The sequence below is a fragment of the Loxodonta africana genome, chromosome 27, assembly GCF_030014295.1.
Source record: "Loxodonta africana isolate mLoxAfr1 chromosome 27, mLoxAfr1.hap2, whole genome shotgun sequence".
NCBI classification, from domain to species: Eukaryota; Metazoa; Chordata; class Mammalia; order Proboscidea; family Elephantidae; genus Loxodonta; species Loxodonta africana.
The window spans coordinates 2232767-2521124 of record NC_087368.1 but is presented as its reverse complement, the minus strand read 5'-3'; the positions used below and the strand labels follow the sequence as shown (position 1 = coordinate 2521124).

The window sequence follows — 288358 nt, the reverse complement described above, 5'->3', positions numbered from 1 at the left end:
TGCAAAGACTGGGCTCTGAATGCTTAGAGATGGCAGTGACAAATCACAGGTTCAAAGAGGAAGGTGAATCTGCCTTTTTCTCTGGAATTGGTCCTTCATTCTTTTGGGCAGTTAAAAGCTGTTTGTATCCAAGAAGCTAGTTCCTTGCAAGCATGAAATATTTACAAATTTGTGACAGAGTGATGTATAGTATATGGAGAGGGAATCATGAGAGCTCTCTGTGAGGTTTGTGCAGCAACAGTTTGAGAAAACCACTATTAAAGGAGACCCCGGCTGGTGCAAATGGTTAACGTGCTCAGCTCCTAACGGAAAGATTGGAGGTTGGAGTCCACCCAGAGGTGCTTTGGAAGAAAGGCCTGACAATCTTCTTACAAAAAAAAAGCCGTCGATAACCCTGTGGAGCACAGCTCTGCTCTGACATACGTGGGGTTGCCATGAGTTGGAATTGACTGGACAGCAACTGGTGTTTTGGTTTGTTACAGGCTGAACAGATTGCTTATTGTTTGTGTATATAGAGTGGGGTGTATACTGAAAGCCTAAACATCCTCTGGCATCTTATTTATTTTTGACTGTTCAAGGAAGGCTGGGCTGATAATAGCAGTGCCTTTTAGTAGTTGACATAACAGGGAAGTGTTTGGCCTTTTACTTCCCTGGAACCCACAGCTTTTTTTTTTTTTTTTTTTTTTAAACCATAGGTAAGCTAGGTAAGAGGCTTTGTACTTGCTTCTTAGAAGAAATTTAAGAGCAGTAAATTGACTGCCTTCAAATTTTTGCTACCAGTTCTTCACAGAAGTACAAAATGCAGAACCCTGCCTGATTCCTTTGTAAACAATCCTTGTGATTGTCAGCTTGCCAAGGGATGCTTTTTTCTTTTGAGTAATTTCTGGGGAATACCTTGCTTTGGATCACCCTTAGTTATTGCCCAAAGTTGCCTTCGGGAACGCAGGTGCTCTTTCCCCCCCTTATTCATAAAACCATTAAATTCTACTTTTTTCAGGAATTTAACATTGTTTTCATTGAACTGATGTAAGTTAAAATTGAAACGGTGAGAGAATTTACCTATTTAGTCTTGAGCTTAAAATTTCCCAAAGAGTAGGAGCCATAGTTTTGCCCACCACCAAACATAGAACAAGTAATTTTGAATGTATGGACATGATTATGTCATGGCCTTTCTAAATACAAAAATACAACTTTCACTTAGAACATTGAGTACTTTGATAATATCTTTACTGATATTGGTGAGAATGTAGTGAAATTGGTCCCATTATAGTTTTTTCTATTTGCCTTTTTTTTTTTTAGTAATGTTTTAGGTGAAAGTTTACAGAGCAAATTAGTTTTTCATTAAAGAATTAAGAGACAAATTGTTTTAGGACATTGGGTGCCAACGCTTTGATGTGTCAACACTCTCCCCTTCACGCCGGGTTCCCTGTTTCCATTTGTTCACTTGCCCGTCCCTTCCTGCTTTCTTTATCTTTGCTTTTGGGCTGGTGTGTTCATTTAGTCTCATAAACATGGTTAAATTATGCAGCCAGTTCCTCAGGTGTGTTATCGTCTGCCATATAGACTTGTCTCATCTTTGGCCTAAGAGGGAGCCTCTGGAGTACTTTTGTACCGAGTTAAAAGGGTATCCGGGGGCCATAGGCTTGTGGTTTCTCAAGGTTCTGTCAGACCAACAAGTCTGGTGTTTTTTTGTGTGTTTGAATTTGAATTTTGTTCTACATTTTTCTCCTGCTCTGTCCAAGGACCCTGTATTGTGATTCCTATCAGAGCAGTTGGTGGTGGAAGCTGGGCACCATCTAGTTGCTCTGGGCTCAGCCTGGCAGAGATTGTGGTAGTTGTGGTCTATTAGTCCTTTGGACTAAACTTTCCCTTGTGTTTTGTTTTTTTAATAGACTGAGGTAATCCTGTTTATTTGTCTACATGTTTATGGTGTCTCCCTGTACTGGAGTGTGAACTTTAAGAGGACAGGGACCATGTGTCTTTTATATATTGCTGTATCCCTGTCATGGATTGAATTATGTCCCCCTCAAAAATGTATGTGTTTACTTGGTTAGGCCATGATTCCAGTATTGTGTGGTTGTCCTCCATTTTGTGATTGTAATTTTATGTTAAAGAGGATTAGGGTGGGATTTTAACACCCTTACCAGGTCACATCCCTGATCCAGTATAAAGGAAGTTCCCCAGGGATGTGGCCTGCACCACCTTTCATCTCTGAAGAGATGAAAGGGAAGTAAGCAGAGAGTTGGGGACCTCCTACCACCAAGAAAGCAGTGCCAGGAGCAGAGCTTGTCCTTTGGACCCAAGGTTCCTGTGTGAGATGCTCCCAGACCAGGGAAAGACTGATGACAAGGACCTTCCTCCAGAGCTGACAGAGAGAGAAAGCCTTCCTCTGGATCTAGCGCCCTGAATTTAGACTTGTAGCCTACTAGACAGTGAGAGAATGAATTTCTTTTGTTAAACCTGTGCACTTGTGGTATTTCTGTTACGGCAGCACTAGATGTCTGAGACAATCCCTATCACCTATTATAGTGCTTTGTGTATAGTGGACACTCAAGTCATTGCTGAATGAATTCTGATCTGGTGTGGCTTACATGGTATCCTGACATATATTAAAAAAGCACCTCAGGTTATTTTGATGTGCACTGCCATGGTTGAGAAACCTTGGTCTATCTTCCCTCTCTAATCCGCGTGAGATATAGAAGATAATCACTCTTGAAATTGGTAATCTCATTTCCCTAGGAGGAAAAGTTTAATTTGGTAATGTTATTCAGGTGTTGTTTGTAGGTGGAACTCAGAATGGACAATTGCATTACATCATCAAATAATTAAGTTTAGGAAAGGTGGGAAGATAGACCTAAAATTGAGTTTATTCCTTTTTTTTTGGTAAAAAAAAAAAACAGTCAAGGTTAGACTTCTTAGATGGTTTTTCTTCAAAACACTACTTCTCAATGTTGGGTAGGTTAGGATTTTGCTTCTGGGGGACATTTTGACGTCTGGAGACGTTTTAGATCCCTTGTGGTCAGTGGTTAAGTGATCAGCTGCTAACCAAGAGGTCATCAGTTCAAATCCAGCCCCTCTGCGGGAGAAGGATGTGGTAGTCTGCTTTTGTAAAGACTAAAACAAAAGACTACAGCCTTGAAAACCTGCTGGGACAGTTTTACTCTATCTTATAGGGTCACTATGAGTCGAAATGGTCTCCACTGGCAATAGGCTTTTTAGTTTTAATTTAAATATGCACATATCTTACATTTTAAAGACTTGTTTGTATATGTAAGTCAGTAGTTTTCAAAGTGTAGTCCTTGAACCCTTAGGAGTAAAACCTGTTCATATTAATACTAAAATATTATATGCCCTTTTCTCTTTGATGTTTGGATGAAAGATACAAAAGCAATGCTGAGTAAAACAGCTGATACCTTAGCAGGAAATCAAGGCAGTGGCACTGAATTGTCTAGTAGTGTGTATTCTTCTCTGTCATGAATACTTCACGTCATACAGTTAAAAAAAAAAAACCTCATTTTTCCTTCAGATTCTTTTTCAGTACAAATTAAATTTTACTCTACTTGGCTCTAGAGTATCTGTGTGATAAAATGGGTATGTGCTGCAGAGGAAAAGAATTTGTGTGATTGAGTTGCTAGCTCAGCTACCCTCCTCCCCATTTTCATGTAATATCTTCTTTAATTGAAAGAACAACTGAAAAACCATGGTTATTCAGACTTGGGTATTTGACAAACATTTCTTTGAAAATGAACAAAATGAACTTGTTACTAATAAAATTGGAGCTTTCAGGCAAAAATTAGAATTTGGGGAAATCTGTATGGGCCACCTTGAGCTTGATAGCATTCTAGTAAAGATATTTGTGGTAATAATGATAGTAATAGTGATATTATATAATGAACTGTGTCAACATTTGGAAGAACTGAATAACTCGGTAAACCAACATTTTCCAGATGGCGTTACGAAATCACACGTAGGTAAAGATCCCATGCAAAGAGCACGTTAGACAAATGGATTTTGTATGTGTGTGTGGTAAAATACGTATAACAAAACATTTGGCATTTCAACCATTTGTATGTGTACAATTCAGTGACATTTATTACATTCACCATACTGTGCAGTTGTCATCCCTATCCATTTCCAATTTTTTTTGTTATCATCCTTAACAGAAACTCCGTACTCCTTAAGGAATAACTTTCCGTTTTCCCCTCCCACCTGCCCTTAGTAAGCTCTAATAAACATTGATCTCTATGCATTTGCCTGTTCTAGGTATTTTATATAGGTGGGTCATACAATATTGTCCAGTGGTGTCTGACTTAGTTCACTCAGTATAATCTTTTCAAGGTTCATCCATGTTTTACCATGTATCAGAACTTCATATTTCTTCATGGCTGAATTACTGCATTGTATGGATTTCCCACATTTTATCCATTCATCTGTTGATGGATACTTAGGTTGTTTCCACTTTTTGGCAGTTGTTAATAATGCTTCCCCCACGTGTCTGTCATTTTGTCGTACTGTGGGGGCTTGCATGTTGCTGTCATGCTGGAAGCTCTGCCACTGGTATTCAGATACCAACAGGGTCACCCGTGGCAGGCAGGTTTTAGTGGAGCTTCCAGACTGAGACAGACTAGGAAGAAGGACGTAGTGGTCTATTTCTGAAAAGAATTAGCCAGTGAAAACCTTATGGATAGCAGTGGAACATTGTCAGAGACTGTCCCAGAAGATGAGCTGCCTCCTCAGAGTAGAGTTAACTTGATGATGTGGATCGAGTCAAGCTTTTAGAACCTTCATTTCCTGATGTGGCACGACTCAAAATGAGAAGAAACAGCTGCGAACATCCATTAATAATTGGAACCTGGAATGTACAAAGTATGAATCTAGGAAAATTGGAAATCATAAAAAACAAAATAGAACACGTAAGCATCAATGTCCTAGGCATTAGTGAGCTGAAAAGGACTGGTATTGGCCATTTTGAATCGGACAGTCATATGGTCTGCTATGCCAGCAGCAACAACCTGAAGAGGAATAGCATTGCATTCATCATCAAAAAACATTTCAGGATCTATCCTGAAGTACAATGCTGTGGGTGATAGGATAATATCCATACGCCTGCAAGGAAGATCAGTTAATGTGACCTACTTTTCAAATTTACGCACCAACCACTACGGTCAAAGACGAAGAAATTAAAGATTTTTTACCAACTTCTGCAGTCTCCAATTGATTGAACATGCAATCAGGATGCATCGATAATTACTGGTGATTGGAATGCAAAAGGTGGAAACAAAGAAGGATTGGTTGTTGGAAAATATGGCCTCGGTGATACAAACGACCCTGGAGATGGCAGGATAGAATTTTGCGAGACCAATGACTTTTTCATTGCAAGTATCTTTTTTGAATAACATAAGTGGCGATTATACACCCGGGCCTCACCAGATGGAATACACAGGAATCAAATCAACTACATCTGTGTAAAGAGATGATGGAGAAGCTCAGTATCATCAGTCAGAACAAGACCAAGGGCCGACTGCAGAACAGACCATCAACTGTTCATATATAAGTTCAAGTTGAAGCTGAAGAAAATAAGAACAAGTCCAAGAGAGCCAAAGTACAGACTTGAATATATCCCACCTGAATTTAGAGACCATCTCAAGAATAGATTTGACACATTGAACACTAATGACCAGACAAGTTGTGGAATGACATCAAGGACATCATACGTGAAAAATCAAGTGATCATTAAAACAACAAGAAAGAAAGAAAAGACCAAAATGGATGTTAAAAGAGACTCTGAAACTTGCTCTTGAACATCAGGTATCTAAAGCAAATGGAAGAAGTGATGAAGTAAAAGAGCCGCACAGATTTCAAAGGGTGGCTCCAGAAGACAAAGTAAAGTAACCTGGAGTTAGGAAACCAAAAGGGAAGAACATGCCGGACGTTTCTCAAGCTGAAAGATCTGAAGAAAAAATTCAAGTCTGGAGATGCCATACTGAAGGCTTCTTCTACAAGGAACATATTAGGTAACACAGGAAGCATCAAAAGACAATGGAAGGAATACACAGAGTCACTGTACCAAAAAGAATTGGTCAACAGAACCGATGGTACTGAAGGAAGAGGCTCAAGCTGCACTGAAGGTATTGGCAGAAAAACAAGGCTCCAGGAATTGATGGACTACCAGTTGAGATGTTTCAACAAACAGATGCAGTGCTGCAAGTGCTCACTTGTCTATGCCAAGAAATTTTGGAAGACAGCTTCTTGGCCAGCCAACTGGAAGAGATCGGTATTTGTGCTCCTTCCAAATAAAGGTGATCCAACTGAATGCAGAAATTATCCAACAGTATTATTAATATCACACGCAAGTAAAATTTTGCTGAAAATCATTTAGAATGAGCTGCAGCAGTATATCAACAGGGAACTGCCAGAAATTCAAGCCAGATTCAGAAGACGAGGTGGAAAGAGGGATATCATTGCTGATGGCAGATGAATCTTGGTTGAAGTCAGAGATAACCAGAAAGATGTTTACCTCTGTTTTACATTCACTGAGCAGAGGCATTTGACTGTGTGGATTATAACAAATTATGGATGATTGCCAAGAATGGGGATTCCAGAAAACTTAATTGTGCTTATGAGGAATCCATACATAGATAAAGAGGCAGTCGTTGGAACTGAACAAGGGGATACTGCGTTGTTCAAAGTCAGGAAAGGTGTGTGTCAGGGTTGTATGCTTTCACCATATTTATTCAGTCTGTATGCTGAGGAAATAATCCAAAAAGATGGACTATATTAAGAAGAATGAGGCAACAGGATTGGAGGAAGACTCGTTAAACAATCTGCAATATGCAAATGACAAAACCTTGCTTGCCGAAAGTGAAGAAGACTTGAAGCACTTATTGATGAAGATCAAAGACTACAGTCTTCAGTATGGATTATACCTCAACATAAAGAAAACAAAAATCCTCACAACTGGGCCAGTAAGCAGCATCATCATAAACAGAGAAACAATTGAAGTTGTCAAGGATTTCATTTTACTGGATCCATAATCAACACGCATGGAAGCAGCAGTCAGGAAATCAAAGGACACATTGAGTAAATCTGCTGCAAAAGACCTTTTTAAAGTGTTAAAAAGCAAAGATGTCACCTTATAGACTAAGGTGGGTCTGAACCAAGCCATGGTGTTTTAAATTGCATCTGCATGCGAAAGCTGAACAGTGAATATGGAAGACTGAAGAAGAATCAATGCCTTTGAATTAATGGTGTTGGCGAAGAATATTGAGTATACCATGGACTGCCAGAGGAACGAACAAATCTCTCATGGAAGAAGTACAACCAGAGTTCTCCTTGGAAGCAAGGATGGCAAGACTTCTCTCATGCTTTGGATATGTTATGAGGAAGGATCAGTCCCTGGAGAAGGACATCACGCTTGGTAAGGTGGATGGAGGGTCAGTGAAAGAGAGGAAGACCCTCAACGAGGTGGATTGACACAGTGGCTGCAACAATGGGCTCAAACATAGCAACAATTGTTAGAATGGCACAGGACTACACAATTTTTCGTTCTGTTTTCCATAGGGTCACCATTAGTTGGAACCAACTCGATGGCATTTAACAACAACAACAATAATAATGCTCCAGTGAACATTGGTAAGCAGGAAACTAAGACCCTGAGTCTTAGGCTGGGTGTTCTAGAGAAGCAAATCCAGTAAAGCGGATAAGTACATATAGAGAGAAATTTGTGTGAAGGAAATGGCTGATGTGGTCGTAGAGGCTGGAACATCCTAAATCCGTGGATTAGGCTGGAGACTTCTCATGAATCACATAGCGGCAGGGCTGGGGAACCCAAAATGGGCAGGCAAGATGGCAGGTAAGCTGCTAGCTCAAGTCCCAATAACTGGAGGTCAGACAAACAGGAGCCACCTGCAGAGTCCAGAATGAGCAAAAGTCCATGACCCTTGCCAGAAAGTCTACCTATATTGGTTGCAGGCCACACCCCCGAGGAAACTCCCTTTCAACTGATTGGCGACTCACAGCAGATCCCATCATTGAGATGATTACATTACATCAGATCTTATCATGGAAGTGATTACATCATTATACGACTGCCAAACCACTGGGAGTCACGGCCCAATCAATTTGAAACACAACCATAATGATCACACCCTGCTTTCAAGTCTTTTGGGTAGGTATATACCTAACAGTGCAACGGCGGAGTCATATGGTAATTCTGTTTAACTTTATGAGGAACCACCAAACTTTTCCACAGCAACTACACCATTTTACATTCCCACCAACAGTTGATTAGGGTTCCAATTTTTCCATATCCTTGCCAACACTTCTTATCTTCCATTTTTCTGGTAATAGTTATCCTAGTGAGAGTGAAGTGGTATTGTGGTTTTGATTTGCGTTTCCCTAATGATTAATGACGTGTCAAGCATCTTTTTTTCCCTTAAGTTAAATTATTTTTTTGTTTATTGTACTTTAGGTGAAGATTTACAGAGCGAACTAGTTTCTCATTTAACATTTAATACACATACTGTTCTGTGACATTGGTTGCCAACCCCACGACATGTCAACACTCTCCCCTTCTCAGTCTCGGGTTCCCCATTACCAGCTTTCCTGTCCCCTGCTGCCTTCTTGTCCTTGCCCCTGGGGTGGTGTGCCCTGTTAAGTCTCCTTTTGTTTTATGGGCCTGTTTAATCTTTGGCTGATGGGTGAACCTCAGGAATGATGACTTCATTACTGAGCTAAAAGTGTGTCTGGGGCCATACTCTAGGGGTTTCTCCAGTCTCTGTCAGGCCAATAAGTCTGGTCTTTTTTTGTGAGTTAGAATTTTGTTCTGCATTTCTCTCCAACTCTGTCTGGAACCCTCTGTTGTGATCCCTGTCAGAGCAGTTGGTGATGGTAGCCGGGCACCATCTAGTTGTGCTGGACTCAGTCTGGTGGAGGCTGTGGTAGTTGTGTTCCATTAGTTCTTTGAGTTAATCTTTCCCTTGTGTCTTTGGTTTCCTTTATTCTCCCTTGTGTTGAGCATCTTTTTATGTGCTTATTGACTGTTTGTATGTTCTTTAGAGAAATGTCTGTTCAAATCCTTTGCCCATTTTTAAATTTGGTGGTTTGTTTTTTGTTGTTAAGTTGTAGGGTTTTTTTTTTTTTTTAATATTCTGGGTACTAAACCATTATCAGATACATGGTTCCTAAATATTTTCTCGGATTCTGTAGGTTGTTTCTTAACTTCCTTGATAAAATCCTTTGGAAGTTTTTCCATTTGGAGAACTCGATTTATCTGTTTTATCTTTTGTTACGAATGCTTTTGGTGTTATATCTTAGAATCCACTGTCGGAAACTGGATCCCAAAGCGTGTTTTATTCTTAGCATTTTAAGCTTTTAGTTCTGACATTTAGATCATTGATCTATTTTGAGTTAATTTTCATACATGGTGTGAGGTATGGGTCCAATGTCATTCTTTTGCATTCTTTTTCTCAGCACCATTTATTAAAAACTATTCCCCAATTGAATGCAATTGGCACCTTGTAAAAAAATCAGTTGACCATAGAAAATGAATTTATTTCTGGACTCCCAATTCTATTTAATTTCTTTATATCTTTGTCATTATAAAAAAAAAAAATAAAAAAAGTTGTCATTATACCAGCACCAAATTGTTTTGATTACTGTAGCTTTATACTAGTTTTTGAAATAGAGACATTTGAGTCCTCTTTGTTTTTATTTTTCAGGGTTGCTTTGGCTATTCGGAGCCCCTTGCAGTTTCATATGAATTCAAGGATTGAGTTTCCCATTTCTGCCAAGAAACTGTTGGAATTTGTGTAAGGATTGCATTGAATCTGTTGATTGGTTTGAGTAATATTGACATTTGAACAATATTAAGAACGTGGAATGTGTTTTCATTTATTTAGGTGTTTAATTTCTTTCAGCAATGTTTTATGGTGTTCAGTTAAAAGTCTTTGTCCTCCCTGGTTAAATTAATTCCTAGGTATTTTATTCTTTCAGATGTTTTTGTTTATGAAATAGTTTTCTTTTTTTTCCTTGCCTCTTTAAAATAGTCTTTTGTTGTTGTTGTTGCTGAGAGTATATGCAGCAAAATATATACCAATTCAACACTTTCTGCGTGTACAATTTAGTGACACTGATTACATTCTTTGAATTGTGTAAGCATTCTCACCCTCCTTTTCTGAGATAATCCTCCCCCATAAGCATAAACCCTAAGACTCCTACATAATCTTTTGAATCGTGTTGTCAGTTTGATCCCACATAAATAAGTCTTCAAAGAACATAATGCTCAAGGTTTTCTTTACTAGTTAAGCTGAAGTATTGTTTGGTTTTAAGAAGACTTCAGGGGATATTTTTGGTTTTAGGTTTAAAGGTTATCTTAGGGTAGTGATTTCAGAAGTTTGTCCATCCCTCATGGCTCCACAAAGTCTGGAGTCTCTGAGATTTGAAGTTGTGTTCTGCATTTTTCCCACTTTTGATCAGAATTCTTCTGTAGAATCTTGGACCAAAATGTTCAGTAATGGTAGTCAGGCACCATCCAGTTCTTCTGGTCGCCTGGCAAATGAGAGAGTTGTTCATGGACGCAATTATCCATGCATTCCATTTCCACCTCCTGTGCCTGACTCTCGTTCTTCTGTTTCTCCTGGCAAATAGTTACCAGTTGTTGTGCCTTGGATGGCAGATTGCAAGCTTTGAAGACCCCAGCCACTACACAGCAACAGGAAGGTAGAACAAAAGCACTGAACAGAGTATTAGGCCAGTTAACTTGGATGTCCCATGAAACCATGACCCTAAACTTCTGAACCAAGGAACCAAATCCCAGGAGGTATTTGGTTGTACAGAAGCAGCCTTAGCAGCTCCTCTCTTTTTGATGTTGTTTTGTTGTTTTTGTAAACATATCTGTTGCACAAGTTTTGCCAATTCAGCTTTTTACTGGTGTGCACCTTAATGACGGCAGTTTCATTAATTGGCTATGTAACCTTGACTTTAACGAATATAATTTTTCCATCTCTGTAACCCAAACCTTGGTTCCTTATAAGCAGTAACCCTCTTTTTTCCCCTGCTTCCTGCCCCAGTAGCCACTAAGGAACTTTGGTCTGTATGCTTTTGCCTTTTCTTATCTTTTTCTATAAGTGAGGTCATACAATATTTATCTTTTTATGATCGACTTGTTTCACTCAGCATAATGTCTTTAAGCTCCATCCATATTAAAGCATGTATCAAGACTTCATTTCTCTTACTGACTGAATGGTAGTCCATTGTATGTATGCACCACATTTTTGTTTATACATTCATCTGTTGATGGGCATTTAAGTTGTTTTGGCTGTTCTAAATAGTGCTGCAATAAACATTGGTGTACAAGTCTCTCTTTGAGTCTCTGTTTAAAATCTTTCTGGTATATGCCTAGGGGTGGAATTGCTGGGTTATCTGATAGTGTTTTGAGGAGCTGCTACCTTGTTTTCCACAGTGGTCCTACCATTTTGCATTCCACCAGCAATGGATAAAGGTTCCAATTTCACCACATCCTTGCCCTGCCCATATTTGTTACTTCGGTTTTTTTTTTTTAAGCCAACCTAAACAAACAAAAACCCGTTGCCTTTGAGTAGATTCCAACTCATTGCAGCCCTATAGGACAAAATAGAACTACCTCATAGGGTTTCCAAGGAGCAATTGGTGGATTCGAACTGCTGACCTTTTGGTGAGCAGCTGAGCTCTTAGCCATTATGCCACCAACCTGACGGAAGTGAAATGCACCCTCACTGTGATTTTGATTTGCATCTCTTGATGACTAATGATGTTGAGTATCTTCTCATGCGTTTGTTGACCATTTGAATGTCTTTTTTGGTGAAATGTCTATTCAAGACCTTTGCCCATTTTTTGATTGGGTTATCTTTTTGTTGTTAGATTGTTGAGACTTTATATGTATTTTGGGTTTTAGATTCTTCTCAAATATATGGCTTCCGAAGATATTCTCCCAGTCGATAGCTTGCCTTTTCACTTTTTGGTAAAGTGTTTTGATGAACAGAAACCTTTAATTTTTATGAGGTCCCATTTATCTATTTTACCTTTTGCTGTTTGTGTTCTTGTTACTGTTTAGGTAATCCATTGTTCAAAACTAGGCCCAACAGCATTGCCTCTGCATTTTCTTCTAAGAATGTTATGGCTTTAGTTTTCACATTTAGGTTCTTACTCCATTTTGAATTTGTTTTTGTATATGGTGTGAGGCATGGATCCTGTTTCATTTTTCTGCATGTGGAAATTCAATTTTCCTAACACCATTCATAGAGGAGACTTTTCTTTCCGTATCGAATGGAACTTAGTTAGCAGCCTTATCCAAAATCAGTTGATCACAGATGTGTGGATTTATTTCTGGACTCTCAATTCTATCCCATTGATTCGTGTGTCTGTTGTTACACTAGTACCAGACCGTTTTGATTGCTGTAGCTGTATAATATGTTTTCTATTGGTCAAGTTTTGATGTCCTATCAAAGAAGAATATCCACAATCTGAAAAGGCTGTTTTGTGTGAGTAGAGATTTTCTGCATGTTCTTGAATGAAGACAGTTTATTTCAACACATTAAATGAAGAAATGCCTATGAGACACCAACTTTTTTCTTTTCAGACATTAAAGAGTTTTTTAAAAATGTGAAACTGTGCTACTGTTTTCACAAAATTCTTTTGAAGGTAATTGTTTTCATAGAAAATTTATTTCTGTTAATAGGTAAATGATATTTTATTATGAAATGAATTTAAAAATAGTTTTAAAAAATTTTTAGTTTCAATTTGGAGTACAGTAAACATTAGTAGATACAACCCACATGAGCAAACTTCTTTGAGGAACTCAGTAATCTGTACATGTGGAAGGGTCCTCTTAACAACCGTTTTTAAACCAGATAGTCTCCTAAGAGTTGTCCCTCGGATATTGTTGAACGTCAGTTTGTGTCTCTTGTTAGGCTAGTCTGCCACAGATGAGGCGATTGAATTGGGCTTTGAAGGAAAGTTTTGGCCTTTCATTTAAGACTTGAATATACTTTTAACGTATAAAATACGTGACAGAATTTAAATTGATGGTTACATTTTGACTTCATATGGCTAAAGAAAGTGTTACCTGCAGAGCAAATGAGTGGATAATTATATCCGGAAGAAAAAGAAAAGAATTTCAGAAAATGATGAATAAAAAATACTGAACTGTGAACTGCAAATAATTGTGGAACAAGCATTGTCTGAAACTGTTGGATTCTGGCTCATAGTGACCCTAAGCATTATCGTAATGGGAATCTTAATTAGACAAACAAGATTAGGTTTAGTAAACACCTTAAATGAAAGAGATTGCAAAGTATAAGTGGAGGTACAATAGGAGTATTTTAATTACTGATAACACTACAGATTTACCCAACCATAAAGAAATAGAAGTAATAGTTTATTTGTTTCTATGAACTAACTCTGTGTTTGAGTAAATTGTTGGTAGGTACTATGAAAGTTAATTGTGGGGAACGTTTATGAGAACCTTACTGAAGGTAATTTAGAGAAGAGACTTCACAGATTTTTTTTAAATCTGTATAAAATTAATCAGGATTACCTTGACTTAAGGAGTCCTGATGGTGCAATGGTCAAGGACTCAGCTGCTACCTAAAAGCAATGAACAATCTGACAAGGAAATTTAGAAAACAATTCCATTTTCAATGATATCTTAAATAATACAATACCAAGGAATTAATTTAACCAGAAAGGTGAAAACAGTGTACGCTGAAAACTGTAGAAAAACATCATTGAAAGAAATTAAAGAAGATCTGAATAAAGGGAAAGATGCTTCTTGGATTGGAAGGCTTAATATTGTTAAGATAGAAATACTACCCAAAGTGACTTAGAGATTCAACATGATTCCTATCAATATGCCAATAGTCTTTATTGCAGAAGTAAAAAAGCCAATCCTCAAATTCATATGGAATTGCAAAGAGCCCCCAATAGCCAAAGCAATCTTGAAAAAGAGCAACAAAGTAGGAGGACTCACACTTCTATTTCAAAATGTAATATAAAGCTATAGTAATCCAAACAGTCTGGTACCAATATACAGATAGAGATATAGAGCAACAGGCTAGAATTGGGAGTCCAGAAATAAACGCATGTATCTGTGGGCAACTAGTGTTGAACTACGGTGCCAAGTCCCTTCAGTGGGGGAAAAAACAGTCTCTTCAACAAAGATGCACAAGATTGAAGTTTGACTCATATCTCATACCATATATAAAGATTAAACCAAAATGGATCAATGACTAAGTGTAAAAACTAAAACCATGAAACTCTTAGAATAGGGATAATGCTTCAGGACCTAGTTTTTGACAGTGGCTTCTTACATATGACACCAAAAGCATGAACACTAAAAGATAAAATAGATAAATTGGACTTCATCAAAATTAAAAGCTTCTGTGCATCAGAGAAATTTATCAAGGAAGTAAAGAAACAACCTACAGAATGGGAGAAAATATTTGGGAAGCATGTAATATCCAGAATATATATTAAGGCACAGTGGTTAAGAGCTAAGGCTGCTAACCAAAAGGCCAGCCGTTCGAATCCCCCACTTACTCTTTGGAAACCCTGTGGGGCAGTTCTACTTTGTCCTATAGAATCGCTGTCAGTCAGAATCAACTTGATGGCAACGGGTTTGGGTTTTATCTGTGGTGGCTCAGTGGTAAAATTCTGAACCTCGATGTGGGAGACCCCTGTCTGTCAGTGGAGATTTGCTGAATATGATGCCAAATAGGTTTCCGTGGAGCTTCCAGACTAAGATGAACTAAGAAGAAAGGCCGGTGGCAATCTTCTTCTGAAAAATCAGCTAATGAAAACCCCATGGATCACAGCAGTCCATTCTGCAGCCGATCATGTGAGTGGTGTAGGACTAGGCAGTATTTTATTCCGTTGTGCATGGGTCTCCATGAATCAGAGGCGGACTCAACAACAGCTGACAGCAAGAACAACAGCAACAACTCAACAACAAAAAGACGAACAACTCAGTTAAAAAATGGGCAAAGGACTTGACTAGACATTTCATTAAAGAACTATCCAAATGGGCAATAAGCATATGAAAAGATGCTCAAAGGCCATTAGTCATGGTTGTTAGTGGCCATTGAGTCAAGTTGCTAGCATTCCACCCTGACTTACGGAGACCTCAGCCACAACAGAATGAAATGCCGCCTGGTCTTGTGCCGTCCCGTCCCCGTGATGAGTTGCAGATCGGCAGGCTTTTCTTCCTAGTCCGTCTTAGTCGGGAAGCTCCACTGAAACGTATTCAGCATCATAGCAACACACAAGCCTCCGCTGACAGACAGGCGGTAGCTGCACATGAGGTGCATTGGCCTGGAATCAAACCTGTGTCTCCTGCATGGAGGGCAAGAATTCTACCCCTGAACCGCCACTGCCCCCTTATAATGTTTCATGGCATCTTCAGATTTCGTGTGCTTGAAATTAAATTTATCGTCTTCCTTTCCCCGAAAATTCTGTTACTCTCTGTGTTTGCCTCGTTGGTGAATGGTGCTATCATCTGCTCAGTTCCAGAAGTCATAAATTCGAAAGTCGTTCTTAACTCCTCCTTCCATCACCCTCCCATAGTCACTTGATTACTAAGTTCTGTTAATTCTGTCTTAATATCCTAGAAATCGTTCCTCTGCTTTCATCCCTTCTGCTATGGTTCAGGTTCTTATTTGAACCATTGACTACTGCATCAGCCTCTTAATTGCCGTTCTGGACTTTAGGCTGACTCTTTGTTCTTTCTTGTTAGTGTATTCAATTATTAATATTTCTGAGATACAAATTTCAAGAGTCACATCCATGGTTAAAATTTCAATTATTGGCCATCACCTTCATGATAATAGTGGCATTAAATATAGCTAAGTGCATAACTTATTGTGGTGCAGTGAATAAATATGGCCCTTGTAGCATGGTCTTTGTAACTCCTACCAAATGACTGGGTGAGACTATGCGAATGAGGTGCTTGTAACCCACCAAAGGGATTGGCAAGTTTGCTAATTATATAAATAAGGCGCATGGCACCTTGTGGGGGTACAACCATGCAGATAGGTGTATGCAGCCCTAATGAGGGGATTGGTCAGTTTTTCCATCTGACTAGGCTTAAAATGAGCCATCCCGGAGGTGGGAAGAGAGGATTTCAACACCACCAGGAAAGAAGAGTCAAGAGTGGAGTGCATCCTTTGGACCCGGGATCCTTGTGGTGAGATCCTCCTAGATTCAGGAGACAGACAGAGAGCTGTGACACCAGAGATGGTGAGAAACAGCTGCAGAGAAATGGTGGCAGCAGAGGCAGCAGAACCGGGAGACTGGCAGGAGACGGCGAAGTGGGCTTCCCAAGCCACAGAGCAAGAGAGTTGAGCACCTTTGGACTGGAGGCTTACTGGCAGAGTGGGGTGCCTCCGGATACTTATCGGCAGAGCTAAAAGAGCTTTGTAACACTTACCTGAATAGGGCAGAGGCCAAGGGGCCAGAGAAAGATGTGCCTGCAAAGACACTGAGAAGAGGCTGTCCTGATCAAAGAACTGTATCCTGAGCATTCCTGAACCTGAATTGTAACCTGTTACTTCCCTAATAAACTCCATAATTATGAGTATTGTCTGTGAGTTCTTTGTGGTCATTACAACAAATTATTAAACCCAGCAGAGGAATAGAGAGTGCCGTGGAAGGGACGGTTGGTGTCATAATTGGTAAAAAGGTTGAAAGGTGGAGGTATGTCTGATTCCTGCCTTGTAAGAACCAGCATGGGCTGTTGATTTTGATTCTCCTTCTCGTATGTGAAGTTAGAGGAGGTCAGATGTCCCGCCATGCCATTTTTACACTTGTGTTGTCTGATTTTATTCTTTGAACAGTCCTTTGTTACTTTCCTGGTTGCACAGATGAGGAAATTGAGACCGAGATTTAAACCCAGGACTGTCTGTTTTTAGTTTATGCTCTTAGGCACTTTCTTATGCTACTTATGTAGGACATTCCAGACCCCTTGTGTTGTGGCTCTTACCCACTTGTCTAGTGTCTACTTGACATTTTTGAAGGTAACTTCCTTGAGGGCAGAGATCATATCCCACACCAAGCATTTTCTTAAAACATAGTTCCACTACCCACTTCCGTCAAGTTGATTCCGACTCATAGTGACCCTGTAGGACAGAGTAGAACTGCCCCATCGAGTTTCCAAGGAAACATAGTAGGCACTTGGTAAATGTTTGTTGAATGAGTGTTAAGCAGTGATGAATAACAGGGGACAGTGAGACTAGCCCAGTGTAGAAAGACATGAAAGAGACATCTGAAGAAAAGGATTCCTCTGGCTGGCCATGTTCATAAACGGTCAGCCTTTGGGTTAAAGCAAAATAGTGAGAGGTAACCGAATGAGGGAAATGAAATCCAGAAGGGGTGATTAAAAGAGAGAAACTTTCTGTTTTTGACTTGAATGAATTGTGTCCTAGGGTTGTAAGAACCTGAAAATGAAGCCTCTAAATACCCTTTTATGTTTTTAGGACTTGTGGAATTAAAGAGAGAGATGCCTGAAAACTAGAGACAGAGAAGAATATTTTTCAGAAAGGGGAAGAAGGAAGACTATAGAGCTTGATATGGTCCTCAGGTGAGAATCTAGAATAAATTACTTAAAGGATAAATTGTTTCCAGGAGAGGTGAAGCACTAATCATTGGGAAATAGCCTGAATTCATTAAGAAATAAACAAAACAGCGGAGCCTTCTTTTTGCACATGAAGCCTGTTGTTTTCCGTCCATTGGATGAAATATAAGGTTTACTCATCAAAAGCACAGATGGCACAGATCATGGGAGGGAGAGAGTGTTAGCTAGGATGGGCTAGATTCTGCTGTAGTAATAACCTCAAATTTTGGTGCTAAAAAACAAAAGAGATTTATTTTTTAAATAATATATTTTTGGTGATTCCAATTCAACAGGTTTCACACATATTACTTAATGACATTGCTTACATTCTTTTTTTTCCCCCTGTAAAGATTTTTTTTTTTTTTTTTATTGCATAGGGTGTATTTGTTTTTACAAAAGTAGAATGACTATAACAACACCGATCTACCATGCCTGATATGGTCACTGTGCCCCATCCATACTTCTTGGGACCACAATATCATTTTTAAATTTTTTTATTGTTGTTGAGAACATGTACAGCAAAACATACACCCATTCACCACAATTCAGTAACATTGATTACATTCTTTGAGTTATGTAACTCTTCTCACTCTCCTTTTCGTTTCTGAGTTGTTCCTCCCACATTAACATAAGCTCAATGCCCACTAAAGTTCCTATCTAATCTTTTGAGTTGCTGTTGTTACTTTGATCCCATATAGTCCTTCAAAGAGCACAATGCTCAAAGCAGACATTTTTTACTAGTTAAGCTAGACTATTGTTTAGTTTTAGGAAGACTTCAGGAGATTTTTTTTGGTTTAAGGTTTAAAGATTATCTCGGAGCATTAGTTTCAGGGATTCATTCAGCCTCCATGGCTCCAGAAATTCTGATTCCATGAGAATTTTAAATTCTTTTCTGCATTTTAAATTTTAAATTCTTTGCTGCTAACTAAAAGGTCCGTGGTTCAAATCTACCAGGTGGTCCTTGGAAACCATATGGGGCAGTTCTACTCTGTCCTATAGGGTCACTATGAGTCGGAATCAACTCGACGGTAACTTTTTTTTTCCTGCATTTACCCTGTTTTGATCAGGATTCTTCTATAGATTTTTTGCTCAAAATGTTTGGTCATAGTAGCTGGGTACCATCCAGTTCTTATGGTCTCATGGCAACCAAAAAAAACACCCTGATGCCCTCAAGTCTATTCTGACTGATAGCAACCCTGTAGGACAGAGTAGAACTGCCTCATAGGGTTTCCAAGGAGTGGCTGGTAGATTTCAACTGCCAACCTTTTTGGTTAGCAGCTGAGCTCCCCACCAGTTATTCATGGAGGCAATTAGCAACTCATTCCATATCTCCTCCTGTTCCTTATTCTCCTTCTTCCTCTGTTGCTCCAGGTGAGTAGAGACCAATTGTTGTGCCTTGAATGACCACTTGCAAGCTTTTAAGAAGGCACAATGCAAGGAACCAGGAGGTAGAAAAGAAGCACTAAACATGTTATTAGGCCAATTAACGGGGATGTCGTGTGAAACTGCGACTCATGATGACCCAGTACATGCAGAGTAAAACTGTTCTCCACAGGGTTTTCAAGACTGTGGCCTTTCTGAAGCAGATCACCAGGCCTATCTTTCAAGGTACCTCTGAGTTGGTTTGAACTGCCAGTCTTTCAGTTAGCAGTCAAGCACTTAATCGTTTGCACCACCCAGGGACTCCTGAGACATCGTACCCACTGTTTTTAATGACCTCAGGAGATGGTGAATTTTATCTCTCTGGGTAATCTCTCTGGCATTAACCAGAATTTTTTTTTTTTTCTCTAGCTTTAAGGCCGTACAACCCACCATACATTGGGCCAGCTCACAGGAAACTGATCAAGAGAACAGGAGACATTCAATGAGAGTTTTCTTTCTTGGTGTTTCAGGAGAACTAGAAAGAGTCACAGCCTTTCCTTAATGTTGATGTATTTATTGAGGAGGAAAGAAATTATGTAACAGGGAAGTGCGGGGCACTGTTTGAGAACTTGGTCTTACCTGGCTAGTTATGGAACATTCTTATGCCTTGTTTAAGGATTTCTTTTTTATTTTTCAGGATTTGTTTTCAGGAAGACAGGAGGAAAGGAAGACATCTCAGGATCCCATTTCAAGGGTCCTTTGGCTACATTTCCACTGTCAGAACATTTTCTCCAAGAGTCCTGGGCCAGACACCTGGATTTCCAGATGGGTTTTGTAGTCAAGGAGATTTTAGAGAGGGGAGGTATTTCAGTTATGTAGAAAAGTTCAGTTATCTAAAGAATTTATTTTATAAAATACCATAAATCTTTGTGACCTAAAACAACAGCAATTTTTACTTTTCATGATTTTGTGGACTGACTGGTATCAACTGAGTGGTTTTGTTCCACATGGTGTAGCTGAGGTCACTCATGGGCTACATTTAGCTGGATGCCCGGCTGGGACTAGGACATCTAAGATGGCCTCTCATCCTCTAATACCTCTCACCTTTTGGCAATGTAGCCCAAGTTTCTTCATACCATGGCATTTAGCTTCCAAGAAGGAATATTTCAAGAGGACAAGCCCCAATATGCAAGCACTAATCAAGCCTCTGCTGGCATCATTTTGCTAATGTCTCATTGGCCAAAGCAAGTCACATGATCAAGTCTAGAGTCAGTGTGGGAGGGGGCTACACAAGGGTGCAAACACCAGGAGGTTTTGTTCACTGGAGGCCACCACTATAATGATTTAGCACAAGTGAGCAGGGCAGTTTTGCACACTGGATCCTCAGTTGTCAGTGCTTAGGTATGGCTGCGTAACCTAAGATCTGGTCCTTGACTTTGCAGTTCCAGAAACTCTATGTGACTAGGAGTTCATGCTTAGCCCCGTGCGTTTATCTGAAATTGCTTCTCATCATCACTCGAAGACGTGAATTTAGGCTGTCATAGTTTTATCTCAAGATTCTGTCGTCTAGGCCACAGATGGTTGAACCAGAGTGGACACCCGACCTATGACTCTGTTGGCTGAGCTGGCCCAATTGGACTTTTTCTTAAGACTCTGGAATGGGAATACTGAGAGACTTAAGATCCAAACTGGTGAAGAGATTATAGAAAATCTCATAGATAGTCTAAAATGAGTTCAGAAATATATCTAAACTCCTGAGATGACTAGAAAATGAGACTGCTAAACCATAGTTTAAGTGGTTAAGTGCTATGGCTGCCAACCAAAAGGTCGGCAGTTCGAATCCGCCAGGCGCTCCTTGGAAACTCTATGGGGCAGTTCTACTCTGTCCTCTAGGGTCGCTATGAGTCGGAATCGACTCAGCGGCAGTGGTTTGAAACCATAGTTATTAAGAGATTGGGTGCTAACCAAAAGATTGGCAGTTTGAATCCACAAGCTGCTTCTTGGAAACCCTATGGGCAGTTCTACTTTGTCCTATAGGGTCACTATGAGTTGGAATCAACTTGATGGCAACAGGTATTCACTAGTGGATATATGTTTCTGCTCATTCTCTTATGCTCCATGACAATATCTAGCTGCAAGGGAGGCTGGGAAATGTCATCTCTAGCTGAGTAGCCATGCACCCAACTACTATGGAAGAAGGAGAAAGTGTATTTTAGTGAGGACTTAGCTGCTGCCTCCTTCCCCCCACCCCCTCCCCACACAGCATAGTGTTCAATTCCTGGTTACCTTTCAGGAGGGAGAAAGACAAGAGTGTATTTACAGGGAGTAAACAGGATGATGAAGGCCTCAAAATCAGGCCATAAACAGATTGGTTAAAAACTTGGGGATCGTTATATTGAATATTTAGGAAACGAAATGGCTGCTTTTGAATGTTTTACGTGCAAAAAGAGATAAATGTTATTCTGTAAAGGCTCCAGGAGTAAATATAATAAGAGGAAGCTAAGCAGTAACCAGTTGCCATCAAGTCAGTTCTTGACTGATGGCTCAGAGAAATGTATTTATGTTCATTATAAGAAAAGAAGCTTCTAGCAGAGTTGTCCAGAATGATTTACACCTCAGGTACATTGTGAACTAGAAGAAGAGACCAAAAAAAAAAAAAAAAAAAATTTTTATTGAGTACCTGTTATGTGCTCAAAACTATTGAGGCACTTTCACAGATTTGTTGCTTCCAACTCTGAGAGTCTGTTGCAGCTCCACATGCTTTTCTCCAAACCCTATTTTTCGTGACTCACTGACAAACCTGCAAAGAGCATATATGAGTTAAATTTGTGGGGTAGAACATCCTAGGGGATAAACCCTGGAGGGTGTTGTGTATGTTCAAGTTGTGAGTTCTGTGGTAGATGGAGAAGTTGGCCAGGGTGCAGAAAGAAGGAAGCGTATCACTTAGTTATTTTCTGATTCTTAGCAGCAACCTGAGATCTTCCAGAAGGGGTTATATAGTCCTGACCAGCACAGCTTTGTGGCGGCCCTCCTGTCTGCCGTATTACCACACTGGTGAGCCCAGAGAATGCTGCCAAGAAGTATGAGAGGGCTGCTTTAAAAGCTCTGTCCAATGTACGAATGTCCGGTGTCTTTCATATAGCTCCTGTGGGTTCTGGTGGGAGACAAGATGCCTTTCTTGATATGAGTTCCTGGTTGTTTACTGGAGTCAACAAGAGTGTTTTGTCATTCCTTGTACTTCTGGATCCAAAGATATAAGAGAACAGAGGGGCCCCCAAATCTGCAATTCACATAAACAAAGTGACAGAGTAACAGGAAATGCGCCAGGGCACAGAAACAAAGACATTCCCCAGAACAATGGGGCAGGGTATCAGAAACTAGCCCACGAACTTCTTTAAAGTTGTCTCTCAGAAGCAACCAGATGAAACGAGCCCCAGAGACATGGGTCGAACATCCACCTGTGACCCCTGTGTGACCTTTCACCAGGGGCTGTGAAGGGCAGCAGCCGCAGCTGGGGAATCGAACTCAGAGTGAGAGACTGCACAGGCATGACACCCCATAAGTCCTACTATGAATTCCAGAGGCCTGTGGGACAGGAGCGATCTTAGAAAGCAGCTGCGCGTGCACCTTCGGTAGCCTATCCCCACCCAAAACTGGCTGGTTACCGGAAAACCCCACCTGTGCCTCTGAATAAACATGAATCTTTTTCACACTCAAGTATTTAAAAGCCTGTGCAAGTCCTTCGTTCTGTGAGACGGGCGGTAAGCATTGCCTAGGCCTTCCTTACCTCTGCTTGCAAGCCTCTTCAGTAAAGCTTTGCTGGTGTGCCTTACCTGCTCATTCTTGACCAGTGAGAGGCAAGAACCTTATTTAATTAAAGGCATAGAGACTCTGGCAACAGTTCTGAATCTCCTCAATATTTCTGCTTGTTTCTCTTTAATTGAACACTCACCTCAGTCAATCCTAAGCTCTAATGTTACGCTGGTCTACCAGTGTGGACACTTAAGTGACAAAGTTTTAGGAAGAGACCCTAAAACTTTAAACCTCCTTGAAGCTTGTGATAAACGTTAGTGTTTATGTGCCCGCAAGTAAGAATTTCCACACTTCCCTGGGAAGTTGGAAGAGAGCTAAGAGATTGAAGTGGAAATGTATTTGGACATAAAAATATTTTAGTCAAGCTGTGAAGAAGCAGCACAGGGATGACTTGAGGCCCCTGGAGCCATCAAGTAGCATGCTTGGCAATACTGTTTGGAGAACAAGGGTGTTCTGTGTGAACGCTTTCTCACACTTACCCACACTCCACCTTCCAGCCCTGTCTCTGTGTCTTTTAAATCTAGTGCCTCAGATTTAGTCAGATGAGAATAGACACTTGTCATGCCTGAGTGAAAGGTTCCAAAGGGAGGTTGGAAGGTTCTTATAACCCTGAGGAAGAAAGGATGTTTACAGTCCAGTTGAACCTATCCACCTAAAGAGCTTTAGCCAGCTTCCTCCCAGTTCGTCTAATGGAAAGCACACTTCATCACAGCAGGTGACAATTTTTTCCCAAAAAAACACAAATGAGAAAGGCATATTCTCTCAATTGACTTCCTAAGGCGCTCTAACCTTTTGTCTTTAGCCTACTTGTAATAAGTGCCATCAAATTAGCCAAGAATGACTCTATCTGAGCATCCAAGAGTAGGGGCCTGTCTAGAAAAATTAGTGCCTATGGCAATTAGTTTTAAATTGCTGAATGATCTCACAGCTGACAATGGAAACTTCAATGGCCAATAGAAACTGCTCATTAGAGCCCTTCCTCAAGCAGTACTCAGGGTACACGTTCTACTTGCGATACCTTAGGTACACCTCTGTCAAGAGGAGTGGAACCAAAGAGAGTTTGGGTGGGTATGATGTCATTTCTCCTCATAAGGATTATTTCCTTGTTCTAGATTGCAAAAAGTGAAATTATGTTAAAAGATATGAACATTGTGAAGGACCTTGTTGCCAAACTGCCTTCTTGAAAAGTAGTACCAGATCATGACACTGAACTCAAGTTCCTTATAGACCCACTGCTGTCTTTGGACAATTTCTCAGAGAAATACACAATGCTAAGGTACTAGGTATACCTTATAGTATACCTAGTATAGTACCTTAGCGTTGTGTATTTCTAAAGCTAACAGCTGTAGTATATTCCTGAATCTTACTACCAGCTCCCATTCTTACAATTTAACCCTAACATTGATACTTAGAACTCTTTGCCCCACTCACTCGAGGGACTGAGTGTACTTGAAAAATTAATTTTAGAGTAAGTCCTTATATGTAAAGCTCCCATTCCAGGATTATACGAGCCTGAATATATACCCACTACACTAGGCATACTCTCGACATGAGCTTGGCACATCAACTGGCAGCATTTTGTTGGAGAAAATAAAGACATGTTCCTAAGGAATCTCAGGGTGCCTCCTACACGTACTTTTAAAAATGTGCTTGTCGTTAAAGTATTTGCATTGTGTGTAGTCCCTTGATGCGGAAATAGACAAAGGAAAAAGGGAGAGAGACTTTGTCACTGTTATTCACTGCTGTATTTCAGCACCAAAAACAATGCCTGGCACGTAGTAGAAGCTCAATAAATATTTGTTAAATGACTGAGTGAAATTTTCCTTCTTTTGTTGAGAAGTTGTCTCATAGGGCATTTGTTTGGATGGTCTAAGGGTCATAAAAAGGATGCCTTTTGGGGTTTCTTCCTCATCCACTTTTCAGGGAATCAGCCATCCATTTGATACCAGCTGTGCAGTCCCAGGAACCTTGTTTATATAATATGATGTAGCCTTGCTATAGATGATTGGCTCAGATATACTTTCTCTTATTTTGGAATTGCACTAAGAGATTTCTATTTGTGACTGTACTGGTCTTTGGAAAGACCTCTCAGGAAGTGGGAGTGAAGTCATGGTCTCTTCTAGGTGGAGATGGAGAGCCGAGAAAGGCCATTTGCAGAAAGAGACAACAGAAAGGAGTAAAGGAGAAGTATAGTAAAAATGAGCTTAGATTCCACTGTGTACCCACTAGAATTGCTCAAATGAGGACAGACAATACCAAGTGTTGGTAAAAATATGGAGCAACTGGAACTCACTGCTAGTTGAAATGTAAAATGGTACAACTACTTTGGAAAACAGCAGCAGTTTCTTACAAACGCACACTTGGCCATGTAACGCAGAAACCCTATTCCGTGTATATTCACAACATACAGATTTCGTCCAAGATATATGTGCTGGAATGTTTCCTGAAGCACCATTTTAAATAGTCCCAAATGGGAAACAACTCAAATGCCCAACATTAACAGCCTGAATAACTAAATTGTGGTATATTCACAGAATGGAATACTCCACAGTGGTAAGAATGAATGAATTACTGTGACATATGGATGATAATGAATCTCATAAGTAAAATGCTGAATAAAGAAAGTGTAAAAAACAATCAAAATTAATGTGTGCTGTTAGATGTCAGGACTGTGGCTAGCCTTGGGGAATGATGAGTGGAGGAGTGGGAGCTTCTGAGGTGCTGGCAATGCTCTGTTTCTTGATCTGGTGCTGGTTACATTGCTGTGTTTAGTTTGTGAAAATTTATTGAGCTGTGCACTCATGACGTGCACTTTACATATTCATATTTCAGTAAAAAGATTTAGGAAAAATTTTAATCTAAAATTTTAAAAATCAGTCTAGAAACAGAGATGAATGCCTGCTAATGTCAGCAGCATTCCTTAGATTCCATGAGAAACCCGAACTGTTGTTTAAAATTCCTTTTCTGGATGTAAGGTATCTTGTCTGGGTTTCTTCAGTCTGGGTATCCAGCCATTGATTCCCAAGCCTCTTCCACTGGACGGAAGCTCTCCTAGTGACATAGATTTTTGGCCCACAAATATCCCTTTCCCCTCCCCCATCCTGGCCATCTTCGAAAGTAGATGAATCTGTTCTCTGCAGGAAATTAAGTACATATTCATCAAATAAACAATTTGCAGATGTTTAGTCTAAACTAACCCACCAAATCTGCTTGCCCAGAAAGGAAGCAGCATTTCCTACCTGCCTGAGACGAAAGATGGAGAATGCTGGCATCCAGATCACCAGCCAACAGTCTTGGGACACAGTCTGGGATGTCTTGTAGTCAGCAGAGACACTACGGATTGTGGTTAAAACTATGCTCAGAAGTTTGGTGATTTATCCCCCAGCTCAGTCCCCTAGATGGTTTCCTGAGAAAACAGATGCCAACTCAGTCCAGTTCCTCCCACACAACTTCAAAAGGACAAACACCTAGCCCATGAAGTGGAGGTTATGGAGCAATGAGGTGCTCGCAGCTTAGTAAAGATTGGGCCCTTGGCACTGAGCCCTAATCTTTGCTACATGGCTCATCTACCCAGCTCTAGTTCAAACCTAGACAATGGAAGTAGCATCTTTATCTAGACAGGCTCAGATTTTTCCAACTTCATTCAATACAATAAAGGATCATTGCGAAGCCAAAGTTCTGGATGTCAACTCTTTACATCTGTCCAGTGTCTTCTGTGACTATTTTCCCTCTGACCTTTCTTCTTGGATGCAATGGATGACCTCACTTGCCTCTAACCACAATGACTAGGACTCAAAGATGATGTCTGCTTGGAAATAAAATTTGGCTTCGGTAGCACCTTTCTGCCTCTGTATGGTTTAGACATCTCCAGACTTTTTTGTACCAGAAGACAGGAGAGGGAGATCTGGCGATTGGGCACTTCTGGAAAGCCTGCTTAGTGTCAGTGCAAAGTGAGAATTTCATTCATTTACCCAACAGGTGTTTACTGAATACCTGTTATGTCCGTGAATCATCTTATGTAATGACTGAGAATACAGCCATAAGCAAGATAGATAAAAATCTCTTCCCTCACAGGGTTTATATTCTAGAAGAAAGGAGATAGACAATGAACGTATAAACAGATAAAAGCATAATTTTAGATAGCCATAGAGCTATGAGTAAAAGTGAAAAAACGTGATGAGAGAAAGAATTGCTAAGACTAAGATGGGAGCAAGCTGCTTTGGTAGGGTGGTAGGAGAAGACCGCTCTGGGGAATGTTACATTTAAGCTGAGACTTGAATAATAACATGATTTGGGGACATGGACAGAAAAAACAGCAAGTACAAAGTCCTTAAGGTGGGGACAAGTTTAGTTGTTCAGGAACAGAAAGGACAGTGTGGCTGGAGTGAAAGAGAAAGGGATTTCAGATGAAGCCAAAGAGGTATGCAGGGGCTAGATCATGTGAGATCGTAGGCTGTGATATGGAATAAAATTTGCTTGCCTGATGTAGACAGATGATTCAAATTCTTGGAAAGCCTCAAAGGGAAATAAAATACAGTAGTAATTGTGGGAGAGGTAGTATAACCTAGTGGCTAGGGGTTTAGACTCTGGAAACAACTCTCTGGGACTACATCCCAGCTGTACCACTATGCTGTGTGAGTTTAGCATAGTGACTTAACCTCTCTGGGCCTTGGTTCCTTCACCTTTAAGGTGGGAATAATAATTCATCATCACAGATACTATTTTGCATTGAGGATTAAATAAATTTATATCTCTAAGATGCTTAGAACAGGGCCTGGCATTTACTATTTGCTTAAGTATTTTAGTTGTTGCATTGTTGTTGATGTTATTAATATTGTACACTTATTACTAATGGGAAAAGGACTTTCAATGAGCTCTTCACTATGTTCTACTTTAGTTTTAAAAATGATTAGTGGAATTACATTGTAATAGATTGCTTTATCTGTCTCTAACTCTTCCCTCCCTTCTCCTGCCATGACCTCTCTGGGTGGAGTACATCTCCTTATTCTACTGACTTTGGGCTTGGTCATGGGTTAGAGATTGAATTGTGTCCCCCAAAATATGTGTTGGAATCCTAACCCTATACCTGTGGGTGTAATTCTTTTGGGAATAGGGTTTTCTTGTTAATGAAGCCATGTCAGTGTAGGGCGTGGCTTAAGCCTAATCACTTCTGAGTTATGAAAAGAGTAGATTAGACTCTTAAAAAGCTGATTAGACTTAGAAGCAAGCACAGATGGAGGGAGGATAGATGCCACATGAAGATTGCCAAGGAACCAAGGAACACTGGGGCTACAGAGGCTGAGACAAGGATCTTCCCCCAGAACAGCAAAGAGAGCCTTCTCCTACAGACAGCGCCCAAATCCATTCTCCGCCATCTTTGCCCTTTGCATCTCTTGTTTTAGCTTAAAATTTCTGAGTGGGTACATCTTATTAAGTGAGCCTAAGTTGTGTGTTTCACCTTTCAGGATAACCTGGGAATTGCCGCATAGTGGGCAGTAACATCTGTGACCACCAACCTTGACCTAGTGCACAGCTATTAATTCAGCTGAAACACAAGAATACAGCCAAACCAGCTGTTAAAATATTGCCATGCCACTTGTAAGTTATCACTACCCCTAGTCCCCCAAGTCCCCCACCAACATGCAGGAAATCCCAGCCCCCCCACCAAGACATCCTAGACCACTCCCTTGATTCAGCAACTGAAGGGTTAATGCTTGGAGCAATAAGGAGCCTTTGGGATTCTCCCCTAGCTGCTGTGGCAGAGAGTAATGCCAGCGATCTCTGGTTATGAAATATTTTGGTTCCCCCTCTGCATATGGGCCTTCTGCTACACCAGGTAAGCACTCTAGTGGGCATGGGGTAGAATGGAAGAAGAGTCATGGGTCTGGCCTTCCACATCATGCCAGGTCCCATCCATCCTGCTCCAAGATGAGGCTGTTTTTCTGCCATCCCAACATCGGTACCTGCTTGTCAGGCTTGAGCCAAAATGCTTCCATAAGTCATGGCCATCTGTGAGTGGAATCTAACAAGGGGAAACCAGGACCGTGGAGAAGTGATGATCTGTGGTGCTTACTAGGAAATGCGTATGCCACAGGTATTTGGCTTGTAATAATTTGTGTTTGAGATCCAGATGCAGTACCTATAAAACCCTGTACCTAGAGCCCACATGAAAGGAAAGCTAAACTTTGTCTTCTTTCTTGCCAGACCCATTCACACACAGGCTTATATGGGAAGGAACTGCGTGGTCTTTTTTTCCATTCTGTGTGTATTTTCCAGTATAGTCAGATGTAGAAGGAAAATGTATTTAACTCAGTGAGGAAGTTCAGTTTGTGAGAGAAAACTCCTGTGGGAGGGGGAAAGACTGGCAAGTCACAGGGAATTAGACAAGCTCTCCAAGTCTGCAGAGGAGCTGCAGTTCCAGCTTCCCTTATGCTGTGGCCCATCTCAGGAAATAAAGTGGTCAAGTTCGTTCAGGGACCACTGCCCACACTCCATCATTGAAGTGTGGCCCAATGGTCAGGAAGGTTCAGGAAAGTAAGGACTGCCCCGACATGAGACCCCCATCCCTTCTAAACAGACTGCTGAGCAATAAAACAGTTCCAACATTGAGGGACTTTGTTTCTCATCATCACTTGTTGCCTGTGAACATGGGCTCGGCTGTAGTCATAAGGCCTCTGGGTGGGGTTATTCTATGCGAAGATGGACTGAAAAAGTGGGGGTGCCTGTATGTGTGCTGAGCTAAAAGAGAGAGGAAGGAGGGGAGAAAGACAATGTGGAAAAGAAAACTAAAGCAGTATTTGAGGCATATGAAGGGAGAAAGACTAAGAAATTTTCCTTCTTGGCGTAACTGAAACAATGAAACAGAGCTGAGCTTTCAGTACCCAAAGACCACTGTGTAAGGGGACCTCAGGGGAATCACTCGATGGTGATCAGTGAGGTAGAGCAACCCAGCCCGGGGTTGGGACAGAGGCCATGAGGCTCCTGTGTTGGCCACTTTCTGTCCTCTTTCATCTCGAGGTTGGACCTGATGACCAGCATCTAACACCTAGTGTTCCCTGACAAGCTGGACATAGCCTGTTGTTTTTCAGTCTATTTTTTTTTTTTATTGTCATTTGTACTCAGACCTTCTGCAAAACACCTCTTTAAAGCATTAAAAAGCAAAGATATCACTTTGAGGACTAAGGTGTGCCTAAACCATGCCATGATATTTTTAATGGCCTCATATGCATGCCAAATCTGTACGATGAGTAAGGAAGACAGAAGGAATATCTCAACATGCCCCACATCACTAGACCCCTAGAAATTTAATGCCTAGAATAATCCCTGAATTTTTTGGGATTAATTTCCCACCCTATGGCATGGAACCATTTTTTTTTATTAACTTTTATTGAGCTTCAAGTGAATGTTTACAAATCAAGTCAGTCATAAGTTTATATACACCTTACTCCGTACTCCCACTTGCTCTCCCCCTAATGAGTCAGCCCTTCCAGTCTCTCGTGACAATTTTGCCAGCTTCCAACTCTCTCTATTCTCCCATCCCCCCTCCAGACAGGAGATGCCAACACAGTCTCAAGTGTCCACCTGATACAAATAGCTCACTCTTCATCAGCATCTCTCTCCTACCCACTGTCCAGTCCCTTTCATGTCTGATGAGTTGTCTTCGGGAATGGTTCCTGTCCTGGGCCCACAGAAGGTTTGGGAACCATGACCACCGGGATTCCTCTAGTCTCAGTCAGACCACTAAGTATGGTCTTTTTATGAGAATTTGGGGTCTGCATCCCACTGATCTCCTGCTCCCTCAGGGATTCTCTGTTGTGCTCCCTGTCAGGGCAGTCATCGGTTGTAGCCGGGCACCAACTAGTTCTTCTGGTCTCGGGATGATGTAGGTCTCTGGTTCCTGTGGCCCTTTCTGTCTCTTGGGCTCTTAGTTATCGTGTGACCTTGGTGTTCTTCATTCTCCTTTGATCCAGGTGGGTTGAGATCCAATTGATGCATCTTAGATGGCCGCTTGTTAGCATTTAAGACCCCAGACGCCACATTTCAAAGTGGGATGCAGAATGATTTCATAATAGAATTATTTTGCCAATTGACTTAGAAGTCCCCTTAAACCATGGTCCCCAAACCACCGCCCTTGCTCTGCTGACCTTTGAAGCATTCAGTTTATCCCAGAAACTTCTTTGCTTTTGGTCCAGTCCAGTTGAGTTGACCTTCCATGTATTGAGTATTGTCCTTCCCTTCACCTAAAGCAGTTCTTCTCTACTAACTAATCAGTAAAAAATCCTCTCCCACCCTCTCTCCCCCCACCCCGTAGCCACAAAAGTATGTGTTCTTCTCAGTTTATACTATTTCTCAAGATCTTATAATAGTGGTCTTATACAATATTTGTCCTTTTGCCTCTGACTAATGTCGCTCAGCATAATGCCTTCCAGGTTCCTCTATGTTATGAAATGTTTCACAGATTCGTCACTGTTCTCTATCGATGCATAGTATTCCATTGTGTGAATATACCAGAATTTACTTAACCATTCATCCGTTGATGGACACCTTGGTTGCTTCCAGCTTTTTGCTATTGTAAACAGAGCTGCAATAAACATGGGTGTGCATATATCTGCTTGTGTGAAGGCTCTTATTTCTTTAGGGTATATTCCGAGGAGTGGGATTTCTGGGTTGTATGGTAGTTGTATTTCTAACTGTTTAAGGTAACGCCAGATATATTTCCAAAGTGGTTGTACCATTTTACATTCCCACCAGCAGTGTATAAGAGTTCCAATCTCTCTGCAGCCTCTCCAACATTTATTCTTTTGTGTTTTTTGGATTAATGCCAGCCTTGTTGGAGTGAGATGGAATCTCATCGTAGTTTGAATTTGCATTTCTCTAATGGCTAATGATCGAGAGCATTTTCTCATGTATCTGTTAGCTGCCTGAATATCTTCTTTAGTGAAGTGTGTGTTCATATCCTTTGCCCACTTCTTGATTGGGTTGTTTGTCTTTTTGTGGTTGAGTTTTGACAGAATCATATAGATTTTAGAGATCAGGCTCTGGTCGGAGATGTCATAGCTGAAAATTCTTTCCCAGTCTGTAGGTGGTCTTTTTACTCTTTTGGTGAAGTCTTTAGATGAGCATAGGTGTTTGATTTGTAGGAGCTCCCAGTTATCTGGTTTCTCTTCGTCATTTTTGGTAATGTTTTCTATCCTCTTTATGCCTTGTATTAGGGTTCCTAAGGTTGTCCCTATTTTTTCTTCCATGATCTTTATCGTTTTAGTCTTTATGTTTAGGTCTTTGATCCACTTGGAGTTAGTTTTTGTGCATGGTGTGACGTATGGGTCCTGTTTCATTTTTTTGCAAATGGATATCCAGTTATGCCAGCACCATTTGTTAAAAAGAATATCTTTTCCCCAATTAACTGACACTGGGCCTTTGTCAAATATCAGCTGCTCATATGTGGATGGATTTATATCTGGGTTCTCAATTCTGTTCCATTGGTCTATGTGCCTGTTGTTGTACCAGTACCAGGCTGTTTTGACTACTGTGGCTGTATAATAGGTTCTGAAATCAGGTAGAGTGAGGCCTCCCACTTTCTTCTTCTTTTTCAGTAATGCTTTGCTTATCCGAGGCTTCTTTCCCTTCCATATGAAGTTGGTGATTTGTTTCTCCATCACATTAAAAAATGACATTGGAATTTGGATCGGAAGTGCATTGTATGTATAGATGGCTTTTGGTAGAATAGACATTTTTACTATGTTAAGTCTTCCTATCCATGAGCAAGGTATGTTTTTCACTTAAGTAGGTCCTTCTTTTTAGTTTCTTGTAGTAGTACTTTGTAGTTTTCTTTGTATAGGTCTTTTTACATCTTAGGTAAGATTTATTCCTAAGTATTTTATCTTCTTGGGGGCTACTGTGAATGGTATTGATTTGGTGATTTCCTCTTCGATGTTCTTTTTGTTGATGTAGAGGAATCCAAGTGATTTTTGTGTGTATATCTTATAACCTGAGCCTGCCAAACTCTTCTATTAGTTTCAGTATTTTTTTGGAGGATTCCTTAGGGTTTTCTGTGTATAAGATCATGTCATCTGCAAATAGGGATAATTTGACTTCCTCCTTGCCAATCCGGATGCCCTTTATTTCTTTGTCTAGCCTAATTGCTCTGGCTAGGACCTCTAGCACAATGTTGAATAAGAGCGGTGATAAAGGGCATCCTTGTCTGGTTCCCGTTCTCAAGGGAAATGCTTTCAGGCTCTCTCCATTTAGAGTGATGTTGGCTGTTGGCTTTGTCTAGATGCCCTTTATTATGTTGAGGAATTTTCCTTCAGTTCCTATTTCGGTGAGAGTTTTTATCATAAATGGGTATTGGACTTTGTCAAATGCCTTTTCTGCATCAGTTGATAAGATCATGTGGTTTTTGTCTTTTGTTTGATTTATATGGTGGATTACATTAATGGTTTTTCTCATATTAAACCAGCCTTGCATACCTGGTATAAGTTCCACTTGGTCATGGTGGATTAATTTTTTGATATGTTGTTGAATTCTATTGGCTCGAATTTTGTTGAGGATTTTTGCATCTATGTTCATGAGGGATATAGGTCTGTAATTTTCTTTTTTGTGATGTTTTTACCTGGTTTGGTATCAGGGAAATGGTGGCTTCATAGAATGAGTTAGGTAGTATTCCGTCATTTTCTGTGCTTTGAAATACCTTTAGTAGTAGTGGTGTTAACTCTTCTCTGAAAGTTTGGTAGAACTCTGCAGTATAGCCATCCAGGCCAGGGCTTTTTTTTGTTGGGAGTTTTTTGATTACCGTTTCAATCTCTTTTTTTGTTATGGGTCTCTTTAGTTTTTCTACTTCTGATTGTGTTAGTTTAGGTAGGCAGTGTTTTTCCAGGAATTCATCCATTTCTTCTAGGTTTGCAAATTTGTTAGAGTACAATTTTTTGTAATAATCTGATATCATTCTTTTAATTTCAGTTGGGTCTGTTGTGATGTGGCCCATCTCGTTTCTTATTTGGGTTATTTGTTTCCTGCATTTCTTAAGTCAGTCTGGCCAATGGTTTATCAATTTTGTTAATTTTTTCGAAGAACCAGCTTTTCACTTTGTTAATTCTTTGAATTGTTTTTCTGTTCTCTAATTCATTTAGTTCAGCTCTAATTTTTTTTATTTGTTTGCTTTTGGTGCCTGATGGATTCTTTTGTTGCTCACTTTCTATTTGTTCAAGTTGCAGGGACAGTTCTCTGATTTGGGCTCTTTCTTCTTTTTGTATGTGTGCATTTATCGATATAAATTGGCCTCTGAGCCCTGCTTTTGCTGTGTCCCAGAGGTTTTGATAGGAAGTATTTTCATTCTCGTTGCATTCTATGAATTTCCTTATTCCCTCCTTGATGTCTTCTATAACCCAGTCTTTTTTCAGGAGGGTATTGTTCAGTTTCCAAGTATTTGATTTCTTTTCCCTAATTTTTCTGTTATTGATTTCTACTTTTATGGCCCTGTGGTCTGAAAAGATGCTTTGTAATATTTCGATGTTTTGGATTTTGCAAAGGTTTGTTTTATGACCTAATATGTGGTCTATTCTAGAGAATATTCCATGTGCACTAGAAAAAAAAGTATACTTTGCAGCAGTTGGGTAGAGAGTTCTGTATAAGTCAATGAAGTCAAGTTGTTTGATTGTTGTAATTAGGTCTTCCATGTCTCTATTGAGCTTCTTACTGGATGTCCTGTCCTTTTCCGAAAGTGGTGTGTTGAAGTCTCCTAGTATAACTGTGAAGGTGTCTCTCTCACTTTTCAATTCTGTTAAAATTTGATTTATGTATCTTGCAGCCCTGTCATTGGGTGCATAAATATTTAATATGGTTATAGCTTCCTGGTCAACTGTCCCTTTTATCATTATATAGTGTCCTTCTTTATCCTTTCTGGTGGATTTAAGTTTAAAATCTATTTTGTCAGAAATTAATATTGCTACTCCAGTTCTTTTTTGCTTATTGTTTGCTTGATATATTTTTTTACATCCTTTGAGTTTTAGTTTGTTTCTGTCTCTACGTCTAAGGTGTGTCTCTTGTAGGCAGCATATAGACGGATCGTGTTTCTTTATCCAGTCTGAGACTCTCTCTTTATTGGTTCATTTAGTCCATTTATATTCAGCGTAATTATAGATAAGTATGTGTTTAGTGTTGTCATTTTGATGCCTTTTTATGTGTGTTGTTGACAATTTAATTTTTCCACTTACTTTTTTGTGGTGAGACGTTTTTCTTTGTAAATTGTGTGTTCCTCATTTTTATAGTATTTGCTTTTATGTTTGCTGAGTCGTTAGGTTTTTCTTGGTTTTTATTTTGAGTTATGGAGTTGTTATACCTCTTTGTGGTTACCTTAATATTTACCCCTATTTTTCTAAGTAAAAACCTAACTTGTACTGTCCTATATCGCCTTGTATCTCTCTCCATAGCAACCATTTTTTTTTTTTTTATAGCATGCAACCATTTTACCAATAAGTCCAGAGTCACTGGCACGTCTTCCTTACTAGGTCCAGTCAGTGTAATGGGCCCATGTGATAGCTTGTGGAAGGGAAAGGTGATAAAGTTCCCTGCCGTGTAAATTAGGATGTATGGCTGGAGAGTTGTAGCCATGAGGTAGGGAACTGAAGGTGTATTGGTCATGCAGTTGTTGTTTTGTGTTGTTGTTAGGTGCCATCGAATCGGTTCCAACTCATAGCGACCCTATGCACAACAGAACGAAACACTGGCCAGTCCTGCACTATCCTTACAATCGTTGTCTTGCTTGAGCTCATTGTTGCAGCCACTGTGTCAATCCACCTCATTGAGGGTCTTCTTCTTTTCAGCTGACCCTGTACTCTGCCAAGCATGATGTCCTTCTCCAGGGATGGGTCCCTCCTGACAACATGTCCAAATTATGTAAGATGCAGTCTTGCCATCCTTGCCTGTAAGGAGCATTCTGGTTCTTTTGGCAGTCCATGGTATATTCAATATTCAATATTCTTCGTCAACACCACATTTCAAAAGCATCAACTCTTCTTCAGTCTTCCTTATTCATTGTCCAGCTTTCACATGCATTTGATGCAATTGAAAATACCATGGCTTGAGTCAGGCACATCTTAGTCTTCAAGGTGACATCTTTGGTCTTCAACACTTTGAAGAGGTCCTTTGCAGCAGATTTGCCCAATGGAATGTGTCTTTTGATTTCTTGACTTTTCTTCCATGGCTGTTGATTGTGGATCCAAGTAAAATGAAATCCTTGACAACTTCAATCTTTTCTCCATTTATCATGATGTTGCTCATTGGTCCAGTTGTGAGGATTTTTGTTTTCTTTATGTTGAGGTGTAATCCATACTGAAGGCTGTGGTCTTTGATCTTCCTCAGTAAGTGCTCCAAGTCCTCTTCACTTTCAACAAGCAAGGTTGTGTCATCTGCATAACACAGGTTGTTAATCAGTCCTCCTACAATCCTGTTGCCACATTCTTCTTCATATAGTCCAGCTTCTTGTATTATTTGTTCAGCATACAGATTAAATAGGTATGGTGAAAGAATACAACCGTGACGCACACCTTTCCAGACTTTAAACCAATCAGTATCCCCTTGTTCTGTCCGAACAACTGCCTCTTGATCTATGTAAAGGTTCCTTATGAGCACAATTAAGTGTTCCGGAATTCCCATTCTTCGCAGTGTTATCCATAGTTTGTTATGATCCACACAGTCAAATGCCCTTGCATAGTCAATAAAACACAGGTAAACATCCTTCCGGTATTCTCTGCTTTCAGCCAGGATCCATCTGACATCAGCAATGATATCCCTGGTTCCATGTCCTCTTCTGAAACCAGCCTGAATTTCTGGCAGTTGTAGAGACGGGAATGACCCAAGTCCATGGGTCAGGAAAGAGCCCTCTGATTCACATAGGCATAGGAGCTGTAAACCCAAGACTGGCAGGCCAGAGAGCAGGGCTCTTGCTCACAGTCTGTGAAAATGGGCAAATCTCAAGATTGGCAGGAAGACCACAGGTAAGCTACTAGCTCAAGTCCCAAGAACTGGAGGTCCGACAAATGGCAGCCAGCTGCAGAGTCCAGAACGAGCAAAAGCCCCCGAGCCCTTTTGAATGTCTGCCCACACTTGATGTAGGCTACATGCCCAAGGAAGCTCCCTTCAACTGATTGGCTACTCGCGGCAGATCCCATCATGGGGCTGATCACGTGTTAAATCTCAATAGGGAAGTGATCACAACATTATAGGACTGCCAAAACACTGAGAATCATGGCCCAGCCACGTTAACACACAATCTTAACCATCACAGATCTTGATCTCCTTGCCCTTCCACAAGACACCACACTGGTCCATTACATTGATGACATTATGCTGATTGGACCTAGTAAGAAATAAGTATCAATGGCACTAAACTTATTGGTAAGACATTTGTATGCTAAAGGATGGGAAATTATTCCAACCAAAATTCATTTTCCCTATACCTCAGTGAAATTTCTAGGGCTCCAGTGGTATGGGGCCTGTCAAGGTATTCCTTGCAAAGTGAAGGAAAAGTTGGTGTATCTGGCCCCTCCCAGAACTAAAAAGGAGGCATAGCACCTGTTGGGTCAGTTTGGATTTTGGAGGCAAAATATCCCTCATTTGGGTGTGCTATTCTAGCCTATTTATCAAGTGACTTGAAAAGCTGGTAGTTTTGAGTGGGGCCCAGAACAAGGAAAGGCCTTGCACCAGGTTCAGGCTGATGTCCAAGCTGCTCTGCCACTTGGGCCATGTGATCTGGCATATGCAATGCTTTTGGAAATGTCCATGGCAGATAGAGATGCTGTTTGGGGTCTTTGGCAGTCTCCTGTTGGTGAATCACAGTGCAGACCCTTAGGATTTTGGAAAAAAGCCCTGCCATCCTCCACAGAAACTTGTTTCTCCCATAGCCAGGATTCATGGGTCCAGGAATCAAGAGATGGAAACGGAAGTGGCACCATTCACTATTACCCCTGGGGACTCACTTGCAAAATTTTTGCTTCCTATCCCCAAGACCCTAGGGATCTTAGTTTCAAAGTGAGGAGTGATCCCAGCAGGAGAAAAACATTGATCGACCTAGAAGTTAAGAATGCCACCTAGCCACTTTGGGCTCCTCAGCCTCTGGATCAGCAGGCAAAGAAAGGGGTTACCATATTGGCTGGCGTGATTGATCCTGATTACCAAGGGAAAATCAGAGTGATATTGCATAATAAAGGTAAAGAAGAGGATTTCTGGAATACAGGAGATTCCTTAGGACGCCATGTAGTACTACCATGCCCTGTGATAAAAGGCAATGGAAAACTACAGCAACCCAATTCTGACATGATTGCTAATAGCCCAGACCATTCAGAAATGAAGGTATGATTCACCCACCAGGCAAAGAACTATAATCAGTTGAGGTGATTGCTCAGGGTAAAGGGAAAACAGAAGGGGTGGTAGAAGAAGGTAGTTTTAAATACCAGTTATGACCACATGATCAGTTGCAGAAATGAGGACTATAATTGTTATGAGCATTTCTTCCTTGTATGTGTGCATCAAACATTTTTGTTTTCTTCACTTAAAAAATAGAAGATGTAAGTGGTACTAGTGCAGTTAGGCCAAGAGGGGAAGTGACTTTCCCAAGATCACAGCACCAGTACCCAGCCCTGTTTGAAGGTGTACTCCATGCATGCTGCTTCCCACCCCTGCTTGAAATTCTTCCATCTCTGAGTTTGTGCATTAGCTACAGGGCAGATATTCCAAAAGGCAAGGTAAGCGTGGTGAACACCACACCTTTGATGTGGTGAAGCCTATGTGAAATTGTTCACTACAGATTTGTAAGTAAGCACAAGTAAACTTGTGCTTACCTTGCTTACTGGGTCATCTGCCCCCATCAGGGATTGTAAATTGAAAAAGAGGCTTTGATTCCGTAGGAAGGTGCTGTGGGGATGTCAGCCATACCTAGAAGCAGAGTCTTTGATGTGGTGAAAAACTATAAAAATGTTCACTACAGATGATCTGGTAACCAGTAAGCCCTGTACTTACCTTGCCTATTGAATAATCTGCCCCTGATTAGCTAAATGCAACATCAGCCCATGGGTTCTTATCTCACAAACACTTGCTGATATCCCTAAAAAGAAGATGCTAGAATGATGCCCACTGTGTGGGTGGGGGGACTGGGGAGGCTCTGAGAAGCACAAAGACTTGTCTAGGGTTGCACATTGCTTAAGGGGGATGAGCTGTGTCTGAACCCAGCTCTGTCTGCTGCACCCAGGCCCTCCCCAGGTTCTGTGGGGGAAGGGGAGGGGGCTGTGTTAGTGTCACTGTGTACAGTTATGGAGATGGCCTGGGGAGAGGTGAGCAATCAGCAGCCCAGAGGAGACTTTGGGGAGGTCTCATGTGAGGTTGGGCCCAGGTCAGGGGACCCAGAACATGACCTCACTTCCTTGACACCAGAGTACATAGAACTTGGAACCCTGGTAACCAGGCACCCGCATTGTAAACAAAGCCCCCTACCCAACTCACTTGAGTGGAAACGCTTGAACTGAGAACATGTTTTCTTGTTGTTTCTCGTCCCCTGTTGAACCGAAGCTTGAGAAATCCAGGAGTTCGACCCTGTCCCGAAGGCTGAGACGTGGTCTCATATCCCACTCCCGAAGGCTCTGGCCACTTTCCAAAAGGAACCCGAAGGTAACACAGGGTGGCCCAGAGCTGCCAGTCCAAGCCAGGCCACCACTGTGAGCCCACCTGGGCAGCCTCACATCCCTCTCCCAGATCATACCAGCCCCCAGGCCATGCCAGCCCTTGTCCTCATGGGGTCCCTGGTAAACAGGGGCAGGGAGGAAATGTGGACAGAACTGATGAGACAGAAAGTTGTTGGATAAGGCAGGGTCCATTTGGGAGGGAGGAGGATGGGAATCAGAGAAGGAGGGCCATGTGATCTGGGGAGATTTGGGAGGGGAGAAGTGATGATGAGGATGACGAAAATGGTGCTGTTGCTTGAGGGCAACCCCAAGCTCCAGCCCCACAGCCCCTCACCATCACTGGGTTCACGGGGCTGGGTCTGACCTGCAGTGGGGTGGTGGCTGGGCCTAGTCCAGCAGGTTGGGTGCCTTGGAGACTGGGAGCTGGGGCATCAAGGCAGAGACCTCCTTCAAGTCCCTGCCCCAACCCCACTGATCACATAGAACTGTCTGGAACCTAAGCCTGCCCAGAGGTCCCAGTTTAGACCAGGGCTTTAGGGAGGGACTGTCAGGGTCACAGACCGAGTCAGCACTCTCACCTGGGGCTTCTCTGAGATGCAGCTCGCCTGAGTGGGGCAGTCAAGTCACAGTCCTAACTGCTGGAATTGCCTGGGCCACTGCTGACCCTATGCTAGTTCGGCTTCTCCCAGATCCTGCTGCAAAACTCAAAGGTTGATTTTTCTATCCGTGGGCTTGGCCAGGGCTGGATGGTGCACCCCTAGGCCGACCCACTCATCACATGGTGACAGATGGGAAACTGGGAGCTCCTCCAAGGCCCAGGGGGCACAAGGGTCTGAAGGGGCAGAAAGCGAAGGAGGTGGCTCAGAGGGGCCCTTGATGCCTCCCGGGCCACTGCCACCACTGTCTCTCCAGAACCAGGTGCAGAAGATCCCCAAAGAAAAGGAGAATGGCATCACCCAGCCAGGGTCCAGGAAGGGCTGGTGTAGGCTCAGGGTAAGTGCAGGGGAGGGGTCTGGGTCCCTGGGTGGGACCCTAGATGACCAGAGGGTGCCTGGGGCCCAGACAGTGCCCTGGAGACCCCCAGTTCTCTCCCAGGAGTTTCCCACTTGAGGGCCCCCAGTCCCCTCTCAATGAAATTGACCACCACCCTTTCCTGTCCTCCTACCCCCCTGCCACTGCCCTCCCTGCCCTGGCCACCTACAAAGCCTCTTTTCCCTTATTTGTAAGAATATCAGAAAGGAGTTTTTTATACTATCGTCCCTTCACATAAGCCCATGGGTCTTTTTGCATGTTGCTGCTGTTTTAGTGTTTAACTTCCAATCCCAGGGCCCTGGGCAGCAGTCGGCTGGGCTGTCCTTCCACACCTTCTCCCAGCCTCACACATCGTCATGCTTAGCAGGCTTCTTCTACCCTAAAGTGCAGGGCTCAGGCTATGACACATCTTCTTCTGCCACTGCAAGCTCAAGAAACACATCATTGACCCATCCAGTTCAGGAGCTGTGTCCTTACCACAGAATGTTCCAGAAGGGAGGCCAGTCCCCACAGTGACATCTAGTGCAAGCTCACTCCTCCCCGGCTGGGGACAGTGCGCAGAGCAAACACACCCATGAGACTGGCCCTGGACTGATTCCTTGTGCTGCCCTTTCAGCAGGGCTACAGGAATGCTTACATGTGTCCTCATACACAGACCCACTCAGGACAGACTCCCAGGAGTGGCATGCTGGGGGAAGGATGTGCACATTTCAAGTTAGGATCACTAAAGCCAGACTCCTTCCCAAAACAAAAGTCGCAGTCCCGTGGCCCAAAAGTCTTGACAACGGCTGTGTCCCTACATCGAGCCAGTTCTGGGTATTAGGGTTCTTTTCCGTTTTGCCAATCTGCTGTCAGGGTGGCCAATGGAACTGCAGGGTAGCTTTGAGGTGCTTTTTGGCCCTGAGAAGCCAAGCCCCTTCTCAGTCCTTCACTGGCCATTCAGTTTCACTCTTTCTGAGTCATTTGTTCACATCCTGGATCCTGTGGGGGTCTTTCTCCCACCCAAGGATCTCCAGGTTCTCACCTTTGGCTGGATCTGGGTACTCCATAGCTTCAGGTTCTCAAAACCCCCTTTGATGTACAGAAAGAAATATCCGTGTCCTGCTTATCTCATGGGTGTGTTCGCTATGTGCACTGTCCCCAGCCGGGAAGGAGTGAGCTTGCACTAGATGTTCCCCTCTGAGTCAGGAGCAGAGCAGGCCTTACGCAGCACAGAGGGAACATCGCAGAGCCCTAGTGTTGGACAGTTCTGGGGGCTGACCAGGTGACTTTGAGGAAACACTGGACATCACCAAGCCTCTGTTTTCTCATCACTGGAATGGTGTGTTTCGTAAGGACTCACTGGAACACTGCTCTTCCTCCAGGGAGATACCATGGTTACTTAGTTAACAAAATAACTTCAGGTTCCTAATGTTTGTAATCATCTCTCCACCTCCAAATGTGCTTGGAAAGCCCAGCCCTGTTTTCTGCTGAAGGCACTCATGTCCCACCTCCTGCCACAGGTCACTGAGGGAGAGGGAGTGCCTGGTCTGAGCTCTGTGCCCCTGACCCTCCTGGTGGTGCATGAGGCTGCCTCTGACAATATGTCCCTCCTCTGTCCCACCCCAGTGTGTCTGTGGTTCTGACGAGGACTTGGATGAGGCCTGGGTGATGAAAACCTTCAAGGCAGGCTCACTGGAGAAGCTGGTGGAACAGCTGGTGCTCGCATTCCTAAAGGGTAACTTCTCCTACATCAGAATCTTCCTGGGAACCTATAGAACCTACGCCACCACCCAGCAGGTCCTAGATCAGCTGCTCCAAAGGTGAGCGCCCTACCCTCCACAGCACAGTGGAGGCTCTGTCCCCTACCAGTTGTGAGTCTGCAGAATGTCACTTCACCACTCAGAGCCTGTTTGCTCCACTGAGAAGTGGGGTGATAAAGGACAAATCAGCTAGAATTCCTGTCAGGACCCCGTGGGATAAGCCATGGAAAGTGTGTACCAGAGCCCAGCTCTTTGGTAAAGGGTGTTGGAGGGTCTGGGATGTTCACATTTATTATTTTCTTCTCCCCCATAAAGAAACTGTCTGCCTCAACCCTCACTCACTGTGTGCCCTTGAGCAAACTTATTTCCCATTCGTAAAGGGGAGGTTGAGATTCCATTTAGTGGGTCCTTGTCCTTGGTATTGCCAGAACGGGGATCTTGGAGGCTGGTAGAAGGGTCCCAGGACTCTCAGATACCTGGGAAGGTGCTGCTTGGGTTCACTCATTTACCAGTTGTCTATGAAGCCCCTACTGTTGCAGACACTGTTCTAGGCACTTAGCATTGTTCAGTAGACGAAGCAGGTAGGAAGCCCTGCCCTCCTGGACCTCCATTCTAGTCGGGGAGTCAGACAGGAACACTAGACATCTTAAGCAAGTAGTGTCCACAGTGCATTAGATGTGACACCCTCACACCACCTCTAGGTATGGATGTAACCACCCCTATTCTGCCCAGGATGCTGAACCCCAAGACCAGCTGAAAGGGTGAGTGGACTGTGGGTGGACAAAGAGGGGCTCCTGTCTATTCAGAAGGGTGGAGGCTGTACGGGGCCTGTGTCTGGATTGGGGCTGGGCAGACTGTGGACCCCACACATCTGGATTCCACTACAGGAATGAGTTTAGAAGCACCTCCTGCAGGAGATAAGCAGTCATAGAGAGCTGGGGGTGGAACCAGGCATTCTGGGGAGCAGAGGGGAGGCTGGGGGCTCAGAGAGGCCCCTGAGAGAACCCATCCCCGCACAATCCCCTCACATTTCCATTTGCCCCCCCCATACTGGGGGCCCAAAATAGGAGGTGTCGGGTGGGAGGGAGAGAAACCTGCTCCTGAATCTCAATCCCCAGTTGTGGATGCTCAGCTGCTATGCGGGGCCCCTGTCCCAGGGGAAAACTGTCAATGGGAGAAGAGACGATCGCATGTGTGCAGAGAATCAGGCAGCATGGTGCTGCACACTCTCCAGAGAAGGGTACTGAGGGCCTGGGCATCTGGGGCAGGGGACAGCCTCCATGTGTCGCCCAGCATCAGATAATCCTGGAGCACTACTGTGTGCCAGGCTGTGAGATGAACATGCAGACACACATCTCCGTGCCCTTAGAGGGTTACTGCCCAGTGGGGAGAGGGCCAGGGGAGAGAAGGGGATGTAATTCAGGCTCCTCAAGGAGGGAGAGTTCTTTAGATCATTGATGGGGACCTCTCTGGGACGGAGGCTGTGTGCTAGTGCTCTGCTCAGTGACCAGGCCTGCTACTGCCAGGATAGCCAGAGGGTGTGATGCAGGGTGGTGCTGACCTTTGGAAGGACGGGCAGACACAGGGCCCTTTGCCGGGGTGCCCTGGGAGGGCAGTGTCTCAGGAAAAGCCAGGCCTCTGACCCTGCTCTTCACCACCCACCCCTAGTGCCATCTCTTTTATCCTGGGCACGTGGCTGAAGGAATACTCAGAGGATTTCGATCAGCCCCCAGACTTTCCCTGTCTAAAGCTCGTGGTGAAGTATGTGCAGGTGAACATGCCAGGCTCACATCTAGAGCACCGTGCCCAACTTCTGTTGGCCCAGCTGGATCAAATGGAGGTCACTGAGACAGAGCCAGAGGGTGAGGAGGACTGGGCATGCCTGCATGTGAGCTTGTGAGGGGGACATGGGAAGACCCCGAGAGGCTGGGGTTGACCTATAGCACAGAGTAACCTCAGACCCTCCTCTGGTGGACCATGGTCTGGGAAGACTTCCTGGGGTGGAAATCTTGGGAATGGGCTTCTCTTGATGACAATGAGATGTTTTTCATCATTGGAAAGGTATGAGGAAAGGCAGTCATATTGGTGAACATTTCTCCTCTTGCAGCTCCAGAGCCAAGGCCAGGGCCAGTTGTAAAAGTAGCTCAAGATCCATCTTTGTCCCGAGAACTGGCTCCTGCACCATGTTCTGGGGTACATTCTGCTCCTGTACTGGCACCGGAGCTCCATAGCACACCACCTATTACATCGCCAGCTCCAGAACCTGCACCAGATGGAGAGCCGGCTGGAGGGGTGGATTCCCATCCAGGGTCACCTCCAGAACTGGCTCCCGGACCACTGGCTGATGTTAATCCTACTCCTGCTACAACACTGGAGCTCCATACCACCCCAGCTCTTTCATCACCAGCACCTGCGCTGGCACCTGATGAAGAGCCAGCTGGAGGGTCAGAGTCTTATCCTGGGCCACCTTCAGAGTCAACTCCTGGACCACTGGCTACTGTCAGTCCTGCTCCTGCTCCAACACCAGAGCTCGATGTAGCCCAGGCCCTCCTCCAGCTCCATCACCAGCATCCGATGGACAACTGGATGGAGAGGTGGATTCCTACCCTGGACTACTTCCAGAACCGGAACCTGGACCACCAGCTGATGTCGATTCTGCTCCTGCTCCAACACAGAAGCTCCGTGGAGCACCAGCTCTTCCATGATGAGCTTCAGCTGTGGCAGCAGAGGGCTAGCCCCATGGAGGTTCGGATTCTTAACCTGGGCCACCTGCAGAGCCAGAGAATGGACAACCTGGTGATGTGGATCCTGGTACTGAATGGACACCGAAGCTCAATAGAGCATCACCAGCTCCAGCACTGCCACCACACGGAGAGCTGGATTTTCACCCTGGGCGACTTCCAGAACACATTCAAGGAAAACTTCATGAGTTACATTCTGTCCTTGCAGCAACATTGGAGCTGGGTACATCAACAGGTCCTCCATCAGCAAGTTGAGCAGACAGAGAGCCTGCTGGAAGATCGGATTCTCTTCCTCGGCCAACACCATAATGGGCTCCTGGACCACCTGGTGAGGTTGATCATGCTCCTGGACTAACACTGGAGCTCCTTAGACCACCATCACGAGCTGCTTCACTGACACCAGATGAAGAGCCAGCTGAAGGGTCAGAGTCTTATCCTGGGATACATCCAAAACCTGCTCCTATACCACCTACTGATGTTGAACCCACTCTTGCACCAAAACCAAAGCTTCACTGGCACAGGTCTTCCTTCTCCATTTTCATCATTGACACTAGATGAAGGGCCAGCTGGAGGGGTGGATTTCCCTCCTGGGCCACTTGCAACTGTCTCCCAGATGAACAGCTGATATTGATCCAGCTCCTGTTCCAACACTGGAGCCCCATACACCATTACATCCTCCAACTCCAGCACCGTCTGGGGCACCAGAGGCCTAACTAGTTGCCACATCTCCTCTACAGCAGCTCCTTATTGACAGCCAGGGAACATCTGCTCCAGAAGCAGACCCTTATTTCTCCTCACCTGAGTGGGTAGTTCTTGGTTTTGTTGTAGTATTTTCCCAGCTCAATTTATTCTGTATAGTTTATAGTATTTTAACTGGTAGGTTTCTCATTAAATAAAGTTTTGTTGTAATAGCTTGCAAGTGTGTAATATAGTGGTTTTATGTACTTTTTCACAATTTTATTCACCATCACCAGTGTCTCCTTCAGAACATTTTCATCACCACTGTGATGGTTAATGTTATGTGTCAACTTGGGTAGGCCATGATTCTCAGGGGTCTGGCTGACATTATGTAATCACACTCCATTTTATGATCTGATGTGAGCAGCCAATCAGTTGGAAAAGGCATTTCCTTGGGACATGGCCTTCAAATCTATACATTTCCTGGGATATGCAGCCATTAATCTGGCCAATGTCTTTTTCTCCATCCCTGTTTTGAAGGATCAACAGAAGCAGTTTGCCTTCAGCTGGCAAGGCCAGCAATACACCTTCACTGTCTTATCTCAAAGGTATATCAACTCCCTAGCCCTATGTCATAATTTAATCCATAGGGACCTTTATCGCCCTTCCTTTCCACAGTATGTCACACTGGTCCATTAAACTGATGACATTATGCTGATTGGACATAGTAAGAAAAAAAGTATCAATGACTCCGCAGTTATTGGTAGAATATTCCTGCTAGAAGGTAGGAATTATTCCCCAAAAATTCAGTTGTCTTCCACCTCAGTGAACTTTCTAGGGCTCCAGTGGTGTGGGCATGTCAAGATGTTCCTTGTAAAGTGAAGGATAAGTTGATGTATCTGGCCCCTCCTACATCTAAAAAGGAGACACAGCCCCTGCTGGACGTCTTTGTATTTGGAAGCAACATACCCCTCATTTGGGTGTGCTACTCCAGCCTATTTATCAAAGGGCTAGTTTTGAGTGGGCCCAGAACAAGAAAAGACCTTGCAAGAGGTTCAGACTGATGTGCAAGCTGTTCTGCCACTTGAGCCATGTGATCCAGCTAATGAAATGATGTTTGAAGAGTCATTTGCAAATAACGATGTTATTTGGGGTCTTTGGCAGGCTCCTATTGGTGAATCACAGTGCAGGTCCTTAGAATTTGGGAGCAAAGCCCTGCCGTCCTAAACAGTTAACTACTCTCCTTTTGCGAAACAGTTTTTGTCTTGTTACTGGGTCTTAGTAGAGACGGAACTGTTAACCATGGGCCACAAAATGACCATGTGTCCTGAGTTGCCCATCATGAATTGGGTGTTGTCTGACCCATAGAGCCATAAAGCTGGATGTGCACAACAGCACTCCATCCTTAAATGGAAGAGGTATGTACGATACAGGGCCTGAGCATGACCTGAACACTCAAGTAATTTGTATAAGGAAATGGCCCAAATGCTCAGGGTCCCCACTCCTGTCATATTACCTGCCCTCTCCCAGGCTGCACCTATGGCCTCATTGGGAGTGCCTCGTGATCAGTTGCCTGAGGAAGAGAAAACTCGTGCCTGGTGTATTGACGGTTCTGTGTGATATGCAGGCACCATTTGAATGTGCACAGTCGGACCACTGCAGCCCATTTCTGGGACTTCCCTGAAGGACAGTGGTGAAGGGATATCTTCCCAATGGCAGAACTTCAGGCAGTGTGCCTGGTTGTTCACTCTGCTTGGAAGGATAAATGACCAGATATGCAATTGTACACTGGTTCATGGGCTGTGGTCAATGGTTTGGCTGGATCGGCAGGGACTTGGAAGGAACATGATTGAGGAATAGGAGTCAAGGAGGTACGTACGGGAAAGTGGTTTGTGACAGACTTCTCCGAAGGGACCAAAGAACTCACATTAATGAGTGGGGGCTCCTTGTCCTTTGCCAGGGACCCCTGTTTCTACATTGGGCCTTTAGGGCAGACAAAAACCATTATTGCTTTAAGCACCATTGTGGATTGAAATTATCATTGTTGGGTGTTTCATCCTGTGATTTGCTGAAGTGGAATAATGAGGAGAGGCATAGTACTATGTGTAGGGCCTTTCCCACTTATTAGCTGTGAGATCTTCAGCAAATTACTGCCCCTCTCTGACCCTTGGTTTCTTCAGCTTTACAATGGGACTAATACTGTCTTCCTCACAGCACTATTGTTGAGGATTACATTGAAATATTGGTGAAGCACTCAGAATGATGCCTGGCACATAGTAGGCAATCAATGAATGGGAGTTAAAGCAAGAGATACAGGAAAGGTGGCCTGAGTGCAGGTTTAATCTGGGAGTGCAGGGTAAAGTTGAGGGAAGGATTTCTTGTCACCCAGGGCATCAAACTCCTTACTATAGAGTTGTCATTTAGGTCCTTCCTGCCCAGGCCCCCTATCTTCAATGCCTGAAGAGGTCCATTTACTAGAGTCTTTCCTGGGACAAGTACAGGTTTGACAAGGAATGTCTGTACCCATACAATGAAATGGGAATTATATACAGCTTATTGTGGTTAGCAAAATTGTGTAGTGGGTAGACCACCAGTAGTTTTTCCTTCTTCAAGAAATGAAGCTGCCAAGTCATATTTGAGCAGATCTTGAGATCCACTTTTGCTATGCAGATGTAGGCCAAGGGCTTTTATGCCATGAATAAGACATTTGTATTTTACTAGGAAAGCAGCTCCTCTTGTAGCATGCAGAAGTCCAAGGAAGATTTGCACAAGTTACACAAGAAACTGGGGGGTCTCCTGGGAGAGAAGGAATTGATTGTATCTTATCACAACCAACCACAGCCAACATCAGCACCAACCATCACTATTACCACCACCACTACCTCCACCACCATAACCATCACCATCTCCACCATACAACCCACCACCACCACTTCTACTACCACTGTCACCACCATCACCAACACCAATACTACCATTTCCACCACCATCACACCACCAACCATAATCATCACCATCATCACCATCACCACTTCCATCATACAACCCACCACCATCATCACACCACTTACTGTCACCACCATCATCATGCTACCCACCACTGCCATCACCACCTCCTTACACAACTCATCACCACCATCATTACCAGTACCACCATCACTATCACTCTTACCATCAATTTTACTGCCACCAGCAATGATGCCCCCTGTCACCAGAACCACCCCTGTTACTCTCAATATCAACATCATCAGCATCACCACCTCCATTACAAAACTTGTCACCGCTACCATTACCACCCTTACGTTCACCATTGTTCCTTCCCTGTAATTCAGATCTCTAAGTCTGGAGAAATGAATTTTGGTCTAGGCCCATTGGCCCAAGACCCTAATATAAAGTTCTAAGAGAGAGAGAACACATGGACTTTCCTTGGCCCTAAAAGGGGAGAGATGAAGGGGAGTGACCGTTTTCTTTTTCTTTTTGAGGCTATGGATCTTGAGATCTACTTGCACCCTGATGTATATGAGGGAAAAATAACACACAACTGGTTTGGGGGAATTCGGACCCTCTAAGTCTGAGAAAACAGAGTGTTATCCTTTCTTAAAGGAAAGTTGGGTCCATTAATCTTAATTCAGCCAGATCATTAAGCAAAAAGACTCCCAAAACTACCCCAATCTCACCGCGATGGGACAGTCTATCACCGAAGGAAACAGAGGGATGAGATAATCGTGGTGAAGGTGAGCCTTGAAGGTGATTAGACACAAATGTTGGACTTTCAGATATTCCCAGAAAGTGGACAAGTCTTGAGGGTTTCTCTTTAGGGCCTGACTGAGACATATTAATCCTACCTCAAATAATAAAACGAGAGCAAGAGTGAGTCCAAAAAAAAGAGTAAGTCAGGAAGTGAAAAATACAAGTCAGAGACAATTTCCATACTATGTGGTTCTGGCATTAATCTCCAAAGGGACTCCTCATCTGGGTGTGGCAAGGACTTCTCTGTCCTGGTCCAATCTTTTCTTCTATCACCAGGTTCTGCAGTCCTCACTGGTCCTCCTTTGTGTGCCACGGTGATCCACATCAAGCTTTCAGGCATTAGGAAAGGTGCTTTCTTAAATAAAAGTTCTTTGTCTGTTTTGGCTTTTACACTGAGATTGCAGAGGATTCAAATTCTTTTCCAGCCTAAAGGTACAGAGCTTTATCAGCTGTATTCACATAGCTTTAAGGTCCCTGGGTGGCTGTAGAAGCAGCACGGGGATGGTGAGTGACCTCCTCTAACCTCACAAGGGGCAAAGAGAACCAAGATCAACGGCCCCAGCCTGGCCCCCATGAGGTGGAGGCCAAGCACGCCTCCTCTCTCCACCATCTTCACCAATTCTGACACCAACTGTCCCTCACGCAGCACTTTCTGTAGGGTTCGATAATTCATTGCAGTGGCCACACAGAACTCACAGGCCATATACATGATTATGGTTTTTTTTTACGGAAATAACAGGTTACGATTCAGACCCGGGACACTCAAGGATACAGTTCTTCCATTGGGCAGCCTCTTTCCAGCCATGCTCGCAGGCACAGTTCTCCCTGGCCCTAGGCCTCTGCCCAAAGGCACTCCCTGTCTGTCAGCTGGAAAGCCCAATGCGCAGTCTCCCTGCTGCTGGGTCTCTGCTGCAGCTTCTCACTGCCTTTAGTGTTACAGTTCTCTCTCTCTCTGTCTCCTGGTTCCAGGAGCTTCTCGGCATAGGGATCCCAGGTCCAAAGACATGCTCTCCGCTCCTGGCTATTCTTCTTTGGTGGTGGTGGGATCCTCTCCTTCCGGCCTCTGGGGTGGCTCATTTCAAGCCCAACAGAATGGCAAACCTGACCAATCCCTTTGGTAGGCCACAATTACCATATCTGCACAGTCCCACCCAATCACTTGGGTGGGAGTTGCAAGACCATGGCTAGAAAGGCCACACAAAAGTCATCTATCACAGTACAGTGGCGCAAACAGTTTACATTGGACTACGAACCAAAAGGTTGGGGATTTGAAACCATGCAGCAGTGCCACAGAAGAAAGGCCTGGCAATCTTCTTCCATAAAGATTACAGCCAAGTAAACCCTATGGAGCTTGATCCTACTCTGTAACAATTGGGGTCGCCATGAGTAGAAATTCATTCAACTGCAACAGGTTTTGTTTTGGTTTTCATGTAGCTTTAACTTTACCTTTTGCTATTAGGACATTAAGGGAATCATGCCTCCTTCTCCAAGTGGGTTGTGAAATACTGCTGCTGCCGGGTTCCCTGGGAATGGCCGTGTACTGCCTGCACTGTTCGGCGTTCTGCCTCGCTCTAGCTTCTGCACCCTCTGATCTGTGGCACCCTCTGATCTGTGTCGCCGGAGTATGAAGGGGTCTTAAAGCCTGTGCTGTTAATTGGGTGGGAAGGGATTTAAACAGCCTACAAGGCCCTCCCCTGTGTCATCATCAGCTCTGGGAGGACTTGGATGTTGCACTGGGAACCATTCCCCGCCTCCACCCCTGACAGCTACAGCTATCTGAGGTTTTTATTTTTATGTTTTGTTGTTTAACTATTTCCTGCCCACTTCTATGCAGGCTGCCTAGGCAGTTCTCCAGCCCACACACTGTCCAGCTCAGGTGGGGCCCTGAATTCACCCCGGAACCAAGATAGAGCCAAAGAAACTGCCACCATGAGCACAGATTAGTGACACAAAGGTCTCCAGACAGACTTGTGTCCCTAAGGCCCCCAGCTGTCTGGGGCTGTTAGCTGAGCTTGAGGAGTTTTTAAATTTTAAAACACTTCAGTCGCTAATATCAAAAGAGGTGCTGTCTAAAACATATAAGGTATACACACGGCAAGGGAATCAAATTCTGAACATTGGGACTGAGGGTAGTAGTTTTTTTTAATGTTATGAAGTTTAGCAAGAAACACTTTTGTGTTTATATAAATTTTGTATGCAGTAATACAGAAATTTGTATTTTGGGACGAAAAACCTGAGATTCTTTGAAGGAAAAACACAAATAAGGACAGAAGAAATAATGCAGCAATGACAAGGCCCCTTAGCAGTTACTCAGCCCGTGTGGTAAAATTCAGGGGGAAAATGTTCTAATTGTCCCAGTCTGGTTCCAGCTGAGTCCTTCTCAGAGGACTGAGATAAAGTATATGTGTGGGTGGGTTAGAAAGAGAGACCAAAACCCTGCTGCCGTTGAGTCGATTCCGACTCATAGCGACCCTATAGGACAGAGTAGAACTGCCCCACAGGGTTTCCAAGGAGAGGCTGGTGGATTTGAACTGCCAACTCTTTGGTTAGCATCCAAGCTCTTAACCACTGCATCACCAGGGCTTTAAGACAGAGAAAGAGAGAGAACATAAACGTGAGTGTGCCAGTGTAAGCTGTGTTTGTAATCATGAGTGTAAATGTGAATGTGTGTGTGACTACAAATTTGAGTGTAATGTGTGTATTTGAACGTGAGTGTAAGACGTGTGAGAGTGAACATGAGTATACAAGTTTGTGAATATGTGAATATAAGTACGTGAATGTGCGTCTGTGAGTCGTGTAAGTGTGAGAGTAGCTATGTGTGAGTAGAAGTTGTCTGCTGTGAATGTGAGTGTACAAGTCTGTGTGTAAGTGGGTGTGAGTGTGAATGTGTGTATGAGTGTAAGTTATGTGAGTGTGTGCATTTACTATCCACCCAAAGATGTAAATTTTAGGGATCTCAACTTTGAAATCTCCATTATTTCTGAGCACGAACACCCCCTTGTCCCCAGTGAGGTTAGCTTGGGACTTGGTAATGGCTCTAAGGAGCCCTGGTGGTGCAGTAGTTAAGTGCTCAGCTGCTAACTGAAAGGTTGGTGGTTTGAACCCACCAGCCGCTCCACAGGAGAAGGATGTGGCAGTCTGCTTCTGTAAAGACTGCAGCCTCAGAAGTACTACGGGGCAGTTCTACTCTGTCCTACGGGGTCACTGTGAATCGGAATCCACTCAACAGCAACGGGTTATAACATCCATTCAGCCCTATTTGCCCAGGACAGAACTCATTTATGCCTGTTGTCCTGGCATAACTTTCATTCCTTTGCAGCCGTATTGATTTTTGGTTGAGGTATAACTCACATCAGTAAAGGACACAACTCTTAAGAGTACAGCCTGATGATCACTCTGGGGAAGTCTCCCAGGGTTTCTCGTCAGCCCACCTGAAAAGGGCGGATTTCATTGTCCACAAGCATTTTACTTCCCCTGTGGTCTTTGAGGAATACTTTATACATGCTGGAGAATCAAAGGAAATGGACTGCAGGTATTTGGAAACCAGGGAGGGTTTAAATTACATTGCCTTGACTTGATGGGCTTTAAGGATGTGTCGATTCTAGAAAGTGGAAATGATTAGAAACCTTCATAGAAGTTACCATAATTCAAAGCATCTGAACTTCCCTTTACCCTGTCACCACCAGTTCAGCCTTCCCCTGACAAACTTGACTTTGGTTAAAGGAATGAGTCATCCTACTGGGAATCATACAGGAACTGTGGGAAAGAGTATGGGATTTGGAGTCGGCCAGGCTTAGCTTTGCAACTTGATTCTACCATTTGCTAGCTCTGTCTTTGGATATGTTGCTTTAATTTCTCTGGCCCTCAGTTTCCTAAAGCATAAAAGGGGCGACAGGATTTACTTTGCAGAGTCAGGGTCAGGATGATATTTAATGAATATAGGGGGCCTGGCACATGGGCGGAAACTCTGGTGGTGCAGTGGTTAAGTGCTACAGCTGCTAACCAAATGGTCAGCAGTTCGAATCTGCCAGGCACGCCTTGGAAACTCTATGGGACAGTTCTACTCTGTCCTATAGGGTCGCTATGAGTCGGAATCGATTTGACGGCACTGGGTTTGGTTTTTTGGTTTGGCACATGGGTACCAAGTAGATGATAGCGAAGATTTAAGTCAGATTTAAGGATCAGAATAAAAGCAAAGTGTGGCAGATTATATTTTCCAAATTTGGCTGCAGGACTATTTCCAGTCTCATTCTTCCAGAATTTTGCTGCTCCCTATCAAGAGACAGGGTCTATTTCCCCTCCCTGTGAACCTGGACAAGACTTTCTGACTGCTTCAATAAACAAACAATATGGCAGAAGCAATGTTACATGACTTCAGAGGCTAGATCAAAAAGGACAATACAGCTTTTGCCTAGTCCTCTCTCTCTCTATCAAGATGCTTACCCTTGGAACTCAGCCACCATGCTGTGAGGAAGCCCATACTAGCCTACATAGAAGGACTCCACGGAGAGGCCCACACGAAGAGGAACAGAGGCCCCCAGCCAATAGCCATTATCAACCATCAGACTTCTGAGTGAACGAGCCTTCAGAGGATCTCAGCTCTCAGTCAATGAGTTTTCCAACTGAGGTCCCAGAAATTGTGAAGCAAATACAAGACATTCCTGCTGTGTCAAATTCCTGACCCACAGGATCCATGAGCATAATAAATGGTTGTATTAGCTACAAACTTTTAGGTAATTTTTTACACAGGCATACTAATTGGAATTCAGTGTAATCAAGGTGTTTCAGATGGGGTTGACATTTCTCTCATACAGCTGCATCAGGCTGTTTGCTTTCATTCATTCTAAAATCAAAGGTTAAGAGCCTGTTATACATATTTGTACTGTTGTTTATGTTTGTAGGAAACCCTGGTGGCGTAGTGGTTAAGTGCTATAGTCGGCAGTTTGAATCTGCCAGGCGCTTCTTGGAAACTCTATGGGGCAGTTCTACTCTGTCCTGTAGGGTCGCTATGAGTCGGAATCGACTCGACAGCACTGGGTTTGGTTTGGTTTTTGGGTTATGTTTGTAACCAAGTGTAGAGGTTTCTTTTCATAAAATTAATTGGTTCTGTATTCAAAACCAATGTGGTCTTCTATATCTAAGCTTCTACAGCCCTGTGTATTATTTAACACTGCCCATTTACTAGCCTGTGGGAGGTGGAACTATAAAATAATGTAACCATTGTATAACCAAAGATGTGTGAAGTTGTATATCCAAATTGCTGCTATCCCATCCAGATAGCAACTGTGGAAGAGTGAATCCTGTTCCTTTGTTTTCCATGCCACAAAGATGGAAACTTTCTCTAGTACTATGAATTCATTTGAGGAAGGAGAGAATTACAGTAAACTAGCAAGGCCTCAAGGAGCCCTGGCAGCTGAGTGGTTAAAGCACTTGGCTGCTAACCAAAATGTCGGTGGTTTGAACCCATCAGCCGCTCCATGGGAGAAAGATGTGGCAGTCTACTTCCATAAAGATTTACACCCTTGGAAACCCTATGGGAGACTTCTATTCCATCCTATAGGGTTGCCATGAATCAAAGTCGACTCAGTCGCAGTGGGTTGGTTTGGTTAGCAAGACCTCAGGTCACAGACAAGGAAAATTAGGCCAGAAAGCTAAGGCAGCAGCAACACCAATTTTGCAGACGGGTCCAAACCAGAGAATGGGATCCACAGGCAGGTCATGCGCATGAGAATCACACTGTGGTCTAGAGCAGTGGTCACAGCAGAGTGTGTAATAGAGCGGCTAGAGAATGAGCTTTGGATCAAAGAAAGCTGGGTTCACATCTGGTGTCTCCACATACTGGCTGTGTGACTTTGAGTGAGTTCCTCAATTTTGTCATCTGTAAAATAGTACCTGCCCCTGGAAGAGGTGACTAACTGTTTTCCAAAGATATGCATTCCTCCTATATAGTGTGGTTGTGGCTGGGAAGCAGCTGCCCGGAATCTAAATTGCTGTGTGTCTAGACCTGGTTGATGAAATATGAGCAGAGGTCACCTCTATCACTTCTATGCTGAGGTGGCTAAGTATCCACTGCACGTTGCCCTCGCTAACTTCCCCTTTCCTGGTGAACTTGGAGGCCACGGGTTGAAGATGGTGACATCACAAGGTAGAGTGAGCCTGGATCCCTGCATCACCACTTGGAAGAGAACCACTCAACCAAGGACAGACACATTGCATTTTGTGTAAGTTGCTCTGTTAACACACTGAAAATTGGGGGTTGTTGGTTACAGCTGCTAGCCTACCCAGACTCATACACTGTTAGATAACTGTTAACTGCATAATCGTAGGTAATTAAAAATGATTTTTTTAAAACCATCTGTCTTTCCTACTTGACTGGATGCTCCTTGAGAGCAAGGACTGGACCCTATTGACCCAGTGCCTTACACTGTGTCTGGTGCATATATAATGGATTGAATTGTGCCTCTCCGAAAAATGTGTCAACTTGCTGGGCCATGCTTCCCTGTATGATGTGATTGTCCACAGTTTTGTCATTTGATGTGATTTTCTTATGTGTTGTAAATCCTACCTCTATGATGTTAATGAAGTGGGATTAATGGAAGTTATGTTAATGAGGCAGGACTCAATCTAAAAGATTAGGCTGTGTCTTAAATCAATCCCTTTTGAGGTAGAAAAAAGGGAATCCAGCAGGGAGACATAGGGACCTAATACCACCAGGAAAGAAGAGGCAGGAGAATAGTGGGTCATTTGGACCAGAGTCCCTGCACTACTGAGAAGATCCTCAGTGGGGGAAGATTGATGATAAGGAGCTTCCCCCAGAGCCGACCTAGAGATAAAGCCTTTCCCTGGAGCTGACCCCCTGAATTTGGACTTCTAGCCTCCTAGACTGTGAGAGAATAAATTTCTCTTTGTTAAAGCCATCCACTCGTTGTATTTCTGGTATAGCAGTACTAGATAACAAAGAAAACATACAAGGCAGTGAGTAAAACTGAATTTGCAGCTTGATTCAGAGAAGAGAATTACAATCTAGGCTCTTTAACAAAAGGAGAAAGGAAAGGTTTATGTTTTAAAAAAAAAAAACTTCATTACTGAAAGTAGTTATTTAAACACTTGCCAGAAGTACCAAAAAAAAAAAAAGAAGAGGAAAAAAAAAAATCCACTTAGCAGTGAAGTTATGATTTGCGAATTGGCACTTTTATGCCAAGTGTAACTGGTGGAATGAGTTTTCCCAACAGAAAGTTTTGGAAACCAAGGCTTCCTATTAGATTTTCTTTAAAGTTCCACAAAGCTTTTCAAGGTTAATTAAAAAGGCTGGCTTAGCCACTGGTTCCTGCTTTCAGCAGATGAAATGGAGTCATGTCATCAGTGTAATGTAATTGTAATGACATTGTGTAATTGTAAAACAATTGTGTAAATGCAAACTTGGTATCAAGAATTGTACCTGAAAATGAAACCTTATTGGTAACATTTCGGTTTTCCCTTTGAATTATCAATGTGAATAAACATAACTTGCATTTATATAGCACTTTCTTTTTATCATTCCCGTGTGTTGTCACAACAATTCCGAGAGTTAGGACACATTTTATTGTCATTATTTCAAGATGGAAAATCCATGAAATAAAGAGAGTCGTGATTTGGCCACATCTCATGGCTCATGTGATAATCAGAAGCCAGGTCCCCTGACTCTCGGCATAGACCCTTTTCCCCACCAGACCTCCCAGGTTGATACGTGTTCAAAGTGGACGATAGCCCAGTAGGAAACAAATCAGACAATTTTTGGGTCCAATCTGGAAAAGGTCTCATGTTTGGGTCTCTCATGGAATAAAAAAGTAAACTAGGATGTGGGCCTACAGTCCAACAACAGCCCAAAAACCCAAACCAAATCCGTTGCCGTTGAGTCAGTTCCGACTCACAGCAACCCTACGGGTCAGAGGAGAACTGCTCCATAGAGTTTCCAAGGAGCGCCGGGTGGATTTGAACTGCTGCCCTTTTGGTTAGCAGCTGTAGCACTTAACCACTACACCACCAGGTTTTCCAAACAATGGCCCAGCTAGGGAGAAATAATCTAAATATGTGACCAGTTAAAAAACTAAATAAAATATTCATCCCTTTTCGTAGCAGAAGATAGAGCGTAGGACCAAGAAGAAAAAAAAGCCATTGCTGTCAAGTAGAGTCCGACTCATAGCGAACCTATAGCACAGAGTAGAACTACCCCACAGAGTTTACAAGGAGCACCTGGTGGATTCGAACTGCCGACATTTTGGTTAGCAGCCGTAGCACTTCACCACTATGCCACCAGGGTTTTCCAGAGCATAGGACATGAGGGGTGAAATGACAAATAAGTAGCACATATCCAAGAAGTATGATAGCCATTCAGCGGAGCCATTCAGAAGAGAAGAGGGGTTTGAGAAGTGCCCACAATTGTCAAAGACAATAGGAGGATCAAGGAAGTAAGAAAAAGCAGGGTCACCACAGCCAAGGAAGCAAAGAGATTGAATAGGGAGAAGTTAAGCAGGAAAACAAGGCTGTGCGTTTCTAAACTCCCTGTGATTCTACCAGGGCACCAAGCCATCCTGTCAGCCTTAGTCGATAAGACATTCATCCAAGCCATCTCTGGGCACCTCCTTCATCCTTCCTCTCGTTTTCCGTTAGTGATACGAGTGCAGTCCTCTCTGTAGCTGCTCAAACAGACCAGGCTCTCTTGGTCTCACATTCATGGCCTCTTTGTTGGTCCCAGCAGTCCCCAGGATATTGTCTGGAAATGGATGCTTTAATACCCAAGACCTTTCTACTTCTTCCTCCATAAGGGATTATTCCCCCCTCCAAGAAAATATTTCAAGAAAACAATTCCATTTTCTAGTGTGGCTGAAGACATGCTGCTGCTGCTGCTGCTGCTGAGGGGAAGAGCTCTCTGGATGTGATGGTGCTGAGAAGGACAAGAAGCTAACATTGTCTTTCCTTCCCCCATAAAAAAAATAAAATAAAATAAATTTTTTTATGAACGTATTGGAAACCCTGGTGGCACAGTGGCTAAGAGCTTCATGCTGCTAACCAGAAGGCTGGCAGTTCGAATCCACCAGGTGCTCCTTGGAAACTCTGTGGGGTGCTCTACTCTGTCCTATAGGGTCGCTATGAGTTGAAATCGACTCAACAGCAATGAGTTTAGTTTTTATGCACATCTAGAGTCCCTGGTGGGCAAATGGTTAATGTGCTGGGCTACTACCCAAAAGGTTGAAGGTTGGAGTCTACCCTGAGGCACCTCAGACAAAGGCCTGGTGATCTAGTTCTAAAAAGTCAGCCTTTGAAGAATCCATGGAGCATAATTCTACCCTGACACACATCAGGTCACCATGAGTCTAAATCAAGTCGGTAGCAACTGGTTTATGCACATGCTCATCCCATCCCTGGAGCCACGGTAGCTCAGTGGTTAAGAGCTACAGCTTTTAGCCAGAAGGCTGGTGATTCAGATCCACCAGGCACTCCTTGGAAACCCTATGGGGTAGCTCTACTCTGTCCTATACGGTTGCTATGAGTCGGGATTGACTCAGTGTCAATGGGTTTGTCTTTTTTTGTTTTTAATCCCATCCCTGGATTCCAGATAGCAGTGTCCATGTGATGTCAATGGTGCAACCCGAGCTGTTTGGCAGGGAAGGGGCCTCTGCTCTCCAGCAACCAACGTTGAACTGGGTTGTGATGCTGCCTGTTTCTAATGGGTCCCAGGACCCCATTCCTGAGAGATGTGTCCCATCCTTTGGCCTCCCTGCTCTTGACCATCTGACTTGCCATCATCCCTGTCCCCTTGAGTTTGGAATTGATATGTAAATAGATAGGTCGGTATTGCTGTGCTAAGCACCTTATAGTATTAAATAATTTAATCCTCACAAAAACTCTATGAATTAGATCCTGTTGTTAATTCTGTTGAGTTCCTGGCAGTTCCCTATCCATATACTGCTGCAGACAGTTTGGAATTTTCTCGAGCAAATTTTTATGTGCATGTGATATTAATGATTAAAAAAAAAAACAACCCAAACGTGCTGCCCTCGAGTCAACTCTGACTCAGAGCGACCCTACAGGACATTAGTGGTTGGTGTATAAATTTGCATCATAGACATATGAACTGGTCTTCTTTGTAAGAGTATGGATATTATCCTATCACTGACAGCACTGTACTTCAGGACAGACCTTGAAATGTTCTTTTTGGCAATGAATGTGACACCACTCCTCTTCAGTTTGTCATTTCCAGCAGAGTAGACCACATGATTGTCTGATTCAAAATGACCAATTCCAGTCCATTTCAAGCTCACTAATGCCTAGGATATCAGTCTTTACGTGTTCTATTTCATTGTTGAAGACTTCCAGTTTTCCTAGATTTATGCTACGTACATTCCACATTCCAATTATTAATGGATATTTACAGGTGTTTCTTCTCATTTTGAGTCTTGCCACATCAGCGTAGGAAGATCCTGAAAGCTTGACTCCATCTGAGTCAGTAAGGTCTACTCTGCTTTACGGAGGCAGCTCTGCCCCAGTTGTGTTTTGAGTGCCTTCCAAAATGAGGGACTCATCTTCTAGCACTATATCACACAATGTTCCGCTGCTATGCAGAAGGTTTTCATTGGCCAGTTTTTTTTAGAAGTCACCATGTCCTTCTTAACAGTCTATCTTAGTCTGCAAGCTCCGCTGAAACCTGTCCACCATGGGTGACCCTGCTGGTATTTGAAATACTGGTGGTAGCATAGCTTCCAGCATCATAGCAACACGAAAACCACCACAGTAAAACAAACTGGCAAAGAGTGGTGGGAAGACTACCTAGATAAAAAAAAAAAGCAAACCAAAAAAATTTTAAATATCATTGTGCTTATTTGAAAAGTTTTGTATAGAACACGGCAATGGCCTACATGACCACTCAACTTCCCTTTCAGATCTAGGATAATTCTTTAAAGTTTTGGCCCCTAATTCTTCTAAATGTGTGGTGTTCACTCGACCATGTTCGTCTGCCCCCCTCTGGTGGCCATTATACAAATAACAGGTTGAAGAACAACTCTTAGGGCAATGGTTGCTTTCTCTTTCATTGATATTTCATTTATTCCTATGAACATCACCTACTATACGTCAGGCTGTACTAGATGCTAGACATAAGAAACTAACAAGATAGGACACTGCAGTCAAGGGTGGTAGACAAACAAGTGAATAGATAATTACAAATTAGTGAAACAAGGGTCATGGAGAAGCGTACAGAGAGTGCCGGGAGTGTAGATAGGATACTTGGGCTGGCCTTGGCATTGTGTCAGGGGGAATGAGGGGACGTGACGGAAGTCGAGAAGCTGGGAATTGAGAAGGGCAGGTGGAGGTCCTAAATTCAAGTAGGAGTAGGAGATAAGAGAAGCCATTGGGAATTCAGTGAGCTGCTAGGATGCTCGTTCAATATGGCAGAAGTCAGAACACAGGTTTCAAGGGAGGTGAGCAACAGCTGCGGTCAGAGAGATTGGTTGGGGCCAGATCACAAAAGGCTTTTTATGTCACGCTAGAGTTTGAGATTATATCCCCTAGGCTAGTGGTCCCCAAATTTTTTTGATCATGTTCCCCATCAATAAAAATATTTGTGTATACACCTCCAATATATGAATATTTATTCATTTATACATTTTATACATAGGCAGTGTAGTGTAATGATTAAGAACTTGGTTTCTGGAGCCAGATGGACTATATTCCAAATCCTGGCTTTGTTACTTTTTAGGGGTGTGACCCTGAGCAAACAACCTCTCTGTACCTGAGCTTTCTCATCTGTAAACTGAGGATAATAGCAGACTCACCATCTCTGAGAGTTGTAGAAAGGGTCAAATTAAGTAACTCATGAGAACTTAGAACAATGCCTGGCACATGATAAATGTTATGTTAACTTGCTGTCAAGTCGATTCTGACTCATAATGACAGTATAGGACAGGGTATGACTGTCCCATAGGGTTTCCAAAGAGTGGGTGGTGGATTCCAACTGCCGATCTTTCGGCTGGCAGTCAAGCTCTCAACCATCGCCCCACCAGGGCTCTGAATATTATTCTATACATCTACTACTGAGTGCCATTATAAAAGTTGGAGTTGGAATTTATACCTAGTAGGTGCTCCACCGGAAACCCTGCTGGTGTAGTGGTTAAGTGCTACGGCTGCTAACCAAACGGTCGGGAGTTGGAATCCGCCAGGCACTCCTTGGAAACTCTATGGGGCAGTTCTACTCTGTCCTATAGGGTCGCTATGAGTCAGAATTGACTCGATGGCACTGGGTTTGGTCTTTGGTTAGGGGCTCCACCTACCCCAGAAAATCTGTTTTAACACAAACTCACTTCAAAATGTCAAGAATTATTTTCATCCTCAAAACTTCTAACTGCAAGAGCAGACCACCTCTAACCCCTCACCCTACCTGGCAGTAAATAGCTTTGGCCTCTCCTGATTGTACTTATACCAAACTCATCAGTGCAGGTAATTCTTGCATTTAACTCAAAGCAGTGACCTGGAACCTTCTTTTATAGTAAGCTTCCAAGTAGTGCTGGTGCTGCTGGTCCAAGTACTACACTTTCAAATTTTGTAAAGAAAATATAAATATCAAATGAACTACCTTTAAAAAATATTTTTATTTTTCCAGCACAACCACATGGTGCCTGGCTACCATCACCAAATACTCTGACAGGGATCACAAGAGAGGCTCCCGGACAGAGCTGCAGAAAAATGGAGAACAAAATTCTAACTCACAAAAAAAGACCAGACTTACTGGTTTGACAGAGACTGGAGAAACCACAAGAGTATGGACCCCGGACACTCTTCTAATTCAATACTGAAGTCACTCCTGAGGTTCCCCCTTCAGCCAAAGATTAGACAGGCCCATAAAACAAACAATAATGCACGTAGCTCAACCGTGTATACCAGACTAAACAGGCCCACCAGCCCAGGGGCAAGATGGAGAAGGCAAGAGGGCACAGGAAAGCTGGACACATGGAAATGGGGAACCCAAGGTCAAAAAGGGGAGAGTGCTGACATGTCGCCGGGCTGGCAACCAACGTCACAAAATAATATGTGTATTAATTGTTTAATGAGAAACTAATTTGTTCTGTAAACCTTCATCTAGAGCACAATAAAAACAAATAAATAAAAGAAATATTTTTACTTATCAGGACACAGCACACTTTTGTTCTCACTAAAAAATACATGTGTGTGTGTGTGTGTGTGTATATAATATATACATATGTCTATAAACCCTGGTGGCGTAGCGGTTAAGAATTCAGTTGCTAACCCAAAGGTCAGGGTCGTAAGTCTGAATCCACTAGGTTCTCCTGGGAAACCCTATGGGGCAGTTCTACTCTGTCCTCTAGGGTCACTATAAGTTGGAATCAACTTGACGGCAACCGGTTTGGTTTTTGTTTGTTGTTGTTCATGTATATGTATATATATATATATATGTATATATGGAAACCTTGGTGGTGTAGTAATTAAGAGTTTGGCTGCTAGCCAAAAGGTCAGCAGTTTGAATCCACCAGGCGCTCTTTGAAAACCCTATGGGGCAGTTCTACTCTGTACTACAAGGTTGCTGTGAGTCAGAATTGACTTGTCGGCAACGGTTTCGTTTTGTTTTGGTTTTATATGTATATCCGTGTGTGTGTTTTAGCAAAGGTAAATACGCTCAATTTTTTGACAATATTGGTTTAGTTCTAAATTCAGATTATTCCAGTACTTGAAAAAGAACTTGAGCAACAGGCACAGATACCAAATGGAAAAAGCGCTTTATGGACTTTGCCTAACAAGTTGTGATACTCATTTTTCAGCCTTATCCACCAGGTATGCAAAGCTCCTTGTTGAAATTCAGCTAACAATTTCCATTTTTCCTCATGTCAATCAGTTATTGTTGCAAAATAATTGGAAGGTTCTACATTTTCATATTGTTAACAAATTACCTTATTTTAGTTTTTTAGGAGGAACGAATACCCTGTTTCCAAGTGTTTAAAGCATAGAAATGATGTTAATAGGTGGCCCACTTACATAATATTCTGCCTCAAAATCACCTAACACTAGAGACACTTACACTACCCATTGTCAGTATACTCTCTCCAAAGTACGAGTTTAATTTTTTTTATTGTGTTGTAAGTGAAAGTTTACAGCTCTAGTTGCTCATACAAAAATTTATAAACATGTTGTTATGTGGCCCTAGTTGCTCTCTCTATAACGACAGCACACTCGCCGTTTCCACCCCAGATTTCCCTCGTCCACCAACCAGCTCCTCTCACTTTCTGCCTTCTCATCTTGCCTCGGGACTGCATGAGTTTGTTTTGAAAAGCTGTTACACTCTCTCTCTGTCTTTCATTTTGTTAGAACATAACCTTTGCCCTGAAAAGACAAATGTATTTTTTCAAATATCCTTTAGGTGCATTGCTGACGTCGTTTTCATCATGGAAAAGGTTAGCAAGTTTGGAACATTATTTATTTATAAAAGAAAAATGACACATTAAATTTGGTAACTCTTTTAAGTACATTGCCACAGGGAAGCTCCTTTTTCCCCCAGGTTGGTCATTTATTGTACAGATGGAGAACCACATGATGAGTTGACACGAGCTTCTCCAGGCGTGAGAATGTACTAGTTGAGTGTCAGACAGTTTAGAATATGTTCCTTTCACAGTTGGAGTTTTTTTCAGACCTTAAGTTGAAGTACAGGACAAGCAAAGCAATGCCTAGCATATAGCCACTACCCAATTCATTTTACTGGCGAGAGTATTAGACTTGAAATATTTTTTTTAGTGCCAGTGAAGTGCAATTGCGTGTCAGTTTCTGGAGCCGCCACGATTTTCAATCTTGTTAAACCCACGAATTCCGCATCCTGTGTCCTTCAACATATGCAGCCACCCTTGGTCCCAGAGAAACCCTTTTAACCTCATGTACTGTGATTGTGGAACATGTTTTCTTTCTCACCCACTAACCCACTTATTCTACTTCTAGGTAGGGAGGTCTAATTGGCATTTTTCCCCTTTTGTTAAAATACATGTAAAACAAAAAGCCCCCATTGATAATACACAGTTCACCACAGAGAATACAGAAAATGTACACATTGTTCCTATTAGAGTGACTGACCCAGTGGTGTGCTGTTAAATGTGTAACAACCAGCTCCGTGTAAAGAAAAAAAGGTATTGATTTGTGGTGCCTGCTAATTCTCATGGTGTAAATACTCCCGCGACGGCAAATTTCAAGCTACCAACGTGATGTCATGATCACAGAGTTGGGGAGAGACACACAGCAGCACAGCAATACAGCCCATATCCATCACCAAGATACAACAGATGGAAGTAATCTCAAGAGCAGACATAATAGTAAAATGCAGTAAATCATAACTGGAAGTGATGCATTTTGAGGGCTGATTAACCTTTGCTTTTTATAATTTATTAAATTATAAGTTTACGTATGTGATTTTTTAATAATGTTTGTTTACCAAGGAGTCCCTGGGTAGTGCAAACTGTTAACAAACTCAACTCCTAACCAAAAGGTTAGAAGTACCAGTCTACCCAGAGGTGCCTCTCAAGAAAGGCCTGGCAATCTACTTCCAAAATGTCAGCGACTGAAAACCCTGTGGAGCACAGTTCTGCTCTGACACACATGGGGTCACCATGAGTTGGAGTCAACCTGGCTGGCAACTGGTAACTGGTGTTTATCAACAGACTCACGAAATTCCTGAAAAGTTAATAATATGCTCTTGAGAGCCAGTATAAGCCAACTCCAGCAGCACTTTGATCTTACCATGCTAAAGGAACAAGGCCTTGGGGAGGACCTTGGGTTAAAGCTCTTTTCCATTCACTTAACGCTGACGGGCACCATACACAATAGCTTCTTCCTGATTCTTGTTTTTTTCTCTTACCTGGCTGAGTCAGAGCAGTAATGATAGAAGACAGTAGTCTTGTCACAAAATTTTTTGATATATATCCTTTTGGATTTTTTTCATGTATTCGTAGGCATGAGTGTGTGTATGTGTCTAATGAAAAACCAAACCAAAAGCATTGCTGTCAAGTCGATTCTGACTCATAGAGACTCTATAGTACAGAATAGAACTGCCCCATACAGTTTCCAAAGAGCACCTGGTGAATTCGAACTGCCAACCTTTTGGTTAGCAGCCGTAGCTCTTAACCCCTAGGCCACCAGAGTTTCCATATGTGTCTAAGGGTACATATATGTATGACTGTATAATAAATGATATGAGACATTAAGGATTTTTGAACAATTGAAGATATAGGGAAAGGACCCGACTGAGCTTGGACCAAGCTAATCTAAATGGACTGTATTGGTGTTGTGCACTTTGTGGTTTTTAGGGCTGGGTGATATAAACGCCCTGGAGTCAGCCTATTGTGTGATTATCTCTATAGATAATAGGTGAGACTCCAACTAAAGACCTGGGACTTACATCCTGGTGTGCTGTGCTAGCATTACAGTAGAGTTTAAGTTTCTGCATGCGGAATTACTGGATCCGACTTTAGGTTTATTCATTTATTTAGTCAGTTAGTTGGCAACTTGCCCACCAAAAATGGTTCACCGTTTACCTTCTCAACAATATATAAAAGTCCCTCTTTCTCACATCTACAACAATACTCCGTAATATTATTCTTCTTATCATTGTTTTTAAAACCTTTGCCAAACTTAGCAAGTGAAAAAGATTGTTAGATATGCATTCTTTAATTATGAGGGAGGTTGAAGGTCATTTCATATCTTTGTTGGTGATTTGTATTTCTTTTTTTGAAAAGTGCTTGTTCATGCTCTTTTATATTGGCTTGTTTATCTCTTTGTTGACTTGAAAGAGCTCTTTACACTTCTAGAATATTACGGTTTTGTCTATTATATACAGCAACCCCTCCCCCTCCAGTTTGGCATTTGCGTTTTTATTTTGTCTTGTTGTTATCATTTGCCATAAAGAAATTTCCATTTATGGAGTTAAATATATGAATATTTTCTATTATGGTTTTTCTGCTTTGTCTCAAATTATAAAAATATTCATCTATGTTTTCTTCTATTATTCTTACTGTTTAATTTTTTAATTTGTCTTTAATCCACTATTTATTATTAACAATATGTGAAGTAGAGATTTATTTTTTCCTAAAATATCAACTAATTATCCTAAGACTATCCTTTTATTTTAATAATTCACACTTTCCCTATTTAAGACTTACTTTTATAATACCCTAAAGCAAACAAAGAAACAAAAAAAACAAGCACTTTGCGGTCGAGTCGATTCTGACTCAAAGCGACCCCATAGGACGGGGTAGAATTGTGCCATAGAGTTTCCAAGGAGTGCTTAGTGGATTCAAACTGCCGACCTTTTGGTTAGCAGCTCCTAACCATCATGCCACCAGGGTTTCCTATAATATGCTATGTTTATATAAATAGGTGAAGATACAGACTTGTTATTCTGTTCATTGATCTGTCTTTTTATCCCTTCGCTAGTATCACAGCCTCCTCATTAGGGACATTTTATTGCACAATTCACCCACTACCTTTGTTTGTCTTATGTCTTTTTGCTATTCTCATTTGTTTACTCACCCAAATAGCTTTGGAATCACTTAGTCAACTGCCTTTGAAAATATGTAAAGACATTCAGACATTGCAATATGGGACTGGTATAGGAATATACACACTAATTGAATAGAATAGGAAGTCTAGAACTGGACCCAAGTTATATACGGGAACTTGGTTTGTGGCAGGGGAACAATTCAAATCAGTAGGAAAAGGATGGATTATTCAATAAGCAGTCTTAAGCAAATTTGAAACAGTCAAAAATGAAATGGAATGCATAAAGATCAATATCCTAGGCATTAGTGAGGTGAAATGGACTGGTATTGGTCATTTGGTCTACTACCCTGGGAAAGACAACTTGAAGAGGGATGACATTGCATTCGATGTCAAAAAGAACATTTCAAGATCTATCCTGAAGCACAACACTGTCAGGGATAGGATAATATCCACATACCTAAAAGGGAGACCAGTTAATATGACTATTATTAAAATCCGAAACAAACACTAAGGCCAAAGATGAAGAAATTTAAGATTTTTCACCAACTTCTTCAGTCTGAAATTGATCGAACATGCAAACAGGATGCACTGATAACTACTGGTGGCTGGAATGTGAAAGCTGGAAACAGAAGAAGGATCAGTAGTTGGAAAATATGGCCTTGGTAATAAAATCATGCCAGAGGTCCCATGATTGAATATTGCAAGACCAATGACTTCTTCATTGCAAATGCCTTTTTTCACCAACATAAATGTTGACTATACACATGGACCTTGCCAGATGGAATACACAGGAATAAACTGACTACGTCTGTGCAAAGAGATGATGGAAAAGCTCAATATCATCAGTCAGAACAAGGCCAGCACTGACTGCAGATCAGACCATCAATTATTCACATGGAAGTTCAAGTCGAAATTGAAGAAAATTGGAACAAGTCCATGAGAGCCAAAGTACAACCTTCGGTAAATTCCATCTGAATTTAGAGACCATCTCAAGAATAGATTTGGTTCAATGAACACTAATAACCAAAGGCCAGACAAGATGTAGAATGACATCAAGGACATCATACATTAAGAAAGCAAGAGGTCATTGACAAGGCAGGAGAGAAAGAAAAGACCTAAATGGATGTTGGAAGAGACTCTGAACTTGCTCTTGAACTTCGAGTAGCGACAGCAAAAGGATAAAAAATGATAAAGTAAAAGAGCTGAACAGAAGATTTCAAAGGGCGGCTCGCAAAGACAAAGTAAAGTATTATGACAATATGTGCAAAGACGTGGCGATAGAAAACCAAAAGGGAAGAACATGCTCAGCATTTCTCAAGCTGAAAGAACTGACAAAAAAACTCAAGCCTCGAGTTGTAATACTGAAGGATTCTATGGGGAAAATATTAAACGTCACAGGATGCACCAAAAGATGATGAAAGGAATATACAGAGACACTATACCAAAAAGAACTGGTCGATGTTCAACCATTTCAGGAGGTAACATATGATCAGGAACCAACGGTACTGAAGGAAGAAGTCCAAGCTCACTGAAGGCACTGGCAAAAAACAAGGCCCCACGAATTGACGGAGTACCAATTGAGATGTTTCAACAAACAGATGCAACGCTGTAAGTGCTCACTTGTCTATGCCAAGAAATTTGGAAGACAGCTACCTGGCAGCCGACTAGAAGAGATCCATATTTATGCCTATTCCCAAGAAAGGTGATCCAACCAAATGCACAAATTGTCAAACAATATCATTAATATCACATGCAAGAAAAAATTGTTGAAGATCATTTTGAATGCTAAAGTGGCTGCAGCGTTATATCAATAGGGAACCACCAGAAATTCAAGACAGATTTAGAAGAGGACATGGAACCAGGGATATCATTGCTGATGTCAGATGGATCCTGGCTGAAAGCAGAGAATACCAGAAGGATGTTTACGTATGTTTTATTGATTGTGCTAAGGCATTCAACTGTGTGGAACAAAACAAATTATGGATAACATTGCAGAGAGTAGGTATTCCAGAACACTTAATTGTGCTCATGAGGAATCTGTACATGGATCAGGAGGCAGTCATTCAAACAGAACAAGGGGATATTGCATGGTTTAAAGTCAGGAAAGGTGTGCATCAGGGTTGTATCCTTTCACCATACCTATTCAATCTGTATGCTAAGCAAATAATCCGAGAAGATGGACTATATGAAGAAGGACAGGGCATCATGATCGGAGGAAGACTCATTAACAACCTGCATTATGCAGATGACACAACCTTGCTTGTTGAAAGTGAAGATGACTTGAAGCACTTATTGATGAAGATCAAAGACCACTACTTTCATTATGGATTACACCTCAACATAAAGGAAACAAAAATCCTCACAACTTGACCAACAAGGAACATCACTGTAAATGGAGAAAAGATTGAGGCTGTCAAGGATTTCATCAACACCCATGGAAGCAACAGTCAAAAAATCAAAAGATGAATTTCATTGGGTAAAACTGCTGCAAAAGATCTCTTTAAAGTGTCAAAAAGGCAAGACATCACTTTGAGGACTAAGGTGCACCTGACCCAAGCCATGGTGTGTTCAATTGCCTCATATGCACACAAAATCTGGACAATGAATAATGAAGCCTGAAGAAGAATTGATGCCTTTGAATTGTGGTGTTGGTGAAGAATATTGAATATATCATGAACTGCCAAAAGAATGAACAAATCTGTCTTGGATGAAGTACAACCAGAATGCTCCTTGGAAGCAAGGATGGCGAGACTGGGTCTCATATAACTTGGACATGTTATCAGGAGGAATCAGTCCCTGGAGAAGGACATTATGCTTGGTAAAGTAGAGGATCAGCAAAAAAGAGGAAGACCCTCAAAGAGATGGATTGACACAATGCCTGAAACAATGGGCTCAAGCATAGCAACGATTGTGAGGATGGTGCAGGACCTGGCAGTCTTTTGTTCTGTTGTGCACAGGGTCGCTGTGAATTAGAACTGCCTCAATGGCACCTAACAACAACAGGGTTCTTGTGAGGATTAAATGAGATAATAACGTGTGAAGCACTGAGAAGATGGCTTGGCAAGAAGGAAGTACATGGCAAATTTGAGATTTTTTTTATAATATAGCCTTGTGGTTTGTCATATAGTTTATCGCACCTGTCAATAGTAATAATTTTATATTATTTCTTGACAATATTGACATACTTTGTCTCTAACTAACATTATTGATTTCTTCTCCTTTTCAATTGAATTGGCCAAAATTTTGAACAGTATTAAATAATAATTGTGTTACTGGCCTTCCTGGTTTTACTAGATAAGGCTTCAACCTTGGTGAAGGTATGATGATGATCAGCCATTTGAGAAAGATATTCTTGGAGTGGGGGCCAAGATGTCAGAGTAGTCAGGTGCTTCCAGAGAACCCTCTTACAACAAAGACCCCCCAAAAAACCAAGTGAAACGATTGCATTTATGACAAGCTAAGCCCTGACCACCAAAGGCAAAGCTAGAAAATGGACTGAGTGGCAGGGGGAGGGAGAGATGGTCCAGAAGTGGACAGGGGTTGCTGGACCTGAATCGCTAGGAACCCTCAAGCTGCAGTGGGCTGATGGTAGTGTTTGGCCGCAGTACCCTCAGGGAGAAACAGCCAGCTGCACAGCCTACTGACACCTCCAGAACCAGAGAAGAGCGGCGCTCTTGCAAAAGCTGAGTACTTGGATATATTTTACCGCACCCCCAGCCTGCAAGCCAGTTTCAGTGGCTGCCTATTTCCCTGGGCCTGAGATAGGTCCTGTTGTGTGTCTTGACCCATTCTCCTGGCCTTGGAGAAGGAATAAATTCACAGCTAAGGAAAAGATAATCTGCCAGCTCCACTAACCTGTGGAGCTCAGGACAGAAGCAGCTCCTGTCCAGGCATAAATGATCCATGGATTTTGAATACCTTTTCCCCTCCATGGACATGTGTGGCCTATTTCAGGAGAATAGGACCTTGTTGGCAAACTGCAACTGTTTCAGCTGTGCGGTGGAGAAGTGGGCGTTTGAGGTTGACATTGCTTTCTCTATTAAGCAGGGTCCTCACCTACCCACATCAGGGACCTAAGGACTGGTGGCTCCACTCAGGTCACCCAGCCAACCACAACAGAAGTCGAAGGATAACTGGTACCTCCCAGTCCTTAAAACCAAAAGGATTGGGTGCCCAAGGTCCATCTGCAGGACCCATCCCACTATGCGCTCAAGGGAACAGGGATGCTCTTTCCTCACAGACACTCAGGGGATGGATGTCAGCCCCCTGCATTGTTCAGAACATGACCCCCTGCTGCAACAAGATACTGGTACCTACACCAATCACCCCTGCCCCTCTAAGACTGTAGGACAGAGCCTGTACTACACACTTGATGACCAACTACCTGGACACCTGAGCTGAATTCATACAGGAAAAGTGAATGGACTCCTGGGCTTATATACCTGGTAAGAGCTCTAGCCATCTGGTGACATGACGTTAGAGCTTCAACGGTGGAAATAATCAAGCTAGCTCACTCACACAACCTATATGGATATATCAAAACAAAACAAAGCAAGAAGCTAGGATATAGTAAGCAAACATAAAATGAACTAATACAATACTTACAGAGGGCACAAAGACAACAGTCAATATCAAACCACATAAAGAAGCAGATGATGATCACTTCAACAAGCTCTCAAAACAAAGAATCAACTGATATTCTGGACGAACGTGCCTTCCTGGAATTACTGGATGCAGAATACAAAAGATTAATATATAGAATGCTTCAAGACAACAGGAACGAGATCAGGAAGAAGATCAGGCAATATGCAGAAAAGCCAAGGAACACACAGATAAAGCAGATGAAGAAATTAAAAAAGGTTATTCAAGAACATAATGAAAAATTTAATAAGCTGCAAGGATCCATAGAGAGACTTCAGTCCAAAATTCAAAAGATTAACAACAAAATTACAGAAGTAGACAACTCAATAGAAAGTCAGAGGACCAGAATTGAGCAAGTGGAAGGCAGAATTGGTGAGACAGAAGATATAGCACTTGGCACCAATATATTTGAAGACAAATCAGATAAAAGAATTAAAAAAATGAAGAAATCCTATGAATCATGTGGGACTCTCTCAAGAGAAATAACCCACGAGTGATTGGAGCACCAGAACAGGGAGGGATAACAGAAAATACAGAGAGAATTGTTGAAGATTTTTTGGCAGAAAACGTCCCTGATATCGTGAAAGATGAGAAGATATCTATCCAAGATGCTCATCGAACTCCACATAATGTAGATCTCAAAAGAAAGATGAGATAATTTTAACAGCCAAAACCAAAACCAAAACCAAAGAAAAAGAGAGAATTTTAAGAGCAGATAGGGATGAACGAAAAGTCACCTACAAAGGAGAGTCAGTAACAATGAGCTCGGACTACTCGGCAGAAACCATGGAGGGAAGAAGTCAATGGGATCACTTATATAAAAAATTGAAGGAAAAAAATTGCCAGCCAAAAATTATATATCCAGCAACACCATATCTCAAATATGAAGGTGAAATTAGGACATTTCCAGATAAACAGAAGTTTAGGGAATTTGTAAAAACCAAACCAACACTAAAAGAAATACTAAAGGGAGTTCTTTAGTTAGAAAATCAATAATATCAGGTATTGACCCAAAACTAGAACACTGGGCAGAGCAATAAGAAGTCACCCCAGACAGGGAAATCAAGATAAAAAAAATACTCAAAACGGTAACAACGGGAGGCAGAGCCAAGACGGTGGAATAGACAAACGCTTCCATCGAGCCCTCTTTACAACAAAGACCCCAAAAAATAAGTGAAACAAGTATATTTGTGACAAGCTGGGAGCCCTGAGCTTCAAAGGCAAGCTTAGACAATGAACTGAGGGGCAGGGGAGGAAAAGAGCGTTCAGAAGCGGAGAGGAGTTACCAGACCTGAATCGTGGGGAGCACTCAGGCACCATTCCCAGAGCGGTGGTGGCGGTGGACTGGTACTAACATTCAGCCGCAGTTCCCTCAGGGAGAAACAGCCAGCCACACAGCCTACTCACACCTCCGGAACCTGAAAAGAACAGCGCTCTCGGCAGAAGCTAAGTACTTGTGTATATTTTACTGCGCGCCCCCCAGCCCCAAGGTGGCTTCAGCTGCTGAATTCCCTGGGCCTGAGATAGGCCCTGTTGAGCACCTAGAGCCATCCTCCTGGCCTTGGGGAAGGAAAAAATTTGCAATTGGGGGAAAAGATAATTTGCTAGCTCCACTAACCAGGGGAGCTCAGGACAGAAGCGGCTCCTGTCCAGGCATAAACCATCCATGGGCTTTCAGCACCCTTCCCTTCTGCATGGACCTGTGTGGGCCTATTTTGGGGGGAATAGGCCCTTTTTGGCAGAATCCAACTGTTTCAGCTGTGTGGTGGAGAGGTGAGTGTTTGATGTTCGACATTGCTTTGCCTATTAAACAAGGTCCTCACCTACCCACATCAGGGACCTAAGGACAGTAGCTCCACTCAGGTCACGAAGCCACCCACGACAGGGGTCTAAAGATTACTGGTACCTCCCAGTCCTTACAAACAAAAACATTGGATGCCCATGGTCCATCTGCAGAACCCACCTACCTGAAGGCTCTAGGGAACAGGGACGTGCTTTCCTCAGAGACACTCGGGGGTTGGTTCTCAGTCCTCTGCTTTGTTCAGAGTGTGACCCCCTGCTGCAATCAGATACCGGTATATACGCCAATATCCCCTGCCCCTCTAAGACTGTAGGACAGAGCCTGTACCACACACTTGATGATCAGCTACCTCGACACCTGAGCTGAATTCATACAAGAAACCTGAATGGACTCCTAGACTGATATACCGGATAGCAGCTCTAGCCATCTGGGGACAGGACGTCAGAGCTACAAAGGTGAAAATAATCAAGCTAGCTCACTCAAGCAACTCATAGGGGTATATCAAAACAAAACAAAGCAAGAAGCTATGACACAGTAAGCAAGCATTAATTAATACGATAACTTATAGATGGCTCGGAGAAAACAGTCAATATCAAGTCACATAAAGAAACAGACCATGATCACCTCATAAAGCTCTCAAAACAAAGATCCAGGGATCTTCTAGATGAAAGTGCATTCCTGGAATTACCAGAGCCAGAATACAAAAGTTTAATATACAGAACCCTTGAAGACATCAGGAAGGAAATGAGGCAACCCCCAGAACAAGCCAGGCAACACACAGATAAAGCAGCTAAAGAAACTAGAAAGATTACTCAGGACCATAATGAAAAGTCTAACAAGCTGGAAAAATCCATAGGCAGACAGCAATCAGAAATTCAGAAGATTAACAATAAAATTACATAAGTAGACAACTCAATAGAAAGTCAGAGGAGCAGAATTGAGCAAGTAGAAGCTAGAATTTTTGAACTTGAAGATAAATCACTTGGCACTAATATATTTGAAGACAAATCAGATAAAAGAATTTAAAACAATGAAGAAACCTTGAGAATCATGTGGGACTCTTATCAAGAGAAATAACCCATGAGTGATTGGAGTACCAGAACAGGGAGGGATAACAGAAAATACAGAGAGAACTGTTGAAGATTTCTTGGCAGAAAATTTCCCCAATATCGTGAAAGATGAGAACATATCTATCCAAGATGCTCATCGAACTCCACATAAGGTAGATCTTAAAAGAAAGTCACCAAGACATATTATAATCAAAGTTGCCAAAACCAAAGATAAAGAATTATAAGAGTAGCGAGGGATAAATGAAAAGTCACCTACAAAGGAAAGCCAATAAGAATAAGCTCGGACTACTCGGCAAAAACCATGCAGGCAAGAAGACAATGGGATGACATATTTAAAAAATTGAAGGAAAAGAATTCCCACCCAAGAATCATATATCCAGCAAAACTGTCTCTTTAATATGAAGGTGAAATTGTGACATTTGCAGATAAACACAAGTTTAGGGATTTTTAAAAAACCAAACCAAAACTACAAGAAATACTGAAGGGAGTTCTTTGGTTAGAAAATCAGTAATATCAGGTATCAACTCAAGACTAGAACACTGGGCAGAGCAACCAGAAGTCAACCCAGACAGGGTAATCCAAGAAAACAAAGCCAGATTATTAAAAAAAGAAAAGCTCAAAACAGGGTAATAGCAATATTATTATGTAAAAGAAGACAATGTTAAAATACTAAAGAGGGACTAAGAAATGTAATCATATACCTTCCATATGGAGAGGAAGATATGGTGATACAAAGAATAAAAGTTTGGTTTAAATTTAGAAAAATAGGGGTAAACAAGGTAACCACAAAGGAGACAAACTATCCTACACATCAAAATAAAATACAAGGGAAAAATAGAGACTCAGCAGAAACAAAATTGACAACAACAAATATGAGGAAAGGACAATATATAAAGATAATCTACTCAGCACATAAAATTAAGTGGGAAAAAGAAACTGTCAACAACACACCAAAAAAGACATCAAAATGATCGCACTAAATTCATACCTATCCACAATAACTCTGAATATAAATGGACTAAATGCACCAGTGAAGAGACAGAGAGTGGCAGAATGGATTAAAAAACAAGATCTGTCTATATGCTACCTACAAGAGACACACCTTAGACTTAGAGACACAAACTAAAAACTCAAAGGATGGAAAAAAATATATCAAGCAAACAACAATCAAAAAAGAGCAGGACAGGGTAGAACTGCCCCATAGGATTTCCAAGGCTGTAAATCTTTAAGTAAGCAGACTCACATCTTTCTCCCACAGAGTTGCTAGTAGGTTCCAAGGACTGACCTTTTGGCTAGAAGCCCAGTGCTTAACCATCCTGTCACCACTGTCCCTTACACATCCTACATCTTCTAAAACCTCAGTCTGGAGACAACATGTGTAGGCCCTGTGGGGAGAGAGAACACCAGATATCCTCATGCGCAAATGGGGAGCCACAGCCCCTGGTAGGGCATGGTGACAGAGCCGGGGAGGTTCCTCACTCCAGAACCTTCTGTCCTAGTCCAGTTTCCTATGGACAGGCTTTCTCCCGGGGTCAGTGCTTTCCGGGTTGAAGTCAGTACAGAGGCTGTTCGGGGTTGGCACTGACAAGAGTCTAAGCGCAGGTTTCAAACCGTGCCTGGTCAGGATACAGATATTCTTCTGCAAAGTCTGGGTACATGTGTGCAAACCTGTCAGCAAAAGAGATTCTTCTCATCTTCATTCACACCGCTGAAGAGGTCTATCAGAAGCAGCTCTGCCACGCCCAAGGCTGTCTTCAGAATGCAGGACAGGTCTTCCTCATTTATGCAGCCGTCCTCCTGCCATGCATACATCTTGAATGGCAGCTGGATGGTGTCCAGAGTCTCAGACGCTCTGCACACCACGGACAAAGCGATCACATTTTTCCGCAGGTTCATCTTGCCACCTCCGCTCTCGTCAGTGAGAACATGCAGTCCAGCGTGTCGGAAAGGGGTACCTCCAAGTACTCCGTGAACTCCACAAGTCAGTCTTCTCGCCCCTCTTCACCTTTGTGCTTTTTATCTGTTTCAAGTTTTTCTAGCTTTAGCCCCAGGCCTCTCACAAGCCTAGCAAATTCTAGAAGGCAAGTGTCGGAGGGGAGACGGACTGTCCTTCCGCTGGGGCCACCTAACGATCCTCAAACGTGAAATCCATGACGGAGACGCCCAGGGTCTCTGCCGTGACGCGCCTCATGTTGCTGGCGTATAGCACCGGGCTCCTCTTCGCCTTGGAAGGGTGGTAAACTGGGAGAAACTCAATTTCCACCTAACTGTGAAACTGACACAGGGCGAGCCACAGCATTTCCAACACTCCAGGTCCTTGCCACGTCCACATGATCATGTCCAGCTTATTTGGGTATCTTAAAACCACAGGCTGGACAGGAACACCAAGGATAAACACACCAGTCTTGAAGGTAGTTTGACAGGTCCCATTGGTACAAGTACCTTCTGGAAAAATCATTGTCATAACTTCCCATTGGACTAAGCCCCTCTCTTTATCTCTTCCACTGTTGACATGATGACATGATGATGGCGTAACAGATACTATTGGGAACAGATTGCTAAACATTACCTTGCTCAGAACATAAGATTTTCTGGAGTGATCTAACACAAAAACTTTCAATAAGGTTTGGTTACAGACACCAGGACATGTAATATCCACATTCTTAGCCTGACCACAAAGAATAGAGTTTCCTTAATGACAGGGTTGGTTCCTAAGCAACAGGGTTTGAATCTGTGTGAAAGATTATACAGAGCTTTAGCATTAGTTCACCCATTTTACTTTACATCAGATGCCTCTTTTGATTTTATATCCCACATCATTCTGTTCTTTTGATCAAGGGTTCTGAAGAACATCCTTTGTTCACAGTTATGGGCATAATGTCTTCTGCATGAGTTTGGCAATATGCTACTCCCAGGTGGTGGCTCAACCTTCATAATTCATGCCTTTCTAGTTTTTCACATTAAGCCCCTTTTCCCCCATAATCAGGGACCATCGGTATCTTGGTTGCTGGGCAGCTCCAGTACGTCCATCATGCTATGGCTGAGCAGCTGTCTTCAGGGATTTCGGTATGGGGAGTGGATAGGGTATGGCCACATTGGAGGAACAACCTGACTTACTTTCAAATGGCTAACGTAAGTCATGAGGCTTCTCTAATTTTGGGTTCCTGAATGCAGTGTTGATATGCATAATTCTTTGAGCATGATCTTGAATGCAGTGTTGATATACATAATTCTCTGAGCATGAGATGAAGCAGGGTTATCAGTTCCTGTTGTAGATGCACATCGCATAACACATTTTGTAATTCCAATAATAAAGATTATTGTTAAAATAATTAACCCAGTTTGCAACAGAGACCATGACCAAGAACCTGCACTATTAAGTAGCCAACTGAAGATATAAAAAAAAATGATAAAGTTATAGGGGGTATAGACTGTACCCAAACAGCCATTGGATGAATCTTAGCAATATCCTCTTCAACATCTCCAGTTAATCCAAGAGCAACAATAGATGTTAGCAATGGAGCAAAACTCTCCTTGCTGGGCTAAGAGGAAATCTAGAACTATCCCATGGTCCAATACTACTTTTGCCAAGGATTCTAAAGTTTTTGTTGGGCGGCCATTCCATTGGCCACATCATCGACAATTTTAGCCACAGTGGCAGATAAATTGCTAATGGGATGTTCTATTGCATAATACCAAGCCAGGGCACAACAGCACATAAGAAGGATCTCCCCATCTTGGGTAATAAATGATGGGATTATCTGAGAGAACAAGTTCCATCTTCTTTATGGATATTAATTTCAAGTTACTGTTCCATAGCAAGGTGTCATTGTATGAATGAATACTCATGGTAACTCCTAGCATCTTTAAGGTACATGGGCCTAGCATATATTCCAACCATGTAAACATGACAATGCCCAAATATAGAGTGACTTATCAGAGTTTTTCCTTGAGTAAGCTGATTCTCCACACAAAAAGACACATCTAGATGGGGCACACAACATGCCTGCCCAGGTTTGAATATAAGGAAATGGGATGGACTGATTGGCCCTTCTGAGTCACTTTGCAGTTAATGAATCATCACAAATGGATAATTCTCCAAAATCCGGGGATCCTTGAGTCAGGCACAAACTGAGAGTTTTTAAATTATTTTTAAAATGACTATCTGGGAGGCGGGGCCAAGATGGCGGACTAGGTGGACGCTACCGTGGATCCCTCTTGCAACAAAGACTCGGAAAAACAAGGGAATCGATCACATACATAACAATCTACGAACTCTGAACAACAAGCACAGACTTAGAGTCAGAAAACGAACAAATACGGGCAGACAGCGACCGTTTTCAGAACCAGGAGCCAGCGTACCAGGCAGGTGACCTTCGGAGCCCGATCTGGGGCAGAGCCCAGGGGGGCATATGGCACAGAAAAGGGGCCCACCCCTCCCCCCCGAACCCATCCCGGGAGGAAGTCTAGCTGGTTGGCGCGGGCGGCGTAGAGGCACAGCCGGAGGGAGAAGCACCCGGGAGGCAGTGACTGATCTGGGAGTGGGGAGAATAGCGTCCCAGCTGGGGTGCTGTCCCACCAGGAGTTAGGCGAGAGGCGGACGGGGCGCGAGCGGGGGGGGGTCAACTATATATCCCTAAAGTGACCCCGGGGCGGGGCCCACACGTTCGTGCAGGAGGACGCACACCCAGTCCGCGCGTGTGGCGCGGCACACCGGAGGGAGAAATCCTCGGAGGTGACTGGTCTCGAGGCGCGGAAGGCAGCATCCCAGATGGGGAGCCATTCCGCTGGGATCTGGGCACGCGCGCAAGCAGGGCATGAGCTCAGGGTCCATTTTTATTACCCTGAATTGACCGAGGGGGCGGGCCCACCTGGTCGTGCGAGTGACTCCCACCCAGTTCGGGCGAGAGGTGTGGCGCACCGGAAGGAGAAGTCCCCGGGAGGAAGTGATTGCTCCCGGAGTGGGGAAATCAACGTCCCAGACGGGGTGCCGTCCTGCTGGGATTTGGGCTCGCGTGCGGGCGGGGCGTGAGTGCGGGGTCCATTTTTATTCCCTGGAATTGACCCAGGGGGCGGGCCCACCTGGTCGTGCAGGTGACGCCCACCCAGTTCGCGCGAGAGGTGTGGCGCACCATAAGGAGAAGTCCCCAGGAGGAAGTGACTGGTTCCGGAACAGGGAAAGCAGCGTCCTAACCCGGAAGTCATACCGCTGGGATCTGGGCGTGCGCATGGGCGGGGCGTGACCGCGGGGCCCAATTATAATCGCCTGAATAGACCCTGGGGGCGGGCCCACCCGTTCGTGCGGGAAACGCCCACCCAGTGCGCGAGCGGTGCCGCGCACCGGAGGGAGAAGTCCCCGGGAGGAAGTGACTGGTCTCCGAGCAAGGAAATCAGCGTCCTAGCCCGGGACCCGTCCCGCCCGGATTTTGGCGAACGGGGGCGGAGCGTGAACGCGGTGTTCAGCTCTATATTCTGTGGTGCTACACTCCTAGCTCTCTGATCCCTCCCCCACCCTCCCCAGGTGGCCCCATTAACATCCGAATACCCAGAGCCAGAGGGAGAATTCAGATAGGGATCTGACTGCATTTTCTTTTAGCCGACTACCTGGAAAATCTAGTTTCCCAGTGATCGCTCGGAGACAGCAGTCCATATCAAACCACATAAAGAAACAGACCATGACAGCTTCTCCAACCCCCCAAACAAAAGAATCAAAATCTTTCCCAAATGAAGATACAATCCTGGAATTATCAGATACAGAATATAAAAAACTAATTTACAGAATGCTTAAAGATATCACAAATGAAATTAGGATAAATGCAGAAAAAGCCAAGGAACACACTGATAAAACTGTTGAAGAACTCAAAAAGATTATTCAAGAACATAGTGGAAAAATTAACAAGTTGCAAGAATCCATAGAGAGACAGCATGTAGAAATCCAAAAGATTAACAATAAAATTACAGAATTTGACAACGCAATAGAAAGTCAGAGGAGCAGACTCGAGCAATTAGAATGTAGACTGGGACTTCTGGAGGACCAGGGAAACAACACCAACATAGCTGAAAAAAAAATCAGATAAAAGAATTAAAAAAAATGAAGAAACCCTAAGAATCATGTGGGACTCTATCAAGAAGGATAACTTGCGAGTGATTGGAGTCCCAGAACAGGGAGGGGGGACAGAAAACACAGAGAAAATAGTTGAAGAAATCCTGACACAAAACTTCCCTGACATCATGAAAGACGAAAGGATATCTATCCAAGATGCTCATCGAACCCCATTTAAGATTGATCCAAAAAGAAAAACACCAAGACATATTATCATCAAACTTGCCAAAACCAAACACAAACGGAAAATTTTAAAAGCAGCCAGGGAGAAAAGAAAGGTTTCCTTCAAGGGAGAATCAATAAGAATAAGTTCAGACTACTCAGCAGAAACCATGCAGGCAAGAAGGGAATGGGACGACGTATACACAGCACTGAACGAGAAAAACTGCCAACCAAGAATCATATATCCAGCAAAACTCTCTCTGAAATATGAAGGAGAAATTTAGATATTTACAGATAAACACAAGTTTAGAGAATTTGCAAAAACTAAACCAAGACTGCAAGAAATGCTAAAGGGGATTGTTTGGCCGGATGACCAATAATATCAGGTACCAGCACAACACAAGGTTACAAAACAGAACGTCCTGATATCAACGCAACTCAAATAGGGAAAGCACAAAAACAAACAAATTAAGACTAATTCTAAAAAATAAATAAATAAACAAAATAATACACACAACAGGAAATCATGGAAATCAATAGATAAACGATCACAATAATCAAAAAGAGGGACTAAATATAGGAGGCATTGAACTGCCAGATGGAGAGTGATACAAGGCGATATAGAACGATACAAGTTAGGTTTTTACTTAGAAAAATAGGGGTAAATAAAAAGGTAACCACAAAAAGGAATATCAATTCCTTAACTCAAGAAAAACGTAACGACTCAATAAACACAAAGTTAAACATTATGAAAATGAGGATCTCATAAGCTACTAAGAAAAACATCTCAGCACAAAAAAGCATGTGGAAAAATGAAATGGCCAACAACACACATGAAAAGGCATCAAAATGACAGCACTAAAAACTTACTTATCTATAATTACGCTGAATGTAAATGGACTAAATGGACCAATAAAGAGACAGAGAGTCACGGACTGGATAAAAAAACACGATCCATCTATATGCTGCCTACAAGAGACACACCTTAGACTTAGAGACACAAACAAACTAAAACTCAAAGGATGGAAAAAATATATCAAGCAAACAATAAGCAAAAAAGAAGAGGAGTAGCAATATTAATTTCTGACAAAATAGACTTTAGACTTAAATCCTCCACAAAGGACAAAGAAGGACACTATATAATGATAAAAGGGACAATTGATCAGGAAGACATAACCATATTAAATATTTACGCACATTTTTATTTTAATGACAGGGCTGCAAAATACATAAATCAAATTTTAACAGAATTGAAAAGTGAGATAGACACCTCCACATATATAGTAGGAGACTTCAACACACCACTTTCGGAGAAGGACAGGACATCCAGTAAGAAGCTCAATAGAGACACGGAAGACCTACTTACAACAATCAACCAACTTGACCTCATTGACTTATACAGAACTCTCCACCCAACTGCTGCAAAATATACTTTTTTTTCTAGTGCACATGGAACATTCTCTAGAATAGACCACATATTAGGTCATAAAACAAATCTTTCCAGAATCCAAAACATCGAAATATTACAAAGCATCTTCTCAGACCACAAGGCAATGAAGCTAGAAATCAATAACAGAAAAACTAGGGAAAAGAAATCAAATACTTGGAAAATGAACAATACCCTCCTGAAAAAAGACTGGGTTATAGAAGACATCAAGGAGGGAATAAGGAAATTCTTAGAAAGCAATGAGAATGAAAATACTTCCTATCAAAACCTCTGGGACACAGCAAAAGCAGTGCTCAGAGGCCAATTTATATCGATAAATGCACACATACAAAAAGAAGAAAGAGACAAAATCAGAGAACTGTCCCGACAACTTGAACAAATAGAAAGTGAGCAACAAAAGAACCCATCAGCCACCAGAAGAAAACAAATAATAAAAATTAGAGCTGAACTAAATGAATTAGAGAACAGAAAAACAATTGAAAGAATTAACAAAGTAAAAAGCTGGTTCTTTGAAAAAATTAACAAAATTGATAAACCACTGGCTACACTGACTGACTAAAGAAAAACAGGAAAGGAAACAAATAACCTGAATAAGAAACGAGAAGGACCACATCACAACAGAACCAAATGAAATCAAAAGAATCATATCAGATTACTACATAAAACTGTACTCTAACAAATTTCAAAACCTAGAAGAAATGGATAAATTCTTGGGACAATACTACCTACCTAAACTAACACATTCAGAAGTAGAAAAACTAAATAGACCCATAACAAAAAAAGAGATTGAAACGGTAATCAAAAAACTTCCAACAAAAAAAAAGTCCTGGCCCAGATGGCTTCACTGCAGAGTTCTACCAAACCTTCGGAGAAGACTTAACACCATTACTATTGAAGGTATTTCAAAGTATAGAAAAAGACGGAATACTACCCAACTCATTCTATGAAGCTACCATCTCCCTGATACCAAAACCAGGTAAAGACATTACAAAAAAAGAAAATTTTAGACCTATATCCCTCATGAACATTGATGCAAAAATCCTCAACAAAATTCTAGCCAATAGAATCCAACAACACATCAAAAAAATAATACACCCTGATCAAGTGGGATTTATACCAGGTATGCAAGGCTGGTTTAATATCAGAAAAACCATTAATGTAATCCATCACATAAATAAAACAAAAGATAAAAACCACATGATCTTATCAATAGATGCAGAAAAGGCATTTGACAAAGTTCAACACCCATTTATGATAAAAACTCTTACCAAAATAGGAATTGAAGGAAAATTCCTCAACATAATAAAGGGCATCTATGCAAAGCCAACAGCCAATATCACTCTAAATGGAGAGAACCTGAAAGCATTTCCCTTGAGAACGGGAACCAGACAAGGATGCCCTTTATCACCGCTCTTATTCAACATCGTACTTGAAGTCCTAGCCAGGGCAATTAGGCTAGACAAAGAAATAAAGGGTATCCAGATTGGTAAGGAGGAAGTAAAGCTATCACTATTTGCAGATGACATGATCATATACATGGAAAACCCTAAGGAATCCTCCAGAAAACTACTGAAACTAATAGAAGAGTTTGGAAGAGTCTCAGGATATAAAATAAACATACAAAAATCACTTGGCTTCCTCTACATCAACAAAAAGAACACCGAAGAGGAAATAACCAAAGCAATACCATTCACAGTAGCCCCCAAGAAGATAAAATACTTAGGAATAAATGTTACCAAGGATGTAAAAGACCTATACAAAGAAAACTATAAAACTCTGCTACAAGAAATTCAAAAGGACATACTTAAGTGGAAAAACATACCCTGCTCATGGATAGGAAGACTTAACATAGTAAAAATGTCTATTCTACCAAAAGCCATTTATACATATAACGCACTTCCAATCCAAATACCAATGTCATACTTTAAGGGGATAGAGAAACAAATCACTAATTTCATATGGAAAGGAAAGAACCCCCGGATAAGCAAAACAATACTGAAAAAGAAGAAGAAAGTGGGAGGCCTCACCCTACCTGATTTCAGAACTTATTATATAGCTACAGTAGTCAAAACAGCCTGGTATTGGTACAACAACAGGCACATAGACCAATGGAACAGAATTAAGAATCCAGATATAAATCCATCCACGTATGAGCAGCTGATATTTGACAAAGGACCAGTGTCAGTCAATTGGGGAAATAATAGTCTTTTTAACAAATGGTGCTGGCATACCTGGATATCCATTTGCAAAAGAATGAAACAGGACCCATACCTCACACCATGCACAAAAACTAACTCCAAGTGGATCAAAGACCTAAACATAAAGACTAAAACGATAAAAATCATGGAAGAAAAAAATAGGATCAACCGTAGGAGCCCTAATACAGGGCATAAACAGAATACAAAACATTACCAAAAATGATGAAGAGAAACCAGATAACTGGGAGCTCCTAAAAATCAAACACCTATGCTCATCTAAAGACTTCACCAAAAGAGTAAAAAGACCACCTACAGATTGGGAAAGAATTTTCAGCTATGACATCTCCGACCAGCGCCTGATCTCTAAAATCTATATGATTCTGTCAAAACTCAACCACAAAAAGACAAACAACCCAATCAAGAAGTGGGCAAAGGATGTGAACACACATTTCACTAAGGAAGATATTCAGGCAGCCAACAGATACATGAGAAAATGCTCCCGATCATTAGCCATTAGAGAAATTCAAATTAAAACTACGATGAGATTCCATCTCACACCAACTAGACTGCCATTAATCCAAAAAACACAAAATAATAAATGTTGGAGAGGCTGCGGAGAGATCGGAACTCTCACACACTGCCCCATAAGGTTTCTTAGCTTGTAGTCTTTGCGGAAGCAGACTGCCACATCTTTCTCCCCTGGAGCGGTTGGTGAGTTTGAACTGCTGACCTTTAGGTTAGTACCCAAGCCCTTAACCACTGTACCACCGGGGCTCCTTATGTAGTAGTATCCAAACCATACCAAACCCATGGCCACTGAGTTAATCCCAACTGACAGCGACCTACACAACAGAGTAGAACTGCCCTGTAGAGTGTCCAAGGAGTCCTGGTGGACTTGAACTGGCAATCTTTTGGTTAGCAGCTATAGCCACCACTACGCCACCAGGGTTTCCATGTAGTAGTACAGGAAATAAAATTTGTTGTGATTGTCCAGCTCACAGCAATTCTGTGTGATATTTGTCCTCAAAACATTTTAGACATGGCTTCTTTCAAGACCTTGCTTCTCTGGCTGTAGTGATTGGCTAAGACATGGTCATATGACTCTAACCCAACCAGTTAATCATTCCTTTCTCCCGTGCACTGGCTGGTGGCTTGGAACCCCCGACCTTTCAGTTAGCAGCCCATTGCTTAACTACTGTTCCACCAGGCCTCCTCTTCAAATCTGAGGTCAGGAATATTGGCTTTTTTCCTTTATCATTGCAGAGTACTTAAAATGTGTTAGTAGAGGTCTTGGTTGTAATAAAGGAGAATGAAAGTGACCTGGAGAAAAGAGGAGGTAGGTAAGGGTGGCAGACAGAGGGATTACTGACAACATTCAAGTTTCTAGTTTCACTGGCTTTGATGATACGGGACTTTACTTTCAGTATTATAAATTTCTTTCTTTTTTTTTTTTTTAATTGTGCTTTAGGTGAAAGTTTACAGCTCAAGTTAATTTCTCATACAAAAATTTATGCACATATTGCTATTGGACCCTAGTTGCAATCCCTAAAATATGACAGCACACTCTGCCTTTCCACCCTGCATTTCCAGTGTCCGTCCAACCAGCTCCTATCCCCTTCTGTCTTCTCATCCCACCTCCATACAGGAGCTGCCCATTTAGTCTTTTGTATCAACTTGAACTAAGAAGCACCCTGTTCACGAGTATTATTTTATATTTTATAGTCCATCAGTTCTATGTCTGAAGAGTTGGCCTAGGGAATGGTTTTAGTTCTAGGTTAATGGAAAGCCCAGGGACCATGTCTTTGGGGGTCCTCTAGTCTCAGTCGGACCATTAAGTCTGGTCTTTTTATATGAATTTGAGTTCTGCACCACACTTTTGCTGTCAGAGACTCTCTGTTATGTTCCCTGTCAGGGTGGTCATTGGTGGTAGTCAGGCACCATCTAGTTCTTCTGGTCTCAGGCCAATGGAGTCTCTGGTTTATCTGGCCGTTTTGTCTTTTGGGTTAATATTTTTCTTGTGTCTGGTGTTCTTCATTCTCCTTTGCTCCAGGTGGGTTGGGACCAATTGATGCATCTTAGATGGCCTCTCGCAAGCTTTTAAGACCCCCAGATGCCACCACCAAAGTGGGATGCAGAACATTTTCTTTGTTATGCCAATTGACCTAGATATCCCCTGAAACCATGGTACCCAGACACCTGCCCCTGCTACTCTGTCCCACGAAGTGTTTGGTTATGTTCAGGAAACTTCTTAGCTTTTGTTTTAGTCCCGTTGTGCTGACTTCCCATGTGTTGTGTGTTGTCCTTCCCTTCACCTAAGATAATTCCTGTCTACTCTCTAGTTAGTGAATTCCCCTCTCCCTCCCTCCCCACCCTTGTAATCATCAAAGAATGTTTTCTTCTGTTTGACTTTCTTCTTGAGTTCTTATAATAGTGGTCTCATACAATATTTGTCCTTTTTTGACTAATTTCACTCAGCATAATGCCTTCCAGATTCATCCACGTCGTGAGATAATTTTCAGACTCATCATTGTTCTTTATCTTTGCATCGGATTCCATTGTGTGTATATATCATAATTTGTTTATCCATTCGTCTGTTTATGAGCACCTAGGTTGTTTCTGTCCTTTTGCTGTAGTGAACAGTGCTGCAGTGAACAGGGGTGTGCATGTATCTGTTCATGTAAAGGCTCTTATTTTTCTGGGATATATTCCAAGAAGTGGGATTGCTGGATCATATGGTACTCCTTTTTCTACCTTTTTAAGGAAGAACCAAATCGATTTCCAAAGTGGCCATACCATTTCACATTCCCACCAGCAGTGTATAAGTGTTCCAGTCTCTCCACAACCTCTCCAACATTTACTAACTTGTGGTTTTTGGATTAATGCCAGCCTTGTTGGGGTGAGATGGTATCTCATTGCAGTTTTGGTTTGCATTTCTCTAGTGGCTAATGATCGTGAGCATTTCCTCATGTATCTGTTAGGTGCCTGAATGCCTTCTTTGGTGAAGTTCCTGTTCATATCCTTTGCCCATTTTTTAATTGGGTTATTTGTCTTTTTGTTGTTGAGGGTTTGCAGTATCTTGTAGATTTTAGAGATTGGATCCTGATCAGATATGTCGTAGCCAAAAATTTTTTCCCAGTCTGTAGGCTGTCTTTTTAACTCTGGTGAAGTCTTCTGATGAGCCTAAGTGTGTGATTTTTAGGAGTGCTCCCAGTTATCTAGTTTCTCTTCTGGTGTTTGTGCATTGTTAGTTATGGTTTGTATTCTGTTTATGACATATATTAGGGCTCCTAGCATTGTCCCTATTTTTTCTTCCATGATCTTTATCATTTCAGATTTTATATTTAGTTCTTTGATCCATTTTGAGTTAGTTTTTGTACATGGTGTGAGGTATGGTTCTTGCTTCATTTTTTTTGCGTATGGATATACAGTTATGCCAGCACCATAAGTTAAAGAGGCTGTATTTTCCCTATATAATGGACTTTGGACCTTTGTCCAATATGAGATGCTCATAGGCAGAAGGATTTACATCTGGGTTCTCAATTCTGTTCCATTGGTCAATCTGTCGTTGTATGAGTACCAGGCTGTTTTGATTACTATGGTGGTATAATATGTTCTAAAATCAGGTAGTATGAGGCCTCCCACTTTGTTCTTCTTTTTCAGTAATGCTTTACTTATCCAGGGACTCTCCCTTTTCCATATGAAGTTGGTGATTTGTTTCTCCATCTTGTTAAAAAATGTTGTTGGAATTTGGATCAGGATTGCATTGTATCTGTAGATCGCTTTGGGTAGAATTGACATTTTTAAAATGTTGCGTCTTCCTATCCATGAGCAAGTTATGTTTTTCCGCTTATGTAGGTCTCTTGGTTTTTTGCAGTAGAGCCTTGTAGTTTTCTTTGTATAGGTCCTTTATGTCTCTGGTTAGATTTATTCCTAAGTATTTTAAGCTCTTGGGGGCTACTGTAAATCGTAATTTGGTGATTTCCTCTTTGAAGTTCTCTTCGTTAGTGTAGAGGAATCCAACTGATTTTTGTCAGTACTGTACATTTCTACATTTCTTTAATATTTGAGTATTTTATAATAAGCAGGAGAAATCTTATAATTTTTTTTTAAATCAGAATTCAACATGAATTTTATTTTGTTGCTCAATTCCTTAAATTTTTTATTTCTATGTTTTAGAATAAATGGTTATTACCCTCTTGCCAGCTATGGAAATGTAGTTGCTGTAATAATAACATTAAATTTGTACAGCCCTTCAGAGTTCCCACAGCCTTTCATGTCATCTTACTTGATTTTGGGAGATGAGCAGGCCAGGTAAGGTCAAGTTTAGATTTTACGAATGATGTTCAGAGTCAGGAAGGGTGAGAACCCAGCTCGGTCTTAAACATTCTCTGGCAGGAGAGTTGTCAGATTTGGTGCATTATAAAACATAGTCATTAATTGTTGGTAATTAGAAAAATTCAGAGGAGCCCTGAAAAGTTTCATTAGATCAATTACAAAACCTACAAAAATACATACTTGGTCCATAATTTTAATTCATGTTCTCAAAAGCACTTACGTTTTCCCAAAAGTTAATCTTCACCATGTTCCTAATCAAGTTCCCACTGTGCTTTTAAATTCTAGAACTTTAATCTAGAGGAGGGATGATTGGGGGGAATTTATTGACTTCTGACTAGACATCCACAGTGGTTAACAGGTTTATGTATGCATGAAGCTAAATTCTTAAGGTAGAATTCTGTATCCCACATAGCACATGGGTAACTATTTACAAAGGTGACCTGTAATTACAAAGTGCTTTAGTAATTTTCTTTTTTTTTTTTAGTAATATTATCAGAACTTTGATTTGCAGAACTCAAATGCTTTCATAACATTAACTCATTCACTTTCACTGAACAGATAAGGAGAGGTTGGGGGACAAATAGCATCCCTATTTTGTCCACTGGAGTTGATGAAGTAAAGGGAAAGGAGTGAGGTACTGAAGATAATACAAAGCAAGAGCAGTTGGACTTCCTCTTTAGTTTTGTCATGATTGTTGCATTCACTGTTATGAGAATGTCTGCATTTTAAGTAGAAAATGTAATTTATGATGACGACTGTAATTTTAGGTAGAAATTGTTTCTAGAGCATCAAGGCCCAGATATGTCAAAGAATACTGGAAGGCTTGTACTATTAATCTGCATTGTTTTTGATCTTTCAGATTCTGATATTTTCATTTTTTATGGGGCTAAGGATTTTTTTTTTATTTAAGGATAAGCTTTTTGTTTTTTAAGGATAAGCTTTTTGTTATAAGTGAAGCATTATAAAAATCTGACAGTTCTGGCGTAGGTCCCCTTTCCTGCATCCAGACTGCCCTTGGACTGAAATCGATCCTCTAAATATGAAGTCTATCCCAAGAGATACAACTGATGTGGGGAAAACGGGACTTTTTAAAACCAAGTCTGACGTCACACATTCGTGTTCTAACCATCTGTACCTTTTATTAACCGGGGGCTGGTCCCCCCTGGGAGGACAGACACGAGCATCTCTACCTTTTATTAACCAGGGGCTGGTGCCGCCTGGGAGGACAGACACAAGCATCTGTACCTTTTATTAACCAGGGGCTGGTGCCGCCTGGGAGGACAGACACAAGCGCACAACAGTCTTCTCCCACACAATCCTGGAATGGGAACAGTGTGCAGCTGCCTAAGAAAGAGAAGCAGTTTCAGAGCTGTGGGGTGGCGTGGAGGGGCGGGGGGTTGGGAGGTAGGGAGTGTATGTGTGTGTGGCAGGGTAAGGGAGTTATTCCTCTTCTCCATCCAAGGACATACGTATTAGAAATTTTGCACATCGTTTTTTATATTTAATTGATTTTTCTCGCGTGGGAGACAGAATCCTTCAGGTGCTTAAGAAGAATGGGAGAAAAAAAGCAAGCCTGGCAGGGGAGCTTTCCGAGAGGGGGTCAACAGCCTTGCTTAGGATTGGGACTGCAGGCAAAAAAAAAAGCTCAGGCGTCCACAACCTGTTTGGCTGCAAATACACCTCCCTTCCTTCTGGAGAGCCAGCATCGTCCCTCTCCCCCTGGATTGCAGCCCCCAGGCGTTACCTCACACCCTTCCAGTGCCTCCACCATCCTCCCCAAATCCTGGACCTTTGGGGTCGGGGGAGAGGGGAGACAGAAGGGTCTCCATTCTACCTCGACATGCAAGTAGCGGCCAGTTCGCCTTCCCCACCTCCCTCTGGCCTTGGTCACCGCCCAGGTGAGGGCAGCAGCCCCCAAAACCACTTCTCACCCCACTCCCTGGGCTCCTTCGACCCTGCCCCACCCAAGCCCAGGGGCGCATCCTCACTCTTCCTCCAAATGTGAGTCCAGGTACCCCCCAACCCAGGCCGCTATGGAGAAGGCAGCAGCCCCCACGTTCCCACCCCTCACGCCTGCCCATTCGCGCCCCTCACCCAGCTCCTTCATCCCCCAAGGCTGGAGGCGCATCTACACTCTACCTCCACGTGTGAATCGCGGGCCGTTAGCCCCACCCCCTGTCCCCTTCAGCCCCGGGCTCCGCCCACCGCACTAGGCCGCGCGCCCAGGAGCCCGTACACCTGGCCGTCCCATCCCCGGCTCCGCCACGTTCCCGACTCCCCCGCCCACGGCAGCCGCAGCTCCGCGCCCACCCCTCGCGGCTTCCTCCTCCCCGCCCTCTCCCCCTCCGGCAGGTGGGGGGGGCCACCAGCGAGCGCAATGGCGTAGCCAATGGGCGCTCAGCTTACTCTGGCCTCTCCCCCGGGCGGCGGCCAATCGCGGCGGGCGGTGGTGGCAATATTGTGGAGTAGAGTTTGGAGCCGCTGCTGTGTCGCTGCATTTTGTTTTCTTCTAGTTTTGTAAAATACAGCCTAATATGTACAAGCTGTAGATGGGTAGTGGTCATTTTTGTATTGTGCGTTTAAGCATCAGGAGACTTAGAGATGGTTTAAATATAAAATCACTGAGCAAATAAAGCAGTTTGTTCAAATACCGAATCAGTAATCTGAATGAGAGCTTTCCTTCATCTTATGCCAGTACCTAATTATGTGGGTAAAAAGTTATTTCTTACTACTGTGTATTAATTGGTGAAAATAATTTAAGACTTTTTAAACTAAAATTAATTTCTTATTCTTTGTAGAGTAAAAGCATGAACTTTTCCCCCAGATTATTTCGCTTTAGTTTACACAGCATGAATCTGTAATAGTTGTAGGGTTTTATTCAACAGGTGTTGCTGTCAGTATTTTTCTCTTTGAAGTTAATAAAAATGTAATCCTACATGACTGCATTTTAACTTATTAGTGGTTCATAGTACATTCATTATAATAAGAAAGATAGACGGTCTTTGTTTAGATCAGGGATCACAAATTCACATGCCTATAGGGACTACAATTTTTATAGGGAGTGATGTCTGGAGATCACAGCATATAGGAGCAGGTATGTTACTTGCTGCCATTGTTAACTGTGCAGGTATGCCTAGTGTCTTTAGAACTCCTTTTTTTTTTTTTTTTAAGGAATTCAGCACTCTGGATTCTTAATACAAAATCTCTGTATAAGAATTTAATGCTATGGCTTTAAAAACGGGCTTGTAGGGAACTAGCTTGCACCCTGTAGTTTTAATCAGCTTGAGAAAACAAAGTCCTAAGTAAGATTCCTATTAAAAAGTTTTCTTCAAGGTAAAATGACCAAATTGGTCATTGGTCATAAACTTTAAAAAAATTGAGATATAATTAAAAAAAAAAAAACATTGAAAGCTATATATATATATTGACTCGTGGTGACCCCATGTGTACAGAGTAGAACTGTGCTCCATAGGGTTTTCAAGGCTCTGACCTTTCAGAAGCAGATCGCCAGGCCTGTCTTCTTAGGCTCCTTTCAGTGGGTACGGACCACCAACTTTTGGCTGGTAGTTGAGGGCTTAAACATTTGCGCCACCCAAAACTGTGAGATGTAATTTATATAACGTGAAACTCACCCTTTAAAGTGTACAGTTCAGCGATTTTAAGTATATTCACAAAGTTGTGCGGTTATTACCACTGTCTAATTTCAGGTCATTTTCATTACTCTGAAAAGAAACCCCATATCCCATTAGCAGTCACTCCCTATTTGTTCCTCCCTTCAGCCTCTGGCAATCACTAATTTGCTATCTGTCTCTACGGATTTACTTATTCTGATTATGTCACATAAACAAAGTACTATAACATGTGGTTCTTTCTGTCTGACTTCCTTCATTTAACATACTATTTTTAAGGTTCATGTATGTCGTAGTATCAGTCAGTTGGTTGTAAACTTTTATGTTATGTTTCCATTGCCATCGAGTCGATTCCAACTGACAGTGACCCTATAGGACAGAGTAGAACTTCTCCATAGGGTTTCCAAGGACTGGCCGGTGGATTCAAACTGCTCACCTTTTGGTTAGCAGCCTCTGTAGCTCCATATCGTGTTTAAAACCAAACCCAGAGCTGTCCAGTCGATTCCGACTCATAGCGACCCTATAGGACAGAGTAGAGCTGCCCCATAGAGTTCCCAAGGAGCGCCAGGCAGATTCGAACTGCTGAGCCTTTGGTTAGCAGTCGTAGCACTTATCACTACGCCACCAGGGTTTCCATATCATGTTTAGGGGTTCCTAAAAAAGTTCCTATATTTGTATGCTATTTCACTGCTTCCTGTAGTGTTTGTTGATGTTGTTGTAAGGTGCTGTCAGATCAGTTCTGACTCATAGTAACCCTGCGTACAACAGAACGAAACATGTCTGGGCCTGCGCCATCCTCATGATGGTTGTTATCCTTGAGCCCATTCTTGCAGCCACTGTGTCAGTCCATCTCATTAAGAGTCTTCTTCTTTTTTGCCGGTCCTCCCCTTTACCCTGGCAAACAGGTTTCATGTCACCTTCCAGACTAAGACAGACTAGGAAGAAGGACCTGGCAGTCTACTTCTGAAAAGAATTAGCCAGTGAAAACCTTATGAATAGCAGCAGAACATTGCCTAATATAGTGCTGGAAGATGAGCCCCCCAGGTTGGAAGGCACTGAAAAGATGACTAGGGAAGAGCTGCCTCCTCAAAGTAGAGTCCACCTTAATGATGTGGTTGGAGTCAAGCTTTCAAAACCTTCATTTCCTGATGTAGCACGATGTCTTACATACTTTGGACGTGTTATCAGGAGGGACCAGTCCCTGGAGAAGGACATGATGCTTGGTAAAGAGAGGGTCAGCAAAAAAGAGGAAGACCCTCAATGAGATGGATTGACACAGTGGCTGCAGCAATGGGCTCAAGCATAAAAATGGTTGTGAGGATGGTGCAGACCGGGCAGTGTTTCGTTTTGTAGTACGTAGGGTCACTGTGAGTCAGAGCCGACTTCACGGCACCTAACGACAAGAATCACTTTACCAAGCATGATGTCCTTTTCCAGGGACTGGTCTCTCCTGATAACTTGTTCAAAATATGTGAGATGAAGTCTCATCATCCTCCCTTCTAAGACGCATTCTGGCTGTACTTCTTCTAAGATGGATTTGTTCACTCTTTTGGCAGTCCACAGTATAGTCAACATTCTTTGCCAACACCACAACTCAAAGGCATATGTATACACATAAAATGTATATATTGCATATGTAATTTGGGAAGTTGTTATGTATGTTTTCTGAATCTGTTTTATAACTGGGGCTCCCTTCTGGGTTAGTGGTCATTAGGTGAGGATTCTTGATATGTTGAAGGTTTTTATGAACAAGCTTTTTAGTTATCTAGTGCTCCTGTGACAGGTACCATAAGTGGATGGCTTTAACAGGCAGAAATTTATTCTGTCAGAGTTTATGAGGCTAGAAGTCTGAATTCAGGGCTCCAGCTCCAAGGGAAGGTTTTCTCTTTTTATCAGCTCTGGGGAAAGATCCTTGTCATCAATCTCCCCCTGGTCTAGGACCTTCTCAGTGCAGGGAACCTGGATCCAAAGGATGCACCCATTCCTGTCTCTTCTTTTGGCGATAATGAGGTCTGTCTCCTCTCTGCTCCCATCTCTCTTTTATATCTCAAAAGGGGCAACCCAATCCTATAGATCATGTCCTGCCTCATTAATATTGTTGTTGTTGTTGTTAGGTGCCGTCGAGTCGGTTCCAACTCATAGCGCCCCTATGCACAACAGAGCGAAACACTGCCGGGTCCTGCGCCATCCTTACAATCGTTGTTATGCTTGAGCTCATTGTTGCAACCACTGTGTCAGTATGCCTCGTTGAGGGTCTTCCTCTTTTCCCCTGACCCTGTACTCTGCCAAGCATGATGTCCTTCTCCAGGGACTGATCCCTCCTGACAACATGTCCAAAGTATGTAAGACGCAGCCTCGCCATCCTTGCTTCTAATGAGCATTCTGGTTGTACTTCTTCTAAGACAGATTTGTTCATTCTTTTGGCAGTCCATGGTATATTCAATATTCTTTGCCATCACCACGGTTCAAAGGCATCAGCTCTTCTTCGGTCTTCCTTATTCATTGTCCAGCTTTCACGTGCATATGATGCAATTGAAAATACCATGGCTTGGGTCAGGTGCACCTTAGTCTTCAGGGTGACATCTTTGCTCTTCAACACCTTGAAGACGTCCTTTACAGCAGATTTGCCCAATGCAATGTGTCTTTTGACTGCTTGACTGCTGCTTCCATGGCTGTTGATTATGGAACCAAGTAAAATGAAATCCTTGACAACTTCAGTCTTTTCTCCTTTTATCATGATGTTGCTCATTGGTCTAGTTGTGAGGATTTTTGTTTTCTTTATGTTGATGTATAATCCATACTGAAGGCCGCGGTCTTTGATCTTCATTAGTAAGTGCTTCAAGTCCTCTTCACTTTCAGCAAGCAAGGTTGTGTCATCTGCATAACGCAGGTTGTTAATGAGTCTTCCTCCAATCCTGATGCCCCGTTCTCCTTCGTATAGTCCAGCTTCTCGGATTATTTGTTCAGCATACAGATTGAATAGGTATGGTGAAAGAATACAATCCTGACACACACCTTCCCTGACTTTAAACCAACCAGTATCCCCTTGTTCTGTCTGAACAACTGCCTCTTGATCTATGTAAAGGTTCCTCATGAGTACAATTAAGTGTTCTGGAATTCCTATTCTTCGCAGTGTCATCCATAGTTTGTTATGATCCACACAGTCAAATGCCTTTGCATAGTCAATAAAACACAGGTAAACATCCTTCTGGTATTCTCTGCTTTCAGCCAGGATCCATCTGACATATCGTAGCAGTTAGGATTTACGACACATAGGATAATCACATCAGATCACAAAATGGTGGGCAATCACACAGTACTGGGAATCATGGTTTACCCATGTTGACACACGTTTTATGGGGACACATTTCAATCCATAATAGTAGGGTTGGCATATCTCAGTGAGTAGAGAGAATAACTACTATTTTAGTGAGTTCACAGTTGATCTAGTACCCACCAAGAGGGTAGAACAGTGTACTTTGAACTTTGTTTATGGAGGCACAGGGGAAGATGATCCTTGAAAAATCTTGTAATTTGGCATACAGAATGCATGAAGTGTCTGAAGAACACTGAGGCCCAGATATTGAGGTACTTTATATCAAAGGTACTCCTTTTCTGCTGGTGACTGTGGGACACCCAAGAGTACATTACTACTGTCTCTGCCCTTGAGGATCTTATTGGCTATGAGAGGAGACAAGATACACATAAATACAGAGTATGTGAGATACTTCACATGAAAAGCATTGTGGAGGTCGAAGGCAAACATAAAAAGCATATTATTTGACAGTGTAATGAACAAGTGTATTTTATGTTTCCTAACTTTATGAGTAGCTTGTATAATACAAGGAAACCCTGGTGCTATAGTGGTTAAGGGCCATGGCTGCCAACCAAAAGGTTGGAAGTTCTAATCCACCAGGTGCTCCTCGGAAACCCTATTGGGCAGTTCTGCTCTGTCCTATAGGGTCACCATGAGTCAGAAATCGACTCGACGGCAACAAGAGTTTTGGTATAATGCAAGGTAGAACATGGTGAACTCTATAAGAGATGTAGGTAACTTGTTTCAGAATTCAGAAAGGAGCAGATGATCTGATCATTGACAGAGGGACACCGTCACGGCAGGGGAGGTATTTTAGGTTTACCTGGAAGTATTTGTAAAAAGCAGACAGTTGTGCATTTAAGCAACAAGAGGGAACCATAAGGTCAAGCCAGAAAGAGGATGGTGTGCCTATGCTGGGATAGTAAAGAGAGAGAGAGCGCCCTGATTGGTGCATGTAGTTGAAAAAGAACGGGAGATAAATTACCTAGGTTAACTGTGACTACATTATGAAGTACTTTAAATATCAGGCTAAGAAGTTTGGATTTGATCGGTAGGCAATGAGAAGTCATTATAGCTGTGCTTTCTTAGAGTCTGTGAAGGACTTGGAGAGAAATGTGCATATATGTACTTAAGAGGGCCCATAACTTTCATTAGATTCTCAGAGGGGCCTATGACCCCTGAAAGTTAAATTACCACTGTATTACAGGTTTTAGAAGAGTAGATTACAAAAGACAGATAAACACCCAAGGCCAGTTGGGTGGCTATTGCTGTAATTCAGAGTGTATGTAATATGTTTGAGTATAAACTGAGGACATTAAGTACTAAGCAAAAGTTTGAACGGAAGTGAGTATATGTTTAAAGGTCCCACATAGCCATATTCATGGCTCACTTGTAAGTACAATTGAGGGTGACTATCATATATTTTGGAAACCCTAGTGGCGTAATAGTTAAGTGCTATGGCTGCTAACCAAAGGGTTGGCAGTTCGAATCCGCCAGGTGCTCCTTGGGAACTCTATAGTGCAGTTCTGCTCTGTCCTATAGGGCTGCTATGAGTCGGAATTGACTCGATGGCACAGGGTTTGGTTTGGGGTTTTTTTTTTTTAATCATATGTTTTTGTTGTTGTCGTTGTTATTTAGTCCCAGTAGGATAAATTAAACTTTATGAAAATGAAGTCAAACATTGATTATGGCAGTAAAAAGGAATCAGAGAATCCAGGTGTTTAGATTTGGGTTGTGTTAGGTTTTTCAGCATTTTATCTTGTTATTTGGTTTTTATTATTCTAGTCTAACATAAAATTGATATTTAGCAAACGTACTCTGGGGTGAAGTGACCCTGGAAAAATGCCGTGTGTCTGGACAGAGTAGTTCGGGATGAAGTCTTTTTGTTTTGGATAATGTTCCTCGTAGACAGCCACATGAAATCCAATCACTCACACAGTAATACTTCTGATTGAAAACAAAATTTAATGAAATCTCCGGTTACTAGTATGTTGTGTGCAAATAAAAAGTTAAAATGATTACAATTATCAAATACTTTCTAGTTTTTATTTCCACCATTCCCCATTCTTATTTATATGATAACTATCCTCCTTATTTGAAGCTCATTAAAAAAAAAAGAAAGAAAGAAAAAATTACTAGCGTTCTTCTCTGTATTTGCTGATTGGCATAGAAAACAGTCTGGATGCAGTTATTACTTCACAGCTTTAGGGAAAAGGCCACTTAATTTATTAGTTTATTATCAACTTAAAAGTTAATCTTTTGTACTTGTAAGGATTTAAGGCCACAGATAACATTAAAACATGCAGCATAGGATAATTAAAATACTAAAGTAAAATCAGGTAAGAAATATTTGTTCTAAAACTTAGAATGAGAATTATTACAATTGAGTGCTACATTTAACTTTATTTCCTGTTATCTAAGGTATAAAAAAAAAGAGATTGATTTTATATTTTATAGTATAAAAAATAAATAAAAGTTTTTAAATATTTTATTTTTTTTAATATTTTATAGTAGGGAGCACAAATTACATTGGAGAGGTAGCCTTTTCCCTTGCATCAGTTTCTGGATTGAAAAATTTGATCACTTTTTCTTTTTTAGATAGCTTTATTGAGATATATTCACCTACCATATAATTTACCAATTTAAATTATACAGTTCAGTTCACAGAACTGGACAAGTATCATTACGATCAGTTTTAGAACATTTTTATCGCACCAAAAAGAAACCCCTCACCTCTAAGCTGTCACTCCCTAAATCCGTATCCTCTCCAGCTGTAGATGACCACTGAACTGTTTTTGTCTGTGTAGATTAGCCTTTTCTGGATATTTTGTATAAATGGGATTAAATAACATATGTCCTTTGTGATTGTCTTCTTATCTTTGGAGATGTATCTATTAAGAGCCTTTTTTCATTTTTTAATTGGGCTATTCGTCTTTTCATTATTGAGTTGTAGGAGTTCTTTATATATTCTAGATACAAGTCCATTATGCGATACAACATTTATCAGATTTTTCTACCAGTCTGTAATCTGTCTTTTCACTTTTGTGATGGTGTCCTTTGAAGCATAAAAGTATTTAATTTTGATTAAGCCCAATTTATTTTTTCCTTGGTTACTTGTTCGTTTGTTGTCATATTTAAGAAATATTTGCCTAACTCAAAGTCATGAAGAGTGTAGTGGGTTGAACACTGGTCTTGAAAAAGACACGTCCAAGTCCTTACCTGAGGATCCTGTAAATGTGATCTTACCTGGACAGAGGGTCTTTGTAGATGTAATTAAGGAAATGATCTCGAGATGAGGTCACCCTGATTAGCATGGGCTCCAAATCCAGTGGAATGTCCTTGTAAGAGATAGAAAAGGAAAAGACTGAGAGACCTAGAAACACATGGGAGAAGGCAATGTGAAGATGGAGGCAGACTGAACTCACGTACCCTCAAGCCAAGGAACGACTGGAGCCTGAGATGCTGAAAGAGGCAAGAAAGAAGTCTCCCCTAAAACCTTTGGAGGGAGGGCAGCTGTGTGGACACCTTGATTTTAGACTTCTGGCCTCAGCTGTGAGAAAATAAATTTTTGTTGTAAGCTACCAAGTTGTCATTTGTTATGGCAGTCCTAGGAAACTAGTACAAAGAGTTGTGTAGTTACAGCTCTTACATTTTGGTCTGTGATCCATTTTGAGTAAGTTTTGCATATGCTATGAGGTAGGAGTTTAACTTCATTTTTTTGTGTGTCTAGACTATTCTTTTCCCATTAAATTGTCTCGGTATCCTTGTCAAAAATCAACTGACTGTAAATGTGAGGATTTATTTCTGGCCTCTCAATTCTGTTCCACTGGGCTATATCAGTACCATACTGTCTTAATTACTTGTAGCTTTGTAGTAAGTTTGGAACTGAAAAGCATGAGTCCCCCAACTTTATTCTTCTTCTTCAAGATTATTTTGGCTTTCCTGGGTTACTGGCATTTCCACATAAATTTTAAGATCAACTTGTTAATTTCTGCCAAAAAGGCTGTTGGACTTTAATGGGAATTGTATTGAATCTGTGGATCAATCTGAGGAATACTGCCATCTTAGCAATATTGTCTTTCAGCCCATGAACATGGGATGTTTTTCCATTTATTTAGTTTTTTTTTTAATATTGTTTCTTTCAATGATGTTGTTTCCAGAGTACAAGTTTCTTAATTTTATTTTCAGATTGTTTATTGTGTATAGAAATACAGTTGTCTTTTGTATATTGCTCTTGTACCCTGCAACTTTGTTGAACTTGTTTATTAGTACTAATAGTTTTGAATGGATTCCTGAGCATTTTCTGTATATGAGATCATGTCACCTGTGAATAGAGAGAGTTTTACTTCTCTCCAGCCTAGCCTTTTATCTCTTCCTCTTGATGAATTGACCTGAGCAGAATCTCTAGGACAGTGTTGAATAGAAGTGGTGAGAGTGGACATCCTTATCTTGTTCCTGATCTTCTGGGGAAAGCATTCAGTCTTTTATTTTAAGTATGATGCTAGCTGTGAGTTTTTCATAGATGGCCTTTATCAGTTTCAGGAAGTTCCCTTCTATCTCTAGTTCGTTGACTGGTAGCTTCTTATACATGGATAAGAAGTTCCCACCTTGGGTCCATGATGTAGCCATATAACTAGAAGGAAAGATCCCCTGGCTTTAGCCAAGGTCGTTTATTGTCGGAACTTGTCCATTCTCAAGACTTCTAAATATTGCTTTTTTATTAGTGATTCTCAAATTTGTGATTCTGGTTTTGAATTTTCGCCTAAGTTCTAATCTCTCTGACATTTGCTTATTTGATGGTTCCAATTAGCTACCAGTCTGCCATTCCAAATTCAGCACGACTTTATTCATGCATTCATTTGATTGATTCATTTACTGTACATTGAGTGCTATTCCAGACTCCAAAGGATAAGAGAATATGTTTGGAGAAATGTCTGGGGTAACAATGGCTCTAACACAGAGGACCTGGCGTGTCAACAGAGGACCCTCTTGGAGATATGCAGGGGCCGTATCACGAAGATTCTGTGAGCTAAGTTCTAAGGAGTTAGAACTTTATTCTGAAAGTAGTAGTGAGCCACTGAAAGATCTGAAGCAGGAAATCAGTGTCAGATGTGAATCTTGAACAAATCGTGAGGAAGGAGAGCTGGTGTAGAATATATAGATTGATGTTGAAAATGAAGCTGGAGGTTGGGGAACTGGTAGTTCTATCATTTGAAAAGAAAAGAAAGCCTGAAATAAGACAGTGGCAGTGGAGCTCTGGTGGCACAGTGACTAAGAGCTACAGTGAGCCATGGCTCCTAACCAAAAGGTTGGCAGTTCAAATCCACCAGCTGCTCCTTGGAAACACTGTGGGGAAGCTCTACTCTGTCCTATAGGGTTGCTGAGTCAGAATTAACTCGACGACAATGTTGGTTTTTTGTTTTTTAAGTGGGGATAGATCGTAGATTTTTAGGAAGTCAAAAGTGGATAGTACTTGGTAACTGGATTATAGAGGCTGAAGGAGCAGGACAGTACCTCCATGATTCCTATGGTTTTAACTAGGCGGCCTAGGTGGTTAGGGAACAAACAGAGGGAACTGGTTTGGCAGGAAGATGAATTCATATTTGGATATGTTGGGGTACTAGCAGGACATCTACATTGGAGAAGTGTTATAGTTGTTGTTAGTTGCCATCAAGTTGATTCCGACTCATGGCGACTCCATGTGTACAAAGTAGAACTGGGTTTTCAAGGCTGTCGTCCTCCATAAGCCGGTCATCAGGCCTGTCATCCAAGGCACATCTGGGTGAGTTCAAACTGTCAACCTTTCGGTTAGTATTCGAGTGTTTTCAGCGTCTGCACCACCTTGGGAATCCTAGGCAGTTAAATGTGAGGCTGGATTCAGAGAAAAATGTTTTAGGTGATAATTAATGTGAATGAGGTCACTCAAGGAATGAGCAGACCTCGTGGTCAATGAGAGTTTAATGGAGACTATAGGATGAATAGAGGAAAGGAAACCTGAAATGAAGCTACAAGAGGTAGGAAGAAAGCTACGAGAGGCTGCTGTTACAGGCCAAAGTAGGGAAGAATTAGCTCAATTTTTCGTTATCCTCTAGTTTTCCTTTTATCTAGTACATTGTTTTAAACTTTAACATGAAATTTTTTTGTTTTGCTTTTCCCATTTGCCTCATGGTCTTTACTACCTAATCCAGTGTTTCCTAACTTGGACATATATCAGAGTCACTTGGTGAGATTAAATGCAGGTTCTTTGGGTCCTGGTAGACCTACTGAATGAGAATCACCTGGGATGATACCTTAGAATCTGTATTTTTTAAAAACTTCTGTGATAAAGACTTGCTCTTTACCAAGCTTGTTTCTTTGTATCCCTGATGCCAGCTAACCTATATTTACTAGTCCCTTTGCTGTTGGGGATGGCCATATGATTGGGATCTTTCCATAGGAAATTAAGCAGAAGTGTTGAGTGTCACTTTATCCACTGCAAATATGAAGCCCCCTTGATTGATCCTCTCTCTTCCCCACCTGCTGTCTGGCAGTTGTAGGTATGACAGAGCAACATTGGAAACGAGGGGTCAAATAGAGCTGAGCATCTGTCAGCCTGCGTCGTCTCCACCCTCCTCAAACTGATCATTAACACTGATTTTGGTCTTTCTGTATGCACGGATTAAAAATAAACTATTGTGTTATGCCACAGTTTTGGAATTTACGTATTATACCATCCATTGTTACATTAGCCAGTATGGTTTCTTAGATTACTATTAAAGGATCAGAGTTTGGGAACCATGGCCCTTTGTCTATGCCATTTGTATTTTTAAACTCATTTATATGGTAGGGTAGTCTTCAGTTTCAAACAACATATTGCATTAGGCAAATCTGCTGCAAAGACCTCTTTAAATTATTAAAAAACAAAGATGTCACTTTGGGGACTAAGGTACACCTGACCCAAGCCATGGTATTTTCATTTGCCTCATATACATGTGAAAACTGGACAATGAATAAGGAAGGCTGAGAAAGAATTGATGCCTTTGAAGTACGGTGTTGACGAAGAATATTTAATATACCGTGAACTGACAGAAGAGCAGACAAATATGTCTTGGAAGAAGTAGCAGCCAGAATGCTCCCTAGAAGCGAGGATGGTGAGATCGTGTACTTCTGGCATGTTATCAGGAAGGACCAGTCCCTAGAGAAGGATATCATGCTTGGTAAAGTAGAGTGTCAGCAAAAAAGAAGACCCTCAACAAGATCGACAGGCACAGTGGCTACAACAGTGGGCTTAAACATAGCAAGGGTTGTGAGGATGGCACATTACTGGACAGTATTTCATTCTGTTGTACATAGGGTCGCTGTGAGTTGGAACTAACTCGATGGCACCTGATGACAATAGTCTTCAGTTGTTGACTTACAGGGACTGCAGGTAAATATTGTGTTTTTTTCTGTAATAATTTTAATGGAAATGGTTTTGTTAACATCCTGATAATTTTATTAAATGACAAACATTTGCATGCTTACTGCCTCCTGGTCTTTGATGCTGGAGATACATCTATATATAAAACAAAGGGTCTGCCTTCTGGTATGGAATAAGGTGGACTCAGATAAGGGCAAGTGTCTTAACTGTACTTTGGAGTGCCAAGGGAGAAGTGGCTAATTGAACCCAAGGTGGAGTGGGTGGAGTCCTTCTCGATGTTTATATCCCTTTTGTAATATTGTTCTCTTTTGTACTCGTTGGACAGGAGTCATACATAACCTCTTTAAAATATCCCTTTAAATGAAAAAAAAACCAAACCTGCTTCCATTGAATCGATTCCAACTCCTAGTGACCTTATAGGACAGAGTTTCCAAGGAGCGCCTGGTGGATTCCCTTTAGAAGATCAAAAACCACAAGGACATGTTTGGTAGATTTGTGTTCCGTGGGGTGTGCCGAACATGTACCTTTTCTTAATCTCCATCACTAAGAAAATTATTTAAGAGAACTATAAATTTTCGTCTTGATGCAGATTATATTGTTAAATGTTGCCTGCAATTAACAAAGAAAAAAATGTAAAGAAAACCTTATTGATGATATTTACTCTTTCCCTCTTCCTTTGTAGGGAAATTTTGGATTGGGAATGATGAACGTCAGAAAGAACCTACTTTCTTCATAAACATGGTATGCGAAATCTGTGTAAGTTCCATAGGGTAAAATCACACAATTAATCAAACAGGACTTGGAAAGATCTATCTATCTGTCTTGACAAACCCATGGCTGTCCAGTTGATTCTGACATGACGACTCCATGTGTGTAGAGTAGAACTGCACCCTGTAGGATTTTCTCGGATGTAGTCTTTATGGAAGCAGATCTCCAGGTTTTTCTTCCGTAGTGCCACTGGGTGGGTCCGAACCTCCACCCTTATTTTTTTTTTTTAGTCTTTATGGAAGCAGATCGCCAGGTTTTTCTTCCGTAGTGCCACTGGGTGGGTCCGACCCTCCACCCTTAAGGTTAGTAGCTCTGTGTGTGTGTGTGTGTGTGTGTGTGTGTGTGTATGCATGCATGTGTGTGTGTAGATGGGTGCATTTGTATATGAATAAACAAGAGTCTTCTATATTGCATAGTTCTCTAAATACTTAAGGATTTCCCCCAGTTTTGAAAGCTTACACGCTAGGCAGTGTGTGGTTGCAGTGTCAAACTGAATCGTTACCAGCGTGTGGAAAGTGTTCCCAGGAGAACTATAAAAGGTTGAGCAAGTGAGAGCCACAACCTGGAGAAATAGGCGTGGCATGTTCTTGGAGTTTGTTGGACTTGTTTGTTAACAACAGTTGGCTTTTAAAGGATATGTAAGCGACTGCAGCGTCAGTAGGGTTGAAACCAGGTGACTAGATCCAAGTAGCAAGTGTAATATTAGTTAGGCAAGACAGATAATTAGCCTAATCCGAGGTACGAGCAAGTAGTTAGAAACTAGCGTGTCTGTGAGAGCCTGCAGGATTCAAATAGGGAAGATGTCTGGGATCAAGAGACTTGAGTAAACGAGGCCAAGGAGCTATGTGACCTTGCAGGCATTTTCATGTGATCTTGTAGCAGGGACACTGAGAGAGAACCTGGTTAGAGTATTTCCTAATAGAGAAGCTAGTCAAGGGGGAAAATGAAATATGGGCCGTATGTCCTATAGAAATGTTTCTGTGTGATTGTGTATATGTTCAGTAATGGCGAATCTACTCACTTAACAATGGATGAACTTGTTATTTTAAAGAAACTTACTGTAAATGATTTAAAATATGAAGTCCTTTAATAGAATAAGTTATCTTTTAGCTTATCTTTTATCATAAAACTGAATTTCTGTATATCACCTTCACTTAAATTTAGGTGCTCTGACGGTTTGACTGTTACAGTTGATCACTACAGAGACTATTTTGCATGTTCTCATGAATTACTGGAGTCCTGGTGCCATAGCGTTTAAGAACCCAGCTGCTAACCAAAAGGTCAGCAGTTTGAATCTACCAGCCACTCCTTGGAAACGCTGTGGGGCAGTTCTGCTCTGTCCTGTTGGGTCGTTATGAGTCAGAATCGACTCGACAGCCTCAAGTTTCAGGTTTGGTAAGTTATTGGCTTTAGAACCACCTATGTATTGGCTGTTGAACTGTTGCTTTTTAAATGTTCGTAATTAACTCGTTTGTATTTTCTCCTTACTGACAATATTTCACCTTCTAAGGCTTACAGATTCAATTAATTTTTTTTTTTTTTTAAGGCTTACAGATTGAATTAATGTCAAATGAGCTCCTTACCTGCTCACCTTGTGCCTCTCTTTGCTCCTTGGAGCCGCAGTTCTGAACTTGAAATTTCTTTTCTCTGACCACAGTTTCTTTCATTCTTGGTTCTTCCAGTGAACCTGAGCTTTGCTGTATTAAGCCTACTTTTCTTAGTTGCTCGGTTCAGTTTGGCCACAAACTGACCTCTGGAGAAGCCTTGACCTTTTGATTTGCACAGTCCTGGTTAGAGCAGTGTTTTTCAAAGTGTATGCACTGCTAAAGGGGCAAGGTGGGCAAACCTCACCTTTGTCATTTCCTTGTCACCACTTACATGGCACTTTGTCTCTCTTACCCTGACCACCCAGAGTTAAACTAGACCTCATCCCTGGCCACCTAGGGCCAGGTCATTGGGTACCAGCCGTAGGCTCAGAAGTCTGCACAACTCCCATCACTTCAGACCAGCTGGCCCCTCTCTCTCTCTCTCATCCCCTAGGACTAGCCTGTGTAGCCTTTCTCTGTTACCCAGCTGCCCAGACCTGGGTCTTCACAAATCTCTGTCCTGTTAGCCCCTGCTGGCTTATTGCCCCCTGGGTTTGCTAATTCTCTATAACTGCTTACAAAATTCACAGAAACTTTTTAATTTGTTGTTGTTGTGTGCTGCTGAGTTGATTCCAACTCAGAGCAACCCTTTTGACAGAGTATAACTGCCCTATAGGGTTTCCTAGGCCATAATCTTTACGGGAGCAGATTGCCAGGTCTTTTCTCCTGCGGAACCACTGGGTGGGCTCAAACCACTGGTTAGCAGCAGAGAGCTTAACCATTGTGCCACTAGGGCTCCTTTACTTGTACCTACATTTACCCATTTGTTATAATAAGAAAGAATACAAGCAAAGAAAGACTTCAGATAAGGTCTGGGAGAGGGCCTTGTGGCGCAGTGCAGAGACAGTCTCTGACTTTCATCTTTATCCTCCCATCTTGTCAGCTGAGGATTATGTGCCTGATGATTTTATACATGGTGTTAGTTGATGAGGACTGAGGAGGGATGGCAGGAGCTGAGACTAGGGGAGGAAGAGTATATAGGGGCAATTCTAAACTAAGGGGCTTGAAATTTATTCTTACAGCTGTGGGGTGGTAGCCATTGGAAACGTTTATTTAGAGTTTTGTCGTTCAATTTGAGCCTTTAGGAACCGACTTTGCAAAGACTGGGCTCTGAATGCTTAGAGATGGCAGTGACAAATCACAGGTTCAAAGAGGAAGGTGAATCTGCCTCTTTCTCTGGAATTGGTCCTTCATTCTTTTGGGCAGTTAAAAGCTGTTTGTATCCAAGAAGCTAGTTCCTTGCAAGCATGAAATATTTACAAATTTCTGACAGAGTGATGTATAGTATATGGAGAGGGAATCATGAGAGCTCTCTGTGAGGTTTGTGCAGCAACAGTTTGAGAAAACCACTATTAAAGGAGCCCCCGGCTGGTGCAAATGGTTAACGTGCTCAGCTCCTAACGGAAAGATTGGAGGTTGGAGTCCACCCAGAGGTGCTTTGGAAGAAAGGCCTGACAATCTTCTTACAAAAAAAAAGCCGTCGATAACCCTGTGGAGCACAGCTCTGCTCTGACATACGTGGGGTTGCCATGAGTTGGAATTGACTGGACAGCAACTGGTGTTTTGGTTTGTTACAGGCTGAACAGATTGCTTATTGTTTGTGTATATGGAGTGGAGTGTGTACTGAAAGCCTAAACATCCTCTGGCATCTTATTTATTTTTGACTGTTCAAGGAAGGCTGGGCTGATAATAGCAGTGCCTTTTAGTAGTTGACATAACAGGGAAGTGTTTGGCCTTTTACTTCCCTGGAACCCACAGCTTTTTTTTTTTTTTTTTTTTTTAAACCATAGGTAAGCTAGGTAAGAGGCTTTGTACTTGCTTCTTAGAAGAAATTTAAGAGCAGTAAATTGACTGCCTTCAAATTTTTGCTACCAGTTCTTCACAGAAGTACAAAATGCAGAACCCTGCCTGATTCCTTTGTAAACAATCCTTGTGATTGTCAGCTTGCCAAGGAATGCTTTTTTCTTTTGAGTAATTTCTGGGGAATACCTTGCTTTGGATCACCCTTAGTTATTGCCCAAAGTTGCCTTCGGGAACGCAGGTGCTCTTTCCCCCCCTTATTCATAAAACCATTAAATTCTACTTTTTTCAGGAATTTAACATTGTTTTCATTGAACTGATGTAAGTTAAAATTGAAACGGTGAGAGAATTTACCTATTTAGTCTTGAGCTTAAAATTTCCCAAAGAGTAGGAGCCATAGGTTTGCCCACCACCAAACATAGAACAAGTAATTTTGAATGTATGGGCATGATTATGTCATGGCCTTTCTAAATACAAAAATACAACTTTCACTTAGAACATTGAGTACTTTGATAATATCTTTACTGATATTGGTGAGAATGTAGTGAAATTGGTCCCATTATAGTTTTTTCTATTTGCCTTTTTTTTTTTTTAGTTATGTTTTAGGTGAAAGTTTACAGAGCAAATTAGTTTCTCATTAAAGAATTAATAGACAAATTGTTTTAGGACATTGGGTGCCAACGCTTTGATGTGTCAACACTCTCCACTTCACGCCGGGTTCCCTGTTTCCATTTGTTCGCTTGCCTGTCCCTTCCTGCTTTCTTTATCTTTGTTTTTGGGCTGGTGTGTTCATTTAGTCTCATAAACATGGTTAAATTATGCAGCCAGTCCCTCAGGTGTGTTATCGTCTGCCATATAGACTTGTCTCATCTTTGGCCTAAGAGGGAGCCTCTGGAGTACTTTTGTACCGAGTTAAAAGGGTATCCGGGGGCCATAGGCTTGTGGTTTCTCAAGGTTCTGTCAGACCAGCAAGTCTGGTGTTTTTTTGTGTGTTTGAATTTGAATTTTGTTCTACATTTTTCTCCTGCTCTGTCCAAGGACCCTGTATTGTGATTCCTATCAGAGCAGTTGGTGGTGGAAGCTGGGCACCATCTAGTTGCTCTGGGCTCAGCCTGGCAGAGATTGTGGTAGTTGTGGTCTATTAGTCCTTTGGACTAAACTTTCCCTTGTGTTTTGTTTTTTTAATAGACTGAGGTAATCCTGTTTATTTGTCTACATGTTTATGGTGTCTCCCTGTACTGGAATGTGAACTTTAAGAGGACAGGGACCATGTGTCTTTTATATATTGCTGTATCCCTGTCATGGATTGAATTATGTCCCCCTCAAAAATGTGTGTGTTTACTTGGTTAGGCCATGATTCCAGTATTGTGTGGTTGTCCTCCATTTTGTGATTGTAATTTTATGTTAAAGAGGATTAGGGTGGGATTTTAACACCCTTACCAGGTCACATCCCTGATCCAGTATAAAGGAAGTTCCCCAGGGGTGTGGCCTGCACCACCTTTTATCTCTGAAGAGATGAAAGGGAAGTGAGCAGAGAGTTGGGGACCTCCTACCACCAAGAAAGCAGCGCCAGGAGCAGAGCTTGTCCTTTGGACCCAAGGTTCCTGTGTGAGATGCTCCCAGACCAGGGGAAGACTGATGACAAGGACCTTCCTCCAGAGCTGACAGAGAGAGAAAGCCTTCCTCTGGATCTAGCGCCCTGAATTTAGACTTGTAGCCTACTAGACAGTGAGAGAATGAATTTCTTTTTGTTAAACCCGTGCACCTGTGGTATTTCTGTTACGGCAGCCCTAGATGTCTGAGACAATCCCTAACACCTATTACAGTGCTTTGCATATAGTGGACACTCAAGTCATTGCTGAATGAATTCTGATTTGGTGTGGCTTAGATGGTATCCTGACATATATTAAAAAAGCACCTCAGGTTATTTTGATGTGCACGCTTATGGTTGAGAAACCTTGGTCTATCTTCCCTCTCTAATGCGCGTGAGATATAGAAGATATCACTCTTGAAATTGGTAATCTCATTTCCCTAGCAGGAAAAGTTTAATTTGGTAATGTTATTCAGGTGTTGTTTGTAGGTGGGACTCAGAATGGACAATTGCATTCCATCATCAAATAATTAAGTTTAGGAAAGGTGGGAAGATAGACCTAAAATTGAGTTTATTCCTTTTTTTTTCTTCTTTTTGTAAAAAAAAAAAACAGTCAAGGTTAGACTTCCTAGATGGTTTTCCTTCAAAACACTACTTCTCAATGTTGGGTAGGATAGGATTTTGCTTCTGGAGGACATTTTGACGTCTGGAGACGTTTTAGATCCCTTGTGGTCAGTGGTTAAGTGATCAGCTGCTAACCAAGAGGTCATCAGTTCAAATCCAGCCCCTCTGTGGGAGAAGGATGTGGTAGTCTGCTTCTGTAAAGACTGAAAAAAAAGACTACAGCCTTGAAAACCTGATGGGACAGTTTTACTCTATCTTATAGGGTCACTATGAGTCGAAATGGTCTCCACTGGCAATAGGCTTTTTAGTTTTAGTTTAAATATGCACATATCTTACATTTTAAAGACTTGTTTGTATATGTAAATCAGTAGTTTTCAAAGTGTAGTCCTTGAACCCTTAGGAGTAAAACCTGTTCATATTAATACTAAAATATTATATGCCCTTTTCTCTTTGATGTTTGGATGAAAGATACAAAAGCAATGCTGAGTGAAACAGCTGATACCTTAGCAGGAAATCAAGGCAGTGGCACTGAATTGTCTAGTAGTGTGTATTCTTCTCTGTCATGAATACTTCATGTCATACAGTTAAAAAAAAAAAAACCTCATTTTTCCTTCAGATTGTTTTTCAGTACAAAATAAATTTTACTCTACTTGGCTCTAGAGTATCTGTGTGATAAAATGGGTATGTGCTGCAGAGGAAAAGAATTTGTGTGATTGAGTTGCTAGCTCAGCTATCCCCCTCCCCATTTTCATGTAATATCTTCTTTAATTGAAAGAACAACTGAAAAACCATGGTTATTCAGACTTGGGTATTTGGCAAACATTCCTTTGAAAATGAACAAAATGAACTTGTTACTAATAAAATTGGAGCTTTCAGGCAAAAATTAGAATTTGGGGAAATCTGTATGGGCCACCTTGAGCTTGATAGCATTCTAGTAAAGACATTTGTGGTAATAATGATAGTAATAGTGATATTATATAATGAACTGTGTCAGCATTTGGAAGAACTGAATAACTCAGTAAACCAACATTTTCCAGATGGTGTTATGAAATCACACGTAGGTAAAGATCCCATTCAAAGAGCACGTTAGACAAATGGATTTTGTATGTGTGTGTAGTGAAATACATATAACAAAACATTTGGCATTTCAACCATTTGTATGTGTACAATTCAGTGACATTTATTACATTCACCATGCTGTGCAGCTGACATCCCTATCCATTTCCAAAATTTTTTGTTATCATCCTTAACAGAATCTCCATACTCCTTAAGGAATAACTTTCCATTTTCCCCTCCCACCTGCCCTTAGTAAGCACTAATAAACATTGGTCTCTATGCATTTGCCTGTTCTAGGTATTTTATATAGGTGGGTCATACAATATTGTCCAGTGGTGTCTGACTTAGTTCACTCAGTATAATCTTTTCAAGGTTCATCCATGTTTTACCATGTATCAGAACTTCATATTTCTTCATGGCTGAATTACTGCATTGTATGGATTTCCCACATTTTATCCATTCATCTGTTGATGGATACTTAGGTTGTTTCCACTTTTTGGCAGTTGTTAATAATGCTTCCCCCACGTGTCTGTCATTTTGTCGTACTGTGGGGGCTTGCATGTTGCTGTCATGCTGGAAGCTCTGCCACTGGTATTCAGATACCAGCAGGGTCACCCATGGCAGACAGGTTTTAGTGGAGCTTCCAGACTGAGACAGACTAGGAAGAAGGATGTAGTGGTCTATTTCTGAAAAGAATTAGCCAGTGAAAACCTTATGGATAGCAGTGGAACATTGTCAGAGACTGTCCCAGAAGATGAGCTGCCTCCTCAGAGTAGAGTTAACTTAATGACGTGGATCGAGTCAAGCTTTTAGAACCTTCATTTCCTGATGTGGCACGACTCAAAATGAGAAGAAACAGCCGCGAACATCCATTAATAATCGGAACTTGGAATGTACAAAGTATGAATCTAGGAAAATTGGAAATCATAAAAAACAAAATAGAACACATAAGCATCAATGTCCTAGGCATTAGTGAGCTGAAAAGGACTGGTATTGGCCATTTTGAATTGGACAGTCATATGGTCTGCTATGCCAGCAGCAACAACCTGAAGAGGAATAGCATTGCATTCATCATCAAAAAACATTTCAGGATCTATCCTGAAGTACAATGCTGTGGGTGATAGGATAATATCCATACACCTGCAAGGAAGATCAGTTAATGTGACCTACTTTTCAAATTTACACACCAACCACTGAGGTCAAAGACGAAGAAATTAAAGATTTTTTGCCAACTTCTGCAGTCTCCAATTGATTGAACATGCAGTCAGGATGCATCGATAATTACTGGTGATTGGAATGCAAAAGGTGGAAACAGAGAAGGATTGGTTGTTGGAAAATATGGCCTCGGTGATAGAAATGATGCTAGAGATCGCAGGATAGAATTTTGCGAGACCAGTGACTTTTTCATTGCAAGTATCTTTTTTGAATAACATAAGTGGCGATTATACACCCGGGCCTCACCAGATGGAATACACAGGAATCAAATCAACTACATCTGTGTAAAGAGATGATGGAGAAGCTCAGTATCATCAGTCAGAACAAGACCAGGGGCCGACAGTAGAACAGACCATCAACTGTTCATATATAAGTTCAAGTTGAAGCCAAAGAAAATAAGAACAAGTCCAAGAGAGCCAAAGTACAGGCTTGAATATATCCCACCTGAATTTAGAGACCATCTCAAGAATAGATTTGACACGTTGAACACTAATGACCAGACAAGTTGTGGAATGACATCAAGGACATCATACGTGAAGAAAGCAAGAGGTGATTAAAACGACAAGAAAGAAAGAAAAGACCAAAATGGATGTTAAAAGAGACTCTGAAACTTGCTCTTGAACATCAGGTATCTAAAGCAAATGGAAGAAGTGATGAAGTAAAAGAGTCGAACAGAAGATTTCAAAGGGTGGCTCCAGAAGACAAAGTAAAGTAACCTGGAGTTAGGAAACCAAAAGAGAAGAACATGCTGGACGTTTCTCAAGCTGAAAGATCTGAAGAAAAAATTCAAGCCTGGAGATGCAATATTGAAGGCTTCTACAAGGAAAATATTAGGTGACACAGGAAGCATCAAATGACGATGGAAGGAATACGCAGAGTCGCTATACCAAAAAGAATTGGTCAACAGAACCGATGGTACTGAAGGAAGAGGTTCAAGCTGCACTGAAGGTATTGGCAGAAAAACAAGGCTCCAGGAATTGATGGACTACCAGTTGAGATGTTTCAACAAACAGATGCAGTGCTGCAAGTGCTCGCTTGTCTATGCCAAGAAATTTTGGAAGACAGCTTCTTGGCCAGCCAACTGGAAGAGATCGGTATTTGTGCTCATTCCAAATAAAGGTGATCCAACTGAATGCAGAAATTATCCAACAGTATTATTAATATCACACGCAAGTAAAATTTTGCTAAAAATCATTTAGAATGAGCTGCAGCAGTATATCAACAGGGAACTGCCAGAAATTCAAGTCAGATTCAGAAGACGAGGTGGAAAGAGGGATATCATTGCTGATGGCAGATGAATCTTGGTTGAAGTCAGAGATAACCAGAAAGATGTTTACCTCTGTTTTACATTCACTGAGCAGAGGCATTTGACTGTGTGGATTATAGCAAATTATGGATGATTGCCAAGGATGGGGATTCCAGAACACTTAATTGTGCTCATGAGGAATCTGTGCATAGATAAAGAGGCAGTCGTTGGAACTGAACAAGGGGATACTGCATTGTTCAAAGTCAGGAAAGGTGTGTGTCAGGGTTGTATGCTTTCACCATATTTATTCAATCTGTATGCTGAGGAAATAATCCGAAAAGATGGACCATATTAAGAAGAATGAGGCAACAGGATTGGAGGAAGACTCGTTAACAACCTGCAATATGCAGATGACAAAACCTTGCTTGCTGAAAGTGAAGAAGACTTGAAGCACTTATTGATGAAGATCAAAGACTACAGTCTTCAGTATGGATTATACCTCAACATAAAGAAAACAAAAATCCTCACAACTGGGCCAGTAAGCAGCATCATCATAAACAGAGAAACAATTGAAGTTGTCAAGGATTTCATTTTACTGGATCCATAATCAACACGCATGGAAGCAGCAGTCAGGAAATCAAAGGACACATTGAGTAAATCTGCTGCAAAAGACCTTTTTAAAGTGTTAAAAAGCAAAGATGTCACCTTATAGACTAAGGTGGGCCTGACCCAAGCCATGGTGTTTTAAATTGCATCTGCATGCGACAGCTGAACAGTGAATACGGAAGACTGAAGAAGAATCAATGCCTTTGAATTAATGGTGTTGGCGAAGAATATTGAGTATACCATGGACTGCCAGAGGAACGAACAAATCTCTCGTGGAAGAAGTACAACCAGAGTTCTCCTTGGAAGCAAGGATGGCAAGACTTCTCTCATGCTTTGGATATGTTATCAGGAAGGATCAGTCCCTGGAGAAGGACATCAGGCTTGGTAAGGTGGATGGAGGGTCAGTGAAAGAGAGGAAGACCCTCAACGAGGTGGATTGACACAGTGGCTGCAACAATGGGCTCAAACATAGCAACAATTGTTAGAATGGCACAGGACTACACAATTTTTCATTCTGTTTTCCATAGGGTCACCATTAGTTGGAACCAACTCAACGGCATCTAACAACAACAATAATAATGCTCCAGTGAACATTGGTAAGTAGGAGACTGAGACCCTGAGTCTTAGGCTGGGTGTTCTAGAGAAGCAAATCCAGTAAAGCGGATAAGTACATATAGAGAGAGATTTGTGTGAAGGAAATGGCTGATGTGGTCGTAGAGGCTGGAACATCCTAAATCCGTGGATCAGGCTGGAGGCTTCTCATGAATCACATAGCGGCAGGGCTGGGGAACCCAAAATGGGCAGGCAAGATGGCAGGTAAGCTGCTAGCTCAAGTCCCAATAACTGGAGGTCAGACAAACAGGAGCCAGCTGCAGAGTCCAGAATGAGCAAAAGTCCATGAACCTTGCTAGAAAGTCTACCTATATTGGTTGCAGGCCACACCCCCAAGGAAACTCCCTTTCAACTGATTGGCTACTCACAGCAGATCCCATCATTGAGATGATTACATTATATCAGATCTTATCATGGAAGTGATTACATCATTATACGACTGCCAAACCACTGGGAGTCATGGCCCAATCAATTTGAAACACAACCATAATGATCACACCCTGCTTTCAAGTCTTTTGGGTAGATATATACCTAATAGTGCAACGGCGGAGTCGTATGGTAATTCTGTTTAACTTTATGAGGAACCACCAGACTTTTCCACAGCAACTACACCATTTTACATTCCCACCAACAATTGATTAGGGTTCCAATTTTTCCATATCCTTGCCAACACTTCTTATCTTCCATTTTTCTGGTAATAGTTATCCTAGTGAAAGTGAAGTGGTATTGTGGTTTTGATTTGTGTTTCCCTAATGATTAATGACGTGTCAAGCATCTTTTTTTCCCTTAAGTTAAAATATTTTTTTGTTTATTGTACTTTAGGTGAAGATTTACAGAGCGAACTAGTTTCTCATTTAACAATTAATACACATACTGTTCTGTGACATTGGTTGCCAACCACACGACATGTCAACACTCTCCCCTTCTCAGTCTCGGGTTCCCCATTACCAGCTTTCCTGTACCCTGCTGCCTTCTTGTCCTTGCCCCTGGGGTGGTGTGCCCTGTTAAGTCTCCTTTTGTTTTATGGGCCTGTTTAATCTTTGGCTGATGGGTGACTTCATTACTGAGCTAAAAGTGTGTCTGGGGCCATACTCTAGGGGTTTCTCCAGTCTCTGTCAGGCCAATAAGTCTGGTCTTTTTTTGTGAGTTAGAATTTTGTTCTGCATTTCTCTCCAACTCTGTCTGGAACCCTCTGTTGTGATCCCTGTCAGAGCAGTTGGTGATGGTAGCCGGGCACCATCTAGTTGTGCTGGACTCAGTCTGGTGGAGGCTGCGGTAGTTGTGTTCCATTAGTTCTTTGAGTTAATCTTTCCCTTGTGTCTTTGGTTTCCTTTATTCTCCCTTGTGTTGAGCATCTTTTTATGTGCTTATTGACTGTTTGTATGTTCTTTAGAGAAATGTCTGTTCAAATCCTTTGCCCATTTTTAAATTTGGTGGTTTGTTTTTTGTTGTTAAGTTGTAGGGTTTTTTTTTTTTTTTTTTTTTAATATTCTGGGTACTAAACCCTTATCAGATACATGGTTCCTAAATATTTTCTTGGATTCTGTAGGTTGTTTCTTAACTTCCTTGATAAAATCCTTTGGAAGTTTTTACATTTGGAGAACTGGATTTATCTGTTTTATCTTTTGTTAGTTATGCTTTTGGTGTTATATCTTAGAATCCATTGTCGGAAACTGGATCCCAAAGCGTGTTTTATTCTTAGCATTTTAAGCTTTTAGTTCTGACATTTAGATCATTGATCTGTTTTGAGTTAATTTTCATACATGGTGTGAGGTATGGGTCCAATGTCATTCTTTTGCATTCTTTTTCTCAGCACCATTTATTAAAAACTATTCCCCAATTGAATGCAATTAGCACCTTGTAAAAAAATCAGTTGACCGTAGAAAATGAATTTATTTCTGGACTCCCAATTCTATTTGATTTCTTTATATCTTTGTCATTATACCAGCACCAAATTGTTTTGATTACTGTAGCTTTATACTAGTTTTTGAAATAGAGAAGTTTGAGTCCTCTTTGTTTTTATTTTTCAGGGTTGCTTTGGCTATTCGGAGCCCCTTGCAGTTTCATATGAATTCAAGGACTGAGTTTTCCATTTCTGCCAAGAAACTGTTGGAATTTGTGTAAAGATTGCATTGAATCTGTTGATTGGTTTGAGTAATATTGACATTTGAACAATATTAAGAACGTGGAATGTGTTTTCATTTATTTAGGTGTTTAATTTCTTTCAGCAATGTTTTATGGTGTTCAGTTAAAAGTCTTTGTCCTCCCTGGTTAAATTAATTCCTAGGTATTTTATTCTTTTAGATGTTTTTGTCTTTGAAATATTTTTCTTTTTTTTCCTTGCCTCTTTAAAATAGTTTTTTTTGATGTTGCTGAGAGTATATGCAGCAAAATATATACCAATTCAACACTTTCTGCGTGTACAATTTAGTGACACTGATTACATTCTTTGAATTGTGCAAGCATTCTCACCCTCCTTTTCTGAGATAATCCTCCCCAATAAGCATAAACCCTAAGACTCCTACATAATCTTTTGAATCGTGTTGTCAGTTTGATCCCACATAAATAAGTCTTCAAAGAACATAATGCTCAAGGCATTCTTTACTAGTTAAGCTAAAGTATTGTTTGGTTTTAAGAAGACTTCAGGGGATATTTTTGGTTTTAGGTTTAAAGGTTATCTTAGGGTAGTGATTTCAGAAGTTTGTCCATCCCCCATGGCTCCACAAAGTCTGGAGTCTCTGAGATTTGAAGTTGTGTTCTGCATTTTTCCCACTTTTGATCAGAATTCTTCTGTAGAATCTTGGATCAAAATGTTCAGTAATGGTTGTCAGGCACCATCCAGTTCTTCTGGTCGCCTGGCAAATGAGAGAGTTGTTCATGGACTCAATTTATCCACACATTCCATTTCCACCTCCTGTGCCTGACTCTCCTTCTTCTCTTTCTCCTGGCAAATATATACCAGTTGTTGTGCCTTGGATGGCAGATTGCAAGCTTTGAAGACCCCAGCCACTACACAGCAAACAGGAAGGTAGAACAAAAGCACTGAACACAGTATTAGGCCAGTTAACTTGGATGTCGCATGAAACCATGACCCTAAACTTCTGAACCAAGGAACCAAATCCCAGGAGGTATTTGGTTGTACAGAAGCAGCCTTAGCAGCTCCTCTCTTTTTGTCGTTGTTTTGTTGTTTTTGTAAACATATCTGTTGCACAACTTTTGCCAATTCAGCTTTTTACAGGTGTGCACCTTAATGACAGCAGTTTCATTAATTGGCTGTGTAACCTTGACTTTAATGAATATAATTTTTCCATCACCGTAACCCAAACCTTGGTTCCTTATAAGCAGTAACTCTCTTTTTTCCCCTGCTTCCTGCCCCAGTAGCCACTAAGAAACTTTGGTCTGTATACTTTTGCCTTTTCTTATCTTTTTCTATAAGTGAGGTCATACAATATTTATCTTTTTATGATCGACTTGTTTCACTCAGCATAATGTGTTTAAGCTACATCCATATTAAAGCATGTATCAAGACTTCATTTCTCTCTCTTACTGACTGAATGGTATTCCATTGTATGTATGCACCACATTTTTGTTTATACATTCATCTGTTGATGGGCATTTAAGTTGTTTTGGCTGTTCTAAATAGTGCTGCAATAAACATTGGTGTACAAGTTTCTCTTTGAGTCTCTGTTTAAAATCTTTGTGGTATATGCCTAGGGGTGGAATTGCTGGGTTATCTGATAGTGTTTTGAGGAGCTGCTACCTTGTTTTCCACAGTGGTCCTACCATTTTGCATTCCACCAGCAATGGATAAAGGTTCCAATTTCACCACATCCTTGCCCTGCCCATATTTGTTACTTCGGTTTTTTTTTTTTTAAGCCAACCTAAACAAAAAAAACCCGTTGCCTTTGAGTAGATTCCAACTCATTGCAGCCCTATAGGACAAAATAGAACTACCTCATAGGGTTTCCAAGGAGCAATTGGTGGATTCGAACTGCTGACCTTTTGGTGAGCAGCTGAGCTCTTAACCATTATGCCACCAACCCGACAGAAGTGAAATGCACCCTCACTGTGATTTTGATTTGCATCTCTTGATGACTAATGATGTTGGGTATCTTTTCATGCGTTTGTTGGCCTTTTGAATATCTTTGTTGGAGAAATGTCTATTCAAGTCCTCTGCCCATTTTTTGATTGGGTTATCTTTTTGTTGTTAGATTGTTGAGACTTTATGTGTATTTTGGGTTTTAGATTCTTCTCAGATATATGGCTTCCGAAGATATTCTCCCAGTTGATAGCTTGCCTTTTCACTTTTTGGTAAAGTGTTTTGATGAACAGAAATCTTTAATTTTTATGAGGTCCCATTTATCTATTTCACCTTTTGCTGTTTGTGTTCTTGTTATTGTTTAGGTAATCCATTGTTCAAAACTAGGCCCAACAGCATTGCCTCTGCATTTTCTTCTAAGAATGTTACGGCTTTAGTTTTCACATTTAGGTTCTTACTCCATTTTGAATTTGTTTTTGTATATGATATGAGGCATGGATCCTGTTTCATTTTTCTGCATATGGAAATTCAATTTTCCTAACACCATTCATAGAGGAGACTTTTCTTTCCGTATTGAATGGAACTTAGTTAGCACCCTTATCCAAATTCAGTTGATCACAGATGTGTGGATTTATTTCTGGACTCTCAATTCTATCCCATTGATTCGTGTGTCTGTTGTTACACTAGTACCAGACCGTTTTGATTGCTGTAGCTGTATAATATGTTTTCTATTGGTCAAGTTTTGATGTCCTATCAAAGAAGAATATCCACAATCTGAAAAGGCTGTTTTGTGTGAGTAGAGATTTTCTGCATGTTCTTGAATGAAGACAGTTTATTTCAACACATTAAATGAAGAAATGCCTATGAGACACCAACCTTTTTTCTTTTCAGACATTAAAGAGTTTTTTAAAAATGTGAAACTGTGCTACTGTTTTCACAAAATTCTTTTGAAGGTAATTGTTTTCATAGAAAATTTATTTCTGTTAATAGGTAAATGATATTTTATTATGAAATGAATTTAAAAATAGTTTTAAAAAAATTTAGTTTCAATTTGGAGTACAGTAAACATTAATAGATACAACCCACATGAGCAAACTTCTTTGAGGAACTCAGTAATCTGTACATGTGGAAGGGTTCTCTTAACAACCGTTTTTAAACCAGATAGTCTACTAAGAGTTGTCCCTCAGATACTGTTGAACGTCAGTTTGTGTCTCTTGTTAGGCTAGTCTGCCATAGATGAGGCGATTGAATTGGGCTTTGAAAGAAAGTTTTGGCCTTTCATTTAAGACTTGAATATACTTTTAACGTATAAAATACATGACAGAATTTAAATTGATGGTTACATTTTGACTTCATATGGCTAAAGAAAGTGTTACCTGCAGAGCAAATGAGTGGATAATTATATCCGGAAGAAAAAGAAAAGAATTTCAGAAAATGATGAATAAAAAATACTGAACTGTGAACTGCAAATAATTGTGGAACAAGCATTGCCTGAAACTGTTGGCATTGAGTGGATTCTGGCTCATAGTGACCCTAAGCATTATCTTAATGGGAATCTTAATTAGACAAACAAGATTAGGTTTAGTAAACACCTTAAATGAAAGAGATTGCAAAGTATAAGTGGGGGTACAATACAAGTATTTTAATTACTGATAACACTACAGATTTACCCAACCATAAAAAAATAGAAATAATAGTTTATTTGTTTCTATGAACTAACTCTGTGTTTGAGTAAATTGTTGGTAGGTACTATGAAAGTTAATTGTGGGGAACATTTATGAAAACCTTACTGAAGGTAATTTAGAGAAGAGACTTCACAGATTTTTTTTTTTTATCTGTATAAAATTAATCAGGATTACCTTGACTTAAGGAGTCCTGATGGTACAATGGTTAAGGACTCACCTGCTAGCTAAAAGCAATGAACAATCTGACAAGGAAATTTAGAAAACAATTCCATTTTCAATGACATCTTAAATAATACAATACCAAGGAATTAATTTAACCAGGAAGGTGAAAACAGTGTACGCTGAAAACTGTAGAAAAACATCATTGAAAGAAATTAAAGAAGATCGGAATAAAGGGAAAGACACTTCTTGGATTCGAAGGCTTAATATTAAGATAGAAATACTACCCAAAGTGACCTAGAGATTCAACATGATTCCTATCAAAATGCCAATAGTCTTTATTGCAGAAGTAAAAAAGCCAATCCTCAAATTCATATGGAATTGAAAGAGCCCCCCAATAGCCAAAGCAATCTTGAAAAAGAACAACAAAGTAGGAGGACTCACACTTCTATTTCAAAATGTACTATAAAGCTATAGTAATCCAAACAGTCTGGTACCAGTATACAGATAGAGATATAGAGCAACAGGCTAGAATTGGGAGTCCAGAAATAAACACATGTATCTGTGGGCAACTGGTGTTGAACTAGGGTGCCAAGTCCCTTCAGTGGGGGAAAAAACAGTCTCTTCAACAAAGATGCACAAGATTGAAGTTTGACTCATATCTCATACCATATATAAAGATTAAACCAAAATGGATCAATGACTAAGTGTAAAAACTAAAACCATGAAACTCTTAGAATAGGGATAATGCTTCAGGACCTAGTTTTCGACAGTGGCTTCTTACATATGACACCAAAAGCATGAACGCTAAAAGATAAAATAGATAAATTGGACTTCATCAAAATTAAAAGCTTCTGTGCATCAGAGAAATTTATCAAGGAAGTGAAGAAACAACCTACAGAATGGGAGAAAATATTTGGGAAGCATGTAATATCCAGAATATATATTAAGGCACAGTGGTTAAGAGCTAAGGCTGCTAACCAAAAGGCCGGCCGTTCGAATCCACCACTTACTCTCTGGAAACCCTGTGGGGCAGTTCTACTTTGTCCTATAGAATCGCTATGAGTCAGAATCAACTTGATGGCAACGGGTTTGGGTTTTATCTGTGGTGACTCAGTGGTAAAATTCTGAACCTCGATGTGGGAGACCCCTGTCTGTCAGTGGAGATTTGCTGAATATGATGCCGAATAGGTTTCCGTGGAGCTTCCAGACTAAGATGAACTAAGAAGAAAGGCCGGTGGCAATCTTCTTCTGAAAAATCAGCTAATGAAAACCCCATGGATCACAGCGGTCCATTCTGCAACCGATCATGTGAGTGGTGTAGGACTAGGCAGTATTTTATTCCATTGTGCATGGGGTCTCCATGAATCAGAGGCGGACTCAACAACAGCTGACAGCAAGAACAACAGCAACAACTCAACAACAAAAAGACGAACAATTCAGTTAAATAATGGGCAAAGGACTTGACTAGACATTTCATTAAAGAACTATCCAAATGGGCAATAAGCATATGAAAAGATGCTCAAAGGCCACTAGTCATGGTTGTTAGTGGCTATTGAGTCAAGTTGCTAGCATTCCACCCTGACTTGTGGAGACCTCATCCACAGCAGAATGAAATGCTCCTGGTCTTGTGCCGTCCCGTCCCCATGATGAGTTGCAGATCGGCAGGCTTTTCTTCCTAGTCCGTCTTAGTCGGGAAGCTCCACTGAAACGTATTCAGCATCATAGCAACACACAAGCCTCCGCTGACAGACAGGCGGTAGCTGCACATGAGGTGCATTGGCCTGGAATCAAACCTGCATCTCCTGCATGGAGGGCAAGAATCCTACCCCTGAACCGCCACTACCCCCTTATAATGTTTCATGGCATCTTCAGATTTCGTGTGCTTGAAATTAAATTTATCATCTTCCTTTCCCCGAAAATTCTGTTACTCTCTGTGTTTGCCTCGTTGGTGAATGGTGCTATCATCTGCTCAGTTCCAGAAGTCATAAATTCAAAAGTCGTTCTTAACTCCTCCTTCCATCACCCTCCCATAGTCACTTGATTACTAAGTTCTGTTAATTCTGTCTTAATATCCTAGAAATCGTTCCTCTGCTTTCATCCCTTCTGCTATGGTTCAGGTTCTTATTTGAACCATTGACTACTGCATCAGCCTCTTAATTGCCGTTCTGGACTTTAGGCTGACTCTTTGTTCTTTCTTGTTAGTGTATTCAATACTTAATATTTCTGAGATACAAATTTGAAGAGTCACACCCATGGTTAAAATTTTCAATTATTGTCCATCACCTTCATGATAATAGTGGCATTAAATATAGCTAAGTGCATAACTTATTGTGGTGCAGTGAATAAATATGGCCCTTGTAGCATGGTCTTTGTAACTCCTACCAAATGACTGGGTGAGACTATGCAAATGAGGTGCTTGTGGCCCACCAAAGGGATTGGCAAGGTTGCTAATAATGTAAATAAGGCGCATGGCACCTTGTGGGGGTACAACCATGCAGATAGGTGTATGCAGCCCTAATGAGGGGATTGGTCAGTTTTTCCATCTGACTAGGCTTAAAATGAGCCATCCCGGAGGTGGGAAGAGAGGATTTCAACACCACCAGGAAAGAAGAGTCAAGAGTGGAGTGCCTCCTTTGGACCCAGGATCCTTGTGCTGAGATCCTCCTAGATTCAGGAGACAGACAGAGAGCTGTGACACCAGAGATGGTGAGAAACAGCCGCAGAGAAATGGTGGCAGCAGAGGCAGCAGAACCGGGAGACTGGCAGGAGACGGCGAAGTGGGCTTCCCAAGCCACAGAGCAAGAGAGTTGAGCACCTTTGGACTGGAGGCTTACTGGCAGAGTGGGGTGCCTCCGGATACTTATCGGCAGAGCTAAAAGAGCTTTGTAACACTTACCTGAATAGGGCAGAGCCCAAGGGGCCAGAGAAAGATGTGCCTGCAAAGACACTGAGAAGAGGCTGTCCTGATCAAAGAACTGTATCCTGAGCATTCCTGAACCTGAATTGTAACCTGTTACTTCCCTAATAAACTCCATAATTATCAATATTGTCTGTGAGTTCTTTGTGGTCATTGCAACAAATTATTAAACCCAGCAGAGGAGTAGAGAGTGCCGTGGGAGGGACGGTTGGTGTCATAATTGGTAAAAAGGTTGAAAGGTGGAGGCATGTCTGATTCCTGCCTTGTAAGAACCAGCGTGGGCTGTTGATTTTGATTCTCCTTCTCGTATGTGAAGTTAGAGGAGGTCAGATGCCCCGCCATGCCATTTTTACACTTGTGTTGTCTGATTTTATTCTTTGAACAGTCCTTTGCTACTTTCCTGGTTGCACAGATGAGGAAATTGAGACCTAGATTTAAACCCAGGTCTGTCTGTTTTTAGTTTATGCTCTTAGGCACTTTCTTATGCTACTTATGTAGGACATTCCAGACCCCTTGTGTTGTGGTTCTTACCCACTTCTCTAGTGTCTAGTGTCTTGACATTTTTTAAGGTAACTTCCTTGAGGGCAGAGATCATATCCCACAACAAACATTTTCTTAAAACGTAGTTCCACTACCCACTGCTGTCGAGTCGATTCCGACTCATAGTGACCCTATAGGACAGAGTAGAACTGCCTCATCGAGTTTCCAAGGAAACACAGTAGGCACTTGGTAAATGTTTGTTGAATGAGTGTTAAGCAGTGATGAATAAGAGGGCACAGTGAGACTAGACCAGTGTAGAAAGACATGAAAGAGACATCTGAAGAAAAGGATTCCTCTGGCTGGCCGTGTTCATAAACGGTCAGCCTTTGGGTTATAGCAAAATAGTGAGAGGTGACCAAATGAGGGAAATGAAATCCGGAAGGGGTGATTAAAAGAGAGAAACTTTCTGTTTTTGACTTGAATGAATTGTGTCCTAGGGTTGTAAGAACCTGAAAATGAAGCCTCTAAATACCTTTTTATGTTTTTAGGACTTGTGGAATTAAAGAGAGAGATGCCTGAAAACTAGAGACAGAGAAGGATATTTTTCAGAAAGGGGAAGAAGGAAGACTATAGAGCTTGATATGGCCCTCAGGTGAGAATCTAGAATAAATTATTTAAAGGATAAATTGTTTCCAGGAGAGGTGAAGCACTAATCATTGGGAAATAGCCTGAATTCATTAAGAAATAAACAAAACAGCAGAGCCTTCTTTTTGCACATGAAGCCTGTTGTTTTCCGTCCATTGGATGAGACATAAGGTGTACTCATCAAAAGCACAGATGGCACAGATCATGGGAGGGAGAGGGTGTTAGCTAGGATGGGCTAGATTCTGCTGTAGTAATAACCTCAAATTTTGGTGCTTAAAAACAAAAGAGATTTTTTTTTTAAATAATATATTTTTGGTGATTCCAATTCAACAGGATATTACTTAATGACATTGGTTACATTCTTTTTTTTTTCCCCTATTATTGCATAGGGTGTATTTGTTTTTACAAAAGTAGAATAACTATAACAACACCGATCCACCATGCCTGATATGGTCAGTGTGCCCCATCCATACTTCCTGGGACCACAATATCATTTTTTAAATTTTATATTGTTGTTGAGAATATGTACAGCAAAACATACACCCATTCACCACAATTCAGTAACATTGATTACGTTCTTCAAGTTGTGTAACTCTTCTCACTCTCCTTTTCATTTCTGAGTTGTTCCTCCCACATTAACATAAACTCAATGCCCCCTAAAGTTCCTATCTAATCTTTTGAGTTGCTGTTGTTACTTTGATCCCATATAGTCCTTCAAAGAGCACAATGCTCAAAGCAGACATTTTTTACTAGTTAAACTAGACTATTGTTTAGTTTTAGGAAGACTTCAGGAGATTTTTTTTGGTTTAAGGTTTAAAGATTATCTCAGAGCATTAGTTTCAGGGATTCATTCGGCCTCCATGACTCCAGAAAGTCTGGATTCCATGAGAACTTTAAATTCTTTTCTGCATTTTAAATTTTAAATTCTTTGCTGCTAACCAAAATGTCTGTGGTTCAAATCTACCAGGCAGTCCTTGGAAACCGTATGGGGCAGTTCTACTCTGTCCTATAGGGTCACTATGAGTCCGAATCGACTCGACGGTAACTTTTTTTTTTTCTTGCATTTACCCTGTTTTGATCAGGATTCTCCTATAGATTTTTTGCTCAAAATGTTCGGTCATAGTAGCTGGGTACCATCCAGTTCTTATGGTCTCATGGCAACCAAAAAAAAAAAAAAAAAAAAAACCCTGAAGCCCTCAAGTCTATTCTGACTGATAGCAACCCTGTAGGACAGAGTAGAACTGCCTCATAGGGTTTCAAAGGAGTGGCTGGTAGATTTCAACTGCCAACCTTTTTGGTTAGCAGCTGAGCTCTTAACCACTGCCCCACCAGTTATTCATGGAGGCAATTAGCAATACATTCCATATCTCCTCCTGTTCCTTTTTCTCCTTCTTCCTCTGTTGCTCCAGGCAAATAGAGACCAATTGTTGTGCCTTGGATGACCACTTGCAAGCTTTTAAGAACCCAGGCACTATGCAAGGAACCAGGAGGTAGAAAAGAAGCACTAAACATGTCTTTAGGCCAATTAACGGGGATGTCGTGTGAAACTGCGACTCATGATGACCCAGTATATGCAGAGTAAAACTGTTCTCCACAGGGTTTTCAAGACTGTGGCCTTTCTGAAGCAGATCACCAGGCCTATCTGTCAAGGTACCTCTGGGTGGGTTTGAACTGCCAGTCTTTCAGTTAGCAGTCAAGCACTTAATCGTTTGCACCACCCAGGGACTCCTGAGACATCGTACCCACTGTTTTTAATGACCTCAGGAGATGGTGAATTTTATCTCTCTGAGTAATCTCTCTGGCATTAACCAGAATTTTTTTTTTCTTTTTTTTTTTTATTTCAACCCACCATACATTGGGCCACCTCACAGGAAACTGATCAAGAGAACAGGAGACATTCAATGAGAGTTTTCTTTCTTGGTGTTTCAGGAGAACTAGAAAGAGTCACAGCCTTTCCTTAATGTTGATGTATTTATTGAGGAGGAAAGAAATTATGTAACAGGGAAGTGCAGGGCACTGTTTGAGAACTCGGTCTTACCTGGCTAGTTATGGAACATTCTTATGCCTTGTTGTTTAAGGATTTCTTTTTTATTTTTCAGGATTTGTTTTCAGGAAGATAGGAGGAAAGGAAGACATCTCAGGATCCCATTTCGAGGGTCCTTTGGCTACATTTCCACCATCAGAACATTTTCTCCAAGAGTCCTGGGGCCAGACACCTGGATTTCCAGATGGGTTTTGTAGTCAAGGAGATTTTAGAGAGGGGAGGTATGTCAGTTATGTAGAAAAGTTCAGTTATCTAAAGAATTTATTTTATAAAATATCACAAAACTTTGTGACTTAAAACAACAGCAATTTATTACTTTTCATGATTTTGTGGACTGACTAGTATCAACTGAGTAGTTTTGTTCCTCATGGTGTAGCTGAGGTCACTCGTGGGCTACATTTAGCTGGAAGCCCTGCTGGGACTAGGACATCTAAGATGGCCTCTCATCCTCTAATACCTCTCACCATTTGGTAATGTAGCCCAAGTTTCTTCATACCATGGCATTTAGCTTCCAAGAAGGAATATTTCAAGAGGACAAGCCCCAATATGCAAGCACTAATCAAGCCTCTGCTGGCATCATTTTGCTAATTCTCATTGGCCAAAGCAAGTCACATGATCAAGTCTAGAGTCAGTGTGGGAGGGGGCTACACAAGGGTGCAAACACCAGGAGGTTTTGTTCACTGGAGGCCACCACTATAACGATTTACCACAAGTGAGCAGGGCAATTTTGCACACTGGATCCTCAGTTGTCAGTGCTTAGGTATGGATGCGTAACCTAAGATCTGGTCCTTGACTTTGCAGTTCCAGAAACTCTGTGTGATTAGGAGTTCATGCTTAGCCCCATGCTTTTATCTGCAATTGCCTCTCATCATCACTCGAAGACGTGAATTTAGGCTGTCATAGTTTTATCTCAAGACTCTGTCGTCTTGGCCACAGATGATTGAACCAGAGTGGACACCTGACCTATGACTCTGTTAGCTGAGCTGGCCCAATTGGACTTTCTCTTAAGGCTCTTAAGACTTTGGAATGGGAATACTGAGAGACTTAAGATCCAAACTGGTGAAGAGATTATAGAAAATCTCGTAGATAGTCTAAAACGAGTTCAGAAATATATCTAAACTCCTGAGATGACTAGAAAGTGAGACTGCTAAACCATAGTTTAAGTGGTTAAGTGCCATGGCTGCCAACCAAAAGGTCGGCAGTTTGAATCCGCCAGGCACTCCTTGGAAACTCTATGGGGCAGTTCTACTCTGTCCTCTAGGGTCGCTATGAGTCGGAATCAACTCAACGGCAGTGGTTTGAAACCATAGTTATTAAGAGATTGGCTGCTAACCAAAAGGTTGGCAGTTTGAATCCACCAGCTGCTTCTTGGAAACCCTATGGGCAGTTCTACTTTGTCCTATAGGGTCGCTATGAGTTGGAATCAACTTGATGGCAACAGGTATTCACTAGTGGATATATGTTTCTGCTCATTCTCATATGCTCCATGACAATATCTAGCTGCAAGGGAGGCAGGGAAATGTCATCTCTAGCTGAGTAGACATGCACCCAACTACTATGGAAGAAGGAGAAAGTGTATTTTAGTGAAGACTTAGCTGCTGCCTCCTTCCCCCCACCCCCTCCCCACACAGCATAGTGTTCAATTCCTGGTTACCTTTCAGGAGGGAGAAAGACAAGAGTGTATTTACAGGGAGTAAACAGGATGATGAAGGCCTCAAAATCAGGCCATAAACAGATTGGTTGAAAACTTGGGGATCGTTATATTGAATATTTAGGAAATGAAATGGCTGCTTTTGAATGTTTCACATGCAAAAAGAGATAAAGGTTATTCTGTAAAGGCTCCAGAAGTAAATATAATAAGAGGAAGCTAACCAGTAACCAGTTGCCATCAAGTCAGTTCTTGACTCATGGCTCAGAGAAATGTATTTATGTTCATTATAAGAAAAGAAGATTCTAGCAGAGTTGTCCAGAATGATTTACACCTCAGGTACATTGTGAACTAGAAGAGACCCCAAAAAAAAAAAAATTTTTTTTATTGAGTACCTATTATATGCTCAACACTATTGAGGCACTTTCACAGATTTGTTGCTTCCAACTCTGAGAGTCTGTTGCAGCTCTACATACTTTTCTCCAAACCCTATTTTTCGTGACTCACTGACAAGCCTGCAAAGAGCATATATGAGTTAAATTTGTGGGGTAGAACATCCTAGGGGATAAACCCTGGAGGGTGTTGTGTATGTTCAAGTTGTGAGTTCTGGGGTAGATGGAGAAGTTGGCCAGGGTGCAGAAAGAAGGAAGCATATCAGTTAGTTATTTTCTGATTCTCAGCAGCAACCTGAGATCTTCCAGAAGGGGTTATATAGTCCTGACCAGCATAGCTTTGTGGTGGCCCTCCTGTCTGCCGTATTACCACACTGGTGAGCCCAGAGAATGCTGCCAAGAAGTATGAGAGGGCTGCTTTGAAAGCTCTGTCCAATGTACGAATGTCCGGTGTCTTCCATATAGCTCCTGTGGGTACTGGTGGGAGACAAGATGCCTTTCTTGATATGAGTTCCTGGTTGTTTACTGGAGTCAACAAGAGTGTTTTGTCATTCCTTGTGTTTTTTTTTTTTTTTTTTGTACTTCTGGATCCAAAGATCTAAGAGAACAGAGGGGCCCCCAAATCTGCAATTCACATAAACAAATTAAAGTGACAGAGTAACAGGAAATGGGCCAGGGCACAGAAACGAAGACATTCCCCAGAACGATGGGGCAGGGTATCAGAAATTAGCCCACAAACTTCTTTAAAGTTGTCTCTCAGAGCAACCAGATGAAACGAGCCCCAGAGACATGCGTCGAACATCCACCTGTGACCCCTGTGTGACCTTTCACCAGGGACAGTGAAGGGCTGCAGCCGCAGCTGGGGAATCCAACTCAGAGTGAGAGACTGCACAGGCATGACACCCCATAAGTCCTACTATGAATTCCAGAGGCCCGTGGGACAGGAGCCATCTTAGAAAGCAGCTGCGCGTGCACCTTAGGTAGCCTATCCCCACCCGAATCTGGCTAGTTACCGGAAAACCCCGCCTGTGCCTCTGAATAAACATGAATCTTTTTCACACTCAAGTATTTTTAAAAGCCCGTGCAAGTCCTTCGTTCTGTGAGACGGGCGGTAAGCATTGCCTAGGCCTTCCTTACCTCTGCTTGCAAGCCTCTTCAATAAAGCTTTCCTGGTGTGCCTTACGTGCTCATTCTTGACCAGTGAGAGGCAAGAACCTTATTTAATTAAAGGCATAGAGACTCTGGCAACAGTTCTGAATCTCCTCAATACTTCTGCTTGTTTCTCTTTAATTGAACACTCACCTCAGTCAATCCTAAGCTCTAATGTTATGCTGGTCTACCAGTGTGGACACTTAAGTGACAAAGTTTTAGGAAGAGACCCTAAAACTTTAAACCTCCTTGAAGCTTGTGATAAACTTTAGTGTTTATGTGCCCACAAGTAAGAATTGCCACACTTCCCTGGGAAGTTGGAGGAGAGCTAAGAGATTGAAATAGAAATGTATTTGGACATAAAAATATTTTAGTCAAGCTGTGAAGAAGCAGCACAGGGGATGACCTGAGGCCCCTGGAGCCATCAAGTAGCATGCTTGGCAATACCGTTTGGAGAACAAGGGTGTTCTGTGTGAACAGTTTCTCACACTTACCCACACTCCACCTTCCAGCCCTGTCTCTGTGTCCTTTAAATCTAGTGCCTCAGATTTAGTCAGATGATAATAGACACTTGTCATGCCTGAGTGAAAGGTTCCAAAGGGAGGTTGGAAGGGTCTTATAACCCTGAGGAAGAAAGGATGTTTACAGTCCAGTTGAACCTATCCACCTAAAGAGCTTTAGCCAGCTTCCTCCCAGTTCGCCTAATGGAAAGCACTTCATCACAGCAGGTGACAATTTTTTCCCAAAAAAAAACACAGAAGGTAGACTCAAATGAGAAAGGCATATTCTTTCAATTGACTTCCTAAGGCACTCTAACCTTTTGTCTTTAGCCTACTTGAGAATGACTCTATCTGAGCATCCAAGAGTAGGGACCTGTCTAGAAAAATTAGTGCCTATGGCAATTAGTTTTAAATTGCTGAATGATCTCACAGCTGGCAATGGAAACTTCGATGGCCAATAGAAACTGCTCATTAGAGCCCTTCCTCAAGCAGTACTCAGGGTACACGTTCTACTTGCGATACCTTAGTTACACCTCTGTCAAGAGGAGTGAAACCAAAGAGATTGTGGGTGGGTATGATGTCATTTCTCCTCATAAGGATTTTTTCCTTGTTCTAGACTGCAAAAAGTGAAATTATGTTAAAAGATACGAACATTGTGAAGGACCTTGATACGTGTTGCCGAACTGCCTTCTTGAAAAGTAGTACCAGATCATGACACTGAACTCAAGTTCCTTATAGACCCACTGCTGCCTTTGGACAATTTCTCATAGAAATACACAATGCTAAGGTACTAGATACTTAGCATTGTGTATTTCTAAAGCTAACACCTGTACTATATTCCTGAATCTTACTACCAGCTCCCATTCTTACAATTTAACCGTAACATTGATACTTAGAACTCTTTGCCCCACTCACTCAAGGGACTGAGTGTACTTGAAAAATTAATTTTAGAGTAAGTCCTTATATGTAAAGCTCCCATTCCAGGATTATACGAGCCTGAATATATACCCACTACACTAGGCATACTCTCGACATGAGCTTGGCACATCAACTGGCAGCATTTTGTTGGAGAAAATAAAGACATGTTCCTAAGGAATCTCAGGGTGCCTCCTACACTTACTTTTAAAAATGTGCTTGTCGTTAAAGTATTTGCACTGTGTGTAGTCCCTTGATGCGGAAATAGACAAAGGAAAAAGGAAGAGAGACTTTGTCACTGTTATTCATTGCTGTATTTCAGCACCAAAAACAATGCCTGGCACGTAGTAGCTCAATAAATATTTGTTAAATGACTGAGTGAAATTTTCCTTCTTTTGTTGAGAAGTTGTCTCATGGGGCATTTGTTTGGATGGTCTAAGGGTCATAAAAAGGATGCCTTTTGGGGTTTCTTCCTCATCCACTTTTCAGGGAATCAGCCATCCATTTGATACCAGCTGTGCAGTTCCAGGAACCTTGTTTATATAATATGATGTAGCCTTGCTATAGATGATTGGCTCAGATATACTTTCTCTTATTTTGGAATTGCACTAAGAGATTTCTATTTGTGACTGTACTGGTCTTTGGAAAGACCTCTCAGGAAGTGGGAGTGAAGTCATGGTCTCTTCTAGGTGGAGATGGAGAGCCGAGAAAGGCCATTTGCAGAAAGAGACAACAGAAAGGAGTAAAGGAGAAGTATAGTAAAAATGAGCTTAGATTCCACTGTGTACCCACTAGAATTGCTCAAATGAGGACAGACAATACCAAGTGTTGGTAAAAATATGGAGCAACTGGAACTCACTGCTAGTTGAAATGTAAAATGGTACAACTACTTTGGAAAACAGCGGCAGTTTCTTACAAACGCACACTTGACCATGTAACGCAGAAACCCTATTCCGTGTATATTCACAACATACAGATTTCGTCCAAGATATATGTGCTGGAATGTTTCCTGAAGCACCATTTTAAATAGTCCCAAATGGGAAACAACTCAAATGCCCAACATTAGCAGCCTGAATAACTAAATTGTGGTATATTCACAGAACGGAATACTCCACAGTGGTAAGAATGAATGAATTACTGTGACATATGGATGATAATGAATCTCATAAGTAAAATGCTGAATAAAGAAAGTGTAAAAAACAATCAAAATTAATGTGTGCTGTTAGATGTCAGGACTGTGGCTAGCCTTGGGGAATGATGAGTGGAGGAGTGGGAGCTTCTGAGGTGCTGGCAATGCTCTGTTTCTTGATCTGGTGCTGGTTACATTGCTGTGTTTAGTTTGAGAAAATTTATTGAGCTGTGCACTTATGACGTGCACTTTCCATATTCATATTTCAGTAAAAAGATTTAGGAAAAATTTTAATCTAAAATTTTAAAAATGAGCCTAGAAATAGAGATGAATGCCTGCTAATGTCAGCAGCATTCCTTAGATTCCATGAGAAACCTGAACTGTTGTTTAAAATTCCTTTTCTGGATGTAAGGTATCTTGTCTGGGTTTCTTCTGTCTGGGTATCCAGCCATTGATTCCCCAGCCTCTTCCACTGGACGGAAGCTCTCCTAGTGACATAGATTTTTGGCCCACAAATATCCCTTTCCACTCCCCCATCCTGGCCATCTTCGAAAGTAGATGAATCTGTTCTCTGCAGGAAATTAAGTACATAGTCATCAAATAAACAATTTGCAGATGTTTAGTCTAAACTAACCCACCAAATCTGCTTCCCAGAAAGGAAGCAGCATTTTCTATCTGCCTGGGACGAAAGATGGAGAATGCTGGCAGCCAGATCACCAGCCAACAGTCTTGGGACACAGTCTGGGATGTCTTGTAGTCAGCAGAGACACTACGATTGTGGTTAAAACTATGCTCAGAAGTTTGGTGATTTATCCCCCAGCTCAGTCCCCTAGATGGTTTCCTGAGAAAACAGAAGCCAACTCAGTCCAGTTCCTCCCACACAACTTCAAAAGAACAAACACCTAGCCCATGAAGTGGAGGTTATGGAGCAATGAGGTGCTCGCAGCTTAGTAAAGATTGGGCCCTTGGCAATGAGCCCTAATCTTTGCCACATGGCTCATCTACCCAGCTCTAATTCAAACCTAGACAATGGAAGTAACATCTTTATCTAGACAGGCTCAGATTTTTCCAACTTCATTCAATACAATAAAGGATCATTGCGAAGCCAAAGTTCTGGATGTCAACTCTTTACATCTGTTCAGCGTCTTCTGTGACTATTTTCCCTCTGACCTTTCTTCTTGGATTGAATGGATGACCTCTCTTGCCTCTAACCACAATGACTAGGGATCATAGATGACGTCTGCTTGGAAATAAAATTTGGCTTCGGTAGCAACTTTCTGCCTCTGTATGGTTTAGACATCTCCAGACTTTTTTGTACCAGAAGACAGAAGAGGGAGATCTGGCGATTGGGCGCTTCTGGAAAGTCTGCTTAGTGTCAATGCAAAGTGAGAATTTCATTCATTTACCCAACAGGTGTTTACTGAATACCTGTTATGTCCGTGAATCATCTTATGTAATGACTGAGAATACAGCCATAAGCAAGATAGATAAAAATCTCTTCCCTCACGGGGTTTATATTCTAGAAGAAAGGAGATAGACAATGAACGTATAAACAGATAAAAGGATAATTTCAGATAGCCATAGAGCTATGAGTAAAAGTGAAAAAACGTGATGAGAGAAAGAATTGCTAAGACTAAGATGGGAGCAAGCTGCTTTGGTAGGGTGGTAGGAGAAGACCGCTCTGGGGAACATTACATTTAAGCTGAGACTTGAATAATAACATGATTTGGGGACATGGACAGAAAAAACAGCAAGTACAAAGTCCTTAAGGTAGGGACAAGCTTAGTTGTTCAGGAACAGAAAGGACAGCGTGGCTGGAGTGAAAGAGAAGGATTTCAGATGAAGCCAAAGAGGTATGCAGGGGCTAGATCATGTGAGATCGTAGGCTGTGATAAGGAATAAAATTTGCTTGCCTGATGTAGACAGATGATTCAAATTCTTGGAAAGCCTCAAAGGGAAATAAAATACAGTAGTAATTGTGGGAGAGGTAGTATAACCTAGTGGCTAGGGGTTTAGACTCTGGAAACAACTCTCTGGGACTACATCCCAGCTGTACCACTATGCTGTGTGAGTTTAGCAAAGTGACTTAACCTCTCTGGGCCTTGGTTCCTTCACCTTTAAGGTGGGAATAATAATTCATCCTCACAGATACTATTTTGCATTGAGGATTAAATAAATTTATATCTCTAAGATGCTTAGAACAGGGCCTGGCATTTACTATTTGCTTAAGTATTTTAGTTGTTGCATTGTTGTTGATGTTATTAATATTGTAGACTTATTACTAATGGGAAAAGGACTTTCAATGAGCTCTTCACTATGTTCTACTTTAGTTAGTTTTAAAAATGATTAGTGGAATTACATTGTTATAGATTGCTTTATCTGTCTTTAACTCTTCCCTCCCTTCTCCTATCATGACCTCTCTGGGTGGAGTATATCTTCTTATTCCACTGACTTTGGGCTTGGTCATGGGTTAGAGATTGAATTGTGTCCCCCAAAATATGTGTTGGAATCCTAACCCTATACCTGTGGGTGTAATTCTTTTGGAATAGGGTTTTCTTGTTAATGAAGCCATGTCAGCGTAGGGTGTGGCTTAAGCCTAATCGCTTCTGAGTTATGAAAAGAGTAGATTAGACTCTTACAAAGCTGATTAGACTTAGAAGCAAGCACAGATGGAGGGAGGATAGATGCCACATGAAGATTACCAAGGAACCAAGGAACACTGGGGCTACAGAGGCTGAGACAAGGATCTTCCTCCTGAACAGCAAAGAGAGCCTTCTCCTACAGACAGCGCCCAAATCCATTCTCCACCATCTTTGCTCTTTGCAGCTCTTGTTTTAGCTTAAAATTTCTGAGTGGGTACATCTTATTAAGTGAGCCTAAGTTGTGTGTTTCAGCTTTCAGGATAACCTGCGAATTGCCGCATAGTGGGCAGTAACATCTGTGACCACCAACCTTGACCTAGTGCACAGCTATTAATTCAGCTGAAACACAAGAATACAGCCAAACCAGCTGTTAAAATATTTCCATGCCACTTGTAAGTTATCACTACCCCTAGTCCCCCAAGTCCCCCACCAACATGCAGGAAATCCCAGCCCTCCCCCAAGACATCCTAGACCACTCCCTTGATTCAGCAACTGAAGGGTTAATGCTTGGAGCAATAAGGAGCCTTTGGGATTCTCCCCTAGCTGCTGTGGCAGAGAGTCAGTAATGCCAGTGATCTCTGGTTATGAAATATTTTGGTTCCCCCTCTGCATATGGGCCTTCTGCTACACCAGGTAAGCACTCTAGTGGGCATGGGGTAGAATGGAAGAAGAGTCATGGGTCTGGCCTTGCACATCATGCCAGGTCCCATCCATCCTGCTCCAGGATGAGGCTGTTTTTCTGCCATCCCAACATCAGTACCTGCTTGTCAGGCTTGAGCCAAAATGCTTCCATAAGTCATGGTCATCTGTGAGTGGAATCTAACAAGGGGAAACCAGGACCGTGGAGAAGTGATGATCTGTGGTGCTTACTAGGAAATGCGTATGCCACAGGTATTTGGCTTGCAATAATTTGTGTTTGAGATCCAGATCCAGTACCTATAAAACCCTGTACCTAGAGCCCACATGAAAGGAAAGCTAAACTTTGTCTTCTTTCTTGCCAGACCCATTCACACACAGGCTTATATGGGAAGGAACTGCGTGGTCTTTTTTTCCATTCTGTGTATATTTTCCAGTATAGTCAGATGTAGAAGGAAAATGTATTTAACTCAGTGAGGAAGTTCAGTTTGTGAGAGAAAACTCCTGTGGGAGGGGGAAAGACTGGCAAGTCACAGGGAATTAGACAAGCTCTCCAAGTCTGCGGAGGAGCTGCAGTTCCAGCTTCCCTTATGCTGTGGCCCATCTCAGGAAATAAAGTGGTCAAGTTCGTTCAGGGACCACTGCCCACACTCCATCACTGAAGTGTGGCCCAATGGTCAGGAAGGTTCAGGAAAGTAAGGACTGCCCCGACATGAGACCCCCATCCCTTCTAAACAGACTGCTGAGCAGTAAAACAGTTCCAACATTGAGGGACTTTGTTTTTCATCATCACTTGTTGCCTGTGAACATGGGCTCGGCTGTAGTCATAAGGCCTCTGGGTGGGGTTATTCTATGCGAAGATGGACTGAAAAAGTGGGGGTGCCTGTATGTGTGCTGAGCTAAAAGAGAGAGGAAGGAGGGGAGAAAGACAATGTGGAAAAGAAAACTAAAGCAGTATTTGAGGCATATGAAGGGAGAAAGACTAAGAAATTTTCTTTCTTGGCGTAACTGAAACAATGAAACAGAGCTGAGCTTTCAGTACCCAAAGACCACTGTGTAAGGGGACCTCAGGGGAATCACTCGATGGTGATCAGTGAGGTAGAGCAACCCAGCCCGGGGTTGGGACAGAGGCCATGAGGCTCCTGTGTTGGCCACTTTCTGTCCTCTTTCATCTCGAGGTTGGACCTGATGACCAGCATCTAACACCTAGTGTTCCCTGACAAGCTGGAGATAGCCTGTTGTTTTTTTAGTCTATTTTTTTTTTTTTGTCATTTGTACTCAGACCTTCTGCAAAACACCTCTTTAAAGCATTAAAAAGCAAAGATATCACTTTGAGGACTAAGGTGCGCCTAAACCATGCCATGATATTTTTAGTGGCCTCATATGCATGTCAAAGCTGTATGATGAATAAGGAAGACAGAAGGAATATCTCAAGATGCCCCACATCACTGGACCCCTAGAAATTTCACCCCTAGAATAATCCCTGAATTTTTGTGGGATTAATTTCCCACCCTATGGCATGCAACCATTTTTTTTTATTGAATTTTATTGAGCTTCAAGTGAACGTTTACAAATCAAGTCAGTCTGTCACATATAAGTTTATATACACCTTACTCCATACTCCCACTTGCTCTCCCCCAATGAGTCAGCCCTTCCAGTCTCTCCTGACAATTTTGCCAGCTTCCAACTCTCTCTATCCTCCCATCCCCCCTCCAGACAGGAGATGCCAACACAGTCTCAAGTGTCCACCTGATACAAATAGCTCACTCTTCATCAGCATCTCTCTCCTACCCACTGTCCAGTCCCTTTCATGTCTGATGAGTTGTCTTTGGGAATGGTTCCTGTCCTGGGCCAACAGAAGGTTTGGGAACCATGACCACCGGGATTCCTCTAGTCTCAGTCAGACCACTAAGTATGGTCTTTTTATGAGAATTTGGGGTCTGCATCTCACTGATCTCCTGCTCCCTCAGGGATTCTCTGTTGTGCTCCCTGTCAGGACAGTCATCGGTTGTGGCCGAGCACCAGCTAGTTCTTCTGGTCTCAGGATGATGTAGGTCTCTGGTTCATGTGGCCCTTTCTGTCTCTTGGGCTCTTAGTTATCGTGTGACCTTGGTGTTCTTCATTCTCCTTTGATCCAGGTGGGTTGAGACCAATTGATGCATCTTAGATGGCCGCTTGTTAGCATTTAAGACCCCAGACGCCACATTTCAAAGTGCGATGCAGAATGTTTTCATAATAGAATTATTTTGCCAATTGACTTAGAAGTCCCCTTAAACCATGGTCCCCAAACCCCCGCCCTTGCTCCACTGACCTTTGAAGCATTCATTTTATCCCGGAAACTTCTTTGCTTTTGGTCCAGTCCAGTCCTTCCATGTATTGAGTATTGTCCTTCCCTTCTAACTAACTAGTCAGTAAATAAACCTCTCCCACCCTCCCTCCCTCCCCGCCTCCTGACCACAAAAGTATGTGTTCTTCTCAGTTTTTACTATTTCTCAAGATCTTATAATAGTGGTCTTACACAATATTTGTCCTTTTGCCTCTGACTAATTTCGCTCAGCATAATGCCTTCCAGGTTCCTCCATGTTATGAAATGTTTCACAGGTTCGTCACTGTTCTTTATCAATGCGTAGTATTCCATTGTGTGAATATGCCACAATTTATTTAACCATTCATCCATTGATGGACACCTTGGTTGCTTCTAGCTTTTTGCTATTGTAAACAGAGCTACAATAAACATGGGTGTGCATATATCTGCTTGTGTGAAGGCTCTTATTTCTCTAGGGTATATTCCGAGGAGTGGGATTTCTGGGTTCTATGGTAGTTCTATTTCTAACTGTTTAAGGTAACGCCAGATATATTTCCAAAGTGGTTGTACCATTTTACATTCCCACCAGCAGTGTATAAGAGTTCCAATCTCTCTGCAGCCTCTCCAACATTTATTATTTTGTGTTTTTTAGATTAATGCCAGCCTTGTTGGAGTGAGATGGAATCTCATCGTAGTTTTAATTTGCATTTCTGTAATGGCTAATGATCGAGAGCATTTTCTCATGTATCTGTTAGCTGTCTGAATATCTACTTTAGTGAAGTGTGTGTTCATATCCTTTGCCCGCTTCTTGATTGGGTTGTTTGTCTTTTTGTGGTTGAGTTTTGACAGAATCATAAAGATTTTAGAGATCAGGCGCTGGTCAGAGATGTCATAGCTGAAAATTCTTTCGCAGTCTATAGGTGGTCTTTTTACTCTTTTGGTGAAGTCTTTAGATGAGCATAGGTGTTTGATTTTTAGGAGCTCCCAGTTATCTGGTTTCTCTTCGTCATTTTTGGTAATGTTTTGTATTCTGCTTATGCCTTGTATTAGGGCTCCTAAGGTTGTCCCTCTTTTTTCTTCCATGATCTTTATTGTTTTAGTCTTTATGTTTAGGTCTTTGATCCACTTGGAGTTAGTTTTTGTGCATGGTGTGAGGTATGGGTCCTGTTTCATTTTTTTGCAAATGGATATCCAGTTATGCCAGCACCATTTGTTAAAAAGACTATTTTTCCCCAATTAACTGACACTGGGCCTTTGTCAAATATCAGCTGCTCATATGTGGATGGATTTATATCTGGGTTCTCAATTCTGTTCCATTGGTCTATGTGCCTGTTGTTGTACCAGTACCAGGCTGTTTTGACTACTGTGGCTGTATAATAGGTTCTGAAATCAGGTAGAGTGAGGCCTCCCACTTTCTTCTTCTTTTTCAGTAATGCTTTGCTTATCCGAGGCGCCTTTCTCTTCCATATGAAGTTGGTGATTTGTTTCTCCATCACATTAAAAAATGTCATTGGAATTTGGATGGGAAGTGTATTGTATGTATAGATGGTTTTTGGTAGAATAGACATTTTTACTATGTTAAGTCTTCCTATCCATGAGCAAGGTATGTTTTTCCACTTAAGTAGGTCCTTTTTAGTTTCTTGCTGTAGTACTTTGTAGTTTTCTTTGTATAGGTCTTTTACATCTTAGGTAAGATTTATTCCTAAGTATTTTATCTTCTTGGGGGCTACTGTGAATGGTATTGATTTGGTGATTTCCTCTTCGATGTTCTTTTTGTTGATGTAGAGGAATCCAAGTGATTTTTGTATGTTTATCTTATAACCTGGGACTCTGCCAAACTCTTCTATTAGATTCAGTATTTTTCTGGAGGATTCCTTAGGGTTTTCAGTGTATAAGATCATGTCATCTGCAAATAGAGATAATTTCACTTCCTCCTTGCCATTCTGGATGCCCTTTATTTCTTTGTCTAGCCTAATTGCTCTGGCTAGGACCTCTAGCACAATGTTGAATAAGAGCGGTGATAAAGGGCATCCTTGTCTGGTTCCCATTCTCAAGGGAAATGCTTTCAGGCTCTCTCCATTTAGAGTGATGTTGGCTGTTGGCTTTGTATAGATGCCCTTTATTATGTTGAGGAATTTTCCTTCAGTTCCTATTTTGGTGAGAGTTTTTATCATGAATGGGTGTTGGACTTTGTCAAATGCCTTTTCTGCATCAATTGATAAGATCATGTGGTTTTTGTCTTTTGTTTTATTTATATGGTGGATTACATTAATGGCTTTTCTCATATTAAACCAGCCTTGCATACCTGGTATAAATCCCACTTGGTCATGGTGGATTAATTTTTTGATATGTTGTTGAATTCTATTGGCTAGAATTTTGTTGAGGATTTTTGCGTCTATGTTCATGAGGGATATAGGTCTGTAATTTTCTTTTTTTGTGATGTCTTTACCTGGTTTGGTATCAGGGAAATGGTGGCTTCATAGAATGAATTAGGTAGTATTCCATCATTTTCTATGCTTTGAAATACCTTTAGTAGTAGTGGTGTTAACTCTTCTCTGAAAGGTTGGTAGAACTCTGCAGTAAAGCCATCCGGGCCAAGGCTTTTTTTTTGTTGGGAGTTTTTGGATTACCGTTTCAATCTTTTTTGTTTTGTTATGGGTCTATTTAGTTGTTCTACTTCTGAATGTGTTAGTTTAGGTAGGCAGTGTTTTTCCAGGAATTCATCCATTTCTTCTAGGTTTGCAAATTTGTTAGAGTACAATTTTTCATAATAATCTGATAGGATTCTTTTAATTTCAGTTGGGTATGTTGTGATATGGCCCTTCTCGTTTCTTATTTGGGTTATTTGTTTCATTTCCTGTATTTCTTTAGTCAGTCTAGCCAATGGTTTATCAATTTTGTTAATTTTTTCAAAGAACCAGCTTTTGGCTTTGTTAATTCTTTCAATTGTTTTTCTGTACTCTAATTCATTTAGTTCAGCTCTAATTTTTATTATTTGTTGTCTTCTGGTGCCTGATGGATTCTTTTGTTGCTCACTTTCTATTTGTTCAAGTTGTAGGGACAGTTCTCTAATTTGGGCTCTTTCTTCTTTTTGTATGTGTGCATTTATCAATATAAATTGGCCTCTGAGCACTGCTTTTGCTGTGTCCCAGAGGTTTTGATAGGAAGTATTTTCATTCTCATTGCATTCTATGAATTTCCTTATTCCCTCCTTAATGTCTTCTATAACCCAGTCTTTTTTCAGGAGGGTATTGTTCAGTTTCCAAGTATTTGATTTCTTTTCCCTAATTTTTCTGTCATTGATTTCTACTTTTATGGCCTTGTGGTCTGAGAAGATGCTTTGTAATATTTCGATGTTTTGGATTCTGCAAAGGTTTGTTTTATGACCTAATATGTGGTCTATTCTAGAGAATATGTGCACTAGAAAAAAAGGTATACTTTGCAGCAGTTGGGTGGAGAGTTCTGTATAAGTCAATGAGGTCAAGTTGGTTGATTGTTGTAATTAGGTCTTTCATGTCTCTATTGAGCTTCTTACTGGATGTCCTGTCCTTCTCCGAAAGTGGCGTGTTGAAGTCTCCTACTGTAAATGTGGAGGTGTCTATCTCACTTTTCAGTTCTGTTAAAATTTGATTTATGTATCTTGCAGCCCTGTCATTGGGTGCATAAATATTTAATATGGTTATATCTTCCTGGTCAATTATCCCTTTTATCATTATGTAGTGTCCTTCTTTATCCTTTGTGGTGGATTTAAGTTTAAAGTCTAGTTTGTCAGAAATTAATATTGCTACTCCTCTTCTTTTTTACTTATTGTTTGCTTGATATATTTTTTTCCATCCTTTGAGTTTTAGTTTGTTTGTGTCTCTAAGTCTAAGGTGTGTCTCTTGTAGGCAGCATATAGACGGATCGTGTTTCTTTATCCAGTCTGAGACTCTCTGTCTCTTTATTTGTGCATTTAGTCCATTTACATTCAGCGTAATTATAGATAAGTTTGTGTTTAGAGTTGTCGTTTTGATGCCTTTTTATGTGTGTTGTTGACAATTTCATTTTTCCACTTACTTTTTTGTGGTGAGATGTTTTTCTTTGTAAATTGTGTGTTCCTCATTTTCATAGTATTTGACTTTATGTTTGCTGAGTCGTTACGTTTTTCTTGGTTTTTATTTTGAGTTATGGAGTTGTTATACCTCTTTGTGGTTACCTTAATATTTACCCCAATTTTTCTAAGTAAAAACCTAACTTGTATTGTCCTATATCTCCCTGTATCCCTCTCCATAGCAACTATTTTTTTTTTTATAGCATGCAACCATTTTACCAATAAGTCCAGAGTCACTGACACGTCTTCCTTACTAGGTCCAGTCAGTGTAATGGGCCCATGTGATAGCTTGTGGAAGGGAAAGGTGATAAAGTTCCCTGCAGTGTAAATTAGGATGTATGGCTGGAGAGTTGTAGCCATGAGGTAGGGAACTGAAGGCGTATTGGTCATGCAGTTGTTGTTTTGTGTTGTTATTAGGTGCCATCGAATCAGTTCCAACTCATAGCGACCCTATGCACAACAGAACGAAACACTGGCCAATCCTGCACTATCCTTACAATCGTTGTTATGCTTGAGCTCATTGTTGCAGCCACTGTGTCAATCCACCTCATTGAGGGTCTTCTTCTTTTCAGCTGACCCTGTACCCTGCCAAGCATGATGTCCTTCTCCAGGGATGGGTCCCTCCTGACAACATGTCCAAATTATGTAAGATGCAGTCTCGCCATCCTTGCCTCTAAGGAGCATTCTGGTTCTTTTGGCAGTCCATGGTATATTCAATATTCTTCGTCAACACCACAATTCAAAAGCATCAACTCTTCTTCAGTCTTCCTTATTCATTGTCCAGCTTTCACATGCATTTGATGCAATTGAAAATACCATGGCTTGAGTCAGGCACACCTTAGTCTTCAGGGTGACATCTTTGGTCTTCAACACTTTGAAGAGGTCCTTTGCAGCAGATTTGCCCAATGGAATGTGTCTTTTGATTTCTTGACTTTTCTTCCATGGCTGTTGATTGTGGATCCAAGTAAAATGAAGTCCTTGACAACTTCAATCTTTTCTCCATTTATCATGATGTTGCTCATTGGTCCAGTTGTGAGGGTTTTTGTTTTCTTTATGTTGAGGTGTAATCCATACTGAAGGCTGTGGTCTTTGATCTTCCTCAGTAACTGCTCCAAGTCCTCTTCACTTTCAACAAGCAAGGTTGTGTCATCTGCATAATGCAGGTTGTTAATCAGTCTTCTTCCAATCCTGTTGCCACGTTCTTCTTCATATAGTCCACCTTCTTGTATTATTTGTTCAGCATACAGATTAAATAGGTGTGGTGAAAGAATACAACCCTGACGCACACCTTTCCAGACTTTAAACCAATCAGTATCCCCTTGTTCTGTCCGAACAACTGCCTCTTGATCTATGTAAAGGTTCCTCATGAGCACAATTAAGTGTTCTGGAATTCCCATTCTTTGCAGTGTTATCCATAGTTTGTTATGATCCACACAGTCAAATGCCCTTGCATAGTCAATAAAACACAGGTAAACATCCTTCCGGTAGTCTCTGCTTTCAGCCAGGATCCATCTGACATCAGCAATGATATCCCTAGTTCCACGTCCTCTTCTGAAACCAGCCTGAATTTCTGGCAGTTGTAGAGATGGGAATGTCCCAAGTCCACGGTTCAGGAAAGAGCCCTCTGATTCACATAGGCACAGGAGCTGTAAACCCAAGATTGGCAGGCCAGAGAGCAGGGCTCTTGCTCACTAAAAAAACATCTCAAGATTGGCAGGAAGACCACAGGTAAGCTGCTAGCTCAAGTCCCAAGAACTGGAGGTCAGACAAATGGCAGCCAGCTGCAGAGTCCAGAATGAGCCAAAGCCCCCGAGCCCTTTTGAATGTCTGCCCACACTTGATGTAGGCTACATGCCCAAGGAAGCTCCCTTCAACTGATTGGCTACTCACAGCAGATCCCATCATGGGGCTGATCACGTATTAAATCTCAATAGGGAAGTGATCACAACATTATAGGACTGCCAAAACACTGAGAATCATGGCCCAGCCACGTTAACACACAATCTTAACCGTCACAGATCTTGATCTCCTTGCCCTTCCACAAGACACCACACTGGTCCATTACGTTGATGACATTATGCTGATTGGACATAGTAAGAAATAAGTATCAATGATGCTAAACTTATTGGTAAGACATTTGTATGCTAAAGGGTGGGAAATTATTCCAGCCAAAATTCATTTTCCCTATACCTCAGTGAAATTTCTCGGGCTGCAGTGGTATGGGGCCTGTCATGATATTCCTTGCAAAGTGAAGGAAAAGTTGGTGTATCTGGCCCCTCCCTCAACTGAAAAGGAGGCACAGCACCTGTTGGGCCAGTTTGGATTTTGGAGGCAACATATCCCTCATTTGGGTGTGCTATTCTAGCCTATTTATCAAGTGACTTGAAAAGCTGGTAGTTTTGAGTGGGGCCCAGAACAAGGAAAGGCCTTGCACCAGATTCAGGCTGAGGTCCAAGCTGCTCTGCCACTTGGGCCATGTGATCTGGCATATGCAATGCTTTTGGAAATGTCCATGGCAGATAGAGATGCTGTTTGGGGTCTTTGGCTGTCTCCTGTTGGTGAATCACAGTGCAGACCCTTAGGATTTTGGAAAAAAGCCCTGCCATCCTCCACAGAAACTTGTTTCTCCCATAGCCAGGATCCATGGGTCCAGGAATCAAGAGATGGAAACGGAAGTGGCACCATTCACTATTACCCCTGGGGACTCACTTGGAAAATTTTTGCTTCCTATCCCCAAGACCCTAGGGATCTTAGTTTCAAAGTGAGGAGTGATCCCAGCAGGAGAAAAACATTGATCGACCTAGAAGTTAAGAATGCCACCTAGCCACTTTGGGCTCCTCGGCCTCTGGATCAGCAGGCAAAGAAAGGGGTTACCATATTGGCTGGTGTGATTGATCCTGATTACCAAGGGAAAATCAGAGTGATATTGCATAATAAAGGTAAAGAAGAGGATTTCTGGAATACAGGAGATTCCTTCGGACGCCATGTAGTACTACCATGCCCTGTGATAAAAGGCAATGGAAAACTACAGCAACCCAATTCTGACATGATTGCTAATAGCCCAGACCATTCAGAAATGAAGGTATGATTCACCCACCAGGCAAAGAACTATAATCAGTTGAGGTGATTGCTGAGGGTAAAGGGAAAACAGAAGGGGTGGTAGAAGAAGGTAGTTTTAAATACCAGTTATGACCACATGATCAGTTGCAGAAATGAGGACTATGATCGTTATGAGTGTTTCTTCCTTGTACGTGTGCATCAAACATTTTTGTTTTCTTCACTTAAAAAATAAAAGATGTAAATGGTACTAGTGCAGTTAGGCCAAGAGGGGAAGTGACTTTCCCAAGATCACAGCACCAGTACCCAGCCCTGTTTGAAGGTGTACTCCATGCATGCTGCTTCCCACCCCTGCGTGAAATTCTTCCATCTCTGAGTTTGTGCATTAGCTACAGGGGCAGATATTCCAAAAGGCAAGGTAAGCGTGGTGAACACCACACCTTTGATGTGGTGAAGCCTATGTGAAATTGTTCACTACAGATTTGTAAGTAAGCACAAGTTTACTTGTGCTTACCTTGCTTACTGGGTCATCTGCCCCCATCAAAAAGGCATTGTAAATTGAAAAAGAGGCTTTGATTCCGTAGGAAGGTGCTGTGGGGTTGGGAGAGAGACAGATGCCAGCCATACCTAGAAGCAGAGTCTTTGATGTGGTGAAAAACTATAAAAATGTTCACTACAGATGATCTGGTAACCAGTAAGCCCTGTACTTACCTTGCCTATTGAATAATCTGCCCCTGATTAGCTAAATGCAACATCAGCCCATGGGTTCTTATCTCACAAACACTCGCTGATATCCCTAAGAAGATGCTAGAATGATGCCCACTGTGTGGGTGGGGGGACTGGGGAGGCTCTGAGAAGCACAAAGACTTGTCTAGGGTTGCACATTGCTTAAGAGGGATGAGCTGTGTCAGAACCCAGCTCTGTCTGCTGCACCCAGGCCCTCCCCAGGTTCTGTGGGGGAAGGGGAGGGGGCTGTGTTAGTGTCACTGTGTACAGTTATGGAGATGGCCTGGGGAGAGGTGAGCAATCAGCAGCCCAGAGGAGACTTTGGGGAGGTCTCATGTGAGGTTGGGCCCAGGTCAGGGGACCCAGAACATGACCTCACTTCCTTGACACCAGAGTACATAGAACTTGGAACCCTGGTAACCAGGCACCCGCATTGTAAACAAAGCCCCCTTCCCAACTCACTCGAGTGGAAACGCTTGAACTGAGAACATGTTTTCTTGTTGTTTCTCGTCCCCTGTTGAACCGAAGCTTGAGAAATCCAGGAGTTCGACCCTGTCCCGAAGGCTGAGACGTGGTCTCATATCCCACCCCCGAAGGCTCTGGCCACTTTCCAAAAGGAACCCGAAGGTAACACAGGGTGGCCCAGAGCTGCCAGTCCAAGCCAGGCCACCACTGTGATCCCACCTGGGCAGCCTCACATCCCTCTCCCAGATCATACCAGCCCCCAGGCCATGCCAGCCCTTGTCCTCATGGGGTCCCTGCTAAACAGGGGCAGGGAGGAAATGTGGACAGAACTGATGAGACAGAAAGTTGTTGGATAAGGCAGGGTCCATTTGGGAGGGAGGAGGATGGGAATCAGAGAAGGAGGGCCATGTGATCTGGGGAGATTTGGGAGGGGAGAAGTGATGATGAGGATGATGAAAATGGTGCTGTTGCTTGAGGGCAACCCCAAGCTCCAGCCCCACAGCCCCTCACCATCACTGGGTTCACGGGGCTGGGTCTGACCTGCAATGGGGTGGTGGCTGGGCCTAGTCCATCAGGTTGGGTGCCTTGGAGACTGGGAGCTGGGGCATCAAGGCAGACACCTCCTTCAAGTCCCTGCCCCAACCCCACTGATCACATAGAACTCTCTGGAACCTAAGCGTGCCCAGAGGTCCCAGTTCAGACCAGGGCTTTAGGGAGGGACTGTCAGGGTCACAGACCGAGTCAGCACTCTCACCTGGGGCTTCTCTGAGATGCAGCTCGCCTGAGTGGGGCAGTCAAATCACAGTCCTAACTACTGGAATTGCCTGGGCCACTGCTGACCCTATGCTAGTTCGGCTTCTCCCAGATCCTGCTGCAAAACTCAAAGGTTGATTTTTCTATCCGTGGGCTTGGCCAGGGCTGGATGGTGCACCTCTAGGCTGACCCGCTCATCACATGGTGACAGATGGGAAACTGGGAGCTCCTCCAAGGCCCAGGGGGCACAAGGGTCTGAAGGGGCAGAAAGCGAAGGAGGTGGCTCAGAGGGGCCCTTGATGCCTCCCGGGCCACTGCCACCACTGTCTCTCCAGAACCAGGTGCAGAAGATCCCCAAGGAAAAGGAGAATGGCATCACCCAGCCAGGGTCCAGGAAGGGCTGGTGTAGGCTCAGGGTAAGTGCAGGGGAGGGGTCTGGGTCCCTGGGTGGGACCCTAGATGACCAGAGGGTGCCTGGGGCCCAGACAGTGCCCTGGAGACCCCCAGTTCTCTCCCAGGAGTTTCCCGCTTGAGGGCCCCTAGTCCCCTCTCAATGAAATTGACCACCACCGTTTCCTGTCCTCCTACCCCCCTGCCAGTGCCCTCCCTGCCCTGGCCAGCTACAAAGCCTCTTTTCCCATATTTGTAAGAATATCAGAAAGGAGTTTTTTATACTGTCGTCCCTTCACATAAGCCCATGGGTCTTTTTGCATGTTGCTGCTGTTTTAGTGTTTAACTTCCAATCCCAGGGCCCTGGGCAGCAGTCGGCTGGGCTGTCCTTCCACACCTTCTCCCAGCCTCACACATCGTCACGCTTAGCAGGCTTCTTCTACCCTAAAGTGCAGGGCTCAGGCTATGACACATCTTTTTCTGCCACTGCAAGCTCAAGAAACCCATCATGTGACCCGTCCAGTTCAGGAGCTGTGTCCTTACTACAGAATGTTCCAGAAGGGAGACCAGTCCCCACAGTGACATCTAGTGCAAGCTCACTCCTTCCCGGCTGGGGACAGTGCACAGAGCAAACACACCCATGAGACTGGCCCCGGACTGATTCCTTGTGCTGCCCTTTCAGCAGGGCTACAGGAATGCTTACATGTGTCCTCATACACAGACCCACTCAGGACAGACTCCCAGGAGTGGCATGCTGGGGGAAGGATGTGCACATTTCAAGTTAGGATCACTAGAGCCAGACTCCTTCCCAAAACAAAAGTCGCAGTCCCGTGGCCCAAAAGTCTTGACAATGGCTGTGTCCCTACATCGAGCCAGTTCTGGGTATTAAGGTTCTTTTCCATTTTGCCAATATGCTGTCAGGGTGGCCAATGGAACTGCAGGGTGGCTTTGAGGTGCTTGTTAGCCCTGAGAAGCCAAGCCCCCTCTCAGTCCTTCGCTGGCCATTCAGTTTCACTCTTCCTGAGTCATTTGTTTAGATCCTGGATCCTGTGGGGGTCTTTCTCCCACCCAAGGATCTCCAGGTTCTCACCCTTGGCTGGATCTGGGTACTCCATAGCTTCAGGTTCTCAAAACCCCCTTTGATGTACAGAAAGAAATATCCGTGTCTTGCTTATCTCTTGGGTGTGTTTCCTCTGTGCACTATCCCCAGCCGGGAAGGAGTGAGCTTGCACTAGATGTTCCCCTCTGAGTCAGGAGCAGAGCAGGCCTTACGCAGCACAGAGGGAACATCACAGAGCCCTAGTGTTGGACAGTTCTGGGGGCTGACCAGGTGACTTTGAGGAAACACTAGACATCACCAAGCCTCTGTTTTCTCATCACTGGAATGGGGTGTTTTGTGAGGACTCACTGGAACACTGCTCTTCCTCCAGGGAGATGCCATGGTTACTTAGTTAACAAAATAACTTCAGGTTCCTAATGTTTGTAATCATCTCTCCACCTCCAAATGTGCTTGGAAAGCCCAGCCCTGTTTTCTGCTGAAGGCACTCATGTCCCACCTCCTGCCACAGGTCACTGAGGGAGAGGGAGTGCCTGGTCTGAGCTCTGTGCCCCTGACCCTCCTGGTGGTTCATGAGGCTGCCTCTGACAATATGTCCCTCCTCTGTCCCACCCCAGTGTGTCTGTGGTTCTGACGAGGACTTGGATGAGGCCTGGGCGATGAAAACCTTCAAGGCAGGCTCACTGGAGAAGCTGGTGGAGCACCTGGTGCTCGCATTCCTAAAGGGTAACTTCTCCTACATCAGAATCTTCCTGGGAACCTATAGAACCTATGCCACCACCCAGCAGGTCCTAGATCAGCTGCTCCAAAGGTGAGCACCCTACCCTCCACAGCACAGTGGAGGCTCTGTCCCCTACCAGTTGTGAGTCTGCAGAATGTCACTTCACCACTCAGAGCCTGTTTGCTCCACTGAGAAGTGGGGTGATAAAGGACAAATCAGCTAGAATTCCTGTCAGGACCCCGTGGGACAAGCCATGGAAAGTGTGTACCAGAGCCCAGCTCTTTGGTAAAGGGTGTTGGAGGGTCTGGGATGTTCACATTTATTATTTTCTTCACCCCCATAAAGAAACTGTCTGCCTCAACCCTCACTCACTGTGTGCCCTTGAGCAAACTTATTTCCCATTTGTAAAGGGGAGGTTGAGATTCCATTTAGTGGGTCCTTGTCCTTGGTATTGCCAGAACAGGTATCTTGGAGGCTGGTAGAAGGGTCCCAGGACTCTCAGATACCTGGGAAGGTGCTGCTTGGGTTCACTCATTTACCAGTTGTCTATGAAGCCCCTACTGTTGCAGACACTGTTCTAGGCACTTAGCATTGTTCAGTAGACGAAGCAGGTAGGAAGCCCTGCCCTCCTGCACCTCCATTCTAGTCGGGGAGTCAGACAGGAACATTAGACATCTTAAGCAAGTAGTGTCCACAGTGCATTAGATGTGACACCCTCACACCACCTCTAGGTATGGATGTAACCACCCCTATTCTGCCCAGGATGCTGAACCCCAAGACCAGCTGAAAGGGTGAGTGGACTGTGGGTGGACAAAGAGGGGCTCCTGTCTATTCAGAAGGGTGGAGGCTGTACGGGGCCTGTGTCTGGATTGGGGCTGGGCAGACTGTGGACCCCACACATCTGGATTCCACTACAGGAATGAGTTTAGGAGCACCTCCTGCAGGAGATAAGCAGTCATAGAGAGCTAGGGGTGGAACCTGGGCATTCTGGGGAGCAGAGGGGAGGCTGGGGGCTCGGGGAGGCTGGGGGCTCAGAGAGGCTCCTGAGAGAACCCATCCCTGCACAATCCCCTCACATTTCCATTTGCCCTCCGCCCCCCCATATTGGGGGCCCAAAATAGGAGGTGCGGGGTGGGAGGGAGAGAAACCTGCTCCTGAATCTCAATCCCCAGTTGTGGATGCTCAGCTGCTATGGGGGTCCCCTGTCCCAGGGGAGAACAGTGTCAATGGGAGAAGAGACGATCATATGTGTGCAGAGAATCAGGCAGCATGGTGGTGCACACTCTCCAGAGGAGGGTACTGAGGGCCTGGGCATCTGGGGCAGGGGACAGCCTCTATGTGTCACCCAGCATCAGATAATCCTGGAGCAGTACTGTGTGCCAGGCTGTGAGATGAACATGCAGACACCCATCTCCGTGCCCTTAGAAGGTTACTATCCAGTGGGGAGAGGGCCAGGGGACAGAAAGGGATGTAATTCAGGATCCCCAAGGAGGGAGAGTTCGTCAGATCATTGATGGGGACCTCCCTGGGACGGAGGCTGTGTGCTAGCCCTCTACTCAGTGACCAGGCCTGCTACTGCCAGGATAGCCAGAGGGTGTGATGCAGGGTGGTGCTGACCTTTGGAAGGATGGGCAGACACAGGGCCCTTTGCAGGGGTGCCCTGGGAGGGCAGTGTCTCAGGAAAAGCCAGGCCTCTGACCCTGCTCTTCACCACCCACCCCTAGTGCCATCTCTTTTATCCTGGGCACGTGGCTGAAGGAATACTCAGAGGATTTCGATCAGCCCCCAGACTTCCCCTGCCTAAAGCTCGTGATGGAGTATGTGCAGGTGAACATGCCAGGCTCACATCTAGAGCACCGTGCCCAACTTCTCTTTGCCCAGCTGGATCAAATGGAGGTCACTGAGACAGAGCCAGAGGGTGAGGAGGACTGGGCATGCCTGCATGTGAGCTTGTGAGGGGGACATGGGAAGACCCCGAGAGGCTGGGGTTGGCCTATAGCGCAGAGTAACCTCAGACCCTCCTCTGGTGGACCATGGTCTGGGAAGACTTTCTGGGGTGGAAATCTTGGGAATGGGCTTCTCTTGATGGCAATGAGATGTTTTTCATCATTGGAAAGGTATGAGGAAAGGCAGTCATATTGGTGAACATTTCTCCTCTTGCAGCTCCAGAGCCAAGGCCAGGGCCAGTTGTAAAAGTAGCTCAAGATCCATCTTTGTCCCGAGAACTGGCTCCTGCACCATGTTCTGGGGTACATTCTGCTCCTGTACTGGCACCGGAGCTCCATAGCACACCACCTATTACATCGCCAGCTCCAGAACCTGCACCAGATGGAGAGCCGGCTGGAGGGGTGGATTCCCATCCAGGGTCACCTCCAGAACTGGCTCCCGGACCACTGGCTGATGTTAATCCTACTGCTGCTACAACACTGGAGCTCCATACCACCCCAGCTCTTTCATCACCAGCACCTGCGCTGGCACCTGATGAAGAGCCAGCTGGAGGGTCAGAGTCTTATCCTGGGCCACCTTCAGAGCCAACTCCTGGACCACTGGCTACTGTCAGTCCTGCTCCTGCTCCAACACCAGAGCTCGATGTAGCCCAGGCCCTCCTCCAGCTCCATCACCAGCATCCGATGGACAACTGGATGGAGAGGTGGATTCCCACCCTGGACTACTTCCAGAACCGGAACCTGGACCACCAGCTGATGTCGATTCTGCTCCTGCTCCAACACAGAAGCTCCGTGGAGCACCAGCTCTTCCATGATGAGCTTCAACTGTGGCAGCAGAGGGCTAGCCCCATGGAGGTTCGGATTCTTAACCTGGGCCACCTGCAGAGCCAGAGAATGGACAACCTGGTGATGTGGATCCTGGTACTGAACGGACACCGAAGCTCAATAGAGCATCACCAGCTCCAGCACTGCCACCACACGGAGAGCTGGATTTTCACCCTGGGCGACTTACAGAACACATTCAAGGAAAACTTCATGAGTTATATTCTGTCCTTGCAGCAACATTGGAGCTGGGTACATCAACAGGTCCTCCATCAGCAAGTTGAGCAGACAGAGAGCCTGCTGGAAGATCGGATTCTCTTCCTTGGCCAACACCATAATGGGCTCCTGGACCACCTGATGAGGTTGATCATGCTCCTGGACAACACTGGAGCTCCTTAGACCACCATCACGAGCTGCTTCACTGACACCAGATGAAGAGCCAGCTGAAGGGTCAGAGTCTTATCCTGGGATACATCCAAAACCTGCTCCTATACCACCTACTGATGTTGAACCCACTTTTGCACCAAAACCAAAGCTTCACTGGCACAGGTCTTCCTTCTCCATTTTCATCACTGACACCTGATGAAGGGCCTGCTGGAGGGGTAGATTTCCATCCTGGGCCACTTCCAACTGGCTTCCAGATGAACAGCTGATATTGATCCAGCTCCTGTTCCAACACTGGAGTGCCATACACCATTACATCCTCCAACTCCAGCACCGTCTGGGGCACCAGAGGCCTAACTAGTTGCCACACCTCCTCTACAGCAGCTCCTTATTGACAACCAGGGAACATCTGCTCCAGAAGCAGACCCTTATTTCTCCTCACCTGAGTGGGTAGTTCTTGGTTTTGTTGTAGTATTTTCCTAGCTCAATTAATTCTGTATAGTTTATAGTATTTTAACTGGTAGATTTCTCATTAAATAAAGTTTTGTAGTAATAGCTTGCAAGTGTGTAATATAGTGGCTTTATGTACTTTCACAATCTTATTCACCATTACCAGTATCTCCTTCAGAACATTTTCATCACCACTGTGATGGTTAATGTTATGTGTCAACTTGGGTAGGCCATGATTCTCAGGGGTTTGGCAGACATTATGTAATCACACTCCATTTTATGATCTGATGTGAGCAGCCAATCAGTTGGAAGAGGCATTTCCTCGGGAACGAAGCCTACAAATCAATACATTTCCTGGGGTATGCAGCCATTAATCTGGCCAATGTCTTTTTCTCCATCCCTGTTTTGAAGGATCAACAGAAGCAGTTTGCCTTCAGCTGGCAAGGCCAGCAGTACACCTTCACTGTCTTATCTCAGAGGTATATCAACTCCCTAGCCCTATGTCATAATTTAATCCATAGGGACCTTTATTGCCCTTCCTTTCCACAGTATGTCACACTGGTCCATTAAACTGATGACATTATGCTGATTGGACATAGTAAGAAAAAAAGTATCAATGACTCCGCAGTTATTGGTAGAATATTTGCCTGCTAGAAGGTAGGAATTATTCCCCAAAAATTCAGTTGTCTTCCACCTCAGTGAACTTTCTAGGGCTCCAGTGGTGTGGGCATGTCAAGATGTTCCTTGTAAAGTGAAGGATAAGTTGATGTATCTGGCCCCTCCTACATCTAAAAAGGAGGCACAGCCCCTGCTGGACGTCTTTGTATTTGGAAGCAACATACCCCTCATTTGGGTGTGCTACTCCAGCCTATTTATCAAAGGGCTAGTTTTGAGTGGGCCCAGAACAAGAGATGACCTTGCAAGAGGTTCAGACTGATGTGCAAGCTGTTCTGCCACTTGAGCCGTATGAAATGATGTTTGAAGAGTCACTTGCAAATAACGATGTTATTTGGGGTCTTTGGCAGGCTCCTATTGGTGAATCACAGTGCAGGTCCTTAGGATTTGGGAGCAAAGCCCTGCCATCCTCCACAGTTAACTACTCTTCTTTTGTGAAACAGCTTTTGTCTTGTTACTGGGTCTTAGTAGAGACTGAACTCTTAACCATGGGCCACCAAATGACCATGTGTCCTGAGTTGCCCATCATGAATTGGGTGTTGTCTGACCCATAGAGCCATAAAGCTGGATGTGCACAACAGCACTCCATCATTAAATGGAAGAGGTATGTACGATACAGGGCCTGAGCATGACCTGAACACTCAAGTAATTTGTATAAGGAAATGGCCCAAAAGCTCAGGGTCCCCACTCCTGTCACATCACCTGCCCTCTCCCGGGCTGCACCTATGGCCTCACTGGGACTGCCTCATGATCAGTTGCCTGAGGAAGAGAAAACTCGTGCCTGGTGTATTGACGGTTCTGCATGATATGCAGGCACCATTTGAATGTGCACAGTGGCACCACTGCAGCCCATTTCTGGGACTTCCCTGAAGGACAGTGGTGAAGGGATATCTTCCCAACGGCAGAACTTCAGGCAGTGTGCCTGGTTGTTCACTCTGCTTGGAAGGATAAATGGCCAGATATGCAATTGTACACTGATTCATGGGCTGTGGTCAATGGTTTGGCTGAATAGCCAGGGACTTGGAAGGAACATGATTGAGGAATAGGAGTCAAGGAAGTATGGGAAAGTGGTTTGAGATAGACTTCTCCGAAGGGACCAAAGAACTCACATTGAGTGGGGGCTCCTTGTCTTTTACCAGGGACCCCTGTTTCTACATTGGGCCTTTAGGGCAGACAAAAACCATTATTGCTCTAAGCACCATTGTGGATTGAAATTATCATTGTTGGGTGTTTCATCCTGTGATCTGCTGAACTGGAATAATGAGGAGAGGCATAGTACTATGTGTAGGGCCTTTCCCACTTATTAGCTGTGAGATCTTCAGCAAATTACTGCCCCTCTCTGACCCTTGTTTTCCTCAGCTTTACAATGGGACTAATACTGTCTTCCTCACAGCACTATTGTTGAGGATTACATTGAAATATTGGTGAAGCACTCAGAATGATGCCTGGCACATAGTAGGCAATCAATGAATGGGAGTTAAAGCAAGAGATACAGGAAAGGTGGCCTGTGTGCAGGTTTAATCTGGGAGTGCAGGGTAAAGTTGAGGGAAGGATTTCTTGTCACCCAGGGCATCAAACTCCTTACTATAGAGTTGTCATTTAGGTCCTTCCTGCCCAGGCCCCCTATCTTCAATGCCTGAAGAGGTCCATTTACTAGAGTCTTTCCTGGGACAAGTACAGGTTTGACAAGGAATGTCTGTACCCATACAATGAAGTGGGAATTATATACACCTGTTTTTTTTTATTGTGGTTAGCAAAATTGTGTAGTGGGTAGACCACCAGTAGTTTTTCCTTCTTCTTCAAGAAATGAAGCTGCCAAGTCATATTTGAGCAGATCTTGAGATCCACTTTTGGTATGCAGATGTAGGCCAAGGGCTTTTATGCCATGAATAAGACATTTGTATTTTACTAGGAAAGCAGCTCCTCTTGTAGCATGCAGAAGTCCAAGGAAGATTTGCACAAGTTACACAAGAAACTGGGGGGTCTCCTGGGAGAGAAGGAATTGATTGTATCTTATCACAACCAACCACAGCCAACATCAGCACCAACCATCACTATTACCACCACCACTACCTCCACCAACGTAACCATCACCATCTCCACCATACAACCCACCACCACCACTTCTACTACCACTGTCACCACCATCACCAACACCAATACTACCATTTCCACCACCATCACACCACCAACCATAATCATCACCATCATCACCATCACCACTTCCATCATACAACCCACCACCATCATCACACCACTTACTGTCACCACCATCATCATGCTACCCACCACTGCCATCACCACCTCCCTTACACAAGTCATCACCACCATCCTTCAGTACCACCATCACCATCACTCTTACCATCAATTTTACCGCCACCAGCAATGATGCCCCCTGTCACCAGAACCACCCCTGTTACTCTCAATATCAACATCATCAGCATCACCACTTCCATTACAAAACTTGTCACCGCTACCATTACCACCCTTACGTTCACCATTGTTCCTTCCCTGTAATTCAGATCTCTAAGTCTGGAGAAATGAATTTTGGTCTAGGCCCATTGGCCCAAGACCCTAATATAAAGTTCTAAGAGAGAGAGAACACATGGACTTTTCTTGGCCCTAAAAGGGGAGAGACGAAGGGGAGTGATAGTTTTCTTTTTCTTTTTGAGGCTATGGATCTTGAGATCTACTTGCACCCTGATGTATATGAGGGAAAAATAACACACAACTGGTTTGGGGGAATTCGGACCCTCTAAGTCTGAGAAAACAGAGTGTTATCCTTTCTTAAAGGAAAGTTGGGTCCATTAATCTTAATTCAGCCAGATCATTAAGCAAAAAGACTCCCAAAACTACCCCAATCTCACCGCGATGGGACAGTCTATCACCTAAGGAAACAGAGGGATGAGATAATCGTGGTGAAGGTGAGCCTTGAAGGTGATTAGACACAAATGTTGGACTTTCAGATATTCCCAGAAAGTGGACAAGGCTTGAGGGTTTCTCTTTAGGGCCTGACTGAGACATATTAATCCTACCTCAAATAATAAAACGAGAGCAAGAGTGAGTCCAAAAAAAAGAGTAAGTCAGGAAGTGAAAAATACAAGTCAGAGACAATTTCCATACTATGTGGTCCTGGCATCAATCTCCAAAGGGACTCCTCACCTGGGTGTGGCAAGGACTTCTCTGTCCTGGTCCAATCTTTTCTTCTGTCACCAGGTTCTGCAGTCCTCACTGGTCCTCCTTTGTGTGCCACGCTGTTCCACATCAAGCTTTCAGGCATTAGGAAAGGGGCTTTCTTAAATAAAAGCTCTTTGTCTGTTTTGGCTTCTACACTGAGATTGCAGAGGATTCAAATTCTTTTCCAGCCTAAAGGTACAGAGCTTTATCAGCTGTATTCACATAGCTTTAAGGTCCCTGGGTGGCTGTAGAAGCAGCACGGGGATGGTGAGTGACCTCCTCTAACCTCACAAGGGGGAAAGAGAACCAAGATTAACGGCCCCAGCCTGGCCCCATGAGGTGGAGGCCAAGCACGCCTCCTCTCTCCACCATCTTCACCAATTCTGACACCAGCTGTCCCTCACGCAGTACTTTCTACTTCTCTGCTGGATTCGATAATTCATTGCAGTGGCCACACTGAACTCACAGGCCATATTCATGATTATGGGTTTTTTTTACAGAAATAACAGGTTACGATTCAGCTCCGGGACACTCAAGGATACAGTTCTTCCATTGGGCAGCCTCTTCCTAGCCATGCTCGCAGGCACAGTTCTCCCTGGCCCTAGGCCTCTGCCCAAAGGCACTCCCTGTCCGTCAGCTGGAAAGCCCAATGCACGGTCTCCCTGCTGCCAGGTCTCTGCTGCAGCTTCTCACTGCCTTTAGTGCTACAGTTCTCTCTCTCTCTGTCTCCTGGTTCCAGGAGCTTCTCGGCATAGGGATCCCAGGTCCAAAGACATGCTCTCCGCTCCTGGCTATTCTTCTTTGGTGGTGGTGGGATCCTCTCCTTCCTGCCTCTGGGGTGGCTCATTTCAAGCCCAACAGAATGGCAAACCTGACCAATCCCTTTGGTAGGCTACAATTACCATATCTGCACAGTCCCACCCAATCACTTGGGTGGGAGTTGCAAGACCATGGCTAGAAAGGCCACACAAAAGTCATCTATCACACTACAGAGGCGCAAACAGTTTACATTGGACTACGAACCAAAAGGTTGGGGATTTGAAACCATGCAGCAGTGCCACAGAAGAAAGGCCTGGCACTCTTCTTCCATAAAGATTACAGCCAAGTAAACCCTATGGAGCTTGATCCTACTCTGTAACAATTGGGGTCGCCATGAGTAGAAATTGATTCAACAGAAACACGTTTTGTTTTGGTTTTCATGTAGCTTTAACTTTACCTTTTGTTATTAGGACATTAAGGGAATCATGCCTCCTTTTCCAAGTGGGTTGTGAAATACTGCTGCTGCCGGGTTCACTGGGAATGGCCGTGTACTGCCTGCACTGTTTGGCGTTCTGCCTCGCTCTGGCTTCTGCACCCTCTGATCTGTGGCACCCTCTGATCTGTGTCGCCGGAGTATGAAGGGGTCTTAAAGCCTGTGCTGTTAATTGGATGGGAAGGGATTTAAACAGCCTACAAGGCCCTCCCCTGTGTCATCATCAGCTCTGGGAGGACTTGGATGTTGCACTGGGAACCATTCCCCGCCCCCCCCGCCCCACCCCCCGCAGCTACAGCCATCTGAGGTTTTTATTTTTATGTTTTGTTGTTTAACTATTTCCTGCCCACTTCTATGCAGGCTGCCTAGGCAGTTCTCCAGCCCACACACTGTCCAGCTCAGGTGGGGCCCTGAATTCACCCTGGAACCAAGATAGAGCCAGAGAAACTGCCACCATGAGCACAAATTAGTGACACAAAGGTCCCCAGACAGACTTGTGTCCCTAAGGCCCCTAGCTGTCTGGGGCTGTTAGCTGAGCTTGAGGAGTTTTTAAATTTTAAAACACTTCAGTCACTAATATCAAAAGAGGTGCTGTCTGAAACATATAAGGTATATACACGGCAAGGGAATCAAATTCTGAACATTGGGACTGAGGGTAGTAGTTTTTTTTTAATGTTATGAAGTTTAGCAAGAAACACTTTTGTGTTTATATAAATTTTGTATGCAGTAATACAGAAATTTGTATTTTGGGACAAAAAACCTGAGATTCATTGAAGGAAAAACACAAATAAGGACAGAAGAAATAATGCAGCAATGACAAGACCCCTTAGCAGTTACTCAGCCCATGTGGTAAAATTCAGGGGGAAAATGTTCTAATTGTCCCAATCTGGTTCCAGCTGAGTCCTTCTCAAAGGACTGAGATAAAGTATATGTGTGGGTGGGTTAGAAAGAGAGACCAAAACCCTGTTGCCGTTGAGTCGATTCCGACTCATAGGGACCCTATAGGACAGAGTAGAACTGCCCCACAGGGTTTCCAAGGAGCGGCTGGTGGATTTGAACTGCCAACTCTTTGGTTAGCATCCGAGCTCTTAACCACTGCATCACCAGGGCTTTAAGAAAGAGAAAGAGAGAGAATGTAAATGTGAGTGTGCCAGCGTAAGTTGTGTTTGTAATCACGAGTGTAAACGTGAATGTGTGTGTGACTACGAATATGAGTGTAACGTATATTTGAATGTGAGTGTAAGCTGTGTGAGTGAACATGCGTGTACAAGTTTGTGAATATGTGAATATAAGTACCTCAATGTGTGTGTGTGAGTTGCATAAGTGTGAGAGTAGCTATGTGTGAGTAGAAGTTGTCTGGTGTGAATGTGAGTGTACAAGTCTGTGTGTAAGTGGGTGTGAGTGTGAATGTGTGTATGAGTGTAAGTTATGTGAGTGTGTGCATTTACTATCCACCCAAAGATGTAACTTTTAGGGATCTCAACTTTGAAATCTCCATTATTTCTGAGCACGAACACCCCCTTGTCCCCAGTGAGGTTAGCTTGGGACTTGGTAATGGCTCTAAGGAGCCCTGGTGGTGCAGTGGTTAAGTGCTCGGCTGCTAACTGAAAGGTTGGTGGTTTGAACCCACCAGCCGCTCCACAGGAGAAGGATGTGGCAGTCTGCTTCTGTAAAGACTGCAGCCTCGGAAGTACTACGGGGCAGTTCTACTCTGTCCTACGGGGTCACTGTGAATTGGAATCGACTCAACAGCAACGGGTTATAACGTCCATTCAGCCCTATTTGCCCAGGACAGAACTCATTTATGCCTGTTGTCCTGGCATAACTTTCATTCCTTTGCAGCCGTATTGATTTTTGGTTGAGGTATAACTCACATCAGTAAAGGACACAACTCTTAAGCATACAGCCTGATGATCACTCTGGGAAAGTCTCCCAGGGTTTCTCGTCAGCCCACCTGAAAAGGGCGTATTTCATTGTCCACAAGCATTTTACTTCCCCTGTGGTCTTTGAGGAATACTTTATACATGCTGGAGAATCAAAGGAAATATATTGCAGCTATTTGGAAACCTTGACTCGATGGGCTTTAAGGATGTGTCGATTCTAGAAGGTGGAAATGATTAGAAACCTTCATAGAAGTTACAATAATTTAAAGTGTCTGAACTTCCCTTTACCCCGTCACTACCAGTCCAGCCTTCCCCTGACAAACTTGACTTTGGTTAAAGGAATGAGTCATTCCATTGGGAATCATATAAGAACTGTGGGAAAGAGTATGGGATTTGGAGTTGGCCAGGCTTAGCTTTGCAACTTGACTCTACCACTTGCTAGCTCTGTGTCTTTGGATATGTTGCTTTAATTTCTCTGGCCCTCAGTTTCCTAAAGTATAAAAGGGGCAACAGGATTTAATTTGCAGAGTCGGGGTCAGGATGATATTTAATGAATATACGGGGCCTGGCACATGGGCAGAAACTCTGGTGGTGCAGTGGTTAAGTGCTACAGCTGCTAACCAAATGGTCAGCAGTTCGAATCTGCCAGGCACGCCTTGGAAACTCTATGGGACAGTTCTACTCTGTCCTATAGGGTCACTATGAGTGGGAATCGATTTGACGGCACTGGGTTTGGTTTTTTGGTTTGGCACATGGGTACCAAGTAGATGATAGCGAAGATTTAAGTCAGATTTAAGGATCAGAATAAAAGCAAAGTGTGGCAGATTATATTTTCCAAAATTGGCTGCAGGACTATTTCCAGTCTCACTCATTCTTCCAGAATTTTGCTGCTCCCTATCAAGAGGCAGGGTCTATTTCCCCTCCCTGTGAACCTGGACAAGACTTTCTGACTGCTTCAATAAACAAACAATATGGCAGAAGCAATGTTACATGACTTCAGAGGCTAGATCAAAAAGGACAATACAGCTTTTGCCTAGTCCTCTCTCTCTCTATCAAGATGCTTACCCTTGGAACTCAGCCACCATGCTGTGAGGAAGCCCATACTAGCCTACATAGAAAGACTCCACGGAGAGGCCCACACGAAGAGGAACAGAGGCCCCCAGCCAATAGCCATTATGAACCACCAGAGTTCTGAGTGAACGAGCCTTCAGAGGATCTCAGCTCTCAGTCAATGAGTTTTCCAACTGAGGTCCCAGAAATTGTGAAGCAAATACAAGACATCCCTGCTGTGTCAAATTCCTGACCCACAGGATCCATGAGCATAATAAATGGTTGTATTAGCTACGAACTTTTAGGTAATTTTTTACACAAGCATACTAATTGGAATTCAGTCTAATCAAGGCGTTTCAGGTGGGGTTGACATTTCTCTCATACATCTGCATCAGGCTGTTTGCTTTCATTCATTCCAAAATCAAAGGTTAAGAGCCTGTTATACATATTTGTACTGTTGCTTATGTTTGTAGCCCAGTATAGAGGTTTCTTCTCACAAAATTAATTGGTCCAATGTGGTTTTCTATATCCAAGCTCCTACAGCCCTGTGTATTACTTAACACTGCCCATTTACTAGCTCGTGGGAGGTGGAACTATAAAATAATGTAACCATTGTATAACCAAAGATGTGTGAAGTTGTGTATCCAAATTGCTGCTATCCCATCCAGACAGCAGCTGTGGAAGACTGAATCCTGTTCCTTTGCTTTCCATGCCACAAAGATGGAAACTTTCTCCAGTACTATGAATTCATTTGAGGAAGGAGAGCATTACAGGAAACTAGCAAGACCTGAAGGATCCCTGGCATGTCAGTGGTTAAAGCACTCGGCTGCTAACCAAAATATCGGTTGTTTGAACCCATCAGCAGCTCCATGGGAGAAAGATGTGGCAGTCTACTTCCGTAAAGATTTACAGCCTTGGAAACCCTATGGGAGACTTCTATTCCATCCTATAGGGTTGCCATGAATCAAAGTCGACTCAGTCGCAGTGGGTTGGTTTGGTTAGCAAGACCTCAGGTCACAGCCAAGGAAAATTAGGCAAGAAAGCTAAGGCAGCAGCAACACCAGTTTTGCAGACGGGTCCAAACCAGAGAATGGGATCCACAGGCAGATCATGCGCATGAGAATCACACTGTGGTGTAGAGCAGTGGTCACAGCAGAGTGTGTAATAGAGTGGCTAGAGCATGAGCTTTGGATCAAACGAAGCTGGGTTCACATCTGGTGTCTCCATATACTGGCTGCGTGACTTTGCGTTTGTTCCTCAATTTTGTCATCTGTAAAATAGTACCTGCCCCTGGCAGAGGTGACTAACTGTTTTCCAAAGATATGCATTCCTCCTATATAGTGTAGTTGTGGCTGGGAAGCGGCTGCCCGGAATCTAAATTGCTGTGTGACTAGACCTGGTTAATGAAATACGAGCAGAGGTCACCTCTATCACTTCTATGCTGAGGTGGCGAAGTACCCACTGCACGTTGCCCACGCTAACTTCCCCTTTCCTGGTGAACTTGGAGGCCACGAGTTGAAGATGGTGACATCACAAGGTACAGTGAGCCTGGATCCCTGCATCACCACTTGGAAGAGAACCACTCAACCAAGGACAGACACATTGCATTTTGTGTAAGTTGCTATGTTAACACACTGAAAATTGGGGGTTGTTTGTTATAGCTGCTAGCCTACCCAGACTCATACACTGTTAGATAACTGTTAACTGCGTAATCGTAGGTAATTAAAAATGATTTTTTTAAAACCATCTGTCTTTCCTACTTGACTGGATGCTCCTTGAGAGCAAGGACTGGACCCTATTGACCCAGTGCCTTACACTGTGTCTGGTGCATACGTAATGGATTGAATTGTGCCTCTCCGAAAAATGTGTCAACTTGGCTGGGCCATGCTTCCCTGTATGATGTGATTGTCCACAGTTTTGTCACTTGATGTGATTTTCTTATGTGTTGTAAATCCTACCTCTATGATGTTAATGAAGTGGGATTAGTGGAAGTTATGTTAATGAGGCAGGACTCAATCTAAAAGATTAGGCTGTGTCTTAAATCAATCCCTTTTGAGATAGAAAAAAGAGAATCCAGCAGGGAGACATAGGGACCTAGTACCACCAGGAAAGAAGAGGCAGGAGAATAGTGGGTCATTTGGACCAGAGTCCCTGCACTACTGAGAAGATCCTCAGCGGGGGAAGATTGATGATAAGGAGCTTCCCCCAGAGCCGACCTAGAGATAAAGCCTTTCCCTGGAGCTGACCCCCTGAATTTGGACTTCTAGCCTCCTAGACTGTGAGAGAATAAATTTCTCTTTGTTAAAGCCATCCACTCGTTGTATTTCTGGTATAGCAGTACTAGATAACGAAGAAAACATACAAGGCAGTGAGTAAACTTGAATTTGCAGCTTGATTAAGAGAAGAGAATTACAATCTGGGCTCTTTAACAAAAGGAGAAAGGAAAGGTTTATGTTTAAAAAAAAAAAAAAAAAACTTCATTACTGAAAGTAGTTATTTAAACACTTGCCAGAAGTACCAAATAAAAAAAAGAAGAAAAAAATATATACTTAGCAGTGAAGTTATGATTTGCCAATTGGCACTTTGATGCCAAGTGTAACTGGTGGAATGAGTTTTCCCAATAGAAAGTTTTGGAAACCAAGGTTTCCTATTAGATTTTCTTTAAAGTTCCACAAAGCTTTTCAAGGTTAATTAAAAAGGCTGGCTTAGCCACTGGTTCCTGCTTTCAGCGGATGAAATGGAGTCATTTCATCAGTGTAATGTAATTGTAATGACATTGTGTAATTGTAAAACAATTGTGTAAATGCAAACTTGGTAGCAAGAATTGTACCTGAAAATGATACCTTATTGGTAACATCTCGGTTTTCCCTTTGAATTATCAATGTGAATAAACATAACTTGCATTTATATAGCACTTTCTTTTAATCATTCCCATGTGTTTTCACAACAATCCTGAGAATTAGGACACATTTTATTGTCATTATTTCAAGATGGAAAATCCATGAAATAAAGAAAGTTGTGATTTGGCCACTTCTCATGGCTCATGTGAGAATCAGAAGCCAGGTCTCCTGACTCTCAGCATAGGTCGTTTTCCCCACCAGACCTCCCAGGTTGATATGTGTTCAACGTGGACGATAGCCCAGTAGGAACCAAATCAGACAATTTTTGAGTCCGATCTGGACAAGGTCTTATGTTTCGGTCTCTCATGGAATAAAAAAGTAAACTAGGACGTGGGCCTATAGTCCAACAACAGCTCAAAAACCAATACCAAATCCGTTGTCGTTGAGTCAATTCCAACTCATAGCGACCCTATAGGTCAGAGGAGAACTGCTCCATATAGTTTCCAAGGAGCGCCCGGTGGATTTGAACTGCTGCCCTTTTGGTTAGCAGCTGTAGCACTTAACCACTACACCACCAGGTTTTCCAAACAATGGCCCAGCTAGGGAGAAATAATCTAAATATGTGACCAGTTAAAAAACTAAATAAAATATTCGTCCCATTTCGTAGCAGAAGATAGAGCATAGGACCAAGAAGAAAAAAAAAGCCGTTGCTGTCAAGTAGAGTCCGACTCATAGCGAACCTATAGGACAGAGTAGAACTACCCCACAGAGTTTACAAGGAGCACCTGGTGGATTCGAACTGCCGACCTTTCGGTTAGCAGCCGTAGCACCTCACCACTACGCCACCAGGGTTTTCCAGAGCATAGGACATGAGGGGTGAAATGACAAATAAGTAGCACATATCCAAGAAGTATGATAGCCATTCAGCAGAGCCATTCAGAAGAGAAGAAAGGTTTGAGAAGTGCCCACAATTGTCAAAGACAATAGGACGATCAAGGAAGTAAGAAAAAGCAGGGTCACCACAGCCAGGGAAGCAAAGAGATTGAATAGGGAGAAGTTAAGCAGGAAAACAAGGCTGTGCGTTTCTAAACTCCCTGTGATTCTACCAGGGCACCAAGCCATCCTGTCAGCCTTAGTCGATAAGACATTCATCCAAGGCATCACTGGGCACCTCCTTCCTCCTTCCTCTCATTTTCCATTAGTGATATGAGTGCAGTCCTCTCTGTAGCTGCTCAAACAGACCAGCCTCTCTTGGTCTCACATTCATGGCCTCATTGCTGGTCCCAGCAGTCCCCAGGATATTATCTGGAAATGGATGCTTGAATACCCAAGACCTTTCTACTTCTTCCCTCCAAAAGGGATTTTTCCCCCCCTCCAAGAAAATATTTCAAGAAAACAATTCCATTTTCTTGTGTGGCTGAAGACGTGCTGCTGCTGCTGAGGGGAAGAGCTCTCTGGATGTGATGGTACTGAGAAGGACAAGAAGCTAACATTGTCTTTCCTTCTCCCATAAAAAAATAAAATAAAATAAAATAATTTTTTTTTATGAGCATATTGGAAACCCTGGTGGCACAGTGGCTAAGAGCTTCATGCTGCTAACCAGAAGGCTGGCAGTTCGAATCCACCAGGTGCTCCTTGGAAACTCTGTGGGGAGCTCTACTCTGTCCTATAGGGTCGCTATGAGTTGAAATCGACTCAACAGCAATGAGTTTAGTTTTTATGCACATCTAGAGTCCCTGGTGGGCAAATGGTTAATGTGCTGGGCTACTACCCAAAAGGCTTAAGGTTTGAGTCTACCCTGAGGCACCTCAGAAAAAGGCCTGGTGATCTAGTTCTAAAAAGTCAGCCTTTGAAGAATCCATGGAGCATAATTCTACCCTGACACACATCAGGTCACCATGAGTCTAAATCAAATTGGTAGCAACTGGTTTATGCACATACTAATCCCATCCCTGGAGCCATGGTAGCTCAGTGGTTAAGAGCTACAGCTTTTAGCCAGAAGGCTGGTGATTCAGATCCACCAGGAGCTCCTTGCAAACCCTATGGGCTAGTTCTACTCTGTCCTATACAGTTGCTATGAGTCGGAATCGACTCAATAGCAACGGGTTTGTCTTTTTTTGTTTTCAATCCCATCCCTGGATTCCAGATAGCAGTGTCCATGTGATGTCAATGGTGTGATCCGAGGTCTTTGGCAGGGAAGGGGCCTCTGCTCTCCAGCAACCAACGTTGAACTGGGTTGTGATGCTGCCTGTTTCTAATGGGTCCCAGGACCCCATTCCTGAGAGATGTGTCCCATCCCTTGGCCTCCCTGCTCTTGACAATCTGACATGCCATCATCCCTGTCCCCTTGAGTTTGGAATTGATATGTAAATAGATAGGAAGGTATTGCTGTGCTAAGCACCTTATAGTATTAAATCATTTAATCCTCACAAAAACTCTATGAATTAGATCCTGTTGTTAATTCTGTTGAGTTCCTGGCAGTTCCCTATCCATATACTGCTGCAGACGGTTTGGAATTTTCTCGAGCAAATTTTTATTTGCATGTGATATTAATGATTAAAAAAAAAACAAACCAAACGTGCTGCCCTCGAGTCAACTCTGACTCAGAGCGACCCTACAGGACATTAGTGGTTGGTGTATAAATTTGCATCATAGACATATGAACTGGTCTTCCTTGTAAGAGTATCACTGACAGCACTGTACTTCAGGACAGACCTTGAAATGTTCTTTTTGGCAATGAATGTGACACCACTCCTCTCCAGTTTGTCATTTCCAGCAGAGTATATCACATGATTGTCTGATTCAAAATGACCAATTCCAGTCCATTTCAAGCTCAGTAATGCCTAGGATATCAGTCTTTCCGTGTTCTATTTCATTGTTGAAGACTTCCAGTTTTCCTAGATTTATGCTACGTACCTTTCACATTCCAATTATTAATGGATATTTACAGCTGTCTCTTCTCATTTTGAGTCTTGCCACATCAGCGTACGAAGATCCTGAAAGCTTGACTCCATCTGAGTCAGTAAGGTCTACTCTACTTTACGGACGCAGCTATGCCCCAGTTGTTTTTTTGAGTGCCTTCCAGAATGAGGGACTCATCTTCTAGCACTATATCACACAATGTTCCGCTGCTATGCAGAAGGTTTTCATTGGCCAGTTTTTTTTAGAAGTCACCATGTCCTTCTTAACAGTCTATCTTAGTCTGGAAGCTCCTCTGAAACCTGTCCACCATGGGTGACCCTGCTGATATTCGAAATACTGGTGGTAGCATAGCTTCCAGCATCACAGCAACATGAAAACCACCACAGTAAAACAAACTGGCAAAGAGTGGTGGGAAGACTACCTGGATAAAAACAAAAGCGAACCAAAAAAAAATTATAAATATCATTGTGCTTATTTGAAAAGTTTTGTATAAAACACGGCAATGGCCTACATGACCACTCAACTTCCCTTTCAGACCTAGGATAATTCTTTAAAGTTTTGGCCCCTAATTCTTCTAAATGTGTGGTGTTCACTTGACCATGTTCGTCTGCCCCCCTCTGGTGGCCACTATACAAATAACAGGTTGAAGAACAACTCTTAGGGCAACGGCTGCTTTCTCTTTCATTGATATTTCATTTATTCCTATGAACATCACCTACTATACGCCAGGCTGTACACTAGATGCTAGACATAAGAAACTAACAAGATAGAACACTGCAGTTAAGGGTGGTAGACAAACAAGTGAATAGATAATTACAAATTAGTGAAACAAGGGTCATGGAGAAGCCTACAGAGAGTGCCAGAAGTGTAGATAGGATACTTGGGCTGGCCTTGGCATTGTGTCAGGGGGAATGAGGGGACGTGACGGAAGTCGAGAAGCTGGGAATTGAGAAGGGCAGGTAGAGTTCCTAAATTCAAGTAGGAGTAGGAGATAAGAGAAGCCATTGGGAATTCAGGGAGTTGCCAGGATGCTCGTTCAATATGGCAGAAGTCAGAACACAGGTTTCAAGGGAGGAGAGCAATAGGTGGGGTCAGAGAGTTTGGTTGGGGCCAGATCACAAAAGGCTTTTTATGTCACACTAGTGTTTGAGATTATATCCCCTAGGCTAGTGGTCCCCAAATTTTTTTGATCATGTTCCTCATCAATAAAAATATTTGTGTATACACCTCCAATATATAAATATTTATTCATTTATACATTTTATACCTAGGCAGTGTAGTGTAATGGTTAAGAACTTGGTTTCTGGAGCCAGATGGACTATATTCCAAATCCTGGCTTTGCTACTTTTTAGGAGTGTGACCCTGAGCAAACAACCTCTCTGTACCTCAGCTTCCTCATCTGTAAACTGAGGATAACAGCAGACTCACCATCTTTGAGGGTTGTAGAAAGGGTCAAATTAAGTAATTCATGAGAACTTAGAACAATGGCTGGCACATGATAAATGTTATGTTAACTTGCTGTCAAGTCGATTCTGACTCATAATGACAGTATAGGACAGGGTATGACTATCCCATAGGGTTTCCAAAGAGTGGGTGGTGGATTCCAACTGCCAGTCTTTCGGCTGGCAGTCAAGCTCTCAACCATCGCCCCACCAGGGCTCTGAATATTATTCTATACATCTACTACTGAGTGCCATTATAAAAGTGGAGTTGGAATTTATACCTAGTAGGGGCTCCACCGGAAACCCTGCTGGTGTAGTGGTTAAGTGCTACGGCTGCTAACCAAACGGCTGGGAGTTGGAATCCGCCAGGCGCTCCTTGGAAACTCTATGGGGCAGTTCTACTCTGTCCTATAGGGTCACTATGAGTTGGAATCGACTCGATGGCACTGGGTTTGGTCTTTGGTTAGGGGCTCCACCTACCCCAGAAAATCTGTTTTAACACAAACTCACTTCAAAATGTCAAGAATTATTTTCATCCTCAAAACTTCTAACTGGAAGAGCAGACCACCTCTAACCCCTCACCCTACCTGGCAGTAAATAGCTTTGGCCTCTCCTGATTGTACTTATACCAAACTCATCAGTGCAGGTAATTCTTGCATTTAACTCAAAGCAGTGACCTGGGGCCTGGGCTGGGAACTGAGAACCTTCTTTTATAATAAGCTTCCAAGGAGTGCTGGTGCTGTTGGTCCAAGTACTACACTTTCAAATTTTGTAAAGAAAATATACATATCAAATGAAATACCTTTGAAAAATGTTTTTATTTTTCCAATACAACCACATGGTGCCTGGCTACCATCACCAAATACTCTGACAGGGATCACAAGAGAGGCTCCCAGACAGAGCTGCAGAAAAATGGAGAACAAAATTCTAACTCACAATTTTTTTTTTTTTTTTTTTAATACTGGTTTGACAGAGACTGGAGAAACCACAAGTGTATGGACCCCAGAAATGAGGTCGGGGGCCAAGACGGCTGACTAGGTAGACACTACCTCGGATCCCTCTTGCAACAAAGACTCGGAAAAACAAGTGAATCGATCACATACATAACAATCTACGAACCCTGAACAACAAACACAGATTTAAAGAGTTGACCTGAATGACAGAGATGGAGAACGAACAAATACGGGGAAGCAGCGACTGTTTTCGGAGCCTGGAGCTAGCGTCCCAGTCAGGTAACCTTGGTGCCCAGCTTAGGACTGGGCCCAGGAGAGCTGAACACAAAATCTTGTGAAGGCACAAACAAGGGGCGCAGCCCTACCCCCCTGAACTGACCCCGGGAAGGGGCCCAGCCGGTGCACGTGGGCAGCGTGACGACGCGGCTGGTGGGAGAAGTCCCCGGGAGGCAGTGACTCGTTTTGGAGCCGGGAGTGCAGCGACCCAGCAGGGGAACCTTGACGCTGGGCGTTGGACTGGGTGCAGGGGAGCTGGACACGGCATCCGCTCACGGCACAAACACGGGGCGCAGCCCTACTCCCCTAAACTAACCCCGGGAGGGGGCCCAGTCAGTCCACGGGGGCGGCACCGCGACGCGGCTGGCGGGACGAGAAGTCCCCGGGAGACAGTGACTGGTTTTGGAGCCGGGAGTGCAGCGTCCCAGCAGGGGAACCTTGACACTGGGCTTTGGACTGGCAGCAGAGGATCTGACCGCAGCTTTAGCGGGCCAGACCCTCGGGGGCAATCTCCACACAACCAGCACACATAGGCAACAGATAAAATAGTCATCCCAAGCAAGATAAGCAACTTCGGCTATATTCCGGGGTGCTACTCTCCTGTTTTTCTGAACCACCACCTCCCCTTCCCAGGCGGCCTCATTAACGTTGGAATTTCGTGAGCCAGAGGGAGAACAGCTCCGGCTCCGCGGCAGCTTTGTTTTTCCCTTTTTTTTGGTCTTTTCCTAACCCATTCTTCCGGCCTGAGAGAAGGAACCACAAAAAACCCAGAGACCAAAAATCCTTCCCTAATTGGACTAAAAACACAGAACCAGCTCCAGCCAAGCATATATGATCCAAATCTCGGGCTTTCATCCTTACAGGGAACAAGGTGGCGGTTATAATCCAAAGGCAGTTCTGATAGGGATTGGACTCCATTTTTTTTTAGTGGATTTACTGGAAAAACAAGTTTTCCAGGTCTGATATCTCTGCTTATTCAACAGAGCCCTAACTCACCCACAACAGGGAACTGAGGGCTGAAGCTCCCCCCAGACCACCTAGCCTCTTGCCTTAGGGGTCTAAGGAGGGTGACACCTACCAATCAGTAGAGGTACTTGCATTGGGGGCCTAAGGTACAGCTGCAGTGCCCTCCCACCAAGGTGCTATAGGAATAGAGACACACCTACCTCACTGACACTTGGGGGAAGCCTGTCAACATCCTGCCTCCCCACCCCGGAGTGTGAACCTCAGCTGCTAATAGAATCTGGTGCACACAACTATCACCACTACTTCTCGAGGTGGATAGGTGTTAGGGTGCAGCACACACTTGATGACCCAAAATCAGATTCTACTCAAGAATAGTGAATAGACTCAGGTATATATATCTGGCAACAGCCCAAACCAGCTGGTAATAGGTCATAAGTAAGTCAAGGGCTACAGCAAACAAGACAGCACAATCCAGTAGCCCATCCACGTATACTGAAAGAAAACAAAACAAGATAAGACTCACTGAGCAATTATAGAATAAACCACTGTGATGGCTCGGAGACAGTAGTCGATATCAAACCACATAAAGAAGCAGACCATGACTGGTTCTACAACCCCCCCAAACAAAAGAATCAAAATCTTTCCCAAATGAAGATACAATCCTGGAATTATCAGATACAGAATATAAAAAACTAATTTACAGAATGCTTCAAGACATCAGGGATGACCTCAGAAATGAAATAAGGCAAACTGCAGTAAAAGCCAAGGAACACACTGAAAAAACTGTTGACGAACTCAAAAAGATTATTCAAGAACATAGTGGAAAAATTAATAAGTGGCAAGAATCCATACAGAGACAGCATGCAGAAATCCAAAAGATTAACAATAAAATTACAGAATTAGACAACGCAATAGGAAGTCAGAGGAGCACACTCGAGCATTTAGTATGCAGACTGGGAAATCTGAAGGACCAGGGAATTAACACCAACATAGCTGGAAAAAAATCAGATAAAAGAATTTAAAAAAATGAAGAAACCCTAAGAATCATGTGGGACTCTATCAAGAAGGATAACTTGCGTGTGATTGGAGTCCCAGAACAGGGAGGGAGGACAGAACACACAGAGAAAATAGTTGAAGATCTGCTGACAGAAAATTTCCCTGACATCATGAAAGACGAAAGGATATCTATCCAAGATGCTCATCGAACCCCATTTCAGATTGATCCAAAAATAAAAACACCAAGACATATTATCATGGAACTTGCCAAAACCAAAGATAAAGAGTAAAATTTTAAAAGCAGCCAGGGATAAAAGAAAGGTCTCCTTCAAAGGAGAATCAATAAGAATAAGTTCAGACTACTCAGCAGAAACCATGCAGTCAAGAAGGCAATGGGATGACATATATAGAGCACTGAAGGAGAAAAACTGCCAGCCAAGGATCATATATCCAGCAAAACTCTCTCTCAAATATGAAGGCGAAATTAAAACATTCACAGATAAACACAAGTTTAGAGAATTTGCAAAAACCAAACCAAAGCTACAAGAAATACTAAAGGAAATTGTTTGATCAGAAAACCAATAATATCAGATACCAGCACAACACAAGGTCACAAAACAGAACATCCTGATATCAACTCAAATAGGGAAATCACAAAAACAAATTAAGATTAATTAAAACAAAAAAAACTCATAACAGGGAATCATTGAAGTCAATACGTAAAAGATCACAATAATCAAAAAGAGGGACTAAATACAGGTGGCATAGAACTGCCATATGGAGAGTGATACAAGGCGATATAGGACAATACAAGTTAGGTTTTTACTTAGAAAAATAGGGGTAAATATTAAGGTAACCACAAAGAGGTATAACAACTCCATAACTCAAAATAAAAGCCAAGAAAAACGTAACGACTCAGCAAACATAAAGTCAAATACTATGAAAACAAGGATCTCACAATTTACAAAGATAATGTCTCAGCACAAAAACGTAAGTGGAAAAATGAAATTGTCAACAACACACATAAAACGGCATCAAAATGACAACACTAAACACTTACTTATCTATACCTACCCTGAATGTAAATGGACTAAATGCACCAATAAAGAGACACAGAGTCTCAGACTGGGTAAAGAAACACGATCCGTCTATATGGTGCCTACAAGAGACACACCTTAGACTTAGAGACACAAACATACTAAAACTCAAAGGAAGGAAAAAAAATATATCAAGCAAACAATAAGCAAAAAAGAAGAGGAGTAGCAATATTAATCTCTGACAAAATAGACTTTAAACTTAAATCCACTACAAAGGTTAAAGAAGGACACTACATAATGATAAAAGGGACAATTGATCAGGAAGATATAACCATATTAAATATTTATGCACCCAATGACAGGGCTGCAAGATACATAAATCAAATTTTAACAGAACTGAAAAGTGAGATAGACACCTCCACATTTATAGTAGGAGACTTCAACACACCACTTTCGGAGAAGGACAGGACATCCAGTAAGAAGCTCAATAGAGACACGGAAGACCTAATTACAACAATCAACCAACTTGACCTCATTGACTTATACAGAACTCTCCATCCAACTGCTCCAAAGTATACTTTTTTTCTAGCGCACATGGAACATTCTCTAGAATAGACCACATATTAAGTCATAAAACAAACCTTTGCAGAATCCAAAACATCGAAATAATACAAAGCATCTTCTCAGACCACAAGGCAATAAAACTAGAAATTAATAACAGAAAAACTAGGGAAAAGAAATCAAATACTTGGAAACTGAACAATACCCTCCTGAAAAAAGACTGGGTTATAGAAGACATCAAGGAGGGAATAAGGAAATTCATAGAATGCAACGAGAATGAAAATACTTCCTATCAAAACCTCTGGGACACAGCAAAAGCAGTGCTCAGAGGCCAATTTATATCGATAAATGCACACATACAAAAAGAAGAAAGAGCCCAAATCAGAGAACTGTCCCCACAACTTGAACAAATAGAAAGTGAGCAACAAAAGAATCCATCAGGCACCAGAAGAAAACAAAAAATAAAAATTAGAGCTGAACTAAATGAATTAGAGAACAGAAAAACAATTGAAAGAATTAACAAAGCCAAAAGCTGGTTCTTTGAAAAAATTAACAAAATTGACAAACCATTGGCTAGACTGACTAAAGAAATACAGGAAAGGAAACAAATAACCCGAATAAGAAACGAGAAGGGCCAATTCACAACAGACCCTTAACAGAAATTAAAAGAATCCTATCAGATTATTATGAAAAATTGTACTCTAACAAATTTGCAAACCTAGAAGAAATGGATGAATTCCTGGAAAAACACTACCTACCTAAACTAACACATTCAGAAGTAGAACAACTAAAGAGACCCATAACAAAAAAAGAGATTGAAAAGGTAATCAAAAAACTCCCAACAAAAAAAAGCCCTGGCCCGGACGGCTTCACGGCAGAGTGCTACCAAACTTTCAGAGAAGAGTTAACACCACTACTACTAAAGGTACTTCAAAGCATAGAAAATGACGGAATACTACCGAACTCATTCTACGAAGCCACCATCTCCCTGATACCAAAACCAGGTAAAGACATCACAAAAAAAGAAAATCACAGACCTATATCCCTCATGAACATAGATGCAAAAATCCTCAACAAAATTCTAGCCAATAGAATTCGACAACATATCAAAAAAATAATCCACCACGACCAAGTGGGATTTATACTAGGTATGCAAGGCTGGTTTAATATGAGAAAAACCATTAATGTAATCCCTCATATAAATAAAACAAAAGACAAAAACCACACGATCTTATCAATTGATGCAGAAAAGGCATTTGACAAAGTCCAACACCCATTCATGATAAAAACTCTCACCAAAATAGGAATTGAAGGAAAATTCCTCAACATAATAAAGGGCATCTACACCCAACATCACTCTAAATGGAGAGAACCTGAAAACATTTCCCTTGAGAACGGGAACCAGACAAGGATGCCCTTTATCACCGCTCTTATTCAACATTGTGCTAGAAGTCCTAGCCAGAGCAATTAGGCTAGACAAAGAAATAAAGGGCATCCGGATTGGCAAGGAGGAAGTAAAATTATCTCTATTTGCAGATAACATGATCTTATACACAGAAAACCCCAACGAATCCTCCAGGAAACTACTGAAACTAATAGAAGAGTTTGGCAGAGTCTCAGGTTATAAGATAAACATACAAAAATCACTTGGATTCCTCTACATCAACAAAAAGAACATCGAAGAGGAAATAACCAGATCGATACCATTCACAGTAGCCCCCAACAAGATAAAATACTTAGGAATAAATCTTACCAAGGATGTAAAAGACCTATACAAAGAAAACTACAAAGCTCTACTACAAGAAATTCAAAAGGACATACTTAAGTGGGAAAACATACCTTGCTCATGGATAGGAAGACTTAACATAGTAAAAATGTCTATTCTACCAAAAGCCATCTATACATACAATGCACTTCCGATCCAAATTCCAATGTCATTTTTTAAGGTGATAGAGAAACAAATCACCAACTTCATATGGAAGGGAAAGAAGCCTCGGATAAGCAAAGCATTACTGAAAAAGAAGAAGAAAGTGGGAGGTCTCATTCTACCTGATTTCAGAACCTATTATACAGCCACAGTACTCAAAACAGCCTGGTACTGGTACAACAACAGGCACATAGACCAATGGAACAGAATTGAGAACCCAGATATAAATCCATCCACATATGAGCAGCTGATATTTGACAAAGGCCCAGGGTCAGTTAATTGGGGAAAAGATAGTCTTTTTAACAATGGTGCTGGCATAACTGGATATCCATTTGCAAAAAAATGAAACAGGACCCATACCTCACACCATGCACAAAAACTAACTCCAAGTGGATCAAAGACTTAAACATAAAGACTAAAACGATAAAGATCATGGAAGAAAAAATAGGGACACCCTTAGGAGCCCTAATACAAGGCATAAGCAGAATACAAAACATTACCAAAAATGACGAAGAGAAACCAGATAACTGGGAGCTCCTACAAATCAAACACCTATGCTCATCCAAAGACTTCACCAAAAGAGTAAAAAGACCACCTACAGACTGGGAAAGAATTTTCAGCTATGACATCTCCGACCAGCGCCTGATCTCTAAAATCTATATGATTCTGTCAAAACTCAACCACAAAAAGACAAACAACCCAATCAAGAAGTGGGCAAAGGATATGAAGACACACTTTACTAAAGAAGATATTCAGGCAGCTAACAGATACATGAGAAAATGCTCTCGATCATTAGCCATTAGAGAAATGCAAATTAAAACTACGATGAGGTTCCATCTCACTCCAACAAGGCTGGCATTAATCCAAAAAACACAAAATAATAAATGTTGGAGAGGCTGGAGAGAGATTGGAACTCTTATACACTGCTGGTGGGAATGTAAAATGGTACAACCACTTTGGAAATCTATCTGGCGTTATCTTAAACATTTAGAAATAGAACTAGCATACAACCCAGAAATCCCACTCCTCAGAACATACCCTATAGAAATAACAGCCTTCACACGAACAGATATATGCACACCCATGTTTATTGCAGCACTGTTTACAATAGCAAAAAGCTGGAAGCAACCAAGGTGTCCATCAACGGATGAATGGTTAAATAAATTGTGGTATATTCACACAATGGAATACTACGCATCGATAAAGAACAGTGACGAATCTGTGAAACATTTCATAACATGGAGGAACCTGGAAGGCATTATGCTGAGCGAAATTAGTCAGAGGCAAAAGGACAAATATTGTATAAGACCACTATTACAAGATCTTGAGAAATAGTATAAACTGAGAAGAACACATACTTTTGTGGTTACGAAGGGGGGAGGGAGGGAGGGTAGGAGAGGGTTTTTTACTGATTAGTTAGTAGATAAGAACTACTTTAGGTGAAGGGAAGGACAATACTCAATACATAGAAGGTCAGCTCAAATGGACTGGACCAAAAGCAAAGTTTCCGGGATAAACTGAATGCTTCAAAGGTCAGCGGAGCAAGGGCAGGGGTTTGGGGACTATGGCTTAAGGGGACTTCTAAGCCAATTGGCAAAATAATACTATTATGAAAACATTCTGCATCCTACTTTGAAATGTGGCATCTGGGGTCTTAAATGCTAAGAAGCGGCCATCTAAGATGCAGCAATTGGTCTCAACCCACCTGGATCAAAGGAGAATGAAGAACACCAAGGTCACATGACAACTATGAGCCCAAGAGACAGAAAGGGCCACATGAACTAGAGACCTACATCATCCTGAGACCAGAAGAACTAGATGGTGTCCGGCCACAACTGATGCCTGCCCTGACAGGGAGCACAACGGAGAACCCCTGAGGGAGCAGGAGATCAGTGGGATGCAGACCCCAAATTCTCATAAAAAGACCAGACTTAATGGTCTGACTGAGACTAGAGGAATCCCAGCGGTCATGGTCCCCAAACCTTCTGTTGGCCCAGGACAGGAACCATTCCCGAAGGCAACTCATCAGACATGGAAGGGACTGGACAATGGGTTGGAGAGAGATGTTGATGAAGAGTGAGCTACTTGTATCAGGTGGGCACTTGAGACTGTGTTGGCATCTCCTGTCTGGAGGGGAGATGGGAGGGTAGAGAGGGTTAGAAACTGGCAAAATTGTTAGGAAAGGAGAGACCGGAAGGGCTGACTCATTAGGGGGAGTGTAAGTGGGAGTATGCAGTAAGGTGTATATAAGCTTATATGTGACAGACTGACTTGATTTGTAAACGTTCACTTAAAGCTCAATAAAAATTATTTAAAAAAAAAAAAGAGTATGGACCCCGGACACTCTTCTAATTCAATACTGAAGTCACTCCTGAGGTTCCCCCTTCAGCCAAAGATTAGACAGGCCCATAAAACAAACAATAATGCACGTAGCTCAACCGTGTATACCAGACTAAACAGGCCCACCAGCCCAGGGGCAAGATGGAGAAGGCAAGAGGGCACAGGAAAGCTGGACACATGGAAATGGGGAACCCAAGGTCAAAAAGGGGAGAGTGCTGACATGTCGCAGGGCTGGCAACCAATGTCACAAAATAATATGTGTATTAATTGTTTAATGAGAAACTAATTTGTTCTGTAAACCTTCATCTAGAGCACAATAAAAACAAATAAATAAAAAAAATATATTTTTACTTATCAGGACACAGCACACTTTTGTTCTCACTAAAAAATATATATGTGTGTATACATATATATATATATATGTATATGTATATAAACCCTGGTGGCGTAGCGGTTAAGAATTCAGTTGCTAACCCAAAGGTCAGGGTCATAAGTCTGAATCCACTAGGCTATCCTGGGAAACCCTATGGGGCAGTTCTACTCTGCCCTCTAGGGTCGCTATAAGTTGGACTCAACTTGACGGCAACCGGTTTGGTTTTTGTTTGTTGTTGTTCATGTATATGTATACATATATATATGTATATATGGAAACCTTGGTGGTGTAGTAATTAAGAGTTTGGCTGCTAGCCAAAAGGTCAGCAGTTTGAATCCACCAGGCGCTCTTTGAAAACCCTATGGGGCAGTTCTACTCTGTACTACAAGGTTGCTGTGAGTCAGAATTGACTTGTCGGCAACGGTTTGGTTTTGTTTTCGTTTTATATGTATATCTGTGTGTGTGTTTTAGCAAAGGTAAATATGCTCAATTTTTTGACAATGTTGGTTTAGTTCTAAATTCAGATTATTCCAGTACTTGAAAAAGAACTTGAGCAACATGCACAGATACCAAATGGAAAAAGCGCTTTATGGACTTTGCCTAACAAGTTGTGATATCCATTTTTCAGCCTTATCCACCAGGTATGCAAAGCTCCTTGTTGAAATTCAGCTAACAATTTCCATTTTTCCTCATGTCAATCAGTTATTGTTGCAAAATAATTGGAAGGTTCTACATTTTCATATTGTTAACAAATTAGCTTATTTTAGTTTTTTAGGAGGACCGAACACCCTGTTTCCAAGTGTTTAAAGCATAGAAATGATGTTAATAGGTGGCCCACTTACATAATATTCTGCCTCAAAATCACCTAACACTAGAGACACTTACACTATCCATTGTCAGTATACTCTCTCCAAAGTACGAGTTTAATTTTTTTTATTGTGTTGTAAGTGAAAGTTTACAGCTCTAGTTGCTCATACAAAAATTTATAAACACGTTGTTATGTGGCCCTAGTTGCTCTCTCTATAATGACAGCACACTCACCGTTTCCATCCCAGATTTCCCTCACCCATCAACCAGCTCCTCTCTCTTTCTGCCTTCTCATCTTGCCTCGGGACTGCATGAGTTTATTTTGAAAAGCTGTTACTCTCTCTCTCTTTCATTTTGTTAGAACATAACCTTTGCCCTGAAAAGACAAATATATTTTTTCAAATATCCTTTAGGTGCATTACTGACATCGTTTTCATCATGGAAAAGGTTAGCAAGTTTGGAACATTATTTATTTATAAAAGAAAAATGACACATTAAATCTGGTAACTCTTTTAAGTACATTGCCACAGGGAAGCTCCTTTTGCCCCCAGGTTGGTCATTTATTGTACAGATGGAGAACCACATGATGAGTTGACATGAGCTTCTCCAGGTGTGAGAACGTACTAGTTGAGCGTCAGACAGTTTAGAATATGTTCCTTTCACAGTTGGAGTTTTTTTCAGACCTTAATTTGAAGTACAGGACAAGCAAAGCAATGCCTAGCATATAGCCAGTGAAATGCAATTGCGCATCAGTTTCTGGAGCCGCCACGATTTTCAAACTTGTCAAACCCACGAATTCTGCATCCTGTGTCCTTCAACATATGCAGCCACCCTTGGTCCCAGAGAAACCCTTTTAACCTCATGTACTGTGATTGTGGAACACGTTTTCTTTCTCACCCATTTATTCTACTCTAATTGGCATTTCTCCCCTTTTGTTAAAATACATGTAAAACAAAAAGCCCCCATTGATAATACACAGGTCACCACAGAGAATACAGAAAATGTACATATTGTTCCTATTAGAGTGACTGACCCAGTGGTGTGCTGTTAAATGTTTAACAACCAGCTCCGTGTAAAGAAAAAAAGGTATTGATTTGCGGTGCCTGCTAATTCTCATGGTGTAAATACTCCCGCGACGGCGAATTTCAAGCTACCAACGTGATGTCATGATCACAGAGTTGGGGAGAGACGCACAGCAGCACAGCAATACAGCCCATATCCGTCACCAAGATACAACAGACGGAAGTAATCTCAAGAGCAGACGTAACAGTAAAATGCAGTAAATCATAACTGGAAGTGATGCATTTTGAGGACTGATTAACCTTTGCTTTTAAAATAATTTATTAAATTATAAGGTTACATATGTGATTTTTCAATAATGTTTGTTTAACAAGGAGTCCCTGGGTAGTGCAAACTGTTAACAAACTCAACTCCTAACCCAAAGTTTAGAGGTTCCAGTCTACCCACAGGTGCCTCTCAAGAAAGGCCTGGCGATCTACCTCCAAGATGTCAGCGACTGAAAACCCTGTGGAGCACAGTTCCACTCTGACACACATGGGGTCGCCATGAGTTGGAGTCAACCTGGCTGGCAACTGGTAACTGGTGTTTATCAACAGACTCACGAAATGCCTCGAAAGTTAATAATATACACTTGAGAGCCAGTACAAGCCAACTCCAGCAGCACTTTGATCTTACCATGCTAAAGGAACAAGGCCTTGGGGAGGACCTTGAGTTAAAGCTCTTTTCCATTCACTTAATGCTGACGGGCACCATACACAATAGCTTCTTCCTGATTCTTGTTTTTTTCTCTTACCTGGCTGAGCCAGGGCAGTAATGATAGCAGAGAGTAGTCTTGTCACAAAATTTTTTGATATATATTCTTTTGGGTTTTTTTCATGTGTTCGTAGGCATGAGTGTGTGTATGTGTCTAATGAAAAACCAAACCAAAAGCATTGCTGTCAAGTCGATTCTGACTCATAGCGACTCTATAGTACAGAATAGAACTGCCCCATACAGTTTCCAAAGAGCGCCTGGTGAATTCGAACTGGCAACCTTTTGGTTAGCAGCCGTAGCTCTTAACCCCTAGGCCACCAGGGTTTCCCTATGTGTCTAAGGGTACATATATGTATGACTGTATAATAAATGATAAGAGACATTAAAGATTTTTGAACAATTGAAGATGTAGGGAAAGGACCCGACTGAGCTTGGACCAAGCTAATCTAAATGGACTGTATTGGTGTTGCACACTTTGTGGTTTTTAGGGCTGGATGATATAAACGCCCTAGAGTCAGCCTATTGTGTGATTATCTCTATAGATAACAGGTGAGACTGCAATTAAAGAGCTGGGGCTTACATCCTTGTGTGCTGTGCTAGCATTACAGTAGAGTTTAAGTTTCTGCACGCAGCATTACTGGATCCGACTTTAGGTTTATTCATTTATTTAGTCAGTTAGTTGGCAACTTGCGCACCAAAAATGGTTCACTGTTTACCTTCTCATCAACAATATATAAAAGTCCCTCTTTTTCACATCTACAGCAATACACCGTAATATTATTCTTATCATTGTTTTTAAAACCTTTGCCAAACTTAGCAAGTGAAAAAGATTGTTAGATATGCATTCTTTAATTATGAGGGAGGTTGAAGGTCATTTCATATCTTTGTTGGTGATTTGTATTTCTTTTTTTGAAAAGTGCTTGTTCATGCTCTTTTATATTGGCTTGTTTATCTCTTTACTGACTTGAAAGAGCTCTTTACACTTCTAGAATATTACGGTTTTGTCTATTATATACAGCAACCCCTCCCCCTCCAGTTTGGCATTTGCATTTTAATTTTGTCTTGTTGTTGTTGTCATCATTTGCCATGAAGAAATTTCCATTTATGGAGTTAAATATATGAATATTTTCTGTTACGGTTTTTCTGCTTTCTCTCAAATTATAAAAATATTCATCTATGTTTTCTTCTATTATTCTTATTGTTTAATTTTTTAATTTGTCTTTAATCCACTATTTATTATTAACAATACATGAAGTAGAGATTTATTTTTCCTAAAATATCAATTAATTATCCTAAGACTATCCTTTTATTTTAATAATTCACACTTTCCCTATTTAAGACTTACTTTTATAATACCCTAAAGCAAACAAAAAAAAACAAGCACGCTGCAGTCGAGTCGATTCTGACTCAAAGCGACCCCATAGGACGGGGTAGAATTGCGCCACAGAGTTTCCAAGGAGTGCTTAGTGGATTCAAACTGCCGACCTTTTGGTTAGCAGCTATAGCTCCTAACCGTCATGCCACCAGGGTTACCTATAATACGCTATGTTTATATAAATATAGGTGAAGATACAGACTTGTTATTCTGTTCTATTGATCTGTCTTTTTATCCCTTCGCTAGTATCACAGCCTCCTCATTAGGGACATTTTATTGCACAATTCATCACCCACTACCTTTGTTTGTCTTATGTCTTTTTGCTATTCTCATTTGTTTACTCACCCAAATAGCTTTCGAATCACTTAGTCAACTGCCTTTGAAAATATGTAAAGATATTCAGACATTGCAATATGGGACTGGTATAGGAATATACACACTAATTGAATAGAATAGGAAGTCTAGAACTGGACCCAAGTTATACATGGGAACTTGGTTTGTGGGGAGGGGAACATTTCAAATCAGTAGGAAAAGGATGGATTATTCAATAAGCAATCTTAAAAAATCACTTATAGATTTGGAAGAAAATGTAAGTTAGCTCTCAACCTCACACCATAATAACCTCGCACAAGTGAATTAAATGCACGAGAAGAAAATATAGGATGATGCATTTAAGATTGTGGGTTGAGGAGGAATTTCTCAGTGTGATACAAATCAGAGGCCATAAGAGGAAAATTTGACAGATTCTGTTTCATAAAGTTAAAAGCTTTGTCATAACCACAACAACCAAAAAAAGAGAGAAAGAAAAATAGATGAGGGGAAAATAGCTGTAATATGGTTAACAGACAAAGGGTAAGATATATTATGGAGTTCCTATAAATTAATAGTAAAAAAAAGAAACACAATTTTAAAATGATCAAAGGATATAAATAGTCGAGTCCTGAAAGAAGAAACACAAATGGCCATGAAAACTGAAAAGAAGCTCCATTTTGCTAGTGATCAAGAAAATGTACAACTAAACACCAACGGGAAACAATATTTGCTTACGAGATGGGCAAAATTTTAAAAAGATTGATAGCACCCAGTGTTGAAGACAGTATGAAAAAATGGCCTTTCTTGAGGAAATGTAAATAGGAGCAAGGTTTTTGGAGACTAACTTGATGGCGTCTATCCAGATGTTAACTGTATATACCCTATGACCAGCAAGAACACTCTTTGGAACCGATCCTACAGAAATGCTAGCTTAAGTGTGTAAAAATATATGTATAACAATGTTTATTTTAGCTAAGGCACTGGAAACAGCCCAAATATTCTTTAATAGGCAGATGGATAAATGGATGATGGTGCAACCCTCCTTCAAATATTTACCCTGGTTAAGAGGAAAGTTGTGTATTAATAGCTTGGAAAGATATCCAAAACATGTTGATAAGTGAAAAAAAATTGAAGCACAGAGTAGAAAAATGATCCACTTATGTAAAAAAAAAAAATGTGTGTGTGTGTCTCTGTGCAGGTGTGTGAGAATATAATCCAAACTATAAAGAGTGATTACTTCTGAAGGAAATATTTTATGACACATTTCTGATTTTTTTAATATAATGAGCTTTTGAAATTAAATGTTTTTCTTAAAAGAACGATTTGGCAAATTCTGACAAAAATGTTAATAATTTGGAACTTACACTATATTTCTAGACTGGTTTGAGAATAATTGACATCTTTTCAATATTGATTTCTAAACTACAAATACAGAATGTCTCTCCATTTATTTGAGTCTTCTCTGTCTCTCAGTAAAGTTTGAAATTTTCCTTATGCTGGTCTTTTTAAATTGGCTACTTGGTAATACATAATTCTAGTTGCCATCGTAAGTAGGGAAACCCTGGAGGTGAAGTGGCTAAGTGCTACGGCTGCTAACCAAAGGGTTGGCTATTCAAATCCACCAGGTGCTCCATTGAAACTCTATGGGGCAGTTCTTCTTTGTCCTATAGAGTCGCTATGAGTCGGAATCAACTCGACGGCAGTGGTTTTTTTTTATTATTATTATTATGGTAAGTAGAATGTTTTTTGTTTTTTGTGTTTTCCCATTATATTTTCAAAGTTTTTTTATGATACGATATACAAAAAGCTGTTGCTTCTCATGTATTAAGTAAGGGGACTTCTTATTGAAAGATATCCTTTGGTTTTTAAACAGTGGGTAGCAGGGAAGTTACGTGTGCAGGCTCCAGAATCAGGTCACTCAGATTGGAATCCTGGCTCTACCACTCACCACTCACCTCCTACTCAACACTTCTGGAACTTAGTTTCCACATCTGCAAAATAGAAGCAATGATAAATGTACCTCCTGGGGTTCCTGTGCCCTCACGTGTCTGTCACTTTGTCATACTGTGTGGGCTTGTGTGTTCCTGGGATGCTGGAAATATGCCACTGGTATTCAAATACCAGCAGGGTCGCCCACGGGGGACAGGTTTCAACTGACTTTCCAGACTAAGACAGACTAGGAAGAAGGACCTGGCAGTCTACTTCTGAAAAGAATTAGCCAGTGAAAACCTTATGAATAGCAGCAGAACATTATCTGCTACAGTGCTGGAAGATGAGCCCTTCACATTGGAAGACACTCAAAATACAACTGGGGAAGAACTGCCTCCTCAAAGTAAAGTTGACATAGATGGAGTCAAGCTTTTGGGAACTTCGTATGCTGATGTGGCACACCTCAAAATGAGAGGAAACAGCTGCAAACGTCGATTAATAATCAGAACGTGGAATGTACAAAGCAAGAATCTAGGAAAATTTGAAACAGTCAAAAATGAAATGGAACGCATAAAGATCAATATCCCAAGCATTAGTGAGGTGAAGTGGACTGGTATTGGTCATTTTGAATTGGACATTCATATGGTCTACTACCCTGGGAAAGACAACTTGAAGAGGGATGACATTGCATTCGATGACAAAAAGAACATTTCAAGATCTATCCTGAAGTACAACACTGTCAGTGATAGGATAATATCCACACACCTAAAAGGGAGACCAGATAATACGACTATTATTAAAATCCGAACCAACCACTAAGGCCAAAGATGAAGAAATTTAAGATTTTTCACCAACTTCTTTTTTTCTTCAGTCTGAAATTGATCGAACATGCAAACAGGATGCACTGATAACTACTGGTGGCTGGAATGTGAAAGCTGGAAACAGAAGAAGGATCAGTAGTTGGAAAATATGGCCTTGGTAATAAAATCATGCCAGAGGTCCCATGATTGAATATTACAAGACCAATGACTTCTTCATTGCAAATGCCTTTTTTCACCAACATAAATGTTGACTATACACATGGACCTTGCCAGATGGAATACACAGGAATAAACTGACTATGTCTGTGCAAAGAGATGATGGAAAAGCTCAATATCATCAGTCAGAACAAGGCCAGGGCTGACTGCAGATCAGACCATCAATTATTCACATGGAAGTTCAAGTTGAAATTGAGGAAAATTAGAACAAGTCCACAAGAGCCAAAGTACAACCTTTGGTATATTCCATCTGAATTTAGAGACCATCTCGAGAATAGATTTGGTTCAATGAACACTAATAACCAAAGACCAGACAAGATGTAGAATGACATCAAGGACATCATACATTAAGAAACCAAGAGGTCATTGACAAGGCAGGAGAGAAAGAAAAGATCTAAATGGATGTAGGAAGAGACTCTGAACTTGCTCTTGAACATCGAGTAGCTACAGCAAAAGGATAAAAAATGATAAAGTAAAAGAGCTGAACAGAAGATTTCAAAGGGCGGCTTGCAAGGACAAAGTAAAGTATTATGACAATATGTGCAAAGACATGGAGATAGAAAACCAAAAGGGAAGAACATGCTCAGCATTTCTCAAGCTGAAAGAACTGACAAAAAAATTCAAGCCTCGAGTTGTAATACTGAAGGATTCTATGGGGAAAATATTAAACGTCACAGGATGCACCAAAAGATGATGAAAGGAATACACAGAGTCACTATACCAAAAAGAACTGGTCGATGTCCAACCATTTCAGGAGGTAACATATGATCAGGAACCAACGGTACTGAAGGAAGAAGTCCAAGCTCACTGAAGGCACTGGCAAAAAACAAGGCCCCACGAATTGACGGAGTATCAATTGAGATGTTTCAACAAACAGATGCAACGCTGTAAGTGCTCGCTTGTCTACCCCAGGAAATTTGGAAGACAGCTACCTGGCAGCCAACTAGAAGAGATCCATATTTATGCCTATTCCCAAGAAAGGTGATCCAACCAAATGCACAAATTGTCAAACAATATCATTAATATCACATGCAAGAAAAATTTTGTTGAAGATCATTTTGAATGCTAAAGCAGCTGCAGCATTATATCAATAGGGAACCACCAGAAATTCAAGACGGATTTAGAAGAGGACATGGAACCAGGGATATCATTGCTGATGTCAGATGGATCCTGGCTGAAAGCAGAGAATACCAGAAGAATGTTTACATGTGTTTTACTGATTGTGCTAAGGCATTCAACTGTGTGGAACAAAACAAATTATGGATAACATTGCAGAGAATAGGTATTCCAGAACACTTAATTGTGCTCATGAGGAATCTGTACATGGATCAGGAGGCAGTCATTCAAACAGAACAAGGGGATATTGCATGGTTTAAAGTTAGGAAAGGTGTGCATCAGGGTTGTATCCTTTCACCATACCTATTTAATCTGTATGCTAAGCAAATAATCCGAGAAGATGGACTATATGAAGAAGGACAGGGCATCATGATCGGAGGAAGACTCATTAACAACCTGCATTATGCAGATGACACAACCTTGCTTGTTGAAAGTGAAGGCGACTTGAAGCACTTATTGATGAAGATCAAAGACCACTAGCCTCAGTATGGATTACACCTCAACATAAAGGAAACAAAAATCCTCACAACTTGACCAACAAGGAACATCACTGTAAATGGAGAAAAGATTGAGGTTGTCAAGGATTTCATTTTATTTGCATCCACAATCAACATCCACGGAAGCAACAGTCAAAAAATCAAAAGATGCATTGCATTGGGTAAAACTGCTGCAAAAGATCTCTTTAAAGTGTCAAAAAGGCAAGACGTCACTTTGAGGACTAAGGTGCACCTGACCCAAGCCATGGTGTGTTCAATTGCCTCATATGCACACAAAATCTGGACAATGAATAATGAAGCCTGAAGAAGAATTGATGCCTTTGAATTGTGGTGTTGGTGAAGAATACTCAATATACCATGAACTGCCAAAAGAATGAACAAATCTGTCTTGGATGAAGTACAACCAGAATGCTCCTTGGAAGCAAGGATGGTGAGACTGGGTCTCATATACTTTGGACATGTTATCAGGAGGAATCAGTCCCTGGAGAAGGACATCATGCTTGGTAAAGTAGAGGATCAGCAAAAAAGAGGAAGACCCTCAAAGAGATGGATTGACACAATGCCTGAAACAATGGGCTCAAGCATAGCAACGATTGTGAGGATGGTGCAGGACCTGGCAGTCTTTTGTTCTGTTGTGCACAGGGTCGCTATGAATTAGAACTGCCTCAATGGCACCTAACAACGACAGGGTTCTTGTGAGGATTAAATGAGATAATAACATGTCAAGCACTGAGCAGATGGCTTGGCAAGAAGGAAGTACATGGCATAGTTGAGATTTTTTTTATAATATAGCCTTGTGCTTTGTTATGTAGTTTATTGCACCTGTCAATAGTAATAATTTTATATTATTTCTTGACAATATTGACATACTTTTTCTCTGTTTCTAACTAACATTATTGATTTCTTCTCCTTTTCAATTGAATTGGCCAAAATTTTGAACAGTATTAAATAATAATTGTGTTACTGGCCTTCCTGGTTTTACTAGATAAGGCTTCAACCTTGGTGAAGGTATGATGATGATCAGCCATTTGACAAAGATATTTTTGGAGGGGGGGCCCAGATGTCAGCATAGTCAGGTGCTTCCAGTGAACCCTCTTACAACAAAGACCCCCCAAAAAATCAAGTGAAACGATTGCATTTATGACAAGCTAAAAGCCCTGACCATCAAAGGCAAAGTTAGAAAATGGACTGAGTGGCAGGGGGAGGGAGAGATGGTCCAGAAGTGGACAGGGGTTGCTGGACCTGAATCGCTAGGAACCCTCAAGCTGCAGTGGGCTGATGGTAGTGTTTGGCCGCAGCATCCTCAGGGAGAAACAGCCAGCCGCACAGCCTACTGACACCTCCAGAACCAGAGAAGAGCGGCGCTCTTGCAAAAGCTAAGTGCTTGCATATATTTTACCGCACCCCCAGCCTGCAAGCCAGTTTCAGTGGCTGCCTATTTCCCTGGGCCTGAGATAGGTCCTGTTGTGTGTCCTGACCCATTCCCCTGGCCTTGGAGAAGGAATAAATTCACAGCTAAGGAAAAGATAATCTGCCAGCTCCACTAACCTGTGGAGCTCAGGACAGAAGCAGCTCCTGTCCAGGCATAAATGATCCGTGGATTTTGAATACCTTTCCCCCTCCATGGACATGTGTGGCCTATTTCAGGAGAATAGGACCTTGTTGGCAAACTGCAACTGTTTCAGCTGTGCGGTGGAGAAGTGGGCGTTTGATGTTTGACATTGCTTTCTCTATTAAGCAGGGTCCTCACCTACCCACATCAGGGACCTAAGGACTGGTGGCTCCACTCAGGTCACCCAGCCAACCGCAACAGAGGTCGAAGGATAACTGGTACCTCCCAGTCCTTAAAACCAAAAGGATTGGGTGCCCAAGGTCCATCTGCAGGACCCATCCCACTATGCGTTCAAGGGAACAGGGATGCTCTTTCCTCACAGACACTCAGGGGATGGATGTCAGCCCCCTGCATTGTTCAGAACATGACCCCCTGCTGCAACAAGATGCTGGTACCTACACCAATCACCCCTGCCCCTCTAAGACTGTAGGACAGAGCCTGTACTACACACTTGATAACCAACTACCTGGACACCTGAGCTGAATTCATACAGGAAAAGTGAATGGGCTCCTAGGCTTATATACCTGGTAACAGCACTAGCCATCTGGTGACATGACGTTAGAGCTTCAAAGGTGGAAATAATCAAGCCAGCTCATTCACACAACCTATATGGATGTATCAAAACAAAACAAAGTGAGAAGCTAGGATATAGTCAGCAAACATAAAATGAACTAATACAATACTTACAGAGGGCACAGAGACAACAGTCAATATCAAATCACATAAAGAAGCAGATGATGAGCACTTCAACAAGCTCTCAAAACAAAGAATCAACTGATATTCTGGATGAACGTGCCTTCCTGGAATTATTGGATGCAGAATACAAAAGACTAATATACAGAATGCTTCAAGACAACAGGAACGAGATCAGGAAGAAGATCAGGCAATATGCAGAAAAGCCAAGGAACACACAGATAAAGCAGTTGAAGAAATTAAAAAAGTTATTCAAGAACATAATGAAAAATTTAATAAGCTGCAAGGATCCATAGAGAGACTTCAGTCCAAAATTCAAAAGATTAACAACAAAATTACAGAAGTAGACAACTCAATAGAAAGTCAGAGGAGCAGAATTGAGCAAATGGAAGGCAGAATTGGTGAGACAGAAGATAAAGCACTTGGCATCAATATATTTGAAGACAAATCAGATAAAAGAATTTAAAAAATGAAGAAATCCTATGAATCATGTGGGACTGTCTCAAGAGAAATAACCCACGAGTGATTGGAGTACCAGAACAGGGAGGGATAACAGAAAATACAGAGAGAATTGTTGAAGATTTGTTGGCAGAAAACTTCCCTGATATCGTGAAAGATGAGAAGATATCTATCCAAGATGCTCATCAAACTCCACATAATGTAGATCTCAAAAGAAAGATAAAGAGATAATTTTAACAGCCAAAACCAAAACCAAAGATAAAGAGAGAATTTTAAGAGCAGTTAGGGATGAACGAAAAGTCACCTACAAAGGAGAGTCAGTAACAATGAGCTCAGACTACTCGGCAGAAACCATGGAGGGAAGAAGGCAATGGGATCACTTATATAAAAAATTGAAGGAAAAAAATTGCCAGCCAAAAATCATATATCCAGCAGGACCATATCTCAAATATGAAGGTGAAATTAGGACATTTCCAGATAAACAGAAGTTTAGGGAATTCGTAAAAACCAAACCAACACTAAAAGAAATACTAAAGGGAGTTCTTTAGTTAGAAAATCAATAATATCAGGTATTGACCCAAAACTAGAACACTGGGCAGAGCAATAAGAAGTCACACCAGACAGGGAAACCAAGATAAAAAAAAATACTCAAAACGGTAACAATGGGAGGCAGAGCCAAGATGGTGGAATAGACAAACGCTTCCATCGAGCCCTCTTTACAACAAAGACCCCAAAAAATAAGTGAAACGAGTATATTTGTGATAAGCTGGGAGCCCTGAGCCTCAAAGGCAAGCTTAGACAATGATCTGATGGGCAGGGGGAGGAAGAGACCGTTCAGAAGCGGAGAGGAGTTACCAGACCTGAATCGTGGGGAGCACTCAGGCACTATTCCTGGAGCGGTGGTGGCAGTGGACTGGTACTAACATTCAGCCGCAGTTCCCTCAGGGAGAAACAGCCAGCCACACAGCCTACTCACACCTCCGGAACCTGAAAAGAACAGCGCTCTCGGCAGAAACTAAGTACTTGTGTATATTTTACCACGCACTCCCCAGCCCCATGCTGGCTTCAGCTGCTGAATTCCCTGGGCCTGAGATAGGCCCTGTTGAGCACCTGGAGCCATCCTCCTGGCCTTGGGGAAGGAAAAAATTTGCAACTGGGGGAAAAGATAATTTGCTAGCTCCACTAACCAGGGGAGCTCAGGACAGAAGCGGCTCCTGTCCAGGCATAAACCATCCATGGGCTTTCAGCACCCTTCCCTCCTGCATGGACCTGTGTGGGCCTATTTTGGGGGGAATAGGCCCTTTTTGGCAGAATCCAACTGTTTCAGCTGTGTGGTGGAGAGGTGAGTGTTTGATGTTCGACATCACTTTGCCTATTAAACAAGGTCCTCACCTACCCACATCAGGGACCTAAGGACAGTAGCTCCACTCAGGTCACGAAGCCACCCACGACAGGGATCTAAAGATTACTGGTACCTCCCAGTCCTTACAAACAAAAACATTGGATGCCCATGGTCCATCTGCAGAACCCACCTACCTGCAGGCTCTAGGGAATAGGGACGTGCTTTCCTCAGAGACACTCGGGGGTTGGTTCTCAGTCCTCTGCTTTGTTCAAAGTGTGACCCCCTGCTGCAATCAGATACCGGTATATACGCCAATATCCCCTGCCCCTCTAAGACTGTAGGACAGAGCCTGTACCACACACTTGATGATCAGCTACCTGGACACCTGAGCTGAATTCATACAAGTAAACTGAATGGACTCCTAGACTGATATACCGGATAGCAGCTCTAGCCATCTGGGGACAGGACGTCAGAGCTACAAAGGTGAAAATAATCAAGCTAGCTCACTCAAGCAACTCATAGGGGTATATCAAAACAAAACAAAGCAAGAAGCTATGACACAGTAAGCAAGCATTAATTAATACGATAACTTATAGATGGCTCGGAGAAAACAGTCAATATCAAGTCACATAAAGAAACAGACCATGATCACCTCATAAAGCTCTCAAAACAAAGATCCAGGGATCTTCTAGATGCAAGTGCATTCCTGGAATTACCAGAGCCAGAATACAAAAGTTTAATATACAGAACCCTTGAAGACATCAGGAAGGAAATGAGGCAAGCCCCAGAATAAGCCAGGCAACACACAGATAAAGCAGCTTAAGAAACTAGAAAGATTATTCAGGACCATAAGGAAAAGTTTAATAAGCTGGAAAAATCCATAGGCAGACAGCAATCAGAAATTCAGAAGATTAACAATAAAATTACATAAGTAGACAACTCAATAGAAAGTCAGAGGAGCAGAATTGAGCAAGTGGAAGCTGGAAGTTTTGAACTTGAAGATAAATCACTTGGCCCTAATATATTTGAAGAAAAATCAGATAAAAGAATTTTAAAAAATGAAGAAACCTTGAGAATCATGTGGGACTCTATCAAGAGAAATAACCCACGAGCGATTGGAGTACCCGAACAGGGAGGAATAACAGAAAATACAGAGAGAATTGTTGAAGATTTGTTGGCAGAAAACTTCCCTGATATCGTGAAAGATGAGAACATATCTATCCAAGATGCTCATCGAAGTCCACATAAGGTAGATCTTAAAAGAAAGTCACCAAGACATATTACAATCAAAGTTGCCAAAACCAAAGATAACGAATTATAAGAGCAGCGATAGATAAACGAAAAGCCACCTACAAAGGAAAGCCAATAAGAATAAGCTCGGACTACTTGGCAAAACCGTGCAGGCAAGAAGACAATGGGATGACATATTTAAAAAATTGAAGGAAAAGAATTCCCAGCCAAGAATCATATACCCAGCAAAACTGTCTCTTTAATATGAAGGTGAAATTGTGACATTTCCAGATAAACACAAGTTTAGGGATTTTTAAAAAACCAAACCAAAACCACAAGAAATACTGAAGGGAGTTCTTTGGTTGGAAAATCAGTAATATCAGGTATCAACTCAAGACTAGAACACTGGGCAGAGCAATCAGAAGTCAACCCAGACAGGGTAATCCAAGAAAACAAAGCCAGATTATTTAAAAAAAAAAAAAAAAGCTCAAAACAGAGTAATAGCAATATTATTATGTAAAAGAAGACAACATTAAAATACTAAAGAGTGACTAAGAAATGTAATCATATACCTTCCATATGGAGAGGAAGATACGGTGATACAAAGAATAAAAGTTTGGTTTAAATTTAGAAAAATAGGGGTAAACAAGGTAACCACAAAGGAGACAAACTATCCTACACATCAAAATAAAATACAAGGGAAAAATAGAGACTCAGCAGAAACAAAATTGACAACAACAAATATGAGGAAAGGACAATATATAAAGATAATCTACTCAGCACATAAAATTAAGTGGGAAAAAGAAACTGTCAACAACACACCAAAAAAGACATCAAAATGATAGCACTAAATTCATACCTATCCACAATAACACTGAATATAAATGGACTAAATGCACCAATGAAGAGACAGAGAGTGGCAGAATGGATTAAAAAACAAGATTTGTCTATATGCTACCTACAAGAGACACACCTTAGACTTAGAGACACAAACAAACTAAAACTCAAAGGATGGAAAAAAATATATCAAGCAAACAACAATCAAAAAAGAGCAGGACAGGGTAGAACTGCCCCATAGGATTTCCAAGGCTGTAAATCTTTAGGTAAGCAGACTCACATCTTTCTCCCACAGAGTTGCTAGTGGGTTCCAAGGACTGACCTTTTGGCTAGAGGCCCAGTGCTTAACCATCCTGTCACCACAGCCCCTTACGCACCCTACCTCTTCTAAAACCTGAGTCTGGAGACAATGTGTGTAGGCCCTGTGGGGAGAGAGAACACCAGATATCCTCATGCGCAAATGGGGAGCTACAGTCCCTGGTAGGGCATGGTGACAGAGCCGGGGAGGTTCCTCACTCCAGAACCTTCTGTCCTAGTCCAGTTTCCTATGGACAGGCTTCCTGCCAGGGTCAGTGCTTTCCAGGCTGACGTCTGTACAGAGGCTGTTCGGGGTTGGCGCTGACAAGAGTCTAAGCGCAGGTTTCAAACCGTGCCTGGTCAGGATACAGATATTCTTCTGCGAAGTCTGGGTACATGTGTGCAAACCTGTCAGCAAAAGAGATTCTTCTCATCTTCATCCACACCGCTGAAGAGGTCTATCAGAAGCAGCTCTGCCACGCCCAAGGCCGTCTTCAGAATGCAGGACAGGTCTTCATTTATGCAGCCGTCCTTCTGCCATGTGTACATCCTGAATGGCAGCTGGATGGTGTCCAGAGTCTCAGACGCTCTGCAGACCACGGACAAGGCGATCACATATTCCCGCAGGTCCATCTTGCCACCTCCGCTCTCGTGAAACAGTGAGAACATGCAGTCCAGCGTGTCGGAAAGGGGTACCTCCAAGTACTCCGTGAACTTCACAAGTCAGTCTTCTCGCCCTTCTTCACCTTTGTGCTTTCTGATCTTTTTCAAGTTTTTCTAGCTTTAGCCCCAGGCCTCTCACAAGCCTGGCGAATTCTAGAAGGCAAGGTGTCAGAGGGGAGACGAACTGTCCTTCCGCTGGGGCCACCTAACGATCCTCAAACGTGAAATCCATGATGGAGACGCCCAGGGTCTCTGCCATGACGCGCCTCATGCTGCTGGCGTATAGCACCGGGCTCCTCTTCGCCTTGGAAGGGTGGTAAACTGGGAGAAACTCAATTTCCACCTAACTGTGAAACTGACACAGGGCGAGCCACAGCATTTCCAACACTCCAGGTCCTTGCCACGTCCACATGATCGTGTCCAGCTTATTTGGGTATCCTAAAACCACAGGCTGGACAGGAACACCAAGGATAAACACACCAGTCTTGAAGATAGTTTGACAGGTCCCATTGGTACAAGTACCTTCTGGAAAAATCATTGTCATAACTTCCCATTGGACTAAGCCCCTCTCTTTATCTCTTCCACTGTTTTCCTGTACAAGTCCTGGTCTGATCCGAACACACTGGCCGGATGTACTTGATCAGAGTTCCCCATATGGGGATACCCCTGCTCTCTGCCTTCATCACGATGGATGACATGGTCATGGTCACGGGAACGGCGTCGAAGTACGAGGGGTGTGGTGCCAAGGGCCAGGATGGCAGCCTCAGTCGGTAGGGCCTGTCACCCCTTCTGGGCCACCGGGTGGAAGCCGCCGGCAAATCACGTGGTCTGCATGACTGCCTTCAGCGGGAAGTCCACGAACTTCTGCCACAAGCCAGCGGCTCTTCTGGTTCTCTCTCAGCAAATCCCAGTGAAGGTACAAAAGCGAAGGACCAGGCGAACAGCATCATGAAGGCGGCAAACAGGAGTCGGATGGGGAAGAGGATCAGCGTCATGATGGCGATCTGGGCCTTCTGCAGAGTGCTGAAGCGCAGCTCGTGCATGAAGGGGTTCTACCCTGGGGGTGACAGCCACCGCTTCACCTGCACCTGCGCTGGGGGAGTTGGCGGCTGAGACAGAGTGGCCTGTGGCAGGTCTCCCCAGCCGCAGAGCCACCACCGTGAGAAGAGCCCGAGCGGACCGAGGCAGAGGGCGGGCAGACCCCTTATAATTCTTCTCATTTCTGTAGGGTTGGTAGTGGTGCCCCCTCTTTCGTTCCTGATTTTGGTAATCGGTGTCTTCTCTTTTGTCTTCTTGGTCAGTCTAGCCAAAGGTTAAAGGTTTGTCAATTTTGTTGATCTTTTCAAAAAGCCAACTCTTGGTTTATTTGATTTTCTCTGGGTTTTTCTTTCAGCTGCAGTATTATTTCATCCCTCTTGCTTGCTTTGTGTTTAGCTTGCTCACTGTTTTGTAGTTTCCTACGGTGAAAGCTTAGGTTTTTTATTTGAGACTTCTCTTCTTTCTATCACAGGCATTTAAAGTTATACATTTCTTTACAAGCAATGCTTGAGATACATCCCATATGTTTTGATATGTTGTGTTTTTTTTTCATTAAGTCCAAATTATTTTTAATGTCTCGTCTGTTTTCTTCTTTGATGCATGGATTATTTTGAAGTGTGTTAATTTTCAAGTATTTGGTGTTTTCTCATATTTCTTTCTGTTGTGGATTTCTTATTTAATTCCATTGTGGTCAGAGAATCAGAGAACACACTTTGCATAATTTCAGTCTTTTTAATTTTATTGAGACTTGTTTTTGGCTCCTGTATAAGGCCTACCCTGGAAAATGTTCCATGTATACTTGAAAAGAGCATGTGTTCTGCAGTCCTTGGGCATTTTATAAATATCAGTTATGTCAAGTTAATGAGTAGTGTTAAAGTCTTCTGTAGTTATTCCATCAATGACTGAGAGTGGGGTATTGAAAGTCCTAACTATTATTGATAAATTGTCTATTTCCTCTTTTAATCCTTCTGGTATCTGCTTCATGCATTTTGGGGGTCTGTTGTTGAAGGATGTTTATAATTGTTATATATTCTAGATGTATTGACTATCAAAAAGGTCCATAGTAATATTTGTTTTAAAGTCTATTTAATGTGATATTAATATAGCCATTCCAGCTCTCTCATGGTTACTATTTACATACTATATCTTTTTCTATTCTTTATTTTCAACCTACTTGTGTCTTTGAATCTAAGGTGTTCCTCTTGTAAGCAGCAAGACCCATTGTTGGATCTTGCTGTTTTATCCAGTCACATAATCTCTGCCTTTGGACTGGCGTGTTTAGTCCATTCAATTTTAATGTTCTCATTGATACGGTTAGGTTTTCTTTTGCTATTTTGCTAGTTGTTTTCTGTTTGTTTCAATGAAGTAATAGAACCATTAAAAGTTTTTAAGTTTAATAAGAAGCATCAATATATTTGGAAACTACTAAATTATTTCTCACTAAAGAAAAATCCAAAAGAGAAGAAATGACTCACACTTCTGTCATTCAAACTTAACTTCACTTAACATTGTGGTATATTTTCTTCCAGTCTTTCTTATTCTTCATAGATCTTTGCTTTTTTTCCTCCCAGAGTTTATATCATATTACACATACAATTATTGTGTATTTTCTTACAGAAGTATATTATATGCATTTTGCATGGATTTGAACCATAGAAGAGCCATCACCAGCCAAGATACCCTTGAAGCAATCATGTGGAAGACTTTTTGAATAAATGAAGTGGCTCTGAATGGTCCTGTTGCTTAAATGACTGCACTTATCAAAAAGTTGAATATGTCAGAAGGTTGAGACAAACGGTTAACGTGCTTGGCTGCTAACTGAAAGGCTGGAGATTCAAGTCTACCCAGAGGTGCCTCAGAAGAAAGGCTTTTGGGTCTAATTCTAAAAAAAATCAAACATTTAAAACCCTATGGAGTATATAGTTCTACTCTGACACATGTGGGGTCTCCATGAGTCAGAATCAGCCTGACAGCAACTGTTTGGGGTTAAAAGGCAAGGTGTCTGAACAGCACCTGCTGCGTCAGGTCTTTGTACTACACACCTGGTCTCTGGGTCCTGTGTTTTTAGCTTCCTATTTACTTCGTTAAATAAAAGAAAGATGTTTGCTTTTGTAAGTTTGGCAAAATTCACCTGTAAAATGGCTGGACTTACTGTCTTGAGGGAGTGGTGTGGATAGTTGTCTACTACTGATTTTATGTAAATGCTGATATTAAGCTTATTGATTTTATTTAAACCTTTTGTCTCTTTGTCTATTAGTTTTTGACGGTGCATTTGCTGATTCTCCAAGTAGTTTCACCAAATTATGCTTGTTGTAGAGAGATTCTCCAATTCTGTTAGAGTAAAATCAAAGACATATGTCATTCAAACAGAGACCATAAGAACCTCAGAGTCCGAAGCTCATGGATCCAAGGGAGAGAGTGCAAATTACACATAGTTATATGGGAGGAACTACAAAACACAATATTCTGATTGGTTTACAGTGACTGAAATCAATCAAAGGTGGGAGAAAGCAAAACATGATTTTTAACATTAGTGGTTACATATAGCTAAAAAAAAAATTCATACATTAATTGGCTAAAGGACAAAATTGCAAGGTATGTGTTTGTGGAGAGGGTCTCATGACCATCCCGAAATGATGACATGATGATGGCGTAACAGATACTGTCGGGAACAGATTGCTAAACATTACCTTGCTCAGAACATAAGATTTTCTGGACTGATTTAACACAAAAACTTTCAATAAGGTTTGGTTACAGACCCCAGGATATGTAATATCCACATTCTTAGCCTGACCACAAAGAATAGAGTTTCCTTAATGACAGGGTTGGTTCCTAAGCAACAGGGTTTGAATCTGTGTGAAAGATTATACTGAGCTTTAGCATTAGTTCACCCATTTTACTTTACATCAGATGCCTCTTTTGATTTTATATCCCACATCATTCTGTTCCTTTGATCAAGGGTTCTGAAGAACATCCTTTGTTCACAGTTATGGGCATAATGTCTTCTGTATGAGTTTGTCAATATGCTACTCCCAGGTGGTGGCTCAACCTTCATAATTTATGCCTTTCTAGTTTTTCACGTTAAGCCCCTTTTCCCCCATAATCAGGGACCATCGGTATCTTGGTTGCTGGGCAGCTCCAGTACGTCCATCATGCTATGGTTCAGCAGCTGTCTTCAGTGATTTTGGTATAGGGAGTGGATAGGGTATGGCCACATTGGAGGAACAACCTGACTTACTTTCAAATGGCTAACATAAGTCATAAGGCTTCTCTGATTTTGGGTTCCTGAATGCAGTGTTGATATGCATAATTCTTTGAGCATGATCTTGAATGCAGTGTTGATATACATAATTCTCTGAGCATGAGATGAAGCAGGGTTATCAGTTCCTGTTGTAGATGCACATCGCATAACACATTTTATAATTCCAATAATAAAGATTATTGTTAAAATAATTAACCCAGTTTGCAACAGAGACCGTAACCAAGAACCTGCACTATTAAGTAGCCAATTGAAGATATAAAAAAAGAATGGTAAAGTTATACGGGGTATAGACTGTAACCAAACAGGCATTGGATGAATCTTAGCAATATCCTGTTCAACATCTCCAGTTAATCCAAGAGCAACAACAGGCGTTAGCAATGGAGCAAAACTCTCCTTGCTGGGCTAAGAGGAAATCTAGAACTATTCCATGGTCCAATACTACTTTTGCAAAGGATTCTAAAGTTTTCGTTGGGTGGCCATTCCATTGGCCACATCATCAACAATTTTAGCCATAGTGGCAGATAAATTGCTAATGGGATGTTCTATTGCATAATACCAAGCCAGGGCACAACAGCACATAAGAAGGATCTCCCCATCCTGGGTAATAAATGATGGGATTATCTGAGAAGACAAGTTCTATCTTCTTTATGGATATTAATTTCAAGTTACTGTTCCATAGCAAGGTGTTATTGTATGAATGAATACTCATGGTAACTCCTAGCATCTTTAAGGTACATGGGCCTAGCATATATTCCAACCATGTAAACATGACAATGCCCAAATATAGAGTGACTTATCAGAGTTTTTCCTTGAATAAGCTGATCCTCCACACAAAAAGACACATCTAGATGGGGCACACAACATGCCTGCCCAGGTTTGAATATAAGGAAATGGGATGGACTGATTGGCCCTTCTGAGTCACTTTGCAGTTAATGAATCATCACGAATGGATAATTCTCCAAATTCCAGGGATCCTTGAGTCACGCACAAACTGAGAGTTTTTTTATTATTTTTAAAATGACTATCTGCTACTACTGTAGAATAATATTGAACACCATCAAGAAAAAGATTGCATGGTGTGGGTAGAATAAAACATTCTAACCATGCACTGGTAAGATTGAAACAGGGAGTTGATGGATAAGTGGGTAATTCTGGAAGTAGCCATAATGTGACATGAATAGCCCATTTAAAGAGTTTCTCAAAATCAACAGTAAAATCAGGTGTGGATTTATAATCTAATACTGGCACAGCAAAAGGATCGGTATGATCTTGTGTAGACTGAGGGGAAGAGTGATGCATCCAGCACTCAATTAAATTGTTAGCACCGGCTACTGAAATAACTAATTTGATAAAAGCATTTTCTTACCAAGCAATAGAAAAAGGAAACAATAAAGGTATTAAAGCAGTAATGGGAGTCATGATTAGAACACACATATGGAAAAGGAATACTACCACAAACATTCAGAAAAAATAACTGTGCCTGTAATTACCAAGGAAACCCTGATGGTGTAGTAGTTAACGTTCAGCTGCTAACCAAAAGGTCTGCAGTTCAAATGGACCAAGTGCTCCTTGGAAACCCTATGGGGCAGTTCTACTCTGTCCTATGGGGTCGCTATGAGTCAGAAAGAACTCAACAGCAATGGGTTTGGTTAAAATTACCAAACTAACTCCAAAAATCTCCAAAAGTTGCATAAATGTTTACCAAGAAATAATTCTTAAGTATATAACATACAGAATAGCTAAAGCTAGAAAGATAGCAGTATATCAGAGTCTAAAGCTTAGCCACCTGCATGTTCCAGCTCCATGACCTGGGGTAAGTCATCCACTCTTGTAGTCATCTACTTCATGTTTGAACACAAGTGAATTTCACTTTGAGTTCTTCTGTGACTTCTAGTACAAACAGGTGCTGTAGTCTTTTTCAGTTGAGATAAATGGACCCACTCCTTAACTCCTCGTAATTTAGCCACACAAGGATGAATTAGGGGGAATAGGTATGGACCCTTCCAACAAGGCTCAAGTGAATCCTTTAATTCGTGTGTCCTCCAATAAACATAGTTGCTAGGTCCAAGAGGAGGCATTGTACCTCCGCCATCAAATGCTTGCTTGAGGAGCATACTCCTTGGCATAATGAATTAAGGCCTGGCAATATTTTAATAAATTGGCTTGGATCAAATCTGAATCAGCAGTTCCTGATAAATAAGGTAAATTCATTGGCTACCCTGCAATTATCTCATAAGGGGTCAATTTATGAGGGTCAGGTCAACCACACTGAAGATGAAAGTTTTGCCAATTGGGTCTTTATGATACCATTGTTCCGTTCTACAAATCCAGAGGACTGCGTGTGGTAAGAACAATGGAGCTGACAAAAAACAGGAAATATTTTACAAATAGCAGCAATCACTTGTCCAGTAAAGTGGGGTACCTAAATCACTGCAAAGGATGGCTGGAGCCCCAAGTGGGAACGATATTTTCCAGCAATTTCTTAGCCACAAAAGTTGCCACAGCTTGGTGACAGGGAAGATCTTCTACTAAATGTGGATATCCGCAAATCACAACTAAAACAAATGTGTAACTGTTGGAGGGAGTTAGTTGAATAAAATCCACTTACTATTTGAACACAGGTCCTATTAGCAATGGGTATCTCCCAAGAGATACCCTGATGATGAGGGTATCCCTCTGGTGAGGGTTGGTAGATTTTACCTCCATTATACTCAGAACAAACAGAGCACAGCCTCGCTACTTGATTTGAAGCCTTCCAAAGTGTCCCCAAAAATATTTATGTAAAATTCCCATTGTCTTGTCCCTGCTCAATGATCCTTCACATGAAAGGTCATGACCAAAGGATGTGTAAGTCCTTGAAGATAACTGGTTTTGAATCTGGCCTTTCCCAAAGGAAAGTATTCTTACTAATTTTACAACTGTCCTGTCATGGATTGAATTGTGTCCCCGCAAAATATGTGTATCAATTTGGCTAAGCTCGATACCAAGTATTGTGCGACTGTCCACAATTTTGTCATCTGACGTGATTTTTCTGTGTGTTGTAAATCCTATCTCTATGATGTTAATGAGATGGGATTAGTAGCAGTTATGTTAATGAGGCAGGACTCAATATACAAAATTAGATTGTATCTTAAGCCAATCTATTTTGACATACAAGACAGAAGTGAGCAGACAGACACAGGGACCTAATACAATCAAGAAGCAGCACCAGGAGAAGAGTGCGTCCTTTGGAACTGAGGTTCCTGCACTAAGAGGCTCCTAGACCAAGGGAAGATTGATGACAAGGACCTTCCTCCAGGGCTAACAGAGAGAGAAATCCATTGTCTGGAGCCAGCACCCTGAATTCAGTCTTCTAGCTTCCTAGACTGAGAGAATAATTCTCTGTCTTAAAGCCATCCACTTGTGGTATTCCTGTCATAGCAGCCCTAAATAACCAAGACAGAATTTGTTACCAGGAGTGAGGTACTGCTCTAACAGATACCTAAAATATGGATGCAGAGGAGGGAGTGACCAAAATGGTGGAATAAACAAATGCTTCCAGTGAGCCCTCTTACAACAAAGACCTGAAAAAACAAGTGAAATGAATATATTTATGACAAGCCAGAAGCCCTGAACATCAAAGGCAGGTTAGAAAATGAACTGAGAGTCAGGGGGAGGAACAGACGTTTCAGAAGCAGAGAGGCGTTACTGGACCTGAATCACTGGGAGCACTCAGGCACCATTCCTGGGAGTGGCTGTGGCAGGCTGGTACTAGTGTTCCACAGCAGTTTCCTCAGGGAGAAGCAGCCAGCCACACAGCCTACTCATACCTCTGGAACCAGAGAAGAATGGTGCTCTCGGCAAAAGGTAAGTACCTGCGTATATTTTACCACACCACCCCCTCCCCGATTCCAAGCTGGCTCCAGCAGATGATTTCCCTGGCTCTGAGATAGGCCCTATTCAGCGCCTAGAGCCATCCTGCCAGCCTTGGAGAAGGAATAAATTTGCAATTAGGGGAAAAGATAATTTGCCAGCTCCATTAACCAGAAGAGCTCAGGACAGGAGCGGCTCCTGTCTAGGCATAAACAGTCCATGAACTTTGAGTACCCTTCCCCTCTGCATGGACTTGTGTGGGCCTATTTCAGGAGAATAGACCCTCCTTGGCAGACTACAACTATTTCAGCTGTGTGGTTGAGAGGTGAGAATTTGATGTTTGACATTGCTTTGCTTATTACACAGGGTCCTCACCTACCCACATCAGGGGTTAGAGGACTGGAGGCTCCACTCAGGTCACCCAGCCACCTGTGACAAGGATCCAAGGAGAACTGGTACCTCCCAGTCCTTACAACCAAAAACATTGGGTGCCCATGGTCTGTCTGCAGAGCCCCCCACCCCCCACCTATAGGCTCTAGGGAACAGGGACATGCTTTCCTCAGAGACATGTGGGGGACGATTCTCAGGACCCCGGCCTTGTTCAGAGTAAGATGCCCTGCTGCAACCAGGTACCAGTACCTACACCAATCACCCCTGCCCCTCTAAGACTGTAGGACAAAGCCTGTACCACATATTGATAATCGGCTACCTGGACACCTGAGCTGAATTCATGCAAGAAAATTGAATGGACCCCTAGACTGATATACCTGATAACAGCTGTAGCCATCCAGGGACAGGACATCAGAGCTCCAAAGGTGAAAATAATCAAGCTAGCTCACCCAGGCAACCCATTTGGGAATATCAGAACAAATCAAAGCAAAAAGCTACAACACAGTAAGCAAACATAAAATAAACTAATACAATAACTTATAGATGGCTCAGAGACAACAGTAGATATCAAGTCACATAAAGCAACAGACCATGATCACCTCAACAAGCTCTCAAAACAAAGAATCAAGGGATCTTCTAGATGAAAGTGCCTTCCTGGAATTGCCAAAGGCAGAATACAAAAGATTAATATACAGAACCCTTCAAGACATCAGGAAGGAAATGAGGAGATACGCAGAACAAGCCAAGGAACACACAGAAAAAGTAGTTGAAGAAATGAAAAAGGTTATACAAGAACATAATGAAAAATTTAATAAGCTGGAAAAATCCATGGACAGACAGCAATTAGAAACTCAGAAGAGTAACAATAAAATTACAGAAGAGCAACTGAATAGAAAGTCAGAGGAGCAGAAATGAGCAAGTGGAAAGCAGAATCTTTGAAGTTGAAAATAAAGCACTTGGCACCAATATATTACAAGAAAAATCATATAAAAGAATTTGAAAAAAATGAAGAAACCTTAAGAATCATGTGGGACTCTAACAAGATAAATAACCTATGAATGACTGCAGTACAAGAACAGGGAGGGATAACAGAAAATACACAGAGAATCATTGAAGATTGTTGGCAGAAAACTTCCCTGATACCACGAAAGATGAAAAGATATCTCTCTAAGATGCTCATCGAATTCCACATAAGGTAGACGTTAAAAGAAAGGCACCAAAACATATTATAGTCAAACTTTCCAAAACCAAAGATAAAGAGAGAATTTTAAGAGCATCTAGAGATAAACGAAAAGTCACCTACAAAGAAGAGTCTATAAGAATAAGCTCGGAGTACATGGCAGGAACCATGCAGGTAACAAGGCAATAGGATGCCTTATATAAAAAACTCAAGGCAAAAAATTGCCAGCCAAGAATCATATATCCAGCAAAACTGTGTCTCAAATATGAAGGTCAAATTAGGACATTTCCAGATAAACAGAAGTTTAGGGAATTCATAAAAACCAAACCAAAACTACAAGAAATACTAAAGGGAGTTCGTTGGTTAGAAAATCAATAATACTAGGTATCAGCCCAAGACTAGAACACTGGGCGGAGCATCAGAAGTCAACCAAGACAGTGAAATCAAAAAAATAAATCAAAATTTAAAAAACGCTCAAGAGTAAGTGGGAGTATGGAGTAAGGTGTATATAAGCTTATATGTGACAGACTGACTTGATTTGTAAACTTTCACTTAAAGCACAACAAAAATTATTTTAAAAAAAAGCTCAAAACAGGGAAAAAGTGATGTTATTATGTAAAAGAAGACAACATTAAAAAAATAAAGAGGGACTAAGAAATATAGTCATAGACCTTCCATATGGAGACAAAGACAAGGCAATACACCGAAATAAAAGTTAGGTTTAAATTTAGAAAAGTAAGGGTAAATAATAAGGTAACCACAAAAGAGACAAACTATCCAACAAGTGAAAATAAAATGCAAGAAAAAAATACAGACTCACCAGAAAAAAAAATCAACAACAAGGAATATGAGGAAAGGTAAACTATTCAGCACATAAAATTAAGTGCGAAAAAGAAACTGTCAACAACACACAAAAAAAGACATCAAAATGATAGCACTATATTCATTAAAGAAAAAAAATTCATACCTATCCATAACTACGCTGAATGTATATGGACTAAATGCACCAATAAAGAGATGGAGAGTGGCAGAATGGATTAAAAAAAAAATCCCTCTATATGCTGCTTACGAGAGACACACCTTAGACTTAGAGACACAAACAAACTAAAACGCAACGGGTGGAAAAAAATATATCAAGCAAACAACAATCAAAAAAGAGCAGGAGTGGCAATAGTAATTTATGACAAAAGAGACTTAAAAGTTAAATCCATCGGAAAGGATAAGGAAGGACACTATATAATGATTAAAGGGACAATATACTAAAAAGATATAACCATATTAAATATTTTTGCACCCAATGACAGGGCTGCAAGATACATAAAACAAACTCTATCAGTATTAAAAAGTGAGAGAAACAGTGCCACAATAATAGTAGGAGACTTCAACACACCACTTTCGATGAAGGACAGGACATACAGAAAGAAGCTCAATAAAGACACGGAAGATCTCGACGCCACAATCAACCAACCTGACCTCATAGACATACACAGAACACTCCACCCAACAGCAGCCACATATACTTTCTTTTCCAAAGCACATGGAACATTGTCTACAATAGACCACAGAATCCAAAAGATTGAAACATTCCAAAGAATCTTCTCTGACCATAAGGCCATAGAACTAGAAATGAATAACAGAAAAAGCAGGGAAAAGAAGTCTAATACTTGGAAACTGCACAATACCTTGATCGAAAGAGACTGGAGTATAGAAGACATTAAGGATAGAATAAAGAAATTCACAGAATCCAATGAGAATGAAAACACCTCCTATGAGAACCTTTGTGACACAGTAAAAGCAGTGCTCAGAGGTCAATTTATATCAATAAATGAACACATACAAAAAGAAGAAAGGGTCAAAATCAAAGAATTATCCCTACAACTTGAACGAATAGAAAGAGAACAACAAAAGAAATCCTCAGACACCAGAAGAAAACAATAAAAATTACAGCAGAGCTAAATGAAATAGAAAACAGAAAAACAATTGAAAGAATTAACAAGACCGAAAGCTGGTTCTTTGAAAAAATCAACGAAAGTGATAAACCACTGGCCAAAGTGACAAAAGAAAAACAGGAGAGGAAGCAAATAGCCCCAATAAGAAATGGGATGCATGATATTTCAACAGACCCAACTGAAATTAAAAGAATCATATCAGATTATGATGAAAAATTGTACTTTTACAAATTTGAAAACCTAGAGGAAATGGATGAATTCCTAGAAACACACTACATACCTAAACTAACACAAACAGAGGTAGAACAACTAAATAGACCCATAACAAAAGAAGAGATTGAAAAGGCAATCGAAAAACCTCCAACAAAAAAAAGCCCTAGCCTGGATGGCTTCACTGCAGAGGTCTACCAATCTTTCAGAGAAGAGTTAACGCCACTACTACTAAAGGTATTTCAGAGCGTAGAAAAGGATGGAATACTTAAAAACTCATTCCATGAAGCCACCATATCCCTGATACCAAAACCAGGTAAAGACACCACAAGAAAAGAAAATTATAGACCTATATTCCTCATGAATGTAGATGCAAAAATCCTCAACAAAATTCTAGCCAATAGAATTCAACAACATATCAAAAAATAATTCACCATGAGCAAGTGGGATTCATACCAGGTATACAGGGATGGTTCAACATTAGAAAACCAATTAATGTAATCCACCACATAAATAAAACAAAAGGCAAGAATCACATGATTTTATCAATTGATGCAGAAAAGGCATTTGACAAAGTTCAACACCCATTCATGATAAAACTCTCAGCAAAACAGGAATACAAGAAAAATTTGGCAACATAATACAGGGCATTTATACAAAGCCAATAGCCAACATCATCCTAAGTGAAGAGAGCCTGGAAGCATTCCCCTTTAGAATGGGAACCACACAAGTATGCCCTTTATCACCACTCTTGCTCTGGCTGGAGGTCCTACCCAGAGCAATTAGGTGAGGTAAAGAAATAAAGGGCATCCAGATTGGTAAGGAAGAAGTCAAAGTATCTGTATTTGCAGATGACATGATCTTATACACAGAAAATCCTAAGGAATCCTCCAGAAAAATACTGAAACTAATAGAAGAGTTCAGCAGAGAATCAGGATACAAGATAAACATAAAAAATCCATTGGATCCCTCTACACTAACAAAAAGAACATCGAAGAGGAAACCACCAAATCAATACCATTTACAGTAGCCCCCAAGAAGATAAAATACTTAGGAATAAATGTTACCAGAGATGTAAAAGACTTACACACAAAAAAACTACAAAAATCTTCTGCAAGACACCAAAAGAGACCTACATAAGTGGAAAAACATACCTTGCTCATGGATAGGAAGACTTAACATTGTAAAAACGTCCATTCTACCAAAAGCAATCTATAGATACAATGCAATTCTGATCCAAATCCCAACAATATTTTTTAATGAGATGGAGAAACAAATCACCAACTTCATATAGAAGGGAAAAAAGCCGTGGATAAGTAAAGCATTACTGAAAAAGAAGAACAAAGTGGGAGGCCTCACTCTACCTGATTTTAGAACCTATTATACAGCCACAGTCATCAAAACAGCTCAGTACTTGTTCAACAACAGATACATAGACCAGTGGAACAGAATTGAGAATCCAGACATAAATCCATCCACATATGAGCAGCTGATATTTGACCAAGGCCGCAAATCAGTTAAATGGGGAAAAGACTGTCTTTTTAACAAATGGTGCTGGCATAAGTGGAAATCCATCTGCAAAAAAATGAAATAAGTCCCATACCTCACACCCTGCATAAAAGCAAATTCAAAATGGATCAAAGATCTAAATATAAAATCTACAACGATAAAGATCTTGGGAGAAAAAAACAGGGAAAACATTCGGAGCCCTAATACATGGTATAAACAGTATACAAAACATTACTAACAATGCAGAAGAAGAACTCCATAACTGGGAGCTCCTAAAAATGAAACACCTATGCTCATCGAAAGACTTCACCAAAAGAGTAAAAAGATTACCTACAGACTGGGAAAAAGTTTTTGGCTATGACATTTCCGATCAGTGTCTGACCTCTAGAATCTACATGATACTGCAAAAATTCAACTATAAAAAGACAAATAATCTAATTAGAAAATGGGCAAAAGAAAGGAACAGACACTTCACTAAAGAAGACATTTAGGTGACTAACAGATACATGAGGAAGTGCTCACTTCCATTAGCCATTAGAGAAATGCAAATCAAAACTGCAATGAGATTCCATCTCACTCCAACAGGCTGGCATTAGTCCAAAAAACACAAAACAATAAATGTTGGAGAGGTTGTGGAGAGTCTGTAACACTTGTGCACTGCTGGTGGGAATGTCAAATGGTACAACCACTTTGGAAATCGATTTGGCGCTTCCTTAATAAGCTAGAAATAGAACTACTGTATGATCCAACAATCCCACTCCTTGGAATATATCCTAGATTAATAAGAGCCTTTACAGGAACAGATATATGCACACCCATGTTCATTGCAGCACTGTTTACAACAGCAAAAAGATGGAAGCAACCAACATGCCCATCGATGGATGACTGGATAAATAAATTATGCTATATTCACAGAATGGAATACTAGGCATCGATAGAGGACAGTGATGAATCTGTGAAACATTTCATAACATGGAGGAATGTGGAAGGCATTATGCTGACTAAAAGTAGTCAGTTGCAAAAGGACAAATATTGTATCAAAAAAACAAACCAAACCCAGTGTCATCGAGTCGATTCCAGCTCATAGTGACCCTATAGGACACAGTAGAACTGCCCCATAGAGTTTCCAAGGAGCGCCTGGCAGATTCCAGCTGCCAACCCTTTGGTTGGCAGCCATAGCACTTAACCACTATGCCACCAGCGTTTCCAAATATAGTATAAGACCACCATTATAAGAACTTGAGAAATAGTGTAAACAGAGAAGACAATATTCTTTGATGGTTACAAGAGGGGGGAGGGAGGGAAGGTAGGAAAGGGGTATTTACTAATTAGATAGTAGATAACTACTTTAGGTGAAGGGAAAGACAACACACAATACCGATGAGGTCAGCACAACTGGACTAAACCAAAAGCAAAGAAGTTTCCTAAATAAACTGAATGCTTCGAAGGCCAGCGTAGCAGTGGCGGGGGTTTCCAGACCATGGTTTCAGGGGACATCTAAGTCAATTGGCATAATAATATCTATCAAGAAAACATTCTGCATCCCACTTTGGAAAGTCGTGGCTGGGGTCTTAAATGCTAGCAAGGGGCCATCTAAGATGCATCAATTTGTCTGAGCCCACCTGGACCAAACAAGAATGAAGAATACCAAGGACATGTGGTAATTATGAGCCCAAGAGACAGAAAGAGCCACATAAACCAGAGACTACATCAACCCGAGACCAGAAGAACTAGATGATGCCTGGCTACAACCGATGACTGCCCTGACAGGGAACACAACAGAGAACCCCTGACGGAGCAGGAGAGCAGTGGGATGCAGACCTCAAATTCTTGTAAAAAGACCAGATTTAATGGTCTGACTGAGACTGGAAGGACCCCAGCAGTCATGGCCCCCAGACCTTCTGTAGGCCCAGGACAGGAACCATTCCCAAAGCCAACTCTTCAGACAGGGATTGGACTGGACAAAGAGATGGAGGGGGATACTGGTGAGGAGTGAGCTTCTTGGATCAGGTGGGCACTTGAGACTATGTTGGCATCTGCTGTCTGGAGGGGAGATGAGAGGGTAGCGGGGGTTAGAAGCTGGTGGAATGGACACAAAAAGAGTGGAGGGAGGAAGTGGGTTGTCACATTAGGGGCAGAGCAATTGGGAGTATCTAACAAGGTGTATATAAGTTTTTTATGTGAAAGGCTGACTTGATTTTTAAACTTTCACTTAAAGAACAATAAAAATTTTAAAGAAAAAATATGGATTCAGTTTTGAAAGTGAATGGGTAGCGGCTGCAAGAGTTTTAAAGTGTAATAGAAGCCTAGTTTGCCTAGAAGAGATAGTTGGTGTTATTATATACATCAAAGACAATTCGGGTGAGGACTCAGGAAGTAAGGAGAGCCATCACACTGGAGACGGAGCAGATGGCAAGAAGCAGCAGCAGCAGAACCAGGAAACTGGCACAAGATGGTGCTGGAGCCAACCCACGAAGCGAGAGTGCTATGTGCCTTTGCACAGGAGGCTTCCTGGTGGAGTGAGGTGCCTCTGGGCACTTATCAGTGGAGCTAGGCTTGCTGATCCATGGAATGAGAGAGCTGAGTGCCTTCTGGCTGAAGTTTACTGGTGGAGTGGGGTACCTCCAGGCACCTATCAGTGGACCTAAAGAGCTTTGGAACACTTGCCCCAGTAGGGCAGATGTGGGAGGTGAGGCCCGAAGGGCTGAGAGGCTAAGAAACCAAGAAGCAGAAGCCGAAGAAACAAGGAACACAGGAAGCTAAGCTGTTTCAGTCTCAAAGGGTATGTCCAGGACCTCTGGGGTCTCAAATGGGGGAGCCATGGCCTCTGGAGTTTCTAAGGGTGGAGTTGCCACTCAGATGGCCTAAGAGAATGGTGCACCTAAAGCTGAGGGGGCAGATCTGCCGTGCCAGGGCTGAGGGGCCTTTGCTTAGAATCTGGAGAGTGTGGCCAATACCTAGAGTCTGCAGGGCAAGGCCATTGTTCTGCTAACTTACCTGGTGCCTGTTAGTCCTTCTTTACCTCCAATTTCTCCCGTTTGTAATGGAAATGTCCAGCTTGTGTCTGTTTCACCACTGCATTTTGGAAGCAGAAAACTTGTATTCTAGATTTCACAGATGAAGTGGAATTTTTGATTTCAGACTTGGCGTTGAATTAAGACTTTTGCTATGATATAATGGGGTGAGTGTGTTTTACATGAGGCAAGGACATGAATTTTGGGGGGCTAAAGGGTGGAATGTCATGGACTGAATTGTATCCCCCCAAAATACGTGTATCAATTTGGATAGGCCCTGACTCCCAGTATTGTGATTGCCCACCATTTTGTCATTTGATGTGACTTTCCTATGTGTTGTAAATCCTATCCCTATAATGTTAACAAGGTGGGATTAATTGCAGTTATGTTAATTAGGCAGGACTCAATCTACAAGATTAAGCTAATCTCTTTTGAGATATAAAAGAGACAAGTGAGCAGAGAGTCATGGGGACCTCATACCACCAAGAAAACAGCACCAGGAGCAGAGTTTGTCCTCTGGACACAGGGTCCCTGTGCCTGAGAAGCTCCTTGACCAGGGGAAGCCTTCCTCCAAAACTGAAAGAGAGAAAGCCTTCCCAACGCCTTGAATTTGGACTTGTAACCTACTAGACCGTGAGAAAATAAATTTCTCTTTGTTAAAGCCATCTACTTGTAGTATTTTTGTTATAGTGGCACTGGACAACTAAGGCACCTCCCCTTTCCATTGTTCCCTCTTCTCATCAGGATCCTTAGCCTGATGACTAGTCAAGTCATGCCAAACAGCAATTTTTTGTCTACACTCTTCAATCTGTAAGTTGGTGGGTGTATCTAAAGGGCAGTCGCTGCAAAGGTGAAATTTGTTATGAATGGAGGATTTGTTGGGACAATGTCAGTAAGAAGGGCTATCAAGGTCCGAGCCATAAGCACTCAGCATCATAAACGTTCTTGTCTTGTAAGAAGATGTGGAGCTAAAAGATATGTTGTTGGCAGTGGACTCAAAATGTCCCCAAAAATGCCGTTCCAAGAAATCAATGAGGCTTTCTCCAGGCAAATTGATCTTCTCGATTAAAGAGGCTCAAAGTAAGGGGACATGAAGGCAAGGAACCAAAACAGAATCTGTCCACAGGACCAGCCCACAAGCATATAGTACGATCCGGATAACATTCGTTCCATGTCCATTCCTTAATCTCTTCCTCAGAGGTCAGCTGCTGATATTTACTAAGGATGCCCAAGAAATCAGGAAAACAGGAAAGATCAAAGGTTTGAGTTAAGTTTTGCCAGGCCCAACTCTACTTGATTTATCTTTCTTAAGAAATTAGACTTTGAAAAAGTGAAAGAAGACCCCCATTTTATTTACCTAATTTCCTTTTGCCCTCCTTTTCGTCCTGATCGCAACTGAGGCCGTCACAATCCAGAGGTAATTGGGAAGCAGCCTGTCTGGCGGTTGTGTCAGCTAAGATATTCCCTTTAGTTTCTTTGGTCTGGGAACATTTTTAGGTTGGCGTGCCTGACTTTTTCCAATAATAGCATATGCCAGGAACTACTGATTGAGGAACCCTGGGTCTATTCCCAAACTGGGGTTTGAGTCCTTTATTACACCCTGGAGATTGTAATTGTTGTAACTGTAATGCCATTAATTTATTCTGCCAGGTTTTATCCTTCTGCTCCAATTCCCCAGCTCTTTGTTCTAAGGTTTGGGCTAATTTATAAGCCAAGATCAATCCTGAAGTTTCAACATTTCCTGATTTAATTGATGATGTCTAATTGAATCGGACAGTTTGGGGTGGAGCCCTCCAAAAAAATAGAATTGAAAGAGATCTGGCTCCAGCATCTTCTAAATTTAACACTAATGATCCACAAAAAGTTCAGTTAAATAATCCCTATAGTTACAAACATTTTCATCTTTGTCCTGTTTATAAGGTTGAACCTTAGCCCAGTTTATCTTCTGGGCAAAGATCTGCAACAATAACTTTATTCTAAGTTAGTAATTCTAGACCTGGGACATTAGGTTGTATAGGTAATGGTTTCTCAGGTTTTTTCTATTTAGCCTCACACCTTTGATGGAGCCCTGGTGATGCAGTGGGTAAGAGCTTGGCTGGTAACCAAGAGGTTGGTAGCTCAAATCCACCAGCCACCCCTTGGAAACCCTATGGGGTGGTTCTACTCTGTCCTGTAGCTCGCTATGAGTCAGAATTGACTCGATGGCAATCATTTGGGTTTTTTTTGATCCACTTTTGAGCATCCCCAGGGTTCTAGTAACATGTGTAATAGATTACATAAATCTGCTCATCCAGATTCGTAAGTTTTTGACAAAACCTTAAACTTCTGACAAAACTTTTGCTGCTCTTCGCAAGGATCAGGAAATTCTTTCACAATGGCATGAGGTTTCACTTTAGTCCAGGGGGCAAAAGCAACCTCAGGAGGTTTTCCCCCTGCCTTTGGATATTTTATTTTGAAAGGCATCTCAATGACTGCTTTAGTCTCTCTTGTAGCTACTAGTTTGGTTTCTTTTGAGGATTCCCTGGAGTAACAAGGAAGCTCACACAAAGTATTATCAGGACAAGAAGGTATAGATGGATACAGAGAAGCAGCCTCCAGAGGAGCAGTGGGAGGACGAGAAAATGCTGTAGTGACAGTAGAACTTTGGCATTGCAATTCTGTAATTTATTTTGCTTGCCTGAACACTGTGTCTTGGAGTAGACAAAACTGTCATCATTTTGCCTCTTGGCAGCTTTCAAAAATGAATTAAAATAGTCTTCCCACTGGTTCTGATTGGCCCAAGAACATTTAGCCTGTAACTCGCTGCTCAGAAAAGTTAATTTAGTGAGCTCAAAACTCCCCCAAATTGGCCAGGGATTTTCTGTAGTAAGCACATGCTACCACCAAAGATGCTGAACTGAAATGGGGGTCACAGTTTTTGGCCATGTAAGTGGCAGGAGTCACAGAAGGAGGTCCGCTATGGTCTTTGGAGGTGGCATTGCCCGTCTTACTAAACACTTGTACATGCTGACAACCAAAGAGTGCGTTAAGCTTAATACACCTTTAGAGGAAAAAAAAGGAAACATTTGCACAGGGAGTTATATTTTTCATCCACTGGATGGTGGACTTGTCATGCTCAAGATTTCTGCAAAATGTCCAGACCATGAAAAGAAACAACTGACCAAAAACTTAAAAGGTACACTGAGAACTTCGACACCTTCAGGGTTTGAAAAAAATCTGAGTATTTTGCTGCAGTTGAGATATGTTTTCTTGTGGCATTTAAGAGGTTGAGTTGTGCCCTTATTTTATTTATTTGTTTATTTTTTCAGCTTGTAAAATCCGAAAGCACCTCAGTAGACAGTCATTCAAATCATGAATTAGATTGTAAATGAGACCAAATGGGTAACACCTGCCCAAAAGCAAAGGCGAGAAGGCAGAAAGTGTCAGAAAACCGGGATAAATGGAAACGGGAACCCAAGGTGGAGAAGGGGAGACTGTTGACACATTATGGGGATTGCACCAATGTCACAAAACAATTTGTGTATAAACTCTTCAATGAGAAACTAATTTGCTCTGTACACTCTCACCTAAAGTGCACACACACGCACGCGAACACACACACACACACACAAATCAAAACTCATGAATTAGAAATAGGCAAACAGAAAACAAAAGAAAGATGAGCATGAATACACTTAACAGAATACAGCCAGTAAGTGGCAACTTCGTAACATCCCAACTGTAGTTGAAAACACAATCCTCCAACAAACTTGTTCAGTAGCAAATGGGAAAGTGGAAGTTGAGAAATAGCTTTGATAAATCCCAAAGATCCATCCCGAAATCCTTGGGGCTCACTCTTGGGAGCACTCACGTCTGGACAGGTCCCAAGGGGTCCGAGAAAGCAGGAGCTTGTCAGTGCCTGACTCTGGCTTTTCAGCTCCTCCTGGTCCACTGGGGAAGACATCACCGAATCCCACCAAGACTATGCCAAATATTGTAGAGAAAATACTCTCCGATTCTGTTAAAGTAAAATAAAAAACACGTATTGAAGGCAGTATGTCATTCGAATGGAGATCATGAAAACCTCAGAGTTTGAAGCTCACAGATCCAAGGGAGGGGGTACAAAGCACATATAGGCATAGTGTCATAGAAGGAGATAGAAAACACAATATTCTGATTGGTTTACAGTGACTGAGGTCAATCAAAGGTGAGACAAAGCAAAGCATGATTTTTAACATCACTGGTTACATTAATACAACTGGAATACATTGGCTAAAGGACAAAATTGCAAGGTATGTGTTTGCAGAGGGGGGTCTCAGGACCGTCAAAAAATGATGACATGATGATGGCATGAGAGATACTGTCAGGAATAGGTTGTTAAACATTACCTCACTCAGAATATAAGATTTTCTGAAGAGATCTAACACAAAGCATTTCGATAAGGTTTGGGTACAGACCCCAGGACACGTAGTATCCACACCCTTAGCCGGACCACAGAGAAAAGGATTTCGTTAATGACAGGGTTGGTTCCTAAGCAACAGGGTTTGAATCTATGTGAAAGGTCATACTGAGCCTTAGCATTAGTTCAGCCATTTTACTTTAGGTCAGGTGCGTCTTTGGATTTTATGTCCCACGTCGTGCTTTAGATTCTTAAGTGAATACAAGTTGAAGATTTTCTGTTTTCTTCGTGACTTTTTCTTTTTACAATTACTACATTCCACCCCTTTATCCTACCAATCCTTCTTAACTTAAATTCTTATGCCTGATATTAATGTCTAATTCATTTATATTTATAGTGGTTAATATACTTGGACTTCTTTCTACAAACTTATTTGGGTTTTTCTATTTACCATGCTTTTAATTTGCTTCCATTTTTCTTCTTTCTTACGTGCTAATCAATTCACTAAATTTTCTCTCTGTAATGTTTTTATTCTGTACAGGTTTGGAAATTACACATTCTATTTTTCTTATTTTGGTGAATACTCTTAAGTATTTAGCATGTGCTTCAGTAATGAAAAGTGCCTGAGTGGCACAAACAGCTTGCACTTGACTACTGACCTAAGTCACCCGGTGGCCCTGTGGAAGAAAGGCCTGGCGATACACTTACATAAAGACTACAGCCGAGAAAACCCTATGGAACAGTTCTGGTCTGTAACACTTGGGGTTGCCAGGAGACGGGGCTGCCTCAACGGTCACTAACGAGAACATCAGTAGTGGACTCCTGTCATCTTCAGGACTGCCATAATCGTTTAAACAGCCTTTCTATATTTGCGTTATTGATCCCACCTCTCTAGTATACAAGTCAGAACTCAAACTTTCTGCGTCCCTTGCAGCTAGGCTGCAGACCTATAACTTAGTCTCTGCTAACCAGAAGCACCTGTCAGAGAAAGCGATGTAAGCTATGCAAGCTGTGCCTTCGGCTTCCATTTTCCTGGTAGAGGAAGAGGAATTCAGCTCGCGGAGGTGGCCGTGGTTGCAAGATCGACCTCCTGATGCAGAATTGACATTGATCCTGACAGCAGGGGAGGATGAAGAAAAGTTGAGCTCCTGCCATTTGGTGTTCCATGGGGGCAGTAGCAGTTTCTTTATCACGCTCATTCTGTTGCATGGTTTAGGGCACTTCTAGGACCTTAGCCAAAGCTTTGTTTTTCTAGGCCTTCCAATGACTCAGAGAGCTGCCGAAGAGAATTTTAAGAAATTCCTTCATGGATTCTGTTAATTGCAACAAAGAACCTATAATAACTTGTTAAAATCAAAAGTTAAGGAATATTTCACTCCTCCTTCTGAATAAAAGGAGTCTACCACCAGACGAGTTGTGGAATGACATCGAGGACATCATAAATGAAGAAAGCAAGAGGTCGTAAGGAAAGAAAGAAAAGACCAAGATGGATATCAGAGGAGACTCTGAAACTTGCTCTTGAACGTCGAGCAGCTACAGGAAAAGGAAGAATTGATGAAGTAAAAGAACTGAATAGAAGATTTCGCAGGGCCTCTCGAGAAGACAAAGTATTATAATGACATGTGCAAAGAGCTGGAGATGGAAAACCAAAAGAGAAGAACACGCTCGGCGTTTCTCAAGCTGAAAGAACTGAAAAAAAAATTCAAGTCTCGAGTTGCAATAGTAAAGGATTCTATGGTGAAAATATTAAACGACGCAGGAAGCATCAAAAGAAGATGGAAGGAATACACAGAGTCATTGTACCAAAAAGAATTAGTTGATGTTCAAACATTTCAAGAGGTGGCATATGATTGGGAACCGATGGTACAGAAGGAAGAAGTCCAAGCTGCTCTGAAGGCATTGGCGAAAAACAAGGCTCCAGGAATTGATGCAATATCAATTGAGATGTTTCAACAAACAGATGCAATCCTGGAAGTGCTCACTCTTCTATGCCAAGAAATATGGAAGACAGCTTCCTGGCCAACTGACTGGAAGAGATCCATATTTATGCCTATTCCCAAGAAAGGTGATCCAACTGAATGTGGAAACTATAGAACAATATCATAAATATCACATGCAAGCAAAATTTTGCTGAAGATCATTCAAAAACGGCTGTAGCAGTACATCGACAGGGAACTGCCAGAAATTCAGGCTGGTTTCAGAAGAGGACATGGAACCAGAGATATCATTGCTGATGTCAGATGGATCCTGGCTGAAAGCAGAGAATACCAGAAGGATGTTTACCTGTGTTTTATTGACTATGCAAAGGCATTCGACTGTGTGGATCATAACAAATTATGGATAACATTGTGAAGAATGGGAATTCCAGAACACTTAATTGTGCTCATGAGGAATCTGTACATAGATCAAGAGGCAGTTGTATGGACAGAACAAGGGGATACTGACTGGTTTAAAGTCAGGAAAGGTGTGCGTCAGGGTTGTATTCTTTCACCATACGTATTCAATCTGTACGCTGAGCAAATAATCCGAGAAGCTGGACTCTATGAAGAAGAACGGGGCATCAGGATTGGAGGAAGACTCAATAACAACCTGCATTATGCAGATGACACAACCTTGCTTGCCGAAAATGATGAGGACTTGAAGCACTTACTAATGAAGATCAAAGACCACAGCCTTCAGTATGGATTGCACCTCAACAAAAAGAAAACAAAAATCCTTACAACTGGACCAATGAGCAACATCATGATAAACAGAGAAAACACTTAAGTTGTCAAGGATTTCATTTTACTTGGATCCACAATCAACAGCCATGGAAGCAGTAGTCAAGAAATCAAAAGACACACTGCATTGGGTAAATCTGCTGCAAAGGACCTCTTTAAAGTGGAAGAGCAAAGATGTCACCCTGAAGAGTAACTTGCGCCTCACTCAAGCCATGGTAGTTTCAATTGCATCATATGCACGTGAAAGCTGGACAATGAATAAGGAAGACTGAAAAAGAGTTGACGCCTTTGAATTGTGGTGTTGGCGAAGAATACTGAATATACCATGGACTGCCAAAAGAACGAACAAATCTGTCTTGGAAGAAGTACAATCAGAATGCTCCTTAGAAGCAAGGATGGCGAGACTGCATCTTACACACTTTGGACATGTTGTCAGGAGGGATCAGTCCCTGGAGAAGGACGTCATGCTTGGCAGAATACAGCATCAGCAGAAAAGAGGAAGACCCTCAATGAGGAAGACCCTCAATGAGGTGGAGTGACACAGTGGCTCAATGAGGTGGAGTGACACAGTGGCTGCAACAACAAGCTCAAGCATAACGACGATTGTAAGGACGGCTCAGGACCGGGCAGTGTTTCATTCTGTTGTGCATGGGGTCGCTATGAGTCAGAACCAACTCGGTGGCCCCTAACAACAACAACAACCCACCAACCACTGCTGTCGAGTCGATTACGACTCACAGTGACCCTATAGGACAGAGCAGAACTGCCCCATAGAGTTTCCAAGGAGCACCTGGCGGATTTGAACTGTGGACCTCTTGGTTAGCAGCCGTAGCACTTAACTACTATGCCACCAGGGTTTCCAAAAGGAGTTTAGAATGTTTTAATTCAGAACTCCTTCCTGCTACCATCTACCATATTTTTAATGACTAATACTTTTATTTCACCTTGTTTTTACATTCTAAAATACTGGCTCTTAAAAAAGAATAATACTTATTTGGATTAACCAGGATATTTGCTAATTTATTGGTTCACCCTTTCGTCTCCCATCTCACTTGTTCCTTTAGGGTTCAGTTTGTTTCTGGTTCAGGTATGTCCTTTAATATTTCTTTCAGTGAGGGACTGTGAGTCCCAAATGTCCCTAGCTAGGTATGGAATTGTTTCTCAGTTCTGGTTTCTCAACACTTTGAAGATATTTTCCGTCTTCTGTCACCTCTTTTCGCTGATAAGTCTGATGGCATGTCCCTGTCATTCCTTTTAGGGTAATTTGACTTCTTTCAGGGGTAATTTTTAACATTTTCTTATTGTGTTTGGTGTCCTGTAGTTTCGCTGTTATGCGTAGGTCTCAGTTTTTACAATTATTCTGCCTGAGACTTAACGTCTACCTTTGATCTGATGACTCATGCTTTTCTTCAAATCTGAAAAATTCTCAGCCATGATCTCCGTGAATAGTACCTCTTCTTCATTTTCTGTTCTCTTTCCAATGAAACTTTTAGATCTACGTTGGATCTTCTAATTTTATCTCTTAAGTCTCTGAACTTTTGATTTTTGTATCTCCTTGTTTCTCTGTGCTGCTTTGGCAGTCTATTATATCCATTCTCCATGTCTTTCAGACTCTTTATAAAGCTCATTTTATTAAGACAGGTAGAGGGTCAGTGGATTGACACAGTGGCTGCAACAACGGGCTCAAACTTAGCAGCAATTGTGAAGATGGTGCAGGGCTGGGCACTGTTTCACTCAGTTGTACACAGGGCTGCTATGAGTAGGAACTGACTCGACCACACCTAACAATGGCGATTATCTGGCTGAAAGGCATCAATAGTTGCCTATTTCCTACTTTATTAGCTACCCTTCTTGGCTTCCAAGGCCCTCATGAATCCAGGCCTGCCATTTACTAGCTGGGTAACTCTGGGCACACTTCTGAGGCTATTGAAAACTGAAATGAGATAAAGGATATACAGTGCAGAGCAAGTACCTGACGTGGTAGTATCCAAAAACCTGCTGCCATCAAGTAGATTCTGACTTACAGTGACCGTATAGGACAGAGTACAACTGCCCCATAAGGTTTCTTAGCTTGTAGTCTTTGCGGAAGCAGACTGCCACATCTTTCTCCCCTGGAGCGGTCGGTGAGTTTGAACTGCTGACCTTTAGGTTAGTACCCAAGCCCTTAATCACTGTACCACCGGGGCTCCTTATGTAGTAGTATCCAAACCATACCAAACCCATGGCCACTGAGTTAATCCCAACTGACAGCGACCTACACAACAGAGTAGAACTGCCCTGTAGAGTGTCCAAGGAGTCCTGGTAGACTTGAACTGGCAGTCTTTTGGTTAGCAGCTATAGCCACCACTACGCCACCAGGGTTTCCATGTAGTAGTACAGGAAATAAAATTTGTTGTGATTGTCCAGCTCACAGCAATTCTGTGTAATATTTGTCCTCAAACCATTTTAGACATGGCTTCTTTCAAGACCTTGCTTCTCTGGCTGTAGTGATTGGCTAAGACATGGTCATATGACTCTAACCCAACCACTTAATCATTCCTTTCTCCCGTGCACTGGCTGGTGGCTTGGAACCCCCGAACTTTCAGTTAGCAGCCCATTGCTTAACTACTGTTCCACCAGGCCTCCTCTTCAAATCTGAGGTCAGGAATATTGGCTTTTTTCCTTTATCATTGCAGAGTACTTAAAATGTGTTAGTAGAGGTCTTGGTTGTAATAAAGGAGAATGAAAGTGACCTGGAGAAAAGAGGAGGTAGGTAAGGGTGGCAGACAGAGGGATTACTGACAACATTCAAGTTTCTAGTTTCACTGGCTTTGATGATACGGGACTTTACTTTCAGTATTATAAATTTCTTTCTTTTTTTTTTTTTTAATTGTGCTTTAGGTGAAAGTTTACAGCTCAAGTTAATTTCTCATACAAAAATTTATACACATATTGCTATTGGACCCTAGTTGCAATCCCTAAAATATGACAGCAAACTCTGCCTTTCCACCCCGCATTTCCAGTGTCCGTTCAACCAGCTCCTATCCCCTTCTGTCTTCTCATCCCACCTCCGTACAGGAGCTGCCCATTTAGTCTTTTGTATCAACTTGAACTAAGAAGCACCCTGTTCACGAGTATTATTTTATATTTTATAGTCCATCAGTTCTATGTCTGAAGAGTTGGCCTAGGGAATGGTTTTAGTTCTTGGTTAATGGAAAGCCCAGGGGCCATGTCTTTGGGGGTCCTCTAGTCTCAGTCAGACCATTAAGTCTGGTCTTTTTATATGAATTTGAGTTCTGCACCACACTTTTGCTGTCAGAGACTCTCTGTTATGTTCCCTGTCAGGGTGGTCATTGGTGGTAGTCAGGCACCATCTAGTTCTTCTGGTCTCAGGCCAATGGAGTCTCTGGTTTATCTGGCCGTTTTGTCTTTTGGGTTAATATTTTTCTTGTGTCTGGTGTTCTTCATTCTCCTTTGCTCCAGGTGGGTTGGGACCAATTGATGCATCTTAGATGGCCTCTCGCAAGCTTTTAAGACCCCCAGATGCCACCACCAAAGTGGGATGCAGAACATTTTCTTTGTTATGCCAATTGACCTAGATATCCCCTGAAACCATGGTACCCAGACACCTGCCCCTGCTACTCTGTCCCACGAAGTGTTTGGTTATGTTCAGGAAACTTCTTAGCTTTTGTTTTAGTCCCGTTGTGCTGACTTCCCATGTGTTGTGTGTTGTCCTTCCCTTCACCTAAGATAATTCCTGTCTACTCTCTAGTTAGTGAATTCCCCTCTCCCTCCCTCCCCACCCTTGTAATCATCAAAGAATGTTTTCTTCTGTTTGACTTTCTTCTTGAGTTCTTATAATAGTGGTCTCATACAATATTTGTCCTTTTTTGACTAATTTCACTCAGCATAATGCCTTCCAGATTCATCCACGTCGTGAGATAATTTTCAGACTCATCATTGTTCTTTATCTTTGCATCGGATTCCATTGTGTGTATATATCATAATTTGTTTATCCATTCGTCTGTTTATGAGCACCTAGGTTGTTTCTGTCCTTTTCCTGTAGTGAACAGTGCTGCAGTGAACAGGGGTGTGCATGTATCTGTTCATGTAAAGGCTCTTATTTCTCTGGGATATATTCCAAGAAGTGGGATTGCTGGATCATATGGTACTCCTTTTTCTACCTTTTTAAGGAAGAACCAAATCGATTTCCAAAGTGGCCATACCATTTAACATTCCCACCAGCAGTGTATAAGTGTTCCAGTCTCTCCACAACCTCTCCAACATTTACTAACTTGTGGTTTTTGGATTAATGCCAGCCTTGTTGGGGTGAGATGGTATCTCATTGCAGTTTTGGTTTGCATTTCTCTAGTGGCTAATGATCGTGAGCATTTCCTCATGTATCTGTTAGCTGCCTGAATGCCTTCTTTGGTGAAGTTCCTGTTCATATCCTTTGCCCATTTTTTAATTGGGTTATTTGTCTTTTTGTTGTTGAGGGTTTGCAGTATCTTGTAGATTTTAGAGATTGGATCCTGATCAGATATGTCATAGCCAAAAATTTTTTCCCAGTCTGCAGGCTGTCTTTTTAACTCTGGTGAAGTCTTCTGATGAGCCTAAGTGTGTGATTTTTAGGAGTGCTCCCAGTTATCTAGTTTCTCTTCTGGTGTTTGTGCATTGTTAGTTATGGTGTGTATTCTGTTTATGACATATATTAGGGCTCCTAGCATTGTCCCTATTTTTTCTTCCATGATCTTTATCATTTCAGATTTTATATTTAGTTCTTTGATCCATTTTGAGTTAGTTTTTGTACATGGTGTGAGGTATGGGTCTTGCTTCATTTTTTTTGCATATGGATAAGCAGTTATGCCAGCACCATAAGTTAAAGAGGCTGTATTTTCCCTATATAATGGACTTTGGACCTTTGTCCAATATGAGATGCTCATAGGCAGAAGGATTTACATCTGGGTTCTCAATTCTGTTCCATTGGTCAATCTGTGGTTGTATGAGTACCAGGCTGTTTTGATTACTATGGTGGTATAATATGTTCTAAAATCAGGTAGTATGAGGCCTCCCACTTTGTTCTTCTTTTTCAGTAATGCTTTACTTATCCAGGGCCTCTCCCTTTTCCATATGAAGTTCGTGATTTGTTTCTCCATCTTGTTAAAAAATGTTGTTGGAATTTGGATCAGGATTGCATTGTATCTGTAGATCGCTTTGGGTAGAATTGACATTTTTAAAATGTTGCGTCTTCCTATCCATGAGCAAGTTATGTTTTTCCGCTTATGTAGGTCTCTTGGTTTTTTGCAGTAGAGCCTTGTAGTTTTCTTTGTATAGGTCCTTTATGTCTCTGGTTAGATTTATTCCTAAGTATTTTAAGCTCTTGGGGGCTACTGTAAATGGTATTGATTTGGTGATTTCCTCTTTGAAGTTCTCTTCGTTAGTGTAGAGGAATCCAACTGATTTTTGTCAGTACTGTACATTTCTACATTTCTTTAATATTTGAGTATTTTATAATAAGCAGGAGAAATCTTATAATTTTTTTTAAATCAGAATTCAACATGAATTTTATTTTGTTGCTCCATTCCTTAAATTTTTTATTTCTATGTTTTAGAATAAATGGTTATTACCCTCTTGCCAGCTGTGGAAATGTAGTTGCTGTAATAATAACATTAAATTTGTACAGCCCTTCAGAGTTCCCACAGCCTTTCATGTCATCTTACTTGATTCTGGGAGATAAGCAGGCCAGGTAAGGTTAAGTTTAGATTTTACGAATGATGTTCAGAGTCAGGAAGGGTGAGAACCCAGCTCGGTCTTAAACATTCTCTGGTAGGAGAGTTTGGCGTTTACTATTTGTAAAGTTGTCAGATTTGGTGCATTATAAAACACAGTCATTAATTGTTGGTAATTAGAAAAATTCAGAGGAGCCCTGAAAAGTTTCATTAGATCAATTACAAAACCTACAAAAATACATACTTGGTCCATAATTTTAATTCATGTTCTCAAAAGCACTTACGTTTTCCCAAAAGTTAATCTTCACCATGTCCTAATCAAGTTCCCACTGTGCTTTTAAATTCTAGAACTTTAATCTAGAGGAGGGATGATTGGGGGGAATTTATTGACTTCTGACTAGACATCCACAGTGGTTAACAGGTTTATGTATGCATGAAGCTAAATTCTTAAGGTAGAATTCTGTATCCCACATAGCACATGGGTAACTATTTACAAAGGTGACCTGTAATTACAAAGTGCTTTAGTAATTTTCTTTTTTTTTTTTAGTAATATTATCAGAACTTTGATTTGCAGAACTCAAATGCTTTCATAACATTAACTCATTCACTTTCACTGAACAGATAAGGAGAGGTTGGGGGACAAATAGCATCCCTATTTTGTCCGCTGGAGTTGATGAAGTAAAGGGAAAGGAGTGAGGTACTGAAGATAATACAAAGCAAGAGCAGTTGGACTTCCTCTTTAGTTTTGTCATGATTGTTGCATTCACTGTTATGAGAATGTCTGCATTTTAAGTAGAAAATGTAATTTATGATGACGAATGTAATTTTAGGTAGAAATTGTTTCTAGAGCATCAAGGCACAGATATGTCAAAGAATACTGGAAGGCTTGTACTATTAATCTGCATTGTTTTTGATCTTTCAGATTCTGATATTTTCATTTTTTATGGGGCTAAGGATTTTTTTTTTATTTAAGGATAAGCTTTTTGTTTTTTAAGGATAAGCTTTTTGTTATAAGTGAAGCATTTATAATAATCTGACAGTTCTGGCGTAGGTCCCCTTTCCTGCATCCAGACTGCCCTTGGACTGAAATCGATCCTCTAAATATGAAGTCTATCCCAAGAGATACAACTGATGTGGGGAAAACGGGACTTTTTAAAACCAAGTCTGACGTCACACATTCGTGTTCTAACCATCTGTACCTTTTATTAACCGGGGGCTGGTCCCCCCTGGGAGGACAGACACAAGCATCTGTACCTTTTATTAACCAGGGGCTGGTGCCGCCTGGGAGGACAGACACAAGCGCACAACAGTCTTCTCCCACACAATCCTGGAATGGGAACAGTGTGCAGCTGCCTAAGAAAGAGAAGCAGTTTCAGAGCTGTGGGGTGGCGTGGAGGGGCGGGGGGTTGGGGGGTAGGGAGTGTATGTGTGTGTGGCAGGGTAAGGGAGTTATTCCTCTTCTCCATCCAAGGACGATACGTATTAGAAATTTTGCACATCGTTTTTTATATTTAATTGATTTTTCTCGCGTGGGAGACAGAATCCTTCAGGTGCTTAAGAAGAATGGGAGAAAAAAAGCAAGCCTGGCAGGGGAGCTTTCCAAGAGGGGGTCCACAGCCTTGCTTAGGATTGGGACTGCAGGCAAAAAAAAACCTCAGGCGTCCACAACCTGTTTGGCTGCAAATACACCTCCCTTCCTTCTGGAGAGCCAGCATCGTCCCTCTCCCCCTGGATTGCAGCCCCCAGGCGTTACCTCACACCCTTCCAGTGCCTCCACCATCCTCCCCAAATCCCGGACCTTTGGGGTGGGGGGAGAGGGGAGACAGAAGGGTCTCCATTCTACCTCGACATGCAAGTAGCGGCCAGTTCGCCTTCCCCACCTCCCTCTGGCCTTGGTCACCGCCCAGGTGAGGGCAGCAGCCCCCAAAACCACTTCTCACCCCACTCCCTGGGCTCCTTCGACCCTGCCCCACCCAAGTCCAGGGGCGCATCCTCACTCTTCTCCAAATGCGAATCCAGGTCACCGCCCAACCCAGGCCGCTATGGAGAAGGCAGCAGCCCCCACGTTCCACCCCTCACGCCTGCCCATTCCCGCCCGTCACCCAGCTCCTTCATCCCCCAAGGCTGGAGGCGCATCTACACTCTACCTCCACGTGTGAATCCCGGGCCGTTAGCCCCATCCCCTGTCCCCTTCAGCCCCGGGCTCCGCCCACCGCACTAGGCCGCGCGCCCAGGAGCCCGGACACCTGGCCGTCCCACCCCCGGCTCCGCCACGTTCCCGACTCCCCCGCCCACGGCAGCCGCAGCTCCGCGCCCACCCCTCGCGGCTTCCTCCTCCCCGCCCTCTCCCCTTTCGGCAGGTGGGAGGGGCCACCAGCGAACGCAATGGCGTAGCCAATGGGCGCTCAGCTTACTCTGGCCTCTCCCCCGGCGGCGGCCAATCGCGGCGGGCGGTGGTGGCAATATTGGGGAGTGGAGTTTGGAGGTGCTGCTGTGTCGCTGCATTTTGTTTTCTTCTAGTTTTGTAAAATACAGCCTAATACGTACAAGCTGTAGATGGGTAGTGGTCATTTTTGCATTGTGCGTTTAAGCATCAGGAGACTTAGAGATGCTTTAAATATAAAATCACTGAGCAAATAAAGCAGTTTGTTCAAATACCGAATCAGTAATCTGAATGAGAGCTTTCCTTCATCTTATGCCAGTACCTAATTGTGTGGGTAAAAAGTTATTACTTACTACTGTGTATTAATTGGTGAAAATAATTTAAGACTTTTTAAACTAAAATTAATTTCTTATTCTTTGTAGAGTAAAAGCATGAACTTTTCCCCCAGATTATTTCGCTTTAGTTTACACAGCATGAATCTGTAATAGTTGTAGGGTTTTATTCAACAGGTGTTGCTGTCAGTATTTTTCTCTTTGAAGTTAATAAAAATGTAATCCTACATGACTGCATTTTAACTTATTAGTGGTTCATAGTACATTCATTATAATAAGAAAGATAGACGGTCTTTGTTTAGATCAGGGATCACAAATTCACATGCCTATAGGGACTACAATTTTTATAGGGAGTGATGTCTGGAGATCACAGCATATAGGAGCAGGTATGTTACTTGCTGCCATTGTTAACTGTGCAGGTATGCCTAGTGTCTTCAGAACTCCTTTTTTTTTTTTTTTTTTTAAGGAATTCAGCACTCTGGATTCTTAATACAAAATCTCTGTATAAGAATTTAATGCTATGGCTTTAAAAACGGGCTTGTAGGGAACTAGCTTGCACCCTGTAGTTTTAATCACCTTGAGAAAACAAAGTACTAAGTAAGATTCCTATTAAAAAGTTTTCTTCAAGGTAAAATGACCAAATTGGTCATTGGTCATAAACTTAAAAAAAATTGAGATATAATTAAAAAAAAAAAAAACATTGAAAGCTATATATATATTGACTCGTGGTGACCCCATGTGTACAGAGTAGAACTGTGCTCCATAGGGTTTTCAAGGCTCTGACCTTTCAGAAGCAGATCGCCAGGCCTGTCTTCTTAGGCTCCTTTCGGTGGGTACGGACCACCAACTTTTGGCTGGTAGTTGAGGGCTTAAACATTTGCGCCACCCAAAACTGTGAGATGTAATTTATATAACGTGAAACTCACCCTTTTAAAGTGTACAGTTCAGCGATTTTAAGTATATTCACAAAGTTGTGCGGTTATTACCACTGTCTAATTTCAGGTCATTTTCATTACTCTGAAAAGAAACCCCATATCCCATTAGCAGTCACTCCCTATTTGTTCCTCCCTTCAGCCTCTGGCAATCACTAATCTGCTATCTGTCTCTACGGATTTACTTATTCTGATTATGTCACATAAACAAAGTACTATAACATGTGGTTCTTTCTGTCTGACTTCCTTCATTTAACATACTATTTTTAAGGTTCACGTATGTCGTAGTATCAGTCAGTTGGTTGTAAACTTTTATATTATGTTTCCATTGCCATCGAGTCGATTCCAACTCATAGTGACCCTATAGGACAGACTAGAACTTCCCCATAGGGTTTCCAAGGACTGGTCGGTGGATTCAAACTGCTCACCTTTTGGTTAGCAGCCTCTGTAGCTCCATATCGTGTTTAAAACCAAACCCAGTGCTGTCGAGTCGATTCCGACTCATAGCGACCCTATAGGACAGAGTAGAGCTGCCCCATAGAGTTCCCAAGGAGCGCCAGGCAGATTCGAACTGCTGAGCCTTTGGTTAGCAGTCGTAGCACTTATCACTACGCCACCAGGGTTTCCATATCATGTTTAGGGGTTCCTAAAAAAGTTCCTATATTTGTATGCTATTTCACTGCTTCCTGTAGTGTTTGTTGATGTTGTTGTAAGGTGCTGTCAGATCAGTTCTGACTCATAGTAACCCTGCGTACAACAGAACGAAACATGTCTGGGCCTGCGCCATCCTCATGGTTGTTGTTATCCTTGAGCCCATTCTTGCAGCCACTGTGTCAGTCCATCTCATTAAGAGTCTTCTTCTTTTTTGCCGGTCCTCCCCTTTACCCTGGCAAACAGGTTTCATGTCACCTTCCAGACTAAGACAGACTAGGAAGAAGGACCTGGCAGTCTACTTCTGAAAAGAATTAGCCAGTGAAAACCTTATGAATAGCAGCAGAACATTGCCTAATATAGTGCTGGAAGATGAGCCCCCCAGGTTGGAAGGCACTGAAAAGATGACTAGGGAAGAGCTGCCTCCTCAAAGTAGAGTCCACCTTAATGATGTGGTTGGAGTCAAGCTTTCAGAACCTTCATTTCCTGATGTAGCACGATGTCTTACATACTTTGGACGTGTTATCAGGAAGGACCAGTCCCTGGAGAAGGACATGATGCTTGGTAAAGAGAGGGTCAGCTAAAAAGAGGAAGACCCTCAATGAGATGGATTGACACAGTGGCTGCAGCAATGGGCTCAAGCATAAAACTGGTTGTGAGGATGGTGCAGACCAGGCAGTGTTTCGTTTTATAGTACGTAGGGTCACTGTGAGTTCAGAGCTGACTTCACGGCACCTAACGACAAGAATCACTTTACCAAGCATGATGTCCTTTTCCAGGGACTGGTCTCTCCAGATAACTTGTTCAAAATATGTGAGATGAAGTCTCATCATCCTCCCTTCTAAGACGCATTCTGGCTGTACTTCTTCTAAGATGGATTTGTTCGTTCTTTTGGCAGTCCGTGGTATAGTCCACATTCTTTGCCAACACCACAACTCAAAGGCATATATATACACATAAAATGTATGTATTGCATGTATAATTTGGGATGTTGTTATGTATGTTTTCTGAATCTGTTCTATAACTGGGGCTCCCTTCTGGGTTAGTGGTCATTAGGTGAGGATTCTTGATATGTTGAAGGTTTTTATGAACAAGCTTTTTAGTTATCTAGTGCTCCTGTGACAGGTACCATAAGTGGATGGCTTTAACAGGCAGAAATTTATTCTGTCAGAGTTTATGAGGCTAGAAGTCTGAATTCAGGGCTCCAGCTCCAAGGGAAGGTTTTCTCTTTTTATCAGCTCTGGGGAAAGATCCTTGTCATCAATCTCCCCCTGGTCTAGGACCTTCTCAGTGCAGGGAACCTGGATCCAAAGGATGCACCCATTCCTGTCTCTTCTTTTGGCGATAATGAGGTCTGTCTCCTCTCTGCTCCCATCTCTCTTTTATATCTCAAAAGGGGCAACCCAATCCTGTAGATCATGTCCTGCCTCATTAATATTGTTGTTGTTGTTGTTAGGTGCTGTCGAGTCGGTTCCAACTCATAGCGCCCCTATGCACAACAGAGCGAAACACTGCCGGGTCCTGCGCCATCCTTACAATCATTGTTATGCTTGAGCTCATTGTTGCAACCACTGTGTCAGTATGCCTCGTTGAGGGTCTTCCTCTTTTCCCCTGACCCTGTACTCTGCCAAGCATGATGTCCTTCTCCAGGGACTGATCCCTCCTGACAACATGTCCAAAGTATGTAAGACGCAGCCTCGCCATCCTTGCTTCTAATGAGCATTCTGGTTGTAATTCTTCTAAGACAGATTTGTTCATTCTTTTGGCAGTCCATGGTATATTCAATATTCTTTGCCATCACCACGGTTCAAAGGCATCAGCTCTTCTTCGGTCTTCCTTATTCATTGTCCAGCTTTCACGTGCATATGATGCAATTGAAAATACCATGGCTTGGGTCAGGTGCACCTGAGTCTTCAGGGTGACATCTTTGCTCTTCAACACCTTGAAGACGTCCTTTACAGCAGATTTGCCCAATGCAATGTGTCTTTTGACTGCTTGACTGCTGCTTCCATGGCTGTTGATTATGGAACCAAGTAAAATGAAATCCTTGACAACTTCAGTCTTTTCTCCTTTTATCATGATGTTGCTCATTGGTCTAGTTGTGAGGATTTTTGTTTTCTTTATGTTGATGTATAATCCATACTGAAGGCCGTGGTCTTTGATCTTCATTAGTAAGTGCTTCAAGTCCTCTTCACTTTCAGCAAGCAAGGTTGTGTCATCTGCATAACGCAGGTTGTTAATGAGTCTTCCTCCAATCCTGATGCCCCGTTCTTCTTCATATAGTACAGCTTCTCGGATTATTTGTTCAGCATACAGATTGAATAGGTATGGTGAAAGAATACAATCCTGACACACCTTCCCTGACTTTAAACCAACCAGTATCCCCTTGTTCTGTCCGAACAACTGCCTCTTGATCTATGTAAAGGTTCCTCATGAGCACAATTAAGTGTTCTGGAATTCCTATTCTTCGCAGTGTCATCCATAGTTTGTTATGATCCACACAGTCAAATGCCTTTGCATAGTCAATAAAACACAGGTAAACATCCTTCTGGTATTCTCTGCTTTCAGCCAGGATCCATCTGACATATCGTAGCAGTTAGGATTTACGACACATAGGATAATCGCATCAGATCACAAAATGGTGGGCAATCACACAGTACTGGGAATCATGGTTTACCCAAGTTGACACACGTTTTATGGGGACACATTTCAATCCATAATAGTAGGGTTGGCATATCTCAGTGAGTAGAGAGAATAACTTAACTACTATTTTAGTGAGTTCACAGTTGATCTAGTACCCACCAAGAGGGTAGAACAGTGTACTTTGAACTTTGTTTATGGAGGCACAGGGGAAGATGATCCTTGAAAAATCTTGTAATTTGGCATACAGAATGCATGAAGTGTCTGAAGAATACTGAGGCCCAGATATTGAGGTACTTTATATCAAAGGTACTCCTTTTCTGCTGGTGACTGTGGGACACGCAAGAGTACATTAGCTACTGTCTCTGCCCTTAAGGATCTTATTGGCTATGAGAGGAGAAAAGATACACATAAATACAGAGTGTGTGAGATACTTCACATGAAAAGCATTGTGGAGGTCGAAGGCAAACATAAAAAGCATATTATTTGACAATGTAATGAACAAGTGTATTTTATGTTTCCTAACTTTATGAGTAGCTTGTATAATACAAGGAAACCCTGGTGCTATAGTGGTTAAGGGCTATGGCTGCCAACCAAGAGGTTGGAAGTTCTAATCCACCAGTTGCTCCTCGGAAACCCTATTGGGCAGTTCTACTCTGTCCTATAGGGTCACCATGAGTCAGAAATCGACTCGACGGCAACAAGAGTTTTGGTATAATACAAGGTAGAACATGGTGAACTCTATAAGAGATGTAGGTAACTTGTTTCAGAATTCAGAAAGGAGCAGATGATCTGATCATTGACAGAGGGACACCGTCACGGCAGGGGAGGTATTTTAGGTTTACCTGGAAGTATTTGTAAAAAGCAGACAGTTGTGCATTTAAGCAACAAGAGGGAACCATAAGGTCAAGCCAGAAAGAGGATGGTGTGCCTATGTTGGGATAGTAAAGAGAGAGAGAGCGCCCTGATTGGTGCATGTAGTTGAAAAAGAACGGGAGATAAATTACCTAGGTTAACTGTGACTACATTATGAAGTACTTTAAATATCAGGCTAAGAAGTTTGGATTTGATCGGTAGGCAATGAGAAGTCATTATAGCTGTGCTTTCTTAGAGTCTGTCAAGGACGTGGAGAGAAATGTGCATATATGTACTTAAGAGGGCCCATAACTTTCATTAGATTCTCAGAGGGGACTATGACCCCTGAAAGTTAAATTACCACTGTATTACAGGTTTTAGAAGAGTAGATTACAACAGACAGATAAACACCCAAGGCCAGTTGGGTGGCTATTGCTGTAATTCAGAGTGTATGTAATATGTTTGAGTATAAACTGAGGACATTAAGTACTAAGCAAAAGTTTGAACGGAAGTGAGTATATGTTTAAAGGTCCCACATAGCCATATTAATGGCTCACTTGTAAGTACAATTGAGAGTGACTATCATATATTTTGGAAACCCTAGTGGCGTAGTAGTTAAGTGCTATGGCTGCTAACCAAAGGGTTGGCAGTTCGAATCCGCCAGGTGCTCCTTGGGAACTCTATAGTGCAGTTCTGCTCTGTCCTATAGGGCTGCTATGAGTCAGAATTGACTCGATGGCACACGGTTTGGTTTGGGGTTTTTTTTTTTTTTAATCATATGTTTTTGTTGTTGTCGTTGTTATTTAGTCCCAGTAGGATAAATTAAACTTTATGAAAATGAAGTCAAACATTGATTATGGCAGTAAAAAGGAATCAGAGAATCCAGGTGTTTAGATTTGGGTTGTGTTAGGTTTTTCAGCATTTTATCTTGTTATTTGGTTTTTATTATTCTAGTCTAACATAAAATTGATATTTAGCAAACGTACTCTGGGGTGAAGTGACCCTGGAAAAATGCCGTGTGTCTGGACAGAGTAGTTCGGGATGAAGTCTTTTTGTTTTGGATAATGTTCCTCGTAGACAGCCACATGAAATCCAATCACTCACACAGTAACACTTCTGATTCAAAACAAAATTTAATGAAATCTCCGGTTACTAGTATGTTGTGTGCAAATAAAAAGTTAGAATGATTACAATTATCAAATACTTTCTAGTTTTTATTTCCACCATTCCCCATTCTTATTTATATGATAACTATCCTCCTTATTTGAAGCTCATTAAAAAAAGAAAGAAAGAAAGAAAAAATTACTAGCATTCTTCTCTGTATTTGCTGATTGGCATAGAAAACAGTCTGGATGCAGTTATTACTTCACAGCTTTAGGGAAAAGGCCACTTAATTTATTAGTTTATTATCAACTTAAAAGTCAATCTTTTGTACTTGTAAGGATTTAAGGCCACAGATAACATTAAAACACGCAGCACAGGATAATTAAAATACTTAAGTAAAATCAGGTAAGAAATATTAGTTCTAAAACTTAGAATGAGAGTTATTACAATTGAACGCTACATTTAACTTTATTTCCTGTTATGTAAGGTATATTAAAAAAAAAGAGATTGATTTTATGTTTTATAGTATAAAAAATAAATAAAAGTTTTTAAATTTTTTTTTTTTTTTTAATATTTTATAGTAGGGAGCACAAATTACATTGGAGAGGTAGCCTTTTCCCTTGCATCAGTTTCTGGATTGAAAAATTTGATCACTTTTTCTTTTTTAGATAGCTTTATTGAGATGTAGTCACCTACCATATAATTTACCAATTTAAATTATACAGTTCAGTTCACAGAACTGAACAAGTATCATTACGATCAATTTTAGAACATTTTTCTCATACCAAAAAGAAACCCCTCACCTCTAAGCTGTCACTCCCTAAATGCGTATCCTCTCCAGCTGTAGATGACCACTGAACTGTTTTTGTCTGTGTAGATTAGCCTTTTCTGGATATTTTGTATAAATGGGATTAAATAACATATGTCCTTTGTGATTGTCTTCTTATCTTTGGAGATGTATCTATTAAGAGCCTTTTTTCATTTTTTAATTGGGCTATTCGTCTTTTCATTATTGAGTTGTAGGAGTTCTTTATATATTCTAGATACAAGTCCATTATGCGATACAACATTTATCAGATTTTTCTACCAGTCTGTAACCTGTCTTTTCACTTTTGTGATGGTGTCCTTTGAAGCATAAAAGTATTTAATTTTGATTAAGCCCAATTTATTTTTTCTTTGGTTACTTGTTCGTTTGTTGTCATATTTAAGAAATATTTGCCTAACTCAAAGTCATGAAGAGTGTAGTGGGTTGAACACTGGTCTTGAAAAAGACACGTCCAAGTCCTTACCTGAGGATCCTGTAAATGTGATCTTACCTGGACAGAGGGTCTTTGTAGATGTAATTAAGGTAATGATCTCGAGATGAGGTCACCCTGATTAGCATGGGCTCCAAATCCAGTGGAATGTCCTTGTAAGAGATAGAAAAGGAAAAGACTGAGAGACCTAGAAACACATGGGAGAAGGCAATGTGAAGATGGAGGCAGAGACTGAACTCACGTACCCTCAAGCCAAGTAACGACTAGAGCCTGAGATGCTGAAAGAGGCAAGAAAGAAGTCTCCCCTAAAACCTTTGGAGGGAGGGCAGCTGTGTGGACACCTTGATTTTAGACTTCTGGCCTCAGCTGTGAGAAAATAAATTTTTGTTGTAAGCTACCAAGTTGTCATTTGTTATGGCAGTCCTAGGAAACTAGTACAAAGAGTTGTATAGTTACAGCTCTTACATTTTGGTCTGTGATCCATTTTGAGTAAGTTTTGCATATGCTATGAGGTAGGAGTTAAACTTCATTTTTTTGTGTGTCTAGACTATTCTTTTCCCATTAAATTGTCTTGGTATCCTTGTCAAAAATCAACTGACTGTAAATGTGAGGATTTATTTCTGGCCTCTCAATTCTGTTCCACTGGGCTATATCAGTACCATACTGTCTTAATTACTTGTAGCTTTGTAGTAAGTTTGGAATTGAAAAGCATGAGTCCCCCAACTTTATTCTTCTTCTTCAAGATTATTTTGGCTTTCCTGGGTTACTGGCATTTCCACATAAATTTTAAGATCAACTTGTTAATTTCTGCCAAAAAGGCTGTTGGACTTTAATGGGAATTGTATTGAATCTGTGGATCAGTCTGAGGAATACTGCCATCTTAGCAATATTGTCTTTCAGCCCATGAACATGGGATGTTTTTCCATTTATTTAGTTTTTTTTTAATATTATTTCTTTCAATGATGTTGTTTCCAGAGTACAAGTTTCTTAATTTTATTTTCAGATTCTTTATTGTGTATAGAAATACAGTTGTCTTTTGTATATTGCTCTTGTACCCTGCAACTTTGTTGAACTTGTTTATTAGTACTAATAGTTTTGAATGGATTCCTGAGCATTTTCTGTACATGAGATCATGTCACCTGTGAATAGAGAGAGTTTTACTTCTGTCCAGCCTAGCCTTTTATCTCTTCCTCTTGATGAATTGACCTGAGCAGAATCTCCAGGATAGTGTTGAATAGAAGTGGTGAGAGTGGATATCCTTATCTTGTTCCTGATCTTCTAGGGAAAGCATTCAGTCTTTTATTTTAAGTATGATGCTAGCTGTGAGTTTTTCATAGATGGCCTTTATCAGTTTCAGGAAGTTCCCTTCTATCTCTAGTTCGTTGACTGGTAGCTTCTTATACATGGATAAGAAGTTCCCACCTTGGGTCCATGATGTAGCCATATAACTAGAAGGAAAGATCCCCTGGCTTTAGCCAAGGTCGTATATTGTCGGAACTTGTCCATTCTCAAGACTTCTAAATATTGCTTTTTTATTAGTGATTCTCAAATTTGTGATTCTGGTTTTGAATTTTCGCCTAAGTTCTAATCTCTCTGACACTTGCTTATTTGATGGTTCCAATTAGCTACCAGTCTGCCATTCCAAATTCAGCACGACTTTATTCATGCATTCATTTGATTGATTCATTTACTGTACATTGAGTGCTATTCCAGACTCCAAAGGATACAAGAATATGTTTGGAGAAATGTCTGGGGTAACAATGGCTCTAACACAGAGGACCCGGCGTGTCAACAGAGGACCCTCTTGGCGATACGCAGGGGCCGTATCACGAAGATCCTGTGAGCTAAGTTCTAAGGAGTTAGAACTTTATTCTGAAAGTAGTAGTGAGCCACTGAAAGATCTGAAGCAGGAAATCAGTGTCAGATGTGAATCTTGAACAAATTGTGAGGAAGGAGAGCTGGTGTAGAATATATAGATTGATGTTGAAAATGAAGCTGGAGGTTGGGGAACTGGTAGTTCTATCATTTGAAAAGAAAAGAAAGCCTGAAATAAGACAGTGGCAGTGGAGCTCTGGTGGCACAGTGACTAAGAGCTACAGTGAGCCATGGCTCCTAACCAAAAGGTTGGCAGTTCAAATCCACCAGCTGCTCCTTGGAAACACTGTGGGGAAGCTCTACTCTGTCCTATAGGGTTGCTGAGTCAGAATTAACTCGATGACAATGTTGGTTTTTTGTTTTTTAAGTGGGGATAGATCGTAGATTTTTAGGAAGTCAAAAGTGGATAGTACTTGGTAACTGGATTATAGAGGCTGAAGGAGCAGGACAGTAACTCCATGATTCCTATGGTTTTAACTAGGCAGCCTAGGTGGTTAGGGAACAAACAGAGGGAACTGGTTTGGCAGGAAGATGAATTCATATTTGGATATGTTGGGGTACTAGCAGGACATCTACATTGGAGAAGTGTTATAGTTGTTGTTAGTTGCCATCAAGTTGATTCCGACTCATGGCGACTCCATGTGTACAAAGTAGAACTGGGTTTTCAAGGCTGTCGTATTTCATAAGCCGGTCATCAGGCCTGTCATCCAAGGCACATCTGGGTGAGTTCAAACTGTCAACCTTTCGGTTAGTATTCGAGTGTTTTCAGCGTCTGCACCACCTTGGGAATCCTAGGCGGTTAAATGTGAGGCTGGATTCAGAGAAAAATGTTTTAGGTGATAACTAATGTGAATGAGGTCACTCAAGGAATGAGCAGAGCTTGTGGTCAATGAGAGTGTAATGGAGACTATAGGATGAATAGAGGAAAGGAAACCTGAAATGAAGCTACAAGAGGTAGGAAGAAAGCTACGAGAGGCTGCTGTTACAGGCCAAAGTAGGGAAGAATTAGCTCAATTTTTCGTTATCCTCTAGTTTTCCTTTTATCTAGTACATTGTTTTAAACTTTAATATGAAATTTTTTTGTTTTGCTCTTCCCATTTGCCTCATGGTCTTTACTACCTAATCCAGTGTTTCCTAACTTGGACATATATCAGAGTCACTTGGTGAGATTAAATGCAGGTTCTTTGGGTCCTGGTAGACCTACTGAATGAGAATCACCTGGGATGATACTTTAGAATCTGTATTTTTTAAAAACTTCTGTGATAAAGACTTGCTCTTTACCAAGCTTGTTTCTTTTTATCCCTGATGCCAGCTAACCTATATTTACTAGTCCCTTTGCTGTTGGGGATGGCCATATGATTGGGATCTTTCCATAGGAAATTAAGCAGAAGTGTTGAGTGTCACTTTATCCATTGCAAATACGAAGCCCCCTTGATCGATCCTCTCTCTTCCCCACCTGCTGTCTGGCAGTTGTATGTATGATAGAGCAACATTGGAAACGAGGGGTCAAATAGAGCTGAGCATCTGTCCGCCTGCGTCGTCTCCACCCTCCTCAAACTGATCATTAACACTGATTTTGGTCTTTCTGTATGCAGGGATTAAAAATAAACTATTGTGTTATGCCACAGTTTTGGGATCTACGTATTATACCATCCATTGTTACATTAGCCAGTATGGTTTCTTAGATTACTATTAAAGGATCAGAGTTTGGGAACCATGGCCCTTTGTCTATGCCATTTGTATTTTTAAACTCATTTATATGGTAGGGTAGTCTTCAGTTTCAAACAACATATTGCATTAGGCAAATCTGCTGCAAAGACCTCTTTAAATTATTAAAAAACAAAGATGTCACTTTGGAGACTAAGGTGCACTTGACCCAAGCCATGGTATTTTCATTTGCCTCATATACATGTGAAAACTGGACAATGAATAAGGAAGGCTGAGAAAGAATTGATGCCTTTGAAGTACGGTGTTGACGAAGAATATTTAATATACCGTGAACTGACAGAAGAGCAGACAAATATGTCTTGGAAGAAGTAGCAGCCAGAATGCTCCCTAGAAGCGAGGATGGTGAGATCGTGTACTTCTGGCATGTAATCAGGAAGGACCAGTCCCTAGAGAAGGATATCATGCTTGGTAAAGTAGAGTGTCAGCAAAAAAGAAGACCCTCAACAAGATCGATAGACACAGTGGCTACAACAGTGGGCTTAAACATAGCAAGGGTTGTGAGGATGGCACAGTTACTGGACAGTATTTCATTCTGTTGTACATAGGGTCGCTGTGAGTTGGAACTAACTCAATGGCACCTGATGACAATAGTCTTCAGTTGTTGACTTACAAGGACTGCAGGTAAATATTGTGTTTTTTTTTCTGTAATAATTTTAATGGAAATGGTTTTGTTAACATCCTGATAATTTTATTAAATGACAAACATTTGCATGCTTACTGCCTCCTGGTCTTTGATGCTGGAGATACGTCTATATATAAAACAAAGGGTCTGCCTTCTGGTATGGAATAAGGTGGACTCAGATAAGGGCAAGTGTCTTACCTGTACTTTGGAGCGCCAAGGGAGAAGTGGCTAATTGAACCCAAGGTGGAGTCGGTGGAGTCCTTCTCGATGTTTATATCCCTTTTGTAATATTGTTCTCTTTTATACTTGTGGACAGGAGTCATACATAACCTCTTTAAAATATCCCTTTAAACAAAAACAAACCTGCTTCCATTGAATCGATTCCAACTCCTAGTGACCTTATAGGACAGAGTTTCCAAGGAGCGCCTGGTGGATTCCCTTTAGAAGATCAAAAACCACAAGGACATGTTTGGTAGATTTGTGTTCCGTGGGGTGTGCCAAACATGTGCCTTTTCTTAATCTCCATCACTAAGAAAATTATTTAAGAGAACTATAAATTTTAGTCTTGATGCAGATTATATTGTTAAATGTTGCCTGCAATTAACAAAGAAAAAAATGTAAAGAAAACCTTATTGATGATATTTACTCTTTCCCTCTTCCTTTGCAGGGAAATTTTGGATTGGGAATGGTGAAAGTCAGAAAGAACCTACTTTCTTCATAAACATGGTATGCGAAATCTGTGTAAGTTCCATAGGGTAAAATCACACAATTAATCAAACAGGACTTGGAAAGATCTATCTATCTGTCTTGCCAAACCCATGGCTGTCCAGTTGATTCTGACATGATGACTCCATGTGTGTAGAGTAGAACTGCACCCTGTAGGATTTTCTCGGATGTAGTCTTTATGGAAGCAGATCGCCAGGTTTTTCTTCCGTAGTGCCACTGGGTGGGTCCGAACCTCCACCCTTAAGGTTAGTAGCTGTGTGTGTGTGTGTGTGTGTGCATGTGTGTGTGTAGATGGGTGCATTTGTATATGAATAAACAAGAGGTTTCTATATTGCATAGTTCTCTAAATACTTAGGGATTTCCCCCAGTTTTGAAAGCTTACACACTAGGCAGTGTGTGGTTGCAGTGTCAAACTGGATCGTTACCAGCGTGTGGAAAGTGTTCCCAGGAGAACTATAAAAGGCTGAGCAAGTCAGAGCCACAACCTGGAGAAATAGGCGTGCCATGTTCTTGGAGTTTGTTGGACTTGTTTGTTAACAACAGTTGGCTTTTAAAGGATATGTAAGCGACTGCAGCATCAGTAGGGTTGAAACCAGGTGACTAGATCAGAGTAGCAAGTGTAATATTAGTTAGGCAAGACAGATAAGTAGCCTAATCCGAGGTACGAGCAAGTAGTTAGAAACTAGTATGTCTGTGAGAGCCTGCAGGATTCAAATAGGGAAGATGTCTGGGATCAAGAGACTTGAGTAAAGGAGGCCAAGGAGCTATGTAACCTTGCAGACATTCTCATGTGATCTTGTAGCAGGGACACTGAGCGAGAACCTGGTTAGAGTATTTCCTAATAGAGAAGCTAGTCAAGGGGGAAAATGAAATATGGGCTGTATGTCCTATAGAAACGTTTCCGTGTGATTGTGTATATGTTCAGTAATGGCGAATCTACTCACTTAACAATGGATGAACTTGTTATTTTAAAGAAACTTACTGTAAATGATTTAAAATATGAAGTCCTTTAATAGAATAAGTTATCTTTTAGCTTATCTTTTATCATAAAACTGAATTTCTGTATATCACCTTCACTTAAATTTAGGTGCTCTGACGGTTTGACTGTTACAGGTGATCACTACAGAGACTATTTTGCATGTTCTCATGAATTACTGGAGTCCTGGTGCCATAGTGTTTAAGAACCCAGCTGCTAACCAAAAGGTCAGCAGTTTGAATTTACCAGCCACTCCTTGGAAACGCTGTGGGGCAGTTCTGCTCTGTCCTGTTGGGTCGTTATGAGTTGGAATCGACTCGACAGCCTCAAGTTTCAGGTTTGGTAAGTTATTGGCTTTAGAACCACCCATGTATTGGCTGTTGAACTGTTGCTTTTTAAATGTTCGTAATTAACTCGTTTGTATTTCTCCTTACTGACGATATTTCACCTTCTAAGGCTTACAGATTCAATTAATTTTTTTTTTTTTTTTAAGGCTTACAGATTGAATTAATGTCAAATGAACTCCTTACCTGCTCACCTTGTGCCTCTCTTTGCTCCTTGGAGCCGCAGTTCTGAACTTGAAATTTCTTTTCTCTGACCACAGCTTCTTTCATTCTTGGTTCTTCCAGTGAACCTGAGCTTTGCTGTATTAAGCCTACTTCACTTAGTTGCTTGGTTCAGTTTGGCCACAGACTGACCTCTGGAGAAGCCTTGACCTTTTGATTTGCACAGTCCTGGTTAGAGCAGTGTTTTTCAAAGTGTATGCACTGCTAAAGGGGCAAGGTGGGCAAACCTCACCTTTGTCATTTCCTTGTCACCACTTACATGGCACTTTGTCTCTCTTACCCTGACCACCCAGAGTTAAACTAGACCTCATCCCTGGCCACCTAGGGCCAGGTCATTGGGTACCAGCCGTAGGCTCAGAAGTCTGCACAACTCCCATCACTTCAGACCAGCTGGCCCCTCTCTCTTTCTCTCTCTCATCCCCTGGGACTAGCCTGTGCAGCCTTTCTCTGTCACCCAGCCGCCCAGATCTGGGTCTTCACAAATCTCTGTCCTGCTAGCCCCTGCTGGCTTATTGCCCCCTGGGTTTGCTAATTCTCTATAACTGCTTATAAAATTTACAGAAACTTTTTAATTTGTTGTTGTTGCACGCTGTTGAGTTGATTCCAACTCAGAGCAACCCTTTTGACAGAGTATAACTGCCCTATAGGGTTTCCTAGGCCATAATCTTTACGGGAGCAGATTGCCAGGTCTTTTCTCCTGCGGAACCACTAGGTGGGCTCAAACCAGTGGTTAGCAGCAGAGAGCTTAACCATTGTGCCACTAGGGCTCCTTTACTTGTACCTACATTTACCCATTTGTTATAATAAGAAAGAATACAAGCAAAGAAAGACTTCAGATAAGGTCTGGGAGAGGGCCCTGTGGAGCATCACAGAGACAGTCTCTGACTTTCATCTTTATCCTCCCATCTTGTCAGCTGAGGATTATGTGCCTGATGATTTTATACATGGTGTTAGTTGATGAGGACTGAGGAGGAATGGCAGGAGCTGAGACTAGGGGAGGAAGAATATATAGGGGCAATTCTAAACTAAGGGGCTTGAAATTTATTCTTACAGCTATGGGGTGGTAGCCATTGGAAACGTTTATTTAGAGTTTTGTCGTTCAATTTGAGCCTTTAGGAACTGACTTTGCAAAGACTGGGCTCTGAATGCTTAGAGATGGCAGTGACAAATCACAGGTTCAAAGAGGAAGGTGAATCTGCCTTTTTCTCTGGAATTGGTCCTTCATTCTTTTGGGCAGTTAAAAGCTGTTTGTATCCAAGAAGCTACTTCCTTGCAAGCATGAAATATTTACAAATTTCTGACAGAGTGATGTATAGTATATGGAAAGGGAATCATGAGAGCTCTCTGTGAGGTTTGTGCAGCAACAGTTTGAGAAAACCACTATTAAAGGAGCCCCCGGCTGGTGCAAATGGTTAACGTGCTCAGCTCCTAACGGAAAGATTGGAGGTTGGAGTCCACCCAGAGGTGCTTTGGAAGAAAGGCCTGACAATCTTCTTACAAAAAAAAAGCCGTCGATAACCCTGTGGAGCACAGCTCTGCTCTGACATACGTGGGGTTGCCATGAGTTGGAATTGACTGGACGGCAACTGGTGTTTTGATTTGTTACAGGCTGAACAGATTGCTTATTGTTTGTGTATATAGAGTGGGGTGTATACTGAAAGCCTAAACATCCTCCGGCATCTTATTTATTTTTGACTGTTCAAGGAAGGCTGGGCTGATAATAGCAGTGCCTTTTAGTAGGTGACATAACAGGGAAGTGTTTGGCCTTTTACTTACTTGGAACCCACAGCTTTTTTGTTTGTTTTAAACCATAGGTAGGCTAGGTAAGAGGCTTTGTACTTGCTTCTTAGAAGAAATTTAAGAGCAGTAAATTGACTGCCTTCAAGTTTTTGCTACCAGTTCTTCACAGAAGTACAAAATGCAGAATCCTGCCTGATTCCTTTGTAAACAATCCTTGTGATTGTCAGCTTGCCAAGGGATGCTTTTTTCTTTTGAGTAATTTCTGGGGAATACCTTGCTTTGAATTACCCTTAGTTATTGCCCAAAGTTGCCTTTGGGAGTACAGGTGCTCTTTTCCCCCCTTATTCATAAAACCATTAAATTCTACTTTTTTCAGGAATTTAACATTGTTTTCATTGAACTGATGTAAGTTAAAATTGAAACGGTGAGAGAATTTACCTATTTAGTCTTGAGCTTAAAATTTCCCAAAGAGTAGGAGCCATAGTTTTGCCCACCACCAAACATAGAACAAGTAATTTTGAATGTATGGACATGATTATGTCATGGCCTTTCTAAATACAAAAATACAACTTTCACTTAGAACATTGAGTACTTTGATAACATCTTTACTGATATTGGTGAGAATGTAGTGAAATTGGTCCCATTATAGTTTTTTCTATTTGCCTTTTTTTTTCAGTTATGTTTTAGGTGAAAGTTTACAGAGCAAATTAGTTTCTCATTAAAGAATTAATAGACAAATTGTTTTAGGACATTGGGTGCCAACGCTTTGATGTGTCAACACTCTCCCCTTCACGCCGGGTTCCCTGTTTCCATTTGTTCACTTGCCTGTCCCTTCCTGTTTTCTTTATCTTTGCTTTTGGGCTGGTGTGTTCATTTAGTCTCATAAACATGGTTAAATTATGCAGCCAGTTCCTCAGGTGTGTTATCGTCTGCCATATAGACTTGTCTCATCTTTGGCCTAAGTGGGAGCCTCTGGAGTACTTTTGTACCGAGTTAAAAGGGTATCCGGGGGCCATAGGCTTGTGGTTTCTCAAGGTTCTGTCAGACCAGCAAGTCTGGTGTTTTTTTGTGTGTTTGAATTTGAATTTTGTTCTACATTTTTCTCCTGCTCTGTCCAAGGACCCTGTATTGTGATTCCTATCAGAGCAGTTGGTGGTGGAAGCCGGGCACCATCTAGTTGTTCTGGGCTCAGCCTGGCAGAGATTGTGGTAGTTGTGGTCCATTCGTCCTTTGGACTAAACTTTCCCTTGTGTTTTGTTTTTTTAATAGACTGAGGTAATCCTGTTTATTTGTCTACATGTTTATGGTGTCTCCCTGTACTGGAGTGTGAACTTTAAGAGGACAGGGACCATGTGTCTTTTATGTATTGCTGTATCCCTGTCATGGATTGAATTATGTCCCCCTCAAAAATGTATGTGTTTACTTGGTTAGGCCATGATTCCAGTATTGTGTGGTTGTCCTCCATTTTGTGATTGTAATTTTATGTTAAAGAGGATTAGGGTGGGATTTTAACACCCTTACCAGGTCACATCCCTGATCCAGTATAAAGGAAGTTCCCCAGGGGTGTGGCCTGCACCACCTTTCATCTCTGAAGAGATGAAAGGGAAGTAAGCAGAGAGTTGGGGACCTCCTACCACCAAGAAAGCAGTGCCAGGAGCAGAGCTTGTCCTTTGGACCCAAGGTTCCTGTGTGAGATGCTCCCAGACCAGGGAAAGACTGATGACAAGGACCTTCCTCCAGAGCTGACAGAGAGAGAAAGCCTTCCTCTGGATCTAGCGCCCTGAATTTAGACTTTTAGCCTACTAGACAGTGAGAGAATGAATTTCTTTTTGTTAAACCCGTGCACTTGTGGTATTTCTGTTACGGCAGCACTAGATGTCTGAGACAATCCCTATCACCTATTATAGTGCTTTGTGTATAGTGGACACTCAAGTAATTGCTGAATGAATTCTGATCTGGTGTGACTTAGATGGTATCCTGACATATATTAAAAAAGCACCTCAGGTTATTTTGATGTGCACTCCCATGGTTGAGAAACCTTGGTCTATCTTCCCTCTCTAATGCGCGTGAGATATAGAAGATATCACTCCTGAAATTGGTAATCTCATTTCCCTAGTAGGAAAAGTTTAATTTGGTAATGTTATTCAGGTGTTGTTTGTAGGTGGAACTCAGAATGGACAGTTGCATTCCATCACCAAATAATTAAGTTTAGGAAAGGTGGGAAGATAGACCTAAAATTTAGTTTATTCCTTTTTTGTTGTTGTTGTTAAAAAAAAAAAACAGTCAAGGTTAGACTTCCTAGATGGTTTTCCTTCAAAACACTACTTCTCAATGTTGGGTAGGATAGGATTTTGCTTCTGGGGGACATTTTGACGTCTGGAGACGTTTTAGATCCCTTGTGGTCAGTGGTTAAGCGATCAGCTGCTAACCAAGAGGTCAGCAGTTCAAATCCAGCTGCTGTGTGGGAGAAGGATGTGCTGGTCTGCTTCTGTAAAGACTGAAAAAAAAAGACTACAGCCTTGAAAACCTGATGGGACAGTTTTACTCTATCTTACAGGGTCACTATGAGTCGAAATGGTCTCCACTGGCAATAGGCTTTTTAGTTTTAATTTAAATATGCACATATCTTACATTTTAAAGACTTGTTTGTATATGTAAGTCAGTAGTTTTCAAAGTGTAGTCCTTGAACCCTTAGGAGTAAAACCTGTTCATATTAATACTAAAATATTATATGCCCTTTTCTCTTTGATGTTTGGATTAAAGATATAAAAGCAATGCTGAGTAAAACAGCTGATACCTTAGCAGGAAATCAAGCCAGTGGCCCTGAATTGTCTAGTAGTGTGTATTCTTCTCTGTCATGAACACTTCACGTCATACAGTTAAAAAAAAAAAACCTCATTTTTCCTTCAGATTCTTTTTCAGTACAAATTAAATTTTACTCTACTTGGCTCTAGAGTATCTGTGTGATAAAATGGGTATGTGCTGCAGAGGAAAAGAATTTGTGTGATTGAGTTGCTAGCTCAGCTACCCCCCTCCCCATTTTCATGTAATATCTTCTTTAATTGAAAGAACAACTGAAAAACCATGGTTATTCAGACTTGGGTATTTGGCAAACATTTCTTTGAAAATGAACAAAATGAACTTGTTACTAATAAAATTGGAGCTTTCAGGCAAAAATTAGAATTTGGGGAAATCTGTATGGGCCACCTTGAGCTTGATAGCATTCTAGTAAAGATATTTGTGGTAATAATGATAGGAATAGTGATATTATATAATGAACTGTGTCAACATTTGGAAGAACTGAATAACTCGGTAAACCAACATTTTCCAGATGGCGTTACGAAATCACACGTAGGTAAAGATCCCATGCAAAAAGCACGTTAGACAAATGGATTTTGTATGTGTGTGTGGTAAAATACGTATAACAAAACATTTGGCATTTCAACCATTTGTATGTGTACAATTCAGTGACATGTATTACATTCACCATACTGTGCAGTTGTCATCCCTATCCATTTCCAATTTTTTTTGTTATCATGCTTAACAGAAACTCCGTACTCCTTAAGGAATAACTTTCCATTTTCCCCTCCCACCTGCCCTTAGTAAGCTCTAATAAACATTGATCTCTATGCATTTGCCTGTTCTAGGTATTTTATATAGGTGGGTCATACAATATTGTCCAGCGGTGTCTGACTTAGTTCACTCAGTATAATCTTTTCAAGGTTCATCCATGTTTTAACATGTATCAGAACTTCATATTTCTTCATGGCTGAATTACTACATTGTATGGATTTCCCACATTTTATCCATTCATCTGTTGATGGATACTTAGGTTGTTTCCACTTTTTGGCAGTTGTTAATAATGCTTCCCCCACGTGTCTGTCATTTTGTCGTACTGTGGGGGCTTGTTGCTGTGACGCTGGAAGCTCTGCCACTGGTATTCAGATACCAGCAGGGTCACCCATGGCAGACAGGTTTTAGTGGAGCTTCCAGACTGAGAGAGACTAGGAAGAAGGACGTAGTGGTCTATTTCTGAAAAGAATTAGCCAGTGAAAACCTTATGGATAGCAGTGGAACATTGTCAGAGACTGTCCCAGAAGATGAGCTGCCTCCTCAGAGTAGAGTTAACTTGATGATGTGGATCGAGTCAAGCTTTTAGAACCTTCATTTCCTGATGTGGCACGACTCAAAATGAGAAGAAACAGCTGCGAACATCCATTAATAATTGGAACCTGGAATGTACAAAGTATGAATCTAGGAAAATTGGAAATCATAAAAAACAAAATAGAACACATAAGCATCAATGTCCTAGGCATTAGTGAGCTGAAAAGGACTGGTATTGGCCATTTTGAATCGGACAGTCATATGGTCTGCTATGCCAGCAGCAACAACCTGAAGAGGAATAGCATTGCATTCATCATCAAAAAACATTTCAGGATCTATCCCGAAGTACAATGCTGTGGGTGATAGGATAATATCCATACGCCTGCAAGGAAGATCAGTTAATGTGACCTACTTTTCAAATTTACGCACCAACCACTGAGGTCAAAGACGAAGAAATTAAAGATTTTTTACCAACTTCTGCAGTCTCCAATTGATTGAACATGCAATCAGGATGCATCGATAATTACTGGTGATTGGAATGCAAAAGGTGGAAACAAAGAAGGATTGGTTGTTGGAAAATATGGCCTCGGTGATAGAAACGATGCTGGAGATGGCAGGATAGAATTTTGAGAGACCAATGACTTTTTCATTGCAAGTATCTTTTTTGAATAACATAAGTGGCGATTATACACCCGGGCCTCACCAGATGGAATACACAGGAATCAAATCAACTACATCTGTGTAAAGAGATGATGGAGAAGCTCAGTATCATCAGTCAGAACAAGACCAAGGGCTGACTGCAGAACAGACCATCAACTGTTCATATATAAGTTCAAGTTGAAGCTGAAGAAAATAAGAACAAGTCCAAGAGAGCCAAAGTACAGGCTTGAATATATCCCACCTGAATTTAGAGACCATCTCAAGAATAGATTTGACACGTTGAACACTAATGACCAGACAAGTTGTGGAATGACATCAAGGACATCATACGTGAAAAAAGCAAGAGGTCATTAAAACAACAAGAAAGAAAGAAAAGACCAAAATGGATGTCAAAAGAGACTCTGAAACTTGCTCTTGAACATCAGGTATCTAAAGCAAATGGAAGAAGTGATGAAGTAAAAGAGCCGAACAGAAGATTTCAAAGGGTGGCTCCAGAAGACAAAGTAAAGTAACCTGGAGTTAGGAAACCAAAAGGGAAGAACATGCTGGATGTTTCTCAAGCTGAAAGATCTGAAGAAAAAATTCAAGCCTGGAGATGCCATATTGAAGGCTTCTTCTACAAGGAACATATTAGGTAACACAGGAAGCATCAAAAGACGATGGAAGGAATACACAGAGTCACTATACCAAAAAGAATTGGTCAACAGAACCGATGGTACTGAAGGAAGAGGCTCAAGCTGCACTGAAGGTATTGGCAGAAAAACAAGGCTCCAGGAATTGATGGACTACCAGTTGAGATGTTTCAACAAACAGATGCAGTGCTGCAAGTGCTCACTTGTCTATGCCAAGAAATTTTGGAAGACAGCTTCTTGGCCAGCCAACTGGAAGAGATCGGTATTTGTGCTCATTCCAAATAAAGGTGATCCAACTGAATGCAGAAATTATCCAACAGTATTATTAATATCACACGCAAGTAAAATTTTGCTGAAAATCTTTTAGAATGAGCTGCAGCAGTATATCAACAGGGAACTGCCAGAAATTCAAGCCAGATCCAGAAGATGAGGTGGAAAGAGGGATATCATTGCTGATGGCAGATGAATCTTGGTTGAAGTCAGAGAGAACCAGAAAGATGTTTACCTCTGTTTTACATTCACTGAGCAGAGGCATTTGACTGTGTGGATTATAACAAATTATGGATGATTGCCAAGAATGGGGATTCCAGAACACTTAATTGTGCTCATGAGGAATCTGTGCATAGATAAAGAGGTGGTCGTTGGAACTGAACAAGGGGATACTGCGTTGTTCAAAGTCAGGAAAGGTGTGTGTCAGGGTTGTATGCTTTCACCATATTTATTCAATCTGTATGCTGAGGAAATAATCCAAAAAGATGGACTATATTAAGAAGAAGGAGGCAACAGGATTGGAGGAAGACTCGTTAAACAACCTGCAATATGAAAATGACAAAACCTTGCTTGCCAAAAGTGAAGAAGACTTGATTGAAGCACTTATTGATGAAGATCAAAGACTACAGTCTTCAGTATGGATTATACCTCAACATAAAGAAAACAAAAATCCTCACAACTGGGCCAGTAAGCAGCATCATCATAAACAGAGAAACAATTGAAGTTGTCAAGGATTTCATTTTACTGGATCCATAATCAACACGCATGGAAGCAGCAGGCAGGAAATCAAAGGACACATTGAGTAAATCTGCTGCAAAAGACCTTTTTAAAGTGTTAAAAAGCAAAGATGTCACCTTATAGACTAAGGTGGGTCTGACCCAAGCCATGGTGTTTTAAATTGCATCTGCATGCGAAAGCTGAACAGTGAATACGGAAGACTGAAGAAGAATCAACGCCTTTGAATTAATGGTGTTGGCAAAGAATATTGAGTATACCATGGACTGCCAGAGGAACGAACAAATCTCTCATGGAAGAAGTACAACCAGAGTTCTCCTTGGAAGCAAGGATGGCAAGACTTCTTCTCTCATGCTTTGGATATGTTATCAGGAAGGATCAGTCCCTGGAGAAGGACATCAGGCTTGGTAAGGTGGATGGAGGGTCAGTGAAAGAGAGGAAGACCCTCAACGAGGTGGATTGACACAGTGGCTGCAACAATGGGCTCAAACATAGCAACAATTGTTAGAATGGCACAGGACTACACAATTTTTCGTTCTGTTTTCCATAGGGTCACCATTAGTTGGAACCAACTCGATGGCATCTAACAATAACAACAACAATAATAATGCTCCAGTGAACATTGGTAAGCAGGAAACTAAGACCCTGAGTCTTAGGCTGGGTGTTCTAGAGAAGCAAATCCAGTAAAGCGGATAAGTACATATAGAGAGAGATTTGTGTGAAGGAAATGGCTGATGTGGTCGTAGAGGCTGGAACATCCTAATCCGTGGATTAGGCTGGAGACTTCTCATGAATCACATAGCGGCAGGGCTGGGGAACCCAAAATGGGCAGGCAAGATGGCAGGTAAGCTGCTAGCTCAAGTCCCAATAACTGGAGGTCAGACAAACAGGAGCCAGCTGCAAAGTCCAGAATGAGCAAAAGTCCATGAGCCTTGCCAGAAAGTCTACCTATATTGGTTGCAGGCCACACCCCCAAGGAAACTCCCTTTCAACTGATTGGCGACTCACAGCAGATCCCATCATTGAGATGATTACATTACATCAGATCTTATCATGGAAGTGATTACATCATTATACGACTGCCAAACCACTGAAAGTCACGGCCCAATCAATTTGAAACACAACCATAATGATCACACCCTGCTTTCAAGTCTTTTGGGTAGGTATATACCTAACAGTGCAACGGCGGAGTCATATGGTAATTCTGTTTAACTTTATGAGGAACCACCAAACTTTTCCACAGCAACTACACCATTTTACATTCCCACCAACAATTGATTAGGGTTCCAATTTTTCCATATCCTTGCCAATACTTCTTATCTTCCATTTTTCTGGTAATAGTTATCCTAGTGAGAGTGAAGTGGTATTGTGGTTTTGATTTGCGTTTCCCTAATGATTAATGACGTGTCAAGCATCTTTTTTTCCCTTAAGTTAAACTATTTTTTTGTTTATTGTACTTTAGGTGAAGATTTACAGAGCGAACTAGTTTCTCATTTAACATTTAATACACATACTGTTCTGTGACATTGGTTGCCAACCCCACGACATGTCAACACTCTCCCCTTCTCAGTCTTGGGTTCTCCATTACCAGCTTTCCTGTCCCCTGCTGCCTTCTTGTCCTTGCCCCTGGGGTGGTGTGCCCTGTTAAGTCTCCTTTTTTTTTATGGGTTTGTTTAATCTTTGGCTGATGGGTGAACCTCAGGAATGAGGACTTCATTACTGAGCTAAAAGTGTGTCTGCGGCCATACTCTAGGGGTTTCTCCAGTCTCTGTCAGGCCAATAAGTCTGGTCTTTTTTTGTGAGTTAGAATTTTGTTCTGCATTTCTCTCCAACTCTGTCTGGAACCGTCTGTTGTGATCCCTGTCAGAGCAGTTGGTGATGGTAGGCGGGTACCATCTAGTTGTGCTGGACTCAGTCTGGTGGAGGCTGTGGTAGTTGTGTTCCATTAGTTCTTTGAGTTAATCTTTCCCTTGTGTCTTTGGTTTCCTTTATTCTCCCTTGTGTTGAGCATCTTTTTATGTGCTTATTGACTGTTTGTATGTTCTTTAGAGAAATGTCTGTTCAAATCCTTTGCCCATTTTTAAATTTGGTGGTTTGTTTTTTGTTGTTAAGTTGTAGGGTTTTTTTTTTTTTAATATTCTGGGTACTAAACCCTTATCAGATACATGGTTCCTAAATATTTTCTCGGATTCTGTAGGTTGTTTCTTAACTTCCTTGATAAAATCCTTTGGAAGTTTTTACATTTGGAGAACTGGATTTGTCTGTTTTATCTTTTGTTACGAATGCTTTTGGTGTTATATCTTAGAATCCACTGTCGGAAACTGGATCCCAAAGCGTGTTTTATTCTTAGCATTTTAAGCTTTTAGTTCTGACATTTAGATCATTGATCTATTTTGAGTTAATTTTCATACATGGTGTGAGGTATGGGTCCAATGTCATTCTTTTGCATTCTTTTTCTCAGCACCATTTATTAAAAACTATTCCCCAATTGAATGCAATTGGCACCTTGTAAAAAAATCAGTTGACCATAGAAAATGAATTTATTTCTGGACTCCCAATTCTATTTAATTTCTTTATATCTTTGTCATTATAAAAAAAAAATAAAAAAAGTTGTCATTATACCAGCACCAAATTGTTTTGATTACTGTAGCTTTATACTAGCTTTTGAAATAGAGAAGTTTGAGTCCCCTTTGTTTTTATTTTTCAGGGTTGCTTTGGCTATTCGGAGCCCCTTGCAGTTTCATATGAATTCAAGGATTGAGTTTCCCATTTCTGCCAAGAAACTGTTGGAATTTGTGTAAGGATTGCATTGAATCTGTTGATTGGTTTGAGTAGTATTGACATTTTAACAATATTAAGAATGTGGAATGTGTTTTCATTTATTTAGGTGTTTAATTTCTTTCAGCAATGTTTTATGTTGTTCAGTTAAAAGTCTTTGTCCTCCCTGGTTAAATTAATTCCTAGGTATTTTATTCTTTTAGATGTTTTTGTCTATGAAATAGTTTTCTTTTTTTTCCTTGCCTCTTTAAAATAGTCTTTTGTTGTTGTTGTTGCTGAGAGTATATGCAGCAAAATATATACCAATTCAACACTTCCTGCGTGTACAATTTAGTGACACTGATTACATTCTTTGAATTGTGTAAGCATTCTCACCCTCCTTTTCTGAGATAATCCTCCCCCATAAGCATAAACCCTAAGACTCCTACATAATCTTTTGAATCGTGTTGTCAGTTTGATCCCACATAAATAAGTCTTCAAAGAACATAATGCTCAAGGCTTTCTTTACTAGTTAAGCTAAAGTATTGTTTGGTTTTAAGAAGACTTCAGGGGATATTTTTGGTTTTAGGTTTAAAGGTTATCTTAGAGTAGTGATTTCAGAAGTTTGTCCATCCCCCATGGCTCCACAAAGTCTGGAGTCTCTGAGATTTGAAGTTGTGTTCTGCATTTTTCCCACTTTTGATCAGAATTCTTCTGTAGAATCTTGGACCAAAATGTTCAGTAATGGTAGTCAGGCACCATCCAGTTCTTCTGGTCGCCTGGCAAATGAGAGAGTTGTTCATGGACGCAATTATCCATGCATTCCATTTCCACCTCCTGTGCCTGACTCTCCTTCTTCTCTTTCTCCTGGCAAATAGTTACCAGTTGTTGTGCCTTGGATGGCAGATTGCAAGCTTTGAAGACCCCAGCCACTACAGAGCAAACAGGAAGGTAGAACAAAAGCACTGAACGCAGTATTAGGCCAGTTAACTTGGATGTCCCATGAAACCATGTCCCTAAACTTCTGAACCAAGGAACCAAATCCCAGGAGGTATTTGGTTGTACAGAAGCAGCCTTAGCAGCTCCTCTCTTTTTGTCGTTGTTTTGTTGTTTTTGTAAACATATCTGTTGTACAACTTTTGCCAATTCAGCTTTTTACAGGTGTGCACCTTAATGACAGCAGTTTCATTAATTGGCTGTGTAACTTTGACTTTAACGAATATAATTTTTCCATCGCCGTAACCCAAACCTTGGTTCCTTATAAGCAGTAACCCTCTTTTTTCCCCTGCTTCCTGCCCCAGTAGCCACTAAGGAACTTTGGTCTCTATGCTTTTGCCTTTTCTTATCTTTTTCTCTAAGTGAGGTCATACAATATTTATCTTTTTATGATCGACTTGTTTCACTCAGCATGTCTTTAAGCTCCATCCATGTTAAAGCATGTATCAAGACTTCATTTCTCTTACTGACTGCATGGTATTCCATTGTATGTATGCACCACATTTTTGTTTATACATTCATCTGTTGATGGGCATTTAAGTTGTTTTGGCTGTTCTAAATAGTGCTGCAATATACATTGGTGTACAAGTCTCTCTTTGAGTCTCTGTTTTAAAGTCTTTGTGGTATATGCCTAGGGGTGGAATTGCTAGGTTATCTGATAGTGTTTTGAGGAACTGCTACATTGTTTTCCACAGTGGTCCTACCATTTTGCATTCCACCAGCAATGGATAAAGGTTCCAATTTCCCCACATCCTTGCCCTGCCCATATTCGTTACTTTGGTTTTTTTTTTTTAAGCCAACCTAAACAAACAAAAACCCGTTGCCTTTGAGTAGATTCCAACTCATTGCAGCCCTATAGGACAAAATAGAACTACCTCATAGGGTTTCCAAGGAGCAATTGGTGGATTCGAACTGCTGACCTTTTGGTGAGCAGCTGAGCTCTTAGCCATTATGCCACCAACCTGACGGAAGTGAAATGCACCCTCACTGTGATTTTGATTTGCATCTCTTGATGACTAATGATGTTGAGTATCTTCTCATGCGTTTGTTGACCATTTGAATGTCTTTTTTGGTGAAATGTCTATTCAAGACCTTTGCCCATTTTTTGATTGGATTGTCTTTTTGTTGTTAGATTGTTGAGACTTTATATGTATTTTGGGTTTTAGATTCTTCTCAAATATATGGCTTCCGAAGATATTCTCCCAGTCGATAGCTTGCCTTTTCACTTTTTGGTAAAGTGTTTTGATGAACAGAAACCTTTAATTTTTATGAGGTCCCATTTATCTATTTTACCTTTTGCTGTTTGTGTTCTTGTTATTGTTTAGGTAATCCATTGTTCAAAACTAGGCCCAACAGCATTGCCTCTGCATTTTCTTCTAAGAATGTTATGGCTTTAGTTTTCACATTTAGGTTCTTACTCCATTTTGAATTTGTTTTTGTATATGGTGTGAGGCATGGATCCTGTTTCATTTTTCTGCATATGGAAATTCAATTTTCCTAACACCATTCATAGAGGAGACTTTTCTTTCCGTATCGAATGGAACTTAGTTAGCAGCCTTATCCAAAATCAGTTGATCACAGATGTGTGGATTTATTTCTGGACTCTCAATTCTATCCCATTGATTCGTGTGTCTGTTGTTACACTAGTACCAGACCGTTTTGATTGCTGTAGCTGTATAATATGTTTTCTATTGGTCAAGTTTTGATGTCCTATCAAAGACGAATATCCACAATCTGAAAAGGCTGTTTCGTATGAGTAGAGATTTTCTGCATGTTCTTGAATGAAGACAGTTTATTTCAACACATTAAATGAAGAAATGGCTATGAGACACCAACTTTTTTCTTTTCAGACATTAAAGAGTTTTGTAAAGATGTGAAACTGTGCTACTCTTTTCACAAAATTCTTTTGAAGGTAATTATTTTCATAGAAAATTTATTTTTGTTAATAGGTAAATGATATTTTATTATGAAATGAATTTAAAAATAGTTTTAAAAAATGTTTAGTTTCAATTTGGAGTACAGTAAACATTAGTAGATACAACCCACATGAGCAAACTTCTTTGAGGAACTCAGTAATCTGTACATGTGGAAGGGTTCTCTTAACAACCGATTTTAAACCAGATAGTCTCCTAAGAGTTGTCCCTCAGATATTGTTGAACGTCAGTTTGTGTCTCTTGTTAGGCTAGTCTGCCATAGATGAGGCGATTGAATTGGGCTTTGAAGGAAAGTTTTGGCCTTTCATTTAAGACTTGAATATACTTTTAACGTATAAAATACATGACGGAATTTAAATTGATGGTTACATTTTGACTTCATATGGCTAAAGAAAGTGTTACCTGCAGAGCAAATGAGTGGATAATTATATCCGGAAGAAAAAGAAAAGAATTTCAGAAAATGATGACTAAAAAATACTAAACTGTGAACTGCGAATAATTGTGGAACAAGCATTGTCTGAAACTGTTGGATTCTGGCTCATAGTGACCCTAAGCATTATCTTAATGGGAATCTTAATTAGACAAACAAGATTAGGTTTAGTAAACACCTTAAATGAAAGAGATTGCAAAGTACAAGTGGGGGTACAATAGGAGTATTTTAATTACTGATAACACTACAGATTTACCCAACCATAAAGAAATAGAAGTAATAGTTTATTTGTTTCTATGAACTAACTCTGTGTTTGAGTAAATTGTTGGTAGGTACTATGAAAGTTAATTGTGGGGAACATTTATGAAAACCTTACTGAAGGTAATTTAGAGAAGAGACTTCACAGATTTTTTTTTTTTATCTGTATAAAATTAATCAGGATTACCTTGACTTAAGGAGTCCTGATGGTGCAATGGTTAAGGACGCAGCTGCTGGCTAAAAGCAATGAACAATCTGACAAGGAAATTTAGAAAACAATTCCATTTTCAATGATATCTTAAATAATACAATACCAAGGAATTAATTTAACCAGGAAGGTGAAAACAGTGTATGCTGAAAACTGTAGAAAAACATCATTGAAAGAAATTAAAGAAGATCTGAATAAAGGGAAAGACGCTTCTTGGATTGGAAGGCTTAATATTGTTAAGATAGAAATACTACCCAAAGTGACTTAGAGATTCAACATGATTCCTATCAAAATGCCAATAGTCTTTATTGCAGAAGTAAAAAAGCCAATCCTCAAATTCATATGGAATTGCAAAGAGCCCCCAATAGCCAAAGCAATCTTGAAAAAGAACAACAAAGTAGGAGGACTCACACTTCTATTTCAAAATGTACTATAAAGCTATAGTAATCCAAACAGTCTGGTACCAATATACAGATAGAGATATAGAGCAACAGGCTAGAATTGGGAGTCCAGAAATAAACGCATGTATCTGTGGGTGCCAAGTCCCTTCAGTGGGGGAAAAAACAGTCTCTTCAACAAAGATGCTGGGACCGTTGGATCTCTCTATCCACAAGATGGAAGTTTGACTCATATCTCATACCATATATAAAGATTAAACCAAAATGGATCAATGACTAAGTGTAAAAACTAAAACCATGAAACTCTTAGAATAGTGATAATGCTTCAGGACCTAGTTTTTGACAGTGGATTCTTACATATGACACCAAAAGCATGAACACTAAAAGATAAAATAGATAAATTGGACTTCATCAAAATTAAAAGCTTCTGTGCATCAGAGAAATTTATCAAGGAAGTAAAGAAACAACCTACAGAATGGAAGAAAATATTTGGGAAGCATGTAATATCCAGAATATATATTAAGGCACAGTGGTTAAGAGCTAAGGCTGCTAACCAAAAGGCCGGCCGTTCGAATGCACCACTTACTCTTTGGAAACCCTATGGGGCAGTTCTACTTTGTCCTATAGAATCGCTGTCAGTCAGAATCAACTTGATGGCAACGGGTTTGGGTTTTATCTGTGGTGACTCAGTGGTAAAATTCTCAACCTTGTTGTGGGAGACCCCTGTCTGTCAGTGGAGATTTGCTGAATATGATGCCGAATAGGTTTCCGTGGAGCTTCCAGACTAAGATGAACTAAGAAAGGCCGGTGGCAATCTTCTGAAAAATCAGCTAATGAAAACCCCATGGATCACAGCGGTCCATTCTGCAGCCGATCATGTGAGTGGTGTAGGACTAGGCAGTATTTTATTCCGTTGTGCATGGGGTCTCCATGAATCAGAGGCGGACTCAACAACAGCTGACAGCAAGAACAACAGCAACAACTCAACAACAAAAAGACGAACAATTCAGTTAAAAAATGGGCGAAGGACTTGACTAGACATTTCATTAAAGAACTATCCAAATGGGCAATAAGCATATGAAAAGATGCTCAAAGGCCATTAGTCATGGTTGTTAGTGGCCATTGAGTCAAGTTGCTAGCATTCCACCCTGACTTACAGAGACCTCATCCACAACAGAATGAAATGCTGCCTGGTCTTGTGCCGTCCCGTCCCCATGATGAGTTGCAGATCGGCAGGCTTTTCTTCCTAGTCTGTCTTAGTCGGGAAGCTCCACTGAAACGTATTCAGCATCACAGCAACACACAAGCCTCCACTGACAGACAGGCGGTAGCTGCACATGAGGTGCATTGGCCTGGAATCAAACTTGCGTCTCCTGCATGGAGGGCAAGAATCCTACCCCAGAACCGCCACTACCCCCTTACAATGTTTCATGGCATCTTCAGATTTCGTGTGCTTGAAATTAAATTTATCGTCTTCCTTTCCCCGAAAATTCTGTTACTCTCTGTGTTTGCCTTGTTGGTGAATGGTGCTATCATCTGCTCAGTTCCAGAAGTCATAAATTCAAAAGTCGTTCTTAACTCCTCCTTCCATCACCCTCCCATAGTCACTTGATTACTAAGTTCTGTTAATTCTGTCTTAATATCCTAGAAATCGTTCCTCTGCTTTCATCCCTTCTGCTATGGTTCAGGTTCTTATTTGAACCATTGACTACTGCATCAGCCTCTTAATTGCCGTTCTGGACTTTAGGCTGACTCTTTGTTCTTTCTTGTTAGTGTATTCAATTCTTAATATTTCTGAGATACAAATTTGAAGAGTCACACCCATGGTTAAAATTTTCGATTATTGGCCATCACCTTCATGATAATAGTGGCATTAAATATAGCTAAGTGCATAACTTATTGTGGTGCAGTGAATAAATATGGCCCTTGTAGCATGGTCTTTATAACTCCTCCCGAATGACTGGGTGAGACTATGCGAATGAGGTGCTTGTGACCCACCAAAGGGATTGGCAAGTTTGCTAATTATATAAATAAGGCGCATGGCACCTTGTGGGGGTACAACCATGCAGATAGGCGTATGCAGCCTTAATGAGGGGATTGGTCAGTTTTTCCATCTGACTAGGCTTAAAATGAGCCATCCCGGAGGTGGGAAGAGAGGATTTCAACACCACCAGGAAAGAAGAGTCAAGAGTGGAGTGCATCCTTTGGACCCAGGATCCTTGTGCTGAGATCCTCCTAGATTCAGGAGACAGACAGAGAGCTGTGACACCAGAGATGGTGAGAAACAGCCGCAGAGAAATGGTGGCAGCAGAGGCAGCAGAACCAGGAGACTGGCAGGAGACGGCGAAGTGGGCTTCCCAAGCCACAGAGCAAGAGAGTTGAGCACCTTTGGACTGGAGGCTTACTGGCAGAGTGGGGTGCCTCCGGATACTTATCGGCAGAGCTAAAAGAGCTTTGTAACACTTACCTGAATAGGGCAGAGGCCAAGGGGCCAGAGAAAGATGTGCCTGCAAAGACACTGAGAAGAGGCTGTCCTGATCAAAGAACTGTATCCTGAGCATTCCTGAACCTGAATTGTAACCTGTTACTTCCCTAATAAACTCCATAATTATGAGTATTGTCTGTGAGTTCTTTGTGGTCATTGCAACAAATTATTAAACCCAGCAGAGGAGTAGAGAGTGCCGTGGAAGGGACGGTTGGTGTCGTAATTGGTAAAAAGGTTGAAAGGTGGAGGCATGTCTGATTCCTGCCTTGTAAGAACCAGCATGGGCTGTTGATTTTGATTCTCCTTCTCGTATGTGAAGTTAGAGGAGGTCAGATGCCCCGCCATGCCATTTTTACACTTGTGTTGTCTGATTTTATTCTTTGAACAGTCCTTTGTTACTTTCCTGGTTGCACAGATGAGGAAATTGAGACCGAGATTTAAACCCAGGACTGTCTGTTTTTAGTTTATGCTCTTAGGCACTTTCTTATGCTACTTATGTAGGACATTCCAGACCCCTTGTGTTGTGGCTCTTACCCACTTGTCTAGTGTCTACCTGACATTTTTTAAGGTAACTTCCTTGAGGGCAGAGATCATATCCCACGCCAAGCATTTTCTTAAAACATAGTTCCACTACCCACTGCCGTCGAGTCGATTCCGACTCATAGTGACCCTGTAGGACAGAGTAGAACTGCCCCATCGAGTTTCCAAGGAAACACAGTAGGCACTTGGTGAATGTTTGTTGAATGAGTGTTAAGCAGTGATGAATAACAGGGGACAGTGAGACTAGCCCAGTGTAGAAAGACATGAAAGAGACATCTGAAGAAAAGGATTCCTCTGGCTGGCCATGCTCATAAACGGTCAGCCTTTGGGTTAAAGCAAAATAGTGAGAGGTAGCCGAATGAGGGAAATGAAATCCAGAAGGGGTGATTAAAAGAGAGAAACTTTCTGTTTTTGACTTGAATGAATTGTGTCCTAGGGTTGTAAGAACCTGAAAATGAAGCCTCTAAATACCGTTTTATGTTTTTAGGACTTGTGGAATTAAAGAGAGAGATGCCTGAAAACTAGAGACAGAGAAGTATATTTTTCAGAAAGGGGGAGAAGGAAGACTATAGAGCTTGATATGGTCCTCAGGTGAGAATCTAGAATAAATTCCTTAAAGGATAAATTGTTTCCAGGAGAGGTGAAGCACTAATCATTGGGAAATAGCCTGAATTCATTAAGAAATAAACAAAACAGCGGAGCCTTCTTTTTGCACATGGAGCCTGTTGTTTTCCGTCCATTGGATGAGATATAAGGTTTACTCATCAAAAGCACAGATGGCACAGATCATGGGAGGGAGAGGGTGTTAGCTAGGATGGGCTAGATTCTGCTGTAGTAATAACCTCAAATTTTGGTGCTTAAAAACAAAAGAGATTTATTTTTTAAATAATATATTTTTGATGATTCCAATTCAACAGGTTTCACACATATTACTTAATGACATTGGTTACATTCTTTTTTTTCCCCCTGTAAAGTTTTTTTTTTTTTTTTTTTTATTGCATAGGGTGTATTTGTTTTTACAAAAGTAGAATGACTATAACAACACCGATCTACAATGCCTGATATGGTCACTGTGCCCCATCCATACTTCTTGGGACCACAATATGATTTTTTAAATTTTATATTGTTGTTGAGAATATATACAGCAAAACATACACCCATTCGCCACAATTCAGTAACATTGATTACATTCTTTGAGTTATGTAACTCTTCTCACTCTCCTTTTCGTTTCTGAGTTGTTCCTCCCACATTAACATAAGCTCACTGCCCCCTAAAGTTCCTATCTAATCTTTTGAGTTGCTGTTGTTCCTTTGATCCCATATAGTCCTTCAAAGAGCACAATGCTCAAAGCAGACATTTTTTACTAGTTAAGCTAGACTATTGTTTAGTTTTAGGAAGACTTCAGGAGATTTTTTTTGGTTTAAGGTTTAAAGATTATCTCGGAGCATTAGTTTCAGGGATTCATTCAGCCTCCATGGCTCCAGAAATTCTGGATTCCATGAGAATTTTAAATTCTTTTCTGCATTTTAAATTTTAAATTCTTTGTTGCTAACCAAAAGGTCTGTAGTTCAAATCTACCAGGTGGTCCTTGGAAACCATATGGGCAGTTCTACTCTGTTCTATAGGGTCACTATGAGTCGGAATCAACTCGATGGTAACTTTTTTTTTTTCCTGCATTTACCCTGTTTTGATCAGGATTCTTCTATAGACTTTTTGCTCAAAATGTTTGGTCATAGTAGCTGGGTACCATCCAGTTCTTATGGTCTCATGGCAACCAAAAAAAAAACCCTGATGCCCTCAAGTCTATTCTGACTGATAGCAACCCTGTAGGACAGAGTAGAACTGCCTCATAGGGTTTCCAAGGAGTGGCTGGTAGATTTCAACTGCGAACCTTTTTGGTTAGCAGCTGAGCTCTTAACCACTGCCCCACCAGTTATTCATGGAGGCAGTTAGCAACACATTCCATATCTCCTCCTGTTCCTTATTCTCCTTCTTCCTCTGTTGCTCTAGGCGAATAGAGACCAATTGTTGTGCCTTGGATGACCACTTGGAAGCTTTTAAGAACCCAGGCACTATGCAAGGAACCAGGAGGTAGAAAAGAAGCACTAAACATGTTATTAGGCCAATTAACGGGGATGTCGTGTGAAACTGCAACTCATGATGACCCAGTATATGCAGAGTAAAACTGTTCTCCACAGGGTTTTCAAGACTGTGGCCTTTCTGAAGCAGATCACCAGGCCTATCTTTCAAGGTACCTCTGAGTGGGTTTGAACTGCCAGTCTTTCAGTTAGCAGTCAAGCCTTAATTGTTTCCACCACCCAGGGACTCCTGAGACATCGTACCCACTGTTTTTAATGACTTCAGGAGATGGTGAATTTTCTCTCTCTGGGTAATCTCTCTGGCATTAACCAGAATTTTTTTTTTTTCTTTAGCTTTCAGGCCGTACAACCCACCATACATTGGGCCACCTCACAGGAAACTGATCAAGAGAACAGGAGACATTCAATGAGAGTTTTCTTTCTTGGTGTTTCAGGAGAACTAGAAAGAGTCACAGCCTTTCCTTAATGTTGATGTATTTATTGAGGAGGAAAGAAATTATGTAACAGGGAAGTGCGGGGCACTGTTTGAGAACTTGGTCTTACCTGGCTAGTTATGGAACATTCTTATGCCTTGTTTAAGGATTTCTTTTTTATTTTTCAGGATTTGTTTTCAGGAAGACAGGAGGAAAGGAAGACATCTCAGGATCCCATTTCAAGGGTCCTTTGGCTACATTTCCACTGTCAGAACATTTTCTCCAAGAGTCCTGGGGCCCGACACCTGGATTTCCAGATGGGTTTTGTAGTCAAGGAGATTTTAGAGAGGGGAGGTATTTCAGTTATGTAGAAAAGTTCAGTTACCTAAAGAATTTATTTTATAAAATACCATAAATCTTTGTGACCTAAAACAACAGCAATTTATTACTTTTCATGATTTTGTGGACTGACTGGTATCAACTGAGTGGTTTTGTTCCGCATGGTGTAGCTGAGGTCACTCATGGGCTACATTTAGCTGGAAGCCCGGCTGGGACTAGGACATCTAAGATGGCCTCTCATCCTCTAATACCTCTCACCATTTGGCAATGTAGCCCAAGTTTCTTCATACCATGGCATTTAGCTTCCAAGAAGGAATATTTCAAGAGGACAAGCCCCAATATGCAAGCACTAATCAAGCCTCTGCTGGCATCATTTTGCTAATGTCTCATTGGCCAAAGCAAGTCACATGATCAAGTCTAGAGTCAGTGTGGGAGGGGGCTACACAAGGGTGCAAACACCAGGAGGTTTTGTTCACTGGAGGCCACCACTATAACGATTTACCACAAGTGAGCAGGGCAGTTTTGCACACTGGATCCTCAGTTGTCAGTGCTTAGGTATGGATGCGTAACCTAAGATCTGGTCCTTGACTTTGCAGTTCCAGAAACTCTATGTGACTAGGAGTTCATGCTTAGCCCCGTGCGTTTATCTGAAATTGCTTCTCATCATCACTCGAAGACGTGAATTTAGGCTGTCATAGTTTTATCTCAAGATTCTGTCGTCTTGGCCACAGATGGTTGAACCAGAGTGGACACCCGACCTATGACTCTGTTGGCTGAGCTGGCCCAATTGGACTTTTTCTTAAGACTCTGGAATGGGAATACTGAGAGACTAAGATCCAAACTGGTGAAGAGATTATAGAAAATCTCGTAGATAGTCTAAAACGAGTTCAGAAATATATCTAAACTCCTGAGATGACTAGAAAATGAGACTGCTAAACCATAGTTTAAGTGGTTAAGTGCTATGGCTGCCAACCAAAAGGTCGGTAGTTCGAATCCGCCAGGCGCTCCTTGGAAACTCTATGGGGCAGTTCTACTCTGTCCTCTAGGGTCGCTATGAGTCGGAATCGACTCAGCGGCAGTGGTTTTAAACCATAGTTATTAAGAGATTGGCTGCTAACCAAAAGATTGGCAGTTTGAATCCACCAGCTGCTTCTTGGAAACCCTATGGGCAGTTCTACTTTGTCCTATAGGGTCGCTATGAGTTGGAATCAACTTGATGGCAGCAGGTATTCACTAGTGGATATATGTTTCTGCTCATTCTCTTATGCTCCATGACAATATCTAGCTGCAAGGGAGGCTGGGAAATGTCATCTCTAGCTGAGTAGCCATGCACCCAACTACTATGGAAGAAGGAGAAAGTGTATTTTAGTGAAGACTTAGCTGCTGCCTCCTTCCCCCCACCCCCTCCCCACACAGCATAGTGTTCAATTCCTGGTTACCTTTCAGGAGGGAGAAAGACAAGAGTGTATTTACAGGGAGTAAACAGGATGATGAAGGCCTCAAAATCAGGCCATAAACAGATTGGTTAAAAACTTGGGGATTGTTATATTGAATATTTAGGAAACGAAATGGCTGCTTTTGAATGTTTTACGTGCAAAAAGAGATAAATGTTATTCTGTAAAGGCTCCAGGAGTAAATATAATAAGAGGAATCTAAGCAGTAACCAGTTGCCATCAAGTCAGTTCTTGACTGATGGCTCAGAGAAATGTATTTATGTTCATTATAAGAAAAGAAGATTCTAGCAGAGTTGTCCAGAATGATTTACACCTCAGGTACATTGTGAACTAGAAGAAGAGACCAAAAAAAAAATTTTTTTTATTGAGTACCTATTATGTGCTCAACACTATTGAGGCACTTTCACAGATTTGTTGCTTCCAACTCTGAGAGTCTGTTGCAGCTCCACGTACTTTTCTCCAAACCCTATTTTTCATGACTCACTGACAAGCCTGCAAAGAGCATATATGAGTTAAATTTGTGGGGTAGAACATCCTAGGGGATAAACCCTGGAGGGTGTTGTGTATGTTCAAGTTGTGAGTTCTGTGGTAGATAGAGAAGTTGGCCAGGGTGCAGAAAGAAGGAAGCATATCACTTAGTTATTTTCTGATTCTTAGCAGCAACCTGAGATCTTCCAGAAGGGGTTATATACTCCTGACCAGCATAGCTTTGTGATGGCCCTCCTGTCTGCCGTATTACCACACTGGTGAGCCCAGAGAATGCTGCCAAGAAGTATGAGAGGGCTGCTTTAAAAGCTCTGTCCAATGTACGAATGTCCAGTGTCTTCCATATAGCTCCTGTGGGTTCTGGTGGGAGACAAGATGCCTTTCTTGATATGAGTTCCTGGTTGTTTACTGGAGTCGACAAGAGTGTTTTGTCATTCCTTGTACTTCTGAATCCAAAGATCTAAGAGAACAGAGGGGCCCCCAAATCTGCAATTCACATAAACAAAGTGACAGAGTAACAGGAAATGGGCCAGGGCACAGAAACAAAGACATTCCCCAGAACAATGGGGCAGGTATCAGAAACTAGCCCACGAACTTCTTTAAAGTTGTCTCTCAGAAGCAACCAGATGAAACGAGCCCCAGAGACATGCGTCGAACATCCACCTGTGACCCCTGTGTGACCTTTCACCAGGGACAGTGAAGGGCAGCAGCCGCAGCTGGGGAATCGAACTCAGAGTGAGAGACTGCACAGGCATGACACCCCATAAGTCCTACTATGAATTCCAGAGGCCTGTGGGACAGGAGCCATCTTAGAAAGCAGCTGCGCGTGCACCTTCGGTAGCCTATCCCCACCCAAAACTGGCTAGTTACCGGAAAACCCCGCCTGTGCCTCTGAATAAACATGAATCTTTTTCACACTCAAGTATTTAAAAGCCCGTGCAAGTCCTTCGTTCTGTGAGACGGGCGGTAAGCATTGCCTAGGCCTTCCTTACCTCTGCTTGCAAGCCTCTTCAGTAAAGCTTTGCTGGTGTGCCTTACCTGCTCATTCATGACTAGTGAGAGGCAAGAAACTTATTTAATTAAAGGCATAGAGACTCTGGCAACAGTTCTGAATCTCCTCAATATTTCTGCTTGTTTCTCTTTAATTGAACACTCACCTCAGTCAATCCTAAGCTCTAATGTTATGCTGGTCTACCAGTGTGGACACTTAAGTGACAAAGTTTTAGGAAGAGACCCTAAAACTTTAAACCTCCTTGAAGATTGTGATAAACTTTAGTGTTTATGTGCCCGCAAGTAAGAATTTCCACACTTCCCTGGGAAGTTGGAGGAGAGCTAAGAGATTGAAGTAGAAATGTATTTGGACATAAAAATATTTTAGTCAAGCTGTGAAGAAGCAGCACAGGGGATGACCTGAGGCCCCTGGAGCCATCAAGTAGCATGCTTGGCAATACCGTTTGGAGAACAAGGGTGTTCTGTGTGAACAGTTTCTCACACTTACCCACACTCCACCTTCCAGCCCTGTCTCTGTGTCTTTTAAATCTAGTGCCTCAGATTTAGTCAGATGATAATAGACACTTGTCATGCCTGAGTGAAAGGTTCCAAAGGGAGGTTGGAAGGTTCTTATAACCCTGAGGAAGAAAGGATGTTTACAGTCCAGTTGAACCTATCCACCTAAAGAGCTTTAGCCAGCTTCCTCCCAGTTCGTCTAATGGAAAGCACACTTCATCACAGCAGGTGACAATTTTTCCCCAAAAAAACACAAATGAGAAAGGCATATTCTTTCAATTGACTTCCTAGAATGAGTTAGGTAGTATTCCGTCATTTTCTGTGCTTTGAAATACCTTTAGTAGTAGTGGTGTTATCTCTTCTCTGAAAGTTTGGTAGAACTCTGCAGTATAGCCATCCGGGCCAGGGCTTTTTTTTGTTGGGTGTTTTTTGATTACCGTTTCAATCTCTTTTTTTGTTATGGGTCTATTTAGTTGTTCTACTTCTGATTGTGTTAGTTTAGGTAGGTAGTGTTTTTCCAGGAATTCATCCATTTCTTCTAGGTTTGCAAATTTGTTAGAGTACAATTTTTTGTAATAATCTGATATCATTCTTTTAATTTCAGTTGGGTCTGTTGTGATGTGGCCCATCTCGTTTCTTATTTGGGTTATTTGTTTCCTGTATTTCTTAAGTCAGTCTGGCCAATGGTTTATCAATTTTGTTAATTTTTTCAAAGAACCAGCTTTTGGCTTTGTTAATTCTTTCAATTGTTTTTCTGTTTTCTAATTCATTTAGTTCAGCTCTAATTTTTATTATTTGTTTGCTTTTGGTGCCTGATGGATTCTTTTGTTGCTCACTTTCTATTTGTTCAAGTTGTAGGGACAGTTCTCTGATTTGGGCTCTTTCTTCTTTTTGTATGTGTGCATTTATTGATATAAATTGGCCTCTGAGCACTGGTTTTGCTGTGTCCCAGAGGTTTTGATAGGAAGTATTTTCATTCTCGTTGCATTCTATGAATTTCCTTATTCCCTCCTTGATGTCTTCTATAACCCAGTCTTTTTTCAGGAGGGTATTGTTCAGTTTCCAAGTATTTGATTTCTTTTCCCTAATTTTTCTGTTATTGATTTCTACTTTTATGGCCCTGTGGTCTGAAAAGATGCTTTGTAATATTTCGATGTTTTGGATTTTGCAAAGGTTTGTTTTATGACCTAATATGTGGTCTATTCTGGAGAATATTCCATGTGCACTAGAAAAAAAAGTATATTTTGCAGCAGTTGGGTGGAGAGTTCTGTATAAGTCAATGAGGTCAAGTTGGTTGATTGTTGTAATTAGGTCTTCCGTGTCTCTATTGAGCTTCTTACTGGATGTCCTGTCCTTTTCCGAAAGTGGTGTGTTGAAGTCTCCTAGTATAAGTGTGAAGGTGTCTCTCTCACTTTTCAGTTCTGTTAAAATTCGATTTATGTATCTTGCAGCCCTGTCATTGGGTGCATAAATATTTAATATGGTTATAGCTTCCTGGTCAACTGTCCCTTTTATCATTATGTAGTGTCCTTCTTTATCCTTTGTGGTGGATTTAAGTTTAAAGTCTATTTTGTCAGAAATTAATATTGCTACTCCAGTTCTTTTTTGCTTATTGTTTGCTTGATATATTTTTTTCCATCCTTTGAGTTTTAGTTTGTTTGTGTCTCTAAGTCTAAGGTGTGTCTCTTGTAGGCAGCATATAGACGGATCGTGTTTCTTTATCCAGTCTGAGACTCTCTCTTTATTAATTCATTTAGTCCATTTACATTCAGCGTAATTATAGATAAGTATGTGTTTAGTGTTGTCATTTTGATGCCTTTTTATGTGTGTTGTTGACAATTTAATTTTTCCACTTACTTTTTTGTGGTGAGACGTTTTTCTTTGTAAATTGTGTGTTCCTCATTTTTATAGTATTTGCTTTTATGTTTGCTGAGTCGTTACGTTTTTCTTGGTTTTTATTTTGAGTTATGGAGTTGTTATACCTCTTTGTGGTTACCTTAATATTTACCCCTATTTTTCTAAGTAAAAACCTAACTTGTATTGTCCTATATCGCCTTGTATCTCTCTCCATAGCAACCATTTTTTTTTTTTTTTTTATAGCATGCAACCATTTTACCAATAAGTCCAGAGTCACTGGCACGTCTTCCTTACTAGGTCCAGTCAGTGTAACGGGCCCATGTGATAGCTTGTGGAAGGGAAAGGTGATAAAGTTCCCTGCCGTGTAAATTAGGATGTATGGCTGGAGAGTTGTAGCCATGAGGTAGGGAACTGAAGGTGTATTGGTCATGCAGCTGTTGTTTTGTGTTGTTGTTAGGTGCCATCGAGTCAGTTCCAACTCATAGCGACCCTATGCACAACAGAACGAAACACTGCCCAGTCCTGCACTATCCTTACAATCGTTGTTATGCTTGAGCTCATTGTTGCAGCCACTGTGTCAATCCACCTCATTGAGGGTCTTCTTCTTTTCAGCTGACCCTCTACTCTGCCAAGCATGATGTCCTTCTCCAGGGATGGGTCCCTCCTGACAACATGTCCAAATTATGTAAGATGCAGTCTCGCCATCCCTGCCTCTAAGGAGCATTCTGGTTCTTTTGGCAGTCCATGGTATATTCAATATTCTTCGTCAATACCACAATTCAAAAGCATCAACTTTTCTTCAGTCTTCCTTATTCATTGTCCAGCTTTCACATGCATTTGATGCAATTGAAAATACCATGGCTTGAGTCAGGCACATCTTAGTCTTCAGGGTGACATCTTTGGTCTTCAATACTTTGAAGAGGTCCTTTGCAGCAGATTTGCCCAATGGAATGCGTCTTTTGATTTCTTGACTTTTCTTCCATGGCTGTTGATTGTGGATCCAAGTAAAATGAAATCCTTGACAACTTCAATCTTTTCTCCATTTATCATGATGTTGCTCATTGGTCCAGTTGTGAGGATTTTTGTTTTCTTTTTGTTGAGGTGTAATCCATACTGAAGGCTGTGGTCTTTGATCTTCCTCAGTAAGTGCTCCAAGTCCTCTTCACTTTCAACAAGCAAGGTTGTGTCATCTGCATAATGCAGGTTGTTAATCAGTCCTCCTACAATCCTGTTGCCACGTTCTTCTTCATATAGTCCAGCTTCTTGTATTATTTGTTCAGCATACAGATTAAATAGGTGTGGTGAAAGAATACAACCCTGACGCACACCTTTCCAGACTTTAAACCAATCGGTATCCCCTTGTTCTGTCCGAACAACTGCCTCTTGATCTATGTAAAGGTTCCTCATGAGCACAATTAAGTGTTCTGGAATTCCCATTCTTTGCAGTGTTATCCATAGTTTGTTATGATCCACACAGTCGAATGCCTTTGCATAGTCAATAAAACACAGGTAAACATCCTTCCGGTAGTCTCTGCTTTCAGCCAGGATCCATCTGACATCAGCAATGATATCCCTGGTTCCATGTCCTCTTCTGAAACCAGCCTGAATTTCTGGCAGTTGTAGAGATGGGAATGTCCCAAGTCCACGGGTCAGGAAAGCGCCCTCTGATTCACATAGGCATAGGAGCTGTAAACCCAAGACTGGCAGGTCTGAGAGCAGGGCTCTTGCTCACAGTCTGTGAAAATGGGCAAATCTCAAGATTGGCAGGAAGACCACAGGTAAGCTGCTAGCTCAAGTCCCAAGAACTGGAGGTCCGACAAATGGCAGCCAGCTGCAGAGTCCAGAACGAGCAAAAGCCCCCGAGCCCTTTTGAATGTCTGCTCACACTTGATGCAGGCTACATGCCCAAGGAAGCTCCCTTCAACTGATTGGCTACTCACAGCAGATCCCATCATGGGGCTGATCACGTATTAAATCTCAATAGGGAAGTGATCACAACATTACAGGACTGCCAAAACACTGAGAATCATGGCCCAGCCACGTTAACACACAATCTTAACCATCACAGATCTTGATCTCCTTGCCCTTCCACAAGACACCACACTGGTCCATTACACTGATGACATTATGCTGATTGGACCTAGTAAGAAATAAGTATCAATGACGCTAAACTTATTGGTAAGACATTTGTATGCTAAAGGATGGGAAATTATTCCAACCAAAATTCATTTTCCCTATGCCTCAGTGAAATTTCTAGGGCTCCAGTGGTATGGGGCCTGTCAAGATATTCCTTGCAAAGTGAAGGAAAAGTTGGTGTATCTGGCCCCTCCCTCAACTGAAAAGGAGGCACAGCACCTGTTGGGCCAGTTTGGATTTTGGAGGCAACATATCCCTCATTTGGGTGTGCTATTCTAGCCTATTTATCAAGTGACTTGAAAAGCTGGTAGTTTTGAGTGGGGCCCAGAACAAGGAAAGGCCTTGCACCAGGTTCAGGCTGATGTCCAAGCTGCTCTGCCACTTGGGCCATGTGATCTGGCATATCCAATGCTTTTGGAAATGTCCATGGCAGATAGAGATGCTGTTTGGGATCTTTGGCAGTCTCCTGTTGGTGAATCACAGTGCAGACCCTTAGGATTTTGGAAAAAAGCCCTGCCATCCTCCACAGAAACTTGTTTCTCCCATAGCCAGGATTCATGGGTCCAGGAATCAAGAGATGGAAACGGAAGTGGCACCATTCACTATTACCCCTGGGGACTCACTTGCAAAATTTTTGCTTCCTATCCCCAAGACCCTAGGGATCTTAGTTTCAAAGTGAGAAGTGATCCCAGCAGGAGAAAAACATTGATCGAACTAGAAGTTAAGAATGCCACCTAGCCACTTTGGGCTCCTCGGCCTCTGGATCAGCAGGCAAAGAAAGGGGTTACCATATTGGCTGGCTTGATTGATCCTGATTACCAAGGGAAAATCAGAGTGATATTGCATAATAAAGGTAAAGAAGAGGATTTCTGGAATACAGGAGATTCCTTAGGACGCCATGTAGTACTACCATGCCCTGTGATAAAAGGCAATGGAAAACTACAGCAACCCAATTCTGACATGATTGCTAATAGCCCAGACCATTCAGAAATGAAGGTATGATTCACCCACCAGGCAAAGAACTATAATCAGTTGAGGTGCTTGCTGAGGGTAAAGGGAAAACAGAAGGGGTGGTAGAAGAAGGTAGTTTTAAATACCAGTTATGACCACATGATCAGTTGCAGAAATGAGGACTGTAATTGTTATGAGTATTTCTTCCTTGTATGTGTGCATCAAACATTTTTGTTTTCTTCACTTAAAAAATAGAAGATGTAAGTGGTACTAGTGCAGTTAGGCCAAGAGGGGAAGTGACTTTCCCAAGATCACAGCACCAGTACCCAGCCCTGTTTGAAGGTGTACTCCATGCATGCTGCTTCCCACCCCTGCTTGAAATTCTTCCATCTCTGAGTTTGTGCATTAGCTACAGGGCAGATATCCCAAAAGGCAAGGTAAGCGTGGTGAACACCACACCTTTGATGTGGTGAAGCGTATGTGAAATTGTTCACTACAGATTCGTAAGTAAGCACAAGTAAACTTGTGCTTACCTTGCTTACTGGGTCATCTGCCCCCATCAGGGATTGTAAATTGAAAAAGAGGCTTTGATTCCGTAGGAAGGTGCTGTGGGGTTGGGAGAGAGACAGATGCCAGCCATACCTAGAAGCAGAGTCTTTGATGTGGTGAAAAACTATGAAAATGTTCACTACAGATGATCTGGTAACCAGTAAGCCCTGTACTTACCTTGCCTTTTGAATAATCTGCCCCTGATTAGCTAAATGCAACATCAGCCCATGGGTTCTTATCTCACAAACACTTGCTGATATCCCTAAGAAGAAGATGCTAGAATGATGCCCACTGTGTGGGTGGGGGGACTGGGGAGGCTCTGAGAAGCACAAAGACTTGTCTAGGGTTGCACATTGCTTAAGAGGGATGAGCTGTGTCAGAACCCAGCTCTGTCTGCTGCACCCAGGCCCTCCCCAGGTTCTGTGGGGGAAGGGGAGGGGGCTGTGTTAGTGTCACTGTGTACAGTTATGGAGATGGCCTGGGGAGAGGTGAGCAATCAGCAGCCCAGAGGAGACTTTGGGGAGGTCTCATGTGAGGTTGGGCCCAGGTCAGGGGACCCAGAACATGACCTCACTTCCTTGACACCAGAGTACATAGAACTTGGAACCCTGGTAACCAGGCACCCACATTGTAAACAAAGCCCCCTACCCAACTCACTTGAGTGGAAACGCTTGAACTGAGAACATGTTTTCTTGTTGTTTCTCATCCCCTGTTGAACCGAAGCTTGAGAAATCCAGGAGTTCGACCCTGTCCCGAAGGCTGAGACATGGTCTCATATCCCACCCCCGAAGGCTCTGGCCACTTTCCAAAAGGAACCCGAAGGTAACACAGGGTGGCCCAGAGCTGCCAGTCCAAGCCAGGCCACCACTGTGATCCCACCTGGGCAGCCTCACATCCCTCTCCCAGATCATACCAGCCCCCACGCCATGCCAGCCCTTGTCCTCATGGGGTCCCTGGTAAACAGGGGCAGGGAGGAAATGTGGACAGAACTGATGAGACAGAAAGTTGTTGGATAAGGCAGGGTCCATTTGGGAGGGAGGAGGATGGGAGTCAGAGAAGGAGGGCCATGTGATCTGGGGAGATTTGGGAGGGGAGAAGTGATGATGAGGATGATGAAAATGGTGCTGTTGCTTGAGGGCAACCCCAAGCTCCAGCCCCACAACCCCTCACCATCACTGGGTTCACGGGGCTGGGTCTGACCTGCAGTGGGGTGGTGGCTGGGCCTAGTCCATCAGGTTGGGTGCCTTGGAGACTGGGAGCTGGGGCATCAAGGCAGAGACCTCCTTCAAGTCCCTGCCCCAACCCCACTGATCACATAGAACTCTCTGGAACCTAAGCCTGCCCAGAGGTCCCAGTTCAGACCAGGGCTTTAGGGAGGGACTGTCAGGGTCACAGACCGAGTCAGCACTCTCACCTGGGACTTCTCTGAGATGCAGCTCGCCTGAGTGGGCCAGTCAAATCACAGTCCTAACTACTGGAATTGCCTGGGCCACTGCTGACCCTATGCTAGTCCGGCTTCTCCCAGATCCTGCTGCAAAACTCAAAGGTTGATTTTTCTATCCATGGGCTTGGCCAGGGCTGGATGGTGCACCTCTAGGCCGACCCGCTCATCACATGGTGACAGATGGGAAACTGGGAGCTCCTCCAAGGCCCAGGGGGCACAAGAGCCTGAAGGGGCAGAAAGTGAAGGAGGTGGCTCAGAGGGGCCCTTGATGCCTCCTGGGCCACTGCCACCAGTGTCTCTCCAGAACCAGGTGCAGAAGATCCCCAAAGAAAAAGAGAATGGCATCACCCAGCCAGGGTCCAGGAAGTGCTGGTGTAGGCTCAGGGTAAGTGCAGGGGAGGGGTCTGGGTCCCTGGGTGGGACCCTAGATGACCAGAGGGTGCCTGGGGCCCAGACAGTGCCCTGGAGACCCCCAGTTCTCTCCCAGGAGTTTCCCACTTGAGGGCCCCCAGTCCCCTCTCAATGAAATTGACCACCACCGTTTCCTGTCCTCCTACCCCCCTGCCACTGCCCTCCCTGCCCTGGCCAGCTACAAAGCCTCTTTTCCCATATTTGTAAGAATATCAGAAAGGAGTTTTTTATACTATCGTCCCTTCACATAAGCCCATGCGTCTTTTTGCATGTTGCTGCTGTTTTAGTGTTTAACTTCCAATCCCAGGGCCCTGGGCAGCAGTCGGCTGGGCTGTCCTTCCACACCTTCTCCCAGCCTCACACATCGTCATGCTTAGCAGGCTTCTTCTACCCTAAAGTGCAGGGCTCAGGCTATGACACATCTTTTTTTGCCACTGCAAGCTCAAGAAACACATCATGTGACCCGTCCAGTTCAGGAGCTGTGTCCTTACTACAGAATGTTCCAGAAGGGAGACCAGTCCCCACAGTGACATCTAGTGCAAGCTCACTCCTTCCCGGCTGGGGACAGTGCACAGAGCAAACACACCCATGAGACTGGCCCTGGACTGATTCCTTGTGCTGCCCTTTCAGCAGGGCTACAGGAATGCTTACATGTGTCCTCATACACAGACCCGCTCAGGACAGACTCCCAGGAGTGGCATGCTGGGGGAAGGATGTGCACATTTCAAGTTAGGATCACTAGAGCCAGACTCCTTCCCAAAACAAAAGTCGCAGTCCCGTGGCCCAAAAGTCTTGACAACGGCTGTGTCCCTACATCGAGCCAGTTCTGGGTATTAGGGTTCTTTTCCACTTGCCAATCTGCTGTCAGAGTGGCCAATGGAACTGCAGGGTGGCTTTGAGGTGGTGCTTTTTGGCCCTGAGAAGCCAAGCCCTTCTCAGTCCTTCACTGGCCATTCAGTTTCACTCTTTCTGAGTCATTTGTTCAGATCCTGGATCCTGTGGGGGTCTTTCTCCCACCCAAGGATCTCCAGGTTCTCACCCTTGGCTGGATCTGGGTACTCCATAGCTTCAGGTTCTCAAAACCCCCTTTGATGTACAGAAAGAAATATCCGTGTCCTGCTTATCTCATGGGTGTGTTTGCTCTGTGCACTGTCCCCAGCCGGGAAGGAGTGAGCTTGCACTAGATGTCCCCCTCTGAGTCAGGAGCAGAGCAGGCCTTACGCAGCACAGAGGGAACATCGCAGAGCCCTAGTGTTGGACAGTTCTGGGGGCTGACCAGGTGACTTTGAGGAAACACTAGACATCACCAAGCCTCTGTTTTCTCATCGCTGGAATGGGGTGTTTTGTGAGGACTCACTGGAACACTGCTCTTCCTCCAGGGAGATACCATGGTTACTTAGTTAACAAAATAACTTCAGGTTCCTAATGTTTGTAATCATCTCTCCACCTCCAAATGTGCTTGGAAAGCCCAGCCCTGTTTTCTGCTGAAAGCACTCATGTCCCACCTCCTGCCACAGGTCACTGAGGGAGAGGGAGTGCCTGGTCTGAGCTCCGTGCCCCTGACCCTCCTGGTGGTGCATGAGGCTGCCTCTGACAATATGTCCCTCCTCTGTCCCACCCCAGTGTGTCTGTGGTTCTGACGAGGACTTGGATGAGGCCTGGGTGATGAAAACCTTCAAGGCAGGCTCGCTGGAGAAGCTGGTGGAGCACCTGGTGCTCGCATTCCTAAAGGGTAACTTCTCCTACATCAGAATCTTCCTGGGAACCTATAGAACCTACGCCACCACCCAGCAGGTCCTAGACCAGCTGCTCCAAAGGTGAGCGCCCTGCCCTCCACAGCCCAGTGGAGGCTCTGTCCCCTACCAGTTGTGAGTCTGGAGAATGTCACTTCACCACTCAGAGCCTGTTTGCTCCACTGAGAAGTGGGGTGATAAAGGACAAATCAGCTAGAATTACTGTCAGGACCCCTTGGGACAAGCCATGGAAAGTGTGTACCAGAGCCCAGCTCTTTGGTAAAGGGTGTTGGAGGGTCTGGGATGTTCACATTTATTATTTTCTTCTCCCCCATAAAGAAACTGTCTGCCTCAACCCTCACTCACTGTGTGCCCTTGAGCAAACTTATTTCCCATTTGTAAAGGGGAGGTTGAGATTCCATTTAGTGGGTCCTTGTCCTTGGTATTGCCAGAACAGGGATCTTGGAGGCTGGTAGAAGGGTCCCAGGACTCTCAGATACCTGGGAAGGTGCTGCTTGAATTCACTCATTTACCAGTTGTCTATGAAGCCCCTACTGTTGCAGACACTGTTCTAGGCACTTAGCATTGTTCAGTAGACGAAGCAGGTAGGAAGCCGTGCCCTCCTGGATCTCCATTCTAGTCAGGGAGTCAGACAGGAACATTAGACATCTTAAGCAAGTAGTGTCCACAGTGCATTAGATGTGACACCCTCACACCACCTCTAGGTATGGATGTAACCACCCCTATTCTGCCCAGGATGCTGAACCCCAAGACCAGCTGAAAGGGTGAGTGGACTGTGGGTGGACAAAGAGGGGCTCCTGTCTATTCAGAAGGGTGGAGGCTGTACGGGGCCTGTGTCTGGATTGGGGCTGGGCAGACTCTGGACCACACATATCTGGATTCCACTACAGGAATGAGTTTAGGAGCACTTCCTGCAGGAGATAAGCAGTCATAGAGAGCTGGGGATGGAACCTGGGCATTCTGGGGAGCAGAGGGGAGGCTGGGGGCTCAGAGCGGCCCCTGAGAGAACCCATCCCCGCACAATCCCCTCACATTTCCATTTGCCCCCCCCATATTGGGGGCCCAAAATAGGAGGTGCGAGGTGGGAGGGAGAGAAATCTGCTCCTGAATCTCAATCCCCAGTTGTGGATGCTCAGCTGCTATGCGGGTCCCCTGTCCCAGGGGAGAACAGTATCAATAGGAGAAGAGACAATCACACGTGTGCAGAGAATCAGGCAGCATGGTGGTGCACACTCTCCAGAGGAGGGTACTGAGGGCCTGGGCATCTGGGGCAGGGGACAGCCTCCATGTGTCGCCCAGCATCAGATAATCCTGGAGCACTACTGTGTGCCAGGCTGTGAGATGAACATGCAGACACACATCTCCGTGCCCTTAGAGGGTTACTGCCTAGTGGGGAGAGGGCCAGGGGAGAGAAAGGGATGTAATTCAGGCTCTCCAAGGAGGGAGAGTTCGTCAGATCATTGATGGGGACCTCCCTGGGACGGAGGCTGTGTGCTAGCCCTCTGCTCAGTGACCAGGCCTGCTACTGCCAGGATAGCCAGAGGGTGTGATGCAGGGTGGTGCTGACCTTTGGAAGGACGGGCAGACACAGGGCCCTTTGCCGGGGTGCCCTGGGAGGGCAGTGTATCAGGAAAAGCCAGGCCTCTGACCCTGCTCTTCACCACCCACCCTTAGTGCCATCTCTTTTATCCTGGGCACGTGGCTGAAGGAATACTCAGAGGATTTCGATCAGCCCCCAGACTTCCCCTGTCTAAAGCTCGTGATGGAGTATGTGCAGGCGAACATGCCAGGCTCGCATCTAGAGCACCGTGCCCAACTTCTGTTGGCCCAGCTGGATCAAATGGAGGTCACTGAGACAGAGCCAGAGGGTGAGGAGGACTGGGCATGCCTGCATGTGAGCTTTTGAGGGGGACATGGGAAGACCCCGAGAGGCTGGGGTTGACCTATAGCGCAGAGTAACCTCAGACCCTCCTCTGGTGGACCATGGTCTGGGAAGACTTCCTGGGGTGGAAATCTTGGGAATGGGCTTCTCTTGATGGCAACGAGATGTTTTTCATCATTGGAAAGGTATGAGGAAAGGCAGTCATATTGGTGAACATTTCTCCTCTTGCAGCTCCAGAGCCAAGGCCAGGGCCAGTTGTAAAAGTAGCTCAAGATCCATCTTTGTCCCGAGAACTGGCTCCTGCACCATGTTCTGGGGTACATTCTGCTCCTGTACTGGCACCGGAGCTCCATAGCACACCACCTATTACATCGCCAGCTCCAGAACCTGCACCAGATGGAGAGCCGGCTGGAGGGGTGGATTCCCATCCAGGGTCACCTCCAGAACTGGCTCCCGGACCACTGGCTGATGTTAATCCTACTGCTGCTACAACACTGGAGCTCCATACCACCCCAGCTATTTCATCACCAGCACCTGTGCTGGCACCTCATGAAGAGCCAGCTGGAGGGTCAGAGTCTTATCCTGGGCCACCTTCAGAGCCAACTCCTGGACCACTGGCTACTGTCAGTCCTGCTCCTGCTCCAACACCAGAGCTCGATGTAGCCCAGGCCCTCCTCCAGCTCCATCACCAGCATCCGATGGACAACTGGATGGAGAGGTGGATTCCCACCCTGGACTACTTCCAGAACCGGAACCTGGACCATCAGCTGATGTCGATTCTGCTCCTGCTCCAACACAGAAGCTCCGTGGAGCACCAGCTCTTCCATGATGAGCTTCAGCTGTGGCAGCAGAGGGCTAGCCCCATGGAGGTTCGGATTCTTAACCTGGGCCACCTGCAGAGCCAGAGAATGGACAACCTGGTGATGTGGATCCTGGTACTGAACGGACACCGAAGCTCAATAGAGCATCACCAGCTCCAGCACTGCCACCACACGGAGAGCTGGATTTTTACCCTGGGCGACTTCCAGAACACATTCAAGGAAAACTTCATGAGTTACATTCTGTCCTTGCAGGAACATTGGAGCTGGGTACATCAACAGGTCCTCCACCAGCAAGTTGAGCAGACAGAGAGCCTGCTGGAAGATCGGATTCTCTTCCTTGGCCAACACCATAATGGGCTCCTGGACCACCTGATGAGGTTGATCATGCTCCTGGACTAACACTGGAGCTCCTTAGGCCACCATCACGAGCTGATTCACTGACACCAGATGAAGAGCCAGCTGAAGGGTCAGAGTCTTATCCTGGGATACATCCAAAACCTGCTCCTATACCACCTACTGATGTTGACCCCACTCTTGCACCAAAACCAAAGCTTCACTGGCACAGGTCTTCCTTCTCCATTTTCATCACTGACACTAGATGAAGGGCCAGCTGGAGGGGTGGATTTCCATCCTGGGCCACTTGCAACTGGCTCCCAGATGAACAGCTGATATTGATCCAGCTCCTGTTCCAACACTGGAGCCCTATGCACCATTACATCCTCCATCTCCAGCACCGTCTAGGGCACCAGAGGCCTAACTAGTTGCCACACTTCCTCTACAGCAGCTCCTTATTGACAGCCAGGGAACATCTGCTCCAGAAGCAGACCCTTATTTCTCCTCACCTGAGTGGGTAGTTCTTGGTTTTGTTGTAGTATTTTCCCAGCTCAATTTATTCTGTATAGTTTATAGTATTTTATCTGGTAGATTTCTCATTAAAGTTTTGTTGTAATAGCTTGCAAGTGTGTAATATAGTGGTTTTATGTACTTTTTCACAATTTTATTCACCATCGCCAGTGTCTCCTTCAGAACATTTTCATCTCCACTGTGATGGTTAATGTTATGTGTCAACTTGGGTAGGCCATGATTCCCAGGGGTCTGGCTGACATTATGTAATCACACTCTATTTTATGATCTGATGTGAGCAGCCAATCAGTTGGAAAAGGCATTTCCTTGGGAACATGGCCTTCAAATCTATACATTTCCTGGGGTATGCAGCCATTAATCCGGCCAATGTCTTTTTCTCCATCCCTGTTTTGAAGGATCAACAGAAGCAGTTTGCCTTCAGCTGGCAAGGCCAGCAATACACCTTCACTGTCTTATCTCAAAGGTATATCAACTCCCTAGCCCTATGTCATAATTTAATCCATAGGGACCTTTATCGCCCTTCCTTTCCACAGTATGTCACACTGGTCCATTAACTGATGACATTATGCTGATTGGACATAGTAAGAAAAAAGTATCAATGACTCCGCAGTTATTGGTAGAATACTTGCCTGCTAGAAGGTAGGAATTATTCCCCCAAAATTCAGTTGTCTTCCACCTCAGTGAACTTTCTAGGGCTCCAGTGGTGTAGGCATGTCAAGATGTTCCTTGTAAAGTGAAGGATAAGTTGATGTATCTGGCCCCTCCTACAATTAAAAAGGAGGCACAGCCCCTGCTGGACGTCTTTGTATTTGGAAGCAACATACCCCTCATTTGGGTGTGCTACTCCAGCCTATTTATCAAAGGGCTAGTTTTGAGTGGGCCCAGAACAAGAAAAGACCTTGCAAGAGGTTCAGACTGATGTGCAAGCTGTTCTGCCACTTGAGCCATGTGATCCAGCTAATGAAATGATGTTTGAAGAGTCACTTGCAAATAATGATGTTATTTGGGGTCTTTGGCAGGCTCCTATTGGTGAATCACAGTGCAGGTCCTTAGGTTTTGGGAGCAAAGCCCTGCCGTCCTACACAGTTAACTACTCTCCTTTTGCGAAACAGCTTTTGTCTTGTTACTGGGTCTTAGTAGAGACTGAACTCTTAACCATGGGCCACCAAATGACCATGTGTCCTGAGTTGCCCATCATGAATTGGGTGTTGTCTGACCCATAGAGCCATAAAGCTGGATGTGCACAACAGCACTCCATCCTTAAATGGAAGAGGTATGTACGATACAGGGCCTGAGCATGACCTGAACACTCAAGTAATTTGTATAAGGAAATGGCCCAAATGCTCATGGTCCCCACTCCTGTCATATTACCTGCCCTCTCCCAGGCTGCACCTATGGCCTCATTGGGAGTGCCTCATGATCAGTTGCCTGAGGAAGAGAAAACTCGTGCCTGGTGTATGGACGGTTCTGCGTGATATGCAGGCACCATTTGAATGTGCACAGTGGCACCACTGCAGCCCATTTCTGGGACTTCCCTGAAGGACAGTGGTGAAGGGATATCTTCCCAATGGCAGGACTTCAGGCAGTGTGCCTGGTTGTTCACTCTGCTTGGAAGGATAAATGGCCAGATATGCAATTGTACACTGATTCATGGGCTGTGGTCAATGGTTTGGCTGGATCGGCAGGGACTTGGAAGGAACATGATTGAGGAATAGGAGTCAAGGAGGTACGGGAAAGTGGTTTGTGATAGACTTCTCTGAAGGGATCAAAGAACTCACATTAATGAGTGGGGGCTCCTTGTCCTTTGCCAGGGACCCCTGTTTCTACATTGGGCCTTTAGGGCAGACAAAAACCATTATTGCTTTAAGCACCATTGTGGATTGAAATTATCATTGTTGGGTGTTTCATCCTGTGATCTGCTGAAGTGGAATAATGAGGAGAGGCATAGTAGTATGTGTAGGGCCTTTCCCACTTATTAGCTGTGAGATCTTCAGCAAATTACTGCCCCTCTCTGACCCTTGGTTTCCTCAGCTTTACAATGGGACTAATACTGTCTTCCTCACAGCACTATTGTTCAGGATTACATTGAAATATTGGTGAAGCACTCAGAATGATGCCTGGCACATAGTAGGCAATCAATGAATGGGAGTTAAAGCAAGAGATACAGGAAAGGTGGCCTGAGTGCAGGTTTAATCTGGGAGTGCAGGGTAAAGTTGAGGGAAGGATTTCTTGTCACCCAGGACATCAAACTCCTTACTACAGAGTTGTCATTTAGGTCCTTCCTGCCCAGGCCCCCTGTCTTCAATGCCTGAAGAGGTCCATTTACTAGAGTCTTTCTTGGGACAAGTACAGGTTTGACAAGGAATGTCTGTACCCATACAATGAAGTGGGAATTATATACACCTTTTTTTTTTTTTATTGTGGTTAGCAAAATGGTGTAGTGGGTAGACCACCAGTAGTTTTTCCTTCTTCTTCAAGAAATGAAGCTGCCAAGTCATGTTTGAGCAGATCTTGAGATCCACTTTTGCTATGCAGATGTAGGCCAAGGGCTTTTATGCCATGAATAAGACATTTGTATTTTACTAGGAAAGCAGCTCCTCTTGTAGCATGCAGAAGTCTAAGGAAGATTTGCACAAGTTACACAAAAAACTGGGGGGTCTCCTGGGAGAGAAGGAATTGATTGTATCTTATCACAACCAACCACAGCCAACATCAGCACCAACCATCACTATTACCACCACCACTACCTCCACCACCATAACCATCACCATCTCCACCATACAACCCACCACCACCACTGTCACCACCATCACCAACACCAATACTGCCATTTCCACCACTATCACGCCACCAACCATAATCATCACCATCACCACTTCCATCATACAACCCTCCACCATCATCACACCACTTACTGTCACCACCATCATCATGCTACCCACCACTGCCATCACCACCTCCCTTACACAAGTTATCACCACCATCCTTACCAGTACCACCATCACCATCACTCTTACCATCAATTTTACCACCACCAGCAATGATGCCCTCTGTCACCAGAACCACCCCTGTTACTCTCAATATCAACATCATCAGCATCACCACCTCCATTACAAAACCTGTCACCGCTACCATTACCACCCTTACGTTCACCATTGTTCCTTCCCTGTAATTCAGATCTCTAAGTCTGGAGAAATGAATTTTGGTCTAGGCCCACTGGCCCAAGATCCTAATATAAAGTTCTAAGAGAGAGAGAACACATGGACTTTCCTTGGCCCTAAAAGGGGAGAAACGAAGGGGAGTGATAGTTTTCTTTTTCTTTTTGAGGCTATGGATCTTGAGATCTACTTGCACCCTGATGTATATGAGGGAAAAATAACACACAACTGGTTTGGGGGAATTCGGACCCTCTAAGTCTGAGAAAACAGAGTGTTATCCTTTCTTAAAGGGAAGTTGGGTCCATTAATCTTAATTCAGCCAGATCATTAAGCAAAAAGACTCCCAAAACTACCCCAATCTCACCACAATGGGACAGTCTATCACCTAAGGAAACAGAGGGATGAGATAATCGTGGTGAAGGTGAGCCTTGAAGGTGATTAGACACAAATGTTGGACTTTCAGATATTCCCAGAAAGTGGACAAGGCTTGAGGGTTTCTCTTTAGGGCCTGACTGAGACATATTAATCCTACCTCAAATAATAAAACGAGAGCAAGAGTGAATCCAAAAAAAAGAGTAAGTCAGGAAGTGAAAAATACAAGTCAGAGACAATTTCCATACTATGTGGTCCTGGCATCAATCTCCAAGGGGACTCCTCATCTGGGTGTGGCAAGGACTTCTCTGTCCTGGTCCAATCTTTTCTTCTATCACCAGGTTCTGCGGTTCTCACTGGTCCTCCTTTGTGTGCCACGGTGATCCACATCAAGCTTTCAGGGATTAGGAAACGGGCTTTCTTAAATAAAAGTTCTTTGTTTTGGCTTTTACACTGAGATTGCAGAGGATTCTCATTCTTTTCCAGCCTAAAGGTACAGAGCTTTATCAGCTGTATTCACATAGTTTTAAGGTCCCTGGGTGGCTGTAGAAGCAGCACGGGCATGGTGAGTGACCTCCTCTAACCTCACAAGGGGCAAAGAGAACCAAGATCAACGGCCCCAGCCTGGCCCCCATGAGGTGGAGGCCAAGCACGCCTCCTCTCTCCACCATCTTCACCAATTCTGACACCAACTGTCCCTCACGCAGTACTTTCTACTTCTCTGCTGGGTTCGATAATTCATTGCAGTGGCCACACTGAACTCACAGGCCATATTCATGATTATGGGTTTTTTTTACAGAAATAACAGGTTACGATTCAGCCCCGGGACACTCAAGGATACAGTTCTTCCATTGGGCAGCCTCTTCCCAGCCATGCTCGCAGGCACAGTTCTCCCTGGCCCTAGGCCTCTGCCCAAAGGCACTCCCTGTCCGTCAGCTGGAAAGCCCAATGCGCAGTCTCCCTGCTGCCGGGTCTCTGCTGCAGCTTCTCACTGCCTTTAGTGTTACAGTTCTCTCTCTCTCTGTCTCCTGGTTCCAGGAGCTTCTCGGCATAGGGATCCCAGGTCCAAAGACATGCTCTCCACTCCTGACTATTCTTCTTTGGTGGTGGTGGGATCCTCTCCTTCCTGCCTCTGGGGTGGCTCATTTCAAGCCCAACAGAATGGCAAACCTGACCAATCCCTTTGGTAGGCTACAATTACCATATCTGCACAGTCCCACCCAATCACTTGGGTGGGAGTTGCAAGACCATGGCTAGAAAGGCCACACAAAAGTCATCTATCACACTACAGTGGCGCAAACAGTTTACATTGGACTACGAACCAAAAGGTTGGGGATTTGAAACCATGCAGCAGTGCCACAGAAGAAAGGCCTGGCACTCTTCTTCCATAAAGATTACAGCCAAGTAAATCCTATGGAGCTTGATTCTACTCTATAACAATTGGGGTCGCCATGAGTAGAAATTGATTCAACTGCAACAGGTTTTGTTTTGGTTTTCATGTAGCTTTAACTTTACCTTTTGCTATTAGGACATTAAGGGAATCATGCCTCCTTTTCCAAGTGGGTTGTGAAATACTGCTGCTGCCGGGTTCACTGAGAATGGCCGTGTACTGACTGCACTGTTCGGCGTTGTGCCTCGCTCTGGCTTCTGCACCCTCTGATCTGCGGCACCCTCTGATCTGTGTCACCGGAGTATGAAGGGGTCTTAAAGCCTGTGCTGTTAATTGGGTGGGAAGGGATTTAAACAGCCTACAAGGCCCTCCCTGTGTCATCATCAGCTCTGGGAGGACTTGGATGTTGCACTGGGAACCATTCCCTGCCCCCCCGCCCCACCCCCCGCAGCTACAGCTATCTGAGGTTTTTATTTTTATGTTTTGTTGTTTAACTATTTCCTGCCCACTTCTATGCAGGCTGCCTAGGCAGTTCTCCAGCCCACACACTGTCCAGCTCAGGTGGGGCCCTGAATTCACCCTGGAACCAAGATAGAGCCAGAGAAACTGCCACCATGAGCATAGATTAGTGACACAAAGGTCCCCAGACAGACTTGTGTCCCTAAGGCCCCCAGCTGTCTGGGGCTGTTAGCTGAGCTTGAGGAGTTTTTAAATTTTAAAACACTTCAGTCACTAATATCAAAAGAGGTGCTGTCTGAAACATATAAGGTATATACACGGCAAGGGAATCAAATTCTGAACATTGGGACTGAGGGTAGTAGTTTTTTTTTAATGTTATGAAGTTTAGCAAGAAACACTTTTGTGTTTATATAAATTTTGTATGCAGTAATACAGAAATTTGTATTTTGGGACAAAAAACCTGAGATTCATTGAAGGAAAAACACAAATAAGGACAGAAGAAATAATGCAGCAATGACAAGACCCCTTAGCAGTTACTCAGCCCATGTGGTAAAATTAAGGGGGAAAATGTTCTAATTGTCCCAGTCTGGTTCCAGCTGAGTCCTTCTCAAAGGACTGAGATAAAGTATATGTGTGGGTGGGTTAGAAAGAAAGACCAAAACCCTGTTGCCGTTGAGTCGATTCCGACTCATAGCGATGCTATAGGACAGAGTAGAACTGCCCCACAGGGTTTCCAAGGAGCGGCTGGTGGATTTGAACTGCCAACTCTTTGATTAGCATCCGAGCTCTTAACCACTGCATCACCAGGGCTTTAAGACAGAGAAAGAGAGAGAATGTAAATGTGAGTGTGCCAGCGTAAGTTGTGTTTGTAATCACGAGTGTAAACGTGAATGTGTGTGTGACTATGAATGAGTGTAACGTATATTTGAATGTGAGTGTAAGCTGTGTGAGTGAACATGCGTGTACAAGTTTGTGAATATGTGAATATAAGTACCTCAATGTGTGTGTGTGTGAGTTGCATAAGTGTGAGAGTAGTTATGTGTGAGTAGAAGTTGTCTGGTGTGAATGTGAGTGTACAAGTCTGTGTGTAAGTGGGTGTGAGTGTGAATGTGTGTATGAGTGTAAGTTATGTGAGTGTGTGCATTTACTATCCACCCAAAGATGTAACTTTTAGGGATCTCAACTTTGAAATTTCCATTATTTCTGAGCACAAACACCCCCTTGTCCCCAGCGAGGTTAGCTTGGGACTTGGTAATGGCTCTAAGGAGCCCTGGTGGTGCAGTGGTTAAGTGCTCGGCTGCTAACTGAAAGGTTGGTGGTTTGAACCCACCAGCCGCTCCACAGGAGAAGGATGTGGCAGTCTGCTTCTGTAAAGACTGCAGCCTCGGAAGTACTACGGGCAGTTCTACTCTGTCCTACGGGGTCACTGCGAATTGGAATCGACTCAACAGGAACGGGTTATAAAGTCCATTCAGCCCTATTTGCCCAGGACAGAATTCATTTGTGCCTGTTGTCCTGGCATAACTTTCATTTCTTTGCAGCCGTATTGATTTTTGTTTGAGGTATAACTCACATCAGTAAAGGACACAACTCTTAAGAGTACAGCCTGATGATCACTCCAGGGAAGTCTCCCAGGGTTTCTCGTCAGCCCACCTGAAAAGGGCGGATTTCATTGTCCACAAGCATTTTACTTCCCCTGTGGTCTTTGAGGAATATTTTATACATGCTGGAGAATCAAAGGAAATGGACTGCAACTATTTGGAAAACAGGAAGGGTTTAAATTACATTGCCTTGACTTGATGGGCTTTAAGGATGTGTTGATTCTAGAAGGTGGAAATTATTAGAAACCGTCATAGAAGTTACCATAATTCAAAGCATCTGAACTTCCCTTTACCCAGTCACTACCAGTCTAGCCTTCCCCTGACAAACTTGACTTTGGTTAAAGAAATCAGTCATCCCATTGGGAATCATATAGGAACTGTGGGAAAGAGTATGGGATTTGGAGTCGGCCAGGCTTAGCTCTGCAGCTTGACTCTATCATTTGGTAGCTCTGTGTCCTTGGGTAAGTTGCTTTAACTTCTCTGGCCCTCAGTTTCCTAAACTATAAAAGGGGCAACAGGATTTACTTTGCAGAGTTGGGGTCAGGATCATATTTAATGAATATATGGGGGCTGGTGCATGGGCACCAAGTAGATGATAGCTAATATTTAAGTCAGATTTAAGGATCAGAATAAAAGCAAAGTGTGGCAGATTATATTTTCCAAAATTGGCTGCAGCAGTATTTCCAGTTTCACTCATTCTTCCAGAATTTTGCTACTCCCTATCAAGAGGCAGGGTCTACTTCCCCTCCCTGTGAACCTGGACAAACCATGTGGCAGAAGCAATGTTACATGACTTCAGAGGCTAGATTAAAAATGACAATGTAGCTTTTGCCTAGTCCTCTCTCTCTCTCTAACAAAATGCTTACCCTTGAAACTCAGCCACCATACTGTGAGGAAGCCCATACTAGCCTACATAGAAAGACGACATGGAGAGGCCCACATGAAGAGGAACAGAGGCCCCAGCCAATAGCCATTATCAACCACCAGACTTCTGAGTGAACGAGCCTTCAGATGATCTCAGCTCTCCATGTGTCTTCCAACTGAAGTCCCAGAAATTTCGAAGAAAATACAAGACATCCCTGCTGTGTGCTGCTCAAATTCCTGATCCACAAGATCCATGAGCATAATAAATGATTGTATTAGCTATGAAGTTTTGAGATAATTTTTTACATGGGGATAGTAATTGGAATTCAGTGTAATCAAGGTGTTTCAGATGAGGTTGACATTTCTCTCATACATCTGCATCAGGCTGTTTGCTTTCATTCATTCCAAAATCAAAGGTTAAGAGCCTGTTATACATATTTGTACTGTTGCTTATGTTTGTAGGAAACCCTGGTGGTGTAGTGGTTAAGTGCTACAGTCTGCAGTTTGAATCCGCCAGGCGCTCCTTGGAAACTCTATGGGGCAGTTCTACTCTGTCCTATAGGGTCGCTATGAGTTGGAATCGACTCAACAGCACTGGGTTTGGTTTGGTTTTTGGGTTATGTTTGTAACCCAGTGTAGAGGTTTCTTTTCACAAAATTAATTGGTTCTGTATTCAAACCCAATGTGGTCTTCTATATCCAAGCTTCTACAGTCCTGTGTATTATTTAACACTGCCCATTTACTAGCCTGTGGGAGGTGGAACTATAAAATAATGTAACCATTGTATAACCAAAGATGTGTGAAGTTGTATATCCAAATTACTGCTATCCCATCCAGACAGCAACTGTGGAAGAGTGAATCCTGTTCCTTTGTTTTCCATGCCACAAAGATGGAAACTTTCTCTAGTATTATGAATTCATTTGAGGAAGGAGAGAATTACAGTAAACTAGCAAGGCCTCAAGGAGCCCTGGCATCTCAGTGGTTAAAGCACTCAGCTGCTAACCAAAATGTTGGTGGTTTGAACCCACCAGCCACTCCATGGGAGAAAGATGTGGCAGTCTAATTCCGTAAAGACTTACAGTCTTGGAAACCCTATGGGAGACTTCTAGTCCATCCTATAGGGTTGCCATGAGTCAAACTCAACTCAGTTGCAGTGGGTTGGTTTGGTTAGCGAGACCCCAGGTCATAGCCAAGGAAAATTAAGCCAGAAAGCTAAGGCAGCAGCAGCACCAGTTTTGCAGACGGGTCCAAACCAGAGAATGGGATCCATAGGCAGATCATGCGCATGAGAACCACACTGTGGTCTAGAGCAGTGGTCACAGTAGAGTGTGTAATAGAGCGGCTAAAGCACGAGCTTTGGATCAAACAAAGCTGGGCTCGCATCTGGTTTCTCCACATACTGGCTCTGTGACTTTGAGTGAGTTCCTCAATTTTGTCATCTGTAACATAGTACCTGCCCCTGGCAGAGGTGACTAAATGTTTTCCAAAGATATGCATTCCTCCTATGTAGTGTAGTTGTGGCTGGGAAGCAGCTGCCCCGCATCTAAAATTGCTGTGTGACTAGACCTGGTTAATGAAATACGAGCAGAGGTCACGTCTATCACTTCTATGCTGAGGTGGCTAAGTACCCACTGCACGTTGCCCACACTAACTTCCCCTTTCCTGGTGAACTTGGAGGCCACGAGTTGAAGATGGTGACATCACAAGGTACAGTGAGCCTGGATCCCTGCATCACCACTTGGAAGAGAACCACTCAACCAAGAACAGACACACTGTACTTTGTGTGAGTTACTGTGTTAACACACTGAAAATTGGGGGCTGTTTGTTATAGCTGCTAGCCTACCCAGACTCATACACTGTTAGATAATTGTTAACTGCATAATTATAGGATGTCTTTCCTGCTTGACTGGATGCTCCTTGAGAGCAAGGACTGGACCCTATTGACCCAGTGCCTTACACTGTGTTTGGTGCATATGTTATAGATTGAATTGTGTCCCTCCAAAAAATGTGTGTCAACTTGGCCAGGCCATGCTTCCCATATTGTGTGATTGTCCACCATTTTGTCATTTGATGTGATTTTCCTATGTAAATCCTACCTCTGTGATATTAATGAAGTGGGATTAGCGGAAATTACGTTAATGAGGCAGGACTCAATCTAAAAGATTAGGCTGTGTTTTAAGTCAATCCCTTTTGAGATATAAAAAAGAGAATCGAGCAGGGAGACATGGGGACCTCATACCACCAAGAAGCAAGAGTCAGGAGAATAGCACATCCTTTGGACCAGAGTCCCTGCACTGAGAAGCTCCTCAGCCAGGGAAGATTGATGATAAGGACCTTCCCCCAGAGCTGACTGAGAGATAAAGCCTTTCCCTGGAGCTGGCACCCTGAATTTGGACTTCCAGCCTCCTAGACTGTGAGAGAATAAACTTCTCTTTGTTAAAGCCATCCACTAGTCGTATTTCTGGTATAGCAGTACTAGATAACTAAGACAACATACAAGGCAGTGAGTAAAATTGAATTTGCAGCTTGATTAAGAGAATTAGAATCTGGGCTCTTTACCAAAAGGAGAAAGAAAAGGTGGATGTTTAAAAAAAAAAAAAAAAACACTTCATAACTGAAAGCAGTTCTTTAAACACTTGCAAGAAGTACAAAAAAAAAAAAAAAAAAACCCACTCAGCAGTAAAGTTATGATTTGCCAGTTGGCACTTTGATGCCAAGTGGGATTGGAGAAATGAGTTTTCCCAATAGGAAGTTTTGGAAACCAAGGTTTCCTATTAGATTTTCTTCATAGTTCCACAAAGCTTTTAAAGGTTAATTAAATGATTGGCTTAACCACTGATTCATGTTTTTAGCGTATGAAATGGAGTCATTTCGAGAAGGGAACAATTATGTAAATACAAACTTGGTAGCAAGAATTGTACCTGAAAATGATACCTTATTGGTAACATCTCAGTTTACTCTTTGAATTCTCAATGTGAATAAACATAACTTGCTTTCATACAGCGCTTTCTTTTTATCATTCCTGTGTGTTTTCACAACAATTCTGAGAGTTAGGACACATTTTACTGTCATTATTTCAAGATGGAAAATGCATGGAAGAGAGTTGTGATTTGGCCACGTTTCGTGGCTCATGTGAGAGTCAGAAGCCAGGTCACTTGACTCTCAGCATAGCCCTTTTTCCTCACCAGACCTCCCAGGTCGATATGTGTTCAACATGGTTGATCATCCAGTAGGAACCAAATCAGACAATTTTTTAGCCCAATCTGGAGAAGGTCTTATGTTCGGGTGTCTTGTGGAATAAAAAAGGAAACTAGGACATAGGACTGTTGTCCAACTACAGCCCAGCTAGGGAGAAATAATCTAAATATGTGACCACTTAAAAAACTAAATAAAATATTAAAGTATTCATCCCTTTAAGTAACAGAAGATAGAGGATAGGGCATGAGGGGTTAAATGACAAGTAAGTAGCACATATCCAAGAAGTATGATAGCCATTCAGAAGAGAAGAGAGGCTTTGATAAGTGCCCACAATTGTCAAACACAATAGGAGGATCAAGAAAGTAAGAGAAAGCAGGGTCGCCACAGCCAGGGAAGCAAAGTGATTGACTAGGGAGAGGTTAAGCAGTGGTGAAAGGAGGCAGGGAAGCCAGTGAGAAGTTTGAAGAGAAAGTCTATTGAGACTGGGGAACAGGAAGTTATTGGTGAGCTTGGAGATGGGAGACTGTAACTGGATGATGGAGAGAAGGATAAGTTACAGGTACAGGGATGCAGCAGATGCTGTCAATGCTCACCCACATCCCTTGGACTTCCTGTGGGTTCTGGCTGACTTTTAACTGGGAATCGGCATCTCTTTGCTTATTAGATGTATTTATATATTTATTGACCCAAAACTACTGGCCACTCTGCCGTGAGGCAGGTCAGATGGGATGGGGAATGAGGAGCCCCACGAATAGCCTTGTGACTCTTGGGAATTGGTGTATAAATACCCCAGCTCCCCTGCCTTACCCTTGCTTTGGGGTGGCACGGTCCTGAGGCATGCATTTTGTACCATTTCCCAGGATTTTCCTGCAGGATTAAGCTCCCAGGAGCTCACTGTTGTAGCTGGCTTAATGCTCTTGTTGAGTGCCATCGAGTCAATTTCAACTCATAGCAACCCCATGTGACAGAGTAGAACTGCCACAACAGGGTTTTCTAGGCTGTAATAATTATGGGAGCAGATGTCCAGGTCTTTTATTCTGAGGAGCCACTGGGTGGGTTTGAACTGCCTACCTTTCATTTAGGAGCCAAGCGCTTGACTGTTGTGCCACCAGGGCTCCTTATGTGTATTCTAGGACTGGCTTAATAGCACGATCTTTATTAGCTGCCTTTCCTTTCTTGTCTCACTTCCCCACTCTCCCACCAGCGTGTTTCCGATACTTCCCAAATAAATTATCTGTACTTGAATCCTTGCCTCAGGCTCCTTTTCTGAGGGAACCCAAACTAAGACAGATGATCATGTAATTTATGGTTCAAAATAGGACACCTGTG

At 42.2% G+C, this 288358-nt stretch overlaps 1 long non-coding RNA gene and 2 pseudogenes across 1 annotated transcript; 1 reads left to right on the top strand and 2 right to left on the bottom strand.

The window, feature by feature from the left end:
• Positions 1-75855: 75855 nt before the first annotated feature.
• LOC100660079 (lysophosphatidylcholine acyltransferase 1-like) lies at positions 75856-78892 on the bottom strand (annotated as a pseudogene).
• Positions 78893-105100: 26208 nt separating this feature from the next.
• On the top strand, positions 105101-258009 carry LOC135228727 (uncharacterized). The gene is made up of 4 exons (XR_010319511.1): positions 105101-105219; positions 237274-238650; positions 249723-249812; positions 257509-258009. It is a non-coding gene; the product is annotated as an uncharacterized LOC135228727 (long non-coding RNA).
• Positions 191702-194076, bottom strand: LOC104847408 (lysophosphatidylcholine acyltransferase 1-like; annotated as a pseudogene).
• Positions 258010-288358: the final 30349 nt, after the last annotated feature.